The 247,955-nt window shown below is 52.0% G+C and overlaps 29 protein-coding genes across 29 annotated transcripts; 16 read left to right on the top strand and 13 right to left on the bottom strand.

The window, feature by feature from the left end:
* Positions 1 to 14,017: 14,017 nt before the first annotated feature.
* Positions 14,018 to 14,983, bottom strand: TGME49_306860 (hypothetical protein; the record flags this gene model as incomplete). Its single annotated transcript, XM_018782503.1, has 2 exons — positions 14,018 to 14,301; positions 14,875 to 14,983. The coding sequence occupies 2 exons, from the start codon at positions 14,981 to 14,983 to the stop codon at positions 14,018 to 14,020; spliced, it is 393 nt and encodes a 130-aa protein (XP_018635650.1).
* Positions 14,984 to 26,545: 11,562 nt separating this feature from the next.
* Positions 26,546 to 28,168, bottom strand: TGME49_306870 (hypothetical protein). Its single transcript, XM_018782504.1, has 2 exons — positions 27,876 to 28,168; positions 26,546 to 27,636 (listed from the first exon to the last, which is right to left on the bottom strand). Exons 1-2 carry the CDS (start codon positions 28,106 to 28,108, stop codon positions 27,366 to 27,368), a joined length of 504 nt encoding a protein of 167 aa, XP_018635651.1. The 5' UTR covers positions 28,109 to 28,168; the 3' UTR covers positions 26,546 to 27,365.
* A 30-nt stretch (positions 28,169 to 28,198) lies between these two features.
* Positions 28,199 to 30,193, bottom strand: TGME49_306880 (hypothetical protein; the record flags this gene model as incomplete). The annotated part of the gene is made up of 3 exons (XM_018782505.1): positions 29,146 to 30,193; positions 28,796 to 28,850; positions 28,199 to 28,412 (listed from the first exon to the last, which is right to left on the bottom strand). The coding sequence occupies exons 1-3, from the start codon at positions 29,366 to 29,368 to the stop codon at positions 28,199 to 28,201; spliced, it is 492 nt and encodes a 163-aa protein (XP_018635652.1). The 5' UTR covers positions 29,369 to 30,193.
* Positions 30,194 to 32,375: 2,182 nt separating this feature from the next.
* Positions 32,376 to 36,527, bottom strand: TGME49_306890 (hypothetical protein; the record flags this gene model as incomplete). Its single annotated transcript, XM_002371821.1, has 1 exon — positions 32,376 to 36,527. One exon carries the CDS (start codon positions 36,525 to 36,527, stop codon positions 32,376 to 32,378), a length of 4,152 nt encoding a protein of 1,383 aa, XP_002371862.1.
* A 3,799-nt stretch (positions 36,528 to 40,326) lies between these two features.
* Positions 40,327 to 42,114, top strand: TGME49_306895 (hypothetical protein). The gene has a single exon (XM_018782506.1). The coding sequence runs from the start codon at positions 40,855 to 40,857 to the stop codon at positions 41,362 to 41,364; it is 510 nt and encodes a 169-aa protein (XP_018635653.1). The 5' UTR covers positions 40,327 to 40,854; the 3' UTR covers positions 41,365 to 42,114.
* On the bottom strand, positions 41,886 to 44,504 carry TGME49_306900 (NOL1/NOP2/sun family protein). Its single transcript, XM_002371822.2, has 2 exons — positions 43,267 to 44,504; positions 41,886 to 42,974 (listed from the first exon to the last, which is right to left on the bottom strand). Exons 1-2 carry the CDS (start codon positions 44,367 to 44,369, stop codon positions 42,236 to 42,238), a joined length of 1,842 nt encoding a protein of 613 aa, XP_002371863.1. The 5' UTR covers positions 44,370 to 44,504; the 3' UTR covers positions 41,886 to 42,235.
* A 1,722-nt stretch (positions 44,505 to 46,226) lies between these two features.
* Positions 46,227 to 57,788, bottom strand: TGME49_306910 (hypothetical protein). Its single transcript, XM_018782507.1, has 16 exons — positions 57,022 to 57,788; positions 56,440 to 56,539; positions 55,765 to 55,955; positions 55,090 to 55,251; positions 54,679 to 54,743; positions 53,756 to 53,831; positions 53,163 to 53,225; positions 52,276 to 52,323; positions 51,771 to 51,860; positions 50,587 to 50,663; positions 50,234 to 50,288; positions 49,898 to 49,964; positions 49,349 to 49,444; positions 48,694 to 48,765; positions 47,998 to 48,060; positions 46,227 to 47,316 (listed from the first exon to the last, which is right to left on the bottom strand). Exons 1-16 carry the CDS (start codon positions 57,319 to 57,321, stop codon positions 47,279 to 47,281), a joined length of 1,563 nt encoding a protein of 520 aa, XP_018635654.1. The 5' UTR covers positions 57,322 to 57,788; the 3' UTR covers positions 46,227 to 47,278.
* Positions 57,789 to 59,591: 1,803 nt separating this feature from the next.
* TGME49_306920 (hypothetical protein) lies at positions 59,592 to 64,927 on the top strand. The gene is made up of 5 exons (XM_002371824.2): positions 59,592 to 61,365; positions 62,208 to 62,750; positions 63,169 to 63,292; positions 63,863 to 63,925; positions 64,374 to 64,927. Exons 1-5 carry the CDS (start codon positions 60,931 to 60,933, stop codon positions 64,634 to 64,636), a joined length of 1,428 nt encoding a protein of 475 aa, XP_002371865.1. The 5' UTR covers positions 59,592 to 60,930; the 3' UTR covers positions 64,637 to 64,927.
* A 1,663-nt stretch (positions 64,928 to 66,590) lies between these two features.
* TGME49_306930 (proteasome subunit beta type 7 precursor, putative) lies at positions 66,591 to 70,719 on the top strand. The gene is made up of 4 exons (XM_002371825.2): positions 66,591 to 67,469; positions 68,264 to 68,317; positions 68,866 to 69,013; positions 69,820 to 70,719. Exons 1-4 carry the CDS (start codon positions 66,849 to 66,851, stop codon positions 70,101 to 70,103), a joined length of 1,107 nt encoding a protein of 368 aa, XP_002371866.1. The 5' UTR covers positions 66,591 to 66,848; the 3' UTR covers positions 70,104 to 70,719.
* Positions 70,720 to 72,943: 2,224 nt separating this feature from the next.
* TGME49_306940 (hypothetical protein) lies at positions 72,944 to 73,746 on the top strand (the record flags this gene model as incomplete). Its single annotated transcript, XM_018782508.1, has 2 exons — positions 72,944 to 73,198; positions 73,726 to 73,746. 2 exons carry the CDS (start codon positions 72,944 to 72,946, stop codon positions 73,744 to 73,746), a joined length of 276 nt encoding a protein of 91 aa, XP_018635655.1.
* A 3-nt stretch (positions 73,747 to 73,749) lies between these two features.
* On the top strand, positions 73,750 to 82,794 carry TGME49_306950 (RAP domain-containing protein; the record flags this gene model as incomplete). The annotated part of the gene is made up of 10 exons (XM_018782509.1): positions 73,750 to 75,652; positions 76,022 to 77,110; positions 77,715 to 77,818; positions 78,688 to 78,758; positions 79,058 to 79,223; positions 79,990 to 80,128; positions 80,903 to 80,978; positions 81,579 to 81,622; positions 81,972 to 82,047; positions 82,305 to 82,794. The coding sequence occupies 10 exons, from the start codon at positions 73,750 to 73,752 to the stop codon at positions 82,792 to 82,794; spliced, it is 4,158 nt and encodes a 1,385-aa protein (XP_018635656.1).
* Positions 82,795 to 90,918: 8,124 nt separating this feature from the next.
* TGME49_306960 (phenylalanine--tRNA ligase, beta subunit protein) lies at positions 90,919 to 101,481 on the top strand. Its single transcript, XM_002371828.2, has 14 exons — positions 90,919 to 91,339; positions 91,964 to 92,081; positions 92,283 to 92,409; positions 93,432 to 93,547; positions 93,974 to 94,142; positions 94,616 to 94,762; positions 95,116 to 95,327; positions 95,864 to 96,030; positions 96,996 to 97,246; positions 97,804 to 97,947; positions 98,757 to 98,858; positions 99,407 to 99,608; positions 100,474 to 100,617; positions 101,133 to 101,481. Exons 1-14 carry the CDS (start codon positions 91,282 to 91,284, stop codon positions 101,201 to 101,203), a joined length of 2,028 nt encoding a protein of 675 aa, XP_002371869.1. The 5' UTR covers positions 90,919 to 91,281; the 3' UTR covers positions 101,204 to 101,481.
* Positions 101,482 to 104,056: 2,575 nt separating this feature from the next.
* On the top strand, positions 104,057 to 108,516 carry TGME49_306970 (thymidylate kinase). The gene is made up of 5 exons (XM_002371829.2): positions 104,057 to 104,600; positions 105,463 to 105,545; positions 106,083 to 106,283; positions 106,875 to 107,120; positions 107,720 to 108,516. The coding sequence occupies exons 1-5, from the start codon at positions 104,545 to 104,547 to the stop codon at positions 107,953 to 107,955; spliced, it is 822 nt and encodes a 273-aa protein (XP_002371870.1). The 5' UTR covers positions 104,057 to 104,544; the 3' UTR covers positions 107,956 to 108,516.
* TGME49_306980 (hypothetical protein) lies at positions 108,199 to 112,495 on the bottom strand. The gene is made up of 5 exons (XM_002371830.2): positions 112,274 to 112,495; positions 110,813 to 110,990; positions 109,962 to 110,228; positions 109,211 to 109,358; positions 108,199 to 109,021 (listed from the first exon to the last, which is right to left on the bottom strand). The coding sequence occupies exons 2-5, from the start codon at positions 110,985 to 110,987 to the stop codon at positions 108,931 to 108,933; spliced, it is 681 nt and encodes a 226-aa protein (XP_002371871.1). The 5' UTR covers positions 110,988 to 110,990; positions 112,274 to 112,495; the 3' UTR covers positions 108,199 to 108,930.
* Positions 112,496 to 112,673: 178 nt separating this feature from the next.
* TGME49_306990 (hypothetical protein) lies at positions 112,674 to 113,333 on the bottom strand (the record flags this gene model as incomplete). The annotated part of the gene is made up of 1 exon (XM_002371831.1): positions 112,674 to 113,333. The coding sequence occupies one exon, from the start codon at positions 113,331 to 113,333 to the stop codon at positions 112,674 to 112,676; it is 660 nt and encodes a 219-aa protein (XP_002371872.1).
* Positions 113,334 to 113,404: 71 nt separating this feature from the next.
* TGME49_307000 (hypothetical protein) lies at positions 113,405 to 116,808 on the top strand. Its single transcript, XM_018782510.1, has 3 exons — positions 113,405 to 114,532; positions 115,428 to 115,921; positions 116,246 to 116,808. The coding sequence occupies exons 1-3, from the start codon at positions 114,375 to 114,377 to the stop codon at positions 116,566 to 116,568; spliced, it is 975 nt and encodes a 324-aa protein (XP_018635657.1). The 5' UTR covers positions 113,405 to 114,374; the 3' UTR covers positions 116,569 to 116,808.
* A 1,171-nt stretch (positions 116,809 to 117,979) lies between these two features.
* On the bottom strand, positions 117,980 to 123,864 carry JMJC1 (histone lysine demethylase JMJC1/KDM5D/JARID1D; the record flags this gene model as incomplete). Its single annotated transcript, XM_002371833.1, has 3 exons — positions 117,980 to 121,209; positions 122,265 to 122,519; positions 123,289 to 123,864. 3 exons carry the CDS (start codon positions 123,862 to 123,864, stop codon positions 118,147 to 118,149), a joined length of 3,894 nt encoding a protein of 1,297 aa, XP_002371874.1. The 3' UTR covers positions 117,980 to 118,146.
* A 1,764-nt stretch (positions 123,865 to 125,628) lies between these two features.
* TGME49_307015 (hypothetical protein) lies at positions 125,629 to 126,265 on the bottom strand (the record flags this gene model as incomplete). Its single annotated transcript, XM_018782511.1, has 2 exons — positions 125,629 to 125,868; positions 126,173 to 126,265. 2 exons carry the CDS (start codon positions 126,263 to 126,265, stop codon positions 125,629 to 125,631), a joined length of 333 nt encoding a protein of 110 aa, XP_018635658.1.
* A 367-nt stretch (positions 126,266 to 126,632) lies between these two features.
* Positions 126,633 to 129,607, bottom strand: TGME49_307020 (hypothetical protein). Its single transcript, XM_002371834.2, has 3 exons — positions 128,614 to 129,607; positions 127,883 to 128,091; positions 126,633 to 127,392 (listed from the first exon to the last, which is right to left on the bottom strand). Exons 1-3 carry the CDS (start codon positions 129,026 to 129,028, stop codon positions 127,198 to 127,200), a joined length of 819 nt encoding a protein of 272 aa, XP_002371875.1. The 5' UTR covers positions 129,029 to 129,607; the 3' UTR covers positions 126,633 to 127,197.
* Positions 129,608 to 131,296: 1,689 nt separating this feature from the next.
* PNP (Purine nucleoside phosphorylase) lies at positions 131,297 to 134,487 on the bottom strand. The gene is made up of 4 exons (XM_002371835.2): positions 133,927 to 134,487; positions 132,930 to 133,266; positions 132,316 to 132,581; positions 131,297 to 132,044 (listed from the first exon to the last, which is right to left on the bottom strand). Exons 1-4 carry the CDS (start codon positions 134,215 to 134,217, stop codon positions 131,946 to 131,948), a joined length of 993 nt encoding a protein of 330 aa, XP_002371876.2. The 5' UTR covers positions 134,218 to 134,487; the 3' UTR covers positions 131,297 to 131,945.
* Positions 134,488 to 134,855: 368 nt separating this feature from the next.
* Positions 134,856 to 154,897, bottom strand: TGME49_307040 (shikimate dehydrogenase substrate binding domain-containing protein). Its single transcript, XM_018782512.1, has 19 exons — positions 154,028 to 154,897; positions 152,480 to 153,197; positions 151,856 to 151,999; positions 150,770 to 151,301; positions 150,008 to 150,417; positions 149,456 to 149,659; positions 148,903 to 149,015; positions 146,541 to 147,805; positions 144,944 to 146,090; positions 143,963 to 144,476; positions 142,860 to 143,680; positions 141,705 to 142,594; positions 141,035 to 141,112; positions 139,888 to 140,748; positions 138,722 to 139,187; positions 137,695 to 138,198; positions 137,187 to 137,285; positions 135,896 to 136,009; positions 134,856 to 135,336 (listed from the first exon to the last, which is right to left on the bottom strand). Exons 1-19 carry the CDS (start codon positions 154,427 to 154,429, stop codon positions 134,971 to 134,973), a joined length of 9,648 nt encoding a protein of 3,215 aa, XP_018635659.1. The 5' UTR covers positions 154,430 to 154,897; the 3' UTR covers positions 134,856 to 134,970.
* A 3,669-nt stretch (positions 154,898 to 158,566) lies between these two features.
* On the top strand, positions 158,567 to 161,129 carry TGME49_307045 (Toxoplasma gondii family B protein). Its single transcript, XM_018782513.1, has 3 exons — positions 158,567 to 159,628; positions 159,935 to 160,112; positions 160,594 to 161,129. Exons 1-3 carry the CDS (start codon positions 159,213 to 159,215, stop codon positions 160,774 to 160,776), a joined length of 777 nt encoding a protein of 258 aa, XP_018635660.1. The 5' UTR covers positions 158,567 to 159,212; the 3' UTR covers positions 160,777 to 161,129.
* A 17,390-nt stretch (positions 161,130 to 178,519) lies between these two features.
* TGME49_307050 (hypothetical protein) lies at positions 178,520 to 179,390 on the top strand (the record flags this gene model as incomplete). Its single annotated transcript, XM_018782514.1, has 2 exons — positions 178,520 to 178,622; positions 179,284 to 179,390. 2 exons carry the CDS (start codon positions 178,520 to 178,522, stop codon positions 179,388 to 179,390), a joined length of 210 nt encoding a protein of 69 aa, XP_018635661.1.
* Positions 179,391 to 183,179: 3,789 nt separating this feature from the next.
* On the top strand, positions 183,180 to 185,563 carry TGME49_307060 (hypothetical protein; the record flags this gene model as incomplete). The annotated part of the gene is made up of 5 exons (XM_018782515.1): positions 183,180 to 183,210; positions 184,064 to 184,159; positions 184,428 to 184,449; positions 184,594 to 184,602; positions 185,407 to 185,563. 5 exons carry the CDS (start codon positions 183,180 to 183,182, stop codon positions 185,561 to 185,563), a joined length of 315 nt encoding a protein of 104 aa, XP_018635662.1.
* A 1,385-nt stretch (positions 185,564 to 186,948) lies between these two features.
* On the top strand, positions 186,949 to 192,920 carry TGME49_307070 (hypothetical protein). The gene is made up of 2 exons (XM_018782516.1): positions 186,949 to 188,269; positions 188,560 to 192,920. Exons 1-2 carry the CDS (start codon positions 187,933 to 187,935, stop codon positions 188,631 to 188,633), a joined length of 411 nt encoding a protein of 136 aa, XP_018635663.1. The 5' UTR covers positions 186,949 to 187,932; the 3' UTR covers positions 188,634 to 192,920.
* Positions 192,921 to 205,248: 12,328 nt separating this feature from the next.
* Positions 205,249 to 205,830, top strand: TGME49_307080 (hypothetical protein; the record flags this gene model as incomplete). The annotated part of the gene is made up of 2 exons (XM_018782517.1): positions 205,249 to 205,311; positions 205,591 to 205,830. 2 exons carry the CDS (start codon positions 205,249 to 205,251, stop codon positions 205,828 to 205,830), a joined length of 303 nt encoding a protein of 100 aa, XP_018635664.1.
* Positions 205,831 to 206,643: 813 nt separating this feature from the next.
* Positions 206,644 to 213,947, top strand: TGME49_307090 (hypothetical protein). The gene is made up of 6 exons (XM_018782518.1): positions 206,644 to 206,713; positions 206,992 to 207,288; positions 207,855 to 208,151; positions 208,428 to 210,480; positions 211,651 to 212,338; positions 212,475 to 213,947. Exons 4-5 carry the CDS (start codon positions 210,185 to 210,187, stop codon positions 211,793 to 211,795), a joined length of 441 nt encoding a protein of 146 aa, XP_018635665.1. The 5' UTR covers positions 206,644 to 206,713; positions 206,992 to 207,288; positions 207,855 to 208,151; positions 208,428 to 210,184; the 3' UTR covers positions 211,796 to 212,338; positions 212,475 to 213,947.
* Positions 213,948 to 221,141: 7,194 nt separating this feature from the next.
* TGME49_307260 (Toxoplasma gondii family C protein) lies at positions 221,142 to 223,671 on the top strand. The gene is made up of 3 exons (XM_018782519.1): positions 221,142 to 221,290; positions 221,372 to 221,949; positions 223,141 to 223,671. The coding sequence occupies exons 2-3, from the start codon at positions 221,492 to 221,494 to the stop codon at positions 223,301 to 223,303; spliced, it is 621 nt and encodes a 206-aa protein (XP_018635666.1). The 5' UTR covers positions 221,142 to 221,290; positions 221,372 to 221,491; the 3' UTR covers positions 223,304 to 223,671.
* TGME49_307270 (hypothetical protein) lies at positions 223,516 to 231,888 on the top strand. The gene is made up of 3 exons (XM_018782520.1): positions 223,516 to 224,745; positions 224,954 to 230,994; positions 231,270 to 231,888. Exons 1-2 carry the CDS (start codon positions 224,638 to 224,640, stop codon positions 225,131 to 225,133), a joined length of 288 nt encoding a protein of 95 aa, XP_018635667.1. The 5' UTR covers positions 223,516 to 224,637; the 3' UTR covers positions 225,134 to 230,994; positions 231,270 to 231,888.
* The last annotated feature ends 16,067 nt before the right edge of the window (positions 231,889 to 247,955 follow it).

Genomic DNA, 247,955 nt, shown 5'->3' with positions numbered 1-247,955 from the left:
CGGCGTAGTTAAGAGGCCGACTAATGACAAGCATCATACCTTTAACAAGTTCACAACATTGCCTGCCACACACACGAGCCGCCATTTGGGCCGGGTTGACTGACCTCCGCATGACGCTCCAACGTCCTGTCACCGCCTCAACCTTCACCAGGACTGTGACTCGCAAGATGCCCTCGTCACGTCGACCAAACCAAAACCGACTGCAGATGCATCCTCATTTCGCGCATCCAGACGCTGCAAGCCTCCCATGTCCTCCCGCATCTCAATAACGATAGGCATACATATGTGTAAATGCATGCATCTATAAGAAAACGAGGCATCATTCACATATCTACTTATAAATGCCTTTGTGATAAGCCACCCGACATGTCCGACACTGATAGCTCCTACATCGCCCACCGGCGCCTCTTCTTCTCTACAGCGACCCGCCGCTACAGCGACAGCACCCGACCGTTATACCCCCGCCCTTCGCACCTCTGGTTTTCCGCAGCCCTCACTTCGTCGCAAACACACACACCACTCAATCGTCCTGTTCTGCGTTTCCCCCTCATGATGCAATCGCTTTTCTCCCTACAGGCTGTTCCGCAGGCTCCTGGCGAACAACACGCCGCATCGTGCTTGCGTCTCTACATCACGATCGTCCACCCTCGTCGCCTCTACGACGCGGCTCGATCACCGCGGCTAGACGACCACCGACTGCGGCAGGCCGGCGTCACACCAACATCGGCGCGAGAGCGACACGTCTCTCCGCCTAACAACGAGACTACCTCATGTCTCAGTACGTGCAGGTCCAGAGCAATCCAGCGACGGATATACAGATATGCACACATGCGAATATATATATACATATATACATACATATTCCTATATGTATATATATGCGGGCCACTGTACGGCAAGTGCGTCGTCCCACTGATACGTCGCCACGGGCTCGACCGCCGCCTCAGACACCGAATGGGATTCGCTTTCGTAACGCCAACCGTCGCTCGAAACAATCGCGGACGCCCTCCTGCCACCCTTGCGCCTCGACCCCGACCCGACCCATGAACGCACTCCATCCGTCCTTTCGCGCCTCCCTCCTCCAGCTCTCGATCCCTGACGCCTCCCCTCGACCCGACGACACTCACCATCCTCCTATCGTTTTCCCCGGCTCTCGCCCCGCAGGCGCCAATCCCCTGGCTCCGTACAGGCTGTTCCGCAGGCTCCTGGCGAACAACACGCCGCATCGTGCTTGCGTCTCTACATCACGATCGTCCACCCTCGTCGCCTCTACGACGCGGCTCGATCACCGCGGCTAGACGACCACCGACTGCGGCAGGCCGGCGTCACACCAACATCGGCGCGAGAGCGACACGTCTCTCCCCCTAACAACGAGACTACCTCATGTCTCAGTACGTGCAGGTCCAGAGCAATCCAGCGACGGAAGATATGACCATGAATATACATATATACATACATATTCCTATATGTATATATATGCGGGCCACTGTACGGCAAGTGCGTCGTCCCACTGATACGTCGCCACGGGCTCGACCGCCGCCTCAGACACCGAATGGGATTCGCTTTCGTAACGCCAACCGTCGCTCGAAACAATCGCGGACGCCCTCCTGCCACCCTTGCGCCTCGACCCCGACCCGACCCATGAACGCACTCCATCCGTCCTTTCGCGCCTCCCTCCTCCAGCTCTCGATCCCTGACGCCTCCCCTCGACCCGACGACACTCACCATCCTCCTATCGTTTTCCCCGGCTCTCGCCCCGCAGGCGCCAATCCCCTGGCTCCGTACAGGCTGTTCCGCAGGCTCCTGGCGAACAACACGCCGCATCGTGCTTGCGTCTCTACATCACGATCGTCCACCCTCGTCGCCTCTACGACGCGGCTCGATCACCGCGGCTAGACGACCACCGACTGCGGCAGGCCGGCGTCACACCATCATCGGCGCGAGAGCGACACGTCTCTCCCCCTAACAACGAGACTACCTCATGTCTCAGTACGTGCAGGTCCAGAGCAATCCAGCGACGGATATACAGATATGCACACATGCGAATATATATATACATATATACATACATATTCCTATATGTATATATATGCGGGCCACTGTACGGCAAGTGCGTCGTCCCACTGATACGTCGCCACGGGCTCGACCGCCGCCTCAGACACCGAATGGGATTCGCTTTCGTAACGCCAACCGTCGCTCGAAGCAATCGCGCACGCCCTCCTGCCACCCTTGCGCCTCGACCCCGACCCGACCCATGAACGCACTCCATCCGTCCTTTCGCGCCTCCCTCCTCCAGCTCTCGATCCCTGACGCCTCCCCTCGACCCGACGACACTAACCATCCTCCTATCGTTTTCCCCGGCTCTCGCCTCGCAGGCGCCAATCCCATGGCTCCGTACAGGCTGTTCCGCAGGCTCCTGGCGAACGACACGACGCATCGTGCTTGGGTGTCTACGTCACTAGCGGGCCGGCTGCTCTTTCCTAGGACGTATCAGGCGTGCGACGGCTAGGGAGGAGCGATTGCCCCTGGCCGGTGTCATATTATCACCGGCGCTGGACCGACAAATCTCTCCACGTGATCACTTCAGTATCTCACATCTCGGTACGCACGGTTACAGAGCGACACAGGCAAACTCAACAATGGTGCCACAGACAAGCACAAAACTGCGTATACACATAGACACATATATATATATATATATATATATGAACTGATGTACGGCAATATGCATCTCCCTGCTCATACGTTCAGATGAGCACGACCAACCCGGACGTCGAATGCGATTCGTTCCAATATCGCACGCTATCGCATGCAGGAATCACCGACGCTTTCCTACCACCCTTGCGCCTCGATCATGACCCTCTACATGGACGCACCCCACTGATTTGGTATGCCCCCCCTCCTCCCAGTGTCGGTATCCGCCGCCACCCCTTAAGCGGAGGGCGCGCATCGTCTTATCGTTCTGTTCCGCCCCGGGCTGCAGGCCCGAATTGCCTGGCACGATACCGGCTGCTGCTCATGCTCCCGGCGGCGCATCCAGTTTTTTCTTTTCCAGGCATAAAGTCAGAGTACAGTTAAGCTGATACAATTATTGTAGCAAGGGAATGAATTCAGCACATACGTAAGTATGTATATATATGTATGTATACGCTTGGATGTACGCGCATGGTAGCAGCGTCCATCCAAGAGTACGTGGGCCGTCGCCGCAGTGAATGCACATCGTCCCATCGGCTCCAGCGCGCCGTCCACCAACCGATAGTGCGTCGTGCGTGACCTTAGTGCCTCGTTTCTGGCTAGTCGAATATGCAGCACATGGTTTTCATATGGAACCATGCGGCGGCCATCTGTGTATCCCAAATCACTTCTATCATCTCCGAGTCGTTAACAGGAAAGCTCTCGGCTAGCCCCACATTTCACGGCACTTGCCCTCCTATCCGCTGGCCTTCCTTCTTCATGACGCATGCCCAGCTCCAGGGTCTCCTTACATCCTGTTGTTGAATATCCAAATACTCATGACACGCGGACATTTCACGCGCTCAAAGCACTGTCTCCACATGCGCGTGTCGCGCTTGGCGCGCGGTTGCTTGGCCTGTTCTTCACCCCTGCACGTACACTGTCTGAGCAACATTTACCATGCCAGGCATTCGTACGTCGCCCGATTTGTATTGATACACTCCCACCGCGCATGCTTCATGATTCTAGTGTTTGTGACTGCCACGTTGGAGATCTGTGACATATAGAATGCTTGAGTAGTACTTGATCGTCCCATCTCCATTACTGATGCTAGCCTTCTCTCGCCTCTCACTCAGCCATCTTCGTCGCATCCAGTCTTGCGGAAACAGCGTGCGGCTGAGCCCTGGCGAATACCCCCACAGTGCCCGCTGGTGGGTCACCGCGAGCTATTCTCAATGAAGAACATCAATGTGATTGACTTTCCTTGAGCGTCTGGCTTCCTTTCCAGTCACCGACACATCTGTCCTCCGTATCAACGAATAGCGTGTAGCATCTTTGTTCTCCTGACAGGCTCCTGTCACATCTTGTCATGAGCATGCACTGCTTATTGCCGTCACTGTCTCGTGACACACAGTTGTCTCGTTGGCACGCGTCCTGCATCAGAGGATGGATACGGTCTTTACTGCAACCGTTCAGACCCCTAATGCATGCCTTGACCGTGAGTGTTGATTCGCCCAGTGCAACATTCAATACTAGCCTCTCCCTTATCGCATCGCCGCGTACGAATCGACCACAAGTACAGAACCATCATAATATCGTTTCAAAACACCATATCTAAACTACCCATAATGTGCCACCTCCGATTCCGTGCGCCGTCGGTCCGCCAACATTTAAGTCTGAATCCTCAAAACGTGGCGGCATTTCTAAGCCAAATCACACATGGCGCGTGCCGACCCGTTTCCAAGCCACCGGTGCCCTCTCGCAACTGGTGCTTCGCTCGCTCCACAAATTCTTCATTCTCAGTGGCATCAATCACTTAATCGCCTCAACTTTAAACCTTTTGTGCTCCCCGTCCAACCACCGTCACAGGTTCCATATTTGGTGTTCCCGAACACTCAAAAACACAATACCCCCTTCCTTAGCACAGCTTTACAGCACTGATGATTACCCTCGTGTGTCTACAAACCTGTCTCACCACCAACCCACTGCCCGTCGCACTCCCGCATATTGCACAACACGCTTTTCTCCTCCTCACCAGCTCCTGTCACACACGCACAGTTTGCATGCACCACTACATACTACCGGTGTCACAGGCTAGACAACCCTGGCCTGTCGACTCACATCCTGCGCATGGTCCACAATCGCGCGCATGTCTGGTGGTGCCGTTCATGCCCTGGCCACTCTGGTTCCATACCTAGTCCCGTCGACCCACTCACCGCACGTATCGGTTCTAGACCATCTCCCAGCACTCGACCGGCTTCTTGCTCTCCAGTCCTGAAGCAGAAGTGTTCCGGTGATTCGATTGAAACACGTGTGAAGGGGCAGCTGACGCACCACCTCTGTTCCCTGTGCTCTCGTTCTAAGGTATTTCAACGTAGCACCCCATCCGCCGGCGACATCCCCATGTCGACACTTAACAGACCACACACACCGCCGCATCTGGTCCATCTCTGTCGGCTAACAACTGGTAGATCCAGCTGCAGGGTCACGCCTCTTCTTCATAAAACAGTTGCGCTCATATCGAGTATCTGCCTTTCCCTCCACATGTTAAACTTCACCGTGTCCATAACTTCAATGGCTGTGTTTCCGGAAAACCAGCAAACCTTGTACACCCACAACATTTACAACAGTGTCACCCACTCGCATGTGTCGGCCTGTCTCTCGATTGCCCGGGCTTCTCAGTATTCCGCCACTGGCTGTACCCGCATCCTTGCCCGCAGTGACTACCGCTCTTGAGACACCGTTTCTTCTGGATTCGCAACTTTCACATTGTCCATTGGACGCATTTTCCAGTGTTGTTGTTCAGCTTCACGGCAATCTCGACTGTTTGACCCGCCGTGGGCAGTTTCCGATGAAGACTGTCGATGCGTTCGCTTCACACAATGAAGGATCTATTCCGTCCATCCTCGTACTGGAATTGCCACCTCTCGACAGTTATGCAAACGTGTTAGTGAGCACTGCATGAAACGCTTGACAGCGGCTGTACACAGTCTTTTCGTGCTTAAAAAATTGACCGCCGGATGCCCTGCTGGCATGGCAATGATAAACGCAAAGGTGTCCTATGCGACCCGGGATCCGGGTCTCCCAAACCGTCGCGTAACATGAACTTCGTTCCATCCTCCTGATGATCGCTGTTACCCCTCCTCCGTGTCAGCTAGAGACTTACCTATCCACGATCCTACACCCCCCAAACCGTTTATACAGCCCATCCGATAGCATCCCTACACTCGAACTCTGAATACGCCGTCGAGAAAAAAAAACACGTTTAGTTTACGTCTTAACGACAGTGTCATCCACTCACATGCGTCGTTCGTGGCGCGCATCGCCTTGCCTGCTACTTTTTTCTGTACAGACGCGACATACGACATCGCTTACTACGACTGTCACTCTCCAACCCCCTCACCTCGTTAAGTCACCACCACTTTGTATACCCCATATCTTCACCCCCATCTACCACGCCACTATTCAGACGGATGAAATGCACATTCATCTGACATTTCGTGTCAGTCTATCTATAGAACGGTTGAGAATGACTTGGCCCGATGTGGCGAGAGCGAACCTGTCGCGCGCGGACCGGTCTCCTAGATGACATCATGTAAGATGTTGTGCATGTGTCCAACTGACATCTATGATATCCCTTACGCCTTTCATAGTCGGGCTAAATGAAACACTTCCCCGACAATTCTGGCACGCTCGACGTGTGCGCTCGCTGACTCATCACATCTGGAGTTTGCGCCGTCGTCCATAGCTACCTGACCTGGAAAGCTGAAACCGTGGCGGCACCGGGTTTTCAGACGCCACCCGGTGGTGAATCGCGTCTTCTCCAAATTCACGAGTGTCCTCTCATGCCGGTTAATTTCCTGTTCCCATCACATACTCTGCCTGTCCCTCCGGCTCTACATTACAAGACAAGCACTCGACTATGCGCTGCAGTGCCTTGTCCCCGCATGACGGAAAAGAATCCTCTGGTTCCGTACAGAATATTCCAGCATGCCCGACACACAGCAAACCACATGCGGCTCATGAGATCACAACAACATCATCCACTCGAATGTGTCGTGTCTTTCGGGCGGTCGCCTGACTTGCTTCTTGCCCCCTTACGAAGGCGACCACTTCATCCTTCATAGTATGTCACTCTCCAGCCTCATCAACACGTTGACACATGACCAATTTGTATGCCCCATATCTTCATTCCTTCTTCCCTGGTACCATTCAGACAGATGAGTTGCATATCCCCTGTCGTGGCGTGTCGATCGTTCTATCACCGCTGATGGTACTGGCCTCCGGCGTATCCGAAAGAGCGTGCTCCTACCGTCGAGATCTGCATCAACACAGTTTCAACGATTCGAACACAGGTGAAAGGCGCCCAATGCTCTGCATCTCTTCTCCGCTTCGATGTCCGTTGCTCTTCTTATCGGACGCCTGAAAACGTGACAAGACCGTGTCTTTTGAAGCGTGACGCGAGCGGCGTGCCGTCCTGTCACCCTGCGGGTGCCTCGCACGAGTCAGTCTTTCAGATGGAGTTGCCAGTTCATCCATGCTGCCTCTGTCGCTCACCCGAATGGCAACTTCCTTCCGCTCCTTCACCGTTCATCACCCCCGTCGCCACAAGCTCCATACATATGCATCATCAGACTGCACACGAAGAAAGACAATCCTGGTCCAGCTAACTCGTGCACAACATGGCCGTCTACCATGCTGTATGTGTCTGCTGTATTTTTGCCACCAATCGTCTGTTTTCCGCAACACCGCATGGTACATGCCGCTGGTGTTGTCCCTACAGTTACCTCCCGTCTCTGTATATTTGACTCTAACCGCCGCCTCTATTCCCCGTTGGCCGCGTGACGACTTACGCCGATACCCCATGACTGCACGACGTTCCCACCGCCTTCACTAAGACCCGTGACAGGAAGATTCCTTGACGTTACCAGTCGATACGCGCAGGACCCTTCTCAGTGCCAGACTCTCTCCTCTTGCTCAACCCTTTGAGTACCAACCAAATTTGCATGTCCCACCATTCCATCGATTCGTATACACCACAGGTGGATGGTGGTTGACCCATCACTCGCCGTTACGGGCTGTCTTGATTGCCAAGCGGGAAAAGTGGCACCGTCGATCATTCCGCAGCAATGTGCGGCAACACACACAGATTTCCAGAACACACCTGTCAAATCGCATTGGAAGGGCCCCGTGCCTCCCTTTCGTCTCACTTCCACAAGGAAAGCGCCCTCCTGTCCTGTCCCCTCCCGTCGCCGCCCCCTCTAACCTCCACCTGTTTCCTACGGCACCATCCTGAATATTCCAACGGATACCGAGTCACGTCGAGTTGAAATGTGGGACACACTCCGCTTCATTCCCCTGCTTGCCGATTCGCGGGCCGTCCCTTTCCCTCTACCTGACCCCCACACACGCTCGACCCTTTTAATCGTTCACGACGCACACTCCTCGCTCTCCTCATCCGTCAGTTACGGTGACGACTGCGAATGCCCCATTCTTCTTTGTTTGTCATGTCGTCGCAGCGGAAACGGCGGACCACAAAAGCCACGAGTCGCCTACAATTACACGCGCATGCGCAACTCTGACAACCAGCCTAGGCCGTTAAAACACACGGACACATGGTGGCACCTCTTTTCCCCAAGGCATCCACTCGCTACAAGCACCACCACCCCGCGCACACGTGTCACGCACAGCCAGAGGCCCCTGTGACTCCATTTCCTCCTTCCCTCCTCGGGACACCCGTCGCCGCCTACTCAGCTCTCGTCGCGCCGCCCCACAACAGACACCACCGTCTCTTCACCACGGCCACCTGCGCTTCTGGGCCAACGGCGACACCAGCTACTTCCCGCCGTCGCAGTGACGACCCACATTTGCACCAGTCATGTTTGGTACGTGGGTGCGTGAGCTGCTCCCTGCATGGTAGCATCTCGCTCACTGGGTGATCGTTTTTGTGTATTCCACCACGGCTTCAAAAGCGTCCTGCCCCGACTCGAAAGTGAAAATGAGGAGTGCCGCTCGGGGCATCAAATCTGCCTTTTGCCCCAACGTCCGCCGGCAGCGTAGTACAGCGCATGAACTCGTGGCGACGTCGTGATCGCACCCCAGTGCAAGTGTGTCGAGCGCGGACCCGTTTCCAAGTCGTGACTGCCGTCTCCCATTTGTGTGCTATCGCATGCTACCACTCTCTCTCCCTCTCTTTCATCACCTCTATGGCCATTCCTGACTAAGACTCGAATTTGTTCCACCTCTCTTGCAAATCGTTTATGGCAGCTCTAAGCATTCCGTACCTCGCCGCCCTGATCACCGGTGGCACAGACACCACCACCGTCCACTTTGCCAGACGGTAGAAATGACGAATGCGGCCCACGGCGTGAACAACAGTGCCGTCCACTGCCGCAGGTCCACCTTCCTGTCTAATTGTCAACGCCTCTCACCTGCACACCACCCAGCAGCGTGCGGCACCTTCGCTCTCCGCCCCAGCAACATACGCAGTTGTACACGAGCTCGTGTCGTCATTTACAGCCACTTCCACCTGCGAGACCTTCACATCATGTGGACCCACGAGATGCGCATGCTCCCCATATACTCTCATAGTCCACCCTCGCCGCCGTTCAGACCCATGCCACACAGTGGCGCAGCTGTGGCAGGTCACTCCTCCCAGCGCCACTACCGCTGCACGGCTCTCCTCCATTCCTTGACAATTTTCGTAGCATTCATTCCTGGATCACGGACGTTCTACCCATCTGACTGCAACGCGTGGGAAGGCTGGATCTTACACCGGCTCAGTCCGTTGCGCTCTCGTTGCCTTCTTCCCCAATTCATCATATCGATCCGCGACTGCATTGGTATGGCAAAACGTCACCGGTCGCACAGACATACGCACCAGACCGCGCGACCGGCTGCCAGCCACTGGATCATGCCCGTCAGTGTCACCTCGTTTCCACAAAACGGTTGCCGGCCTATCCGCGCTCCCCGCATTACCGCACTCTCCAACCTCCACCGACGCCCTACAGCGTTTCGCTGAATATTCCAACGCGCAGCGAATCACATATAGCTCACGCATTCACACGGGCCTCCGTTCCCGTGTGTCGGGAGTTTGCCTGCGGTTCCCATCCCTCATTCTAACTCCTGTACAGACTCATCCTGCCTATTTCTGTAGAGACACCCACACCTTGGCGAGTCACTGGTTGCCCAAGCCCCATGTGCAGACACGTTGTCCAAATCTACCAATCAGGCATGTGAAAACGGTGCCTGCCTCATCCGCCCTGTCCTCCTTCCCCCGGAGAATACCGATGCAAACCCTTCTCCCAACGAAGCATCTATTGCTTCCATCGTCGTACTAGATAAGTGTCTCGCCAGCCCAGACAGCGCCGCAGTGCACACACGCGAACAGCCTTTCAAGCGTCAGGGTTCATATGTGGCCTCTTGCCTTTTCTTGAGGTGCCCGACGAATGCGAGGCTATGTTCGCTTTGAAAAAAAGTGTGTTGCAGGCGGCGCCGCCTCCACTTCGTTCCTGCTGTCTTACAGTGAGTGCTTCACAACCTCGTCCAACCCTCGCGAACGTTCCTTCTTCGTGTCTCCCTCATCGAGTGACCAAGCTCTCACCGCTCCTCTTTCTCTCCACACCACCAACGCCACTGTCCTCCGTGGAGACTCGATCCGCCTCGCCATTCCCCACGACTGTCATTCACACGTCACGGTATTCATGAAGTCTCACGCCCATCGTGGATGCTTCATGACTCCGCAGCAATTCCACTGCCATACCCGAGATCATTTACAAATTTATTGCTTCACTGTGCTCGCCCTGTGCACACTGCCACTCTCCGTACGACCCTCCTCTCGTCTGTCCCTCCACGGGTAGCGTACCAGCTGTCCCTGCTGAATCACCGCACCAGCGACTCGAACCCACCACAAGTGACCAACTCTGCCCATTTAATCGTTCACTGCGACTGCCACTCCCGAAACACTCGCCTGTCTTCCAGTCATACTCCGCACATTGTCCACAATTGGAAGCAATGTCCACAAGCGCAACTCAGCTATGTGACTCGAAAGCGGCTTGACAGCGTTACACTCTCCACAAGCAGCACTCAGTACTGGCATCTTGGTCATCGTTTGCCCGGCCCCGTACCAACAACGGCAGCGTGAACAAGGATCCTTCGATTCAAATACTAAAGAATGCAGGTAACGGTAGCATGACACATCGACTCTGTCCATCGGCCTGTCAGCTTGTGCTGTTCTGACTAACATGCTAGAAACGTATCACCATCGTCATTTGGGCAGGAAGGGTGTCCCTAGAGACACCCACTCCCGGCACGCACGCGTATCCTCACAACGGGTGGCTCCTGCCATTTCAGTCCGTCTCTACTTCACAAACGAGTCGTCCCTATCCGCTCTCTCTTCGTCATCCACATGCAAAGCCCCAAGTCCCTACAGTATGTTCATGAATATTCCAACGAACGCGGAGCACGCCCGCCCTTCTCGACTGTCGTGCTTTGCGCGAGATGCTCGGATCGCATCCTCTCCCGTACACAGACGCTTCCAGCCTCGCCGACCACGCTGACTCTCACTACAGAGACACCCACCTTTTGGCGGCTCACCTTATGCACAGATCATGAAGCGACGCGTTGTCTACATCCACCGATCAGGCATGACATTCCCAAGTCCCTCATCCACCCTGTCCTGTCTCCCACGCTGAGCGTCGGTGCAACACCGTCTCTCACCGAAACTCATATTTTTCTCATCTACGAACTGAATACGCGTCTCCCGAGCCTTGGCAATCCACCGATGTGCGCACACGAACAAGCCTCACGGTGCATCTGTGGTCTCGCTGTTTCTTACATCACGTTGCCGAAGAATGCGGGGAGGCATACGTTTGGCAACGCTGAGAGTGTCGCGCGCAGTTCCGCCTCCATGTTGTCGCTCCCGTTCGATGATAGGTACTTCATTACCTCGTCCTCACCATCCACGCATTCACCCCGTCTTTATGTCTTCGTCTTTAACTAGCCGAATTCATTTCGCGCATGCTTCTCTACATAGCGACAACGACACTGTCCCCCGTCCAAACTCGATCCGCCTCGCCATTCCCCACGACTGTCATTCACACGTCACGGTATTCATGAAGTCTCACGCCCATCGTGGATGCTTCATGATTCCGCAGCAGTTCCACTGCCATACCCGAGATCATTTACAAATTTATTGCTTCACTGTGCTCGTCCTCTGCACACTGCCTCTCTCAGTACGACCCTCCCCTCGTCTGTCCCTCCGCAGGTACCGTACTTCCCATAGCTGTGGAAAAACCGTTTCATCAACTAGAAAACAGCGCAAGTGAAAGGTGGATGTCGCAATATTATGATCTTTCCGCCGCCATGGGCGTGTACTCTTGTGAAGCGACGGAGGTTTTGGCGGCATCATTCTATTCCTGCGTTTCCACCTCTCTAATTCGCTTTCTCGACTAACAATTGCTGCCTTCCGATTCCGCGCTTCTCCAAACAACCCCATGGTCAGATTCCGTACATCGTCGTCCTGATTATCCATGATACAACCAGCACCCCGTCTAGTTCACCCGTTCACAACATTGACCTCCATCGTCATGTGCTTCGTCCTTTTTGTGTAGTCACCACCCGTCCCCTGTTCTCACAACCATATTTTGAGGCGCATCCGTTACCCTGTAAGCCTCTTCCACATTAGTACATGAACGATCCTTGTCCTCTCCATGACTGCCATATGCAATACGTCTAGCTCTGGTTGCCCTGCACCTTACAGATGCTCCACAATTGCACATATGTTCGCTTGTCAGCATTCAAACCCATGCCACACACTGACGCTGCCCCCAATGATCGATAAAAAGACCCCCAGCGTCACTATATGTACCAGCCCGAAGTCTACTCCTCGACCGCCGTCGTACCATCCACTCCTGCGGACGCATTGTGTCATTGATTCGAACACAGTACGTGCGAAAGATGCATGTCGCCTCACTGCGGTACTTTGTGCTCTCCTTCTCTGCTATTCCAAATCGACGCCTCCAATCGCGGCGGCGTCCTTACGGCAACATGTCGAGCGTCACACACCCCGCCGCATCTCACACGCCTTACTGGCTGACTACTACTCCTTCACTTCCTTCTGTTTCGTCGGTGCTCCATCAACCGGACGCCCCCTACTCAGCTCTCGCCGCGCCGCACCACAACACAGACACCACAGTCTCTTCACCACGGCCACCTGCGCTTCTGGGCCAACGGCGACACCAGCTATTTCCCGCCGTCGCAGTGACGACCCACATTTGCACCAGTCATGTTTGGTACGTGGGTGCGTGAGCTGCTCCCTGCATTGTCACAAACAGCCATAGCCTCTCGCCTCATTGGTCACCCTCAATACTACACTCGAGACACACCCGTGTCCACTCACGTCCTGAGCATGTACAGCAGGCGGCGACACTCTCTACGGATACCGTCCAGCCACGTGGCGCAACTGGTGTTCTGACCACGCTGCTCCGCCCTTGCATTACAACAGTCATGGTAGCATCTCGCTCACTGGGTGATCGTTTTTGTGTATTCCACCACGGCTTCAAAAGCGTCCTGCCCCGACTCGAAAGTGAAAATGAGGAGTGCCGCTCGGGGCATCAAATCTGCCTTTTGCCCCAACGTCCGCCGGCAGCGTAGTACAGCGCATGAACTCGTGGCGACGTCGTGATCGCACCCCAGTGCAAGTGTGTCGAGCGCGGACCGGTCTCCAAGTCGTGACTGCCGTCTCCCATTTGTGTGCTATCGCATGCTACCACTCTCTCTCCCTCTCTCTCATCACCTCTATGGCCATTCCTGACTAAGACTCGAATGCGTTCCACCTCTCTTGCAAATCGTTTATGGCAGCTCTAAGCATTCCGTACCTCGCCGCCCTGATCACCGGTGGCACAGACACCACCACCGTCCACTTTGCCAGACGGTAGAAATGACGAATGCGGCCCACGGCGTGAACAACAGTGCCGTCCACTGCCGCAGGTCCACCTTCCTGTCTAATTGTCAACGCCTCTCACCTGCACACCACCCAGCAGCGTGCGGCACCTTCGCTCTCCGCCCCAGCAACATACGCAGTTGTACACGAGCTCGTGTCGTCATTTACAGCCACTGCCACCTGCGAGACCTTCACATCATGTGGACCCACGAGATGCGCATGCTCCCCATATACTCTCATAGTCCACCCTCGCCGCCGTTCAGACCCATGCCACACAGTGGCGCAGCTGTGGCAGGTCACTCCTCCCAGCGCCACTACCGCTGCACGGCTCTCCTCCATTCCTCGACCGTGTTCGTCGCATTCAGTCCTGCAGCGCTGGCGTTCCACCCATTCGAAAGCACCCTACCACGCATGAGAAAGCTGCACGGTACCGCGCACCGCCGCAGTCCGTTGCGCGCTCGTTGCTTTGTGTAACAATTTATCACGTCCAACCGCGGCCCCATTAGTACGGTAAAACGCCACCTTCCGGACACACATCCGCGCCCGACCGTGTTTCCAGCTAACCGATAGAGTCTCCTGTCTCTTGGTTCCTTCTTTCCTCCACGCATCAGTCGCTCTCACATCCGTTCTTCCCCCGTCTCTTGTCCCGTCCCCCCACATGCCACGCCCCAACGCATCCCTACAAACTGTTGTTGAATAGTCCAACGGAACGCAAACACGCAAGCTCCAGTCCTTGCTCCAACCATCCTCGGACTGGATTAGCAGCGTCGACCATATGACCCATCTGGTCCACCACAGTACCAGGGAGTGCACGGTGGCGCGATGCATTTCGCTCTGGCGTCTCCCTCTTCGCTACGTCATTCTGAACAGACGAAAACGACGCGCCAATGCTCCTTCCAAAACCATCGCCTGTTGCGACAGACACCGACTCTCGGTACACACATAGGTGTCGCTGCATCAAGGAAGGCTCCTTTCCGTTAGTTCCATCACTCCTCCACAAACTGGTCGCCATCTCTCGAGCTCTCGTCGCGCCGCCCCGCAACACATACTCCACCGTTTCTTGACCGCGATCACTTGTGTTTTCGGGCCGGACGCGACGCCGTCTACTTCACTCAGTCGCAATGCTGTCCCACATTCACACCTGTCATGTTGGTACGAGGGCGCGTGAGCTGCTCCCTGCATTGTCACAAACAGCCATAGCCTCTCGCCTCATTGGTCACCCTCAATACTACACTCGAGACACACCCGTGTCCACTCACGTCCTGAGTATGTACAGCAGGCGGCGACACTCTCTACGGATACCGTCCAGCCACGTGGCGCAACTGGTGTTCTGACCACGCTGCTCCGCCCTTGCATTACAACAGTCATGGTAGCATCTCGCTCACTGGGTGATCGTTTTTGTGTATTCCACCACGGCTTCAAAAGCGTCCTGCCCCGACTCGAAAGTGAAAATGAGGAGTGCCGCTCGGGGCATCAAATCTGCCTCTTGCCCCAACGTCCGCCGGCAGCGTAGTACAGCGCATGAACTCGTGGCGACGTCGTGATCGCACCCCAGTGCAAGTGTGTCGAGCGCGGACCGGTCTCCAAGTCGTGACTGCCGTCTCCCATTTGTGTGCTATCGCATGCTACCACTCTCTCTCCCTCTCTCTCATCACCTCTATGGCCATTCCTGACTAAGACTCGAATGCGTTCCACCTCTCTTGCAAATCGTTTATGGCAGCTCTAAGCATTCCGTACCTCGCCGCCCTGATCACATGTGGCACAGACACCACCACCGTCCACTTTGCCAGACGGTAGAAATGACGAATGCGGCCCACGGCGTGAACAACAGTGCCGTCCACTGCCGCAGGTCCACCTTCCTGTCTAATTGTCAACGCCTCTCACCTGCACACCACCCAGCAGCGTGCGGCACCTTCGCTCTCCGCCCCAGCAACATACGCAGTTGTACACGAGCTCGTGTCGTCATTTACAGCCACTGCCACCTGCGAGACCTTCACATCATGTGGACCCACGAGATGCGCATGCTCCCCATATACTCTCATAGTCCACCCTCGCCGCCGTTCAGACCCATGCCACACAGTGGCGCTGCTGTGGCTAGTGTCGCGCGCAGTGCCCCCTCCACGTCGTCGCTCCCGTTCGATGACAGGTACTGCATTACCTCGTCCTCATCACCCTCGCATTCGTCCTGTCTTTATGGCTTCGTCCTTAACGGGCCTGACTCATTCCGCGCCTGTTTCCCTACATAGCGACAAAGCCACTGTCCCCCGTGCAGACTTGATCTGCCTCGCCGTTCCCCACGACTGTCATTCACACGTCACGCTATTCATGCAGTCTCACGCCCATCGTGGATGCTTCACGATTCCGCAGCAGTTCCACCGCCACACCAGAGGCCAATTACAAAGTTATTTCCTAACTCTGCTCGTCCGCCGCACGCCGCCAATCTCAGTACGACCCTCCTCACGTCTGTCCCTCCACGGGTAGCGTACCAGAGTTTCCTGCTGAACCACCGCACCAGAGACTCGAACCCACCGGAAGTGACAACTTGATTTCGGATGCCTCTGTCCTTCACCGTCGTCCGCTGGTATTCTCCTGCAGAGGCGGAAGACCTGGCGTCTTCGCGATGGCAAGCGCAAACATGTCGAGCACGCACCTGCTACAAAATCGCGGCGCACGTCTAGCAACTGTATGCTTCGCACAATCTACCACTTCCTTGGCTCGTCCTGTAATTCGCTACTTCGATTAACAATCCACTGTTCTGCGCATTCGCTGTTATCGACACAGCATTTGCCTGAGGTTCCGTACGTGGTCTTCCTGATCGCCCATGACACACAGCGTCCCCGTCCAATTCAAGCGGTCACAGCATTGCCATCGAACCGACATGCGTCCAATGTTGTGTCTAACGAAACCCAGTCTGTGCGTAATGTGCAGGACATCCATTCTCCCCACTGGCGCCGTTCACATCTGCGTTGAATCTCCATCACAATTTACCTCCCCGTGGATTTGAGCGGCACCCTCGGCCTCTCGACGCACAGTCACCGCGAATGTTTCATCACCATTCTCGTTTCCACTGGTTCCATCAAGACCCGCGACAAAGTGTCCTTGTCGTTGCTGGTCGGACCAGCATCGCTACTATTGCTATGAGTCTACGGCGTATCACTCAACCATGCTGTAGTTCCCAGTCCCTCGCAATCACCGAATCAATCACTCGAACCCAGAACAGGTGAGTCTTGGCTGACACGCTCATTGTTCCCACTGGGCGGCCCTCGCTCTCTATGCTCAAGGAACTATCCAACTGTGGCGGAACCCCTTTCACAAAAGCAAACGTTTCGGGAGCGGTCCCACGTCCAAGCCGTGCCCGACGTCTCGCACCGCTCTTTTGTGATCACCACCCACAATTGCCAACCCACAGATTCCGTACAGCATCATCCTGTTCACCCGTGACACAGCGTCCAGCGTGGTGAGTCTCCCTTGATGTCTAATAACAGCCAGCCCGTTTTTCGTGCCCGCGCGCAGTGTGTAGTACCTTCGTTATCCTCACCAGCCTCTTCCAGAGCTGTGTGTTGAAAGTTCATTGTCATTTACCTCCATCGTCAATTGCGACACACCTTCGTCATACCCACTGAAATATCCCCTGCAGACGCCTCATCACCCCGCAAAGTTGTTGTCTCCAGATTCCAGGCCCATGGCAGTGTCCTAGTCCAGCCTGCCAGTGCCGCTATCGGCACGAGCCTCTCGGCTCTCGCTCCGCCGTCTACATACTGTCCAGTCCTGCGGAGCCATCGACCACAATATGTATGAATGCAGGCCAGCGCACCCCTCCCCGTCTGTTGAACGGTCATCGCCACCTTTGCCAACTAACCAGCTCAAAACGCGGCAGCACCGTTTCGGCAAAAGCCAAAAACAAACGTGGCACCGCTTCCAAGTCGTGTTTGCTCCATCACAAATGATGTCTCACCCGCTGCTTAACCCACTCGTTCTGCCCTCCTTCTGTTCTTTACGACTCACGGATCTCCCTTCTCTCCTCTCCCCCCAGTTCCTCCCACCTGTCCAAGTTTCGCGCGCCAGGCTATCGTCAGATTTCGTATCCATGGAAATGGCAAACCCTGTACAGATGGCCCGCTTGCAGCGTGGCCGTCCACCGTTGCATGTCTGCCTGCCTGTCTGGTTACAACCATCCCGGTAGCTGCAACAACCCTTAGAGTGTGGATCCTTCATGCTCCTCGCAAGATCCCTTCTCATCTGGGAAACTTCCTGAATGGTCTTTTATCATCATTGTCTGCACCATTCCCGATCTTTAAAACTCACGGCCTGCATGATTCCAATAATTTAACATATCGCTTAGGACATTATCGAACACGATGATCTTCCACTGACCACGCAAGGCAATCCTCCCAGCTCCACTAGCGGATCTAGCCTCGCAGCTTTCGCTCGAACGTTTTCGTACCAAGTGTTCCTGTAGACATACCGTACCAACCACTCGAACATAACGCACGCGAAAGCTGCATGACGCGCCACTTCTGTCATCTCTGCTGTCACCCGCTGTCATTCTAATGGGGCGGTTGGAAGATGGCAGCACCATTAGGCGACAGCGAGCCTGTCGCAAACGGCACTGCCACCAAATCGCCCACGCCGTCACATAACTATCGATTTACCCGCTCCGCATCAGTTGGTCAGTTCTTCGCAGAGTCTCCGTTGATGGATAATCTTATTCATCCCGTGTCTCTTTTCTACCCCGCATTCGCCATTGAACTCCTACAGGCACTTCCTGTATGTCGGGACGGACAGCAGCCCCGGTCCACGTCACGCGTTCACATCATGAGCTTGCATTCGAGTGTCCCACGCTTTGCGTGCGGTCACCTGCTCTACTCCTTGCTTCCGTACAATTTCTACCCGCCTTATCGTTCGCCATCACTGTCACCTTCGAAACCCCCTGCACTTGCAGACTTACCAGCTGCGCATCGTCCGTAATTGGGCACATTTTTCAATGCCCCCCATTCAGGCAAGCGAACAATCTCGAGTCCTCCACTCGACCTGTCCCGCCTCCCACGGATAGTATCGATGCCAAACCGTCCCCCAATCGAAGCCCCTACTACATCCACCAATGAAAAAAATAAACTAGGTCTTACCAGCCCTGGCAGGATGCCAGAGAGCGCATTCTAAACCCACTTGTCATGCTTGTTCATCGTCGCCCCTTGTTATTCCAGATCGCAGGAGGAATCCGTGATGTCGTCGTTTGGTAAAAGCAAACGTGGTACTTGTGGCCCCGTCTCCAATTCGCCCATGTCTCTCATAACTCGTGCACTCCGTCTGTTAGACCGGCAGCCCATGCCTTCTCCTTGTATCGGTTACTATGGAATCGAGTTCTTTCCACGCCCCCATTCACTCGACTCCATCCCCTCCACTAAGTCCCTACAGGCGGCTCCTGCATATTTCGAAGCACACGAAACCTCGTCGAAGTCATAAGTCCACACCAGTGTCCCCCACTCACTGGTGGTGTGTTCATCGTGAGATCGCCATGCCTAGACTTGGCTCCGGTGCACAATTGATATGCTTTACAATTCAATGCCCGTGAATCAGTAGACACGCCGTGGCATCGACACAAATAAGGCCATTTGCGGCTGCTTCTTATGTTGATGGCTGTCACAGCTACAACCACGCGAGATAAACAGTGCCATCCACCTGACCAGTCCGCTCTACCATATATATATATATATATGTTGATACGCAGCGCCGAGTGCCAACCTAGTCCCTCGTCTGCCAATTCTCCAAGTGATGCAACGTCTCGCCACGGCGCCGAAAGTATCAGCATGTCTTTTCAGAGCGCCGATTCCGTCATGCACGGAAGCGCCCTTCGCTATTCTAATCACCTGAATGGAAACCGGGCTGCCCCCCTCCCCTTATATGTAACCGTGTGGCTCCAGACACTACAGCCGAACAAACACATGGCATCTCACAACTGGAGGCCCGGCTCCCTATGTTCCGTCCATCCTTCAAAAAAACAGTCACTATCTTGTTCGCTCATCCTTCTCCCCCCCCCCCCCACAAGCACACACACACACACACACACACACACACCAAGCTTCCCCGTATCCCTACCAACTCTTCCTGAACATCCCGGTGACAGCCATTCACGCCCCGTGCATGTGTTCACAACACTGGTTTCCACTCTCATGTATCATGCCTGCCTTGTGGACACTCGCCTTCCCTGCTTCCGATTCTTCTACACACTCGTCGCCCCTCACCATCCATCATTCTTCCGAAATCCGCACCACGCTGAGTAAATCACCACTGACTGCCGATGCTCTCAAGGCTGGTGCACCAGTGCGGAGAAATTGGCGCAAGACAAACGGTGGTCTTCACCCGGCGATTCCACCATCGCATAACTATACATATGGGTATGTCTACAACGATATGTCTCCATGCCGAACCTTGACCTCCATTCTGTTTCATAGTATATCTACCGACAGACTGGAAAAGCACGTCACCAACTCGTCGGGCAGACTATGACCGGGTTTTCGCTATTGCGAAGCATTTTTGCCTTGCAGTCTTGTCCCTCGATATTCTAGCGGCGCCGTTTTAACACAGGTCTAACACATTCATGTCCCCTCAAACGGGAAGCAGGCTTGTTCCGCCTAAAACACGATCTCTTTCGCCTGCTTCTGCATTACACAGCCACCAGCACCGTTCCCTCTGCTCTACCTCCCTCCCCATATGCCTGAGACCATTCCCGTTGTACATCAGAGCCCTGAATATCCAAACGAACAGTAAACCAAGCCAACCCCATGAGTCCACAAGAGGAGTCTCCATCCAAATGTATCCAACATGCACACCGCCGCCTTCCCTGCTCCCGGTCCTAGTACAAACTCGACCTGACTCACCGTTCACCATGTCTGTAACATTCCTCACGCCGCCCCTCATGGTGACCCGTTCGGTCTTGGGGACATCGTCACATAGAGACGGGCGCGCGGCAAATAGTACTGCTAACCTGACGCTTCCATCCTCCGAAGGCTATATATCCATGGCTATGCATAAGCGTCGCCGTTCACGAGCTGCCCTAACGTTCATCCTAGCCCCTACTCTATCCATCTCAGAAACCAAATACACAAGATCACGTCAACTCGGACAAACTACGAGCGTGAGGCCGCCAATGCGACGCATCTATGCTTTATGGCATCGTTTACTGATGTTTCAGCTGACACGCTGAAATCGTGATGACAGCTTTCTTTCACAAATCATTCTCCAGGCTACCCACTCTTTCTCCTTCTCTCCTCATGCTCAACTTCGCTGGCTCCCTACGTCGGATCCCTGAATGTACCGACGAAAAGGAACGCCCGCTTACCTCAGCGTGCAGAACACTGGATTCACTCATGCGTCGCGTCTTGTATACTGGTCACCTAGCCTGTCCCAACCTCTGCACAGAGTCTACCCTACTCACCGTTTACCGTGATTCTCACTCGCCAGTCATCTCTCGTGGCTTCATACTCCCGCATCTTCTCCCCCGTCACCGTTGCAATCCGTGAAGAGAGTATCCCTCCGCTCTGCTGCTCGGTCCCCCCCTCGCAACTATCAATGCTGGCCTCCAGCCAATCGATCGGTTGCTTTCGTACTAGCAGCTCCTGCACAAGCATCGATCCATCGATTCGCACACAGCACTGGTGGCAAATGTATGTTGCACCCCTCTGGCCTCTGCGCCACGTCTGCTAGTATTCCACTACAGAGACTGTAGCCGTGGTGACATCGAGAAGGCAAGCGCAATAGTGGCGACCGCAAACCCGCTTCCAAGTCGTGCCGACTGTCTCGAAACTGTTACTTCGCCCCTTCCGCCCTAGATCCGTTATCGCCATCCTTAGCTGCTTCTATGAAGAAATGAATGCCCTCAGATCTCCCCACTTGCCGCAAAAGCCACCTCCGCCTGCTTCATCATTCATCCGTCTGAATACTTATACATACAGCAACCCGGCCCGTGGACCCGTTCACAACATTGCAGTCCTCGATCGCGTCCTCCATCATGTGCCTACCTTCCTATGTACTCATCAGCTTTTCTCTACGTTAGTAGCACCGCGTCATTTGAGGCTGAATGTTTCAACAAAAGCACAACTCGTTTACCTCAGCGTGCAGAACATTGTCCTTCTCTTCAATGCATCGTGGTTTGTATACTGGTCACCTAGCCTGTCCCAACCTCTGCACAGAGTCTACCCTACTCACCGTTTACCGTGATTCTCATTCGCCAGTCATCTCTCGTGGCTTCGTACTCCCGCATCGTCTCCCCCGTCACCATAGCAATCCGTGAAGAGAGTATCCCTCCGCTCTGCTGCTCGGTCCCCCCCTCGCAACTATCAATGCTGGCCGCCAGCCAATCGATCGGTTGCTTTCGTACTAGCAGATCCTGCATAAGCATCGATCCATCGATTCGCACACAGCACTGGTGGCAAATGTATGTTGCACCCCTCTGGCCTCTGCGCCACGTCTGCTAGTATTCCACTACAGAGACTGTAGCCGTGGTGACATCGAGAAGGCAAGCGCAATAGTGGCGACCGCAAACCCGCTTCCAAGTCGTGCCGACTGTCTCGAAACTGTTACTTCGCCCCTTCCGCCCTAGATCCGTTATCGCCATCCTTAGCTGCTTCTATGAAGAAATGAATGCCCTCAGATCTCCCCACTTGCCGCAAAAGCCACCTCCGCCTGCTTCATCATTCATCCGTCTGAATACTTATACATACAGCAACCCGGCCCGTGGACCCGTTCACAACATTGCAGTCCTCGATCGCGTCCTCCATCATGTGCCTACCTTCCTATGTACTCATCAGCTTTTCTCTACGTTAGTAGCACCGCGTCATTTGAGGCTGAATGTTTCAACAAAAGCACAACTCGTTTACCTCAGCGTGCAGAACATTGTCCTTCTCTTCAATGCATCGTGGTTTGTATACTGGTCACCTAGCCTGTCCCAACCTCTGCACAGAGTCTACCCTACTCACCGTTTACCGTGATTCTCACTCGCCAGTCATCTCTCGTGGCTTCATACTCCCGCATCGTCTCCCCCGTCACCGTTGCAATCCGTGAAGAGAGTATCCCTCCGCTCTGCTGCTCGGTCCCCCCCTCGCAACTATCAATGCTGGCCTCCAGCCAATCGATCGGGTGCTTTCGTACTAGCAGATCCTGCATAAGCATCGATCCATCGATTCGCACACAGCACTGGTGGCAAATGTATGTTGCACCCCTCTGGCCTCTGCGCCACGTCTGCTAGTATTCAACGACAGAGACTGTAGCCGTGGTGACATCGTGAAGCCAAGCGCAAATGTGTTGATCACGGCCCTGTTATCATGTCACGACTGCCGCGTCGCAACTATGCGCTTCGCTCGGTCTACCACTGTCTCGCTCTCATCACCCCTAACACCATTCCTGACTAAGACTCGAATGCGTTCCACCTCTCTTGCAAATCGCTTATGGCAGCTCTAAGCATTCCGTACCTCGCCGCCCTGATCACCGGTGGCACAGACACCACCACCGTCCACTTTGCCAAACGCCAGTAATGACGAATGCGGCCCACGGCGTGAACAACAGTGCCGTCCACTGCCGCAGGTCCACCTTCCTGTCTAATTGTCAACGCCTCTCACCTGCACACCACCCAGCAGCGTGCGGCACCTTCGCTCTCCGCCCCAGCAACATACGCAGTTGTACACGAGCTCGTGTCGTCATTTACAGCCACTGCCACCTGCGAGACCTTCACATCATGTGGATTCACGAGATGCGCATGCTCCCCATATACTCTCATAGTCCACCCTCGCCGCCGTTCAGACCCATGCCACACAGTGGCGCTGCTGTGGCTAGTGTCGCGCGCAGTGCCCCCTCCACGTCGTCGCTCCCGTTCGATGACAGGTACTGCATTACCTCGTCCTCATCATCCTCGCATTCGTCCCGTCTTTATGGCTTCGTCCTTAACGGGCCTGACTCATTCCGCGCCTGTTTCCCTACATAGCGACAAAGCCGCTGTCCCCCGTGCAGAGTTGATCTGCCTCGCCATTCCCCACGACTGTCATTCACACGTCACGCTATTCATGCAGTCTCACGCCCATCGTGGATGCTTCACGATTCCGCAGCAGTTCCACCGCCACACCAGAGGCCAATTACAAAGTTATTTCCTGACTCTGCTCGTCCGCCGCACGCCGCCAATCTCAGTACGACCCTCCTCGCGTCTGTCCCTCCACGGGTAGCGTACCAGAGTTTCCTGCTGAACCACCGCACCAGAGACTCGAACCCACCGGAAGTGACAACTTGATTTCGGATGCCTCTGTCCTTCACTGTCGTCCGCTGGTATTCTCCTGCAGAGGCGGAAGACCTGGCGTCTTCGCGATGGCAAGCGCAAACATGTCGAGTTCGGACCCGCTTCCACGTCGCTCCGGTCGTCTCCCAACTGGTGCTTTGCTCCCTTCAGCACGCACTCAATACAACCCGCATCATTCGCTTCCGAGTCACAATTGCTGCTGGACGACTCCCGTGTCGTCCGCACAACTATCTTCAGATGCTCCGTACATCGTTGCCCTGATTATCCAAAAGATAGACATTACTGACGTCCCGGTCACCCGTTCACCGCATTTCGGTCCACCGTCTTGTGTCTGCTTCCTTATTTAATCACCAACCCTTTTATTTTTCGCACAGCTGCGTAGAATGTGTCACATTCGCTCTCCCCCCCCGCCCCTTTCGCACCTTTTGTTGGAGAACGCATCGACATATATCGTCGCTTCCACTTGCAAGACACTGTCCTTCGGTTGACTACCGTTCACCATCTGCTTCGCAATTCGATGCCGTTTCCAATATCACCATCCATAGTAACGACAGACCATTTCCCTCTCCTCGCCAGTCCCTCCTCTCACGGCTATACGCATATATACATATATGTATATATATATATATATATATATATAAGCGCAAGCATAACCCACACCTCCCTCCAAGCATGTAGTTCGTCCATTGACGGAGTAGTCAGCGCCCCTCCACCTCGGAAAAGATAACAGAGAGATCGCTGCCACGTAGCGGTTGTCATGCGCAACTTCGCCCTGTACTGTTCTAGTTGACTGGCTAAGTTCGCTCTTGATAGAAGTCTTCGACCGACTGCAAGCAACTGGAGCGAGACACCGCCTCCGACCACTCACCTGTCGCCCCACAACTGGCGGTCTACGCATTGTTGCGCCTTATCTCCTTCCACCCACTGAAGGCACGTGCATTTTGGTTCCTTCTCCAGTTCTCGCAGCAAGTGTTGTCCTATTCACTCTCCCTGTCACTTCGAATGCCTAACTTCACTGGTTCTTTACTTGTTGTGCCTGTAGCTCCATACAAAAGATGCCCGTTTTGTTCACTTGACGACAACCACTGCATAGTCAGATGTGTGTTGCCGACACAAATCCCTATGCTCTACATAGAAACGCATTGAAAGCACATTGTGTGTCGTTCGGTTCTTCCGACCTCCCGCTGCCGCCTAGACACACACATCATCTTGTCACCATTCACCACCACTATCAATAGGCAGACACTATCTTAGGTTGAAACAAAAGGCGCAAATGCTCTGGCGAAGTGACGGCGCCGCTAAAGTCATTCAAACCGGCACCAGATAGATTCCGTGACTAGGCCAATCGAGGTTGTCCAGGCCATGATCAGTACCAGCTTCTCTCACAACGTTCATCGTTTCCGCCCATCTGCGGACATAGTGAACTAATGTGTCACAGGTTCAAACGCAGTGCGAATGGAGGGTGGTTCAAGACTGTCGTCTACCCTGTGCAACGTTGTCCATTATTTGCTTCTGGGAGACAATCGTGGTGCTGTACTGATCCACCCTCTCACACTGCAGCTGGCGTCTTTCACCTGCCACGACGCTCTCTGTCGTGTACTGGTGTCTTTCGCCGGCGGTCCCCTCGAAACTGTGACCCAAGTCAGATTTTTGGCAGCATCCGTCCCCTTCCAAGTGGCAAACTGCGTACATCACCATTCTGGAAGGCACAATCACAGACCCGTCCTGTCCCCATTCACAGCACCATCGACTGATCTCCAGTCTTCGGGCACACCGACGCCGCCTCTCTACCCGACAGCGTTTCATCCCATACCAGCGATGAACCCTTACCTCTTCGCACTCTTTCTATCGTCGCATGTGCAACGCAGCCGTTGTTGTGGCATGTCCAAAACAAAAGATAGACTTCGAACCCTTCCATTGTGGTAGACGCCATGTAAAAAAGCCAGCAACAGACCACACAGCCGTGACATCCAGCAAACAGGTGAGGCCCACCAATGGAAGATGCATGACGCGCATCAACTTCCGTCATTGAAGTGGACCCCGAAAATGTAGGCGCCTCACCACCTGCGCAACAGGCAGGCGTCGATAAAGTAGGATGCCTTCAGTTCGGCATGAGTGCGTCAGGTATTCCGCTTCGGCGTGGCCATCACGTGCCAGCAGAGGTGTGGAACGAGGACCTCTGATGCGCTCCTCTGTAGCCATGGACTGTAGGGAAAACTGACTAAATCTCTGCTTGCATCTTCGCAGAGTAGACGCGCTAAAAACGTCCCGCAGTCACGCCCCTATGGGGGGTTCAGCTCTTGCACGTGAGCCTTTCTTTTGATCAGCCTCTAGATCACGCATACAGACTGCAACTGGTGAGAGCAGACGAACCGCTCGCCCACATCATGCGATAAGTGGTTGGCGGAGCGACAGCCTCCTACGCCGTGTATGGCCCCGTCCTCTCTCCAGATGTGAGACGCTGTAAGAAGATACGCAGTCAGAAGCAAAGCATCCGCAAATGTCTGCCCTTCCAGTTCGCAGATGTCTGACGGCTGCCTTGGTTCTCTCCGTCGCATATTTTCCTCTCTCATGTCGACCACTCAATGATATGCAATCAACGAGTTCTCTATATTCCCCTTTGCTTTCCAGCTATCAAGGCTCCTTACAAGTGCTGTCTGTAGACACCGTCAGAATCGACGCCCCTCCACCGCATGCGTTCATGCCACCAGCAACAGCCTTTTCCCCCATTTGTGCCCCAAACGGGTTGTCATGCCGAACAAAGCATGCTGTGATATATGTAGTGAACATGCATTGCTCCACAGCCACGTCACCCTCCTTGCGCGCAGCACTGGTCACCGCGATGCTGTTTCGGAATGAACACGATTGTTTTTTGCCTCTCCGCCTGCCTGCAGTGGCAGAGACCATCAGGAGTCAAAACAGTAAAGCGAGCACGCGAATATCTCTTGGGCAGAAAACAGATTTCTGCCATGTAACCTATGTAGTACCCCCTGGTCGGTGCAGGCTGAAGTTTCGAACCATCTCTAGGACACCCGGCATGCAATTCCAGCTCGCCTGGGTACGCGGAGCCACGTCTCTTGTCTTCGTCTGCTTCTGTTTCCTTGACTTGCTCCCAGAGTGGATGGCCTCTTTGTTTTTCGGGCTGGCAGCGTGCATGTCAACTCTTCACCCACCTGCACCATCCGCAATCGTATTTATGTATCCACCAGGTATCCCAGACGCGTCGCTGCAAATCATTTCTGCTACGCGAAGGGTCAACGTCGCGCTTCGGGTGACCTCTGACGCGTGCTCCAATGTCTATCAGCTCTTTGCTGCAACGTCACCACATGTCATGAACCCACAGCAGACGTCTCCGACTCTGTCTCCCTCTTTCCAACATCTCGGCCACGCAGTGGCTCAGCTAGGTATCAGAACATAACCGATACGCATTTTAATCCTCGACACAAGCTCGTGCCACATATAAGGAAGCTATCTGCGTAGTACGAGGGTGCTAAACGGGTCAGAGCACAGCCGACGTACACACTCCTCGTCAGTTGGCTCTTCTTCCGCCAGTCTTCGTCGAGTGTTTCCCTCAGTTTTTGTGCCACTGCCGCCCTTTAGCCACAGTTTTCTGCACTTCCAGACCTTGATCGCGACTATAACTAGCCCAGCGAAACTGGCGACTAAAGCAGCCGCCTTCGTAGTTCTCGACTTGGCCAACCTGCTGAGCACCTTCCGTGGTCTCCTGGTGCTAAGGGCTCTGTAAAACGACATAAGACCACACAAGAAGCAGGAGAGCACAACCGGTGAAAGCCACGATTCAACTGCACGCCGAATCGCCAGCTCAAAACGCCGGTGCAGGCGGTGAAGTGCTAAACACACATCTTCAGACGTCGAGGCTTAAACAAAACGCTCTTCCGTAACAAAAGACCTGGACGCAGTGCAAGACAAGGTCTGCTTTCGAATGAGGTGGTTGCTGTAGACAGGTGCTTGCCGTACTGGCTCGGGTTTTTCGGGCCATCGAGGACTAGACGCTGATCCTCGGCGTTCTTCTCAAGGCTTTGTAAATCCAATGTCGCATTGGAATTCATCGCCGCGGCACCGACGGAATTAACCGTTGTTGTCACTGTGTTATTCACACTGCCAATTCCCTCCACGTAACACTGGAACGTGTCCGTCAGCGCGGAAATTAGGATAACCGCGGAAATGGTAAATGCAGTACAGATATTCATCTTGCGGCAAATCCACTTCTCAGATATCTAAAAGATGAAGCGGAGACACGGATGGGGAAGTGAAGCTTGGAAATGTCTGAAAATGCAAATTTAACTAATCCTGGTGCATCGACTGCCAGCCTCATGGTTTTGTGTCTCCTCGCTCGTCGATTCTGCTGCCGAAATCGACGCGGACATAGCGCGGTGATGCCCGCCCGAGGGACGGCCCCACGCCGGGCTCAACGCCGGTTCTCGCCCGAATTTGGTGGCATGTTGGGTGCAGCCAGACACTCCAAGACATTCATGGAGGAAGGAAATCTCGTGCCTGCAGAAGCAACGATACAGGGAAAAGAAAGCAGTAGTGATATGAAAAGAAAAAGGTAGTGGGGGGCCCGACGCATAAATACACAGAATTTGAATCAATGAGGGATAGAATCGGGTGAAACGATATCGAACAACAGAGAACGAGTTGGAGAAAACCAAGAAATGTCTACGGAATTGTTTCGAGGAGCATTTTTCCGTGCGTCATCGATAGTAAGCACTTCATCGAACTACGCACAGCTTATAAAAACCTACCATGGTAGTTTTCAAATGCACTGCGAAGCAAAGCTGCACTCTAAGGCACCACAGAAACAACCCTTTCCTCTGAAATTAGTTTACAGCAGATAGTATCCTGGCATGTCAGAGAGGCTTCCCGTTTTGCCTTACCTTTCTTCAGACTTCTGTGTGTCGGAGAGCTGGGCCTCTTTCCTCATACGCCCGGCTGGCAACAGTCAGCAAGATACAACAGGTTTTCACGATGACAAAACCGAAACTGTTTTATGCCAGTCTTTCTGGGTTCATCTATCCCAACCTCGAAACCGTTGTCTGCATCTGTCAATCATTCAGTCTGAACTACATTGACACGTCGATAGAGGTATGATCACGCGTGTGTGCAGATGGACCTACTGAACTATGTATAGTACGTATTTAGATTAGCGTGAGTCTGCAGGGTATACTCAATGTCCTAAGCGAGGTGCACGTTTCTTTTTGGTTTTTCTCCCTTTGCATCTTCGCACCAATAGAAACGCAGTCATCGTCCGTATGGAGCTTGAACTGCAGCAAGTTATCGTAGTACAAGTTCCGTGTAAATACGGGGCATCTGATAACACTCACTTTCCCCTCCAGGTCCATCATCATTATGTTCCTTAAGGTTTCCGGTGTCTTTCCAGTGTTTAATGTTTTACGGGACCTGAGAATTAGGTCACAGTTTACCCATATCGTCTCCGCATCCCAAATCATTGTTAGCTGGAAGTGTAAATGGTGCAACGATGAGTGTCGATGTTCGGAGTAAAACACGTGTTTGCGGCTAGATTGTTTTCCTCACCGCAGAAGCAGTAAAATGAGGCACAGAAAAAAACGGAATGAAGAAAAATACTGGCAAAGGAAGCCAGCAACGAGAGAACTTGTTGCAGTGGTAGGTAGGCTGGTCCCGTGCATCAAATATCGGAAACGCGCTTTGACTGGGTCTCGGCTATGTCAGGTGGTGACGAGTTTGAGGACGGTATACGACAGACCATGCGTCGTGGCTCACGCGCGAGTCCTCTGAAAGACAAAATAAGGTCGAATGCTTTTTTCGCTGGCAAGTCGAAGAAAAATCCAAAAGTGAGACGACTTAGTCACATCAGCATAGAGCAGAGTCCAGGATTCCGTGTCCGCTTTTGCCTGTTTCATTGGAGTCGCATTCCTTGCTCAGCGATTCTCCCCACGCGTTCATCGGATGCTAGGCAGTCGAGCGTGATTTTCCTAACACCTCACAAGTTTACGCATCTCACTTCTCATTCTTGACGTTGCCACACGGAATTCCGTGCACCCCAAAAATGTATCGTGTTTTCGTAGCTAAGCACACTACGAATGCGTGCGCTGAGAATAGGGAACAGAACGGCACTATTCTAAATAATCATGAATCAGAACGCGACTGTCTGTAGTGATTTGCTTTTTTACGCATCTTAAGCTCGCCCCCAATGGGTATCGGTGCCCTTCAGGGCAGTGCAACTCATGCGCCTTCATGAATAGCTTAAATTGCTCAATCTTGAATTCCTGTTGGATGCGATGTCTTCCAGCGTCGTTGCCAGAAACGAAAAAGGCCTAGAAATGCTTCTGTGAGTCTCGGTGGTACTCTCCAGTTTCCTCTGTTATCTCAACTTCAGTATTTCGAACATCTTTTCCGCACCACTTGCGCGTGTCTTATCTTTGAAAAGGCTCTGCCATAGGACGGCTGCCGACTCAACGATCAGTTACACAGTTACACAAACACGCGGTGTGCAGATGCAGTATTCGCTTGTCCGGCGGAAAGTCGCGGGCCGCAGGAATTACTCCTCTCCGCTCGCATGTGACTATGCACTCTATACATGAAGCCCTTCCGTATTCACCAAAACCGGAAGATCCAAAAGTTGTTTTCTTTCTCCGTTTGGCCCGCCGGATCGGGAGAAGTTTCAATCTCTGCCGAAACTCGAGTGGAGCCATCCTGTAGGCATGGCTGTCTCAGTTGACGCTGGATGTCGCGGGACTGAGTTCCCCACAGCGAAACGGACTTGCGGAGTCTACAGTGGAAAGAAGCAGTCCACAAAGGAAATGGACAACGTAGTGTTGCAAGGAAGAGTAGTCTTTCAACTTTTGACACGCAGCTGAACCCGAGCGCATGAGACGAAGTCGAGGGAGCAGCTGAATGACACTGAACGTAAAATACCAATTCTGTCAGCCACCTCTGCTGCATGTTTCACTCTTCACGAACAATTATGAAACATCCAACTGTACAAATTCCAACCATCCTTGGCCGCACTTTAGGTGCCCTCTGACGACGCAGTTGTAGTTTTTGAGTCACCCATACGTACGCATTCCTTCTCCTCTGCTGCAAGTCAATCGCTGATGTCCGGCCTTTCCTGCCGATCAGAGAATGATACGTCTATTGAAGCGGCCTGACAAGAAAGGGAGATGCAGTGCACGGGCACATCTACCCTCGCTACTCCGCGTCTACTGATACGGAAATTGAGGGATGGCGGTGTGCCCACATCGCAGGGACAGCTGCCGAGCACGAGGCAACAAGCAAATGACGCATGTAAGAAAAAACAGGCAGTGAACTGAGCGCCTGCACTTGACATGGTCCAAATGGGATATCACTTCATAATCAAAAATCAACCATTAACGGCGAAAGTTACGAGCATAACATTTCGAAAATCAGCTCTTTACGATGGGCCTGAGTGCCTTTGGGGCACTTAATTCTTCTGAGTGGCGCCGTGTTGGTGACATAATTACGCAGGGGACACGCGCCTGCGTTTGTTAAAAGGAACCTCTGTAGTCCGACTGAAGCTTTTCTGTATCATCCGCGAAGGAGGAGGCACTCGAGTGAACCGCGTTCCACCACCCGCACGAGCAAGCAGAAAAGCATGCTCTGTTCGAACATCTCTAGGGTCACAAGGCAACAGAATACCCATATTCGCACCCTTCAGTCGCATCTCTTTTTGTCGTGGTTCACCATGTGCCGCTGCTTCTTGCAAAGAGCGTCTCATGGTCGTGAGGTGCTAGCTCCACGCAAGGCGTGGACGCACATGACGGACATGACCCAATTAAAGAGACAGATATATCTTCGCATGCGATATTCATTTGATACACATTCCATTTCCTGTGTTTCTCCACAGAGTGAATGGCGAGCTCTCCGAAGCTTATGTACAATCAAGCGGCATTTGCGGGCAGTGACCGTGCAACAAAAACATAAAAGGTAAGAATCATCCTATGGTTGTCATTTGTGGCATGGTTCCTGTGGTAACCCAGTCAACGTGTGAACTACCCTATTTGACCTATTCAGCTCTCCCAGAATGCCACACTCGCCGCTCGTCTCCGTAAGCTGCTACCATTACTGCCAATGACTTCCTTCACGATGTTTCTGATGCGTTTTACCCGCACACTCCGCCTACAGCCTTTCGATTTCGCTACGTCCTTGGCTTTTATTGTATATCCACTTCTTCGAGTCTTTCACATCATCTGTCTTCCCTGACGAAACGTCTCCTTCTACTAGTTCCGGTCCCTCTTTCAACACCCCTGGCCCCCCTCCAGGTCACCTTTTCGTACCACTTTCTCCGCTTGAAGTGCCCAACTTTTGTCCACGGGACTGCTTCAACAGTGGGCTCTTTGGTTACGGGCAGGATTCAGCTGAAGCACCAGTTAAAAATCGTCGCCTCGTTGACTCGCGTAGCGGAACCCCAGGCGACTCTGGAAGTGGTGACACTGCACGGACCGTAAGGCTAGCCGCTTAAGGGCGTCGTGGCGCAGCTTGTTCGTGTGAACCATCCGTCCCAGTCCATGCAGTTGCTCGATGTTGTGCGGCCACAACTGCTTGCTGTCCAGGCATCACGACAGTCTCGGTGGCTTGAGGGAATGCGAGCGCTTCAGCTGTCAGGACCACTGCACGAGATCGGAGCACTTGTGGCGTCACCAACGATTCAGATTTCCCGACGCCTGTATCCTTCGTCGAAGACAGGATGATGCTTGGTTTCGCCTGGATGTTGACGTCGTCGTCTTGACTCCTCGATCTTGTCTTTCTTGTAGCAGCACTATTCGAAGCTGTTTCAGATGCCTGCGTATGAGACCCTGATGGCAGCTCGGGCCCGGATGTGCCGCTGTTCTCCTCTCTCAGGGCTGCAATGCCCTCTCTGACGGAAGAACTGCTTGAACCGCCGATTTGGGATCGGCTACTTTTCTGCTCGCCCTCGTCGTCCAGCTTCTTGCTCGGCTTTTGGCGGAGGTCCTCGTTGCCTTCTCGTGGGCCGGCTACCACGCCTTCGTCTGGGTGTCTGCCGCCCTCAGCGTCTCCAGATGCAGAAGTCTCATTGTTGGCGTCGCCATCTTTGGTCTTAGTTTTCAACTGGAACGTCAAGGTGACCTCGGCAACTGAAGAGACATCGGGCTGACCCTTGCTGTGCGACGTTGTCTGTTCTGTTTTTTTATCATTCCGTCTCTGTTTCACCTGGCGTTTTTGCTCCGACTCGAGATGCGTGACCTCACTTGACTTGTCCCCATCATTAGTTTTGTGAGCCGTACGTGCAGAAGAACTTACAGGCAAACTCTTGGTTACGTTTGCCATTGGTGTGGCAAGCGGTTCACCCGGAAGTTGACCTTTTTCTTTTCCTTCAGTGACTGACTGCAAGACGACAGTAGGTGACACGGGATTGTTTCGAGAGCTGCCACTCTGTCGAGCTTGCTCATGTGCAGAAGGTGATCTTGAACTCGGGCGGTTGGCACTGAGTAGCTCTTTGATGGCAGCGAGCAGCTTGTTCTCTCGAGCACTCTCTTCCGAAAAAGGCGCTTCTCGTTCAGCTTCTTCTGCCTTCGGGTGTCCTTCCTTACTGGGCAAGTGAGCTCCTCCAGGCGTTTCTTCCCGTTCAAAGGTAAGTTCTTGATGTCCTTTTCCAGCCAGGCGGGTGCTGCCGTTACCTTCCTGGCTTTCACTGTGCAGATCCCTCCTTACGCCGACTTCCTGTCCTTCCCTTGGCATGCTGCTCTTAGCGCCGGAACTATATTGCTTTGCCTGAGACTTGTCTGGCTCCGTATGGCTTTCCACAGACGCGCTAGATTCACCAAGGAGTCCCTGTCTCTTCAGTTCTCTTGCCGATGGATCCGTTTCAATTGAGCGAAGGAGACTGAAATCGAGGTCGTTTGAGCCGTCCTCATGCTGAACCAATTCCACGTATGGCGGGCAGTACAATTCAAGAAGTCTATCAATTCGCCTGTAAAACGTAATGTCCGAAGACAACTTATCGATGCTCGGGACCCCAGCCTGTTCGAGCACGCGCTTGTGCGTTTCGAAATATCCCACAATACGATGTAGTGCACTTGAAACTTCTTGGCTCAGGCATTCCTGCACTGTTTCTGTGTCTCTCTGATATATTCCAGATGAAAGCCGCTCTGCAAACATCGCGAGCAAGTATCGAAATTTGCGTACCAGAATCCCGGCTTTGAACACGGCCTCTCCACTCTTAGGAATACCCAAACGTCTCAACGCGAAGCCAATATTGTCAAGGGCCGAGACAATGCTCGATACGGGCCGGCCATCGTCTGAATCCGACACCGCAGCAAAAGTCTCAGTGAGTTCTGCGTCTTGATCAACAACTACAAGCAAATTCTGCTTCAGATCTTCGTCCGGAATCGCAGAAAGGAAGGTCGCAAAACACTGAATGCCTGGAGTGGCTGTACGTCTAAGTGCACCCATATTGAATCTGGGAACTCCGCGCTTTTGTTTGGACTCAGGTGTCTGAGCGTGGACTGCTCCAGACATTGGTCTCTTCAGGCGGTCATCTTCAGAGGGCGTCACTCCACTAGCTGCGTTGTAGCTCGAACTGCCTTCACCTTTGTCTCCACTGCGCTGGCTCGTGATCGTTCTAGGACCGGATGTATCCTTTGGTGGAATAGACTCCAAAGCGTGACGCCCCTCAGCTTCAAGTGCATTCGCCGAATGTTCACTCGCCCCCGGCTGAGTACGGTCTGTTCGCTGAAATCGAATGTCCCTTTGAGGCTCCTCCATTTGAAGTTCCGGCGGAAGGGGGTTGGCAGAGGATAAACCTCGCACCAGTTTTGCCGCTTTTTCAGCTTGTTCGCTCAGAGAGAGGGGTCGGGGAGGAATCTCAGACGACGAAGCTGAGTAGTTCCCGCCATAAGGTGGAGTGCCTGTGGCAGGGGTGAGCTCTCTGTTCTGAACCTCTGAAGGCGGACGAGACGTCTCTGAGCTCAGCCCATGATATGCGTCCATAGAACTGTATTTTACTGTCGAAGGAGTGCTCCCGTTGTGTGCTGGTGCCGCCTCTCCACGGAAAGGGGAAATCCCAGGCTGATCAGCGCGTTCTCTGAGCACGGATGCAATTCCTACAGACGGCGAAGCTTGCTTCATGAGAGGCGGAGGGCCCTTCAGAAAGTGATCAATACTCGCGGGCAGCTGGTGTTCGCCTCCACTTTCTCCTGTTGTGCGTGAAAAGGAGAACGCAGGCGTCGGCTGCAGGCCCACCAGTGGCAGTTGTAGGGGTCCACCGAAGTCGTGAAAGGGCGCGTTGCTGCCGCCTATGTTCAAAAGTCCATGCGCGTCGGTTTCTGTCACTGTATGGGGCTTTTGAACCCACTGTAAAAGTTTGAGAGGGTCGCTTTGCTGCGACTCCAAACTAGTATTGTCACCTGCGAGCAGAGACAAAAGAGCACTAGTGGAATCGCCTCGGTGCTGCGCCAGCATGCCATCAGTGGTGCCTTGCAAGCCTGGAAAGAAGCTTCCTCCCCACAAGTATACGTCGGACTCTCGTTGAGGAAGAGGCAGAGGGGGGGGGGATTCAAAACTTGCGGGGCCTGAGGCAAAATCACGACCGGGCGCAGCTGAGCCCAGAAGCATGGGAATCTCGGTCTCGGCTGTGACAGGTGCATTCGGCAACGCATCCACAGACGCCATTGCATCTATCAACGGCTGTCGGATAGATCCGGTTGATCTTTCTTTCTGTTCTACTTCCTGTGGAGCCTGTTCCGCAATGACGGCGCTGTCTCCCGTCTTGGTGTCGCCGTCGGTCAACCCCAGCGAAGCAGACGATCCCTGTTTTTTTACAGGGTTTTCCAGCGCGAAGTGGGGTGGTTCCGGCGCGATGCTCGGGAGAACAGAATCAACGAGCAGATCCCCTGGCTTCTTGTCTTCCCACTCAGCCTTCTGCGGGTCAGCTCCAACCGTCCCTTGTGTTTCCAGCAAGTCCTGGGGAATTTGGAAAGGTTGCTGCCACATCACTTCAGCAATGAAAGGACTTCTCCGCTTTGCGATTGATCGCGAACCTCGAGGTCCACCGGCGGTGCTGCCCCTCTTACTCTCAACAACTTTCTCCAGGAATGGAAGTTCAGCGTTAGGACTTCCTGTTGGGTCGGTGAACCTTGTCACTGTAGACGCGTCATCCTCAGCGCCTATAGGAGCATGCGAGGGCTTCCTTGACTTCCGAACACTGCCTTGGCGAAAAATTTTCGTCTGTGCAGCCTCCTCATTTCCTGTCGCGCTGGTCGCCACATCATTTCCAAATGGTCTCCGTGACTGGCCACTTTGTTGCGTCCCTCGGTCAGAACCTGGAACTTGTTCGTCAGTGGAGGGGGCAGGTAACAAATCGTCTAACCCAACTGCTGTGAAAGAAGAGGGATTAGAAAAAGCATCGGAAGGTAGGTGCTGCTGGTTCGACACTCCACGCGAACTCTGCTTTCTGATAACGTGTGGCGCGGGGGCTGGAATTTCGATCGGCCCCGCAGCCGCCGTTTGAGGGATGTTCTTGCACACAGCGGCGACGAGGAGGAGGAAAACAGCAGTTTTACGCAGTGGGGAAGGTAAACACGACGAGAGAAGGCGGTCTAGTGAAGACAGTGAGACTGTTTCTGTTTCCGGGCGTCTCCCCCCCGCCATGGCGCCGAAGCGTCCCGGACGCCGCCGGGGTGAAGGCCAAGTCCGTCGGCGGAATTCGTAGAAAAAAAATTCCGTCCCGCAGGTGGACAGAAATACGTACTAAAGTGCCTCTTCAAGGGGGAGGCGACCACGAGGGAGTTCTTGAGTGACAGATGACAAAAACAACCGGGAAGTTCGACCGCGTGACGCTAGGCGGGGGCCCTACCACGACTCTCGCGCGACATCGCGCTCACAAAGAGAGAAAACCAAGATGGCAATGTAACATAGGGCATGCGTAGCGGCGTGGAGGACTGTCGAGATGATTTCAGAAGGATGCGAGAAAATTACGCTGCCACCGTGCTGAAAGCGAAGAGCAAAACGCCCGCTCCACACACAGGCTGCCGCCGCCGGTAGGCGGAGCAACCTGATCTATCCTGGACGACGTAGATTCCAGAAGGGGCTAGGAACATCCTCGCTTCTGCTGAGTTTCCGTACTCGGCGTTCGTGCTCGGCGAAAAAAAGCGAAAAAGGGTGTATCCGAGCACCACAGCTCCCGCTGTTCCTCAGAATAAGCAGCAGAAAGTTGCTGTCCTGTCTTACTTCCAGGAACAGAATTCCCGAACAATCGTGCGCTCGCGAACTACGGGCCCCCGCCCGCTGATGTCAGCAGGTGCCTCGATGCTTCTACTTCCCACCTACCTTTCTCGACGCTGGCAGCATCCGCAAGCGTGGTACAGTCTCCCGTGCCCCAGAGTCGCGCCATGACTAGGGCCACTCGTAACAGCTTTCAGCAGGAAAAGGCGCATTCACAGTGGTTGAGGACGTGTGAGATCGGATGCATGCTTGTTTTAGGTCAAAGCAAGTCGGGTTCTCTATCCCTGGAGTAAAGCTTCCCGGTAGTCTCGAGGGCGGCCGATGCTCGACATGGGCAGAACACTGCTGCCCCACCCACCGAGACATGACAGAGATTCGGATAAGCCAGGACAAGGAACGGGTCAGTCGGCAGCCTGGAGAAGAGGAAACAGCAAATTTGCTTTTTCTGTCTGCTGTCGAGTCAAAATCGCGTGAGTGAGTAGTCATGTGGAGGGCCCGCTGCTGAAGATATTGGACCAACACGAAACAAAAATACGGCGCCTCGATGACCGACAAATGCCTGAAAAGAAGATCTCTTTGTGATGTCGCATCCTACAGCACGGTAATAGCAGTTAGGAGGATCACTAGTCACTTGGTGATACACGATGTGGCAAGGGCGTCTGAAGAAAGTGCGAACAAGCCGTCCGTGCATCAGAAGACTTCAGAGGCAAACGCGGGCATACATCGAACAGCAATCGGACGATGATTTAATGGATGGTAGAGACGCGAGACAAACAGGGCATGTTGGCCGGCAGTTGTACGATCTTCGCTGAAATTCTGAAGAACTTTCCATTGGACACACTCAATATGTGACTCGCAGCAAACGACTAGGCGGAGCAACCTCGTGGATTTTTCCTCCATGCCACTATCACGTCGAAATAGTTGTAGCCGGGAACGCTCTGCACATACTCTATTCATGATGTAAGAGGAAAGTTGACGAGACGGGAGATTTCACAAGCCTTCTTCAATAGCGGAGCGACAACGCGCACTACTTTAGTTTGTTCCTCGGTGTTTGTCCCTGACACCCCGGCTGGGGATAAAGACTTTCCGGTCCATCCCTCATAACATGAACAGGGTTGCTGCGAAAAAATGCGATAGTGCCGAGAAAACGGCATTCAGTGAGCTTCTGAACTATACGTAGCTGAATCCTGAACCGGAACACAGTTTGCATTCGTAGTGTGCGCAGTTATTTCTGGTCCCTTTCTCCCTTCCCCTGACACTGGAAAAACCGTTGGTAAAACTGCATGGTTCGGTTCGAAAACTCGCATCCCAGTCGCTACTGAGGGCATCCGAACGAATCACCGCGACCAGCTGAGAAGAGAGTTACTGATGCCTCGTAATGGATATGGTTTTCCCTCAAGAAAACGAGTTCGTTGAGGTGGCATGGCTGGAGCAGCCCTCGTCGGCTAATCTACCGTCGTTTTCTCCCTTAGCGTCCAAACTATCAGAGTGAATTCAGTTACTACTTCATCACTATGACTATGGTGTACTTCTTGTTGTGGGGGCAGATTAGACGAGCAGCTTGCGTGTGCATCGGGCCCTCCACGTATCCTGTGGCACTGCTGCAACACAGAACACAGATGGGCAGTGCCAGTGCATTGAACTGCGCCGTGTTACACCTACACCAGTTAAGGACGAACTGTCCCACACTTACAAAGTGTTTTTAAGGACCCCGTTGCGTTGCACAACAGGGCGATTCCCCATGTTGCAACCTATGTATTTTTTGAGCGTGACACCAGTAGTACACAGAGTCTGTTGCATTGCTGGTGGCGAAAGACGGATGGGCGCGGGAATACGAATCGCCAAACGAGAAATGGAATGACACGAAGCCGCCGCGGAATGTTAATAAACCAGAAGCGGTTCGTCCCGTAAGTGCAAAGGATTATTTCTCAAAGACTTTCCAGTACAATCTGAAACAGTGACACTTGCCCCCTCACAAAGGGGCCCAAATCTTCGAAGAACTACCCGGTGCCACGGCTTTGATTAAGCCGAGGGGGTCTGCTGTGAATCCGTGCATGTCGGGCCGTTGTGTGGTGGTGGCGATACCTCACCCTTACCCCCCTCCCCGTCCCCATCCATTTGTGGAGTGGGTCATACCACTTCAGTTTGCATGTGCTTGTGTGCTACTGTATGGTTGACCTTTCGAGATTCCAATGTCACCTTATCACAGCGTCGTGTAGTTGCTTCTGGGAAGGCATGATAAGCCATGGACCAAACCTGGGCTTTCAGACAGTAGTCAGCAAGCGAAAAGCAACAAAGCACATGAAACAACCACCAGCCACGTCTTCTGCCAGAAGCTGAGTGGGACCAGTATGCTTGTACGTTGCTATAGCGACTACTTTTGCCCGGGGGAAAGAAGCCAGTCGACCAAGTCACTGTTGCGCATAGACTTGCTGTCTGTGCACTGTGTCTCACTGTACTAGGTTTTGTGTTCTGGTGAGTTTTCCGGGATACGCTGTAACGCCAGAGACGGGTGCTTGATCGTTCAACATTCCAGACGTAACTGGTGGACCTCGTTGCTTTACCGCTCCCTTGTCTTCCCCATGCTCAGCCGCAGGAGGGTGGTAGTCAAGAGTTCAGTGCTGAAAATGGAATACCATCGAATAGGGATCCACTGATCCAGGATTATGGCATGTAGCAACATCGTCTCTGGTTGCTGAATGACTGGAAGTGTACCAGTGAAGTATCCCTTTTGTCTCTTCTGTTGGTTGCGAATGTAGTGGTGCCGCTACCGCTGCGAGCCACTCTCTTCCGCGCTGCCCCTACACTCTCGTACCTCCCATGTAACAAGACAGCACCAGGGAAATTAAACCAGCTTACGGATCGATCTCAGAGCTTTTGAACGGTTCCAGGTCGGGCGCGCTGGCGAGAAGAGGTGAACACGTTTGGCAGGCGGTAGCGTCCGCGTAGCGCGTGTTCAGCGCGGAGTGGGTGTTACAGGCGGGTGTTCTTGCTGGCACTATTGTCTTGCAGAAAACACGCAGGAATCCCCCTCTAAAATGCTTAGTACTAGAGGATCCATACATGGGTCGCCGTTTTGCCCCGTTTAAGTTTTTCAAGCTTTCTTTGAAGGTACTTAAGTGAGGCTGCCCCCTCGCGACCTCGTATGTCTTGCAGTGGATTTCGTGAGCCAGCTCATGCTTGTCTCAGTCAGTTGCGCGGCCGGCAAACTTGTCTGCATGGCCATCGTCTTTGTGCTAGCAGGCCTAAACGGGCCAGATCGAGGATGAGCAACCCTCCCAAAAAATCGATATCAAACAAAGGGACGGATATCATTAACGTGGTACACTCCGTTTTTATCGTTTACTAAGCTGTTTAGTGTTCGGCGTACGAATCCTGCAGTACCTACGTTGACAGTAGCGGGGTCCTGGTCGCTAGTCCTCAGCAGTTAACTTCGGCCAGCTGGCATCGCCTTGATGTTGCTTCTTATCATGTCCGGCTTCATTCGATGAGAGTGACCTTCATTCAACTGTAATCGCACATTTTTCCTCAGTAATTCGTTTTCTTTGGGTGAGGGGCATTTGATGTATTCAGTCATTTGCTTCTACTGCGCGCCTGTCCTGCCAGCTCCTGGGAATTCTTGTTCAGTTCCGAACTCGGAAACGAGTTAGCTGTGCACTGTCAGTACCTCGTGGGAGTTATCTTTATCCACAACATTGTCAGAGGAGCAAGTGTAAAAAATCCTGGAGACCCGCGCCCGAATTGAGTCTTAGCCATGGAGGACACTGCTCAATCAACACCCACCACAGCCGTTTCGGCCAAGAAGAATGCTTGGATGCAAGCGTCGCGTCTGGGTTTGCGTGGCTTTTCCATAATTTACGGCATCATGTGCGTTTATTTATTGACACAGACTTCAAAGGACCTAACAGTTGAGGGTGAGAAGCCACCAGCAATGAGGTGGTTGACGGCGATTTCGTGCGTCGGCCTGGTCGGAAGCACTCTTGGCTGCCTCGTGTCCTTTGAGTCTTGGAAGACCCGCTCCATGACCAGCGTGACCATCCTTGCTTTTACCATCAATTTTATCCTCTCTATCATATCCATCTTCGTTGTTTGCTTCACCCACTTCTCAATCTTCTGGATCATCTTCACGGCACTGCACATCTTCCTCTCACTGATGTCCTCCGGGGCTGCATATGGCAGTTTTGCGACCACTGCCAAACCGGCACCGGTCGACGAAACAACGCCTTTAACAATTGACCAGGTCACCGGTGGAGATGTCGCCTGATCGAGCCTCCACTAGCCAGACAAAACCGGTGCAATATACTGAGGGCTGAGCGCAGTCGGTTCCGTTCAGGAAAGTGCGTATCACGAATCGTGATGTGAGGCCACTTTGTGGAAACCATGGGAGAGACAGCCTGGTAATTCGCACTGGAGGTCAACGGGGAGCACAACCTTACAGTTTTCGCGCCCCGGGTCGATGAGAATTTTTTATGGTTGTTATGCAATGTCTGGACCAGAAACTAGGGGGATTTGCAGCGGAGCTGGCATGTACCAAGCCTGCCGAGAGGCCATGGTGTGTCATGCTCCAAGGAACGCTTCCTCCGCTGCTACAGAGCACTTGCTTTTACTTGTCGCTCTTTAACTGCCCATATTAGTTTGCGTTCCCCCAGGGGGAGCACTCACACAAAGCCCAATGAAACGGGGGTAACGTCCCCCGCGGATATACCGCAACAGTTCCAGCGGGCTTCACGGACAAGCCGCTCCCCGCCCTTCGTCGTCACGTGCCCACTCACGTATACATGTGTATACAGGCCTGTAATCTTAATTTGTAGAAGGCGCGGACGCCGCAGCTACTTTTTCATCCGCGTTTCCTCGCGCTGCATCGAAGCAGACTGCGCGCCTGTCCCCGAGATGAGCAGGCATCAATCTTGGAAAAGTTTACGGGTCCTTTATTTTAGGTCCTCTGACAGTTGATGTTCCAGCCCATGTGGCTGTGGGTGGTATCACCAGGGGGACTTCTTGCAAAAATAGCAGTTCCCTTTATTGCTTCTCGATCCTCACTTCGTTTCATGCGGGAAGTGAAAGTGACAGTCAACAAGCCCGTTACTCAAGACTGGGGTGAAGTGGAGCGTGCTCTATCCGATTTTTGTTAATGCTTACCCCGTCCCAGTCTTCAGGAACTTAGCAATGAAAAATCCAATTGTATTTCCTGACGGGCAGAACCGCTGTAGCTTCTCGGCCTCCCCGGGAGGAAATAGGCGAGCACCTCTGTCACCATTTTCGAACGTGTGAGTGCCGACAAAAGGCTCTGCGGGTTCCAGCATGAGAGGCAAATGCCGAAGAGCCCACGCCACGTTTTCCTCATTTTCTGCTCTGGAAACTGAACACGTAGAGTACACTAGAGTGCCACCCGTTTTTAACAGCTGACAACCTGACTTGAGAAACTCTCTCTGGTATTTGGCCGCTGCAAGGACCACGCGGTCAGTGAGGCCCTCAAAGTCTATGCGGGGCCTCAAGCCCAAGGCAGTACACGGAACATCAGCTAGAACCCGGTCAAAATAACCTATGAAATCTCGTCCGTGGCTGCCCATTCCTAGTTGAGTGCTTTGCCATGTCCCTTTGGCACTGTCGCCGCACACAATTTCGACGATAGATGCATGTGACGATGTGCTCAGGAAACTGCGAAGCTTTTCAGCCCGCGTTTTGGACCGTTCCACGGCAACAATCAGCCCATGCCCCTTCATCAGGGTTGCCAAATGTAGGGTCTTTCCTCCCGGAGCTGCGCACATATCCAATACTCTTTCCCCAGGTTGCGGACTCAGCACATGGCCGACCACGATGGAGGGAAGGTTCTGCGCGACGAGGCATGCAGGAAGCGTTGATAGGTCGATAGCGCTGTAGACACCACACCACAGGGAAACTGGTCAAGATGTACTCACGAACCCAGAACTATAATTTCGCCAGCTCATTGGCTTGCTGTATGCATTGGATGCTTCCGAAGTATATCGAAACGCTGCAACGCTTTGCCTACCCTAACTGAATACGTGCGTAGCAATGGATTCGTTCTAAAACTAGAAAAACGCATTCAAAGACAGCTCTTTGGAACCTCGCCTTCTAACCAGGGGAAGTGAGCAGGCGATGAGACTCGTCGAGTAGCTTTGTGTTTTTTACGCTGCTTGCCATATACCTTTCCATCTCAACGGCGATCCCGGGCTTTCCTGCGTAGACCTGGCCTAGGTTTTGACGTATGATGCCTCTTCCACAAAATATCCCTGTTTTCCTCACGCGTTCTGGGAGCGCTGCTCTCAGATAAGTCCCTCGGAGCACGGATGCTAGATGTTCCTGCTCCGTCTCATCATTTTGGGCTTCTGATCGACCACAGTCACAATCACCTCCTCTTAGCTCTCCATTTGACTCCGGATCAGATTTGTCAGCACTGGTAGAACGCTCTTCCCCACCTGCGCGAATATCCTCTGATGCGTGGTGAGCGTCCGCCTCCTGTGACTTTTGGCCGTGAAGAGGTAGCTCGCTAGGCTGAGCGGCGACGGCAGAAGAATGTATCGAGCTCATCTCCTGGTTACGTTGGACATTAGCACATTCCACTGCAAGCTTCGATTTGTGGAGGCGACCCGGCAACGTAAACACCTCGACCATTTCCCCCACTCTGAGGTGCGGCTCTGACGCCAGAACGCCGCCTGAGAAGACATGCGCACCTCGTAGAACGGCCTGTCCACATCGCCTGTCCACAAGAATCACCGGGAGTTGACCACCTCCATTTTCTTTCAATCCTTTCCTCTGGTCAGTTCGTAACACTACCTCGTCGTGATCTTTATTATCTCGTTGAAACTGCGACTCCTGGCCGGCAGCGACTGTTCTTGTACGCGTGCTGATGGACGTAGCAGCATGGCAATTTGTAGAGCATCCCCTGTCGCTGTTTACAAAACATTCTTTTGCGCGCGGATCCTCCCTCTGTTTGGTTCTGGAAGGTAGCCCCTCAGATGAACTGACCGTGTCGTGGTTAACTATCAGGACGTCATCGAGGAGCGAGTGGCGCTGCACGTCCCTCGGGTAGAAGAGTTTTGTGGCTGTAGCAATGACATCTTCCACTTTTTCGGCATCCACTGCATTCACTCGGAGCGTTGTGATTGGTGGAGGAACCAAAAGATGGTCGAGAATCCATTCTATGGAGCGACCAGGAGGTACAGGGCTTGCCCAAGACGTTTCAAGTAGAGAATACACTGTAGGATCGAGGACCTGTCGAATCAAGGCAGCTGACGAGCGGTTTCTCATTGTGGATTTTCATCTCGAGTTGATTGCGACATTGAACCCACCATTACTTGACAAAGCTAGCACTGACACTACCCTTGTATGCGTTATACAAGCATGGATGACCCCAAACCGGCTTCCTTGAGGACCTCCGGGTGGAAAAGGCTGATAGTATGCAGGACATGTAACCTTAGACGACACAGATGCGGGAATGATGTAGCATAAAATTCGAAAATTTGCAAGCCTCCTTTCCGTAGCCGATAGTGTGTGCTTGGATCGCATGCATGCAAGAGATTGTGCAGTTGTCGCGGCAAGCCTAAGTCATCGCCACCACGCGTGCATAATTGCTACGTCGAACGTTTTGCTGGCAACTTAAAAAATCTTTTTGAAAACATGGCGCGGTGCCACCTTGTAAGCAAATGCACTGTCACAGATCCAAAATATGTGGGTGGCACGTCCCGTAATCGCTTCTCGCGTGACTTTTGAAGCCATTTGCCACGAAGCGAAAAGTACTAAGCGAGGGAGGAATGACATAAATACTAACAAATCACCCACTGGTTTCAAAGGATATCACTATTAACACCGCACTTTGTGCTAGTAAACTAACAATTGATTAGGGCACTTTACTCGACAGCGCCATGAGGAAGATGCCCGTCCCTTTGGATCGTACTCGACGGCGTCAGCAGCCGCGGTGCCCAGCTTAGTTTGCTCTGAAGTTTCTCTGAATGTCTGTCATCGATGTAGAAACTGCTTTCCTTAGTTTCCCAATTGCGCGTCGCTCTTTCTGACGTCTGGCTGTTCATCAGGAAGACGCATGTCGACACGGATTCATCTGTCACAGAGAGCGACTTAATGTTCAGTATTTCTTGCTGTGTCAGGTAATCGCGTCTTCACAGCCGCAGTAAGGATCCTTAACGACATATTGTGTCGTATGAAACAACTCATGCAGCTCTTGGAAGCTCTCCACGTGGAACGACGTATGCAGTATGTGTACGTCGAGTGACCGTGCCAGTTGTCGTGCGTGAAGGTGAGAGAGGAGCACACAAATTTCCTCCAGGTGTCACGTACTTCTTTTCTTCAGGAACGGCAAAGTGCCTGGTGCTGCAGCTGTGAGAGGAAGGAACGACACGACCCCGTAAGCCTGTTGGGAACGTGTCTCAGCTGGTTCCGCGGTGGTTTTGTTTCTTGCGTGCAGTGGATTGTGGTTGTAGGGATGCACGTCAGATGAGCGTACATCCCAGCTTGCTTGAAGTTACATACTTGTCAGCTCACAAAAGTGTGCACCAGTGGCTGCTGTCCGTAATCAAGTCGTCGCCTTCTGCTGTGGCAATTAACCAGCACTGCAGCCACACTGTTCCTCAGGCACCGAAACAAATATCACAGTAAGAGGGAAGACAACATTGGCACTATGCTACAGATGTACGGAAATGGCAGGTGGGTTGTTCGAGATCAGAAAAGAATTAACCACCCGTTCCCAGGCACGGGCGTGTTCTTTGGTGCGGAAGAATATTCATATTCCATCCCTTGGGTCCCCTGACTCCTTTTTGGGTAACACGATTTCTTGTGCAGTCGGCACAAGTAGTCCTTCTGCAGCAACTAGACTGTAATACCTCACCTGTTCTCCACCTGTCAGCGCTGATTTACACGTTCTGGTAGAAAAAGCTGTGTGGTACTTCGACCGATCCAAGCAGAGTAATACAGCAATTTGCATTATCCGCTGAAGAGGCAACGCCACTTTCGGTAACGCCTGTGCGGCTACCACAACTTTCGTAATTCGAATGCCAACCAGCTAATTGAAAGCTTCTCGTCTCCACAGCGTGTGACTGCAAGGACAGTTTGGTCTTGGCAGGCGTAAATAAAACTGTTACGGGTGCGAGTGTCAGCGCCTTCAATTTCACGCATTTTCAGCGAGACCAGAGTTCACCTGTAGCAAGAGAGTACTGCGGAGAGGCTCTGTTACCGTACACCTCCGAAGAAAAAGCCATGTTACACCGGCTCTTAACCTTATCACAGTTCGACTGTGTGCTCTATCATTTGGCGAGTCTAACCCGATCGGAGGGAAGCGCTCCCAAAAACACATCCCAGTTTCTTCAAAACCAGCAATCCGCCTCGAGTGTAGGGGTGTCTAGACATCTACAAAATTGTGGCAGGTCTTTCAGCAGACTACTTTATAGGCCCATCATAAAAATGTGTCACAGGACACACTGTGAGACGCCATCTGCTGCCCATCTCCCTCCGGCACAAAATCTGTCCCTACGTAGCTTCTGCAGCGAAGAAGCAATACACGTTCGCGGTCATTCGCGTTCAGACATACAGAACGATCTCATATGGGAACGAAAACAAAACTCTCGGACAGGCGGACGCCGGGGCACTGAAATAAGTAGCCGTGTGATATTTCCCGCCCTTCGAGCCACTCAGCTCAGTCGATCAGTCGGTAGAAATTAGAAATCATACGCACATACCGATATCGTTGAAGCTGGACTCCTTCGTGAGAAATCAGCACGCGGAAGCTAGAGAGTTTCTCTTGGCCCACCGCCACATATGTCTCTTTTACCCTGGTCTCTTCTTGAAAATGTTCCCCCATGTCTCTTTTCATGCGCTCGATGCTCTACCTAAAACGCATTTCTCATCCTGAAATAGAGAGGCGCATTTTGACTTTCATAAGCTTCGCAGGGCGGTTGCCTTTGCTGGGGCTCATCCACACACAGTGCTCTCCAGCACCGGGTGATTTCTTCTCCGTTTTTGGTCTTCGGGATATATATATATATATATGCTAGAAGAACGGTAGGTCGTCCCTCCTGCCGAAGGGACGAGCAATCGGGGCAAGCGCCACAGAATACGCAGAAAGAGACGAGAGAACGAATTCCTCACACACAGGTAAGCATGTGCGAACAGACACACCGAAAAACAGACAGTTCTGACAGACGCTTGAGCTACACCCACGTGCTGTTGATGGTGGGAACTGCCGTACCTGAAGAAAAGCAGACAACACGCCGAGTCGCTGTCACCCACTGCCATGCAAACATGACATTTCGTGCTTTACTTCATCATCGCCTGTGCTACCTTCCATTACAATTCACTCCTCTTAGTCTCGCCCATGTGAACCACGAGTCGTCTCACACTGAGACGGAGACGAGGCAACATATGTGTACTTTTGCCGACCTTTTTTTCGGACATGTATCCCTCTGTCTCCCTCCAGGTGGATCGGGATTACACCGTCATCCCTCACTAGTCATCTTCAGAGAACTCCCCTTTTCTCTGCCTTCCCTCTTTGTTAGCACAGCCCTGGTAAGTGGCAGTGGTAAAAGAAAGCGACAGCACACGTGTCTTCTGTCTGCTGTTGGGGACCCTCTTCAGCGATGACCTACGGATTACGAGTTGGCTGCATGCACGGGTAGCGAGGAGATCCGAGGTGAATAGCCACAGAGTAGATCACAGCAAAGACGACCAGACACAGGAGAGATGACCAGAAACAGTTCAACAGCTTGACAGCGGCGGACAGATCGGGGTAACGAGGAACCATGGACTGCGGAGTGAGACGAAGGCGTGTGAAACAGGTCGCGACATCGGGAGAAGACGGGACGGAAAACAACAGAAACTGCGAGCACCTCAGAAAAGAACCCAGAAACAAATTGTATAAGTCAAGACTTGCCAGGCGGTATGTAGAAAGGCCCCGCGTCTGCGAACGTCTTGAGCTTTGTAAGGTAACTCTCTTCTGCAAAGGGAACAAACACATACACACACACACATACAGAAAACTACCCTTCGGATCCAAGCCGCACCACGCATGCGAAACGCGAAGACGGAGGCACTAGGTATCTGTGCCTCCGACTGAAAATCTTTACCTGCGTACATTTACATCTACCCAGTTGCACTTACGCAGACGTGAATACCCAGAAAGCACGTACAGACTCATCTTTCTGTATAAATATGGCACTTCTTGATGCACTTAGAGCTCCCGCAAATGCATGAGGCAACGATTAATCGCGGGAGGCTCTTGCGTTCAATCAAGACAAACGCACCCTCCACCGAAACTTGGTGTTGGTCCACACACGTGCAGGTGCATGGTTTAGGAATTACCTTCGGGCTCTTAATGCGTGCTTTGCACGGAGGATAGGGTAATGTGGTAACTTCTTTCGACTGTTCTATGTTTGCGGTTCGGCAGACGCAAGGCTGCGAATCTGCGAACGTGTAACTGATTCTTCACAGCTGTTTCTTCATGAAGTTGCTGGCGTGCGCCGGGTATGGTGTACGTGATCTTTACGCTAGTCCGATGTCTATGTGCAAGTCCACGACGGTGGCCCCTCGAGCCTTCCCTAGTGTCTCTTTTAGCGTCCCGTTTCCTCACCGATCACGGTGCCTAGCCAGTCCAGGTGATCAGCAGCCAACTTCTTGATGAAGGTGTTTTTCGCGTACTTCGCTGCACGGTGGCAATTCGGCATTTGAAAAAGAGACAAGACATGACAGAAGACGAAGCACACACCTTTCTCCACACAAAACAAGATACGGAGAACAGGAGAGCCGCAAGCAGAGCGCTTGTATGCAGGGTGAGAGAGAGAGGTAAAGGCAATGACGTCACACGCGCGTCCAGCGACCCGCCTCTTTTTTCCAGACGTAACTTCCTGCAATCGAGAGCTGCATTTCCTTAAGAACATGCGCGCATTACACGGAAGAACTGACTGTGAGCAAGGACCCTTCCTTCTTCCTGTTTCGATAGTGCGAGCGGCAAGCATAACTATCTCACGCTCAATCAGTATAGTGAATCATGTAGAGTATACCTAGTTTAGAACACATACAAATAGCATTTCGGTTTTCTTGGGAGATGCCGAAATCTGTTTTAGCCTTGCAAAGGTATGGGACTGAACCGTCGCGGTTCCGAACCGCGGCCTCGACCCTCAGAGAGACCATTCGCAAGGACTCCCAACTCCCCGCTTGCCTTCACATACGTGTGCGCGTCTGTTTTTAATGTTTCTTAGCTCTTATGGTTTCTGCCCCTTTCTTACCGTCACTCGAGTCATCGGAGAAGGGGTCGACGAGGGAACGCCGGATTTCCTCAGACCCCATGATGGTTTGGACAGCCAGCCTGCTCCTGCAGAGAGCTGCAGCGGCGCGCAGGGAGAAAACAAAACAGAAACAGAGCTGCCTGTTATGCCTGGAGAACGTCAGACGGCTTGCGGATCCCGGCTGACGCGTGCAGTAGGGGAAACATACACACCAGATTGCTGCTGTGGCTGACTTCAGCATCCTACGACATAAGTGCCACTCCACAACGGTGATGTTCTGGGCGTCATACATGGATTCCTGTGCCCACTCATATTAACAGCGATAGACAACGAGTGCTCAGACGCTAGTATGGTAAGTGTAATATCGTTCTGGACGTCGTAACCTCTGAGAGAGGAAAGCGCACGGAGGGTCGAGTAGGTGCCACCAGGTGTCGTCAATGTGAGGCAGGCCCAACAGGAAAACACACAGCCCACGGGTGAGCCCCATTTTTGTATCCGTCAAAACACTCAAATAACGCAGCATGGAACAGGCTCTCAGCACGAACCTACCTGTGAGAAGAGGATACGAATGAGCTCTGCTTTCGCCAAAGGGTCGAGACACATGGGTATGGCAGACCTAAGGACACACAGGTTTTTGGACAAGACGCAAATCTCGACCTCCCTTCTCACACTGGAGACTGACTGCCGCTGGCCGTTTGTGGCGTCGCAGTCTCTTTCGAGCGGAAGGGGGATGACACCACGGAAAAGCTGGCGGAGCAGAACGGGTAGCAGAAGAAGGCACAGAGAGGCCGACACGAGCAGGAAAAAGCACGGAGGGCAAGGGATACGCCCAGTGGCGAGGAGACACACGCACACACTGATTCGTCTTTGAGGAAAAACGCTTACAGACTCGGCGAGAGACTTCAACTTTGATTCCACATCCGGCGCTAGAGGATCCGGCCTACGGAGCAACCCGCAGGAAAACATACCCCGACGCATGAAATGAGAGACGACCCCAAAGAGCCTATTTAGGGTGAACGTTTGCAGTGTACACAAAGACGAAACCCGAGAGTCGGGTGCAACTCAGCGTCTCTCTTCCCTCCTGCGGAAGATGACACTTCCACCGTGTGTGTCCTTGCTTTTGGTCTCTTTTCGTTAGACCAAAAGAGAGACTCAAAGCCACAAATGCCAAGACGCCTCACCCTCCTCGGCTCTCGCCTTACCCCTCCCACCCCTGCCGTATTCGGTGTCCATCTTACAAAGAGTTCAACACGTTGCTCCAAGCATCCATGGCGAGGTTCGCAATCTCTGTCTCTCCCGTGAAGTAGCTGCTGATCTGCAGGAAAAAGAGACAGATCCGACGAAGTTGAGAGAACATCTCTTTCCACGAGACCCTCAACTCGAATCATACAACCAGCGTCTTGGACTGCTGACACTCTAGCACGTAGGATCCTGAACAGGACTCCAGTGAGGAGGTACAGACAACCAAGTTCTTTCTGATTACTCTGAAGACACACTTCCCCTCGAGCGGTCCAATGTTTGCCCAGACACAGAGAGAACTGAGCGACAGTCTCGGCAACACACGGGACGATCACGCACAAAAACGAAACCGACAGCCACAGTTGCCTCCGAGAAGTCCATTCTTCCTGATTTTGATGTGAACTTTATTTGTGCCTCAGCGGGCAAAAGCGGTCCGCCCCATCGAGGTGAGCTGTGCAGTACGGCATCGGATGCGGAGCATGGACACCAGGAAGACAAACACACACTGAGCGGCCGATCTCACAGTTGAAGGAGCACTTCGCGCGGGAAATCAATCCCGGTAGGACTGTAAAGAGAACGTGCTTCCAGGATTGTTTCGCCGTTTCCTCAACGCCTTTTCGTTGTCATTATGCGATTTTAGGTGCTCTATGAAATCGACTTGGAAGCAGAGGCGGGAAAGGCGAGCTGAGCTCTACAGCCAACAGCTGGCGCGGAGACAGCTAAATAAGAGCGTGGTGAACTGTAGGCGAGTTTCTATGCTCAAGGCAGAGCACTCGATTGAAGACCCCGTATGCTAAGACTTGATTTTCTATGTGATGCCAGTTTCCCGCGAACCTTTGACTTGCTGAACCCGTCTAAGATGGAAAAAGTAGTGTGTATGGTAAGATTGAGCGTGGACCATCGAACGAACAAGTGCGCTTCACTTCCAGTCTAGGTCTCTATCGTACACCTTTTACATACGACTGTACGGAACGTAACACACCTCGAGGCAAAGACTTGGGCTCCCAGTGGTGAAGAAATGCAAGCGTGCTCAGCAATGCGACCGAGAGAGAGACGCGAGAAAAGGCTTAACGACGGTTAAAATCCTGATGATCTCTGATATACACGGTGCTCACCGGGCTCTAGTTCTACTGCACCAGGGGTCATTTCACTATGTGGAAAAAGAAAAACGTCGAGAGCTTACACTTGCGCCGACCGTCGGCGCGGCCTTCTGGACCGCCTCATAGCCCAGGGGAGAGCTGGCGATGCTCCCCCAGGCGGCGATCGCGCAGCACTGAGAGAGCACAGAGAGCAGAAAGAACGGATGATGCCGAGAAGGATGGCAAAGCGGGGAAACAGGCTCAATGCATAGGGAACTTAGTGGATTCTCACACGTTGCGGTGACGAACGGTAAATGGTGTGGCACCAGGCAAGCCGCACAGGTACAGCGCCCCAGCTCGGACTCCCAGGCGAGGCGGAAGCACCGCAAAAGGAGCCAAGAGGAACGACGACATCGAGAAAACGCCGCGTGATAACTCGGCGCGGAACGGCTTCAAAGGCGATGACGGCCAGAAACTCGACGCGGAACGAGAGCACACAAAGAAGGCAAAAAAAACGCAGGTCTGGTTTCACTGAGAAAACTGAGCATCCGAGGAGGCAAAGTAACCAAAAACAGACGACGTTCTTGCCATACCCTGTGCTGTTCTTACCAGGTCGCTCTTCTCTTGAGGCGTTGCCGGAACGCTGTGCTGAAACTCCTACCAAAGGGGGGAAAGCAGACACCTCAAGGTACGCTTTTCAGAAGTCACAAGAACTCTTGTGGTTGCTCCGCCTCTCCTTGCGAGCCCCGAAGGCTTCTCCACATCGGCTACGTTCAAGGTGTAGTAACACATCAACTCCTTCCACGTTCCCAGCCGGGCAGTTACCGTCTAGCATTGCGAACTGAGGGTCAACTGAGAGGTACCGATGGACATTATGATCCTTGTATGGCATGTCTTTTACTTGACTCCTCAATTTGAGTTGAGGAGGCCTATCCCCAAAAAACACGCGAAGACTGCTGGGATCGTGGCTGCAGCCGACGAAGAGACACAAACGGTTGCTGAAGCTGAAATCGCAACTGAGCGCCAGGGAGTTCTGGACACGGCCAGCGTGAACGTTGTAGCTGTGTTGTATGCATTTACACAAGTGTAAATGGTAGATCGGGAGCAAAGTGTCTCCAGACGTTCTTGATCCAGGTCGCATTTTTTGCGAGCTCCTGTGCCGACCTGGATCTTTGTCAACAACAAAGGCGTCGTGAGCCGCCATGGAGCTGCTGAACCACAACGAGACTCTTCGCACTTCACTACTCAAAAACTCCTCTACCCTTATCAAGCTCAAGATTGTTTTCTTCCCTCCCTAAACCAAAAACCTAGCATACTTCGGACCCGCTTCCGCTTCACTCTGCAACAGAACCCCAGTCTGGGGTACAAGTGCGCTTTCGTTTTCTGTCGCAAGCAGGCCTTTCTCCGGCAGAAACCGCCCGACCAGGGACGCAAAAAGCAAAGCAAACAGAGCAAAGGCAGCAGAGAAACAGGCAAATTTCCAGAGAGGCTCTCACCACCAGCGTTTTAGCCAAGCTGCCGCCCTGGACTTGAAACATCTCGTTGCCGATCTCCGGTTGCTGACAAGAGTAAGAGAACACACAAACACGATTCTCCAGATTCTCCAGATGTAGGTCTCTTGTGCGACTGCAGCAACTGACACCGGAAGACAGTGGGGAAACCTAGCTTCCAGCAACCCCTGAGACCTGCTACAGCCTCTGGACTCATCCAGAGCCAACAGAAAAAGGTGTCAACCTTCTCCTTCACCAGGGACCATCGGAAGATATCACCCTGATTTGTAAAATTCAATAAAACTCTTTAGAATAATCCTTCTTGCACATCTCTTGTGTTCTCCCGCAAACAGGATGTCAAACTCACGGTACTTTCCAAAGCAAAGAGACACAAGTACACAAGCGTTGAAGAAAGGATTCTTGTCTTCGCTGGTTCCCTGTTGGATGGCTGCCATCTGTTTATCACATTTTGGATGAGTGCTTGGCGATTGCGTACCGAGTTTCTTGCATGCACATCAGCGGGGCAAGAACAGACACATGCAGAGACCCGGTTAGGGGAAAGTAGGCGAGGGACAGAGATTCTTGACAAAGAGCCTTACTTGCTTTATCAACTCGGCAATAGCGTGGACAAGAGAAACCCGAGAAGTTTCATCAACGGAGTCTTCAGCCAGCTCCCTGAACAGAGGAAACACAGGTTTCTCCAACATCTCTACTTCGTCAACGCGTACAAACGCTGAATGCGCCGTGGTTCAACTGCGCTCTGAGCATGGATACGCCTTGAAAAACGCAAAGATGGCAAGAGAGGCAAATATTAGATGCAGATGCCCTGGCACGCCATGCAGGTCTTCACGTTGGCATTTACTCTTGCATGTGCACGGGCCAATATGTGCATCAGCTCTATCCTAAACCCCACGTTTACGCACATATCTGCCTGCATACATATTTTGATTACTCGCCCTTGCTTCAGTTCCCTCTGAGAAAGGCTCGTCCAACAAAGAATAAAAGACGCTAGGAAATAGGAAAAGCATCTGAATACAATTGCTTAACTATCTATATTCATGTATCCAGAAAGTCCTATATATATATATATATATATATATAAAGCACATGCAGATACAGACACACTCAGTATGTACGCTTTTACATTGATGTATATATATATATATATATATATATATATATATACAAGTGAATATCACTGAGACGGACGGATGCATGCAGGCAACTGGAGAAGGAAACACAGCGACAATGAGATGCTGTTTTAGCGCTTCTTTGCACTAGGATAGCCTTAGGTTGATGCATATCCGCCCTTTTGTCAGACGAGCGCCTCATGTCCTTCCACGTATGCAACGAGTCGTTGTGTGGGCACCGAAATGGAGTGCACAGCCATGCAAGAGCATGCGTTCGGATTTCAGAGGGAGGATCGCCTCTCGTACAGGCAGAGGAGGGAGAAAACGAATTCCTCTGTGCCATACGACGACGAATAAGACAAGGGTGCACACGATATCAGACAACGACGTACCCTACGAGTTGGCGCGGGATGGACGAGAGAGCAAGGAACTTTGCTCCAGCGCGGTAGGACGCGAGCTTCACAAACCGGAAGGCATAAAACATCAACATCCCGGGAACAGATTTCGGTGTGTGAACACATTTTGTGGACTCCATGCACCCTTCATCGTCGCTACAGAAGCGCGAACGCATCTACACGAATCCTCGCTGTACAGCTCCTGATGCACAGTTTCATCTCTAGGTCAGAAAGTATATATATATATATATATATATATACGTATGCACGCACCTCATGAATATATGTATATATATATATATATATGTATCTGTACCTATGCCTGAATCCTGGAGGATACCCCTAGATTTCTCTACGATGCTCTGGGGCTTGGTGTTCGAGCGAGTTCGATGAACCGTTCTCGCTCACCTGTTCAATGAGAGCCACGAGAGATATTTTCAGTAGCAAGTCGTCGGTTGCGAAAGAGTTCACCAGCACCGTGAAGGCGCCTCTGTCAGCCAGCTCATTGAAAACGGTCTCGTTCTTTCTCCCGGCTTCAACAAACAGCGCCACCGTCCGGACCTTCACCATCTGAAAACGGGAGAAGTCACAAATGCCGTCCCTCGGCGCATGCAGGTGTCATCCGTAAGCCAAGGGATCAGGACTGACAGCGAGACGGACAGCGAAGGCCGTGTGAATTGAGGTACCGAATCAGAGACAGTGAAAGTCCGTTCCAATACGTCTACTGTTGAACTGGCATTTACCACTGGTTTTGCGCAAACTCGAGATCCTGGGCCAAAGATGCAACCCGAGGCTGGACTCACAGATTGGCCATCGAAGCCCGCTTAGTCAAAGCGCTCGTCACGCGGCTGGAACTCCTCAGACGCAAGAGACGGTTCCCACCCAAACATCCGCGCAACTGTATAACTTTGAGTCACTGCAGTGATCCATTATGTACGGCCTCCTCGGAACATCACGGAGACCTTCGTTTACCGAATCCAAGTTCTACTGTGTAGGGAGAGCCCAGGTGAGATGACAATTCTTGCATAGACAGAACGCGCGTCGCGCAACGGATCTTTCCATTCTTCCCTACACGTGATTTACCTCATCCGGCGAAGCGGCTGCAGCCATCAGCGATTGAAAGAATTCAGGAGAAGAGAACGCCTGGCAACCCTGACGACTCTCTAAGCTGGCCACGATGGCCTTCGCTGCATCGCTCGCCACTCCAACGTCAGGGTCTCCCAGGAGACCAGGAAGCAGCTCGTACAGCTTCGCTTCGATGGCCAGCTCGACGCCTGAGAAGAGCATTTGAGGGAAACAAACGAGGAGCTGGATGTCCGGTGTTTAACCCCTGCACTGTAGTCGCTAACCCCAGGTAGGCAACTGAACAGAAGCCTTGCGGAAAATGCCAATGTGGAGGATTCGATCTCTGTGAGGCCTTGATCAGAGAACAGCGCATCTGCTGCAACGCGAGAAAGGGTGGACATTTACGCATTCTGCTTTTTATGAGACAGAGAAACCGTGGCTCTTCTGGATCGTCGGGAGAATCGGGAAATCGTGGACAGGATTGACCAAAGTCCTGAAGGACGACTGGCTGAAAAGCAGAGAGAATTTCTTGGAGCACGCAGAGAATCCATGGGAGAGTAGGTTAGACGATAGTGGCTAATCTACCACGTTGGCTACGTTGTGCTCCCTGTGGAGGAGCACTGCCTATAATAATCCAGAAGATCAGACTTTACACACAAAGAGTGACCCATCCACTGACGGCACTGCACTCACCTGCAGACCCCTGGCCAATCAGTTTGCCAAGTTGCTGCACCAGCAAACGCCGTAGCAAAGTGCTTCCACTTTCTGCGGCGTCGATCAGGACGCGCCGGAGCTGGGGAAACAAAGATGCGTGCGCAAAAGGGCCATTTGACCATCTATTCGGTGACCAGAAGAAATCTGGAAACGGAACGGAAACGCAGAGCATTCACCTCGTTTGCGACGTGACGTGTGACCGCAACGTCCGCAACGAGCCTGTGGTGTGTAAATCTCCATTAAGGTGCACACCGCTGCATTCGATGACCTTGCGCGTCAACATTCGCATGACGTTCAAACCCAATAAAAGCAGACATGGGAGTACCTAGGATACGGAACACGACTTCCGTACGCAAAAAACGCACCAAACACAGTAGAGAAGAACGTATGACCGTGGGGCTTCCCCTCTGCCTGTTACGGTCCCGACGTGCGTGACTCAACATCTGAGTAAAGTGAATCACGTACATAGGAATCGTATGCGATTCCTTTTGAAGTGCCTGGCAGCTGAACAGAGGCCCCCCGTCCTTTTTCTTCTCTCCTGATAGCGACCATCTGTCTTACTTGGGGCTCCCTGACAACGTTCTCAAGAACTCCATCATACGCGAGACATTTTCGAAGGGCTCTGACAACGATCACCAGTTCTTCGCTCTCCTCATTCTCCCCCAATTCCGCCTTGACTCTCCCCGCAGTCTGTGCAGCCGTCTGAGCAGTTTGTAGAACAAGCTCTCCCGGGGAAATGTGTTGTCGAAATTCCTCTAGAGCTTGGCTGGTCTGAGGCGAATCGACAAACGCTGTCAGCGCTGCTAGAGAGGCCACACGCGGAGCTGCAGCTTGAGACGACTGGTCGAACGCAGAGAGCATCGTGGGTAAGGCCGGAACAAAGAATACGAAAAAGGAAGGAAGGGAGGAAAATGACGGAAACGGAGAGAAGAAACGGAGAGGCGCAACGGAGACGGTTGTGACGAGCTGCTCGTAGGCACGGTCGGAAGAAACTCGCGCGGATTTGCGCTCCCACTGAAGGAGACAGGGGAAAGTAGGGAAAATGGTCCGCAACAAATGTGTGCGCTAAGGCTGCTCGTCAAAGAAACAAGACTCTGTCAGAGGGTCGAGAAGAAAGCAATGACAGTAACGCTGTCACGGAGAAAGCTGCATGCAGGGAATCAAAGACATTGCCCCATTCAGAGCTGGTTTGCAATGTTGCAACGCCAAAATTTTGTGGGTCAGAAACAACAACACGACTGCAAAAACATAGTTTTCGCTTGCGTACAAGTTCCGACTTCCGAGAAACCACTCAGAGGAATCTTGGAAAAGTGTTAAGGACTTCGGAATTCATGTGTCACCGATCCGTGCACACTCAACGAAGTCCAAACAAGGGTCAGAGTCATTGTGTGTTACTATTTTTCGACGGAAACAACCGCAAAATTATGGCTCTCTCTGCCTTTTGACAAGCGAGAACGCATGGAGAAGAGAAATATCACAACGGTCCCGCTGTTTCAATGGCAAAGTGAACGTGAAAGTGTGTGCGCTCAATTACAAGTTTTTGATACGCCAGCGTTCAGCGCTGCAAACCCTGACTGCACTGCGTGCATGTGTAGCAACAGCCGCGTCAAAGGGAAGGGTCCACTGCGCTGTTGTGTCATTAAAGAGGACTGACCGTTTCGGTTTGCGCATTTCAAATGGGAAGTAGTCTGGAAGGAATCGTGCTGAATGTGTGCACTTCTTAAAAACGGACCGCCGTCCAAGGGATGAGCAGCACACTACCTGTATGCATTGTAAGCCGGTCAAACGCTCAAGTGACAATCAGTGCCTTTGACAGCCACCATGTATCGCGTTGTGATTGGTCTAGGTTTGCTCCAGTAGATCCGTTCGCATAGAGGACAAATCATGCTCGACAACCGTACCGTGGAAACTTCAACTAATGGGTGACCTGAAATACCGGGGCGCTGCTCGCTCGTTAGTCCGTTGTCGGTGACAGCCCCAGGTCACCACTGAGTCACCTCTCTGAGATAAATCAGGGGATTTCTTTAGATTGATTCAAGCTTAGCAAACTCAAGCAGGTGCAGAAGAAAGCATGGAGGCAACAGATCTGCATCCGTTTTAGTGGCGGGTTGTGCCGCCATGAGTTGAGACCTTGACCATTCAGTATTCAGGACAGATATCACGTACGTTGCTGAACGGCGGTTCCCAGGGGGCAAAATTACATCCCTGAAGTGTCAAGTGTGCGCCGCTAAGCTAGGAACGAAACCTGAGGAGGATCAGCCAAGCTTAGGTCCTGGAAGACTACCTGGGCTTTGTGCATTCTTTTGGTGTACTCCTATTCACGTCGCCACTCTCACTCGTGTAAGTCCCCTGAAAAGCCAATATCCTTTGGGTCGTCGACTACGTTGTTTGCGCGAGATTCGCCTGTTCTCTGCATCCAGACGCCTGCCTCTTGCGACTGACTGGATAGGCCGACACGCGCACAGAGCGACTCGCTGCATTCACTGAACACATGGCCTTTTCGATCCAGCGAAGGAGCTGAACAACCAAGCGTGTGGAACCAAATCTTATCCCAACTCTGGGCCTTTGGAAGCAGAACGACTGCAAAAGCCACTCTGGTTTCACACACACACACATACCTCAGGATTTTTGCCGTGACATGAATTTGTGAGAGAATGGCTTTGGTTGGGAAGCTGGCAATTTCAAAACTCGTCACACGCAGACGACAGAAAAAATCAACGAGATTTAACCAATGTCTAGGAGAATGCAACATGGTCCCTCATGGTCCTGGAAGGCCACCTCCAGACGTTCTGTCGGCTTCGAGGTAGTCCTAGCCGTTTCTCCGTCACCGACAGATGCGTTTTTATCAGTAGGGCCTGCCCAGCAACTGCGACCCACTTATACACTTTCCAGTATTGCGGACAATTCCCTGGAGAGTTTGAACCGCGTAGAGGGCCCCGTCGTTTTGGATTTTTCTGTAATGTGACCTCTAGTCGACCAACGTGAAAGTTCGCCTCCGTCGAATAGAGACCCGGAAGTTCCGTTGACCATGCATGTAAAAGCCCCTCGCGCGAATGAGAGTTTCCGTTGCTTGGCTCGATACAACATGCGCGAGGTCAAGACTCACCTTCGCGACACAGTTCCTGAAGAAGTGCATACTCTTCGACAATTTTCTTCGCCGGCATTTTTCTGATCTCGCTAACGCTTTTTTTATGTTCAGTCCTGTCCCGTTTGTGTCGTGTGTATCTCCCCTTTTTGGCTGCGGAACGCGCCATTTGCTAGATCTTTGCCGCGCTCAGCCTTCGATTGCCAGAAATCGAGCTACGGGGAAAAGCTCCAAACACAGCGATGCCGTGGCGGAAAATCGAAGGTGTCTTCTTTTCAGTTAAGTCACACAGTGGGCATTCCAGCGGATTTGTACATTTTTTGCAGCTGCTGCGTTTCGTCTCAAAGACTGACGTCTTCGCCGTGCTTCACTCGCGCACGGGATCATGCCGACAATTTCCCGAGTTTCCTGGTCAAACCCGCGACTAATCGTCCCTCTATCCTTACTTAGTTTCCCTTTCCGTCCCTCTCCTTCGCAAACATCGGCATATGACCGTTCTTTCGTGATTTCTTTAGACCGCTTCTTAACTCAGTATCCGTCTGTCCCGATATGACTGCTTCTCTAGTTCGTCCCTCCACCACCAGTGCGCAGGCGCCAGGCAGCAGCAGGTCCGCACTGTCAAGTTTCTCTCATCTCTAAATCTGACATAAACAGTCCTTTCCTAGGCTTTTTTCTGAGCATCGACGTTGCCACTGGGGGAATTGAACGAGCTGTGCTCTTGCATCCAGGCCCTCGTGGCCCTTTGCAACCGGAAGTCCTGCACCTCTGATAAGTAAAGCTTCACCAATCGTAAGGAGGTCGGCTACAGGACGGACAGAGGTCCTTTCGTTGTTTTTTCGGGGGCTTGCTTGCTAGAAATTCACACACTCTGCAGCTAGTCGCGTATGCCGATTATAAAACTGGTTTCCGAAACGTATCCCGTTGTTTACACGCCGTTATTATGTGGCTGCTGCCCACGCGCAAGGCCACCAAACGGCGGAGTGGCTGTTTCCGACTCGATCGTTCTCTGGTGAAGGCCAATCTTCGGGAATCATGTTACTCCGAGCCTCCCTGAATTTTTGCAGCCTCGCTCACCATACAGAATCCGTGCGTTAAAGATTGTCTTCGTGTACCCCATCCCTTTCGTCTTCCTCACCCGTCTTATTTCGTCGCGGCCAAGAGTATTCGCCGGCGGAGAAGGACTGATCTCTGCGGGGTAAGCTACCTTGGTGCGGCTGCTTCGAGCTCTGTCGCCCCGCCAACTCGAGTTCCTGCGTTGTCAGCGGGCGGATCCGACTGGCGGGGTTCCTCTCCCGGACGATAAGCTGACAACGCCTTGCTTTGCCGGGAGGTATTTTGTGTTCTTTAATCAAACATTCTTAATCGGATAGGTTTATGCAGGCAGAATGTTCGAGGCCACAGAGAAGGGCGCGTCCGGAGACTCGCCACAGGCCGGAGGGAGTGGAGAGGCCACAACGACCGCGTCCGTGGACAGCACCGTGGAACCTAGTGCAACAGACGAGAAAGACACCAGTAAAGATAATCAAACGCTATCTGCCGCCTCGGCACCCGACACCGATTCTCCAGATGCCAAAGACCGATCGACAGGAAGAAGCGATGGTCAGGCGACACCGGCCTCTTCCTCGCCCACCCCAAGTGACCAGAATCCCAAAAAGGTCCGCGCGGAATCTCCGTCAAAGGAAAGCCGGAATAACGTAGGGGCGCCCCAGCCGTCGGAGTCGTCATCTCCCGAGGCTGCTTCAGTTCCTGCCGCTCCCAGTTCGGATGGGCCGGAGCCGGAGAACTCGGCGGCTGCCACGGCAGGTGCAGGCGGTGGAGAAGTAAGTTTCTTTCCTTCAGCTTCGCGAGTCTCTGTGTGCAAAGCCGGTTCACCATGCACCACCCCACCCTCGAAATCCGTGCCACACGGCGCAGAAAACACCTGCGCGTTTGTGCGTGAATGCTGAAAGTGGTGATGCCGGGTTACCCTGTCTGCGTCAAACTGGCCCTGAGCTTGTCTTGAGAAAGGTTGCCTGATGTGAGACGGCGTACCGTCTTCGTGCAAAAGGAGCCACGGATAGCTTGTGGGAGGTTCTCGAAGAATTCGTGGCTTGCCAGTGTCCGCGCCGGTGACGCACCGGTCCACAAACTAGCCCAGCATGGGATCCGTATTTTGAGTGAAGTAGCTGTGAGATACACCGGCCATTGGGGGGGAGTCGTGCCACTCGTGTGTTGAGCACCAGAGTTCGAACTTCGTGAGCTGGTTTCTGGTGCGCTGGCCTTTCGAGCGCCTCCAGCGGAGGTCGATTTCTGCTTCAGCGTGCTCGTTCGATGGTGGCCATGAACGACTGATCGGAACAGGTCGGGTGGAGTGGTGCTTCGATGGAGCGGGTGTTTTTCAGCGCGGTTGGGAACGCAGGCATGCAGCCAGACAGAAATCCCGCACACTACCATTGATCTGCAAAAGACGACTGCAAGCGTTCTCTGTCTCTGGTTCATGTGCCACTTTATGCTTTCCGGGAAATGACCTTCTTCCTGGACGGTACTACCCTGGACCCCTGTGTGTGCGCGGGCATATCAGATGCATGCAGAATAAGTTCGGGAACACGTCGTATATCCGTGCATTCCTTTGACTGCCTAGTGTCCGGATCCTGTCCTGTGTGTGAACTGGATATGCTTTCAGTCAACATTATGGTCGTACTTCGGGTGGGGAGATCCGTGGGCATCCAAGACGCCTGCTGCCGAAGAGGCACCTCCTGGGCCAGACACAGGTGACGGTGGAGAATCTCCAAGGAAATCAAAAGACAGCTCCACAGTCGTGCGTTTCCAGGGGGTGACGAGCGAGGATGACAATGCAGCGTCTAAGCGTGCACGCCCAAGGAAGGAGAATTCGGTTGACAAGATGGGCTTCGTCGATCTCGTGGAGTCCCTGTTGCTTAACCACGACCCAACAGGGAGACCCGGTCGGTTCATAGACACCTTTTCAACCAGTGAATTCGCCAGTGAACGAGACAGTGACTTGGATTCAATGGTGTCGACAGAGTTGAAGGGGAGTGGACCCGATGACGGCCTAGTCTGGCAAATGGAGGACATCATGGCGTTCGAAGATCAGTTGCATGCAGCGTTGAGTACCCGGCTGGAGCAAGAGGCCCGCCACATGGAATCCTCGCTGAAAAAGGGCCTCGTCGAACTTCAGGCTCAGCTCGGCGATGACGATGAAATAAAAGTAAGAAATGTGCCCTGTGTGTTTTCTCCCCTCGAAACAGAGTCTACGTTACCTTCGGGGGTCAGGGAGGGGACCCTCCTCCCCTTGAAACCCTCCTTTCGTGTCTCATACGCTCCGCCGTTGTTCTTCCACGGGGGCACAAGGTGGTGAACTATGCGGCGTTATTTTGGATTCTCACCTCCAGAACTGTGGCGGTTGTCCAAGGTGGCACTAGCCGTCACTTTGGCGGTGGGCTAGCCGGACAAGAGCTGACTTTGTGGGTGCGTGTTTTCATGCTCGCTACCGGGGAGAGGATGAGAGTGGTCGGTTCTTGAGCGGTCGTCCAGATACAAACAGATTATACACTCGAGTAACAAACGCCAGATTCAGCGTTTGGGCTTCCAACTGATCGGCCTATGTATTTTTCTTTGCTTCGCAGATGATTCACTACGAGGCCCGAATGGCTGGACTTGATCTGATTGTGGGAATTGACACTCCTGATGACGCAACTGTTCGGCGAATTGACCTAAGCACTCTTATGAATCTTTCCGTTTCAAACTATGGTACGTCACGCGGAGTGGAAGTCTTGAAAGGAGGCTGTTGGAATTTTGTTTGAGGAGAGACTTCAAGAGTAACACATGGCGATCGCTGTTTGTCGTTCTATAATGGCCACTTGCAGCCGCAGTATCATCAAGCGGGTGGATCCCGTTGCAGTACTGCGGTTCCAGCCGTTAGTGGAGAGGGGGCTTTTGGTAGGCCGTTCAGAGTCTAACTCTATCTATTTACTGCCGTTGCACCGACTACCAAGTTTCTTCATGATGAAAGTCATACGAAACAACAGACACACGGGTGTTGCAGTTTGAAAGGTGCGACACACAGCGTCCTTCGTGTATCTCTGTGGTACCACTTGATCGTCCAGAACACGCATGATGGTACACTGTTTTTGCAAGCAGAGGGAAGTTTGGAATGGTGCGAGGGTCTGAAATCGCAACTGGCCATGCATGCGCTTCAAATACCTCGTTTGCAAGCCGCTCATACTCGACCCCTGCGTACGATTCAGAGCGGGCTGACCGGCCCAGACGGAATGTATGATGCTGAAGGATTTGTTTGAGCTGGTGCTATTTGCGGTTCAGATGAGTCTATGTCTAACTCTAAACAACAGACGAGCGTTGGGGTATTGCCTCTCCCTTCCGAAAGTAAGGCTCTTCTTTATACCGACCTCTTGTTTTATGGGGCCCATGTGCACATAGCTTAGAGATCTGTTTTTAGGCGCAGTATCGTCTTGCGATCTGTCACCACCAGTTGCAGCTTCCTATACTGTCTGCTCTCCTGCGAGTCTCTCATACGCCTGACGTTTGCAGATACACTGTGTGAGCTGAAAATACGGTCCGGTTTCCGCGGCGGAGTTGAGAGGAACCTCTATCTCTTCTCAGCTGGAGACCGGGGACTTCCCGTTAGAGGGACCTGTGCTTCTGTACATTGTTTTATGCCACTCTTTGTGTTGTGCATGTTATGCCTGCTCTGTGACAACAGTTGACGTCGCCTTTTCTCTGAGCTAGGACGCGTGTTGTAAACCGACAACACTGCGTAAACATTTCAGTGTACACTTGGTGCAGAACTCGTGACTTCTGATGTGCTCTGCAGCTTCGTTTCCCTTGACACCACGACGGCAAGGACCACCAGCACGCGGAAAGGGAGGGACTTGGGGTGCAGAAAGTGGACGGTCACCTTTGCAGCAGATGCAAGCAGAGTTACTCCGTCTAGGGACCACAAGCAGTGAAGAATCGACTTCTGAGGATGACTCCGCAGAGAAGAGAAAGACCGCAAAGAACTCTTCTCCCGGTGCGAATGACAACGAAGGAAGGAGCCCGGCTCCGTCCGCTTCGTCTTCAACAGCGTCTACGTGAGCAGACAATCGAGGATCGAAAAAGCGGTAGAGCAGGAGAGCCGGTTACGATCCCTCGGCGATGCCCCTTTGCAGGAATTTCCTCATTCTTCTCGCAGGCCCGGTGCTGTTTGTCTTTCGCGCTAGGCGGCGTAGCTCTCTACAGCCCTGCAGTCAATGTGCAGGCTCGTTGTTGTGTCCTGACGCATTTTCAGACCTTTGAAGTCGTTTTCGACTCCCGAACAGCGTTGCATCGTGGGCCATCTTTTATAGAGATTATGCTTTTCAACTCTTTGTCAATTTTTTTCGGGAGGTTTTTGTGCAAGCAAGGACCCTTACTTGTGGCCGATTGCTTGGGGGGTGTGGCTTCACTGCGGTCTAAGAAGGGCCGCCTTCTTTGCCTCCACTGTACTTAGACCGGGCACACGGCTTTCTTCCACAGCCTTGCCTTTCTTGCAGCAGATATTAGGGCAACGCTACACCCACACTTAGCCTGTTGATAAAGTGTAGGCGGCTGTCTGTAGCATTCATGCAGTCTTTGTTAGCGCGCTTTAGAGTTTCCGTCGCGAATATGTCAAATTCGCTGTTGACAGCAAAGATGAGGTCCCGAAAGTTGATGCACAAACTTCCACAACGCGAGGCCTGCATGTGATGGGAGTTCAGGTGCGCCAAGGAGTTTTTAGACAAAAAGTGTCCGTTTGAGGGTAGAAGCTCGGATACACAGACCTCAGCTCGAAAAGACACCACTCTCATACAGCCTCTCAACCGACGACACTTGCAGAAGGGAGTTCGTTGCCTGAACCAGCAAAGAACCTAAAATTATTAGGTGGCAACGGAGATTTTGTTTTCGAAATCTAGATTCACAAACCGTAGTGCGTACGATACGTGAATCACTGTTTTTGTTGAAACAGAGCGCGTCTTTTCGTCTCTGATGTGCAGTGGAAGTTGCTGTGAGGGTCGGGGCATGCTTCGTACGGCGAGCTGGTGGGTGCTGGCTTACCCTGAAGTTCATTAGCGGTCGAACAGAATCCATCTCAGTGGCGTCAGGACTTCTCATCTATGTTCTTGTATATTAGCCTTTCCCCCCGACCACAGTTTGCAAGCCTGGTAATGGTCCGGTTTCGTATCGGTAAAACGTGCTACACGTGAGGATCTCAGTTCTCAGGTCGTCGCCGCCTCACGAGTTGCTGATTTGTAGACCCCCGCGAAAATCACAGTACCTATTCAAATGCACACATCACCAAAAATAAAGAGTTGCGCCGCGGCTTCAGCGCGTTACGATGCATGTCGCTGAAGAGGGAACCGCCGAGGTCGCCAGATTTTTCGAGAAATAATAATAGCATCTAGGCTGAAGCGGCACTTCCACTTCATCGATGTGGCCTGCTACATGCTGACGTCCAACTCAGACTCTACGTTGTGATGCACATGATTCTTCTGCTAATCACTGATTCTTAGATGGGTGAGAACCTCTCGCTTATGATTCAGCCTCTTGAGGATATAGTGACCCATGACATCAGTGGATAGCGGCTGCTAGAGCTAGTAAGAGCTACGTTGCGCTCAGCAGAGAAGGACGGAAACGTGTTCTTTTGTAAAAAGACCAATGTGCTCACGTCAACGAGGAAAAAATCACGAACAATATTGAGGTAGATTCGACAGAAACGCCCTAAATAATCGCATACGGCGTTACGCGGGGATGGTCGGGGAAAACTTCCAGCAATTAACGGTTTACGTGGCAATGGTAGAAGGTATACACCATCGAGCAAGGGAGATGGTCTCGAGAGTTGAACACGTTTATATGGTAGAAATGGGCTAGTCGAGGAAGTCTGTGATATCTGAGTGGTACACACCAGGTCGAGATGCGCTCGAGACAGCGACGCTTGCGGCACCGCCATGCGTCTGCTGCGTTCTCTGTCTTGCAGGGGCGCGAATTTTGCTCGTTTTGCATGCACGCGCGGAGGCAACAAAGGAGAGGCACGAAAAAAGAGACTTCGCGACAGTAGACCTCGTCGGTTTTCCTCTTGAAACAAGGACTTGTGGACGTATAACACACACGGATTGTCTTTGAAAACTGTAGCCCGTGTTTCGTACGGCAAAAAAGCACTAGGCTCTCACCCGTGTGCCTTCCCGTTTCACAACGCCGTGGTCTCTTCTCCAACAGGGTGTTTCTCGCTGCGGTTGTCGGTCTTTCCTCCACGCTTGATTTCTTCGTGTGTTCTCCATCGGACTGTGTGTGCATGCCATTTCCTCCCTTTCTGGTTACCTCCACTTGTCCAATAGATCCCTTCAGATCCTCTGCCCCGGTTTGTCTTCCTGTTTTCCGTGTTTCTGCACCGTGTCTGTTGCTGGCATCTCGGACCTCAAAAACCCTTCACTCTCTGCCAGTCCCGACTGTCTGTGTCGGTCTTTCTGTCGCTGTGCGTTCTCGAAGCCGTTGCAGTGCGCCGGACTTGCCTTTTTACCGTTTTCTCCGCGCTTCCACCATGGACAGCATCTCACAGTTGGCCCTCCAGCGTGGAGGCTACGACTTTTCAAACCACCAGAGAAACGTCCGTTTGTTGATGGAGGCGGCTAAACGCTGCCCGGCGGTAGCAGGGTCGCCTACGCCGCCCGGCCTGCCTCCGGCGCGAAAAACAGGAACGACAATCTGTGGAGTTGTGTGCAAAGACGGAGTCGTTTTGGGCGCCGACACGCGCGCCACAGAGGGCACCATTGTCGCGGACAAAAACTGCAGCAAACTCCACCGAATCGCCGACAACATGTACGCCGCTGGAGCAGGCACATCCGCTGATCTTGACCATATGTGCGACTGGCTAGCTGTTCAGGTGGAACTACACCGCCTCAACACGAATGCGAAGGTGCGTTCGAGTCGCCTTAGTGTTCAGATACGTAGGATACACTCGGAGTAGCCAAGATGTACCACATATCGTATCAAAGAAAGGAGGTGTGTAACGACTCTGCGACCCTAGAAATTCATTTGTTTCCATGGTAGGACAGACCCAAGAAAGGTCAGGACTATCGAGTGTGGATCTACAAGATGTTGTCACGACTGTTGCACCCCAGAGACTCATTTGTCTTCACGGGAGGACATGTTCGAAAAAGACAGCGACCCGTCAGTCCTCGACGAAGCGCGCTGCTCGCTTCGGTGTCCTCGTTGTTCGGGGCGGCCGTAAGCAAACAGACGCACTTTTAGTACTGGGGATTCTGAGTAGAGCTCAAGTTACGAAACGCAGACAACGAAGTCCTTTATATGTTCCTATCCGTCGCATGCAGTGCTCTCCTTGTTAGGAACGGACGTCTGAGAAAAGAAGAGGCTCTGTGGACGCGTGGTGACGCCTGGAAGAAGAGAGCTGTTCCATCTTCACATTCGAACACTCAGTTCGGCTAAGACGGCATGCAGTTTGTTTCAGACTGAGAGGGTGTCCTTCAGACTCTTACTGTTCGATTCAGGACATAAGCGCTAGCGAATCGACTCACCTCAGTGCCCTTTTCCACCTGTGTAGCCCGCAAATGCTCGATCAGGGGAATAGAAAACAACTTTGCGTCCCTGACTAACGCGTTCCATGCTGGTCATGTTTAACTTTCTCACGCGGATTCAGGTTCCACACAAAATAGCTACTTTCTTCCGTCTGTCTTTTTCTTGTTTTTCTAGCCTCGCGTCTCAATGGCTGTCTCCGTTCTGAGTCAGGAGCTCTTCAAGTATCAGGTGAGGACCTTGACTGGTCTAGTCAGTGCCTTTTTAAACTCGAAAATCGCTTCGAAGAACGGCGCCCGGTGGCCCTTTGGTCTCTCCCCTAGAAAGAATACATACGTCTGTTATCGGAACTCGACGAAACGATTCTTAAGACACCTCTTCAGCTGACAACCGAACTGCAAAGGATAACCATACGGTTCCGCATGCGTGTATTCGTGTATGAAACTGCGAGTCTCCTTCTATGCATATCTCGGGCTCTACACTTTTATATGTGTGTGTTGAATAAGTCCGAATTCATCTGTCTTTTTCTCCAGTCACATCTACTACATGTATCTCTTTATTCGTAGGAATGTTAATATTTCTGAACGTATTGCTCTTTCGTCTGTTCGGCTCTCTGTCTCTGTATATATATGTTTAGTTGTGCTGTGTGTGTTGGACATCTCTACAGGTGCATACTTTGTCTGTATGCGTCCGGATGTGTGTGTGTGGACCCCAAGTGCATTTTTCGTTCCGTCTCAACTGAGAGCGGCTTGTCAGTGATTTTTCGTGTCTTCTGTCAGGGCTACAAAGGCTGCGCTGTGGTACTCGGCGGCGTGGATTTCAAGGGTCCTCAAATCTATAAAATCCATCCTCATGGCAGCACCGATTGTTCCAACTTTGCCGCTATGGGCAGCGGCAGCTTGAACGCCATGGCTGTCCTCGAGGCAGGTAAAGTCATTTACATGTTGCTCCACCGGGCCGGATATGCCAGTTCAGCAGTTCTCGATCATTTGCATAATAAGACATGCACGGAACAGGCTCTTTCCTCCGCAGTCGTGAGTAGAGAGACAGACAGTCCGGTTCGTTCATCGTAACTGTACATATCAGTAAACATAGACACAAAACCATATACAAATATATCTGTATGTATTGGAGGCGCGACGACTGACACGTGCGCCAGAAATGGGGGTTTTGACCACCGCGGTCAGAGGAGAAGGCGAGGGGAAACAGGGGAAGGCAGGCCCCAAGCCGTTTCCTGTCAACAGGGACAGAACGAGGGGAACTTCTCGTCGCGGGGAGACTTGCGAGGTGTGGGGGGTTTCCTTATGTTTTAAAGCGTCTCAAGATTCGTGAACTCTACGTCCAGAGACGCGTTTCTGTACTTTCCAAGTGTGTAAATGCTTCTGATATTGACAGAATCCTCGTACACAAACTTCCAGCTCGGTCTCTTTCCGGCAGCATTTTCCCCCTCTATCTCAGAAGGCGTTTCTGGGGCCAGCTTTTGAGAGGCGTCCCCTTTGTGTGCGTTTTAGCTGTCCGTTGACAGTTTTTCTCGGAATCGCAGGGAAGTGCTGGCTTGAAAATGTTAAAATGAGAGATAACGTTGTTTTGGCAGTTTTAGCAGTGTCACGAACGAATTTTCAGGCTAGAGCGTTGTCGGAGAGCGTCCGATTCCACCTGCAAAGCTCTGGACGGCCGCACAGAGACGTTTCTGTTTACTCGCGAGGTGTTGCGAAAATGTGTCTCTCCTTCAGGGTACAAGGACGGCATGACCTTGGAGGAGGGGAAGAACCTCGTCCGCGACGCCATCAAAGCGGGGGTCCTCAACGATCTGGGAAGTGGAGGAAACATCGACTTGTGCATCATCACGCGTGAGGGCGCTCAACATCTTCGCAAGTTCGAGACGCCTACGCAGCGACCCTTTCAGGCTACACACCCTGTCTTCCCGAAAGGCACAACACCTGTTCTCCTGGAAAAGATTGAGCAGCTGAAGAGTCGCCTCGAGTTCTCCCAGGAGGTCGAGATGGTCGAGGCGTGAGCGTTCCGAGACTGGAGGCGTAACAGAACAGACTCGCCTCCGGAACGCGACGGAGCGGCCAAAAGACCAGAGACGAGAACGCGGCATCTTTTCGGGGGGGGGGGGCGGCTTGAAGGCGACTGCTAGTTGAGTTGGGTGTTGGACACCTCTGTCGTGAGCAATGCAGGGACAAGGGAGACGTTGACAGAACGCTCGAGAGCAGAACGAGAGAAAAAACGGTAGAGGAGGGTATCGCGAAAGGCACTCTGCACGAGAAAATCTGGAACACGTCCACTGAAGAAGAGCATAGTATGCGCCGACGGTACGACGGTCCAGACGCTGAGTCTCGCGTGAAGTGAGAAAGAAAAAACAAGACTAGGCGTACAACATATGTCGGGGAAAGAGTGATGACAGCTGAAGCAACGCGCCGTAGAACATCAGAGACACGAGAGAGAGCGCGACCGGGCAGGCGTTGAAGAAGAGGGAAGCTGCTGGCACCTTTCCCTAAAAACTCGAAAGTGCACGTGCTGAAACGCAGTGTGCAGCGACTGTGATTGTCTCTGGACGTTTGAGTACAAGGACATGCCTGGAAATCCACAGGAAAGCGACAAAAAACCTCGAGAAACGTGTGGCTCCACCACGTGCGGTCAAGACAAAGGAGACCCTCACCAGGGCAATGCACAGTGGCAACACATTCTCGTCGACACTTCACCAGTGCTAAACTGGTGCACTTTGCTAATTCGCAGAGGTCCAGGCAGATGCGAATGCGCAAACACTGTTTGCAGGGGCAAGGACGGAAAAGAAATTAGTGGACGCCCTCGGGACTTGGGGTTGAATGCAGACACCGAAACCACTGAAGGAGTGTTTTAGTTCGATGTGGAATGCCACCAAAAAGGTTCATAAGCATTCTCTGTTACTTGCGCTTAAGAGCACATGCTTTCTTCTGCCGCCCTCGACTCGGAAGGTGAAGAAACGAAATGCCATCGCTGTACATTAGGGGAGTAAACGGCAGATAGAATCAAAAACGTCGCTCTGAAGAAAGTTGTGTTTCTGGCTCTTCGATTCTCGGAGGTAGACAGCTGGGGTCAAAAGTCGTGACTGCTGTTGTCGACGAAGGAGGAATCGCACAGAGGATCGACAGCACAGAGGTTACAACCTCCTCCCAACCTCAGATAGAACGGTGTTGTGAATCTATAGAGATATGAATAGAGAGAAATGAATATATATAAAGAGAGGTAGATATGATCATCCAGATAGATTTGGGTATATAGATGTATGCATGTTCCGTGACGACCTGAATGGGCTGTAGGCCACACAGTCTTTGAATATCTCACAGAACACAGCTGTCCGTGGTATAGGTCGAGTCTGCTTTTCCGTATCGCAGAGCAGCATATTGTCTGTCACTAGAGAGCTGCGGATGCGCCAGAGTTTCAGCAAAGCATGGAGTCTGACAATATGAGTATTCGACACATTTGGTCTGTTCCGCGTTTACATGCAAGTGACGGTCGGTGAGGCCTTGGTTTCGCCCTTCAGTGCGCGCACACAACCGATAAACCGTTTTGGTCTGGTTTGTCCGCCACACGCAAATGAGCAGAGCTGGACTGCGTTTGCGGTCGCCATCGATTGAGGATTTCCTTCGGAACGCGAAGGCCAGCACAGAGCTTTCGCACCTCTCTCTTGCCTTCGAGGACTATGGACTAAATTCCATGCCGCGGGCCTCTTCTGAGCTTTTTTTCCGTCCTTCTGAAAAGTTTCTTGCTTCTTCACCAGTTATGAAAAGTGCTTTTCCCAGGTTTCTCACTTCAGCTGTTTGTCTTCTGGAGATCCCCTCGCCAGCCACATCAGGCTTGTCTTGTTCGTACCTTCTGGGACCTCGTGCGTCCCCCCGTACGCGTGTCTCTGGCGCTGGGATCCCTGAGAGTCCGTCTCCGATGAACGAGCACACCCTGTCCTGTTATCTTCGCAGTCCTTTCTCTGTTTCAGTTCGTCAGCTGAGCTGTCCAGTCAGATGTCCACTTTGTCATTTTTTCCCTTAGCGAAATTGTCGCGAGAGGAGCCACTTGCCAAGCTCGAGACGATGAAGGACGAGCGCATGCGCGAGCTGCAGCCCCTTGTCTTATTTTCGCTTCGACGCATTTCCTCCGTTTTTCGCCCCTGTTTTCCTATTTTTTCGGGTCTGGTCTTCACAGGCTTGGTCTTGAAGGCGGACTCAACAAAAAATGCTTTAAATCTTCTTTTTACGCAAACGCAGGACACAGAAGAAGAAACATGCAAGCTGGCCTGACAGCGTCGATGTGCATCTTTCTCGTCTGACTCATGTTGCTCGACGACCAACAATCGACGCATTTCCTTGGCACTCTTTTCAGCGGTAAAACGCGAGATTATACGTGAATATTTCAAAGCGACCAGAGCCGCCCTGTTGTGAGGTTTGAATCGGCTTATTTGTCTTCGATCCGCGGCCACTCTGAACCCCACCGACTCGAGACAACTTCAAGATTCACAGGCTGAAACGGGCTCGACTTCTTCGAACGCTTTTTCCCGAAGGAGACGCCTACGACACAACCACCGGCGGGTGGAGGAGCCTTGCTGTCTGGCGACACGCAGCAATTCAACAGAAGTTGGTTCCAGCAAGCAAAAACCTTCGTCGACGTCGTCGTGTTTGCTTGGAGAAAAGTTTCTTTCGATTTCTCGGTGCTTCTTCTTCGTTTTCTGGTCCTCTCGTTTCCCTCGCAGACTCGCTGTGTTTCCTTTTGAGGCTGCTGATGCATTTTCGCCTCTTGCTACGCAAGACTTTGGCCGGCTTGCTCCACCGAAATCCTTGAACGGAGGTTCACGTGTTCGATCAGCTTTTCCCCCATGGCATGCAAAAATTGACTCTCAGACGTGACCAGTGGAGAGTTGAGAGTTTATCGCGCTGGTGGGCTCCTCTGTCCTCACTCTGGCGATCTTCAAGCGAAGGAACTCAGGGAAGTCCGGGTGTACAGCAATCATGGCAAGACTTTGATTGTCTGTTTCTGACGACGGTAGGCAAACATTCTTGTCGCAGGACAACGAGAATGCCTCTGCTTCTTCGATTTGAGCTGTATCAAGGGCACCTGAAATCGCCGAAGATAACGGTAGGCGCCGATGTGCAGCAGGCACAAAATAATTTGAGACTTTAAGACGCGTGCGTAGGACTGCCTGTACCGCTCTCTCCGCTACATGGGATCTCTAAGACTCGTGTTACCCCCTCCGCGTCCAAGTGTCCTACCTTGCCCGTCGCGCTTCAATTGCATGCACAATTACGCGAAACTCGGAAAAAAACACAGTTTCCCTGCCCACTGAGCTGCACCTTTTTTATCTCGATCGTGCATTTGTTTTCTCTTGCAGCGGGGACTGACGAGGCGCGCTCTCCTTTAGAGAAGCTCCAAGAGACACCGCTTTCACTCGCAGCGAGGTGGATGCATCGCTTTCCTGAGTGATTGTACCGTCATGTCTTCTCGACGAGCGCATACACAAAATCACGGATTGCTCGCGAAGTAAGCGCGCCTCTCGCGTTCCCTCGAGTGAGGCCTCCACTCCTTCTGAACGCTGTTCTTCGCTTGACAAAGCATGCCGACAGAGTTTCTCCCTCTCCTGCCTTTGCTTTGCCTCTGCCTCACAGGACTCGGTTCTGATGCATTGAAGGATGCGCATTCCTGTTTGCTTGTTCCCGCCGTTCTGCGAGAGGCGAGCCCTGCAGAAGCACGGAGACTGTTGGCGCCTGAAAATCACAGAATGGAGGTCGCCTCCTCACTCGCCTCTTCTCCACGCCCCGCGCCTTGATACCTGGGTTGCATCGAGGCATCGGCCTTCGTGTCTCTCTTCGTCTCGAGGTTCATCCTTTTGGACTCCAAGGCGACAGTCCGACGCGCGCGGCGATCTGCTGTCTTTGCCTGTCTTCGATTCTTGGCTCCCGACGCGTCCGTTGCGTTCTCCTGACTTTTGCTCCTCTTCTGGCATGAGTGAAGGTTTCCGTTTTCCCGAGCGAGAGCGACGAAGGCCTGTCGTAGATTCTTGTCCGTATGCTTTTTCTCCTCTCTCCTCGTCCGCTTCGTCTGCTTCTTCTCGCTCTCTTGCTTCACAGGTTTTTCCTCCCTCTTCCGTGTCTTTCTTCGCCTTCTCTGTCTCTGGCTGTGCTTTCGCGTCCTGCCGGCCCTCCTGTTCCGGTCTCTCTCCGCTCTCAGGGGGCACTTCGGCACCGAGCCCAAGTCAGCTAAAAACTCGCGCAAAGTCTCTGCTTCAGCGACTGCAGAGCCTGGCGTCGAATGAGGCAGGCGAGGAAACGGCACCCATCAGAATCCCCGAGAAAGGCAGTCAAAGGCTAACTCGTCTACACGCCAAGCTGGGGACCGAGAGAGAACAAGGGAACCGAGACGAGGCTGCTACGCAAGGTGCATCGTCTGTGATCAGTGGGCCTGCTCAGTCGCCGAATCGCGAGCAGAGAAACGGACGAGAGCGAGATGACTCCGAGGCAGGAAAGTCACAGGCGTTAGAGGATGGCGACCTCCTGTTTCTGCTACACAATCTGTCGCTTTTCTCACCCTCGGACCTCCTTCTTCTCCTCGCTGCTCTGGTGCGATGGACCGAGCGTAGTGCGGCCTGTGCCTCGACGGTGTCTCCTTCCAAGGGTCCGCTGTCTCCGCTCGCGGCGCCGCTGCCCCCCACAGTTGGACCGCTGATGCGGGAGGTCGTCTCTCAGCTGGGCACTCAGCTCGCGCTTCTTCCAAACTTTCCGACGACTGCACTTCTTTGTGGAGACCTCGTCCGCTCGAGTCCTGTGCGAGATACGCCGCGATTCTGGGAAGCTTTCTTCCGTTTCTTTCTCTCTTCTGCGCAGCTGAAGTCCACCGGGAGCGTAGGCATTCACGGGAGCAGCCTTGCCCTCTCGTCGGCGTCGCAACTCATGCAGCTTTTGTCTTTTCTTGCCTCTCTCAAGAACCAAGCGGATCAGGCTCACTGCCGACCAAGCGAGGGAAGAACAGGCGACAGGGAACGCGACAGCGAAGCGTGCATGCAACGGGGCTCGGCCTCGGGGGCAGGTGAGGCAGCCGAGGGAACAGAGGCGCGACATACGAGGGCAGAAGTGAACGGAGGAGACAAGAGAGCAGACTCCAGCGGCTTCTGTTCACCAGACCTTTCACCAGAAGAGAAGAATGCAACGCGAGGTGACAAGAGAGGGTGCAGCGGAGAAGGAGAAGTGACCAAGGGGAATGAAAGTGATGGCGTGCTCAGAGATGGACGGCTCGGCGACTCGTCTCCTTCGGATGCTCTGGCCTTGCCATCTGCGCCAGCCTCTCTCTCATTCCTCTTACTCGGCTCTGGAAGGAGCCACCGCTCCACTCAAGAAGCCGCGCTTCTTGACAGGCTTGTGGCGGCTCTGTGCAGTCGCTTGGCCGTGCAAACAGTGCTCGAGACACTCAGCCCCAGAGGCCTCATTCGCCTGCTTCTTCTTCTCGCCGACCTAAAAGCCAAGCATGTGCCCCTCTTGACGGAAGTCGCTGCACTTCTCAAGCCTCTTTGCCCCGACGCCGTCGACTCCACGACTTCAGGTCACGCACTCCACCTTTCCCGCTTTGACGCTTACCTTTTTATCTGTACATGCATGCATTCGTACTGACACAAAGATATATATAGATATATATACATATCTATACATATATATGTACATCTTGCATGCGTAAGACTGGAGATAGCTGTGCGCGGCAGATCCCTTCCACTTGTGCACACGCACAAATGTAACTGTGCGAATGAATTGCGTGTGGATGCATGCGTCAGGACGCGTTCTGCTCGCATGTCGTCATTTTACTTGCATTTCTGTATCCATTCGTCTTCTTTGACATTGCATCGACCACCGGGATGGGCGAATGTCCGAGGTGAATCGCCGCTCCGCCCTCGAGTTTGTTCTCTCGTGTTTTCAGCGAAGACGCCTGTCAGGAAAGGCACCGTTGCGTCTCGATCGCCTCTTCGTGTTTCGGCGGGTGCGATACCAGCTTCTCGTGGCGTCAGTCTCTCGCTAGAGGACGACGAGCAATTTGTCACTCGCGTCCAAGCGTGTGGTTTGAACAGGCTTTTTCGTCCGGCGGATTTGGCTGTTCTTATTGTTTCTTTCGCCGCCCTCGAAGCCCACGAATTCCAGCCTCTTCTCCGAGGCGCAGCAGATGTGCTGTCTGTTCACACGCGCGACCTCTCTCTGCCTCTGATGGTCTCGACCCTCGACAGCTGCTCCCGCATCAAATTTTATCCTCAGCGCCTCGCCGAGGCGCTGCTGCGGAGTCTGCCGCCGGAGCTGATGAAGTCGCACGCAGACGACAATTCAGGCTCTAGTGTTGGCGAGAGCGCCAGAGTCCACCACAATGGAGAGAGCGCCAGAGACGGCCACAGAAGTTCGAGTACTGAAACGAGGCAGGATGGACGGAACGAACTGTTGGAAATGCCAGACACATCCATCTTTTCTCCGCTCTCTGTTTCCTCTCTTGCCTGGCGGGCCGGCTCGCCTGGGGCGCCTTTGTCACTGGCCGAGAGGCACCAGGCTGCCGCAGCTGTCCCCGTCCTTTTGAAGGCTTTAGCTCGTCTGAACGTCCGGCACAAAGCCACTGTGAAGGCCGCTCTCTCGAGTCTCAAGCAGCCCGACAGTCACCAGACTCGAGCGTCCTTGCCGCCGTCTTTGGCTGCTTCAACGCATGGATCGGTCCTTCTTGAGAACGGCGGCTCTGCTTCTCCCGCGTCGCCCACTTCCGTAGGCTCGCCAGGGGGCACTTCGTCCGATCAAACGCAGCGCGGCGGCGCCTGCCCTCACGACAAGGCTTCTGAGGGAGCTGGAGGACTGGAAACCAACGAAAACGCGGGAGACACTCGGAAGAAAAACTGCTCCTTTGTCCCGAGTTTCTCAGTGTTGCCATCTGCAAGAAACACCGCCGCGCTTGTTTACGCTCTCTACCGTCTTGACGTCTGGGACCCTCAAGCGGTCCGCAGCTCTTTAGCTAGCCTGGAGAGCCTGGGAGGCGCAGGTGAGGCACGAGTGTCGGGACTGTCGGATCTCGTAGATCTTTTGGACTCAAAACGAAACGTGTAAACCCAAAATGCCCGTCTCCAACGGTGGGGATGTCATGACAGACAGCCTGTTTATACATGTCTGGACTAATCACGGAGGCAGAATACGACTGAACTCACCTGGAGGAAAAAGGAAGCGCTAAAGCAGAAAGAGTCCCTATGCAAGTCGTTAGTGATACCTTGGCAACCAGACTGTATAATAGACGTCGTCTCAGTTGACAGCAGGGAGAGGGAAAACGCACTCCTGCAGCTGCTCGTGTAGAGCATGTGTTCTACCAGTAAGCCAGCTCATGAATACATTTCTCGGAGGACAGGAAGGAGGAGAGGTGATATGTCATCAGCGGAAGATTGAAAACAATTGTTTAGGAGGTTTGCGGGAGACGACACACAACGTGCAGAGTGGAGCGGTGCGGGTGTATCGGAGTTTGAGCGCACAGTGTCGCATGCGCTGTGTAGGTACAAAGAACAGGTAGAGCTACACGTGAGACGATGTGCGTGTGCCTGTGTAAAGATACGCACTTCAGATACGTTTCTTTGATGTTGAACTCCTCGATTCTGTAGAACTCGTGGCACGGCTGGGTCTCAAAGGTTGCGCCAACGTCCTGCTCGCTGCCTCCTACTTCTCGTGCGCGGGCCCGAAGCTCTACGACGAAATTCTCCCACACGTGAGTCCCTTTTGTCGCGTTTCTTCCACTTCGTTTCCTCTTTTATCGTGCTCGTTTCCCCCTGTACCTTCGCATCCGGTCGCTGTCTGTCTGAGAGGAGTGGAGGAGCAAACCGTACAAGGATCTGTGATGCCCATCTGTGCATCTCAAGGCCTTCGTAAGTGTCGAATCACTACTGCCTTGCCATTTAACGAGACTGAACTAGGAAAGATAGGTCAACCAACATTTTGAGCTCTCTCTCTCTCTCCCCGTGAGTTTGCCGATGCGACAAATGGGCGCCCAAGTGGTGTGTCAAGCGTAACGCTGCGTCGGTGTGTCGCACTGTCGCCTAGGTCTCGCGTACGCCTCGTTGGCCTCTGCCTCGCATTTTCTCGCACCCTTTCGTCTCTCCTTCCTCTCTCTCTGTGCTTTTGTCTTTCGCTGTCTCGTTCGTTCCTCTTCCGTACGCATATACTGTGTCGCTTCCGCGCAGCTTGAAGGAAAACTGCTTCGAAACTAACCTTCTGGCTGTAGATGGAACAAGTGTCGGTAGAAAAACGGTCTACAGAGAAGCAAGGCAAAAAGTCTTCAAATTTCGTAAAAATCGAAATGAGACCGGCGGTCTATTTCCCGATCTATTTCTCTCGTGTATTGTTCTGAGATGTGCTTTCACAACCTTTCCTAACTGCGTTCTGCTTCTTCCGTTGTTGGCCGCTCTTTTTTAGCGGCCTTTCTCTCCCTCCCGTTTTCTCTGGATGCATCCATCTCTGTCTCTCGGCCTCATGCCGCCAGGCATCTGCAAGCTTCCCTTCGCTGTCACAGTTGAGAGCTGCTCACCTTTGCCTCTGAGATCTGTATCTAAGTCTTGTTTCCTGTTGGTCTGTCGTCAGATGCTGCCTATGGAGACGAAGCTAACAAAGGAAGGCGTCTCGCAGCTGAAGATTGTTGAGCTTGCCTGCAGGTGAGGCGCGCAGAACTCGGAAGATTCACCAAGGATAGTATTCTCTCGAGGCGGTTATTCTTCTCCCGTTCGCGTGCAAACACGCGGTCGGAGAGCAGCTGGCGTTACGCCAGCGTGAATTCCGAGGAGGCAGCCGTGGAGGACGTCGATTTCTCCAGTGGTTTTAGTTCTCAGCGATTTGCATATATGCTACCCTCTCGTTTTCGCCTCCCTTTGGGGGTGCCAGGTGCTCGAGTTCGACCTTCGTTCTGCTTCTCACCCGTGCGTTTCAGATTCTGACGGTTCCCTTTGCTCTCTAGGGTCGGCCACCTTCCCTTCTCCTTCAAGACGCTCTCTGCCGCATCTCGAGATCTTCTTCTTCGCATTCGCTCGTGCGATTTGGAACCTGAAGAAGTGTGTGTGTCTGGTCTCCAGAGGGAGGTCTCCTCGACTGCTCGAACTGTCGGCTATCACTGCTTCACTGAGGTGCGTCCTCTTTGTTTCCGCGGAGTCGAGCTTCGTTTCTCTTCCTCTCGGCATTGTTTCTTCTGTTTCGACAGTGTCGCTCCTTCTTCTCTGCGCTCTTCCGTTCTTCGTATTCGTCCAGGATCCTTCCTGCCATTTCAGTCTCTGTTTCTCTTTTCGTCTCCTTACACAGCCGACGTCTGCGGTGACCTCGGCATGCGCTTGCCAATTCTTGGCAGTCAAGTGCCGTTGAGGGGGCGCTGCTTCCCGCTGTTCTTCGTTTTTTTGGCACTCCTGTAGGATGTCTGTCGCGTTCGCTTCGGGGGTTCGTTCAAGTTCCAGCCATGTTCCTCGGTCTTTCCAGTTTGAGGAGCCTTGTGGTTTTTTCTCTTGAAGGCTCTCGATGTGCTTGCTCCAGGCTCGCCGGAAAAAGAATGACTCTTTAGAGCCGAAAATCGTCAGTTTCCTGAAGGAGCGGTCCTCTTGGCCACATGTGGCGATGCGCCTTTTATGTGTAAAGATGAAAACACCTCCTAAGAATACCTTTCCTTGTCTCCTCCGTTGCTCCATCGACGCCCAAGCAGAGACACTGCGTGCGCGGTGTCTCCCGCATTTTCACCTTCCTTGCGGAGGGCTTGCGAGGCCGCTGCGTGTTTTTCCTTTGTTTTTCTCAATTGGTTCGCGTGTTCGCGGGATCATTCTCGAACTCTGCTGTTCACGCAAAACGCTCTCTTCTCTCGTTTCCCTTCCATATTCATCGTCCCCTGTATGCGCGTCAACACCGCAGGTCCAAGTCGGCCCGTACACGCTGGATTTCGTGAAGCCGGTCACGCAGGAAGACTTGGTTCAGATGGCAATGGAGGAAGAGGCGCGGAAATCCATTCCAGGCTTTCGGCGACCTCTTCGTCACATAGACGACCCCTTCGGTTGGTGTCTCGCCACTTAGGAAAGAGAGTGGAGCTGCAGAAAACAGAAGTGCAGAGTTGCGAATCCACACTGTCGCTAGGTGCATCCACCTACATCGACACATCGTTCTCTTTGCAAAGAAGGCAAACTGAAAAGCATAGCCACGTTTGCTTTCCTGGGTCGGGGGCGGTCGGGGGCTCGCGCGTTGAGACAGAAAGCGAAGATGACACCACTCGAAAACCTTTTGTCTCTTCAACCTGAAAGTTATGAATGCGTCGCCTTGCATGCGGCTCTCGCTGCTCTGTCGAGACTCTTTCTTGAGAGGCACTGTCGACACATCGATTCTGAGGGAAATTTTCGCTTCGATTTGGAAGCACTGGTGTAGAAGAAAAGTGTCGATTCTGTTGTGGAGTTTTCTGGATATTCAAAAGTCATATGGATAAAGTAGTCTGCCCCCGTGGCAACTGTGAACTAGGTAGAAGAGGTTTGAGTTGTCTGGGCTTTCCTCAGCTTCGTCCCCAGAAACGGTGGTTGACAAAAAACTAGGAATCACACTTTTTCAAGTACAAGAGGGATTCCAGCGTCAGCGGGTGTCAGGTTGGTGTTGCATGCCGTAGCACGTGAGGAACAGATGAACCTCTATTTAAACTCAGCAGTTAGCGGGCTGCATATTTCTTGTTTGCGCTGAAGGAACATTTTCGTGCGTGGACGGGGACGCATTAATGTTAGGAAAAACAAAGACGACAGAGAGGTAGCGAAAGAGTGGTTGATGTGTGTCCTCTGTTTCTACGTAGAGCACGAGTTGGACATCAAGGGAGTTGTTCTCGAAGTCGACGGCCCTCAGCATTTTTACCGTGACTCATTCCATTGGTAGGCCACCGAAAACGAACAAGAGGAGCAAATAAAAAGCGAAAGAGGACTAGCTCTTCGCTGTGCAGCATCCTCGGAGAACTAGTGTCATTCAGTCTTTGTTCCTGATGATATACTATGGCCGTTCGAGTACGTTTCATAGTGGACGTTATTCACAGAAAACAGCAAACTATGAACTGGTAGACGGCACTTATCATTTTTAAACAGCTGATGCGGTAGTGATCAACCAAGGCAGCGTAGGGAGACAGAACAGTAGCGAAACCGTAAAAGATGTAGCTGGAATTCTGATTTCTTGCTACAGAGTGCCTGACGAGCAGCAGGATGGTGCCTGTGCAGCTTCGGTGCTGGAAAGGAAACCATGCGGATATGCCTCGATCATAACACGACAGAAGGAAAACTGGTGATGAAATTACAACCGTTTGAGAGAATGAAAATAGAGGCATGTTTGTCCCGTCAGGGAACTGACGGGGAGAGAGAGAGCCTCGAGACACTAGAGGCCCGCACATACGCTTTGTCGGGCGTTGTAGACCGTCATAGAGAACGTGCTGACAAGAAGCAAACTGCAATTTTCACTGAGCCTGCGGATTTTGTGACGACCAGGACTTCGGCGAGCAAGCTGAAACATCGTTTATTGGCGGGACTTGGTAAGAAAAGTGAAGGGGATCGGGTCGGCGAGGAGCAACGCAGTCGAGTTTCGTAATTTGAGCTGAGAACAGGGAACCATTCACAAGCCACATTCGGTACTGGCTTTTTCCAAGGCGCGACGGCGACTGAGTGCCTGGTGGGAGTGCAAAGCGAAACTCGATGTTTCAGTGACGTGTCTGGAACGCTGTGGCCCTATTTGTTCATTTCCTATGGCATTGGGGCTTCAAGGGAACGTAACGCTCGGATTGTTAGGACTAGAGCGTTCGTCCTTCACTCATCTAGTAGGCAACTTGCCAAAGAAGAATGTGAAACTGTGGATGTTTGTGCACGTTTCCTGTTTCTTTTCAGGATTCCGGATTGCGCACGTGCCTTACTTCGACTGGCTGGAGCTTCACACGGAAGATGTTCGTCGGGTGTATCTCAGGTTAGGCATTGTGTGCACTAGATATTCTCAGAGGGGACTTGTGTGTCAGAGGCAACTCACTCTACCAACACGTCGCCCGTGCAAAGCATGCCGCTTGTGCGTAACTCCAACCTCCATATTGCGACTTCTGCGGCGGGAAAGTACACGTTTGCGTACGCCCTCACACCGGATCGTCTGCATTGGATTGGGCAGAGAGGTTCTTCGTTGCACCGCCCTCACCATATATGACGAGAAGTTGTCTGCCATTCCGATCTCAGGTGTGCTCTGGAACGGGCTCTTTCCCCGTCTCGGGGAGACGACCTAGAACGCTGGGCACCGCACGCCGCATCATGCGGACTTAAAAAAACGCCCCTGAGCAAAAGCTCTGTTTCAGAAGAAACCTCTGTCTCCAGTGACTTGGCTTTCGATGGAGATCCTGCCTCTACGCGTTTCGACGCGGCGAAGGGGAATGTGGGAGAGAGCAATGCAAGGGTGTTAACGGCGGAACAGGGAGACCCAGACACCATCGAGAAAGGGAAACAAATCAGGGATCCTTTTTCGTTTGCACCGGCACCGTTTCTGAACGCACACGAGCGAGCGCTACTGCATGAAAGGAAACACGGAGATGCAATGAAAAGCAAAAAGATCGCGTTAGCCATTTATAAGAGGGAAAGGGACCGAAAGAAGCGAGAAAGGAAAGAGGAGCAACGAAGAAAAATCGTGGCACTCCAGAATAACCCTCGTAATTATAAAGTCGGGTCTAGCTAGTACCTTGACACTTCCTCATCTTGCGCAAATGACACTTCCAGATACAAGCCATATTCGCTGTCAAGTTCGCTCTTCTCAAGATCAATATGCAAACTGGATTTGTTAATTCTTGAACGAACGCAGTTCTGTGGGTTATCGGAAATGCCCAATAACACACACATTCGAACTCCTTGCTGAAGAGTTCACTGTGTGCAAGGGTATTTGAACCAGAGTCTGGTGAAGGCTTTGTGTTCCGGGATTGTAAACTTGGCCGATTAATCTTTCCTAACATGCGTTTCTGCGCTCGTCTCGGGCGGACTAAGGATGATGCCCCTAGTTCATGACCGTCACACAACTGGGGCTAAATTTAGGGAGCGAGAAACACCTGGATCCGGCGTGTGCCGCCTCTTTGCTCACGTTGTGGGCAGTGAGACTCCCGCGTTGTAAGAGTGCCGTTTCCTCTCAACGACAGATGGCTGTTTGTTTCACTAGAGTTGTGCTAGCGTAGACTGAGACCAAAGAGTTGCTTTATAGCCAAGGCACTGAAACTGGAGAGTGCACTACAAACTCACGGAACGAATAAATCACCCAGCTTTCGTCTATCGTGAACTATGTAGCGCCTCATCAGTCGCGCGGACGTAGGAGCAACGTGGCACCAGCGAGCACGCTGACGATTCTATAGTAGGCTGCAGTATGTTTCACCTGCGCCCCCAACCAGGTTTCCGACGCGTCCTCCAGTGCTCCGAACCACGACAAAAGCCTTAATTTTTGCCGAACAGAAGAGTCTGCCCATCCTCATGGGCAGTAACCAGTACTCTTGAGTCACAAAAACAACAAGACATGAAGACAAGCAAACCCCTCTACGTTTCAGACTCGAACGACAATTGCACCTGCGGCGGCAGCGCCCAAGACACACAACCTTCGAGGGCATTCCTCTCCTTTCTGTTGCATCGTTGGCTTGGCACCGGGCACGACAGAAGATCAGGGCATGCACAAGACATCAACTGCGCTGCGGTATCGTTCCCGCAGAGAGAAGACGAAGGTTCTGATGAAAGGCTCGCCTGGCCAGAGGAATTTTGGGAGCCCCAGGAAGTACTACCAAGGACCGGACCTCCGTTAGTTCGTGGAAGTGTGCAACAGCAACAAGATGAGTTGTGACGAGGGGCGCCTCTGCATGGTCGATCTAGCCGATTAGCTGCAAGCGATGATACAGCTGCATGGCAGCCAGATGGCTCGCAAAAGCCAGGTCTGCACGGTCCTGGACGAACGCCACAGCATCTGTGCTCATGTGTGTGGTGGCAGCAACAACAAGAACCTACACACGAAATAGAACTGTTACTCACAGACGGCTGATCTGTGCCCCCGGGGTCGCGCTCTATGCTCGAAGAATCAACGGAAGGCAGCGATGAGCCGAGCGTGCTGCAACTTGAAACGATAGCGCTACTTTGAAGTGGTGCACCGATTCTGGAAGGGAAAGGCAGAGGATTGCTGGGTCGTGGACAACAGTGGGGAGAGCCCGTGGTTCGATGCCCCAAAGTCGAAGGGTGGGTCCTCCACGAAGGAGACAATGAATCTTGTCTGGAGTTGCTCCACATCGAGTTTTGCGAACAGTGCATGGTGCATTGCTGTGGCGCCCTTAGGCCTGTCCCCGAATCGCCTTCTTGTCGTTTGCCTCCAAGTCTCTCAGCTTCAGGAGACGAAATCTGAAGGCGTTGTCCTTGTGAAGAGTTGGCGCGAAAGATTGGCGACGGCGTGCGTGCTGCGGGGCTCAGTGGCCGAGAAGTTTGCAACAAGCGAGATGTGTTACCAGCGGCAGATGGCTGTTGAGGAGGAACTTGGACCGAAAGAGGTCGGCATGCGTCGCCTGAAGAGGCAAGGCGCGGCTCGTGTGTCCCTCTTTCGTAAAGAAGGGTGGGGCATGGACAAGCAGAATCGTCGCTGCTAGAGATGGAGGTCAACGAAGAACAGACTGGTCCCAGTTCCTTGACTGGCAGAGCGCAGCACGGCCTTTCGTCGTCCAGTGACAATTCCCCGTTGTTACCGCTCAGATCTGCGAGGGGCGAACGTGTTCGACTGCAGCAGCTTCCCGTTGGACGTAAACGACAACACGGCTCTGAGTCGGAGACGCAGGCTGACTGAGCAGATGGTGGCCCGCAACTCTTTTGGAAGTCAGCCTCGCTCAGTTCTTCCTCTTCGCAACACTCATTAACCGGAACCGCGGACGTGTTGGCTGGTGTGACTGTAGCACAAGCGTGAATGACATTCCGAGGTGTCCGAATTGACATCTGAACTTCACTGCTCCCAGACGACGTTCTTTTGGACGGACTCGCCAATCCCCGTCCTGATAGGCAGAACTCGCCGTCCGCCGACTCTGGATCGGGTTCACCGTCATCTGTTCCGCAGCCAGTCGAACCTCGGAAGCGGGGTTGGGACAAGTCGGCTGTGCTCTCCAGCGGATTCACACACGAACGGATGTTTCGATCGCAGCTGAGGCTGCGCCTGCTGGGCTTGGAGTTGCACGAAGAGCGAAACGAATTGCAGATGTGCTGCTCCTCTAACGGCTGTATCATCTTCTCACTATCTTTTTGACAGAGGTCAGCCACAGCGCGCTTGAGACACGACTTTCGCCGGTGCTTGTCTCCACCATCAGAGCGTGCAGATGGACAAGCAGAATCAGTCGAATGAGAGACTCTCTTCGAAGTTGACTCCACACACGCAGACTGCCAAGGTCGTCCGTGTCGACATACTCGAAAATCCGAGACGTCTTCTTCAACTCCAAGTCCTGAGCGAAGACTTGCATCTCGACCCCGTCGTTGCTGACTGATGGGACACTGAGTGTGAGATCTCCGGGCAATGTCCATCAATAAACGTTCTGTCTGCTCGTCAAGGTTTGCCTGCATGCGCTGCGTCTTTTCTTTTTCTTTCAGCAAGGCCTGCGCAAGAGCGTCTACCGCCGTCGGTTCCCGTTCAGAGCCCCGCTGCCTGTGGATCAGACTACTCATACAGCCTGGCGAACGGGGCCCGCGCTGTGCTAGTGCCCAGAGCGTTTGTGGCCGACAGAGCTTTAGTTCCAGATCCAGCAAAGTCTCCTCCAAGGCGTTATTTTCGCTAACCAAATGCTTGTTTCGATGTGAGGTCTGCATATAGAACCTGCGCAGCCTTGAAGACACTTGACGCTCGCGATTGAGCTGCTTCTCTGCCTTCTTCAGCTGAGTTTCCCGATCCGCAATGACCGTATTCTGGTGCGTCAACCTGGTAGAAAGAGTTGCCATTCGTTTTTTCAGAGTCTTGATTTCCTCTTCGAGTTGCCGGGTCGCCAACTGAAGCAGAGTTGCCTGCTGACGAGCCCTGTTTCCAATTAGAGTGGCTCTTCTCAATGTTGCGGAATCATGACAGGTGACCTTTTGTGCACAACATGGAGAAGCTTTACGATGGTTCGCAGCTGCGGCTTGACATAGGACTTTCCTGTTAAGTGCATCTTCTCTCGCGGCAAGCTGCTCCCGGCAATCATCAAGAAGCCTTTTCGTATGTTCTGCCTCTGCCTGTACCACTTGGAGTGCTTGAACAAGGCTGAACGAAAATGTACACATTAACTCAGTTCACCTGGATTCTGGAAAGGTACAATCGAATTGCAGAGACTGTAAATCATGGCCATGAGTACACCGCTCTCCATTTAAATTGCTCTTCTGCTCTTTTGAGGCTACACGTGTCTCTATGCAAGATGCAACAGTATGCTGGCCCGATAGTACGCCACCAATCCTGCCCTGCTGATGAAACTGTCTTAAGGCGACGAAATCGAGATGTTGTTCATATGACACTCCTGGCGATTATCTGCAGGTAAGCTAATGCACGCGTCTGCAGAGGTATTCCACACTCAGCTGGTAACTAGGAGGCATTTCCTGTTACCTTCGCCGTCAAGCTGTGGCTGATGTGTGGCATACAAGGGGAAGAATGATTATTGAAGAACACCACGTATTATCAGGTTGACGACTCACTGCGTTTTTTCTTCCTGGAGAATCCTATTTTTCTGGGACGCTTTATGGAGGCCAACTTCAAGCCTAGAGACCCGCGAATGGTCATGAGGAGTGAAGCACTGCGGTGGTAGCCTGCTGCTGATTGGCTGCTGACAGAGGTAAGAAGGCGAGCTTCCGGTGGTGCTGCTCTCTGAGTGTGTTGCAATCTGCCGGCCTCTTTCGGTTGCTTCAACAGTGCAAGAAGGACACGTTTTTGGTCTAATTCGAATCATTTGCAGGCTCCGCAGTGAAGAGCCCCTTGCTTCCGAAGACTGTGGAGCTGAGGCAAAGTCTCCAGGAGGTTGTGCAAGACCGTTAGTCTCACTAGGTCTCTGATCTGAAGCCCCGCCCTTGCGTTGTTGCATATGCAATTTTTCGTCACTTGTCAAAGATGCACACGCTGAATTCTGAGATACGTCTAACACCACTCGTGCTTTGACACTCGGAGTGGCACAGGTGACTGTTTGACTTGGGTTGGAACCACAGCTGGGGCACCGTGCCTTTCTTTCTTGCACTGGTGTTTCCCCCGAAGGTGTCTGAGCATAACCCGCATCATTGCTACAGCCTCCGTCAGGGCCATTTACTTTGGCTAGGAGGAGAGAAATTCGGTCTAACACCTCCACGAGCAAATCGTTCCGGTCCTTCTTTTGTAGTGCCCCGCACGGCAGAGGATTCCTGTGCATGCATGAGGGGGGTGAGTGCGAGTGATGGCAGTGACTGACGGTACTTAAAGATCTCTCCGCATAAGGCGGCTTCACAGATCGAGAACGAACAGCGGGAATTGTTGCACTCGCCTCCATTCGCCCAAGCATACGGTTTCCCTTACCATTACAGACGCGACCGGACACAGGTAAGGAACCGGGCATTTGTCTGGAGTACGGCACGGCGTAGTTGGTCTGCATCTTAGGCTACGAGATAATGGTTTTCACGAATGGCAGACTTGGAGGCAGACGCATGCTTTCCCTCTTTATGAAGAGCTCAACCGCGCTGCTGATCCAGGACTCTAGGCTGACGGAGCTCTACCGGGGAATCTTTGTTACGGCGGTACCTCTCTTTTGAAGGATCTAGACGCTCCGTGCCTGAATTCTTGGCCTTCAAATTAAGGCTTCTTCCATATTACATATGAGTGTTCGGATTTCGCTTGTCCCTGGCGAACGGTTGCTGCTTGAAAACCAGCTTGAGGTGCAGGATGACGCCACGGAACAGTTGAAAGTGCCACAGAGTTTTCTACATTCGATGTTAACGGAAATTATCGATAGAACTGCCAACGTTCAGGCTCACGGAGCGGCCAAACAGTCCATGAGGGGTGCATGCAGCAGGTTACGCCCTCCTGTATTTTATTTCAGCCAAATCGACGCACGCCGCCAAGGTCGCACTGTGCCGTGAGAAACAGCTTGCCTGTAGAACCTGCTACATTCTGAATAGCTTTCTGGAAGAACCCGATACATATGTTGGGAGAGCCCAATTCTCCAGAATTGCAATACAGTTTTGCCTCTGGGCATGAACAGGTTCATTAAAGACCTGGAATCAGCTGTTGACTACGGGCAAATCAACGAGTCAGTTCCTCGCTGCCGAACCCAACGAAACTGCACGCCCTCTTAGGGGCTGCAGCGAATCGCTTGCGGCGGCTCACTGCCCAGTTAGCCTCCAATGTAGCCACACGCTAGGAATAAAGATGTCAAGTTAGCAAGAGATGCTTTCCGATGGCGAACGCTTCTTGCCGACTGTTTGCCGTGAGTGGGGATAACGACCTCACAACGAGTTTTCTCTGTGTCGTGCAAGACGGTGTGCTTTGGACACCCTCGCCTCAGCCCCATAACCTCAGACAAACAATCCCTTGGGGCCCCCCATGTCGCATGCACATTTGTGAGTACTCGCAAAGGAAATATGAAGTTTCTGGCAGAATCCAGTCTTTCAGTCACCATTTATTGACTCCGTTTCGAAACAGGTGAAACACTTGCAAATCTGCCATTCGATTTGAACGCCAAACGTCCAGACGCACTGCCCCACAGGGCATAACGAACTCGAAACCAAATAATTCACTCCAGGTGCGCCATCGATAGGAAAGAAGTCGCTGTGACTTACAATCAGTTGGATCCCTCGTATTATGCAAGGATTCGTGCTGTGTGACTCACCCTCTGTATACGATTTATCGCCGCGGGTAATCACAGCAACAAACGTTTTGCAGACCTGCCAAAGAAAGGATACGGGCATACCGTTGCTATCACCCTGAGGGATCACATCATCAACGCTTTGTTCACCCGGTTGACGAGTGATTAGGCAGGAAGAGAGATAATGCCTTGGGGGAAAGATTCAACTCGATTGTTGGTCCGAGACTGCCAGCTGTCAATTTTCACTAGCTAGAGAGGAAGAAGCAGGCGCTGGAACTTGCTGGAAGGCACGAGACCATCCAAACTCAACTCGGTTGCACTATTAATCGCAATTAGCAGTAGTTTGGTAAGAGGCCGACTGCTCTGCCTATATCGGAACCCGAAGGCATCTTCACAACACCCATCTCAAGCGAGTGACAGACTACGAGCAGCAAGAATAGCAGATACTGCTGCATCTGTCATCCTGGAACGCTATTGTGTACACAGACAAAACCTTTCGTGATTGCTCAGCTAGTCTTCAAGTACCTGCCGGTTTGTCCGGCTATCTGTCTGCTAAGGCAGAGCAACTGCGCGGAACCATGGCGCTATTAAAGCGTCCAGATCTGCCTGGCTGCCTTCGAGAATGCATTTGTGTGCTTGGTGTCGAGGTCTGGTGACCATCCACGTCAGTATTTTAATGGATTATCACCGGAGGTTTCCTCTTGTCGAGGAACGGTGCCACCCCAGCATACAGTATTACGGTGTCGACAACCAAGAACCCGTGGTTTAAGACTCTCATCCCACCTCCATCTTCCCTTCCTTTACAGCGTGAGAGCTACTGAAGACAAGCAAAGACTGGTGATGCACTGGCTAAACCGTGGAAAAGTAGAGGAATCAACGGTGGCAGATGCCGCTTCTGGAACGTCCAGGTTCACAGGCAGTCACAGTGGAAATGTCACTTTATCAGGATTAGTCTTCACAGCTTGCGCCTACTCAGTCTGGGCGGTCAGCAGGCTGTGGTGAGACGAAAAGCAAGAAACACTCAACCCATTTCGCTGGCGGAAACACCACCGCTCCCGGCTGCATCTGCGTTTCCTCTTCTTCACGCTGCTTGCCCACACGTTAACCATACTACACCATTTCGCATAATAGAATGCGGACCCGTGTGTCGGCTGTGCGTCTCACTTCTACTCTTCCCCTTAAGTCTGTTACTGCGACCGGCGCCTGTGATCGATTGCCGACCTTCTGCGTACCAGCAAATATATTGAACCAGGCTATGACTACCACGGAGAAAAACGTATTCTCAGTAGATGTGATTGTATCCGTGTTTATCGTGTTCGTAGTGCAGCCGTGGTACCCGACAGCCAAGAGTTTGGGTTGACAGGCAGTACTCCACGGTCGGACTGGAGCCACTAACAAACCGCCGGTTTCGGACAGATTTGATTTTGACACCTCACAGGACGCTAGAAAACAGAACTCAGGGACCAAATGAAATGGTATTACGAACCAGTTAACCGATAGTGAGTTATCTGGTGTGGTTGTCCCATCAAACCAAAAGCCGCTGGTAAGAAAATTAATCCAAGCATCGACTGGGTCTACCTAGTGGAATCCACCCGTCTGCTATTTGGACAACCTAATCGCCCCACAGTCCCTCTTCTTTTCCGAGGCTTCCGACGATATGTCTCCTTGATAAAACAATTTCCACGGCGTTTCTTCTGTGTGACCTTGAGTAGTTTTCTCGCTCGTCTGACAAGCCGGACGGTGATGATCTAGTTAAAAGAGCTTCAGCTTTCTCAGTTCACAGGTTCGATGCCCTCGTCAGTACCGTTGCACGCATCTCATTCAGGTTTTTGGAGCGCGGTCACACAGTGGAGTATGTGCTTGACAAAGTTTGGAGATCATGCGGGGAGTGGAAACTGATTTTATTTCTTTGCTGTTGTTGAACCTCCCGACGGCGTTTCGTCTCCTCACGCAGACGCATGCGGTACTGTCTCTGCATGCCCTGCTTTTCCTTAGACGAATTATTTTCTCTCCTCCTCATTCCTCCACGTAAAGGCGGCCGATTCGTTTGCGAGGTAGACGCCTCCTTCGCGTGTCTAGGCGCGTTCCACTTCTTCTGTCTTCTCTGCCTTGCAACAAGTGTGCACATTCCACGTTTTTTTTCTGTTTTCTCCTCGCTGCGACCGTGGTCGTGGCTCCTCGTTGACCCGACGTTTCGCTTTTTTACTGGCCGTGGGAGCTTTTCCGCCTCTGCGACGTCTTTTTTTTTCTCGAATCTTTCTAGTCAAGTACTCACAGGTTTGTTCCTTCCCGACGGTCGTTAGGGGAAACTGGCCTCCGACACCGACAGGCGATTCGTAGCCTCTCACGTTCTTTGTGTCTCGCGTCGTCTCGCCGTCCGCAAGATGCCGACAGTCAGCGTCCCCCGTGACGAGCTCTTCAGAAGGCTCGGCCGCACATACTGTAAGAACGAAATCTTGTGATATTGCCTGTTTATCGATATCGATTCTTATCGACGGGAGAAAAACGCGATACTTGAATTCGGGTAGTCTAGTGCGGCGGACTACTCTCAGGCTGTAGAGACACCCGAGTTACCCACCACCGCGGCATACCGAATTTTGGCGCCGACGCGGTGTGCCCCACGACCCAAGTTTTTTGTAAAGACGATGATGTGTGCCGATGAAACTATTCCCCGTTATCGCTGCTCTGTGCGACTTTCTGGGAGACGGAACGATTTCTGCCGTGACTTTTCGTCGGGATTCCTCAAATCCTCGTCTGTGACGCCTTTTGTGCGCCGAATAATATACAGACTTCAAGTAGTTGCGCCACTTTCCCATCGAAACCAACGTTTAGCATGAGCAGCTTCCTTTTCCGGAAGTCAATGGACACTCAAGGAGGGGGCTGGAACGTGAGGAATACTCGAGGGGGACAGCTTTTTCTTGTCTCACGATGGTCACTTAAATGTCGACGGTCCACTGACAACGGAAGGATTTCTGCTTAGTTGTTCGGATTTCGCTCGCGTTTCCACCCTTTAAAATCCTTGCGTTTCTCATCGCCTTCTGCGTGTGCGATTCGGTTTCCACTCAGCTGTCCACGAGTTTGAAGAGCTCTGCTTCGAGTTCGGCATTGAACTGGACGAGGTCGTGGAACCGGGGAAAGACGGTTCCACCGAGACGATTTACAAAATCGAGGTTCCCGCAAACAGGTAGGCAAACATGCAGAACTCTACAACAAATGAAAATACTTTTGCGTGTTCCCATCTGCGCTTCTGTACCCGCATACATCTGTACGCCGAAACGTACGCAACGATCACTGGAGTGCTTCTATGTGCGATGGAATCTTCTTTTTCCTGTTCGTCTCCGCAATTCTGGATCTGGTCGCGCGTTCGTTTTTCTTGTCTTTGCAGATATGATCTTCTCTGCACCGAAGGCATTTCGCGTGCCTTGTACGCCTTCAACAATCCGGACGCGCCTCTGCCTGCGTATCGCCTGGAGCCAGCTACGCCCCAGTTCACCATGACCGTCAAACCTGCGGTACGACCGGGTTGACCATGACATGTCCTCAACTCTCGGCAAGCAACATCTTAAATGGGAGATCAGCTACTATCTTACCCCCGACTACCGGATTGATTCTGCGCTCGACGCAAACCATGCCGCTGTTTGTCTAGACACTGTTTCTCCAATCAAAATATCACCATAACACCGTAGTAGTAGCACTTCATGTGGTAGTATAGCTACTATCTCATACTGCATTACCGAATTTAATTTATGCTTAACCAACACTTTCAGTGACTACAGCTTTCAAGCAAACATAGTCGCGGAGTCATAGTCTGCATATAAAGGCAACCAACTCATAGTTTCAAGCAAATATTTAGTAGTCATTTTGTTTTTCCTTTGATTTTTCCAAAGGATACAATTACCAACACAGTTTTTTTGGCTCGTATTGAGAAAATTCGAAGTACTTTGAGGGGCAACGTATTGCGCAAATGAGCTGGAGAAAAACGGTTTCTATTCCAGAGCCACGAATGCTTTCGCTTCAAAAGTGCCGGTAAACACGTCTCGCTGGTCTACATGAGAATGCATGAGCAAAGCGTAGAACGCAATGTTAAGCTGATGGCTCTACAGGGTGAGAGCGAGCAGCATATTGAAGACACCCGCATGCAAGTCGAAAATTGCTGTTTGCCGAGCACGTGTCGTCGTTAACAATACGCGCTCCAGTGGAAGTCTCCCATGACAACCAGGTGCTTGATGTCGCGAGCGAAACCAGAGTATAGATCAGCAGAGACGTATGGGAATGTGTGGAAATGGATAAATAATGGATAGGTGCACACTTGGCGGTTCTGCGCGCATAAGCATATATATATATATATATATATATATATATATATAGGGTCCAGTCGCTCTTCTACTTTTTCCATTGGGCATTTTTGGAATGGCGCATGGACATGTGTGGAGGTCCGCCTTTTACGCCATGGAGTTTTCTCGGGCCTCAAACATTTTCGTAAATCGCACGAAGGTTTGGCCACGGGGGGTGTTTTCTGTGTGTTTTCCGTCAGGTCAACCAAGTCAGACCGTTTGTCGTGTGCGCCATTCTGAGGAACGTGACGTTGACCAAGGCAGGTCTCGCGTCGTTCATTGAATTTCAAGACAAACTGCACCATACGCTTTGCAGGTAAGTGTTTTCTTCAGTGCCGTTCGGCCTCTCGGTGACCCACTCGACAAAAATCTACTGGAGACAAAGGTTCTTCACGGCAGGTCGAAGTGGAACATTTGGGGACCACCGTGTCTTCTTCATGCTCTCTAAGATGCTTCCAACACGCGCGGTGGCATCGGAAGACACAAACGTTGGTGCGTACGTACTTTTCGCCTGTTTTCTCCGACGTCCACCACGAACATGTACAGACATTTGTCTGGTCCTTCACAGGCACACATCTAATTAAGCAGGCTGCGCGGGTGCCTCCTGCCTGTTAGAGGAGTGCATGCGTTCATGCGTGCATTCAGAGGGAGACGAATGTGTAAATGCCTGCATGCGTGTACGTGCCCAGAGATGGATTTGGATAAAGACAGGAGGTGCTGGTCTGAAAACGTGTTTTGTCAGGCGGAGGTCGTTGGTGGCTATTGGAACCCACGATTTGTCGAAGATCCAGCCGCCGTTTGTCTACGATGCACGGCCTCCGAAGAATTTCGAATTCGTGCCTCTCGGATGCGATAGCCAGATGAACGGCGAGCAAGTCATGGCACACTTTTCAAGTCACTTGCAACTAAAAGTAGGAATTTCAAGATGAACAACTGCTTTCTTTCGTAGTGCTGTCGCTCAAGGTCTCCAACGAGAAGCAAGACCGAAAGAAGGCTTCAAAGGTGTCTCGCTCCTCGCCTCTCCGTTTCAAATTGCCTCTGCCTACGGAGACACCCGTGTGACTTGTGGCCTGTGATCCTGCTTGACCTGTAAAAACGTGTTTCTTCTAAATAAGTTTTTAAGAGCACCGACAAACGCTAGACAGAGATAGTTTCACTGCTTTCGAATGGCATGTTTTCATGAATATACACATGTGACATGTTGTCATCAAGTTGCCGGATTGTCGACACGCACCTCTCTACATATATATATATATATATATATATATATATATACATATATACATATATATATATATATATGTAATTATGGCAGCGGTACTTGGATACGAAGCCTTCAGCATTCATTTGCGTTATGTTTGTTTTTTCGGTGTTTCCTGTTCAGGCCTACCTGCCGCTTATTCAGAACTCTCCTGTTTATCCTCTAATTCTCGACGCAAAGGACCGGATTCTCTCTCTGCCTCCCATCATCAACTCCGAGTTCTCCAAAGTCACTGAAGACACTCGAGACATCTTCATTGAGTGTACCGCTGTAAGTTCGCGGGCGTCTCCGTTGGTCTAGTGGCGCACTCGGACCTGCGTAGACCTACACCGATTTCTGTTCCCGCATGCGCGTGTCTGTATTTCCGCATTTGTTGAGGCGCCCCCTAAAGCAAGGTTCTCCTTCATATACACATATGCATGCATAGGGAATGGATGTCCGAGATCTCCAAATGCATGAAACATACGCAGATATATACATCTGTTAGATTTAAACATACATCTGCTTGTATATATATATATATATATATGTTTTATGTAGATGTGCTTTCTGGTGTATATAGGCCGCTGGGAAACGCTGCGGCCTCAGTCGTTCTCGAGTTTACTTGTTCTGAGGTGTTGCAGGTGGACATTACAAAGGCGCAGATTGTTTTGAACACGCTGGTTGCGATGTTTTCTGAATACTGCAAAGAGCCTTATACAGTTGAGCCGATTCGCGTGGTTTACGAAGACCCATCGAGTGCACCTATAGATCGAAGTGTGAAGTGTCAGGGCGAAGCGTCCCTGCAGAACGGCAGCGCGTCGATGAATGGATGGGTTTTCCCCAGAGTCAACAGGTAAACCGAGGGTGTTTCAAACTGAGCAAGCCGTTTTGAGTCTTGTGTCTAAATAGCGGTCGACATTTCCATTCCTCACTCAAAGTTCGGGGGTCTGGGACTTGACCGTTGACGTTTTCCATCCTTACTTGTTTGCCGTGTAGAGGCAGCTGAGGGAGGTGGGTGTCCTATCCCTTCCTATCGTCGTATTGATTCGTTGCTTCTGCTAAACACATTAGACCAATGAAAGTGATGGCGACAGCGGACAGCGAAATAAAGAACCCAGAAAATCGAGAGAATCTGTGTGCACTGTACCTTAGAAACAGGTGTGGTAGGAACGAGGCAAGACGTACGTTTTGATTCTCCTCTCCCCGAGGTCGAGCCGTCTTTGCAGCTGCCTTCTTCGCTGTGTATGGGGATGACGAGGCGCCCATTTTCGCTTCTCCATTTCTTCGAATTCCTCTCTTGTTCTCTCTGTGCTTCGCCTCTTTCACGTTCTTCGTACCCTCTGGCTGTGCGCTTGCTCGGACCTCCCTCTGACTCTCTCTCTCTGTCAGCCGAAGCATGCCGTTCTCCCTCGACTACGTTCGCCAACTCACCGGCATTCCTGACTTGACCGCTGACGCATGCGCCAACCTTCTGAAGAGAATGATGATTCACACTTCCATCGAGAAGGCGACGCAGGCCGGCATTCTGGAGGCCTCGATCCCCATCACGCGAAGCGGTAAAGCGAGAGAGGCAACGGGGAAAGGCGTTGGGCAGGAAGCGAGAGCAGCGACAGTTCTACACTTGGAAGTTGTTGGGTCGCGAAGACCGAGTTTCGTCCCTGTCTCAGTCGTTGCTCGCAGCTGAAGCTTCTGTGTTGTGTAACGTCTAGGTTGAGCATTTTCAGTGTCCTCCCGTCAGTAATAAAAACAGGACCGGGTGCAGCATTTCCGTAGCCTTTGCGTGCGGCAAACACCCGAGTGACAGAGAGGAGCGAAGACGGCCCCAATTCTCCGTGTAAACTCAGTCGACAAGTGCCAGAAACGGGGCAGTTCTACCTGGGGCAGTGTCGTAGGATAAAAACGCTAGGTGGGCAACCAGTTACAACTACGCCAACTGATGGGCTCAAACAGCGTGTGTAGAGAGAGAAGCGAAAAAAGCGCAGACTCCTCACGGTCGTTTGAGACCGTTTTTTCAGCTACATAGTACGGGAAAGGAGGAGGGAACGTGCAGAGAGACTGGCAACCGTTAAAAACAGAGTGAACGTAGAATCACCAGGGGCGGGAGGCGGTGACTGAGACAAACAGTTGGGTCAGAGATACAACGCCCCGGGGGATTTTCTGCACCGAGTTGGGGCCTTGAATACCCGAGTGCCAATTCGTCAGCCATTCGTGACTCGCAGTGCACTCAGTTGATCGGCTGTTGTTGGATATCTGTGTATATCTGTAGTCTGCTACTCTCGCGTATTACACGCATGGCTAATCACAGGCAACGCATCTTACATGGCAGCTTAGCTACTGTTTGGCGCGATCTTGTATGGTGCTACGCTGCACACATTCCTGCGGTTTTCAATCTCTGTGCTACAAGAACACAGGGGAGGAAAAGCGCGACACTTATGCCGAGAGAGACGCAGCAACAGCGGATCAAAGAGTCGTGGGAGCGCAATCTGTTTTCGCTCCCGTTTGCTGTTTACCATCTTTTCAGACATTCTGCACGAGCGCGACATTGTTGAAGATGTGGCAATTGCATACAGCTTCAACCGACTGCCTGTCACTCGGTCGTACATGCTGACGGGAGACGCGCTGAATTGTTTGTCGGAGAAAATTCGAAATTTCTGCACCGTGTGCGGCTACACGGAGGCCCTCAACTTCTCGCTTTCGTCTGCCGCAGAGAATTCCTCCAGTCTCGGCAGAACGCCTGGAGACGGGAAGAGTTCTCTCTTCAATCCCCTCGAGGTAGGCACTCTCAGAAACAGACAAGTGGGGGGAGAGCAAGGACCTGACACAAACAGACGAATCGCGCGACCAGGTGGAGATGGATGAAAGTCTGTGAAGCGTGAAGCGGTAGGCCTGTCGGACCCTGGCTGTGAAGTCGCAGCCGGAACCGTAAACAGAATATATTGAGTATACTGAAGACTGAAGGCGCCTCCAATCGCGAGACGCAGACAACAACCGAGGTCTCTACGGCCACTGCGAAGGCGAGACAAAACGACTCAGAAGGGCCAAAAGAATATCCCTTTACACCGCGTCCAATTCTAGAAACTGGCAGGACGCCATTCGATAGAGTCTGTCGTCCATCTCCACATATATATATATATATATATATATATATATGTACCGCATTCGCCTTCGAGCTCACACACGCTTGCAGCGAGTGGAATTTCCATTTGAGGTACGAGTTCTGAGCGCACGGCGGTTGTGTCCACTCACTGTCGAGTGTATCGTTTGTTTGAACAAGGAAGAAAGCACTTGAACCTGCGTCGTTTTTCGTTCGTTTTTGGTGTTGCCTGCAGTACCAAGTCAATGCACAGCCCGTGCGCCTGGCGAACTCGAAAACACGTGAATTTGACCAAGTGCGGACGACTCTCATTTCCGGACTCCTCAAGACCATCGTTGCGAACAAAGGGCGACGCGAACTTCCTATCAAACTGTTCGAGGTGAGTTCAGTGGAAAACCGAGCTTCTTGACTTCGGCAGTGTGCGACAGAGCCACAGGGAAATTTGCGCAGTTCAACCGTGTATTGCTCAACGCAGTTAATGACGAGTGGGTTGGGTCTTCCGGCCCGGCTGTGGCACTGGCCTGGATACTTAGAGAACTGTACTTCATTCACAAGAATCTTGATGTAAGCCACGTAGAAGACTCAAGCAATCGAGAAGATACAACATACCGAACATCCGTAAATCGAGGAGAGTCAGTGAATTGAGAGAGGCGTCGGGTCATGGGGGGGGGGCTTGCGGGTGAATACAGTGAAAACAACAGCCAGAACGGGAGCTCCTACGCTCAGAGGACGGCTGCTAGGCAGCCCAGAAAAAACGGCTCAAACTTTCGACACGACATAGATCGACAGGAGGGAAAGTTGTGCGACCTTCGTGCGCGATCGTAGCGGTTTGTGGACCAGCTGCCCGATATACGCTGTGTCGTGCATACCTATGAATACATAAATATGTATACCAGAAATTTCGAGAGAGTGGAAGAGAGAAAACCGTGGATATGACATTCGTCGAGGTGTCTTTTGCTATCGCTCTCACGTTGCAGATAGTGTGATCCGTGCCATCGTACTGGAGTAATCATCTCTGAGACAGAACTACTTTTTAGCTTTTCTGGGAGTACAGACTCCGCGCTGGACTTCTGGTTCAGATCTTGAAGGTTCCGTTTGAACGAATGCAAGTTCTCTTGTGCTTTTCAGGACCTTTGTGTGAAGTGCATTGACTTTTCTTCTCTGTCTCCGGTCTCCGCCTTTTGACAGATTGGGGACGTCTGCCTGCTCGATTCCACCACGGAGGTCGGAGCGCGCAACTTGCGGTACTGCTGCCTCGCGTTTGCTGATGAACACTCGTCTGGACTGGAAGTAAGTTGCAGTTTTCACGATCATAAGAACTTGCTTGTGCGCCCAAACGTCGACTCGACACTACAGGAAATGTAACATTTATATACTAACATATGCTTATACCTGCATATACGCATATATATATATATATATATATATTGGTACATGTGTATGGGCATACGTGTACATCCTTTGCTTTGTAGAGACTTTCCTGCTTCTTGGTCGTTAGCTCTATGTTTCGATGTTTGCGTGGATCGTTGTGCGTCGTTCTGTGCAGTCGATTCGTTCCCTGTTCGTGCCAGCGTGAGCAGGTGAATGCCGGTGTGATGAAACATTTTGACTTCTCAACGACGAAAGAATGCGGTTCGTTAAATGGAGCTCTTTTGTGGAGAGGTGCGTGTCTCCGCACGCGGTTTCGTCTTGAACATCATCCTGCCGGCGACGCATGATACAACGGGATTCAAATGGTTCTGCAAGCGGGCCTTCCGTGGAAAGTATGGACTGCGAGAGGTGAACTCCTGGTTCTTCTGTGTCTTCGCCCCTTTCTGTCGGTGCCGCTTAATTCTCAGGAAGTCCACGGCGTGCTGGACGCCCTTTTGCAAAGTCTGCAGTTTGTTGGAGAGTACGCCATTGCGGAAATGGAGGCTGCCGTCGCTGCCGCTGCAGCGGCCGAGAAGGCTGGCTGCGAGCATGCAAGCGCGCATGCAACGGAGCAGCTCCAGCGCACGCTGTCGAGGATTCGTGGCACGTTCAAGCTTGTGCCTTCTCACGGTGGGTGCAGGAAACGTCACAGAAGATCTAAATTGGTAACCCCCCGTCTTCAGGGTCTGTGCACTGGAGCAGATTTCTCAACACTCGATTCCGGTCGAGTCTCTTTTCGAAGACCTTTTGAGTTTTCGACTCCCCGACACGAGCGAGGCTCCTCGAAGGCGGGGTCGCTCTGTGTGACGCAGGGAACTTTTTCGAGCCGACCGAAAGGCAGTGTGAGAGAGAGATTCACGGTCGGAAGGAACAATGAGGCTATCGGGTCCTGGCTGAATCGAGAACGGAGAACGAACAGTTCACAGGGATCCGAGACAAAGGACTCACCGTGGGGGGTGTGGGGGGTTGCACGCACGACGCTGGAGGTCACAGGAAACACACCGTATGCTTCTTTGTACATCTCTCTAAAACACTATCAAGATATCTAACGTTGGTGCCGGCACGGCAGTGGGATGTGAAACACAGTTCTGAAGAGTGCATCCTACCAGCTGGGCTGCTGGTTTAGAAATCTTGAAGGGGTTGGAGTTTCTCGGATCCAAGGTCTCTTGTGTCATCATGGCTTCGCGAACTCGCATTTTGCCCACACCTCGATTCCGGGAGCTTTTGGCTTTTTATCGGTCTGCTCTGAATCTAAATTCATCTGATATTTTGATTTCTGGAGGGTTTCTTATGTCGTGTGTGGCTCGCAGCGTGGCTGTCACCTCGGTGGTTCTTGGTTGGTCATTCGCTGCGATCCTTCGGTGTGTTTTCTCTCTACCTTCGTTGTCTGAATACTTCGCGGTAGAACCGTAACAAAGTGAATTTGCCAAGTAACCCAGGCCTGCCTGATTCACTTCTTTCGGGGCGTTCTCTGTGCTGTCGCTTTTTCCTTCAGAAGAAACCTTCCTTCCCGGTCGGCAGGTGCAAGTGGTGGCGAGTCTCAAGTCGAGTGGCGACATGGAAAATGTACCCGTGCTTCTGGGGGTCATGGGGACGTTGCACCCTCACACCTTGAAGGCTTTCGGCCTCACGATTCCCGGTAAGGAGCGAGAGGAGGGGGAGTAGCGGCGAGGGGAAATGGTTTTTGATGTAGGACCGTTTTCTGAGATTTGACCGTTGCATGCCTGACTGGTCGTCCGTGAAAAATCGGTTTTGGGGGCGCAGAACGAGGCGGTTGAAGAATCTTTTGCACGCACAAGTAAACCACTCCTTATGCCCGTGGGCTGCTAAAGCACATGAATGCGGCGCCCGTTCCTCATGTGACGGGATCTAGAAGACTGCCGCCAATAGAGCACGTATTTTCGGTCGCGTCTGCATGCGTCACTTCTTTCGTTGACGCCTCACTCTCTCCGTCGCCTTTGAAGTTTACATTCTATCCCCAAACGATATAGCGGGTGTACGGTACGCCGGGAAGACCGGTCAGAGAGTCCTGGGAACTCTAATAACTTTTTTCGGACTGGAGTAAAGCACCTCCGTGTCGACTCATTCTTCCGTAGTTAGTGAACAAGATTCAACTGGGAAAGCTGGATGTCGTTTCTGTTCTGTCGCCTTCAGTCTCCATTTTCGAGCTGAACGTCGAAGCCTTTGTCCAGTGGCTCCCGGCAATCGACCTGGTCGTCGGCTAAAGCAGCCGTTTTTGCATGCACCCCAAAAGTCGAGGTCTCAGTGGCAGCAGAGCAGTTCTTCCGAACGTTTTCTTCGTCTCTTGTCTGCTGGATTGGCTGGCTCTTCTTCTTGTTCCTGCTCTAGCCCTCGCTACTCGCCGATGGGCTAGTCACCATTGGCTAGACGCTGGTAGTCGCGTGTCTGCTACCCTGTCTATTTGATTCTCAAATAGTTTACGGGTAACGCTTTGTCGAACATGTAAAAGACGTTGTTAGTGTTGGCTGAGAAAAACGACCTGCGCTTTCCGAAAAAAACAAGAAAACAACACAGCGAAAAACGATGTACGATTCTTCACATGTCTGGTCGATAACACCCGCCTCTCTGTCGATCTGCAGCGAACGAGAGTTGCACAGAGCTGTAGATTTCTTGACGGCGTTGAGCACGGGACGCGAAAAAAAGAGGGGGGCAAAAGTGCATCAATAGTTCTGTCTTGGTTCTTGGCACTTTTGTGTTTCTTTCCGTGGTCCTTGCGGGATGACCAATTTATTCATCACAAATGCTTGGCTGCTCCACGTCACAACACCGAAGTGCACATCCACATGTTATCCACACCACACCTCCAAACTCTGTACTTCTGTCGGTGACCTCGCCTCGGCGAACGTAATGCCCCTTCTGTGGCGTAGCTTACCCTCAAAATGCATTGCAGAATGGGATTTCTAGGTTGCCACAGATTCCGGGATTCATGTTTGCTTGGAAACCGTAGTCTTTCACAGTGTAGGTTTAGCGGTGTAGAGCACACAGTCCGAAAATGAAAAGCAAATTTACCGAGGAAGATGTGTGTTGCTTGTCTATTTGTCGGGGTGCCTTCGAACAAGTTTCCAACCACTCTGCAGCGTTTCCAGATACCGGACTGGCAAATCATTGAAATTACGAAGTGGACCTCTCAGCCACTTTTCTTAAGTAAATTATAATTTAAATTTTAATGAATTGAATCGGATTTGAACGGTGCGAGCATGTTGGTTTTCTCCTTCGCTGTTAATACGAGCACTGGACTGGGGCCCAAAGCAATGTGCGAGAATACGAATCTTGAAGATTTTTCCTACTCCCGCCCACTAGGAGAGGCAATGCAAATACTGACATCGCGGCGTTGAAAGAAATTCCATCCGAAACGTCGACGGATCTGGAAAGCCTTGGACACGACAACATCCACTCCCGACACTTTCGGACGAATCGTGGACGTTTCTTCTTCGGTGGAAATGCGTCCTTCGCTTTGTCAGGTGATCCTGTGTTGCTCCTGTTTCTTGACGTCCACGTTCTGCTACGCATCTGTCGTGTTGTTGGGGACTTTCTACATGCGTTTTATCCCGGAAACAACCACCGAAAAACGCTGCCTCTGGACGGAGTCCCGGCGCGTTCTTTGTCTTTGTTCAGGGGTACCCTACTACCTCACCACGTGGAACAGATTTGGCCCTCTGAAACAACAGAGGCCAGCCAGTCGGAAAGAAGAACGTCCTTAGAAGGCCGAACTGAGAAACGCACAAGTCGAGCGGGAGAACAGACGGACGAGCATGGAACAAACAGCGAGGTGCTTGAATTCCTCGAAGAAGAATGCTCAAGTTTCTCCGGGAACATGACCGGAGGACCGACTCTGGTGCATGAGCAGAATGCACTAGTTTCACAGGATCCTGACAAGAATTTCACAAGGCAAGCTGTGGCAGGCAGTCAACCCCAGATGGGCGTTGTTTCCATCGTTGAAGCAGCGGAGACTGTGAAGGCGCGGCACAGCGGCCGCAGAGACTGGAAAAAGAGTGGACGCGGCAAATCCACAGACCGAGTCAGAAAATCATCAAACAGGCTGTTTAAACGTAATGCAGCTTAAGCTTCTAGGTTGTTATGTTAATCAAATAAGTTTCATCGTTATTGATATTCCATTGACATGTTAATGACATAAATACTAACAAACCACCGGTTTTGGATGGAATTACTTTTAACACATCACATTATAGGTAGATATTGTCTCTGTACAAATCATCCGCGACCAGAACTGGATAACTCAAATCGAATAAACACACATTATAGTACCTAGGATACTGAATGTGACTCCAGTTATGAGATACAGACACCCAAGTTGTTCTTTCGCGTTCTGAACTTCGTACCCAGACAAACGTCGCGCTGGCCGTTGTGCAACGCCAACGTGTCCGCCCATTACCGCTTTTAACAAACTGAAGAGACGCATAAGGTTCCTGACCCCCCGCCTCTCCGTGAATCGCGATCTGCTTTTGAGGATTTCGAATCCCACCTTCCGCCTTCTTCGCATTACCGGATCTTTCTTGTCTCGTCAGTTGTCTTTTTTTGGAGAGCGAGAGCGACTCTCCCTTTGCGCGGGAACTCGCTCTTCTTCAATGCAGAGCACCCCCTCTTTTGCCACGGTTGGTCTCGTCCATAACAGGTCTCTTCTAGCCCTCCAGAATATACATCTGCCTTTGTTGTTTTTCGATTTCTAGGCGCTCTCCTCGTCGGAACAACGTTTCCAGCATCTCCACTTTGCTCGTGCGCGGCCGCGTGTTGGGGGAAAGTCGAGTCTCTCTGCTCCCGTCTCTGTCTCGCGAATCGAGCGCCTCGGAACCCTCCTCCGAGTCTCCCTTGTCTCCCCTCTGTTGTGTCTTCTCCCTTTGTCGATGGTTTGGACTTTTTACAAATCTACATACATATATACATATATATATGTGTGTGTGCGTCGTAACTTTCTCGATAGAGATACGAACAAAGACTTCGTCGAGACAGCCTCGCTGGTGCATGCGCCACCGTCTCAAATCTTTTCCCTTCCGTGGAAAAGAAGACGCGGAGCAGCGGGAACGCTGTCTTCCTGTGTTACGGTTTTCTTTGTCGGCTTGCTTCCTTCGTTGTGTCATCTTTTTTTTTCCTTCGATTTAGGGCGCCTCCCGCCTCCTGTTTACCTCCTCTCTGTTCGGTCGGAGCCTCTGTAGCCGTCCATCTTCGTCCTTCAGCCTTTCTCTCAACCCCCTTGACAGCACACCGCCCCCCTCCTCCACGACACACCCGCCTTCCTCGACCTTTCTGCGTCGGGTCGTCCTCTTGTCTTTCTTCCTTCCCTGTTTTCCCTCTCATTGTCTCTTGTTCTTCCTCGTGCTCCTCCTGTCCATATCCTTGCTCCCTCCTGTTCTCACTTCCGCTCTTCCCCGTCTCGTCTTCTCCGTGTCTCCTTCGCTCCCAGAGGTCGGAAGGCACCGCCGAAGAGCCCAGCTGACGCACTCGCGGCCTGGCCAAGAGACGTTCGAAAGACGAAAAAGGACTGAAGCCTCCACTTGGCGAAGTTCCGAGTTTCCCCTGCGCTGTCAGCATGGCGGCCTTCACACCCAAACGCGGCTGCCTGGTGGTTTTCGAAGGAATCGACAGGTGAGAGTCGCGAGGCCTTCTTCAGATGTTGTACATTGTTGGTCTTCTGCGATATGAGTCATTTTTCCAACATCGGTCGCGTCCGAAAGTACGGAACGTCCTTCACTCCAGCTGAGCTGCAGCACAGCCGGTCCATTTCTCCATTTCTGTACTCGCGCTGGACACCACCTCAGCGGACTCCTGCCTGAGACACCGGTAAAGCTGTTACAGATCAGTACTCTGATACGACGTCAAGTCGGTTCGTCCTCGTCTCGGATGCGTTCCAGCACAAAAAAAATGCCGACCTTCCACGCCCTGCCGGTGCGCGTACGCATGTGGAAGCTGCAGTCACTCCAGTGCTGCTTCAGCAGCGACGACAACGGGGAAAATCCGAACAAAGAAAGGTCAAAGTTCCACACGCCTCCCCTCTTGGAGGCTGCTAGAGTGGATGGTTCTCTGTTGACGGCGAAACGGTAGAAATATGCGAATTTCAGAGTTCCTGCGAAATCTATGGAGAAGAAAAAACGAAAAAACGCCCACTCACTGGTCTTTCCACGCCTCCTTCGAGGTTGGGAAAAAAGCGCAGGACCGACTTCCTGAAGTGTAAACATTTCTCGAGCCTGCACCAAGAACAAGCCGCCTTCTGGGGAAAACATGCGCCATGCAAAAAAGGCTTGCTCTTCTCCTCTCTCTTCTCTTCTCATGTTGCTTTCGTCTCTCTTCTCTCTTCGGTTCTCACCCCACTTTCGTCTCTCTGCTCTCCGTTTAGTCCAGAACCTTTCTCGCTTCTCGCGTCTCTCAGATGGGATGTGGACGCAACTGTGCCCTCTCTGTGATGGCGCTCTTGTCTCTGTTCCTCTCTGTTTCTCTGCATGCAACGCAGGTCGGGGAAATCCACGCAGGCGCGCCTCGCCTACGAGCGCCTCACCAAGGAGGGGCATGCAGCTGAACTCATCCGGTTCCCAGGTGAATGAACGGTGCACGCCACTCTCTGCGCCTTTCGAATCTTCGTTTGTTTCCAGGCGCATCTCTCCGGGCATCCAACGCTGGTGAAGGCGCATGCGTCGAAAAAGCTCTCTCCACGTAGTTATCTATTTGCGTATATATCGTATGCATGCATGCTTATTTATAAATTTACAACCAAGCACAGACCACTGATGGCACATCGGCAGAAGCATAAATATATACATATATATACATATACATATATATACATATACATATATACATATATATATATATATATATATATATACATATACATATATATATACATATATATACATGTATATATATATATATGGGTATTTATTTCGTTACATTGATGAAAATATTGCGACATAGCCGCAGACACATATGCAAGAGTACGAATATAGGTATAGGCGACAAGCGTAGACTTTTTCTCTGATTCGTGTCGCGCTTTCGTCTCCGCCTGGCAGTCTAAAGCAGCGGCGCATGGGTTTGCGTGGAGGGCCCTCTGTTTTCCTTGTTGCGTCTGGTTAGATCGCACGACGCCAATAGGGCAGGTTCTAGACAGATTCCTCGCGAACGCGTCCTGGAGCAGCGACGGTCAACATCCGCAGGTTCCGCCACCTCAGCTGACGCATCTCCTCTTCGCGGCGAATCGGTGGGAAGCTCAGGCTCGCATTCTCCGGGCTCTAGGAGAAGGCAGAACTGTCTTGGTCGACCGTTACTCCTTCTCAGGTGATGAACGAAGTAAAGGAAGCGAAAGAGAAAAATAGAGGAAGCGAAAAAAGGAGGCAGAAGAGGGACAATACAAAATCCAGAGTCGAAGCGGAAAACACAAGAAATCACACAAAAGCGAAGAAACAGAGGGAACAGGCAGAGAAAGAAAAGAGGAAAGAAAGGGTCAAAGGCTGTGGTAAACTTAGGTTTCCGTTTCCGGGTCATGAGGTGTTTGTCTCTCCTCTGTCTCCAGCTACACTTAAAAAAGAACAAATTCAAAAGCAGACTCTCGACATGTCTCGTCTGTCATCTCTGTGTCTCTTTCGCTGCTTCCTCCTGCCGTCTGTGTTTCCTTTTCGTGATCCGTCCTCTTGGCTCTCTCTGTTAAGGGCACCGCTCCCCCAATGGCTTCTCCCCGCCTGCGCGTTTCTCCCTTGCTTCCTCCCCTTCCTCTCTTCTCCTTTCCCACGCACTCTCCTTCTCTGATCTTTTTCTCGTGATCTTTCTTTTTCTCTTCGTTTCGGATCTTTTTCCATGAGTTCATCTCTCCAGCTTGTCATCCCCAGGCATTCCCTCCCTCGGCGCGGCTGGTCTTCCTCTTGCTCGCAGGGATCGCCTACACAGTGGGAGCTGCGCCCTCGGTCGCAGAGACAGAAGCAACGAGGCTGAGAAGAGAAGCTGAGGCGTCTGGAGATGTCGAGAAGACCGCGGAGGCTGTGGCTGCGTCGACGGCGGCGACTGGAGCTCCAGTAGACGCAACGTTTTGCAGAGAATCTGAACGCGGCCTGCTAGCCCCGGACGCTGTCTTCTTCCTCGACGTCGCTCCCCAGGAGACACAGAAACGCGGCGGCTACGGTGAGCTAAGATCGACCCTGAAGACGCTTTTTTCTCGCCCCAGAGGCCCTGTGATCTACAGAGTGTTGCGGGGCGTCAGACAGAACTCCCGACAGGTGGAAGAGTGGTTGAGAGCCGTCTCGCGCTGCAGCGAAGGACGTCAAGGTGGAGAACTCGGTGTTCTGATTCTCCGTGATGATAGCAACATGCACCCAAGAGACGGGAGAGACTCGTTCACACGACAAGACCAGGACACTCAGGGAATAGAGGACGGCAGAGAGAAGAGAGAAGGAAGTGAGAGCCGGCAGAAAAGTCCCTGGAGCGACAAAAGGAGAGGGGAGGCCGACTTCCGCACGTGAAAGAAGAGAAGAAAAGACGCGTGAGAAACGTTCAAAAACGAAGAAAATACACAGCTAAAATCTCCCGAAAAGCGAGGCAAGTCAACACTGGAAAAAAGCTCTCATTGCTCTCCACGCCTGAACTCTTCCCCTCTCTACGTGTGCTGGTGTCTGTCTCCTCTTGTCTTTCTTTTCCTACGTTTTTACTTCTACCGCTTTTCTGTGTCTGCCTCCGCTCTTCTTTCCCTCAAGTTCTTGTTTGTCTCTGTTCTTCGCTGGCAGGTGACGAAGTCTACGAGAAGCTTGCGACTCAGGAGCGCGTCTACCAGGTGTACAGACAGTTCGATAATTTGCCGTACTGGCGCCGCATTGCCGCCTCGTCCCTGAGTATCGAGGAACTCCACGAAAAGCTCTTTGAGCAACTGAAATCTGTGATCGAAGCGACACAGCCTGATCAACTTCTTCCTCTGGGAAGCACAGGAGACGGACGGCGAAGACTGTGGAGCACGTCACTTTGAACAATTTTTTAGGTCACTTGCTTTCGTTGCTTGTTTGTGTCAAAGATGTCTCTTTCCGAGATTCGGGCGACGACCCGCGAGGCCAGCGGCTCGGAACGGAACATCACAGTGCAAAAACTCTTCTGCACGCCGGTAGTCCGGTCTCACAGGGAGGGTGTTTCAAGTGCAGGTACACCGACCAGAAATCCCGTGGTTTTCTAGAATTTCTCTCGTCAGTGTGTTGATGGTTGCCAGCGATGAAATGCCGAGTGGACGAATTCATGGTAGGGTCGCGACGACGCGCCTTCGTCTTTACGAGCGTCTCGCTATGTTCCCAAAACAACGACTCCAAACAGTCGTGTCGCCGCACACGTCGCCCCGGCTCTTGCTGGACGCGAAGGACGAAGACGACTCCTATTTAGGAGGCCAGTTGTTTGACACAGGCCATTCAACGCTCTGCATTTGCATGTCAGTCACGGTGGTCCCTCGGTGTGCCTTGGGCTCCTCTCTGCGCGATCCACACGGGAACGCGGGCAGCCCTCCCCCCGGAGGAGTAGAGAGCATAGGCCGTCCTTGAGTGAAGTAGGAAAACCCTAGACTTGACAAGAACTTCCTTCTTGAAAAGTGAACACGAGCTGGACGCAGCGTCTCTGCGCCGGAGGCGTTCTCTCGCACAGGGCACAGAGCGCGATTCCTTTTGAGAACTCGACTGATGCGACGAACATTGACTCAAAATCGAAGAAACTCAAGAAAAAACGAGCTCACGGGAAGCGTCTTCTGTTGCTTGTCTGAAAATCTAGACGCGTGACGAATTCACCTGCAAATTCTGTCAATTCCCTTTTTCATGAACACAGTCGTCTCTCGACTGTGTCCTGCCTGCGGCCCTCTCGCCTTTTCCTCCTTCGCTTCCGAGCTCTCTCGAAGCAGCTCCTGTTCTCCGCTTCCTCTCTGACTCGGACGTCCTGCTGAGCAAGGAGCGTCTCTATGCGGAGGGCCTCATTCGTCGCCGTCTGTCTCGTCTTCCTCGGAGTCCGCAGATTCTTTCGGCCGGCGCAGCCGCCAGTCGATGTGGTTGAGACACACGCACCTGCAGCAGAGGAAACACGGCGAAAGAAAGGAGGAGAAACGAATAGAGAAGGAAAGAACGGAGCAGAGGTGAAGCGAGAGAGAAGAAAGTCGAGACTCGGGCGAAACGTGGAAAGACAGAGACGAGGGAGAGGAGAGAGCGCCATCGAAGAGTGGATGTTCAGCGTCTGGAAGTGCAGAATGGACTTACACTGGATTATGGCACTTCATGGGGAAAGGTTCGTCCATCGAGACATCGAGAAGACGGTGGAAATCATCCGGGCCGCGATAGCCAGGGATCTCCGCAAACAAGTACACCATGAGGCGATTGACGTACGTGACCCATGGGTCAAATGTCTCTGCAAATCCCGAACGCACAAGAATAGCTGAAACGAGAGTTCGTTCGATCCCAATGCATCTACGCACCTACATGCATCTATATGTCACCACATGCTCGCCGATCTACTCCCTATCTATCTGTCTACCTATGTTTCTATCTACCTATCTGTCTGTATCTGTCTATCTGTGTCTATCTATGTGTGTCGATCTCTCTACTTGTCTGTCTACCTCTCTCTCAATATTTGGAGTCCAGTTCACATGGAGAGTCCAGCGGCAGAGAGGTGTAGGGTCGGTGCCCAGCGACAACTGAGGCTTCGGCCTTCCGGAAAGAGAAGAGGGAGCACGGAGACGGAACATGCGCGCAGTGACTGGGAGAGACGGGAAAAGACCTAAGGGAAAGAGCGCGAGAACGCGAGGAGAACTCGAGGGAAAGGCGACGAGGGGAGAGAACACGCTCAGGAGACAGAACGACGCAGAGCGCAAAAAGGAGCAGGAACCACAGAGAAACAGAGAGAGGCAAACAGAGAGAAGACGAACTCGAACAACCGAGAGAAGAAGAGAGCGTAGAGCACCCCTCAACAGAGAGATGCGTCGCATTTTCTCGGGAGGTTTTCGTCCCCTACCAGGGAGCTTCAGTTCGAGAGCCGCGTATTTGTTGTGTTTGTTGACGAGTCCCAACCAGAGGACGCAGTCACCGTAGGTCCGTTCTTGAAACTTTCTTCTCCTCGACTTGGGGTTCCGCGACTCGCGCTCTCCCGAAGTCTTCTCTTGAGCGCCTGCAAGAGGATCTCCGTCTCGAGGAATGTCATGCGCGAGAGTTGCTAAAACGCTGTCCTGGAAATCCGCGTCTCGCCAGAAGTGCAGCAGCCGCTCTCGCGCACCAGGCACATCTGGAAAATCAAAGATCGCAAAGAAAGAGAGGAGCAGGTGCAGAGGCGGGAGTCAAAACGTTCCTCAAACGACGACGAGCCGCGCAACTGCTGGCGTTCGACGCCGAGTGCAGGAGCAGCAACGGGATGAAACCTCACGGTGTTGCCTGCTGCGCCACCTGCTTCAGTCGGGGAGTCCAAGCGCGAGAAAAAACAGAGAACGGATCAAGGTGGAAAAGTTCAGAACTCTCGCAACATGCAGCAGAGAGGAACTCAACCCCAGACACGCCGAAAAGCACCGTTCGGATACAAAAAATGCAGATGACGCGAAAACCCACAGTTCAAATGGAGATGAAAGACGTTCGTGTTCTCTCTGTTAAAAAGCCACTCTAACAAAGATGAAAGGCGTTCGTTTCTCTCTTGTGAAGCAACACTTTCAGCGCCACAGAGAGAGAAGCAAAGATGAAGGAGGAAGACGCAGACGGCGTTCGACGGGTCGGAAGAAAACAGAAACAAGGGGAAGCAGAGAGGAGGCCACAGCTCTGGGAGGTTTTTCTGTGCGAGTTCGCCTACTGTCTCGGCTTATATTCGGAGAAACGACTGACCTTCAATTCTCTGTTTGAAGCGATAGACAAGTCGTCTGACGTCGTCCTGTGTTCTGCGATTTGTCAATTCCGGAAGCTGGACAGCGGCGCGGAGGTCGAAGGAGTCTTGACCCCTGCGAGCAGAGGGCCTAGAGGTGCCGGTCTCGCTCTCAGCGACGTCTCCACAGAAAAACATTTTCTGAAAAACGCAGAAAAAAGGAGACGATGCGGCTGTGGATAGAAGCAACGCGCTCCGAGGCTCTGCGTTTCTTTGGACCTTCTTTGAGAGCATCGATATCGGGGGGTGCCCCAGTCGTTTCCCCAGGAAACCACGAGACGCCGCGTTCCTTGCAGAGTCACGAGGAGCGGCAAGGAGCTTTCTTTCACAAAGAGGAAAGCGTTCGGGCATGAGCGCGCCTCCAACGCCTCGTCAGAATTTTGCTTCATCCCGGTGGAAATCTGTTCGACACGGTTTCCCTTCTCCACCGAGAGATGCAGCGAGACTTCGATCTACATTTCTGTTGATGTGTCTCTATTAACAGACTTTTCCTGTCCACAGTTTTGCATTCACGTACGAATTTTTACTTGTGAATTGATGTCTCTTTCCCTGCTTATATGTATGGGGGCACAAGGGTGAGGCGTGTGGCTGCCCACGCAGAGTTCAACAGAGGACATGAAAAAATCAGGGAGAAAAGGAGGACAACAAAGCAGAGGTTGCCTGTGCGGCTTCGCTTCGCTGGACCTTCAGCACCACAGCTTCGGAATTGCACAAAACCAAGTCCCAGGAGGAGCTCAGAAAGGAAGAAATCGAGTCTTCTCCACAGGGACATGCATCCCCCACAGGCGAACCTCTATCCCGGTCCTATAAACAGGTGCCTGATGAAGGAGGCCGATCCGCATGAATTCCGGAGAAAAGAAAGTCACCGGGCAAACGACGCGGAAAGAAGCTCCTCAAGGCCAGCGGAGTTTCGAGGCACCTCCAGAACGAGGTTCGAGAAAACAATTTCTTGAACCACGGCGCCTGCTTCGTCGCTCCTCAATGGACGCGTTTCACGTCACGGAAAAGGAGCTTCAGTTTCCGCTAAAAAGGCGAAATTCAAGTAAAAACCGGAAACCTGCTAGAAAAAGAAGCTGTCGAAAAAGGAACTCCGCCCAGAACCGACTTCTTTGCACGGAAGCGTGATGACATGTGGAGAGGCTGTGGTTCGCTCGAACGCAGAAGGTCAACGCCTGCCGTTTGCTCCCCATTACTCCCCAGAACATGGGCGTCGATACGCGAAACTTCAGTTACAAGGCCGAGCTCTTACAGGTGTCGGAAGTCGTGTGGAAGCAGTCGGAGACGAAAAAAGAACGAAGGGGAGAGGCAGTACAAAATTACGAGCGCAGGCGAGAGGAGAGAGAAAGGAAGGGGAACTCAGAGGAACAGCAGAGAGATGCGGGAAAAGGAAAAACAGTAAAGCGACTCCCGAGTCTCAAACCTACCTCCTGGCGTGATGAAGGAGGAGTTCCGAAAGCGGCCCAGAAGAAGAGAGGAAGTTGTCTCGGCCAGCAGACAAGACGCGCCAAAACGCGGGGGCATTCTCACCAGCTTACGAAGAAAGCCATTCCTTCACTTTCTTTGAACGCGCGCGCAAGTCCAGGAGCCTCTCGTCTCGCGCATCGCAGAGGTTCCGGAAAAGAAGAGAAACAGAGACACTGCGAAAGCGAGAACGCTCCGAGAGCTCCAGCTTGTTGTTCTCCCCTCTCTGCTCACAATTAGGAGACCGGAACTCGGACTGCGGGTGAAAGAGACGGGCAACGATGTATTGGAAACATTGCGAGAAAGGCGGGGAGAGAAGAAGCGAAACGAATTCCTCCCTCAGAGACGACCGCCTCACGCTCCTCAACGCACGCTGGCAAAACACGGCAGTGAGAAGCGCAAGAGAAGAACTTGGAGCAGAGAATGACAAAAAACGTCCAGGCCTCCGCCGAGAGAAGAGCGCCCAGAGTGCACGAAGAGTTCGCGAGAAGCCACAGAAGGGATGCCGAGAAGAGAAGGAGGAAGAAAATCTTCGGTTTTCTCTAACCTCTCACGGACAGCGAGAGAGCCGCAAAACAGCTCGTCGACGGAGAACAGACCCTCAGGATCTTGCAGACACGGGGGTGACGGAAGGCGGAAGAGGCAGAACGAGGAGAGAAACGAAACTGCCGGAAAGCGGAGGAAGAGAAGGGACAAAGAGAGAGGGCAAGCAGAACAGAAAAGGAGAAGAAGTGAAAAGCAGAGACAGAGAAAAGCGGAAAGGAGGCTGCAGCGCGAGAAGACGAGACACAAGACAGCTTTTTGAGGATTCTGGTGTCTCAGGAACGAACAGAAAATGTTTTTCCGGAGACGAAGCTCTGATGTTTTTTGCGTGAGCAAAGTTTCGTTTAGAGCAAAGAGAACTCCATGTTTTCTTCGATAGAACGTCAACAACCCACCTCCGGGCAGCAGCTTGTCGCGGCGGCTCTTGCCTCGCGTGCATGTCCAAACACAGCAGCTGCGCTTCTCTGCTAGAGAACGCATCGCTTTCTCTCTGAGCCTCTTCTTCTCCACAGCGCTTAAAAAGCCATTTGGTTTCTTCGCCGGAAAAATCAGGAAGAAAGAACGACTCTTTCTGGAGAGACCTCGACTTTGAGTGACTCTGCTGCACGTTCTCCTCGCCGACAGCTTTGTCGATTCTCCTGTTTCGTCCTTCTTTTCGATCCCTTTCACAGTATCTTCTTTTTCCTCTCGCCTCTGGGCGGCCGCCTCGGTCTTCGCTTTTTATCTCGCGACCTCTGTTCTCTCGTCCTCCATCGTCTCCCGTCCTCTCTACTGCGGGAGATCAAAGACATGAGTCGACGCAGAAAGAGCAACCACGGAGAAGGGAGACTTCGTCAACTCTCCCGGTCGCTGTCTGACTTTTTCCAAGCAAACGGAATGTGTTTCTCTTCCTCTGTCTTTTACTCGGCCTTGTGCGTTGTGGGTCACAGAGGACCAAACCGCAGTATGGCAGGCGATAAAGATCTGGTTGTTCTCCAAAGATACGTATAGATAGATCTATATGCATGTTTACACAATATTTATGTCTATATATCTATATATATGTGTGTGTCTGTAGACAAACATGTGCAACCGAGACGTAGGATTGTTTTTCAGTATGTCAGGAGGTCCTGCGGCTCAGCTTGGTTTCTTCTGAACCTGTAGGGGGGATCTCTCTCCTCGCCTCCTGTCCTTGAGTGCTCCATCTCTCCTGTTCTCTCTTGTCGCCTTTGTCAGTTCTCGCTTCTTTCTTGAATCCACTTCTCCTCTGTCGCTCTCTGGTGCATTTTCTGCTCCAAAGAAAGGTACCTGGCGTTCCCCTGCACAGCACTCTCCCTCTGACATCGCGCGATCTCCGCCTTGCTCCTCTCGCTCTGTTTTTCTTCTCCTACGTTGCGTCACGAGCGCCTCTGCCTTGAGAGGCCCGAGTGAGAGCACAGAGAGATCTCGGCCAGCAGGACCGATCTCTTTCCTTCCTGTTTCGTCCGGGGCGCTCCAGTTTTTTCGACGGCGCAGAGATCCTGGAGATCCTCTTTTCTGAAAATGCCGCAGTTCGTTCCTGTTTACGACCCTGAGAGGCCCAGGGCAGAGCAGGACGAGGCCGATCTTCAGAAGCATCGCAGATGGGAGAATCCTCACGCGATTCTTCGAACTCGGCGAGGCGACGACGACAGAAACGCCCGTCCGGCGAAACTCAAACCGTACGCCGCCTGCATCTGTTTCGCTCTTTTCTGTCTTCCAGACTGGCTTTCTAAAGCCATGTTGCTCTCTACAAATGTGTGCGATTCACTATGTAAATACATGTGCATGTATATATATATATATATAAATATATATGCTTATGGATATACGAACTGTGGCGATACAGCTCAGGTATGTGTTCAAATTCAAGTTTCCCGTTTAAAAGCGTGCATTTCAGTAGATGTATATGTGGCTGCATGCATGAGACCAGGTATATATGCCTGTTTTCTCTATGCAACGTGCATTTCAATACACAGTTATATACATGTCTACGTATTTGTACATAGCTACAGACGTACATATGTGTGTGCCCAGCTCGTGGTATCTATTATTTTGCTCACTGCGTCATCCAAGCGGGAGCTAAATGACTGTAGTTAAACAATCTCAAGTCTGCAGCTTTCAAGCAATCATGAACGTCGTCATCCTTCTTGGCATAATGGTAAATCCTCGTACATATTAAAATATATATAGAGAGAGAGAGATAAGACAGATAGACAGATCTTGATAGAAACTGGTAGAAATTGATAGATATGGATTGATAGAAAGATATGTGTAGGCATGTGGATGCACGAGTGTAGAGATGAATGAGCTTTCGTTTGTTTCATGTGGGCGCGTATGTAGAGGTTTCTTTGCGTCTGTCACTCGACAGGAAAGCATTTCTCAGACTTTCCGTGAAAAGAGTGAACTCTGAGCTGTACACGTCTCTGTGCGTGACGGGGGTTCCCTGCCTGCTTGCCTCTCTTCTTGCGTCTTCGCTGGCGCCTGTCCGTCTCTCGTGTTGTTTGCTTCGGTTTCGGGCAGCGGCTGTCGTTTGCGCATTTCGTCTGCTGCGTTCTTAACGCGTTTCCTTTGTAGAGTGAAGAGCACGATGGTCCGGAACTCGAAAGGCCTCTGGGTGCCTGCCGCTCAGGCAGCCGCCGAGGCGCAGCGCGAAGAGGCGCGACAGCGTGCGGCGCTGCAAAAATGGGGGGGCGCTTTCCAGTCCGAGAACTCTGAGAAGGCCGAGAAACTCGAGAACTCTGAGAAGGCCGAGAAACTCGAGAACTCTGAGAAGGCCGAGAAACTCGAGAACTCTGAGAAGGCCGAGAAACTCGAGAACTCTGAGGAAGCTGCAAGGTGTGGAAGGCGTGAGGAAGACGAAAGAATGGAGAGGCGACGCTCGAGATCAAGAAGCGGGAGTCTGTGTCGCCGCCGGGAGGAGAACAGGCGCCGAGAAGAAAGAGGAACGGGTGGAAGCGGAAACGCTTCTGAGGAAGAATATGCGCGACGGCGCTACAGGCACCGACCCTCGAGAGACAGTAGAGAGTCTCCAGAGAGAAGACACCATCGCGATCGAAGACGCCACGATAGTAAGCGTCCAGAGAGAAGAAAACGCAGTTCTCCAGTGTACACGCATCTTTATATTCCGGACTCTTCAACTAGGACGGACATAAGTATGCATGTGTATTTGTGGGGACAGAAGGTGCGTAGTCAAGGAAGTGCCTACATGTACCCTCTTAGAGGTAGGCAGCTATTGATCGATATAGGTATGTAGAGAGAGAACTAGAGAGATTGAGATAGAAACAGATACAAATAGAGAGATAGATAGCTTTGTGTACATTTATGTCGATAGGTGGATAGAAAAGAAAGCGTTTGACACTTCGATCAACTCTGCCAAGAATGTTTTTTGTCAGGCCGGCATCGTTCGTCCAGTGTCTCCCGGAGCCCGTCTGGAGAGAGGCGACGCCGAGACGTGCGACGAGAGCGAGAAGGAAGAGATCGAGAAATAGAACGGGACTTTCGAGATGCGATGGCGACGGTCAGTGCGCCCTCAGGAGAAATCGACATGTTTGATTACATGAGCAAGAAGCAGCGAGCAATGTTGAAGATGCAGGGAGCGAAAAATGGGATCGGCCAAAGGGGACCAGGCATCGCCCGTGGGGTGTCCGGCGTCCACAGCCACCACGGCAGAGCAGACCGTTTGGGGGGGTTCCATGGATCTCGGACTTGGAGGTGAAAGAAAAAAGACGAATGCGGAGAAAAAGCAAAGAATTCTCAAAACCTCTGCAAAACACCTGCAGAAACGCGGTGTGACGGACTGGCACGAGCTGCGGCGCAGTACCGTCGAGTTCACATGTGTGACTGGCCTGCGGGTCTGCTTTTAAAAAAGGTTTCTAGGGCAATCGTCAGTCAGACTTTGTCGAATATCTGCTCTCGAAATCGTGTGTCGTGCTCCTCAGTCGTCCCCTCCCGCTTGTCACGTGAATGGAAACACATGCATATCCATCTACACATATACAGATATACATATATATATATATATATACATATAGATGTGGATATATGAGGGGAGATGCAAAGAGAATCAGACGGCAGAGACTCTTTCTTGTTGCGAAAAAGTGACCTACAACGTGCAGCGAGATAAACGTTTTTTGGCAGCGTGTGGACGCGAGTTCCGCCCACTATTCAACCTTTCTCCCTACCAATAAAGTTTGATAGTTTCATCAAAGGGAAAGACGTTTTTGGCCCTCGGGTGGCCTTCAGCAGTCAATGCTCCAGCCGCTCGACACGCGGTGTACGTACAGCGCAGCATTCGGGTCTGCACTGGGTTTTTTGTCGCGCCCGCCGGATCTTCAGATCCGTCCTCATCCTTGTGCGAACGCGCGCCTCAATCGCAACAGTTAGGACAGCCGAGCTGCATGCGTGTCAGTCACCTCTTGAGTAGAAAACCAAGAACGGGAACAAGAAGCAAGAAAAAAATGTCGACAGCTTCGACTGCCGCCCTCTCCGAGAGAACCCTGGCAAATGCACGCTCGAATAAACGTACTCAAAGAAGAAATACCTGCAAGGACGAGGCGATGCACCAAACACGCATGCCAGTCAATCTCCCTACAGTGAAACACTATATATATATATATATATATATGTGTAATACATACATGTATATAAATATAAAGGATCGATACATCAGCGTGGATGTAGGACGCTGCACTTTGTTTTATGCATGTTGGAAAAACTGTATCGTATATATGTCTGGATACAGACATATATACGATACAGTAGTTCCAGCACCGAATCCACAGATGTGCATATGTTCATGCAGGACAGTGTCTTTGGTTGATGCGTGTCTGTGTTCTCTGACACCGGGGACAGGTAGTTGTTTGCGTTCGCCTCTTCTCTTTCCTCTCAGCGAAGTCCCCGTCAACTGTGTGCTCTGTGCGTCGGTGTCTCTTCGCGAAACTCCTTTTCTTCGAGGCGACCTCTTGGATCGCACGCGCTTGTTGGGGGCTGACACGGCGAGTCGACGGATCCGTCTGATGCCGTCTGCCCTGATCTCATCGTCGCTCGCTGTGGCGCTGCCCCGACAAAGACTCGCACAGAACGGCGCGGAGACGCCAGACCGCCGAATCCGTTTCTCCAGGCTTTTGTTCTTTCGCCCGTCCTCGCTGTGCATACAGCCGAGCGCAACTGAACGTCGCTGTCGCCTCTCCTGAGAGCCCAGACGTAGAATAGCTCCAGGTGGAGCCTTTTGAGAGCGAGACGCGGGGGATTCAAACGCCGACTTTTTTTGGCAGGAAGACAGGCACTGACTTGTTCACGGATCTTCTAGACAGAAGTCGTCGCCGGACACACCTGCAGAGTCCGCCACCTCGCTCTGCATGTCTTCATGCACACCAACGGCAGGAGGTCGCGCGTAGTCTGGGTCGCATGCACTCGTCCGGCGCCGCATCTCCGCCTTCTTGAACATGGGCAGAATCTTCTCGTCGTTGTCGTCCTCCTCGTCCTTCAACGCAGTCAGAAAGTACCTCCACGTGAGCTGCGTCGCGAAACGCATCCATGGATCCTCTTCCCGCATTTCCTCTGCCTCTGCGTCCTCTGCCTTCCTCGCTGCTTGCTTTGATAGTCCACGCGCCTCCTTGCGACACAAACCTCTCTCATCGTCCGAGGCTGGTTGTCGCTTCGCTCTCGTCGTCCTCTCCTTTGTTTCCTTTGTCTCGGTCTTCACCTCTCCCCCGACCGCTGCCATCTGTGGGGTTGCCACTTGATATGCTGGACCCTCCGCAGGTGAAGTTGACCGTAGTTTTCTGCGTCTTGTGCGACGCTCGCGCGTCTCGCTCTCCAGCTGAAACAAATGGGCAACATCGTCGACTGCCGCCACCAGCGTCCACGTCGGAGTGTCTGTCGAGACGTCTGTAGAGCCACCCGACACAATGAGGTTACCGGGTGTCGCCTCTCTGTTGCTCTCGATTTCTTCGCTGTTCTTCGTTTTCTCTGCGTCTTCGGTCTCCTCGTTGCCATCTGCGTCGGCGCCCCTGTCCGCAGCTGCTTCTTCTTTCTCTCCGTTCTCTCCTGTCTCTGCTTTCTCTGAGTCCTGCGAGCCAGACGTCAAGCGAGCTGTCTTGCGACTCTGCCGTCGCCCCTGATGACAGTCCTTCTCCCGTCCGCTCTGAGACGCCGATTCCGCAGCTTGCTTCGCGCCGGCGTTCCTCGCCTTCTTCCTCGCTCTCGCGTCGACTGACTCGCTCTTCTGCGAAGCGAAAAAGAGGAAATTCGAACCCGCACTTCGCGGCCGCGCCACCTCCTCGAATTGCACCAGTTCCTCCATCGTCGGCAGGTGTACGTACAGCGGGTCTTGTAGCAGCTGTTCCACCAGTTTCTTCGTATCCCCATCATGGAGTTTTGCGCTCGGTTTTCTTCCCTCTTGGATGCTCCCCCTTCGACCTTGTCGTCGCCTCGCGCTGCCCGTCAAACCCAACAAGGCGGCTCTTCTCTTCCGCGATTTCTTCCCTGTGCTTTGTGCGCCGCTTGCTCCACCCGTTTCGACACCTTCTTTTGATCCCTCCGTCTTCACCTGCTGCCCAAGAGTCTCTTGCGTCCTGCCTCGCGTAGGCGTCGCCATACTTTCTGTTTCTACGGGCGTCGCCGCAGACGTCGACCAGTTCTCACTCGCTTCTGCGCGCGCCGAGTCCTCCTTCGTCTCGCCCTCCCCTCTCGAACTTTCCTCGTCGCACTTGCGGAGAAACGTGGACAGAAGAAAGTCAACGAGGCCGCGGAGCGCCGGCAAGGCGAAGCGCATCAGCACCACTCTTTGCGGGAGTGGAGTTTCGTCTGCATCGAGGCAGTCCAGACATGCGTGTTCCAGGCTCTGCGGACTGACGATGCACGAGACTGCGCAGCATGCCCGGCAGGAGTCGCAGTCTTTGACGGGGAGGGCGGCGATGGTCGACGCAGCCTTCAGAAACGACGCTCCTTCCTCTGTCAACTCCCAGGAGACTCGCGCGCGTCCTCCAGACGCCTGCTCAGAATTCTCCCCTCCTTCTCGTCTCTCCACTGGGTCCTGAGCCCCGGTGGCCGCTTCCCTCTCGCGCTCAGTCTCCGGTGTGCATCCACCCGAGTCGTCGGATGTCTCGCCGCCTCGTGGGTTCCCCAAGCCGCGCGCGCGTTTCCTCTCGCGAGTGGTTGAGCACGACGCGTCCGATTTCACGCACCCGTCTGTCTGTGTCTCGCTTTCCCCGAACACGAACTCCTGGCCCGCGCCGCCCCCCCGGTAAAACTGCGGGGGCGGCCTCAGGAGAGGATTTCCGCAAACAGCCATCGACCGGAGGTCGCCCTCGCACTTGAGGAGCTCTGCCGCGAGGCCGTCGAGCGCCGGCTCGGCCCCCGCCTCCTCGAGTCGACGGAGCGGGTCAACCTGAGCATCGAGCGCGCAGCAGTCGACCACCATCGCCAGCGCAACCAGCCCTGCCTCGCGGGCGGCCTTTCTGGCAGCGAATTCCTCGTGCACCAGTTCCATGAGCGCACGCAAAAGATGCAGAAGTTGCGCGGCCGAAAGACGCGTCCGTGTGGCCTCGGCAGTCGCGCGCAGCAGCAGCTGGTGAAAGGGAATGCAAGTCGACCGAACGAACCGGTACGCGTGGACGGACTTCCTGCCCCAGGACAGCCAGCTCGCAGGGGCGAAGTTGCAGGCCTCGTTGCAGTTGAAGCCGGCGTTGAATCCCGCGTGGAAGGTTCGCGGCCAGAGGAGAAGAAACTCGTTAGTTCGCTGCTCGGTCCGGTAGATCGGAATCCGGTTCTCGACGAACAACGCCGGCGGCAACTGCACCGTCAGCGAGTGCAGCACGTACTCGGGGTCCTTCTCGCTCAAATAGGACTGCAGCAGTCGCTCGACGGACGGCGCACGACTCGGCGGCACCAAGTACCAGACCTTCGGCGCGCCCCAGTGGTGGTAGTTGCATGCAGCGAAGAAGTTGTCTTCAGTGTGCCAACAGAAGGTCGAAAACACCATCCCGATGTACAGCCACGGCGACGTAACGCCGGCGACGTCTCGGTGGTACGCCGCGAGCAGCGACCCGTCCTCCCGCGCGAGGCGCGTCAAGTTCCAAGGATGCGTCGCGTATGTCCTCGGGACTTCCACCTCTGAGTCTCGCGACGGTGCGGACGAAGCATCCGTGGGGAAGCCGCTCCCAACCTCGTTCGTCTTCAGATCGGCGGCGTAGTGAACTGTGACCTCAGGACTCGAACTCTCCACCGACTGCCAGTAGACGCGCTCGAGGGCGGCCACCTGCACGTCCTCGCGCCCAAACAGCTGCGTCTTCATGTCTCTGTCCAGCTTCTGCAACTCCGACGCCCGCATTGGTTGCGGCGGGTGCCGGAAGTTCTGGAGAAAAGGAAAAGGAAACGGACGGCCTCCCATGAAAGCGAATCAAATGCTTAAATACAGTGAAGAATCTGTAGTCACGTAGAAGACAGGCAGAATACAAATATTTTTCTTCCCGAGAGACGACTCGAGTCTTTGTGAGGGGTCGACAAGAGACATTGGCATCCGACGCGCAACAAAGGAGAAAAAAGTGAAAACCACAAAAACGCCCTGCAGTGAAAGTGACAAAGTGACCAGCGTTATGAACTATACGTACGCGGTCACCCCACAGGCAGGAGAACAAAGAACACACCGAAAACATCCACTACGGCGAAATGCATAAGCCCGCCTCTACTACTCATGAAGTGGTGCAGCTACCGCCCTCGCGCCGTCAGGCGGGTCCTCTCGAGTGAAGCCGATCATCAAAAAAAGAACGCATGAACCTTCCCCTTCGCTTGTGGCTCCCACTTGACAGCATCTAGCTACAGAAAAGCAAACGAAAGGAAAAACTGGGAGTTGCACGCAGGATAGAATAGATAAGGTTCAGTTCTCTCCTCCCGCTGCCACTCCTCTCCAAAGCATTTCTTCCCTTTCCCTGACGTTCACGGTGTTGCGACATTCCTCGCACGAAAACCAACCTGGAGAACCCTGCGTTTCAACACTCTTATAGCGGCGGCCAAATAATTAAAATTCGGTTAATGTCGTGTACCGACAAATCTAAAAGCACAACGTGTCAAGCCGAGTTCGAACGAGCTGAATCATATCGTTCATGGCGTCGTCGCTCGTCTACGAACCTCGCGCCGCAGCCGGCAAAGCGAAACGCGAGTGTCCATGCACACAAGGAATCTTAAAGAAACCAAATAAGTAAGTAATCCCCGTCCAGGGCAGTAAGACGTAACCGGCGGCTGTATCGTGACGGTAGAGGCATGAGACCTGTGGCAGATAAGTGTACCGTGGATAAATGTCTGGAGGAGCGTGTACCCGTAATCGCACATGTTGATCTGCGTAGGCTCGGTTTTTCAGGTGACTCGCGTTAAAGCATATCGTTGTTTGCTTCGTTGCAGTCCCGCTCCTACCTGGCCCTGCATCAAAGTGTGGACATCTTGAACGCGAACGTGGAACTCGAGCTCATCCGTCAAGAGGCCGTTGAGACTGAAGGGCGGCTGCCAGTTGTCCGGCGGGATGATTTTCACCGCGCCAAACTCGCGGCCGTAGTGCTCCAGTTTCTCAAACAAAGCGATCGGATTGACCAGAAAGTCCTCCATGGACTCCAACTTAATCTCAGGAACCGGCGGCAGCGACGCACTGTCCAGCTGCACGCGACGCCGCTCCTACAAAGAAAACATACACGTGAACAGAGAAGCGCAGTCCCTTGAATACGTATAGATATACAGACAGAGACACAGCTAGGTTAATAGATGTTGAAACATACATATATACATGCATACCCACATAGACAGATAGGCAGACACACAGACACATGCAGATAGGACACTGAGAGACAAGCTAAGCAGAAGGGGGAGAAAAAGCCAGAGCGAATGCATGCTTCACATCCTGAACGACCAATACAGCAAAAAGGGATCGAACACGAACGGAGGAGTGACGGATGACGACGCCGTGAGGGGGGCTCTAGGAAAAAGAAAATCTGAAGGGTCGCTCCTGTCGGCACCACCGCGGTGAGCTCGAGGCAGCACACCGTCTCGCTCATGACAAGGCTTTCTTGCGGGTTTCAACAAGGATGTTCGCATTTAGTGTGTCACACCGAAGACAGCTGCTTTTCATGACATGCAACGTGTACACATCTTTTTTCGCTAGACAACGCCTAGTCGGGTGCCTAGATTCGACTTTCAAACCAGAAAGTGGAAAGTGTGTTTTCTCGGCTACTTTCTTCTTTGCATTGGCGCAGTGTCAATTTCTAGTGCGAAGCTTCTCACCCCGATCGTTTACTTTTTTCCCGCCTACGGACAACGCCGCAGGTGCCCAACACGATGTAAAACCCTTGTTTTCTTCAATACTATTTCTGTTATCTCTGTCCTTTCAGGTGATCCGCCGTGTACGGTAAAGTTACTTGAATCCTTTCCTAGTGCCACACAGACCTACCAATCGAGATTTCTCTAGTGCCTTCCTCAAGGACGCGTCGCTGCTCGCGTCCTCGACCTCGAACTTTCGCGGGGCTCTGCGGTTTCGCTGAGGCCGGGAGGAAGAACCAGAACCGACGACCGGAGACGGCGGCGAACTCGCGGAAACAAGTGTTGGCGAGGTAAGGCCTTCAGCGCTTCTAAAGGCGTCCACTGCATGTACCGCAGTCTTCTCCACTCGGGGAGAGCTGGTGGTTTCTGCCGATGCCAGGGAACCAGTTGCCCCCGTGAGAGTCAGCCCCGTCCTACACTTCGTGGAAACAGATTCTCGGGATGAGGATGCACAAGGGTCACTCAAGTTGAGTTCCTCAGAAAAACACGTGGGACAGGCAGCCGCGGGAGCCGCGGCGTCTGGCGAAGGGGCAGGCGCCTGAGATCCGGTTGATGAGAAACCAGAGGACGAATCACACACCGAAACCAGAGAAGAAACAGACCCACGGGTGCGTGGTGAGTTCGAACGAGAAGAAGCTGAAGAAGAGATGCCCGGTACAGAGCAGTCCATACGAGACAGAGAATCCGCTGTCGACGGCGTCTCCATCTTGGGCAGGGGAAAAATGTTGATTTCAGCGAAAGGCAGGTGCAGGTGTCGGAACGATTCTTGCTACTCAGAGAATCGGGAAAGAACGGAATATGTTCGGGCTACTTGAAGCGCGGGTGTGCGCGGCGTCTCAACAAGAGTTTCTCACGACGGCTTCTTTAGCGATGGTCGTCGGTATGTAAGACAATCTTTGTTCATGCATACCCAACCGCGTAATGGCAGTGGATCGGATCCTGGATAAAACTGCGCAAAGAACCTCTCTTCCGATGCGGCGTTATTTAAACCCGAGTTTCGAACGTCTAGGGAAAGGGGGCGGTCCTTGGAGGTCATGACGATGTTGCGGTCTCTAGAGACCAGTTCACCGGCCCCGAAACGGATGTGTAAATATTTGGAGTCGAACGTTCCAGGTGGCGAGGCGCACATGCTGCACGAAAGGAATGGTCACGCCAGGTTTCGCGGTAGGCAGACTCGGTCATTGATTTGAGCAAAAGCAGATTTGTGTCTGTGGCCTTCTGGCAACGCACCAATCTCTCGGACTCTTGTTTGCTGGTTGAGAAGGTCTCTCTCCCCCTCGCGTCCGGGTGCTTTCGAGACGCAATACGGGCTTGGGACGGGCCGGAGCGTCAGAAGCCGAAAAAAGTGGGATTCAGCGTGCCAGAAAAGAGGAAAATTAGAACGCTTATGAGAAAGGAAGAGACGGCTGCGCTGCTTCGGCAGCCCTAAAGAATTGGGACGTCGAGTGAGGCGAAGAAACGAGAGCCTTCTCCAGTTCGAAGTGGAGTTCTGTTTCCGGGACCGCGTTGAGCGTGGTACATGATGGCGCAAACGAGGCAGAAACCCCGTTCTGTTCTCCACGCGGAGTCAGGTGGTGTGCCGGTGAACTTCGCTGCCGAGAGTAACATTCATGACAGGCACAAACGTGAGGAAAGGGCTCCACAGCAAACTAGTACTTTTGACCCGAATCGCCACCACCAAGGCGCCGACGATTTTTGACGAGCTTCCTGCGGAGAAACTGCCCAGTGTATGTACTGTGCCAGTCCACAGTTTGGTCGTGCAGAGCTAACTGGAACGCATTTTAGACAAGCGGCAGCAGCCTACTCGATTGCCTCAAAGGCGCTCGCTTTCACAAAGCGGCCAAAATCCGCTCTTCTGAAAAGGTGGGATTTGGCCTGCCGCGATGCCGGTGAGTCGGGAAACGCGGAAACGCCGACAAGAAAAAGATGCATTTTTAGAGCCACGCGACATTCTTCGAAAGTGCCTCTCCCCAGCAGGAGAAACTCGGAGAGGCTTCGGTGCCGCGTGGGTGGTCGCCCAGCTCCCTTTTTCACAGAAATCACCAAAGGACGGACACGTGGTCTGCTTGTGCGAGAGACGACGGTCTCCCTTTGCTACCGTCGCTGCACCCGAGATGGGCAAGCCCTCATCCCGGTAAAAGCCAAATGCGCGTGGCAGCTTCAAGTCAGCGGAGCCGTGGCTCTCGGGCTTGCGCAGAATGTTGCCAGCGAGAATTAGATCGTTTAAAAGTCCCACGAAGAAACCGCACAAAACACATCGGTTCTACACAATTTTTAAATTACCGGAGACGGACCCGCCGCTAGCTGTTTCACCTGACAGTACGGGTACTGGGTCGAACGCCTACGGGAAGTGTGCCACACCCAAGAATGTGACTACTATCCAGTTCCTAGCCACCAACTTTGTTTAGAATGGTTAATCCAGAATGACCACGGGTTGGCAAGGTTCGAGGATGACGCAGGATTCGACGGGCTACACTGGGCAGTCGCACACCAACAGCGCGTGGTGAATGCGGCGATACAGTCGGACGGTGATGGTCATGTCTCTGCTTGTCGTTGGTGGAGTTCTCCTTGGAGTTGCGAGTGTCGCCTGTCCGGGCCAAAGGCACAGAGAAGGTGGAATTCGCATTGAATATGTTTTTTTCCTTCTTCTGTCGTCGAAGCGCTGCACCCTTTCACCAGGTTTGTGTGCCTTCCGGGAGAGAGAAACCACCTGTGGGCAACAGCGCAGAGGGCGTGTCGCTCTGCGGCCTTCTTGCTACCGTGTTTGAAGGTAGATTGTGGAACCGCATCGCTACTGTTATATATATATATATAAGTATGACCGGAACCTTTGTAGCATGCCATTTGTAGCGCCAGTCTGTCCACGCAGTTCGAGTGAACAACCAGTCCGCATCTGTGCTAAGGCGCCGTTAACGTGCAATGTTCAAAGCGAATGTGGTCATTGAGGCAGCATCAAAATGGAAGCGAGAAACACCGTTTTGTAAAACATGCATACTTCGTCAATTCGTTCTTACTTCCCGCAAACAACGTTGCCGAATCGACAGCAGATGCGCGCCCTCGTTGGCAGTTGAAGTTGCTGATAGCTCCACTGACGAAGACTGAACCATACAAGTGTTGCAGTTATCGTCCGTTCCTGAAGATGTCCTGGTTTGTAGTGTATGCAGACCCACAGCTGACGGTATTTCCGACAGGAAGTTAATTTCTACCATTTGGGGGGAGGGAACGTGCGCGGAGGCGTACCGGTAGGTCCTAAAAGTGTCGGATTTCAGCATCCTACAGCACTACGGTTGCTCCACATGGGTTGCTTTCTAGGCGTAGTATACACATAACTGTTGTCACAGATACCCCGATGGAAACGGGTTAGCATTGCTCGTAGTGTCTGCAGCACTATTAATCTACATCATACGAGAGCCTTTGAGTTGTGTCGAACAGAGAATGGAGCCGCTGTTTCGTGTCTCATTTCCGGCGCCCCACACCGCCATGATCTGTGCAACAGAGAAGCGATAGTGTGCATTGTATCTTTTATGTTTGGCTGTTCGCACTCGACGCTTTCACCAGCCCAAAATATATTTGCGGGTTCCACCAGTAATTCTCCTGTACAGAAAAGTAATGGGCTTAGGGCGAACAAGTGAAATACAAAACCAGCAGTCCAGCTCTGCACACGCAAAATAAAGGGACTGCCCGTATTTCCAAACCAACACTCCCAAACAGTTTACTGCCAAATCTCGTGGGTTGACCTGCCCGACTGTATCTGTTTGTGACCGCTTTTCGTTCCACACCTTTGCCGCACGCGTCACCGATGTTCGGAGCGGTGCACACAATAAACGGTGCTCCCACTCAACGCTGCTCCCACTCAACGTTGCTCCTTGGAACAACAGTTGGGGGGGAAGGAGGACTGAATGTTCGATGTTGGCTTGTAAAAACTCTCTACTACTACAAAAAGTGACTGATGCAACCCACTGGAGCTCCCTCGCTCCCTCTGCAGAAGGGTAGCGTGAGGCCTGTTAAAAACAATCTATTACGGTTTTGGTTTGTGAATTCACAAACCCACTCTTGGGTCCTGTTGGTGTTTCATCATCTCCGACTTTGTCTGCATGTACAAGATCTTCATTTTTGACTGTAGGTTGTTGATTCGGCTTTGATTTATTTCAGCCTGTGTGTGTAAATGGCGATACAGACTTGTAGCATGGTGGCGAAGTTCCGTTTGATCGCCGAATTGTGGTCGGCGTCGTCCCTACACAAGAGTCACAAAAACCCAAAGGAACAGCATCCGAAAAGCTACGCGAATCTTTTGCTGAAAGCCTGGGTAGATCACCACAGGCGTGTGGTGCCATCGGTACGACCACACCGACCCCAGATGTCATCTGCACGCATCCAACCTACAAGGCACCGCGGAGTCTTCCCCTTCCGCGTCTTGTGGTTACAGAGCAAGTCCACACGACAAATACCTGGAGGAACACATCCTTTGAGGAGAAATGCTTTTTCCGAAAAATGCATTTATTTCACTGGTGGCAGCTTCGGTAAGCTGACGGTGTTCATGGTAACGTAGGCTGTTTTCACACAATTCATGAGAATGAAATGTGTCCTTCGGAGTAACAATCACTGGAAGCTCGCCAAGTATGTTTAATCTTTGCAAACTTCAGCAGCTGTCTGTGGGGCATGACCACCACCGAGTTCATTCGCTCCAAGCAAGGACAGCCTCCAAATGAGAGTGTCTTACCTACCAGAGGAGTCGTCGTATATTCCCACTCCCGCAGGTTGGGATTGGAAATCTGCGGGTACAGATCGTCAGAAATCGTGTTGAGCTTCAGCGAAGCCGTCTCACATTTCAGACGAAGATCTCGCAACATGTCGTATACCTCGCCGCTGGTCCTGGAACTCCGCTGTCCAACAGCGGGTTCATCGCACCGCCGCCTTGCACTTGCGACGTCTCCTGCATAAGCAGCGCAACGCGCACTCGTAAATCTGGGGCTGAACTGGAAATCCTTTTTTTGGAAGATCGAATATTTCCTTCCTTTGTTCCGATATCCTCCACTCCACTGACATACACTACGAAATGTGTAAACGGATAAAGTCCGTATTAGTTATCACTGACATGAAGGTACGGACACCACTGGCTTGAATGGAGTTAGCTATTCACAGGAGACAGTGTACCCAATGTTTCTTCCACAAGAAAGGTCCACAGAACCCAGCCGCGAGCCTCAGAAAACAACTGGGCTGAAGGCAAGGCTTTCCTGGAGGCGTTGGGGTATCTAGCATGAGCTGGAGTGCCAGTTTATACCTCGAAGGCTTTCTTTATCAGATGCAAGTTGGAAACTGCTCTTCATGACTTTCACGTTAGCGCAAAAGTAAGGACACTGGCACCCAAGTTCAACTCTGAAAGAGCGAAAAAAAAATACAGCGGTCGCGACAGGACGTAGAGGCACTGGTTTTTGCGCTCACGCATCAAACGTACTCCCGCCACTGAGATGGTCCCGCATGGAGTCCTCGGACGTTTCAGCCATGGCCTCGAACCTCTTCTCTCTTTGTCGACGACGCAACCATCGGGATGGTGATTCCGGATTCTGGCTCTGAAATGACAGCGCGTCAAGGCGTTCCTCAATGGACGGAGAGCTTCCAGAGTATAGTCGACTGTAGTAAGAAACGAGAGAAGACTTGATGTCATCCAGATTTGTTTTTAGGTCGCCTACGACGCTCGGACCCTTGATACGCACACGTTCCGGAGCTGTCTCTCCCGCAGGTACCGGGACTCGCGGCCCATCGGTCCGCTCCTTTTGACCCCCGAGAATAGGCGTCTCTCCCGGTGAGGTACTCAACTGACCTGGCGGGGGAGCAGTCGGCAGCGATTTTTGACGAGACACACCGTCCATTTTTAAGTTACAGAAAGGTTTGGGGCGCTGAACGTCAGTGCCCACGGAAATAAACGCTGTAGTCCAGTGACTACGACTAGAACAGAACACTGTGGAATAACCTTAATGTCGTGGGATATTGAAATCTAAGTCTTTTAGCCGCCGTAAGAAGTCCAGTGGGGTTGGATGTGGCAAACATAAATAAGAAATTAGTATGTGCCTATGCACTCGAGCAGCTCCTCGAAATGGCTGGCTCCCGAAAAACGCGTACGAAAAAGGGAAAGGGTAACCAGGTGGTGTATGACTGGAAATGTTCTGAAGTCAACTTCGACTGATGCGGCAGAGCAGAAAGAAAGAGCCGAATAAAAGTTATATTGCGTTAGTGGAGCTTTCCTGTTCGTTTTTGCCTAGATGAGACATGGATGAGAACATTAGCAAGTCGAGCGAACTCGCATTGCCGGCCACAGCTCAAGTACGCCGAGAGCGGCACGCGCCAATGATACGAAAGCGAGGAATCAACTGGAATACTGCACAAAAAACACAGGACCTGTAAAATCGATAGCATTAATGTCAAAGGCAGAGAAAACGGTAAAAGACAATACCATACATGCAATCGGCAGCTTTTTACGGCATTTACTGGTCAGTTGTACAGACAAGCTAGCGGTTGCCACGGGAGTCACTCGGATTCTGCGCCGTTGCGCGGTTGGTTGCGTGTTTTGAAAGCTTATCACATGCAGTGACCACAAATAAAGCAGCAATAAATCACGCCTTTACTACATCAGAATACGTGTTGAGACTTCCCTTGAAGTCCTAAGCATTTCATATGCCTTCCCGCAATACCAAATCTGAACAATATATTGGTGGTGGATGTTTTACAGAGGTGCTAGAGGAGCAGCGTCCTGCCCCATGCAAATTATGCAGTTGCTGTGTGGAACGCGGTTAACAGAGTTTCCTACTTTTCTGCTGTGTCTCCCTTCAACAGAGAGAGAGTTATGTAACTATACTTCTGACGCAGAAGATTACAATCAACTGCTGTAAATGGTGGATTCGGAGCCTGAGCATGTCAGACTTTCCAGTCGAGCTGAGGCACAGTGCCACACAAACTGGTAGCTCACTCGGTGCTGTAGCACGAGTGGAGGTTTCACTGCCTGTCGGTCTAGTAGTAGATACACGAACACGCTTCTCAGCTATGGCAGTTATGACTGCGCTTCCTACAGGTAATAACATCTTAAATTTGTTAGGCACCTGAAGGGCTGGTCACCCCGCTACAAGAACCCCATCCAGCACTGTATCTCAAGTCGAGCAAACGTGGCGCTATAGCGGTGTATGGGTCGCGCGAAACATCTCTTTATTCTCATTGGTAGCACCCCAACAATATCAGGAACTCTATTTTGCTGCGTGCAATAACCACCTCCAGCCGGTGACGTGAGCGACACCACCCGGTCTTTAGCGGTATGCAGGCAATGACACTGGGTTTCGGTACGTCGTTTCCGGGGACGTGGAGCAGTGTGAAAGGGGTCATTTCTTTTCAGCCGCTGCTTGTGCGACTGAACTGCCCCTTTCCAGGGAGTATTTGTATGGCCAGTCCACCGCTAGGTGAGTGTAGGCCTCAGAGGCGGCAAGATATAGCAGCAGTTGAGGCCACCGTCTACGCTTAGGTGAGACGATGGAGCTTGTTTGAGAAGCAACTGACAGTGGCAGCCTGAAGTGCTGAAGCTTAGAAGAGTGTGAAGATTACAAGAATTGGGGGATCGTGCACCTAAGGAACGGAAAAACCGATGCTGATCGACCAGCCGGGAGTCTACTGGGCCGAAGATCCCCTGGGCCTCTGTAGTTCAGTGATGCGTAAGTGTGGCAGCACCACGACTTTAACTGGCGTATGATTAGTGCGTTCCATACAGATAGAAGATGACCCTGAGGCACTATTTCCCTCATTTCCGATTTTCGCTGTGATGTCGCCGATTCACGAGAACGACCTTCGAACAGAACTATGCATCTGTGTACTGTTGGAAAGCTTGCTTATCTCGGAAACTCAAAATTTCGCAGGAGGCGAACTCTACCTTCCGGCCTTGCGATTCCCTCCACCTTGACTAAGCTAAAGAGTTGCCAGGCAGACAGTGTTTCATCTCAATGTCGGGAGAAGGCATAGAAATGCCACTAGTTTTAAGCATATACAAGCTTCTCGTGGAGATCTGAGGTCGCTGTGCCTGCGATGCCTTTCCCGTTTGCAGTAGCTGGGTAAAGTCTGGCACGAACAACAGAACACTACATGCCATACCACGCGGCGTCTTGAGATGCTTTCGAGAAGCCCGTAGGGTTTCTTCAACTGCAAATCCAACTTTTTGGAATCCCAACGGCCCACCGAAGTCGTGGCAGCGAAAGAAAACTCATATGCTACTGAAACGCATTGGCAACTTACGGGGGAAACATCCCGTGTGTCTTTCACTGTTCGGAGACCAGAGCCTAACATACACGCTCGACGGACGAACAAAAAACACCTGCAGTCACGACCACGTCCCATCTTCAGGGAAGTGGACAGAATAGGGACTGACACAGCCGACACTTCGGCGGTGCTGACGATCCCCTCTGAGAGTTATTTGCTACATTACTGTGAAATTTGTTGTACATTTAAATACACGAAACTGGAACCACGCTGTAACGAGGTGGTACAATACGATGCAGCCCTGGAACAGGAAGACAGTAGGGTGCCTGCTTAGACAGCCTGCCGACCCATATCCTGGTCACCCGCGATTCTATACACTAGTTTTACCAGTCCTCTACGCCAGCATACTTTCAAATCTGTGTATTTTAGTGACATCTGCCACGTTAGGGTTGTCAGCCACGGTAGGCCCCCTCAACGGACAACGGGTGTATATACAAGAGTGACAAATCTACAATACACAAGCAAGCACCGCTGTATCTACAAAGTTGGGTACATTTAGTACTGGCGACGCAGATTCGCACATGCCTTGAGAGTAATCTTGATCATGTTCTCCTTCCCAGTGGTTGCCTTCACTCCAGTTGCGTCATAGTCACCCTGCAGACAAATACGATTCGCACAACCACACTGTTCTTTTTGAGGATTCGTCTCTACAACGAACGGAACTCCCTGAACCGGCCTGACAGAGTAAGTGGACCAACTGAAGGCGAAACTGACGGTGCTACACCTGCACCTCTGGTCCCGCAGGTGCAAGTAAATTAGTTTACACGCAGCTGAAACCATGAACGCCCCTCTACGAAAAAACAATAACCGCGAAGGTTCGATACAGACCACCCCAGTGATTGAAAATGGAGGGTTGGCAACTTACTTCATCCCACTGAAGCGGAGACCCGTCCACAGCAAGGATGCCACACGTCGCGATGCCACGAGCCTGGCACAGACCGAGGACACCGGACATCTCCATGTCGATAACGTCGCAGCACTTGGAATACATTTCCAGCTTCGATGGCAGAATACCGTTTTGGTAGAAGTAATCTTGTGTGACGCCGATGCCAGAGGCGGCCTCAATTCCGAGTTCCTTGGCGGCATCCATCAGTGCTTGGTACACGTGGGGAGTCGCAACACAGGGGAAACCTGTGAAGAAACGGGCAGAGAGGGCGACACAGATGAGCGCATCCGCGGGAAAAGCCACGAGCCATACTAAAAGGAGACTGGTTGCGTCGATCATTGTACCTCACATAACAATGTACTGCCATCCACAACCGATTTTCCGGAAAATAGATTACACATTTACGAGAGCACGGTTCGCAAATCCGGGGAACGGCAACGCCAGTAGCACACATCCACGACTGTACAGATGAGTCCTAGTGTCCTGCCACTTCTCACTTTACGTCTGCAAACTTGGAGGTATTGGCTTTGGTTAAGGCACTATGGACACTTTCCAGGATAAACAACATGCGGGTCTCGACAAAGGACCCTTACCCTCAGGAAGGATGTTTGAAATGAGACCAGTTTCATTGACCGCTGCGTAGGTAACACACACGTCTCCTTGCTTCAGTGTCTTCGGCTTCAAGCTTCCGCACGTGCCCGCGCGAATGATCACCTTAGCGCCAAGATACGCCAGTTCTTCGATGGCGATCGAAGTACCCGGGCAGCCAATACCGTGAGAGATCACAGTGATGGGCTGGCTGTCGTACACGACTCTGAAAGACCGGTATTCACGGTTGTATGCCAACTCCTGCTTTTTCTCGCACATGTTTGCGACTTCCTCCGTCCGCGCAGGGTCACCAACAATAATGACGACCGGCTCCACATCCTCCTGAAAAAACAACGTGAAAGACGAGCACGATCAAGATGACTACTAAGACCCACGGATAATCAGCGTACAACACGTCGTACCCTCTGGAGCGGCTGCGTGCAGAAACTGCGATTGTAAGAAAACCTCACGAAATCGACTGCAAAGCAGGCGTGTGACAACTGCACATTGGGTTTCGGCGGTCGACTGCACTGGAGGTTAAAGTGAGCTTCCACACTTATCCGACTACGATGCCTGGTCACTTGTCACAAGGCACCCGGCTCGGTACGACAGTCAGTTGGGCGATGAGGCTGGAAGACCCACTTTGACTTGGCTGCGGTCAGGTCTAAGAGCAGGACGGCTCCGAAACAGCCTTTTCCCGGAAGGCTTCGCGCCACCCCACTGCGTTTTCATAAAAGCGCCTCATTGAAAATAAATACGTACTGTGAAGCTTCCGCGAATACAACAGCGGCACCCTCTGCTGAATCGTGGAAGGCGCCATCTTTGGACGGTGTGCGGGCCACGCCACTTCTGACTGAAGATCCGCAGTCGAAGGTTCGAAGAAAAACAGCAACTTGACGGGACAACGTGATTTCGTTCTGTCTCAGATCACGATATTATGACGAACGGCCAGATTTCCAGCATGAAAATCCGTCGGATTCACGGTCTAGACACCCACCTTACCTTGCGGAGTCTGATGTGAGGCTGAACTTCCATGCCCTGCATCGTGCTTAGTGAAAGAGATGGGGCCCACAGGGTGACGGAATGCAAAAGGGGATCAAAAGGAAACTCCACCAGCCACGAACAGTTGAACAGTTGTGAGACTCCTCGACTGCCAGACAACGATTCAACTTTACTGTTTTTGTTTCGTCCACTTCCCAGCGCGGTGGGGAAAGTCTGCTGCACCGGACGCAGCTTTTGCCGACGCAGGTGCAGAAGACGGACGGAACAACGTGGGGAACACAGAACCGTCATCGATAGATACCCGTCGATGACGATTGGGGTATTTTCTGTCTCGAGATCTGGCGTCCGCTTCCGTGAGGAGATTTTTGTTGTCAGCAGCTGATTCTCCCACGTTTTCCCTTCGCAAGTGAACGTCGCGTGGGACGGCCAAGGTCATTCACTGAAAAATATGCGTCAAAAACGATTAAGTGCCCGTGGTGGCGCCTTTACAGCCGTGCCAGTATATCGTGAATCAGTCCACCCAAGAAGGAAGAGACGTATGGTCAGAGTGTTCAGATAAATGTTGAACGCAAAAAGCCAAATTGACGCACGCGCCGTGTCAAATTGTTAACTGTGTGAGCTACTCCCTCGTGGTGACTTTGGGCGTGACTTGGTCTGCCGCTGAGACAGCCACGGTTACCATGTAAACGCGACCGATCGTTGAGGCGTGAGTATTATCGTGGACAAGTGAACACGAGTTCCAACATGCTATCTGAGTGTTTTCTCTTTCCACTGAGGAACACTGTCCGTGTTGCCGTAACCCCGAAAACGAAGAATAACCGGAAAAGAATGGTGGCGGCTGCACGTCTACGTGGAAGATATGTTCCTAGATGTGCTTTGGGAGGGGGTCTGGCGCTCCTTTCGCGACCAGTTTTCCTGACACCCATATCGTTAAGCTTTTTGATATGAGCCTGTAAACGAAGGTAAGACGCGTCTTTGGGCCGTATGACATTGCTCGAATTCCAAAAACGCACAAAACCGTTAGATAGCGCGGTTACCCTAGTGTCAAACAAAGAAATTCTCCCCTCGGAGGGTGACAAGCCGGTCGACATCAATCACATTCCTGTAGAATGTCTCGACACGTTTGAGGACCTCCCGAAGTTCGGCAGGCCTCAGATCGATAGGACGATATGAGCGTCCTTCAGGTGTGTCTAACCACCTCGCGATTAAGAATTTCTGGTACTCACACGTCTTCCCCATCGTGCAGTGTATGATTGTTTCTGCTTGATTAGGGTAATTGCTTGGCACCTCCCGCTCGTTGGCGTTCACATCAACAGGTCCTTGCGATGTCACCCAATAGCGAGACTGAATCAACGCCTGCCACACGAAAAGCTCGATTCCGTGGACCACTGCACACCCCGCGCCACACGCCTGAGCGAAGGAAACATCCACACCAACTTATCTTGCACTCACTGCATGGATTTGGACAAACCTCATCCTCATTCGATCCGTTGTTTTCGCCGGATTCCGAGACGAGTTCAGCAAAGCTACCGACGACAAAACAACGTTTTATCTACACTAACCAACCCAACTGGAGACCACCACACGTAGCTATCTTCTCTGGGATGAGTCTTTGACATTGTTGTAGATTCCATCCTGCCAAGTATGCTATTAACGGGTGTTCGTGGAATTTAAAGTCTTCACTGACCAATCTAACTGCCGTCCACTCTTCACTGCTGAGCAGCGTGCCTGATCCATCATACAAACGGAGAGCTCCACAGACGCTTATCGCCAGTAATTCCCACTTTGTTGTGGGGGAGTGCTGGGCCGAAATCAGCGTCAAATTCGACATTTCAGTTTACGCAGCCCTAGAAGCTAACGCAGATTGTATGCCACAGTTTAGAAAAAGCGATGATGCCTCCTGCTGCGGTCCTGACCACAGTCACCGGTCGACTCCTCGCCTCCTAGGAAGTCATCTCGATTCACGTACCCTTTTAATGAGTGGCGTAAGCACAGGATTATACGCCATTTCAACGACGAGAGGTCGCTCCTTGAACACTTCTTCTGGAAGCTCGCAAAGGGCTGTCCCCGGCACGGTCCCGACCTGGAGGAAAATGTCACAAAAATAACAACACAACGATACTCACTCTTGACGCCGTATTGCCCTGACTTATTTTTGACCGGACTCGCCCGTCGGCCTCTCCCTCGACTGCCCGCTTTTTCAAAGAAAATGAACGGCGTACCTTGATTTGTTACTCAGATACAACAATCTCTGAACACGATCGCAGCAGAAAGTAGTGAAAGTTTTACGGTCGCAGCTCGGGTTTGACAAACTTCTGCATGCTGTCAAGTCACTAGCGGCATTTGCAAGGAAACTCTGTGCAATGCAGTTCCTCTGGAGAACCTCCTGTGCTGGTGATGCATTCAACACGGCGAGGCAACTGGCTTGATAATCGCAGCTTTCCTGTGCAAGAAATCATCGGCCCGCATTCACCCCGCACCGTCTCTCAGCTTGGTTAACCAGTGGCCACCCGCGAAACGGCTGTCCTTTATCGCGTACTATTATGTTCCCTCTTTCTTACAATCACGTCTATTTCGTGCCAACTGTGACAACAGTTCTTTGGCGGGCAGCCGTTTGCATATGGCTCGAAAACGGATACTCCGAATTCCTTTGCGAGCTTCTCTGCTCGTGACCGCGTCCTGTTGTAGATGAACACCTGTCCTGCGTCTGGCATTTTCCTGCCCTCACTCTCCCACGCCGAGGCACCGTCGCCCTGTGGAAGTTCGAGGGCACCACTATCAATTTTTCCATCGGAGAAAGTGTGTTTCACGGCGGACTCGTGCAGAAGTTGTCGAACTCTCATGCATGCATACACTGCTGCACGGGCCGCTCCGCCTGCTCCGATTACGAGGAAGCTGGACGAATAGGACAGCTGCAACGCGATGCAGAAAAACCGATGAAGACGCCAGAAATTTAAGGCAGGCGGCTGGAGATAAACGACAACGCGTGTGACACGTGAACCCAGACGACAGCTTACGCTGCGGTTTTTGCAGTTCGCTACAAGATACAAGCAGGCGACATTGCAGAGTGGCACTCAGCCTATCGTAGTGATTTGGCTACACCAATCAAACAACACCTGGAGCTAGACTCCCTGTTACACATCATGAAATGGGAATCCTAGGATTATATAAATTGCCCTTTCGTCAGCAGTATACATTACGAGTTAGAATTCTGGTTTAGGTCTTGTTGTCTTCCTTGAGATGCTGCCGAGCTTCCTCACCTTGTCGCATCGACAGAGAATCGCCTTCACAATAGCCGCATAGTCCGTGTTTGCACCGCAGAGAGTGCCATTCACTTTGTCACGGTAGATGGTGTTAACCTGAAAAACGTGACAAAAGGCGCTCTCCAACGCCGAATGTGATCCACGTGACAAATCGGCAGAGAATGACTATCACCCCTCTCAGGCACGTAAAAGCCGCACCAGCGTACGGCACACCGCAGCCGTGGTGTCACTGCCCCACGTGAGCCTTGTATGTTCTGCGTGTGCCATTTCTTTGTTTCTTTATATCTATCGAAATCTAGTTCGCCTTCACAGATCTACGGCTCCTGTGGGCGACTGTGTAGCTTTCAACATCGGGTCCCTAAAAAAAAGACAAGCTGAGACGTCACGGGCTTTGCTACGCCGCGTGCACACTCCCGAAGCAATTTGCTGCTCAGTCGCCGCCATCTCTATCGTTCAGCCTCTTCGAGCCGCTGCCGCACTCGTTTCGCGAGGGCCGAACACTCACCGCCTTAATTCGTTTCGCTACTGGATCGATACGACTCAAAAGAGGCAAGAGGGTTTCCTTGAGGGGGAGCGTGACAGCCGCCCCACCAAACGCATGCAGAGGTGCGGCTCTCAAGAACTGCCACGTCATCTGCTCAACAAGCATCGTGGCATATTTTTCCGTTTCGCGGCCCGGAAGTTGTCGGTAAGTAATTAATTTGGCACTTGGGTGCCGCGTCGCATGGGCAGCAGTTTCTGTGGCGTGCAAACCACACAGAGACTGACATGTATCCACTTCGCGTGCTGGGCACTTGATTTGCTGCATTTGCCTCTGCACAGCTGCAGGCGGGAAGAGGCTGAAGGCGCAGCTTCTCGAGACCGCCCTTTTGCATTCAAAAATGGCGTTATGGATGGTCGGTGACGGGGAAAGCATCGTGGGGTAGCCGAAGAGGAAGAAGTTGACGCATGGCAGAGAAAGACGGCGCCGATGTTCCCATAATTGTACTGCACTCAACTGTCCGTAGGCCTGCAAAAATAAGACCGAAGGCAGAAAAGAAGCGCTAGTAGACACACGGACATTCACCACGTTGGAGCCAGTCTCTGTCTCTTTGTTCCGATGGTCTTAGGTTGGCTCCAGCAACCGATCTAAAATCGGGGTGTTTGTTTGTCGTTCATATTTACCTAGTGGTGCTGGTCACAAAACAATCCTTGTATCAATTGAGCTCATTGCGTACTTAGGATCAGAACAAAGCAGCCCAAGTTTCAGGGCTCTTCCACCCATGCGTGGCTGGAGATCTACAAATCACAGATTCCGTCTCGGAGCGTAGTCAGGTAGCCGTAGGCTCGAGGAGTGCTGAAACCAGCGTGTGCGCCATTCTCACTCAGTCACCTGCTTGCTGGACGGCTGACTGCAGCCGAGACCGCACGTGAACACTGCTGAGTTCTGGCATCATCGAAGCCAGTCGATCCTTGCCGTGTGTTTCTACTTCCTTTAAGCGATACTACTGGCACTTGTGTATCGGGCACGCCATCAGGGGAACAGTGCTCACATTCGTACTGTCTTGTCCTGCCAAGCAAGTCGGTGTGAAGCAGCGGTTTTCAATACGAGAACGCCTCCCCGCCGGGCCACTCTGGAGAAGAATCAGAGGCCGATTTATCTGGCGCTCGACGCATTCCAGCACTTCGTCATTGGGATGCAACGGCGCCCGCGATTGCGCGTCGACTGCCGATCGGGCGTCTGTGTTGTCAGATTGAACACGGCTTCCGTTCTCCATACGTAAGGATCTGAGCAAATGCGTGACAGCTTCCTCGCCGTCTCCAAGCTCCGTGGCGTCCTGCTTCAAACATGATACCTGCAAGTTCGTCAGCTTGATCTCCTTTGTGGAGAGGAGGCTTGTGTCGAGGGCACAAGCGTTGCCTTGCAGATGTGTTTGTGCTTGCAGCCGTGATCGAGAGGGCAGCAGAACGACTTTTGATACAGCGGCATAACAACGCGAGACAGAAGAAAGACAGTTCCTGAGAAAACACGGACACAGAGACTGAGGATACAAGGTAACGAGGCGAGCGGTGACAAGGCATGTGACTTTGCCTGCGACTTTGATCGCATTTAACGATCTGGCAGTGGTCACATGGAAACGTCAAAGAGGCACGCCACGAAACAGCGCACACACATCCGGGCCAGCAGAAAGTCATGGTCTGAAAGGAGCATGCAGTTAGCTGTCCCGGCTTCAGCGCGTTCTCTGAAAGTTTCAGAGTTTGCTCAAGTAGGTGCAGTGCCCGAGAGGTGGAACGAGAAACCCGCGCCATCTGCCACACCAACTAATGCATGTCCCAGACTTCATGAATAACGGGATCGTGCCTCTCCCTACAGGGAAGCTGTTGGACTGTCTGATTTATCAGTTTCACCACAAACCACAAGCGTGTATCGACTCAAGCTATCAACTGGATTCCTCTAGATTATCAATCCCCTGCCCGAGGCAGGAACGCGTAACCGGTGGCTGTATCATGACGGTCCAGATCCCTGTCGGATAACAATCGTCGTGTGTGAAAGCTGGTCCGACTCTTCACATGTATTTTATCTACCACTTTCCTCAATAGAATTATCTCTGAATATGATGGTCGAGGCAGCCCGACAGTTAGCCCTGAGCGCCTTCACATCCCTTAAATCATAAACAGGATCGAGTCTCCCTTGAAAGATTCGACTTTTCGCGATTACTTGTAGAACATTGTGATTGGATCGGAGCTTAACCACTCCACATGAAGTGAAGCGATGTATCGACCTCCCGGCGGCGTGGCCATGAGAAGATCCTCAATGAACTGTCGCCGTGCCCTCCGCAGTAGTGAACTCTCTGCTTCTTTCGAAAGCCCAAAGTTGCCTGCAAATCCATTTTCTGGAATAGTTGGCGGCGTGGCAGATGCGAATGCGACGCTACCATGCCTCGAGCGTTCCACGTTCTGTTCTGGAGAAAACACGTGTGAGTCTTCACCTGAGTACGGGGTCGCGATACCGCTGGCAGCTCGCGCCCACAACTCTTTCCGTTCTTCGGTTATGACGCGCTCTTCGCCTGTTTGCAGCCGCTCCACCATCCGGGTCTCAACATCAATCCAGTCGAAACCCAGTCGGCTGGCTCGAGCAAGCGTACTCACATACGCAGCAGCCTCGGCAACAGGGTCCAACTCTGCCTCGTCCACAGACAAAGCCATTGACGGGGAGGACTTCGACGGGAGAAAAAACGACGTCTGAACCTGCCCCACGAGCTCTGTTTTCAAGCACGTTGCTGAACGTGCGGTGGTTCGACCGCTGTCGCTGCACGCCTGGTTCGAAGCTTCCTTTCGTCCTCCAACCCTGGGTCCGCTGCAGTTCGTGGATGAGGGACCTTGAGACACATGCGCCGACCCCTCGGTACCGACGTCTTTGGGAAAGGCGCCGACCACCTGGGCCTCTGTCGTTTTGCTTTCGTCGGATGTTTCAGAGAGAAGACCGACGGTTTCTCTGTACAAGGGGCTACCGGGACCGAATCTGCCTCCGTCCTGTTGAGTCCGCAGCGTGAAGATAACGGGTTTGCCAGTGAGGAGCCTGAGAACGAATGCGCACAGATGTCTCGACGCTTCCTGACCTCGTTTGAACCAAGGACGCTCACCACAACTGCGGACTCTCAAGGCAAAGGTCGCAGACGTGTGAAGCCGGTGCGCAGAAAGCCACTAAGAAAATGCGTGGAACACGCCTGAGAGGCTATCCGCCACACCCCACTTTGTAAATATCAACACACGTCTGAGTTGTCACTAGAGTCGTCTGAGACGCGTCTTTCTCACGTGTCTCTACACGTTACGACGAACGTCGCATCCGTTCCAAGTCTTCTCACCTGAGGTAGAACACCTGCCTTTCGACGGCTTCGAGTGTTGGCAAACAGTCTGCCCTCAACTCCACGACGTCCACATATCTGTAGTAACATCCCGCGACAAAGATGATGTTGCAAGACATGAGCGGAAGTGCCTGCCGGGTTCCGTCTCACAGTGACAATGGTCTCTCACCTCTCTCGATGACGAGGACAAGGATAACGGCACGGCTTTCGCACGTATGAAGACACACTAGAGATGCGTTAGACAACTCAACGGAGACTTCAGCACGAGGATCCTTGGATGTCTCCGTCACACGTAGAACAGCGTAGACGCCTTTAAAGAGATCTACCGCCTTTCACAGGCGGCCGCTATAAGCTCTGGCACACTGACTGTGACTCGTCTTCCACGAACCTCGTCTGCCATCCAGCATCTCCTTTGTAACGTGTCCGATTGCCGGAGAGACATTTTGTTCACGGACAAAGATCCAGATTATCACTAGCGCATTTGAGCGGTCCAGTTTCCAACACTCGGGCACAAAAGATCCAGGTGTTGTCAGGAAACTCCTTCGGCGCCACCATCGCCCTGTCTCGCGAAAGAGGTACCATAACGTGTGTTCCCCAGTACACTTCGAGAGAGTTGCCACTCGAGGAGTCTGTCGGCATTCAAGCGGTGAGTGAGTTCCTGTTATCTCACCTGCTCTCTTCGAGCCACCTGGCCAACACGGTGTTCACGCTGCCACGGCGTCGTGTCACATTCTCCCCAGCTGTCCATGAGGCTCCGTCCGCCCGAGGAGAAGCGCCGGACTCTGACTGAGAGCTGCACCGATTTTGACAGCTTGCCTCATCGATCGTCAGACTAAGAGAAGTCGCCTCAGAACCTGGTGCGACCAAACACGGAGAAGACCCGCGGTGACCCGCATCTGGAGGACAAGCTTTGGGTTCAGGAGGACCCTGCCTCCCGCTCTGAGGTCGGCTGTGGCCTCTGTGTTCACCTGCTGACCAGGTCAGCACCTCTTCGCAGACAGCGAAACAACTCGCCGGCGTGACTGGCAACGGCGGGCCTAACAGAGCGAAGAGGAAGAGTTGCCAGACTTTGTAGACCGCTCTCAGGTACAGCGAGAGCTTCGGAGCCTCCTTCGAATGCAAGAGTGCAAGCCGGATGGCCATGTCCGTTGGGATGGGGGGCAAGGGCAATGCAGCAGAGGTGGAGGACGAAGGTGATGCCACAGGCGAAACAGAGTCAGATGCTGCGCCCGCGGAGGATCCCGGGGGCTGCGCAAATGTCTTTGAGTCCCCAAGCGCGGGCCAGAAGGAGAGTTCAAAGGGGTCAAGCCCTTCTAGAAGCTCCTGGACAGGCGGAGTCCAGAATTCAAACTTTGCAACTTTCTTGTATCGCACGGCGCGTTCCCAGTATAGCATCCGAACTTTCTCTCGGTACGGTGCAGCTGGCACGTACCTCGATCCTTTCTCACTGGGTCTCTCTGCCTGTCCGGCACCAGTGCTGTCTGAAGGGTCACCCTCGTGGTCAGCAACATGGCACCTTCTGGCTTTCTTCGCCGTCTGGAAGTACGAAGGTGTCTGACCCTGTAACACACACGCAATATGGCAGGCGTGAGAGGTCAGTTCCGGCATCCCTGCCGCACTGTGTACGCACTTCCAGCGACGAAACAAAGTAACCCTTGGAATGGTAACGGTAGAACAACGCGGGGAATAGTGTAAATGCACCATATATATATATATATATGTAAAGACAGGCATATATATATATATATATATAGGTATATTTGGAGAGAGGAACACTGTGTATCTGCGAGTTTCAAGAACCCTGTTTGGATGCATGAGAACCTACCTCCTTTCGTAAGGCGCGTTCCACCGTTTCCTGCTCCGTCGTTTTGATCCACACAACAAGTGGCTCGGATTCGAGAGCCCTCACTGCTTCGTCACTTTCAATCACACCGCCTCCGCACGAGACTACACAGCCGCCACTACGGCACCTGAAGAGTCCCAGTGCCTCGCACCTCATTAGAAATTCTTGTAGTGTTGCGTCGGAATGAGGATTTCCGTCTGCGTTATTTTCTTTCCGGCCTTCGAAAACCTCTTTGGCCACAGAATTGAAAGCAGCACCCAATTCCTCGGTCGTGTTTTGCTCGCCGCCTACGCATAACTCTTCGTCAGACTGGGCGCCTGCGCCAACTTCGGCGGAACAGGGTGGGCGGGAGGAACCGTTCCGCAGTTGTGTCCTTCGCACGGCCGACAACAGGAATGCGAGAGCCTGGCTTTCGACTTGTCTAAAGGCGGGCATCCCTTCCTCTTCGATGAAGACATGCAGTCTATCAAGATCCAGGAGGGACGCATCTGTTGTTCCCGAGAGGTCGATGCCTGTTCTGCCCTGTCGTTCAGCTCTACCATCCACGGGGGCGCGCGTCGCGTCTTCGCGGTCTCTCAGCCACGCCTCAAGCACCACATCGAGGTCGAAGAAAGCCCACCCTCGTTCGAGGGCCGCGAGCTTGCCTAAGACGCTCTTTCCAACTCCTCGCATGCCGACGACCAGAAGCACCTGAAGCAATAGCTTAAGTGGCTGCTCCGGCGTACGTTGGTCAGCGGGCGCGGCCGGAGGTTTGTGAATGAGCGAATGGCATTTACTAGAATGTGGAAGGGGTGTCACAGCGCCTGTGACATCACATGGAAACGTCTCAAAGAACATCTCGTTGGCACATTGCCTCAGAATGGGCGTCCAACAAGCATGCACTATCCGCTTGGTGGATCCCGTGTCGAAATAAACCCTCTGGCTGGAACACTCTTGAGCGAACGTCGTTTGTCCTCCCCCAAACCCATCTGCTGCCTTCGACCTCAGAGAACCGGAATAAGGGAGTAGTGTCCCGCCATCTTCATCGAGACAAACGCAGAGTACGTGTAAGCCATGTACCTACGTTCCCCGTCGTGACCACTTACTTGGGTGTGCTCCAATGACTGGGACAAGGGAAGGCGCAGGACAGCCAGGGGGGCAGATGACGAAATATCTCTGGAGCTGTTCGCGAGTCACAGATTCGTTGCGCGGAGCGTGTTTGGTTTCACACAGGCGGGTGCTGCTTATCCGTCGAAGGTCGCATCCGCATCGCCTGGCAATCAACTCAGTTTCATGTTGTCGAGGATCTGACGCAGTCACATGCGTCACCATTTCTTGATCAGGCGAAGATACCGCCTGTCGATTGCGGATGCTAGACTGTAGAATCACCATGTTGTCACTGGAGCTGCCTTCCGGCATCCTGTTGGAGATCGCCTGCATCGACCGGTTTGCCCCTTCACTTCGTGATGTCGAACGGTCTCGGGAATGCGATTCTCGGGCGGCCTGTACAGGTTGTCCGCTCTCTTCAAAACCCCTCAAAGGGGGAGCGTATAACTGCATGCCAATGCGTTCCTTGCATTCGTACCAGAAATCTGCAAAGGTTTTGTCGACGCACTGCCACTGCACAGAAACGTACGGGCATTCTCACTCGCGTACGGGGGGTTGGCCGCCATTCGCTTCACTGGCGCAGACTTCCGCCGTCCACATATCTCGAGAGGGTATAAGAAGAAACGAACCGTCACATATTTATGTTGGACCCGAGTGTTCTCGCAAAAATTCACCCAAGATGGATGCGTTGACGGGGCCAAAAACGAATTAGCGATCCATGCTGAGTACATTTGTATCTACGCAGCTTATAAACACACACCTCAATTCTTTTGTCTGTATTCAAACTTGGGTGGCAGTCTGGCTGACGACGCTACCTCGGAAGTCTCTGGACAGTCATTCGCAGTCGTTCGGACGAATTGGCATGGTCTGGTTACACGATGCATGATTTTCTGAGATAACGTTTCCTACGAAAGCGCGTGAACCAACAGTGAGCATCGGGTTGACCCCCACGAGCATGTGCGAGTACCAAATGGACTTACGTCTCTTATTCCAACATCCGTGCGGACCAGTCCGAGGATGGCGAAACTCATTGCCACTCTATGGTCGGACTCGCTTTCTACAGCGACCAGCTCCAGTTGTTGGCTCGTCTCCACGTCCATCGTGTCCTCGGCGCTCGGACAATCTCGTCTACTTCCCCTGCCACCAACTTCACTGATGTCTTGGCACTCATCTTCATTCTTCTCGCGCGCTGTTAACGCTGGTGTGACTGTGGATCTTCCGGGAGGCAACGGAGACACTTGGTAAATGAGCAGTCCATCAGAGAGCTCGTCGACATGAAAGCCGGTCGTCTTCAAGCCCCGCGCGGCGGCCGCGATCCGATCACTCTCTTTCAGTCTTGCCGTCCGACCAGCAATAAGGCGGAAGAGTGGGCGTTTCGCCACGGACGCTTGCAGCTGGTGCTGCGTGTCTGTCGCTGCGCCCTTTGAATCGACTCGCATGTCTGAGTGGTCGTTGCTCGGCGATGTTCCTCGGCTCGCGCTCGCCGCTAGGACAGCGCATGTCATGAAGCAGTCCTGCATCCGGCTTAGATCAAGAGTCAGGACCTGATCGTACACCGGGGAACCTGTGGAACACGATGGTGTGACGGGGATTTCCACCAGTTTGCGCGACGCCTCACGGGAGGGACAGTCCTCACCCACGGCTTGGGGGCCTTCAACTCTGAGCTGTTGTTGTGTCGGGGTTTCCCCACATTCGGCAGGCTGCGCGCCCTTTACTGGAGTTTGAGTTTTCGGGTCTTGCGGTGTGTCAGGACAATCATCTACAGTACCGAGAGACAGCGGAACGCAAGAATGTAGATCTGCCTTCAGCTCCGTGGAACCCCAGGCCCGCTGTAGTCCACCAGAAGTGCTCTCAACAGTGAGCCATGCTCCGGAACAACACTGGCACTCCGTGGCTTTTGAGATATTCTCTGTCGCCTTGCCTGTCGCATCTGCGTCAGCCTCGCCAGAGGGGTTGCCGCTTCCTGGGCAATGCGGGGGACAGCGACACGGGATCGACCCAGCGCTCGATTTGTTGAGTCTCACATGGGGAAAGAGCTGGTGCGGACAGCCATATCGTTGCGAGACTGAGCAGCCAAAATGTGGAAGCATCTCAGCAAACGCGATGTCTCCCTGAAGTGATGTTGACCTGAAGGTAGGACAAACGTGGAGCTAACAAAGTTCGTTCACTATCTGGGTACCTAGGCAGAGACTGGGAATACGCACATGGACTCAAGTACCCACATGCACGCATCTATGAGGGGAGCGCTCAGCCTCCGCATGCGATGAACTCAGCCGGGACACAAAGTGATTTTCTCTCAAGGAAGTGGCCTCACCGCGGGTGCGCGAGACGACCATGCAGGATTAACGACACGACCAGAGACACTTTAGTCTGACACCCGTGCTGCGCCCCAGACGCGTACCCGGAAAGAATTTTTAACTAACACATCTACAGGCACTGTCAGCGACGTCCCTACAACGGTTGAGGTGAACCGTGTAGAGACACACTGAGTGAGCCGTACCCTTCAGATGGAACGCCCTCGATCCAATTTTTCAGACGATTCAGTCCGCAAGATCATGGGAGGAAAACTACACTTACCTATCTACATTCATATGAACGCGTCCTCCGGCTACAGCTGCCATCGCCATAAAATACGAAGCAGCCGTAGCGTCAGCTTCCACCATCCATTCTGGGTGATCAAAAGAGTCTTTGAATGCCCTCTCGCTGTCTTGTCCACTTTGGTCATCCCCCCGGTGCTGACATGTCCCCTCAGGACATCCGCGCTCTGGCGAAGGCTGCTTGGCAGCTGCCTCAAAAGAAGGCGCCTGCTCGTCGACGTTGTCTGCACTTCTCTGTGGAGCGCTCTCCCTTTCCTGTAGGCCTGCAAGGTTTCTTCTCCTCGCCAACCGCTCCGCGCTATCCTGGTACTTTTCGAATCCCCCACCGACGCGGGACCAAATCGAGCAGACCCGGTAAACGTTCGAAGATATCTCTGAAACATCAAACCCCCACTGACTCATCAACCGTTGAGTCATCCAGACAAAAGGGAAAGGTCTAGCTGCAGCTGACGGAGGATCCGCAGACAGACGCCTTACGGCAGAGTCGCCCTCTCCCGCAGATCTGACTTCTGCAGACTCTGTCCTGCATTCCTCACGCATGTGTTTTCGGTGAGAGAGTGCAGTCCTCGCGACTTCTGGAGAGCTCGGCAACAACAAACCCTTCGCTTCTTTCGGAGTCCGCAGACTACGCACTCGAACCCCTGCGACACGGCTGCGCGGTTCCTGAGACGGTGTGTCTTGTAGTTCATCCCTCACATTGAGGCAAACTTGAACAGTGGAGGGGGCAAGCGGGGCAAGCATCAACAAAGCAGAACCGAACTGGGAGCTTTCTGAAGCAGACACATGCCATTCCGTCATGTCTGTAAACACGTGAGACATCAACTGTGGCACTGTCTGGACATTCGAATACTGCGCCTCTCGACCATCTACCACCGTCGACTCCTCGGCCGTCACCTTCTCGTCAATGGTCAGTTGGATGGGTAGGCAGCCGTGACTCTTCAGATATGACACCCTGCATCCTCTGATGAGCCGGCAGACTGCTTCAGCCAAAGAACCCATTGGACGCCTTCTGAGTTGCTCCCCTCCGTCAACGACTACGCTCTGAACATGAGGGAGACGCCCGACCGTCACTTTCTCTCTCTGTGAATTCACATCCTCGGTGTGATGCGACGAAGACGGACCGCCTTCGTGATCGCAGTGAGAACGGCGGAGGCAATGATGGAAGCCGAGAAGGAAAGCAACGAACGGCAGCAGGAAGCGAGACGCCGTGCCGCTGTCGCCAACCCAAAGACGAAGGCACCCTTTCTGGCATACGCAAGGAACATACGAAAAAAAATCGAAATGACGCATTCACGTAACGAACCGCCGGAGGATATTGGAAATTGAACGATATCCATTGTTCACGACGCTGACAAGGGTACGTACAGCATGTTCCACGACCACCATTCCACACCATGGATATGTGCAACGGATTCATGTACTGACTCTCTGGCATGGGCTAGCTTCGCAAAAAAGTGCACCCGATGCACTCAGCGGTAGCAACGCGACAGGGGTCCTGTCCAGACGGAAAATCCTTTACCGCAGGTGAAAGGCTTCAGATGACTGGGACTCTTGTGCAAGCAAATGAAAAATGCCCATCCACATCCCTATCAATGGCTACTGCATCTCACGCAAACGTGATTCCACAGCTTGAACAAAAGCATGGCAGAGCCTGAGAGAGGGTGCTGGTGATTTCGGAGGGTGTTTGCTCCACTCAAGCTAGTAGCCTCTATTTTCACTTTCGCATCGTGGAGTCTGGGGAAACTCAATATTTAGGTACTTCCAATTACTAGGATGAGGGCACACGTCTCGCCAGTTTGATACCCGGAAATCAGCCAGACGAGTGACAACTCGCTGTCAACCCACCCACGGACGCACCAAGACGCGTAACAATACACATATTCATTCCCACATGAATGGCTTTCACATAGAGACGCTTTTCACAAATAATAATTGTGAAAACAAAGTGATTTCTCCACTAACTGGAGCGCTGGAGCGCCCCCAGGGTATATAGGATACTAAAAAGGGGGTTAGCAACTAGCGATGAAGCGCTAAAAAAAGCTCCATGTGGATGGCATTTAAGATGTACGGCAAGCTCACCATGGAGACGCGTCAGCGACTGAACATTCCATGATTTCTCGGGTACTGAACCCGCGAGGACAGGTGTGTGGTACAAAAAAACTCACTGCAGTTCGCGTATACTCCTAGTGTCCTCGGAACCCTTTATGAAGGCTACAATGGCATGAACGGTCTAGGTGTAAAACGGAGTCGAGCAACATCCGAGTAAAAGTGGCATCCACTGAGACCATTCAGTGGTGCAACTCAGTTGGTGCTCGCAGCTGTCTTCGTGAACGGCTGCTCACCGATACATCGGCGAAAGCGAGAGGGTCAAAATACCCCGAATGCGACGACTGGGAGGCTTCGCATGCGGATAGCGGAATCTGGACTTTCACGTCAAACGATGGAGACGACGGAGCTGGAAGCCACATGGAGCACGGGGGCAGACATCGAAGTTCGAATTCTCGGCAGGATTCATGACCGAGAGGAAGCGTGAAAGAGTTCCCAGAGCTGCTATCAATTGCAACCTTTTGCAGTGGAAGGACTCATCGAAAGCGACACCATTCAGGAGGTTATGAAGAAGTCGCTGCTCTCAAGCTTACAGAGACATACGCAACGTTTTAGTGTCAGTGCTGACGCTGGTTTAGACTATTCCCGACAAGACGAAATTTCGTGGCATGGCGCACAAGTGACTCGATCCGAAGCGTGTGTGTAGGACTGCAGAGAACCCCGCGCGCTGCGCCATCCCCGTGGTTCTACAGGGCCTTGCGTATGCACAGCAGTACTAGTGCTGCAAAACAGCAGTCTCGCCAGAAGCTGCGACTCGGAGAGAAACGGCGTCTCACAAAATTCGCGTACACGCTACGAAGTCGAATTGTCCATACAGCCCGAGCTGTTGAAGGGCATGAACCATGACGACAACGTCTACAGCGGCGGGCAGATTGCAGAGGGCGAACTGCTTCCTTGACGGACGGCGGTCTTGCATGCACTGGCGAAAGGAACGAATGAAACAGTGGCGAAGGGCAGCCAGCAGAAGGACACGATTCGCCACAGATTTGGATCCTGCGGAACCGAAAAAAAGAAGTCGTTGTTATGAAGGGAGCCGTGTGAACATACGCATGCCACGCGACACAGAGAGGGACCTCAACTGCTGCAGCACCTGTGGGGGTATTGGTACAGCAGCTCGCTGTCAGCTAGTACCTGGTCAAGAAAGAAGTTCGCTTGGAGTAGCATACCGGCGTGGCAATGACGTTGGCATTCAACGCATTTCTTAATCACAAGAAAGTCGCAGCTGAACATACTCCTTACGGAGGGGATGTGAATTACCCAGCAAAACATTTACCGTAGTCATGAATGCCACCATGGACTCTCAACGCCTTTCCTTTTTGCCATCTTCTCAGCGGTCATTACCTGGGAGCGAGACAACAGCGTCAAAACGGAGACGAGTGGTAGTGTCGCCTGTCTGCGAGCGAAGACTGGAGCAAGGTACACACGTTCTCGGAGGCGCCACAGCCAACACAGGCGACAGCACCAGGCGCACGAGCTCCCGAGGCACTGCTGTGACATGACGGGGATGAGTCGAGCCAACGTCTTGAACGTAAGTAATAAAAATGTTTCCATCGCGGTTCTTTTTATCGTGTGTCAAAATCAGTCTGAAAGCCTCGTCTGCACCGTCACGAGACAGAGGGGCAGAACATGGAAGAGAGAACTTGCGCAGAAGCCGTTGAACTCGAATGCTGACGAGTGGAGAAACAAGACCCAGCAGACGCAGAAGCAGAAGCTCAAGAACCATGCCCACTGCAACACACTCTCCGTGGAGCCTGAAAGACACAGTCAGAAGCCCGAGAAATGGTGAAACGTGAGTACGACCGTACGCTTATGCGAAGCTTGATACACTAGAAGCGTTCCCACATGTCTCGTCTAGGGACTCCAGAAAAACGCTGTTATTTGCAGAAACACGGATGAATCCGGGAAAAGTGAGACAGCGAGCACTTAGGCTATGCGTGTGGTGAGTATATAGGCGCTCTTGAAGAAAAGGACAGGCACACCCAATCGCCTCACGCCGACAAAATGTAGCTGTGCCTGCAAGGCCCAAAGGGATGACTGGGCAGACTGTCAGTGCAGAATCGCGGCACTGTCCAAGAGGAAAGGGATAAAGTCTTTTCTCCTCACCAGTCAGAGCTCCTGAACAGCATCTCGATCCCATGGCCGATGGTGTGCCCGAAGTTCAGAATCTGCCGTTTCCCGCTCTCACGGAAGTCTTCCGCGACAACCGCCGCTTTCAGTTGTATGGCAGCTAGGACAACGGTCTCCAAGGCGTTGTTCATGCCGCCTGCATGCACGCTAGAATCTGCGAAGTGTCGTCTAGGGGCAGTGTTGGACCGGTCCATCTGCACTACCCCTTCAGCGATAGGTGCAGCTGCATCTTCGGGATCCACAGAGCAGACACCGGATGATTCAAATACAGGTTCCTCATTAGGAGTTTGCGGGAGACGATCCTGCTGTGCACAATTGAGTGTGCCATGGCCTTCCAGCGGCTCTGCGTCAGAAGGTCCTCGAGGCGGTGATGCAGGCGGTAGTGTCCGAAGATGGTTGTTTGATACGCCAGTTGCGCAACTCTCCAAAGAATCCGAGACAGGAGCGACAAGTGCCGCCGGGTCGACACGACTGAGGAAATCGAATAACTTACTGCTGCTTGTTGTTGCTGTGGTAAGCACATACACCAGTGGAGAAGCCAGCGCGTATCCGTTGCTACAATCAAATCCCCGGAACACGCGATTGAGTCCCCCCACGATGGAACTGCGTCGCGATACCAGTGTCGTGGTGTGATCAAGTGCGTCGTAGTTGTGCCGGCTTCGCTGCCCGAAACATAACACCCTGTGTGGCTTCTCATGAGTGTATCCACTATGTAAGACACTGAGCAAGGGCCCCCACCGAATACAGTGACTGGTGGCCTCCACACTCGGTTGTCCAGCTCAACGGCCACATGCGTTACAGTGGTTCCACAGCATCTGCGGTCGCCACGTCACCCTATGACGCCCGCTAGCATGGACAGCACAGACGTGTTGCATGCCACTGTGGATCGTGGCGTTTCTTAGCATGTGAGTCTGTTGGGATTTTGTATTCACGAAGACAAGTCGACTTCTGAAGGACTTAAGTACTGGAGAGGTCTCCAGTTCCGACGTCACTACAATCAGTTAGCATTGTTCGCTGTGACGGCTCTTTGTTAGCCGAGACCGCACACACACACACACTTACCGATTTTGATGACCTCGGCCATGCCATTCGCAAAATGTCGTGGTGGCAAGGACCGAATAAAAGGCAAATGAACCAAGACAGCGTGCGGGTGAGTGAACGTTCCCAGGCAGTTCTTCGCTGCCCCGACGTCAATGCCATTCTTCCCTGCAGCCAGCAAGCACGACAGCGATGCGCATACTGCGCATTCGACAAGTCGCTCGATTGGTGAGTCCGGCGCCCCACCATCTATTGACGACCCGCAGAAAGTTTTACGTAGGTCTTCGATCGATCAGAGGCACAATGAAAGTGCAACATCGAAGTTCTTCCGCATGTGTCCGTAAGTTGCGCGCGGGAATCAGACAGCCCCCTACCAGTGATGTGGATAATCATCGGGTGGTGGAAAACTTCCGGGAATATTCGCTTTCCTATGATCCTGACTAAGCTCTTTCGGTGCGACACGCTGAGTGGAGGAGTACAGTCACTGCATTTGCTCGGCGTACACAGCATGCACCCAGAGAAAAAAAAGGCAGCCAGGAAGCTGTCGGGAGAAAGTGAACGTGTTTACGGCGCATCACTACGAGACTCGCAAAAAACTCCAGCGACAACATCTAAAACGGCTCAAACTGTGTAGGGAAGGAAACATACCTCCGACGGATGCATCAATGGCTGCTAGCAGAGTGGTGGGAACCAGCACACATTTAACACCCCTAAGCACCGTAGAAGCTGCAAATGCCACCAGATCGCACACCGTCCCTCCGCCCACTGCGAAGACAAGGCTTTGTCGATCGAGAGGGATACGCGCCGCTGTCGCTCCTGCATCCCGAGGTTCCACCAGCGGCCGAACATGAGGGCCACCGAAGGCGTGGGAGCATGCAGACGCTCGATGGTTTCCCTCGCCACTCGGCAAACGGCTAGACGGGATCGTGATATACTGGGCACATCGACTATGGTTCGGGTTGCCGAAAAGAAGAGCGTCTTGAACCTCGGTCAGCGCGTGGCGGCATTTCAGGCCCTCGCCTAGTTCACCCTTGAGGAACCACAGACGCGCCGGCCGCTGTCGCAAACTCGACAGCCCCGTTTGACTGGAGCGCAGTTGCTCGTGAGTCGAGGCGGCCTGTGTTGCGGGGCGTGGCGACCCAGTAGTCAGTCCTAACGTCCCCTGAGACTGTGTTTTGGGAGGCAGTTGCTGAGAACTTGCGAGAGATACGGCAGCAGACTCAACTCCAGCACAACGAACCGGGAGGCATTCGGCACATCCAAGCCTGTTTGCAAACGACTCGATAAGATGAAGATGATGGCGGGGAAGACTGCCGTCGACAAAAAAGTGTAGCGAGGTCACAGAAGAGGTTGTTCCGGAGGCGCCCTGCCAAACGCAAAGAGCAGTAGAGCACAAAAAGAGTTTCCTTCGAGATGTGCAACCGGAATTACCTCCTGATGATTTCAGTGCCTGTATTGTTTGTCAATATTGCACGCCCTTAAAAAAAGAGGGTGGCGGCGTGGACGTCTCACGTTCCGAGGAGTGTCGTTTTCTCTGCGTACGAGCTCATGGGCTTCCTGTCCAACCCTCCAGATATGCAGTGACCGCAGACTGAAACCTTGCGGTCACTAAATGCAAGTGTGGTGAAGCAGGAAGACTGAACTAAATGATGAGTGCCTCAGATTGGATCAGGACGGGGCTTCACCCGCACAATGCCTTGGCACGCTGAGCAGCCGGTTACCTGTCCGGCCACTCGAATCCGCGAGATTGCCAACTGGTACACACTCCTGCCATGGTACTAACTGGTCTGTTCGGCGTCGCAGCTGAATTGACTTGCCCAGTTGTAATATTGAAAGGTACGTATGAGAGGGTCTGTCTGCACCCTTCACGTGATAGTGTAAAGAAGCGGCAGTAGCCACAGTACAAAAAAATGGGTCGGAAGTAGTGGCAGTGGCTAGGTGAACTATTCTCAGCGTTTCTTGCGTAAAGGATGCTATACGTCTCGTGAAGCTCGCCTACAAAAATGCCACCTGGGAAAAACTGGTCCCGCAAAAGGGCTACAGTTCCCGATATGAAGTTCAGCCGCCCGGCGTCATCACTGTGCTAGAATTCTTCTATGAAATTGTCAACGGGCGTTAACAGCGGCCTCACATAAGGCACTCCGTTTGTTTCACTGGATGCTGTGTCGAATGACACAGATGAGAGAGCGGGCTTACCATCAACAGGCATTGCAGCAGTTGTGGGTCAACTGAATCTCGCGACTCGAGGACCCTGTCGCCGACAAAAACGGGGTACGCGTTGCCTCCACTTGTGTAACTATTTACGCCGGTAATCGGTGAATCAACCTCGGGGTACGCGGCCTCACCAGAACTACAGTCTCCGGCGTTTGTGTCTGCCTCCCGGCGCAATCCGATGAAGCCATACCTTTCAGTGTCCCTTATCCCATTACTGAGCAAACAGGAACGCTGGTGTTGTTCGGTATTTGACGAACAACATTCGTAAAACAATGAAGCATCCTCCTGCGCCGGTGGCGCGAGCTTCGCATGTGGCAGTTGACCAACATGTTTTTCCTTCTGCACGAGGATGACACGAAAACCCGGTCCAGAAGCTGGTGTCATTCTCGAAATAGCTCTCCAGGTGGCAAGAGGCTCTCGGAGAAGTTGATTCGGCGTACACTGCCCGTGGGACTACCAGCGCAACAGAAGCAAAGGTGGGAAGTATTTGACGTTGCTCATAGCAGACATAGGGCAAGGAGGCACCCAGTACAAGAGGAAAAGGCAAACGAGTAATTTCCCGGGGGCAGTGTTTCACAGGAAGTCATCGGTGAAATAAAGGAAAGTCGCTGAATCAGGTGTCCTCCCTGTCTAGAGTACCGATTCAGTGAGATATGAGGAGATACCATTAATCCTGGGACAGCGACCTCCTCTCGCGTTGACATTTGAGAAATCGAAGTTGACAGTCGCAGGAAATCATGACTGGACCGCCGTCGTAACTAGTGTCGCATCAGGACCGTGTGACGACGCTAAACACAATAGTTTCACCCAACTGATACACAGAGCAATATTTTATTGGCCAAGAACTTGTATAATTTTTAGCTTGAAGCTGGGCTGCATTTTCACAACGGGCACGACGAAGAGTGGCGGTCATGCATGCATGCATTTTTCACAAGTGTTTCTCACCGGTGACCTAGCGACGGACGGGGTGGGGCCGTGAGCCGTGAATCTAGCACACTGTAGGTCCTCTGCTGTTATACTACTTTGTGGAACAAGTCTGTTTGAAAACGATTAATCGTTTTCTGGAAGGGGGACTGGAGGAGAGAACACAAAAACTACACAAGGACCGGGGATAATGCACTACATCCACAACATGCCGGCATGAATGGCTTTGAACCTCGCGTGTTGTCTTGCAATCGGTAGTTGCGGATGACGTGTGATGCACTGTCCCACGAAGACGATATGCTGACCTCTCATCAGAACTAGTAGTATATCGCTGAGCATTTCCAGGTTGTAAACAGATTCGTTGAAAAGCAAAATGGTGGTGCCCTCACCGGCTCTGAATATCGATGGAAGCTACACGAGGAAGGGTCGCCCTCGAAAAGGAGGAACATCAGTTCGAGGACGGTACAGACACCATTTAGTAGGTGAAATAATCACGAGAACGAAATTGAGCACGGGGAAAAAGTTCATGAACGCACGTTGTCCTTAATGCCGGCATGTTATTGAAGAGTTCGATCGGTAGACACCCTTGCCGTTCTCGATTGCCATCTCTCCACGAAACGGTCGATCAGTTGCCGGCTGCAGTACTTAACCTAGTGCTCATACACGTTCTTCACGATCGACGTTGTCATCAGGGTGTCAGTTTTATGTCAAATCGCTAATGCAGTCGTCTGCAAAATGGACCCGTTACTGTGTAGTAACAAGTGAAAGTGTATGGCTCTTGTGGAGCACACAAACAACCTCTATCCGCAGCGGCGGATTTGGGGATTCTCCCAGTTTGCTGCAAGTGGGATATGCTCGGTCGTCCTGGTAAATGAATGCGCCACGACGGTTGACGTCTTGAATGTGTATTTGGAGTTTCTAAAGATTTTTCTTACAAGGAGCTGAAGCCATTCTTCTTCCGTGTGCAATTCGATCTGCATCACCATGCATCGCATTTGACTGCATTGCCGTTGTTCGATTTCCCCAGATGCGTTTTCTGTTCACGACAACTGTATCAATTCCAGTGTACAGTGACGGTACAAATCAAGAACTACGCCGATTAACAAACGATTTATGCGTCGTGCGTAGTCATGATTGCAAACGTCGTTGCTGCGCATCCTGCTTTACCTGAATGAGGTAGGTTTCCTCCCCCGAACAGGGGATTTGACCTAAAACATACGTTCTCAAGTCATGGGCACGAGATGATATTGCTATATTGATGCGGTCATGAATGAAGAAAATGATCCCAGGATAAAACAAATTTCAAGCAGTTAACGAGAGGACTGGCAAAGCATCCATCCACACATATTTTCTTCCGTCAGTGGTAGATGAATGCAGGCAAATTTACAATCGAACCTACTAATGATGGCTTTGCATCTGTCTCACCGGACTGTCCTCTTCAGCTACAAAAAAACCGTTATTCTCTAGAGTATTAATGCCCTCTTGCGTATGTCCGCCTGGGCAGCATTGGCTCTTTTGTTACTGGGGATACTCTACACCCATTATTGCGTGTAGCCTGGTCAGCTGTGTGGTACCGTTTCCGTGACTGAGGAAAACTCGACGATCATCGACACATGGTGCAACAGACAACGGCAGAGTGGTCTTCGGGTAGCAGGGAGTGTATACTAGCCGAAGGACTTCCGTGAGGGCGATGACGTGAGAGCGAGCGACCTTGCTGCTCGTACTCGGCTTCGTATTTCTCTTTTGTTGAGCTATGAGCTTGGTCTGCTCCCTGACGTCATATTCATGGTACGCCGGACAATCAGTTATTGTTGGCTGGTAGCCAAAGAAAGTTCACAAAGCAGCCTTCGGTCTTGGTGACAACTGTCCTTATACCGGAAGAGCTGTAAGAGTAAGCACATAGAGGAGTTTTCTAGGTAACGCCTACGTAATTTCACTGTGCAAGTTTTTCGGAAACGTGTGTCTTCTGTCAGCACAATCCTTGTTCAGGTAAGTTTACCGCGGTTCTTAGTCTCTTTGTGTCAGATACCTTTTCAGATGTATCATGTAGCGGATAGAATAAACTACCTCCGCAATTGCAAAACATGGGGGAATCTGTCTGGAGATGTATATGACGCGTTACCCAGTTGAGAGGAAATCCACTCGGATGTTTATCACACCAGCATGTGGCAAGTGCACACAGGTCTAGGTCTGCACTCCTTTCAGTCTCTCGGAACTCAGGAGATGTAGAATAATTGTACGAGATAGCGCAGCACGAGATTATAGGCGATTTCACGGGATATGCGACGTGTATCGACTTCCAAAGACGTAGAAGTGATGATTCATTCTAGGTCAAAAGCTTCTATCCGATCAACCCAGGTAAGGACTACACCTTCCAAGCAAACATAGACTGCGGTCCACGTGTAATAAAAAGCAGGCACAATAGCCAGTTTTGCTCTGTTCTTCATCGGCGATATGCCGCCTTGAGAACGTTGCATACCAGGAACACACTCGCATCCGAGATAGGCGCAATGTCACGGTGCCATCTCATACTGCCGAAGGCAGCCTTGATGTCAGTTTACACTGCTGCGACGAGGTACAAGGGACTCGAAAAGCAGGGGAACAGACTGTTCACCGCTCAGTTAGAGAACTGCAACTTTCCGGGACGCACTTACATAGCAGGCAACTGCGAGACGTACAAACGAGCGATCAGAAAATGTGCCTGCACCAACAGCACGAGCATGAATGTGTCCTGGAGATGAGATGATCGGCTGATTCTGCGACTGAGTTGTGTACCTCTTATTGCCTTCCATCTGGGGTACAGCTGCAGCGGACTCAGCGGCCGCGTTTTTGGGTCACTTTCAGAGTTTGATGTTCCTCGTCGCAGACGAGGCCTCCCACAATGTCGCCTCCTCGCAATGCGCTTCTCACCGGGTATATGTGCAACGGCTAAAGGAATGTGATTGATGCATTGTGTGACGAGGTTCCTGGAGCGTTCCGGACACCTCAACGGCGTGTTGAAACCATCGAAGACAATGCAGAAGGTGCAGTACAATCCGCAATCGTCACTGAGAAGGAACACGTACTGCAGCAGCGCTGAATGCGGTTCGTGCAGTGTTGCGGATGTCGCTCAAAGGTGTATTTTTGTTTGTAGCGTTGCCAAGCCTGACCGGGCCTATAAGGTACAGTTTGTATCGCATATGAAAAGATCCGGTTCGATAGGACAACCTGCTCTGCTCACAGAAGCACAACATTGTCTTCCGAACTATGTCACCGCCTCCTGGCAGGATCTGTGACCGCACAGCGATGGCTGACACTTACGGGGACAGCATGGCACCGGTCTGCAATCGATGAGCTGTGTCTTACTACGGCAGCTGTGAAACATTTGAAGCCGTGACGCGAGAGATAAACAAAATAGTGTGGCTTCGAAGTGGGGCCATATAGCGCTACTGGAGCGCCCGTTCTTCGGCGAATGCGAGAAGGAACGCGAGCATCTGACGTCCTCGTCTCTTTTGATTGAGGACTGCAGTGCCACGACGATGCAGCCCCCATAGGGGTTGCACGCAGTTGCGTAGCTGTGGGCGGTGGACGCCGGGGCGTTACACGAAACTGTCGGAACGGATTCATGCAATTCCAGGACCAGATGCTTGCTGCGGATTTTAGGGACAAGAGCATTTTCCATGCAAATGGCTTCGAGGCACTAGCTGGAGCACCGCCAATATTATGCAACTAGTTGCAGCGTGCGCTGGTGCGGTGTGCGGTTCCTGTCTCGATAGAAACCGTCTTCGTTTCGGTGGTTAGATATCAACGTCTGTTTAGGCTTATCGAATTATTGAATGACACTTTGAAGTCTCTGGGTAATAAACGCGTTTGTAGAAGCTGAACAGAACAATTCGTGCTGCATTGCCACTACAAACTGGATACTGACTGTGGAGGTCCTCGTCCTCCTTCCTACAGACGGACCTGCACTCGCGTCTTCGAGCGTCGTCGGTCCTTAACCATGAATACTTGCGCGGTTGCAATTTGCTACTGCTCTCTTTGTGCCGACTTAGTGAGAAGCACATGCTTTGACATCCGATACCTCCGTCTTGGTTGAGCTTGTAGCGTGAAGGATTAGCGTGGACTCAGGTGGAGGGACTCTTGAGGGGGTTCCTATGCTACTGCTAGACACGACGACAGGCGTATCACGTGAGCGTCATGACGGGGTGAGGGGTTCCCACCCACTACCCCCCGACGCAGGCGAGGGAGCTGCTGCCGTAAGTCGATGTCGTGGCTCCTTGTAGGCTTCTTCCCTAAGTGTCTGACCGCTTCACTTCCAACATCACAGCCTTTTTGTTCTGTCAAAAATAGACGGGAAAACGCAAGTCTTTTTCATGAATACGGTCCGCATCTTCAACAATATATACGTCGTGACGTGTCCTACCGCCTGTTGGTCACCATGATGAAGAGGAATCGCTCGTCGGCGGCCACCGTGGCTTTTTTCATCTTTTTCTCGTGTGCCCTGCACAACTGCTGTGTCGGGAGTCAGGCAGTTGCGACAGATGCTGTCGAATCCACACAAGAGACGGATGGGGAGGCCAATGCAAACTCTGCAACGGTGGTGACCACAGGCGAACTCCACCCGACGGAGGCAGATCAGAATGACTCAGGAGCTGCTGTTCTTCCAAAGACGTCGAAGGAGTAAGACAGACAAGCTGACTTTTAACGTAGCAACTGCGAGCGAAACATGTACTTTTGGTGAAGTAGAGACGACGAGATGCTGGATTTTGGTCACGGTTGGCTGCGCTCACGCGAAACACCGCCTGTGAGTATCCGAGTCTGGTGACAACAACACAGAGCCCAGATGCCATCCCGCCTCCAAGGAAGTTTCTCGCAGCCAGCGTGGATGAAGAGGGGTACTTCACCAGTTCCGGTACTGCTTCAGTCGTCACCCAATCCGGTATTACGGACCAGTGTGTGTGTGTGCGTGTCTGTGTTGCACTGCAGAACTATGCTCGCCGACAGCACAACGGGGTTAAACTTTTCGGTGCTAGCCATTTTGGCTCTACGACTGGCTATGACGCACCTACACCAGGGCGAGGAAGGGACGCTAAACACCAGTGACGTAACTGGAGGAATCCAGAGACGAAGACTTTCAACAAGAGTACCTGGCAACCAGAGATTCGTAAGCTTGACTCCTTCATCAGCAATATGCCTATTGCATGCCCGTCCTCTTCACGATAACGGTTTCCATCCTCAAGTCTGATGTACTCGTCTTTTACTGTGCCTTACTGAGGCGCAGCTGGCAGAAAGACCCCAGAGATTCACTACCATCCATCAGAAGCAGCACGAACAACATATGTGTTATTGAATAACTCTATGCAGCGTTCTATGCTTTCTTATGTAGAGGAGTTGACAAGCAAGCAAAAGAACCGACGACTTACCGAGGGCGTGGTTGGTGGCATAAGTCGGTGACATCACGGGGAAGGATATAAGCTAGTGATGGTGTCCACCGATATGGTAGCATGCCTCCATATTGTCGCAGTGAACCATTTGCAAAACGGGCTGGATGGGGGGGAAGGCGGGTAGGGGGGAGTTGGATTCTAACCAGCATCAGTTGCCGGGCATTGCCATCGGATGCATTGCGGAACTGCGTGCATTGTCAGGCCAGCGACGTACGAATTGGGGGCGAGGGAGTTGTTACAGGCGGCCAGACTCGCAAGAGACCACCCTGTCAGGCTGATTCCAGCGTCTTGTGGGTCATACCACAGACTTTCGGGGCTGACCAAAGCTGTTTTTGGCTTGAAGATCCGTGGAGTGGTTATTCTGTAGATGTTGAAATGGATTAGCCCTGTTCACTAGACGGTTTGTTTTATCTTACATCGATACCAGGTCTTCCGCAACGCGGTCAAAATAGACGTAGAGAGTATGCAGGTGAGACACGAGGTGGCGCTGCAACGCCAGGTACGCGTGTGCGGTTGCACGCCATTTCAGACGGTCCTGGATGTGTTCGCAGCGTAGCCCCCGTCGCTTCAACGTTTTTCCCGTGTTCAGCCTCAGACAGTAGGATGTCAGCAGGCCGGTGTTGACGACGGCCGGTGAGCAGCCTGATTGCGAGTCTTGGCGATCTCTATGAGGACGGCACGAGCGAGTCGGGAGGGGTGGAAGTGTGTTTGAAGGGGATGGAGAGACACATTTTTCGGAGCCGGGTGTCATGGTGGGGGCACTGTAAACGCGTTTGTTTTTAGGGAATGTCGAGTCTCGCAGACGAGCAGCTTGCTTGGTGAGAAAGAACGGCATCTGGATATCGGTGAATACTTACATGAGCGTATTTGGTGTGTCGCTACAGGTTATGGAAGTATGATCTTCACACAAATTTACTATGAAGGCACTAAGGCAAGAGGGATCAGCGTGCGTGCACATTGCAACGGATGGGTCTTCGGGCGAAAAATCAGATTTTATACGAGCAGCTTGTACGGGGAATGATACGAGGTGTGTTGGCTGTTGAGGCGTGATGCGGACACAAACGGTTGTGGTACGCTCATACCCGAACGGATACAGGTGTTCTCTGATTAGTCACGCGGTCCTGTAGATACATGAGATTCTTTGGCCTTATAAATGTGATCTGCTTGCAAGCGTTGTGATGCTTCTCGAATGTAGTTTGTGGCAGAAACTGGACTGTAGTACGGGAGTGACGGCGAATGTAACATCTCGCGTGAATTACAGGCGATGTGTGACTTCTTCCTTGATAATGCGGTTTCTGTGTCGGTAATATGGTTAAAACTGTTACCTTTTGACCGGCTCACTCATTGGGGCGAGAAGTATGGCGGGAGATGTTGCGGCACCTGCTGCACATTGCCGTCAGGCCGGAGGACTGACCTTTGCAACCAGGTTGTAGGTCACCTGTGGAGGGTCAGAAGAGGGGCAGACCCTTCACGTCCGACTGACGTGTAAAAGGACTCGTGGCCGCGACTATCGCGTTGGGAGGGGAGGGAGGGCAAAGAGCTTTCGGGAAGAAAGACTGCACGCTGTGGGTACCTTGGGCAAGCCAACGTTATCTTTGATGTCTATGACTCGAATTAGTGTATTACGGCAGTGGCGATGGGTGCCCTTGAGATGAGATGATTTCCGCGGTTTTTCTGTAGGGTAACAGCTGTCATTGCAATTTAGAGGTTTCGTTGTTGCCGCAGAGGTAATCTGCACTTTTGAGGGCAACGACGAGAATATGTCGTAGCGCCATGCGCGCGAGTGTATGCCCGAGTGCTCGACGTTTGCCGAGAGCATGCGACGGATGTTGCATTCTGGCGCATGGAGATGAACACCGGGCTAGCGTGATCTTATTTTATGTGGCTGTCTTGGACTGTAGCATCCGCTTCGTCTTGTGTCAGTTTGGTGGATCGACATGGCACTCTGATCGTGTTGGTTTTGATGTGTTGTCTGTCATCAGGTTAATCTGGTACGTCGCAGAGATTCGACGTACACTGAGGACATGAAAACAAGATAGTTGATGGATAACCAGGGAGTAAATCTATCTGCTGATTTGAGTCCCGAAAAAATGATGTTCTGATTTAACTAAGGATCCAACTAGCTTTTATTATCGAGGCATTGCCGTGTGTTGAGATGGAGTCGGCGACTCAGTACGCTGGACAGGCAGGACGTCGTTTACTAGGGTTATGGCGGCGTGTGGGTGGCGCAATAAGTATTGATGCCGGTTGATTTCCAGTGTTTTGTTCGTATCAGTGCGACGGATCTGTGTGTGATAGTCGCTGCACGAGAGTGGGTATATTTTGTCGACTGTCACGCATGCTGCCCTTGTACACTGTGTTGCGATGTGGTTTTTAAGCTCGAGGAAGTATGTGATGGAGGCTACAAAATTCCTGGAGAGGGAGGGTTGGACTGCGAGTGCATTGCAGGGAGCTCGTTACGGACCAGTTCAGCTGGCGGGGTGAGCCGCGTGGTGGCGCTTATATTGAGACTCGAAGGTTTCGGTGAGGTTGGGGTTGAGTGTGGAAAACAGTGGGTATGCTTCAAATGGGGTTGTGATGAAGCAGGTATCAGGATGACACCTGTGTAGAGGACAAGTCGCGTGTTGTTGATTTCCATGACTTTATGTTGGTCGTTTCTGAGTGAGTGCATCGTCCGCTTTCAACTTGGGCAGTCATTGTGGGGTCCTTTACGAGAGTGGTGGACTGTGTTACAGACGGAGCAGACTGGTGAGATGGCACAGCATAACAGTAATTTCCTGAATCGCGCGTGAGGAGAACTTGACGTTCGTCGTCGATCTTGTGCTGTTGATGGCGGGGTGAGGTATGAAGGCGGAGTTGTGCCGTGATGGATGGGGATGATGGCAGGTGGCAGCACTGGAGCCGCGAGAAGATGAGTGTTGTGGATGGTGAGTGAGTGTCACTGCTTTTGTGCACGACACGCATCTGTGACTGGTCGTGTCTAGTGGCTGACTACTGAGCAACCGACTTATCGGGATGTGTCTACGTGTTTTGGATATTAAGGGCCACGCGACTGATGCAAGTGTTGAGGAGGTCCAAGTATGTGTGGGCAAAAAGAGCCGGGTCGATCCGGGGTTACCGGGCTTCCCAGCGTGATTGTAATATGTTGGGTTAGGGCATCGCGCTCAGCACTGTTCGTGTCAAGGGGACCAGCGGCTCTCTGGTAGGCCTTGGGACAGTCGCTACGCACCAGCCTTGATTTCGCATTCTGTATTTCCCTACAGGCTGTAGGTGCCCACTCCATGGCCCGTCCAAAGGCTGGCTTTGCTCTTTTCTTGGTGGATAAAACACATAAGAATACTTTATTAAACGGCGTCAGCGTTGGATAGCAGCACAGCTGGTCCGCCGCAGAATAGACGTGTGTCCGTTAGGTGACCGTAAGTTACCGGACATGTGACTCACTGTTACAGTGTGTTGCGGCGGACGTGAAGAGTACCGTTTAGACGGGGCGAGTGGCATGGCTACGCTATTGGATTGCAGGGATGCGTGCGTTTGAGGTGTATCGTCACTCCGGTTTAGGGTACTCTTTCCAGTTTTGAGGACAACGATGAGGATATGACGTTGCGCCCTGTGTGAGAATGTATGCCCGGCGGCTGAGCATTCGCTGGGAGCATGTGGAGGATGCTGAGTGGTGGAGCTTGGAGAGGCATACAGGGTCGGCGTGATCGTATTTCATGTGGTCGTCTGGACTGCAGCATCCGCTCCGTCTCGCGTCAGTTTGGCGGGTCGACGTGGCTCTATGATTGCGTTGGTTTGAATGTGCTGCCTGTCATCAGATTGGTCTAGTACGTCGTGGAGACTTGGGGTGCTCTGAGGATATAGGTTGGTCTTTATCATAGATGCAAGACCTGTTGTGAAGTAGAAGCCGGCGACTTGAGACTCGTGAATGGCGCCATGTTGTTGACCAGCTTTGTGGCGTGGTATCGCTGGCGTCAACACCGATGGTGCCGAGTGTCTTTGATTGTTGCTTCTGTATCATTTTGGCGGACCTCCTTGCGGTGACCGCTGCACACGGTGAGGCTTTCCCGTATAGGCTGTCACAGGCTTTCCTGGCGGTTTGTGCTGCGTTGTCTGCCTTCAGCTGAACAAAGTATGCACGGGCTGCGAGGCATTCGTTGGCGTGGACGAGCAAATTCGCATGACATGCAGCTCGTCATGTGCCACTTCATCAAGCGGTGTGTGCTGCCTGGCGGATTTTGTGCTGAGTGCCACAGGGTTTGGTAGGACTGTGGCTGAGTTTGAAATACAGTGGGAGTAACTGGATGGGGTTGCGTTGAAGCAGAGAGTGCAGGTTGTCGGTACGACGCTTTTGCAGGCGTGGCGCCGTGTTCTTTGATTGTTCCGACTGCAGGCTTGTGTTTGAGTGGTTGCTCCGTCGCGCCTGATCGTGCCCGCATGGCCGTCGCCTGTTGGCATGGTCATGCTAGGGGGGTAACGTATCGGGTTTTTGAGGAAATCGTGGTTGTGTAGGGGTCATTTTAAGGGTACTTTTTATCCAGCTTGTTGTTTGTAATGTCTATAGTGGTGAGAAACGAATCGGAGAACATTCCGGGTGTTTTTCCTGGCGGCGGTTATTACTGGCACGTACATGCGTGCTGTGATCCAGAAGAGGAATGCGTGTGTTGCAAGCCTGCATGTCCGTGTACTGGCCCCGGACGGTGGCATGACACTTGAAGGTGTAGCATGGGTTGCGTCGATTGCACTGGAGAGGGGATGGGCTACTCTCCATTTGAAGTCAGATCTTGTTTTTGGTCTTGTGGACGGTGTCAAAGTTCTCGATTGTGGGCGCGTGACGGATTGTGGCCTTGCCACACGGGCTGTGGGTCACTTGATGACAAGTGCGTGTTGGTGTTGACGTTGCACATGAGGACAGTGGCAAAGAATCGTTTGGAGAGTACGTAGCGGTGACGGGGGACGGTAGCGGTGAGAGACAAGAGATTCAGATTGTTGCATGGAAATGCGCTTGGCCGCAGAACATCCGTGCAAGATCGTATGGCGGGCGTACTTAGGAGCGGGAAAGTGACACTGAGGTACAAAGGGTTGAATCAGGTCTGGGGCTCACGTGCGACATCGCACATGTACTAGACGGACGTTGGCAGGGATTTGATGGTTCTATAAGAAGAGAGGTAGAGATGTTTCTGCAAGAAGTATCATGGCCACTCATGAGGTGGCACTGTGACATCTACAAGCCAATCACTGTTGCGTAACGTTAAAAGTGGCCCTGGATGTGCTTACAACGTGACGCCTGCCGCACCTTCGTCTTGTCGGAGTTCAGCTTGAAGGGGTAAGTAGTGCGGAATTAGATGCTGAAGACGGGGAGCTGCGAGCCCCTGGGTGGGATTGGCGAACTGTGTGGGAGTGGGACCAGAGAGTTGGGAGGGTTGCAAGTATGCTTGGCACAAAACTGGGAAGATGCGGGTGTGGGACACCGAGAGCGCGTTGGTACTTAGGGGCGGCCAGGGCAGGCCAGTTGGGGGACGGGATAGCCACAGAGGAGCTACATCAACAACATGCTCATGTTAGGGAGTGTAGACGGGACACTGCGTTTTGCATCAGCCGCTGAAGGTAGGGACTCGTCGCAAATTCTGGTGCCGATATTTCACCTGAGGGTTTGAGCATCAACACATGCACTCGGGCCACGGACTGGGGTTCTGGATTGATCGAGGACGTCGAACAGCCTCACATGTGATGCCGCGTAGCGCGCATCCGCGACGAGATCAGACATGCGGTGTGCCTTTACACGCCCGTGACCGTGGGATAGGGCGACTGAATGCAGGACACCCTTAACGACCAAGCGATGCAGAGCGGTCTTCAACATTATATGTGAGTTAGCACGTATATTGATATCTGGCCAGACTTAGGTGGTCCCTGGTGGTGACTCGTTTTTTTTGTGGCCGTCCTGGTCACAAGATCAGGCATACAAATGGACCGCGTCGCCACGTTGACCTGGATCTGCGGTCAGTTATATTTGCTTGGTGGAAGCCGGTCGTTTCTTGGTGGATAACCATTTTTCGCTACAGTTGTTCGAGTGTAAAGCGAAGAGAGCAGTCATATGTGTGCCAGCAGCGTAACTCACATATTCGTTAAGACAGGAGTCTGTTCTGCGCTGGGGTCGAAGTATCGCTGCGGCTCGGACTGGATCCAGCGAGGCATGATGCATGACGAATCAAATGAGTCTTGTGTTGTCTTGTTACAGTGGTGCTGCACGTGATTTGCGGCGCGAGTGCTGATCGTGGCTTCGGACACATTCTGTTTTCCTGGATGGGTCGATTTGTTATGAGGGAGGGGATCGCAAGTGTTCCCATGGTCAATGCTTTTGCCAATTCTGTTCTTGTTTACAGCATGTAGGCGAACTCCCTCAACAGTCACGGAATTCTTGATGGACTGGTGTTTCTCGGGGAGACAATGCATCAGATGTGTCTCCCTGTCAGGACAGCAAAGGTGACATGACTTAGGAGTCGATGGGGGGTGTGGAGCGCGTGGTTTATAGTTCATGTCTCTTGTTAGGAAGGTCTAAACTTCGTGGGGTTGTCTTTGCATGGCATCTGCCTGTTCGGGGGTCTTAAGATGCAAGGCACGGACGAGGAGTTTGGCAGCGGCAGGCGAGATCAGAAACTAGGGTGCGATACTGCATATTTCTTGGATGCCTGTTGCGAAGAACTGGGAGGTCCCACAAGGGGAGCGGCGGGTGCGTTAATTTGTTCGATGCCCGCTCATCAGGCGGCATGCACACCGGTGCCCAGTCTTAACACGACGTGTTGGCATACGTCCCGGCACGTAAATGGTGTGGTGGTAAACAGGTTGAATTTCCGCACTTTGCGTCTGGCTGCCCGCGGTGTCAGACGAACCGATCTGACCTCAGGGGGCCCCTTGGTGTCGCTTGTCATTTTCGGGTTCAGCATCTCGGGGTAGGTATTCTGGACCTTGTGAAAGTGGACAGCTAGTGCCATGCCATGCGCTGAATGGGAGCGCGTTGCTTCGGAAATTGTGGAACGTATGTGACTGGGAGTAGCGGGGCAGGCGGTGTTTATGTGGGACTTGATCGAGACTGAGGATCGACCTTCGGCTGGGGCTATCGGATCCAGCGCGCGAGCTCTGAGACGTGTTAGGGCGCGCAGGCGTGTATATGACGGAAGGCGGGAGAACAGACGAGCGGCTTCAGCAGCGCGTTCATCCCTCGCCTTTTTTGGGTGGACACCACTGGTTTCGTTAGCCGCAGCACGTACGCACCCTTTACGCACGTTGTGGGGGTGATGTTTAAAAATTTTAGTGACTGCAAGCTCGTGCCACGGGCGATTTTTTTGTTGTTTGACTGTTGCCAGTTGCAGCCGCTACAGACCATCTGGAGGACCACACGCCGGAGGCCAAAACAATAGCGTGAATTGTCTTGCACAGGGTGACTGCGTGGGTGCAATGCGGGGCGACAGAGAAAGCGGATCAGAACTTTGCGTATGGATTTTGCAGTGGTTTGCTAGTCCGATACTGCTTGCTGAATCATTCAGGGGGGTGTGCAGGGGACGGGGTGCCTGTTACCTTGACTAGAGGGGCAGAGAGGTGGACGTGACTAATGCCTGGAGGACGCCGGTAGCATCAATGGTAGGTCTTACTCAGCGCTTTAGAATACGGATAGGGAGGCTGTGCCTCGCTTGGTCAAAAGGCATCACTCCTACGGCGGCAAGGTTCGACTATTTTTCCACCGTCGAATGGAACTAATCGTGTTCATATCATGGTCTGTGCAGCGCCGCTGTGTTTTTTCATTCAGGCTTTGAACGTAGGCAGTTTGTGGCTTGATATGAAGACAAAAAATTCGCTGGATTGCTTAAGCGTTGGGGCGCTGTATGCTGGTGTGACCGACGAGTCGGGTGTCTTCTTCGGCCGCTGTCGACAATGGTGGCTACGCTTTGGAGTCGCATCTTGGCGTTCGCGAACCGGATAACGTATTGCTTTTGGACCGTTGCAAGAGAAGGCAACCAGGGGACAGTCGGGACGGAGGTGGAGGCGGTCGGCTACGTTTCAGCCCTACACCCTTTGCGCGCTCTACCGCGATCTCTGGCAGCTACTGACTGTACGCACTCTGCACATGACCTTTAGTACCGACGATTAGAATGAGGTGTCGGGAATCCGAGATGTTTTGCCATTGGCCAGTTTTTCGCTGGACTCAGGCCGTCAACGGAAAGCTGTATGTGTCGTGAATCATCCTTACGGGTCGCGGACACTAACGAGGTCTTCCATACCAAGTAGGAGGCTTGTTACGCGGCAGAAACTTGAACCACCCGCTCGTCACGTAACAGTGGAGACAGGCTGAGCTCATATCAGTGTCTGGATTCGCGCCTCCTGTTCATTTCGTTCCCGAGAGTCGTTCCATGAAGTCTTTCATGAGTTCGCGGAGGTCCCGCAGTAAACGCGGGGCCACGCTCGGGTGGAGGTCCCACGTGGAGCTTCAAGGCAGTCGTGTTATACATGAATGGGAGCAGGCGTTTTTCAAACCGTGGACTCCGGGCTCGTAAGGATGAGGAGCATCTGGTGATGAGTCGAGACGTGTACACAAATGGAGAAGTGCACATATGTTCGTGCAAGTCATTTTTGACAGGTGACATCAGGAGTTCATTTGCAAGTTGAACACCAGTAATCAGAATCTACTCAGCTCCCCCGTTTTCTCTCCTGTGTACTGATTTTGGACCGGAGCCCCTTAGGCAACCTTGCTGCGTTAGTACCCGCACGTTTCTTCAACACAGCTGGCATTGTGTGCCGTCTAGTCGCAGGTGGGTTTTAAGCATTCTTCCAGACGTCTCGCAGTTACGGGCATCCCTCCTGGTGCACGAAATGTACCGCGAATGTGTGTGATTTCCGTGTGTGATTTCCACTAGTTGGTAGGCTTTTGACCATACTCGTACGATTCAATTGAGCACTCATACTGAAGCAGGAGTGACAAGTGGCATGCAGGGACGACGGGAGGTGGTCTCTGTGTGTTGTGGTATGGAACGCTCTTTCGTGTGAGTTTTTGTGGTGGCGACTTGCGGGGGCATATTCGAGGTCTGTCTACACATGGAGTTAGGGACGAGAGCGGGTGGTTGGGTCGCATGACATTGGCATGCCTACTCGAGTGACTTTGCGACGCACGTGCTGATAGGCTGGGGGGTGGAGCAGCGCTGTGCAATTCGTTGCCGCGTGGTCAATGTCTTACCCGTCTGCATCGACACCAATTTTTATGTACTGAGTTGCAATATGTCAGGGGCAGCACGAGCCTAGTGACAACAGAGGCGGCATGCCGTCGCCAGCGAGATGCGCCGTAGGTTTCACATGTTCAGGCGCATCTGGGTGATTTTTTCTGCAGGCTTCGCGTGTAGGCAGTCCGAAAGTTCATTGTGATGACGGATTGTGGGACCACTGCTTGGACCGTCGGTGAATTCTCTGCGTGCACGACCACAGAATCGAGAGGCATGCGATTTAGTTGAGGCCCGAGGGAAGTGGACTTCCGAGCCTTGTCCGAGTGTCGTGGGTGAATGGCAGGGGAGTACGGGGCCTTGCCAGCGTATTGATGCTGACGTTTACAGAAACAGTCAGATGAGCGAAAGTCGTGGGGACAGACGAACTGCTACGGCAACACTTTCATCCCAACTCGTCTCACGACTCTCGGGCTTCTGCAGTTGCTGCATGTAAGCATTCGTGAGGGTGATACGCATTCATGTGCCAAGGTGCCCAGAGATAGAGAGCGATTCCGGACGACTGTGTCATGCGCCGGTTTGCGTGGTTAACCGAGGCTGTCGTCTGCAGCCACATGTGATGCAACTTGCTGCCGCGTTTCATTTTTTGCCATGGGGCGACAGTGCAACGGAACGCCTGCTAGCGACGCTCGGCTTCTTACCGTTGCAAAGGGTTCTGTATGCGTTCAAGCGTGCGCGCTCCCGTTCCGTTGTCTTCTCTATCTTCAGGATGCAGTTGTAGGTTGTCGCATATGAGGTCTTAAAAACGGAACACGAGTTTCTTGCCTGGATAGGTTGACGAACTCTTGGTGTGTGGGAGCGTCGAGTTGTGAAGTATGGGAATTAGTTTAGAAATGTGACGCGTCAGCTTTGTAGACGGCTATGGGGTCGGGTCGGTCAAAGGAGATCGACTTCGTGTAACACCGGGAAAGGACAATTTGACAGAACGGGATTGCAGACGTGAGGCGACAGCAACGCGTTTGCTTCATCTTTCCTCAGGGGTGTACCGCAAGGTTCGTCAGCCTACGAAAGTACGCACGTTGGTCGCGTTTGACTGACGATGACTACGATGAGTGATTGGGAATCCACAAGATTGGCATCCGTGCAGGTTTTCGTGTTTGATCGGAGCTACCATCTGCAGCCTCACATGATGCCTCGTACTGCCGTGTATCGACTGACCGAGGCGGGAACACCAACACGAATTGCAGGAGCACGCGTCTTCATGCACACAGCCACGTGGGGGGCCTCGTCATCGCAAGACGAATCCTATAGAATAAACCTTTAACTGCACCATAAATTGATCATGACTATTTTCCCTTGCCCGACCTTCGGTTTTACTTTGTTGTACGTCCCTCATTTGATGTGTACTCCGCCGCGATGGCGGATCGAACATGAGCTCGGGGGCGACTTTCGCCTTGTTATGGGTGCATTTGCATCTGCGTGAAGGAAGACGCCTTTCGTCTGTCGAGTGCTGCCGCGACCCTGCGGACGAGAATTGTGTTAAGACGGCTTCAATTGTGTGACTGTAGAGCGAGTTTTGGCCACTTTGTTTGCCGTGGTTTGGCGCGCATGTTCTTCGGTTCCCGTGTGTGTGTCTCGCCATGCGCCGTGTGTGGTTCATGTGATGACAAATGGGGCTCTCTCGTCATTTTTTGGTTAGCCTGAGGAGGTAGGTAGCAAGGCCTTGGGCGTTATGGACACGTTAAGACAACGCTGAGGAGCAGTGTTGGCTAGCAGCATTCACGTGGGATCAACGATTTGGGAATTTGCGTGAATGCGGTCAGGACTATGCGGAGAGAAGGGTTTGCAGCCGATTGTGCTGTCGCCGGGCGGAAGTGGGGGAGGGGGGGGCTTGGTTGTTGGTAACAGCACATTGATTTAAAGAACTGTTGGAAGAGTCTGTTTTGCCAGGCTGCGTGTCTGCTGACGTGTGGCTTCAACAGTGCTTCTTATCAAGTTTTTGTCTAGCATACCTCGACTCGACAGCCCCAGAGAGTGAGCCCCCGTCAGGCTCGTCGAAGCGACGATGCTTAGATTGAAAGAAGACAAGGCCGAAAGGCTGTGGTGCCGCATTCCGGCATTCGGGTTTTATCGTTCTGGTGGTGAGCACTCAAACAATATTTCACGCAGTGCCGCGTATTTTCTCTCTTCCATGGTCCGAACACTAGTGTGAAGTGCTAGAACACTCAACCGTTATGTTTGCGATGCTTGGCCACCTGGTGATGTCTACGTCGGTGACAGCCTTTGGCAGAGCGGCGGGACTCGTCTCGAGGGCAACTGCAAGGTGGCAAACGAGATGACACGCCGACAGCAGCAACACACGCCTCACGAACCACCGTTTGACATGTTGTTTATGTCTCCATGATTTGTTGGTTGCCGCGCCGATGTCGTTCTCTCTCGCTCAGCCTCCGGTGGTAGGTAGCAAGGCGTTGAACCTTGAAGGCAGGACGGGCGTCCGTTGCTTGGCAGCTTTGAAACGACAACAGTCGAGTTGCTTAAATGGTGCGTTCATCCGAAGTGATCCGCGGTTCTGTCAGCCCATGAACGTACGCGTTTGCCGCCCCAGTGTTGGCGCCAATGCTTGGAGTGAAGGTTTAGGCGCACACAAGCGTGTAGTGCCCTGAGACAGGTTGCAGGTTGTGTTGCCATGTCATGCAACCATACGTGATCCCGCGTAATACCGTGTATCTCCCTGCTCCGGCCAGAAGCCAAGAAGGGAGCGGCAGTACACGCCGCTTGTCTTCGTAGACAGCGTCTGAGAGTGCCTCTCCTTATCCTTGTAGAGATACGGAGACAGTGATACCTAAACGTTTTGGGGTTTCCGCTTGGTGTCGTGGGTGTTCTGCCCCCGCTGTGGATGGGTCAATGTCTAGTGGTGCACCGGCGATGACTGTCGCCTGACTCGCAGCGCGCATCTCGTGTCCATCCTGAGAGGGAATGCTTTTGGAGCTCTACTGCGATGGCGACGGCAGTGTTGCCATGCGTCTTGTGCGGCCCGCTATTTGCTGACATGTTCTTTTGATCGTGCCTCATGCGTCGCAGCAGCTGATCGCATCGTAGTATTTGCACTATCTGGAGTTGTGGCATTACCAGCTGACTGAGGGCGGCTGGTCAAGTGTTATTGAGCGCAAACTATCATGTGACGGACGTTATATCCATGGTGGCATCTTATCTCCGAAACCGCAGAAGAGATGCATGACACCGGGTGATTTGCAAGAGCAGGTCGTTTTCTCTTTGGGGGAAGGGGTTCAAACTCGTGGTGTTGCCTATCTGTGCGTGGGATCGCCGCGAGCGTTCTGAGGGGCGAGCTAATGACACGTGGTTAAGGATGATTGGATCAGGTCTCCCAGGACACAACTGTTCTGCGTTTCCTGTCTGCGTGTTTTGTGATTGACGGGTTGGGCTCATGCGTGGACCGGCGTTGCTGTGATTTTTCGTAGCGTATCCTCCTGAGGCGTTGTCTGCTTCGATGACAAGTCTCCCGCGGTCTGATGAAGTACGTGTGAGGACGAAGCGCTTCAGTCGCGAAGGGATTGTGCGACGGGAGCAACGGGCATTGTTACCAATTTTAAGATGCAGTTGATGCTTCCCTGGTGTGACGACTGCCTTGTTTGTGCTGTTACGTGCTGTTCAGCCTGACGAAGTAGGCCACAATGCATCGGATGCGGAACACAGAATGAACGCGAGTGCATTAAGTGGCAGCGTTGGCATCACTGCGGACGAGTTGCTTCAATAGCGCTTTCATCCAAGGTCTCTTGAGGACGCTACGAGTTTCCTCAGCTGGGGAGAGTAGGCACGGCTCACACAAGCCGCACAGGCGATGTTTATAGTGGAGATATGCGAGTCTGCAGGACTGCCCTCACACAAGTTGTCTTCGATTTTTGATCGAGTTTTTGTACTGCACCCACACTGATGCTGCGTCTTGCATCGTACCACCCGTCGCAGAGTACAAGATCAGTGTGAAGTCAGCACGGGCAACACTTGTGTCTGAAGGCATCGGTTGCCAGTACCTTTCGTTATCCTAGAGGAACAATCGCGCTAGCGTGATTCTAACTGGTACATATGGAGTCGCGGTTGAAAATCACCTCCCGAGGTTTCCTGCTTCCGTCGGGTGCCTCATTTGTCCGTTGTGTTGATGACCGAGATTGTGTTTTGGCACTGTTGCCACGCGCTGATCTTCGTGTTTTCAGCACCGGCAAAGACTTTTTCTGCCAGATGGATCGATGTCATAGGTAAGGAGCGTGCCGTGAAAGATTGGGACATGTGGATGAATGAGGCGGCGTCAGGAGTCCGGTTATATGTCGGTTCCGATGCGGCGTGTTCTTCAGACTAAAGAAGTATGCTGTTTGCATGGGGTTTGCGACGAATGTGCTCGGATAGGTAACATCCATCCAGGTGTGTGCTCCGACGCAAGAGGTTTTTTGATGCATAATCGATTCAAAGCAAAAGGCTTGTACTGGGAATGACAGTGGAAAGAGATGTGTTAAGTGTTGATACGTGAGGAGGGGAGAGCTGGTTTCGGGTCGCTGGTAGGCGGTTGGAAACCGTAGTTATATGACTTGTCGGGGGCTTCTCTAGCTGCATGGCTTTTTTCTGGCCCTATGAAGTCTGACTTGGGTACAGGAGGCGTGACGTGTGGTATGAGTGAGGGCAACTGGCCTGTAGTGAGGTAGAAGCGAACGTAAGATCGAATGACATAGAGGCGGTGTGTGACTTTCAGAGATTTCTGTGTTGGTGATATGGACAGACATGCCATCTGTATCACCATCTCGCTCAATTCAACCAGAATTGTGGCGGGAGAGGTTGCGGTGTCTGCTGCACATTGCCATGGCAGAGGATTGAATCTTACAATTAGGCGGTAGGCCATCTGTGGGGGGTCGGTAGAGAGGCTGATACGTGACGTCCGGGTGCTGTAGCGGTGACCGATCGCGTGGCCACGGTTAACGAGTGGGGCAGAGACCGATTCGGAGGAGAGGCCTCAGGTTCTGTATGTGGTGGGCAAGCAAGCATGAATTAATATAGCTGTGATTCAGGTTAGTGTTTGTTAAGGAAGTAATGATTTTGGTACCGTTAAGGTGAGACGATTGCCGTGCCTGTGTTGCTGGGTAGCAGACTTACCTGCACTTTAGATATACTGTAATTGCAACTGGGGTACTAACTCCAGTTCGGGGGGCGATGATGATACGACGGGACGACGATTGTGAGGCTGTATGCTCGAGGCCCTCCATTTGCTGCTATCTTGTGACACAAGCTGGAGCGTCGACTGTAATATTGAACTGGTGTGATTTCCTGCGACGGCCTTGGGGTCGTCTTGGGCTACAGCGTCGGCTCCGCCTTGGGTCTGTTTGGTAGCTCTACATGACTATCAGGAGCAGCTGGTTTTCACCTATGCTCTGTCTCCAGCTTAAAGCAGTACGCTGGTGAAGGCTCCGAGCAAACGGGTCATAGGACAATCTTTACTCAGTGCCATTGTCGTGTGTCGAGATGGAGTCGGCGACTCAGTACGCTGGACAGGCAGGATGTCGTTTACTAGGGTTATGGCGGCGTGTGGGTGGCGCAATAAGTATTGATGCCGGTTGATTTCCAGTGTTTTGTTCGTATCAGTGCGACGGATCTGTGTGTGATAGTCGCTGCACGAGAGTGGGTATATTTTGTCGACTGTCACGCATGCTGCCCTTGTACACTGTGTTGCGATGTGGTTTTTAAGCTCGAGGAAGTATGTGATGGAGGCTACAAAATTCCTGGAGAGGGAGGGTTGGACTGCGAGTGCATTGCAGGGAGCTCGTTACGGACCAGTTCAGCTGGCGGGGTGAGCCGCGTGGTGGCGCTTATATTGAGACTCGAAGGTTTCGGTGAGGTTGGGGTTGAGTGTGGAAAACAGTGGGTATGCTTCAAATGGGGTTGTGATGAAGCAGGTATCAGGATGACACCTGTGTAGAGGACAAGTCGCGTGTTGTTGATTTCCATGACTTTATGTTGGTCGTTTCTGAGTGAGTGCATCGTCCGCTTTCAACTTGGGCAGTCATTGTGGGGTCCTTTACGAGAGTGGTGGACTGTGTTACAGACGGAGCAGACTGGTGAGATGGCACAGCATAACAGTAATTTCCTGAATCGCGCGTGAGGAGAACTTGACGTTCGTCGTCGATCTTGTGCTGTTGATGGCGGGGTGAGGTATGAAGGCGGAGTTGTGCCGTGATGGATGGGGATGATGGCAGGTGGCAGCACTGGAGCCGCGAGAAGATGAGTGTTGTGGATGGTGAGTGAGTGTCACTGCTTTTGTGCACGACACGCATCTGTGACTGGTCGTGTCTAGTGGCTGACTACTGAGCAACCGACTTATCGGGATGTGTCTACGTGTTTTGGATATTAAGGGCCACGCGACTGATGCAAGTGTTGAGGAGGTCCAAGTATGTGTGGGCAAAAAGAGCCGGGTCGATCCGGGGTTACCGGGCTTCCCAGCGTGATTGTAATATGTTGGGTTAGGGCATCGCGCTCAGCACTGTTCGTGTCAAGGGGACCAGCGGCTCTCTGGTAGGCCTTGGGACAGTCGCTACGCACCAGCCTTGATTTCGCATTCTGTATTTCCCTACAGGCTGTAGGTGCCCACTCCATGGCCCGTCCAAAGGCTGGCTTTGCTCTTTTCTTGGTGGATAAAACACATAAGAATACTTTATTAAACGGCGTCAGCGTTGGATAGCAGCACAGCTGGTCCGCCGCAGAATAGACGTGTGTCCGTTAGGTGACCGTAAGTTACCGGACATGTGACTCACTGTTACAGTGTGTTGCGGCGGACGTGAAGAGTACCGTTTAGACGGGGCGAGTGGCATGGCTACGCTATTGGATTGCAGGGATGCGTGCGTTTGAGGTGTATCGTCACTCCGGTTTAGGGTACTCTTTCCAGTTTTGAGGACAACGATGAGGATATGACGTTGCGCCCTGTGTGAGAATGTATGCCCGGCGGCTGAGCATTCGCTGGGAGCATGTGGAGGATGCTGAGTGGTGGAGCTTGGAGAGGCATACAGGGTCGGCGTGATCGTATTTCATGTGGTCGTCTGGACTGCAGCATCCGCTCCGTCTCGCGTCAGTTTGGCGGGTCGACGTGGCTCTATGATTGCGTTGGTTTGAATGTGCTGCCTGTCATCAGATTGGTCTAGTACGTCGTGGAGACTTGGGGTGCTCTGAGGATATAGGTTGGTCTTTATCATAGATGCAAGACCTGTTGTGAAGTAGAAGCCGGCGACTTGAGACTCGTGAATGGCGCCATGTTGTTGACCAGCTTTGTGGCGTGGTATCGCTGGCGTCGACACCGATGGTGCCGAGTGTCTTTGATTGTTGCTTCTGTATCATTTTGGCGGACCTCCTTGCGGTGACCGCTGCACACGGTGAGGCTTTCCCGTATAGGCTGTCACAGGCTTTTCTGGTGGGTTGTGCTGTGTTGTGGTCATGCAGCTCAAGGACGTATGCGCGGGCACTGAGACCCGTCGTTGAGGTGGCTAGAATACATGCCACCCGTCTTGTAGCATTCGGCTCGTGTTGTGGGTTGTCACTGCCTCATGGTTTTTCTGAATAGCTGCAACAAATCGACCAATGTCACGTTTGACCGCGAAATATTATGGGCGTGCTGCGGATGCAGTTGTGTTCTAGACAGGATCGGCTTGACACTATGCTCCATATTCTATTGACTGCCGAGACTGTATGCGTGTGTGAGTTCCGCTGCTATGTGTTCTCAACTTGGGCATCCGCTCTAGACTGCTCACTTGTGACGCGTAACTGCAAACTGGGCGATAACGGAGTGCGTTGTAGAACTGCATCTCGGTCTTGTCCTGCATCATGTGTCTGGTAGTACCTGCAAGGTTGTCGCCGCTGCTATGGTGATGGCTTCTAGGTAGGGTGTTTGGTTTCCGAATGTGATTCAATTATGTAGGCGAGATCCGTGTAAAATTGTTTCCCTCACAGTACCATGCATGCACCGGTGGCCAACGTATTGTTGATGAACTTTCCTGGTGTCTGCTCTTCAGTATAGGCTGCCTCGTGTGTGCGGTGATCCAGATGTGGGAAGCGTGTCGCAGACCTGCAGGTCTGTGTATTGGCTCGGGGCGGTTGCATGGCTGGTGAATTTTGGGTATGCGTCTCGTTGATGGAGTGGGAATGCGGGTCCCACACATGCACTTTGGGCCGTTCTCATGATGGAATGTACTGGGTACAATCACATGTATCTCGACTGTGAGTTTCTCATGCTTCGATGGTGTGCTGCACAGCCGGTACGGCCATAATGTCAGGTCTGTGGGGGTCTCTGTTCTCAGGGCGGTGACACTGCAGCGAATGAGCGAATTTCGACACAGGAGACGGAGTGGAGCGGTCGTAACAGGCTCTCGCGCGATAGGAGAAGCATGCAAAGCGATTCAGGATTCCGATCGTGTGAACTAATGGTTTTGGGTTGGGGTAAAGTGATGTGGATGCTCATTGCGGCCGACGAACGTGAACATAGCAGTTTTCGGTTATTTTGCAGATGCATGTGCATCGAAGGTATTTTATTTTAGGAACAGTGTGACGGTGAACAAGCAGGGAGCGACAACGTATAATGGGTTACAGTATGCGGTTGAGGCTCCCGTGAGACGGACGACTCGCTGGAGGAGACATGGGAGGAGCCTCGCTCGACTTGGTGTGTGTTGAGGTGTGTTCGCGGCGCTACGTGGCATGTGCATCCGTTCCTGTGTGGCGTGGTCCCGTTCGATTGGTTGTGTTTGCACCGCAGAAGGTACGAAAGGCGATGATTCGAACCACTGCAGGAGACCCTAAGTGCCGACTAGGAGGGAAGAACCTGTGTTTGACAGTGCGCTGTTGCTACTCACATTGGCGCCAGTGTGGTCATGTAGTTTGGAAACATGCTCCCAATCACAGTCACGACGCCGCGCTCTCCAAATTGTATTAGCAGGACTGAGCACAGTCGTGTGGAGCACGCGGGACGCATGGGAGGGATATCAACAGGTAGGATGTCCCCATTGCATCAGAGGCACCCCGCTTCCCTGATTGCTGTGGCTGGATGCTTGCGTCAGTTTCATTGATCCCTCTGTGCTCTCACCTTGGGCATCCGCTCTAGACTGCTCATTTGTGACGTGTAACCGCAAACTGAGCGATGGCGAAGTGCGTTGTAGAACTGCATCTCGGTCTTGTCCTGCATCATGTGTCTGGTAGTACCTGCGAGGTTGTCGCCGCTGCTATGGTGGTGACTGCAGGGCATGGCGGTGACTTGTGAGGATGGTGGTGGCTTCTGGGTATGGTGCGTGATATTCAGTGCGTTTTAGTTATATACACGAGAGTCGAAAAATGGTTTCCATTAAGTGTTTTGTGCTCAATGGTGACCACCACATTGTTGAAGCACTCTGCTGGTGTTTTCTGTGGCGGTGTTGACCACAGCGCGTTCATGCTTGTGGTGATCCAGAAGTGGGAGGCGTGTCGCAGACCTTCAGGTCTGTGTATTGGCTCGGGGCGGTTGCATGGCTCGTGAATTTTGGGTATGCGTCTCATTGATGGTGTGGGATTGCGGGTCCCACACATGCACTTCGGGCTGCTCTCGTGATGGGATGTATTGAGTACTGTCATGTATCTCGACTGTTGGTTTCTGATTGTTTGATGTGTTTTTGTGTAGCTTGTAGGTTGATGGTCAGCGGGTGGCGGGTGGCTGCAGCCTCACGATTGCGATGTGGTGGCGAAGGAGCGGATTTCCACGCAGAAGACGGAGTGGAGCGGTCGTAACAGGCTCTCGCGCGATAGGAGAAGCATGCAAAGCGATTCAGGATTCCGATCGTGTGAACTAATGGTTTTGGGTTGGGGTAAAGTGATGTGGATGCTCATTGCGGCCGACGAACGTGAACATAGCAGTTTTCGGTTATTTTGCAGATGCATGTGCATCGAAGGTATTTTATTTTAGGAACAGTGTGACGGTGAACAAGCAGGGAGCGACAACGTATAATGGGTTACAGTATGCGGTTGAGGCTCCCGTGAGACGGACGACTCGCTGGAGGAGACATGGGAGGAGCCTCGCTCGACTTGGTGTGTGTTGAGGTGTGTTCGCGGCGCTACGTGGCATGTGCATCCGTTCCTGTGTGGCGTGGTCCCGTGCGATTGGTTGTGCTTGGACCGCAGGATGTAGGAGGCGCAAATAATACCGAATCACTACAAGGGGCATTCTCATATGAGAATGGTCCGACAGCGGCTCAGGCGGGTCAGGTCCGGTTGCGCCGCAGGTGAAGTCTTAGTGATTGTCAGACCGCCCAACAGTTGCAAGTGCTAATCTAAATGGTACAGACTGCGGGAGAATGCCGTATGTAGGGAAATGAGACGCCACACTTCAAATCGGTGTCAAGTTGGTCACAGCGTGGTGGGGAAAGATGCTCCCACACTCAGTCACGACGCTGTGCTCCTCTCACGACGCAAAGGGTTTTGTCCCTCCAAAGTATATGAACAGGACTGAGCGCATTTGTGTGGAGCACGCGGGACGCATGGGAGGGATATCAACAGGTAGGATGTCCCCATTGCATCAGAGGCACCCCGCTTCCCTGATTGCTGTGGCTGGATGCTTGCGTCAGTTTCATTGATCCCTCTGTGCTCTCACCTTGGGCATCCGCTCTAGACTGCTCATTTGTGACGTGTAACCGCAAACTGAGCGATGGCGAAGTGCGTTGTAGAACTGCATCTCGGTCTTGTCCTGCATCATATGTCTGGTAGTACCTGCGAGGTTGTCGCCGCTGCTATGGTGGTGACTGCAGGGCATGGCGGTGACTTGTGAGGATGGTGGTGGCTTCTGGGTATGGTGCGTGATATTCAGTGCGTTTTAGTTATATACACGAGAGTCGAAAAATGGTTTCCATTAAGTGTTTTGTGCTCAATGGTGACCACCACATTGTTGAAGCACTCTGCTGGTGTTTTCTGTGGCGGTGTTGGCCACAGCGCGTTCATGCTTGTGGTGATCCAGAAGTGGGAGGCGTGTCGCAGACCTGCAGGTCTGTGTATTGGCTCGGGGGGTTGCATGGCTCGTGAATTTTGGGTATGCGTCTCATTGATGGAGTGGGTATCGGGTTGCGTCGGCTGCCATTTGAATTTGATTTTTTATGAGACATATCGTGTGGGGTCGCACATCCCCCGAACTTGCTTGCGTGTTCTGGTAGCTTCGGGCGTTGCTATGCTCAGGAGGTAGGCGCAGGACGACGAGTGCGTGGGGGACGCTGTCAGCAGATCGAGGATCCTGCAACGAATGAGCGAGTCGTCGCGCATGTCGTTGGGAATAGAGCGACCGTGAGAGGGTCTCGCACAATGGGTGAAGCACGCAAGCCGATTGAGAGACGGATCAGATCGAGCGAAATATTCGATTGAGGCTGGAGTGTGACCTTACGCAAGTGCACAGCGGCCGAAAAACCTACATGCAGGAGTTTTCTGTTTTATTGCAGATGCAGGAACTCTGGAGGTGTTTTATTATGTGAGCCGTCTGATGATTAATTGGAAGGCAACGATAACGTATGAAGCGTTACAGTATGTGGTTGGGGGGAAAACTGTAAGACCGGCGCATCATCAGAGGAGACGGAAAAGGAACCTCTTCGATGTAATGTGTGTTGAGGCGTTTTCGCGGCCATGCACGGCATGTGCATTACGGTCCCTCGAGACTGGTTGCACGTGTACTGCAGGATGTACGAGGGGCGATGATTCGACTCACTCCAAGGAACACTAAAGTGTTAGAATGGGCCGATAGCGGCTGTGTCCTTGGAGGAATCCTGACGACTGTTGGTCACGCCATCAGATCGAAAATATGACAAATAGATGGTGCGGTTTAGCGGGAATCTCGCTGTGTAGGAGAATGCGGTGCCACAGTTCAGAGCGGTGAATATTGCAATACGCTGGCCTGAAGGCATTTGCTACCAGGCATGCTCATCTCCCTCGCTTTGAGGCGCGTCGTGCGCTGTCACGCGTCACCAGCTCTTGCAAGTATGCACGCGTTGAGAGGCGTATGCTCGAGAGGACAAGACTCCATAACAAACACATCGTGACCGACCACTCCAATGCGTGGTGTGCGCAGAATGGTGGATTCTCTCAGGAGACAAACGGGTTGTGGCCGCTATTACGTTTTATTACACGATCCAAGATATGTGCTCCGTATGGAGCAGGTTTGTGGTACTTCATGAAGATGTCTTCCGTGCCTCCGAGGCGCCCAGCTTCCCTGATTGCTGTGGCTGGATGCTTGCGTCAGTTTCATTGATCCCTCTGTGCTCTCACCTTGGGCATCCGCTCTAGACTGCTCATTTGTGACGTGTAACCGCAAACTGAGCGATGGCGAAGTGCGTTGTAGAACTGCATCTCGGTCTTGTCCTGCATCATGTGTCTGGTAGTACCTGCGAGGTTGTCGCCGCTGCTATGGTGGTGACTGCATGGCATGGCGGTGACTTGTGAGGATGGTGGTGGCTTCTGGGTATGGTGCGTGATATTCAGTGCGTTTTAGTTATATACACGAGAGTCGAAAAATGGTTTCCATTAAGTGTTTTGTGCTCAATGGTGACCACCACATTGTTGAAGCACTCTGCTGGTGTTTTCTGTGGCGGTGTTGACCACAGCGCGTTCATGCTTGTGGTGATCCAGAAGTGGGAGGCGTGTCGCAGACCTTCAGGTCTGTGTATTGGCTCGGGGGGTTGCATGGCTCGTGAATTTTGGGTATGCGTCTCATTGATGGTGTGGGATTGCGGGTCCCACACATGCACTTCGGGCTGCTCTCGTGATCGGATGTATTGAGTACTGTCATGTATCTCGACTGTTGGTTTCTGATTGTTTGATGTGTTGTTACGCAGCTTGTAGGCGGATGATCAGAGTCTGGGAAGTGTCGCCCGCCTGAGATTATAGGAGGGTCATGCCAACTGAGAGGCCTCATATGTGATTGTGATGTCATTGGTTACGGTGTTCTGCCGTGGACGCTCACTGTGACCGACGAACGTGAACGTAGCAGTTTTCGGTTATTTTGCAGATGCATGTGCATCGAAGGTATTTTATTTTAGGAACAGTGTGACGGTGAACAAGCAGGGAGCGACAACGTATAATGGGTTACAGTATGCGGTTGAGGCTCCCGTGAGACGGACGACTCGCTGGAGGAGACATGGGAGGAGCCTCGCTCGACTTGGTGTGTGTTGAGGTGTGTTCGCGGCGCTACGTGGCATGTGCATCCGTTCCTGTGTGGCGTGGTCCCGTGCGATTGGTTGTGCTTGGACCGCAGGCCGTACGGATGCCAGACGATGCCAAAATGTACAGGTAGAGGGTCGACCTTCTGTGAATGTTTCGGCAACGGTTGTGGCAATGCAAGTCCGGTTGCATCGCGGATGGGCTTCTAGGGATTGTCTGGCAGACCAGCGGATTCAAAGCGTTCCATATTGGATGGTGCAGACTCAGGGGGAAATACGGAAAAATCTGTGGAGGGCGGCGTGAAGCCAGGGCTCAGGTCGGCGAATTTTTGCAATGAGCTGATGTGGTTTCACTTCCTGGCGCATGTCGCTTAGGGCGAGGCACAACATGGGATGGTGTGTTCTATCAGCTCGAGGAGGTAAGTGCAGTCACTGAAGCATGTCATACAGTGCACGAGAAGCTATAACCAGGCAGCGTGGCCGACAAATGCAATACGTGGTCCGCCCAGCCTGGTTGCTTTTCTCAGGAGCCCAAACGGGGGTAGCCGCTACTACGCTTTATTACACGACCCAAGATATGTGCTCCGTATGGAGCAGGTTTGTGGTACTTCACGAAGATGTCTTCCGTGCCTCCGAGGCGCCCAGCTTCCCTGATTGCTGTGGCTGGATGCTTGCGTCAGTTTCATTGATCCCTCTGTGCTCTCACCTTGGGCATCCGCTCTAGACTGCTCATTTGTGACGCGTAACCGCAAACTGAGCGATAGCGAAGTGCGTTGTAGAACTGCATCTCGGTCTTGTTCTGCATCATGTGTCTGGTAGTACCTGCGAGGTTGTCGCCGCTGCTATGGTGGTGACTGCAGGGCATGGCGGTGACTTGTGAGGATGGTGGTGGCTTCTGGGTATGGTGCGTGATATTCAGTGCGTTTTAGTTATATACACGAGAGTCGAAAAATGGTTTCCATTAAGTGTTTTGTGCTCAATGGTGACCACCACATTGTTGAAGCACTCTGCTGGTGTTTTCTGTGGCGGTGTTGGCCACAGCGCGTTCATGCTTGTGGTGATCCAGAAGTGGGAGGCGTGTCGCAGACCTTCAGGTCTGTGTATTGGCTCGGGGCGCTTGCATGGTGCGTAAGTCATGAGTGGTGTTTGCGCCCATGGTGTGGTATTGGGGGATTGTGAGCATGATATTTGAATGAATTTCGTGATAAGAAATGTGTTTGCCACGCATCAGCCCACTCTGCATGTCTTGTGAATTGGGGCCTGGCTCCGTAGCTCGTAGGCCTAGGAGGGTGTTTGCGGGTGTTGAGATGATGCTATGGAGGATAATTACAGTGACAAAGGAGCTTTCGGAGAGTAGTGACACCGACGGTGGGTGGACGCGGACGACGACAGAAGATTTTGCCTCCTGAATCAAAGAGAGCATGGCCCGCATTGCGTCTGTACCTGATGCCGTGGCGGCCATATTGCGGATCCGGGGAGTGACATTGAGAGCACAAGGCAGTTGGTGATCGGGATTAGATTGTGAGGTAGCTTGTGTTCTCGTGCTTTGGAATGAGCAAGAAGTTCCGGTGATGCGAGAGCCAGATGTGTCAGAATGGCTGAGGCTTCTGCTTGATGGCGTGTGCGGGGGTGCCAGGTCTTCCGCAACGCAATCGAATGTATGTATTGCTAAGGAATATCCTGTTTGTTAGGAGGCCACAGTGCGGCACCTACAGAGCGTTGCTGGTTGCCTACCCTCTCAGGTGGCCCTGGCTGTCTTCACAACGTGGCACATGCCGCTCCATTCTCTTTTGTAAATTCAGGTTAAGAAGGTAGGGTGTGTGGGATTTCGTTTTGAAGACGGAGAACTGACGCTTGTTTCGGGCGGGAGTAAGATTGTCGGTTTGTGGGATTGGGGCTGGCGATCCGGGAGGTTTGTGAGTGCGTTTGGTGATCATGAGACGCTTGATTCGGAGCCGACGGTCGCGGTCGGGGCACTGACAGTTCGACAGTGCTTTGGGGCTACCAGAGCGGGCAGATGAGCAACAGAACTTATGTGAAAAAAGGCACCGCAGGTTGATGCCCGTGGATATTTCTGTCTCCGTGCGCCTATGCAATCTTTAGTGGCCTGCCCGCTGCGTGGGGCCTGCGGTGGGTGTTTTTAGACAGGAGCGGTCTAGTCACATGTAGGTTCTGACGGTTGCTCTTTGAGAGCAGACCAGGTTCTGAATGAGAGTGTTATACGGAGAGTGATAGCGGTAGGACGTGCTTTTGAAAATGGACACGTGGTTCGAGCACAGTTTATTTCCGGTTGGATGCTGTGTTTTTCGGAGTAGTTGCACTCTCTCCTACATGCACGATTTGCTGCGGCTCTAAAGGGTTGATGTGTGTACATCAGCTATGGAGTTGTCGATCGGGGCTGGAGGCGGCAGCTGGCTTGCTGTAGTGGCATCAAAGCGAGCGTTACATATCGAATGCGTGCCTTGTTGCGTGATGGTACGTTCTCTGTATCTCGATGTGGATAGGCCTACCAACCGTTTCACTGTCTCGCTGAGTGAAACCAGCATCCTCCCGGGAGATGCTGCAATTATTGCTGCACATTGCTGTCACACCGGGTGGCTCACTGTTGCAACCAGGTTGTACGCCAGCGGTGGAGGGTCGAAAGAGACACTGACGCGAGAAGGCCGTAGTCAAGGCCTGTCTGTAGTCACGGTCAGCGGGTGGAATAGATGCCGTTTGGGAAGCGAGGCCGCTTGTTGTAGCTATGTTGGGGAGGGAATTGTTCAATATTAAGATATTTGGGATGCGGGTCACTTGCTTTTACGCGAGCAGTAACGAGTTTCATTGAGATGAGACAAGCATCATGGCTTTGTTGTTGGGTAGCATGTATCCTTCAATTTAAAGTACCATTTTTGCACCCGGGATACTACTCTCAGTCTCGAAAGCAACGCCCAGGATAGGCCATGATGTCAGGTGTGAGAGTGTATGACCATAGGCGCAGCATTTGCCGCCTGCATGTGGCAGGTGCTTTGTAACGTGGAGTGGACTACTGCAGTGGCGTGGCCAGATTTCGTGCGGTGGTATTGGGCCACACTGTCAGAACCGTCTTGAGTCGGTTTAGTAGTTCCACTTTGCTACATAGAGCTGCTGGTTCCCATCTGTTTCCTATCTTCAGCTGAAACTGGTACGATGCAGGTGGATTTGAAATCTCGTGATAGCACACTCTTCTGTAGTGACACTGTCGAGCGCAGACACTCGTGTATGAAGGGGTGTCTTCGATTAGTGTTGTGGCGGCGTGTAGCATGCATACGCACTCATGATGCCGGTTGGTTTAGAGCGTTGCCTGTGTCTTGTCGAAGTGTAACTGTCGGTTTTGCGGTGATCACTGGACGACTCTCCTGTCTGGTTCATTGCGCATGCTTTGCTGACGGGTTGTCGTGCCGGGTGTTGCTTCAGACTAACGGAGTATGCTCTAAGCGGAAGAGGTGGCCAGCACATTGTTAAAAACCCCTCCTGGTTTTTTGTGTGGCGGGTGGTAACTACAGGGCTCTCATGTGTGTGGCGCTCCAAACGTGGGAATCGTGTCGCAAGCCTGCGAGTACTAGTTATTCTCTTGGGACGGTTGCATGGAGCGTAAGCCATGAGTGGTGTTTGCGCCGACGGTGTGGGAGTAAGGATGATGTTCATGTATTTCGAATAGGCTTTGTGGTAAGAAATTCGCACTGTTACATGAGGACTGATTCTGGGTGCCTGATGGCTTCGGTCGTTGCACTTTTCAGGCTGTAAGGCCGTGTTTAGAGAGTGTGTGCCCGTGTTGAAATGATGTTCCGGAGGATAATCATAGTGACAAAGGAGCTTTCGGAGGGTAGTGACACCGACGGTGGGTGGGCGCGGACGACGACAGAAGATTTTGCCTGCTGAGATCAAAGATCGCTTGGCCCGCATATCGTCTGTGCGGACATAATGCGGGTCCGGGGAGTGACACTGAAGGCGCAAGCATTATTGGTGATATGGATGTTCCGGTGCACGAGAACCAGATGTGTCGGAATGGGTGACGCGTCCTCTTGAGGGCGTGTACAGGGGTACCAGGTTTTCCACAGTGCGGTCGAACATACGTGTTGCTAACGAGTCGCTTCATGAGTGAGGAGGCCATATCAGAACGCCTACATGGCATGTCTCATTGCTTACCGTGTCCGAGGGCCCTCGATGTCTTCACAACGTGGCTCCTGTCGATTGTTTGTCGTCTTGGTTTTCAGGTTCAAGGAGTAGGTCGTGAGGAATTAGATGAAGACGGAGAGCCGCCGCTTGGTTGGGGGCGTGGTGGAAGGCGAGGCGATTGGCAAACTGTGTCAGACAGGGGTGGCCGCCTCGGGACGTTTGTGAGGGTGTCTGTTGAAGATGAAGATGCATAGGCTTGCAGATTAGGAAATGCGACGCTGAAAGCGTGCTCGTGTTGAGGGGCTTCAGAAGAGGGGGGTTGGCGGGCAGGGTTACGAAAGGCAAGCTACATCACCAATACGTTCATCGCAGTGCTTTGGACGGGTTACTGTGTTTTCCGCCAGCCGTTGAAGGTACGTTATTGTCGCAAATGTCCGTGACAATATTTGAAAAGATAGTTTGAGCATCGGCAAGTGCACGTGCGCAGCTGACTCGATTTTATGATTGATTCAGGCCGTCGACCTCCCGCACATGTGCTGTTGTGTGTCACTCACCGGCGGCGGTATCGGGAAAATGACGTGTTTTGACAAGCATGTGGTGTTCGGATAGGAGGACTAGATACCCCGCATCCCTATAGGAGGGTACCTGGTCTCCGTTGGGGTCGGCGTGTCACTGTGGTTCGAGCTGACGCCAGTGAGGCATGATACGTGACTATTCCCGGGAATCTGCTGTTGCCTCTATAGTTGTGCGGTGTGCCGGTGCTGCGCGAGTTGCGTGACGGTTGCTCGGCGTGGCTTCGGACACTTTTTGTTTCCTTAGGTATGTTTGTTATGATGGAAGAGGTCGCAGCTGTCTCCATAATCAACACTTTTGCCCATACCCGTTCTGCTTCACAGGATGTAGGCAAACGCTGCAGGAATTGTGCAAATTTCGACGAAAGGGAGTCTTCCGGGGAGAGGATGAGTCAGAAGCGTCTCTCATCACGATAGCAACAGTGACGCATAATGTCGGAGGCGGGAAGGAATAGTTCGCGTCTCGGTAGATCAGCACAGATGCTCATGGGGTTGCCTTTTCGGATATGTGCATGCGAGGGACGGTTGGAAGGGTGTGGGACAAGGACCAGGAGATACGCAGGGTCACGCGAGGTCGAGGAGGTTGAATTCGAAGTGACATTTATCGGATGGGTTCTGCGAGGGACTAGATGTTGCCATGATGGCAGTGGCAGATGTGTTCCTTTAGTCGATGGCGCGCACTATAAGGGTGTTGGACATCCAATTATGAACGTTGGCGTAGCGATTAATGACACTCCTTCGTCTCTGGCGACTACGTCAGGTCAAGGAAGTATGTCGTTGGGAGATTCGGTGTGGTGGTGGAGTGCCATTGAATTTTTGAGGGTACCGACGAATGGTATGCGAGCAGAATTGGCGCGCGTGAGTGTCTATAACAGCGGTTTATGGCGATGGCGAGTTTCAGTGTTCGGTTGCGGCTAGCGGCAAGTGGGCACGGACACGTGTTCGATTTGGAAGGCATTCCAGAAGCAGTGGACGGGCGGAGGGCTAGACTACGGGCGACCTGCTCTAGCAACACTTACATTCTCGATGGTCTGAGGAAGGCACTGTGTGTTTCGCCAGCTTATGCTCGTAGGCATTCATTGTGCACGGTTCTGTTGCAGTGGGTACATTTAATATGTGCGAATCCGCAGTGAAGTCATATCAAGAAATGCGTCGCTCACATGATTGGAGGTCGACAGCAGCCGCTACACGTGAGGCCGCGTAACGGTCATTACGAAGCAAGCTAGCGCGAGCTGCCTTAGAACGTGTGATCGTGTAGCGCAACGAGAGCAGCCATCGTTCTCTAAGAATTGAAGAGACAGGGCGGTAGTCGCGACGAGGGCAAGTCTCGTCTTTGATTTTCTCATATTCTCTCAGCTGCCTGCTTGCCCGTGACTCGTTCTGTCATGCTATGTGCGCCCACAGAGGCAGGAATGCATGTGGATTTTGGGTCCCGTAGCTTATTGATTGTCCTTGTCCTGCAATACGTGCGAAAGGACGGTTTTATACTGAGGAACTCGGGCGCTCTGTCTACTGGGATTGTATCGAGAAAGCACACCGTGCATAAGTGAAAATGTGGCAATTTCGCTTTTTCCTGTGTGCAAAGAACCAGCAGACGTGCCCGCACTTGTGTTACTAACCATGCTTTCCTTTGTCCATGCAACGTTACTGATAACAGTCGCAAGATTCACACTGCGTTATTCGTATTGATTCTGTGCAGGAACTCCCTCTGTCCCGCTCCCGCTGCCCATAAATGTGTCTTGATCTACCAACAACCTGAAACTTGATTTCCAGCAAACGCTGACGTGAGTCGCAATCCCATGTCTGCTTCCTCTTGTACGATATTTAGGGCGTTGTGTTCATTTCTGACAGACTGTAGGCATTAGGTCAGGCATTTCCAATTCAGTCCAGAGTGGTCATTTAAACGAGAGTGTCAAACGCAGCGGTGAGTCACTCGCAAGAGAGCAAGACTGTCGGAGGACAGAGGGTGATCACAGGGGGAGTTCGTTATTCTTTTTTGGCAAGCGCGTTAGTTCGAGGAGTATTTGTGTTGGAACCCTGTGCGTCGTGAGGCGACGCAGCAACACAGTTCAGGAAATGTTAAGCATGGTATTGATGTCCCACATCGTGCTACGTTCACTCTGAGGCTGACGACAAGTCCCATCAGTAGAAATGAAGCGGTGTTGCAAGGGGCGACGGTTGCGCAATGCACGGCAATATTCATCGGCGGTAGGGATTAGGCAGCAAGTTGAAATGTCTTTGAATTGAAAAGTCATTTCACACGTCAGATGAGGCGTAATTATCAGGGAAGCCTGGCGGGTTGAACCCAGTCTCTCATAAGGGTGGATATGCTCACGATGTGGCTCCTTCTGCGTCTTTGGCTTAATCGGGTCTAGATGATGTTGGTAGGTAATGAGGGAAGTGGATCGAAGAAGTGCCAGTGCATTTCTTTTCGAATGAGAGTGCTTTGCATATGGGCAGTGGCGAAGTTTATCGGAGCGGAGCACGTGTCGGTAGCTCTATTCGATTAGTGATGACTGTGAAACCCCTTGTTCCGAGCCGTTGGAGGGGCGACAGACATTACCGCTAGTGCAGTGCTGCAGCACAAACTTCATTTAATGTCTGGTGATGAGAACACCGACTGTTTTGTTAGATGCTGCAAGTACGCCATCGCTCCGCTTGAATCAGTAGCAGTGTTTAAAATGAGGAGGTGCCAGTTCTTCAGGGCGTCATACCACGAACCGGGTTCGATCCTTAATCTCGGACGTCAGTGGCAACTACAGGTGATGTCATGCGTCTGAGTCGGGACCACTAGTGTGAAGTTTCGTAAAATGCCAGTTGGTATATTGCCGAAACTTCCTTTTCATGGAAATGGGAAGATTCGAAAGTTCTTCCAGCTCAGTTGCAATGTTTGCTTTGAGTCGCCTTTTTCTCGACCTCCGGATCTCCTTTTTGTCTCTGATATGTTTGTTCTGTTCCCGGCGGCACGAAAGTAGCGCATGAGTCACAGTGCATGGTGAGGCTCCACCATCGTCGTGCTGATCCTGTCTACGGCAAGACGTTGTTTTAACTTATATATTCGCGCGCCCTATGGAAATGGAATGTGTCGACATTGCTGTATAGTGTGAGTGGATTCAGAAGAGCGATTGTTGTCGTTCTATCATTCCTAGCAGTGTTTGTCTCCATTCCTGTTTTCCGATAAACCCTCTCGGGCATTTCTATGCTAATAAGCATATCAGTGCTTGGTCGCCTGCTTCGCAACGCATTGGTCATATTTACCTTGGTGAGGAATTGCTCACACATAGCCGCTGTTGTTGTTGACACAGTTTTGCCTATATGAGCTGTGAGGTTTGCAACACGTCTCGGCTCCGCTTCAGGATGTCTCGTGTCTCTTCGCCGCTGTTCCAGCCCTATGTCTGACACAAAAAACGCGGCGATGCGGGCTGTTCCCAACAGACTAGCAGCACCTCGTCGCAATACAACTCGATTGTACACGAAACATTAGACGGTGTTTTGGAGGGAGATGATGCATCAAAAGCATGTCCTCGTCGCCATGGAAAGGCTGACAGCTGCCAAACGAGGGTGACGGTACTAGTTGTTCGTGGCTCTGGACAAAAAAGTCTGAAACTCGTAGGGTCGCCTGGACAAGATACCTGTGTGGGCTGGGCGATTAAATGGGGGGGGGGGGTACCAAGGGATCGGGGCTGGTAAGGGTTCAGAAGTGTCGCATTGGTGTATGTGGCATGGCGTATGGGGGGAGATGGGTTCAACAGGGATCTGAATGTTACCATGAGGGAAGCGATTTGTGTATTCTCTGGGCGTTGCGTGTCCACTATGCAGTATGCGCATCAGTGACAGGCCTTCCACGGCGCGATGGAATACGTTCCGGGAAGCAAGCAGTAATTGGGAAACGAGGCGATCCTCTGATGCCATCAGAGCGATAGAAGTTGCTCTTCGTTTCAGATTTTCTTGGGTTTTTTCTCAGCATCACGCCCGCCAAACCGTTGCCTTTATTGGATACTTACCTAGTCGGTAAGCAGGGAGAAATAGGTTGTTTGAGAAGAAACTGATGCGTTGTGGGGAAGCGTCGCCTAACGATTTGACTGAGTCGAGCAGGGCCGGAGGCATGTGAGTGATTGGAGGACCAGAAAGCAGTGCGTCGGAACCACCCGCGAATGTCGGTGCGCTGCCTGCATTGTGGCTTCGTAAGCGTCCCGTGCGTTGTTATTGTTGAGAGTCGTGACTTCGGGTCAGGTTCTGTAGAAACGCCTCTATTCTACCGTTGCAATACAGGACCAACTGGTATTTTCATCAGCCGGTGCAGGTAAGCCCTCTAACGCGAGGTTTGGTGGCACTATTGCGAATGAAGTATCGGGAGTCTGCAGGGGTTTGCCACAGGCAAGGATTCATGTTCGATGTAGACCTGCAGCACCGACCTGTGGTGCCGGGAACCGAGGGAGCATGTGACGCTCCTTTTCGTGAACACTCAACGTAGCAGAGCGCCCTGGCTGACAAGAAGTGACGGGGGGAATCTCAAATTTGCAGCTGGCTGCGCTTGCCCAACTCGCTTCTTCCCTGATCTTTGCTTTCCATCTAATCTCTCATTGATTTGCTACGTTCTCACCAAAGAGGCTCGGTGGCAGTTGAACCGGAAGGCCATGTGATGGATTGATGCGCGTCGTGGTGTCTGCTGTCTGTGGAAGGACGTTCGTTCCTTTGTGATTTTCTAGCAGGGCGGCTGATGCCGTGAAGAAAGCAGCCATATGCAGGCAGGCAGGCAGGCAGCGTTTTGAGGGGCTTTTTGGGAAAAAGACCTGGTTTGCATGGGATTCGGAGCCTTGTTGAGTTCTGCTCTCATACCAGCGGTCCACGATGTCTGACTGATCTGCGGAAAATTGTGACTCGTAACAGTTGTACAGCGTGCTGTTGTTGCGCATGAGATGCGGTTTTAGCAGAAGGGACTTTCGGGTTCCTGTCCTTGTGGTTACCTGGTGTTGATTCACATGACGATGCATCCATTTGACTTTTTGTTGAAGACTTCTCGGATCAGTGGTTATCGGGACCTCGGTGAATCGGGAATATCGTCAGTCACAGCGAGGCTGACAGCTGCCAAACGAGGGTGACGGTACTAGTTGTTCGTGGCTCTTGACGAAAAAGTCTGAAACTCGTAGGGTCGCCTGGACAAGATACCTGTGTGGGCTGGGCGATTAAATGGGGGGGGTGGCAAGGGATCGGGGCTGGGAAGGGTTCAGAAGTGTCGCATTGGTGTATGTGGCATGGCGTATGGGGGGAGATGGGTTCAACAGGGATCTGAATGTTACCATGAGGGAAGCGATTTGTGTATTCTCTGGGCGTTGCGTGTCCACTATGCAGTATGCGCATCAGTGACAGGCCTTCCACGGCGCGATGGAATACGTTCCGGGAAGCAAGCAGTAAGTGGGAAACGAGGCGAGCCTCAGAGGCCGTCACGAGAGGAGCTCCGCGTTTTTTCTTCGACGGATTTGAAACGCCTGATGTAGTATTTGTGGCCGCGTCTTCGTTCTTTTCCGTGCTCAGGCACAGGACGTACGTCACTAGGAATTTAGGGTTCGTGATGGGTTGTAAATTTATTGCTTGACGAATTGGCGGACTGCGCGCGAGAGGGCCCAGCAATTCGTCATGTGCAATTTAGTCGGGGTGCTGGCGCCACGTTGATTTGAAGGGCTGCCAAAGCAGGCTACGTAGCAGAAGGGGCAAGCACTGACGAGCGGCGGCGGCCATACCTTCTTACCAAATCTCTTGAGGGGGCACCACGGTTTCGGCAGTCGCGACAAGTACGGAACCTTCACGTGAACTTTCCGGTCGGTGTAGGGAATGAGGTTTGAGGCGTCCGCAATGTCGCGTCGTACTCTGTTTGTGTGATCTTTCTATTGAGGCCGCTGACAGGTGCTATACGTGGCGGGAGTAAATGGGCCAGAACACTGGGGTGAAGTGTTGTATGTGGTGTCGCTGCAGGGGCGAGCAAAGGGACCGAACAGAGAGAGGGAGTCATAAGTTCTTTGTGTTGTTGTCAGTCCAATGATACTTGCAGAGCTTTTATATGGCCTTGTCGAGGATGGTGTGCCTCTTAGCATGGCGGCAACGGCAAAGTGGATGTGAGTGATGTGCGGCTAGTCGACGTCGTCAACATCGATGTTTTGGCGTTCGCTGCGCTGTGGAACCGCGGGCGAAGCCCAGTTGCTAAAGATGCGACACTCCGATGCCAACATTGCATGACTAGATGTCAGCCAGGTGGGACTGAAGGTGCTCATATGGTCGTTCCGTTGTGTGTTTCTCGTTCAGGGTTTGAGGGTACGTAGCGAGCTCGAGATGAAGCCGAGAAGCCACTGGAGTGTGTGAACGTTGGAGCGCTGTATGCTGGTGTGACCGACGAGTCGGGTGTCTTCTTCGGCCGCTGTCGACAATGGTGGCTACGCTTTGGAGTCGCATCTTGGCGTTCGCGAACCGGATAACGTATTGCTTTTGGACCGTTGCAAGAGAAGGCAACCAGGGGACAGTCGGGACGGAGGTGGAGGCGGTCGGCTACGTTTCAGCCCCACACCCTTTGCGCGCTCTACCGCGATCTCTGGCAGCTACTGACTGTACGCACTCTGCACATGACCTTTAGTACCGACGATTAGAATGAGGTGTCGGGAATCCGAGATGTTTTGCCATTGGCCAGTTTTTCGCTGGACTCAGGCCGTCAACGGAAAGCTGTATGTGTCGTGAATCATCCTTACGGGTCGCGGACACTAACGAGGTCTTCCATACCAAGTAGGAGGCTTGTTACGCGGCAGAAACTTGAACCACCCGATCCTCGCGTAACAGTGGAGACAGGCTGAGCTCATATCAGTGTCTGGATTCGCGCCTCCTGTTCATTTCGTTCCCGAGAGTCGTTCCATGAAGTCTTTCATGAGTTCGCGGAGGTCCCGCAGTAAACGCGGGGCCACGCTCGGGTGGAGGTCCCACGTGGAGCTTCAAGACCGTCATGTTATACATGAATGGGAGCAGGCGTTTTTCAAACCGTGGACTCCGGGTTCGTAAGGATGAGGAGCATCTGGTGATGAGTCGAGACGTGTACACAAATGGAGAAGTGCACATATGTTCGTGCAAGTCATTTTTGACAGGCGACATCAGGAGTTCATTTGCAAGTTGAACACCAGTAATCAGAATCTACTCAGCTCCCCCGTTTTCTCTCCTGTGTACTGATTTTGGACCGGAGCCCCTTAGGCAACCTTGCTGCGTTAGTACCCGCACGTTTCTTCAACACAGCTGGCATTATGTGCCGTCTAGTCGCAGGTGGGTTTTAAGCATTCTTCCAGACGTCTCGCAGTTACGGGCATCCCTCCTGGTGCACGAAATGTACCGCGAATGTGTGTGATTTCCGTGTGTGATTTCCACTAGTTGGTAGGCTTTTGACCATACTCGTACGATTCAATTGAGCACTCATACTGAAGCAGGAGTGACAAGTGGCATGCAGGGACGACGGGAGGTGGTCTCTGTGTGTTGTGGTATGGAACGCTCTTTCGTGCGAGTTTTTGTGGTGGCGACCTGCGGGGGAATTCGAGGTCTGTCTACACATGGAGTTAGGGACGAGAGCGGGTGGTTGGGTCGCATGACATTGGCATGCCTACTCGAGTGACTTTGCGACGCACGTGCTGATAGGCTGGGGGGTGGAGCAGCGCTGTGCAATTCGTTGCCGCGTGGTCAATGTCTTACCCGTCTGCATCGACACCAATTTTTATGTACTGAGTTGCAATATGTCAGGGGCAGCGCGAGCCTAGTGACAACAGAGGCGGCACACCGGAGTCAGATGTTCGTGTTTAGGGATCCTGTGTTCCAAGTGGAGCTGGCTGTTTCTTTGTCGCACCGCATAACAGCGTCCTCTGTGATTCGTGTTTAGGCAGCAGATGTAAGCAGTTCGGGATTTCGTTCCGATGACGGAATATGGGCCTTCGGCGTGGAGTGTCGATGAGCTGGGGGTGTGTACAACCAGAGAATGGAGAGGCGTTGGTTGGAGGCCGTGTCGAGGTGTCGGTGTGAAATCGGGCGGGTCGGTGCGTTGCCAGCGTATATATTTGGCGTTTGCACGCTCACGCCGATGAGCTATAGACTTGTCAATGAACGAGCTGCAGCAGCTCCTTCATCCCAAGTCACAACCCGGTCTGGTATCTCTCGACAGAGGCTGCGCGTGAGAACTCGACATGAGAGTTTCAGTGGCGTTGCTCAGAATGCGAAGGCACAAATCCGCCATCCGAGGATCACGTTATCGCCAGAGCCTTGTTCATAGACGGCGTCTAGTAGTATCTACCTTGTGTCAATCTCGCAAAACATACGCCGTACAGAGATTCTCACTTGTGTAGCCGATGGATGCGTGCCGTTGGCGTGGCTATCGGCGAGCTGCTTTGATAACGTCTTCGTCGTATGTCCTACGAGGTGACACCTCGGGCTTTCTCAGACATCAGCACTATGCACCCTTCATGCAATGTTAAAAGCACAGTATTCAGAAACAGTCGGCGCCAATCTTCCGCCGCCCGATACATATCAGAGGCAGCACGACCCCTTGTAGACAGCAACCACCAGCATCTACTCCCTACTGAAAACGCGCAATAGTGTAGAAAAAGCCCTCCTCAGTTGTAGTGTCTGAAGGGGCGCTCTGGTACTGCTGTGGTCACGGGGGAAGGGTGGGGTTCCGTCTGCATTGTGTTCATCGCTAGTCGTCTGATTTGGCATCGCGTCTCTCGTCAGCCGTCGAGAGTAGGCGACGTTGATGCAGGTTACTGCTGTGAGGTTGGGCAGGAGGGAGTGCGAACCGGCCTTCCAATGCTGTGGTGTCAGGTGAAGCAGCACGGTTCGTAGTAGATGGAGTCCAGCAATATGTATCTCTCCTTTTGCTACCAGGGCAGTTACGACCGAGTGGCCTTTGCTGTGTATCTGGGGGGGCCGACTGTAGCACTATAGACCTTGGGTCGGGTAAAAAAGAATTTCAAGATCTGAACCTGTAGTCGAATATAGATCACATGGCTTCTGGTACTTTGATGGTTGCCTACAGTTGGGTACCATCAGCAACGCGTTTACCGCATGTTGTGTGGGTCGGCGTCGTGGGTTTCGGCAGCCAACGGAAGTACGGAGTTTCTTTCCGACTGCATTGCGATTCTTTGGGATGGGGGGCGAGGTTTGTTTCCCAGGATCATTGCGTCACTAGATGCTCGGGCGTTGTTTTTTTTAGCTGTCAGAGACTAGCAGTACCTACGTCGCGTCGGCTTTGAAGGACAGTCTAGATGCAGTGGACAGCACCAGTATATCCGATGGCGCTGTCGGGTGTTTTTGTGGCTGAGGACGCCTAGTATGACCAACGCGTTCAGCGGTTGTTGCCTGGGTCGGCGGCGTGGGTTTCGCGAGCCGATGCGGGTTCGGAGTATCTCGCTGCCTGCGTTGCGATGCTCTTGGATGGGGGTCCAGAGTTGCTTAGCGAGGTCACCGCGTCTCTAGATTCTCCGGCGTTGTTTTTTTTTAGCAGTCAGAGTCTAGCAGTGCCTACGTCGCGTTGGCTGTGAAGGACAGTCTAGATGCAGTGGAGAGTGCCAGTATTATATGCCAAGGCGATGTTGGATGTTTTTGTGGCTGTGAACACCTAGGATGAGCATCGCGTTTACCGCATGTTGTCTCGGTCGGCGTCGTGGGTTTCGGCAGCCGATGCGGGTACGGGATTTTTTTCTGGCTGCAATTCGATGCTTTTGGATGGGGGACGACAGTTGCTTCGCGAGGTCACCGTGTCACTAGATTTTCCGGCTTTGTTTATTTTAGCAGTCTGACACTAGCACTACGTACGTCGCGTTGGCTCTGAAGGACAGTCTAGATGCAGTGGGGTTCGCCAATATGTACGAAGGCGATGTCGGACTTTTTTGTGGCTGTGGACGCCTCGTATGAGCAACGTGTTCACCGCATGTTGTCTCGGTCGGCGTCGTGGGTTTCGCCAGCCAACCGGAGTACGGAATTCTTTTCTGGCTGCATTTTTGATTCTTTTGGATGGGGGGCGCGATTTGTTTCAGAGGATTATTGCGTCACCAGATGCTCGGGCGTGGTTCTTCTTAGTTGTCAGAGACTAGCAGTACCTACGTCCCATTGGCTTTGATCCACAGCCTATATACAGTAGAGAGCGCCACTATATGCGAAGGCGCGGTCGGACGTTTCTGTGGCTGTGGATGCCTAGTATGAGCAACGCGTTCACCGCATGTTGTCTCGGTCGGCGTCGTTGGGTTTTGCCAGCCAATGCGGGTACGGAGTTTCTTTCCGACCGCACTGCGATTCTTTGGGATGGGTGGCGGGGTTTTTTTCCCAGGATCATTGCGTCACTAGATGCTCGGGCGTGGTTTTTTTTAGCTGTCAGAGACTAGCACTACCTACGTCGCGTCGGCTTTGAAGGACAGTCTAGATGCAGTGGACAGCACCAGTATATCCGATGGCGCGGTCGGACGTTTCTGTGGCTGTGGACGCCTAGTATGCACAACGCGTTTACCACATGTTGTGTGGGTCGGCGTCGTTTGGTTTCGCCAGCCAACGGGAGTACGGAATTTCGCGCTGGTTCTAGAGGTGATATTTTGAGTACATGTTGAGGCTCCGCAAGCATATCGTGAGATGGGACATCCCATGAGGGTTGGTCATCATCATCTGCCATTTTTGCTCGATATCTGTTGCGAATGGTCTGAACGTTGTGGTATTCACTGACGTGTCTGAAGGGGCGCTCTGGTACTGCTGTGGTCACGGGGGAAGGGCGGGGTTCCGTCTGCATTGTGTTCATCGCTAGTCGTCTGATTTGGCATCGCGTCTCTCGTCAGCCGTCGAGAGTAGGCGACGTTGATGCAGGTTACTGCTGTGAGGTTGGGCAGGAGGGAGTGCGAACCGGCCTTCCAATGCTGTGGTGTCAGGTGAAGCAGCACGGTTCGTAGTAGACGGAGTCCAGCAATATGTATCTCTCCTTTTGCTACCAGGGCAGTTACGACCGAGTGGCCTTTGCTGTGTATCTGGGGGGGCCGACTGTAGCACCATAGACCTTGGGTCGGGTAAAAAAGAATTTCAAGATCTGAACCTGTAGTCGAATATAGATCACATGGCTTCTGGTACTTTGATGGTTGCCTACAGTTGGGTACCATCAGCAACGCGTTTACCGCATGTTGTGTGGGTCGGCGTCGTGGGTTTCGGCAGCCAACGGAAGTAAGGAGTTTCTTTCCGACTGCATTGCGATTCTTTGGGATGGGGGACGACAGTTGCTTCGCGAGGTCACCGTGTCACTAGATTTTCCGGCTTTGTTTATTTTAGCAGTCTGACACTAGCACTACGTACGTCGCGTTCGCTCTGAAGGACAGTCTAGATGCAGTGGGGTTCGCCAATATGTACGAAGGCGATGTCGGACTTTTTTGTGGCTGTGGACGCCTCGTATGAGCAACGTGTTCACCGCATGTTGTCTCGGTCGGCGTCGTGGGTTTCGCCAGCCAACCGGAGTACGGAATTCTTTTCTGGCTGCATTTTTGATTCTTTTGGATGGGGGGCGCGATTTGTTTCAGAGGATTATTGCGTCACCAGATGCTCGGGCGTGGTTCTTCTTAGTTGTCAGAGACTAGCAGTACCTACGTCCCATTGGCTTTGATCCACAGCCTATATACAGTAGAGAGCGCCACTATATGCGAAGGCGCGGTCGGACGTTTCTGTGGCTGTGGATGCCTAGTATGAGCAACGCGTTCACCGCATGTTGTCTCGGTCGGCGTCGTTGGGTTTTGCCAGCCAATGCGGGTACGGAGTTTCTTTCCGACCGCACTGCGATTCTTTGGGATGGGTGGCGGGGTTTTTTTCCCAGGATCATTGCGTCACTAGATGCTCGGGCGTTGTTTTTTTTAGCTGTCAGAGACTAGCAGTACCTACGTCGCGTCGGCTTTGAAGGACAGTCTAGATGCACTGGAGAGCACCAGTATATCCGATGACGCTCTCGAATGTTTTTGGTGCTGTTGACGCCTAGAATGAGCAACGCGTTCACCGCGTGTGGTCTCAGTTGGCGTCGTGGGTTTTGGCAGCGAACGGGAGTATGGAGTTTCTTCCCGACTGCATTGCGATGCTTTTCGATGGGGGGCGAGAGTCGCTTCGCGAGGTGATCGCGTCTCTGGATGCTCTGGCGTTGGTTTTTTTAGCAGTCAGAGACTAGCAGTACCTACGTCGCGTTGACTTCGAACGACAGTTTAGATGCAGTGAAGAATGCCAGTATATCCAATGGCGCGGCTGGATGTTTTTGTGGCTGTGGACGCCTTGTACGAGCAACGCCTTTACCGCATGTTTTCTGGGTCTGCGTCGTGGGTTTCTCCAGCCAATGGGAGTACGGAGTTTCTTAGCGTCTGCATTGCGAGTCCTTGAGATGAGGGACGAGGTTTGTTTCCCAGGATCATTGCGTCACTAGATGCTCGGGTGTTATCTTCTTTTTGGCGGTCACAGACTAGCAGTACCTACGTCGCGTCGGCTTCGAACGATAGTCTAGATGCAGTGGAGCGTGCCATTATATGGGAAGGTGCGGTCAGATGTTTTTGTGGCTGTGGACGCCTGGTTTGAGCAACGCGTTCAGCGCTTGTTGCCTGGGTCGGCGTCGTTTGGTTTCGGCAGCCAACCGGAGTACGGAATTTCTTTCTGGCTGCAATTCGATGCTTTTGGATGGGGGACGACAGTTCCTTCGCGAGGTCAGCGCGTCTCTAGATTCTCCGGCGTTGTTGTTTTAGCAGTCAGAGACTAGCAGTACCTACGTCGCGTTCGCTTTGAAGGACAGTCTAGATGCAGTGGAGCGTGCCATTATATGGGAAGGTGCGGTCAGATGTTTTTGTGGCTGTGGACGCCTGGTTTGAGCAACGCGTTCAGCGCTTGTTGCCTGGGTCGGCGTCGTTTGGTTTCGGCAGCCAACCGGAGTACGGAATTTCTTTCTGGCTGCAATTCGATGCTTTTGGATGGGGGACGACAGTTGCTTCGCGAGGTCAGCGCGTCTCTAGATTCTCCGGCGTTGTTGTTTTAGCAGTCAGAGACTAGCAGTACCTACGTCGCGTTCGCTTTGAAGGACAGTCTAGATGCAGTGGAGCGTGCCATTATATGGGAAGGTGCGGTCAGATGTTTTTGTGGCTGTGGACGCCTGGTTTGAGCAACGCCTTTACCGCATGTTTTCTGGGTCTGTGTCGTGGGTTTCTCCAGCCAATGGGAGTACGGAGTTTCTTAGCGTCTGCATTGCGAGTCCTTGAGATGAGGGACGAGGTTTGTTTCCCAGGATCATTGCGTCACCAGATGCTCGGGTGTTATCTTCTTTTTGGTGGTCACAGACTAGCAGTACCTACGTCGCGTTGGCTTCGAAGGACAGTCCAGACACAGTGAAGAGGACCAGTATATCCGATGGGTCGGATGGATGTTTTTGTGGCTGTTGACGCCTACTATGAGCAACGCGTTCAGCGCCTGTTGCCTGGGTCGGCGTCGTGGGTTTCGGCAGCCAACCGGAGTACGGAATTTCTTTCTGGCTGCAATTCGATGCTTTTGGATGGGGGACGACAGTTCCTTCGCGAGGTCAGCGCGTCTCTTGATTCTCCGGCGTTGTTGTTTTAGCAGTCAGAGACTAGCAGTACCTACGTCGCGTTGGCTTTCAGCGACAGTGCAGACACAGTGGAGAGGGCCACTATATCCAATGGCGCGGCTCGATGTTTTGTGGCTGTTGACGCCTAGTATGAGCAACGCCTTTACCGCATGTTTTCTGGGTCTGCGTCGTTTGGTTTCTCCAGCCAATGCGGGTACGGAGTTTCTTTCCGACCGCACTGCGATTCTGTGGGATGGGGGACGGGGTTTGTTTCCCAGGATCATTGCGTCACTAGATGCTCGGGCGTTATCTTCTTTTTGGCGGTCACAGACGAGCAGTACCTACGTCGTGTCGGCTTTGAAGGACAGTCTAGATGCACTGGAGAGCACCAGTATATCCGATGACGCTCTCGAATGTTTTTGGTGCTGTTGACGCCTAGAATGAGCAACGCGTTCACCGCGTGTGGTCTCAGTTGGCGTCGTGGGTTTTGGCAGCGAACGGGAGTATGGAGTTTCTTCCCGACTGCATTGCGATGCTTTTCGATGGGGGGCGAGAGTCGCTTCGCGAGGTGATCGCGTCTCTAGATTCTCCGGCGTTGGTTTTTTTAGCAGTCAGAGACTAGCAGTACCTACGTCGCGTTGGCTTCGAAGGACAGCCTAGATGCAGTGGAGAGCACCAGTATATCCGATGGCGCGGTCGGATGTTTTTGTGGCTGTGGACGCCTAGTATGAGCAACGCGTTCAGCGCATGTTTTCTGGGTCTGCGTCGTGGGTTTCTCCAGCCAATGGGAGTACGGAGTTTCTTAGCTTCTGCATTGCGAGTCCTTGAGATGAGGGACGAGGTTTGTTTCCCAGGATCATTGCGTCACTAGATGCTCGGGTGTTATCTTCTTTTTGGCGGTCACAGACTAGCAGTACCTACGTCGCGTCGGCTTCGAACGATAGTCTAGATGCAGTGGAGCGTGCCATTATATGGGAAGGTGCGGTCAGATGTTTTTGTGGCTGTGGACGCCTGGTTTGAGCAACGCGTTCAGCGCTTGTTGCCTGGGTCGGCGTCGTTTGGTTTCGGCAGCCAACCGGAGTACGGAATTTCTTTCTGGCTGCAATTCGATGCTTTTGGATGGGGGACGACAGTTCCTTCGCGAGGTCAGCGCGTCTCTAGATTCTCCGGCGTTGTTGTTTTAGCAGTCAGAGACTAGCAGTACCTACGTCGCGTTCGCTTCGAAGGACAGCCTAGATGCAGTGGAGAGCACCAGTATATCCGATGGCGCGGTCGGATGTTTTTGTGGCTGTGGACGCCTAGTATGAGCAACGCGTTCAGCGCTTGTTTTCTGGGTCTGCGTCGTGGGTTTCGCCAGCCAATGGGAGTACGGAGCTTCTTAGCGTCTGCATTGCGAGTCCTTGAGATGAGGGACGAGGTTTGTTTCCCAGGATCATTGCGTCACCAGATGCTCGGGCGTTATCTTCTTTTTGGCGGTCACAGACTAGCAGTACCTACGTCGCGTTGGCTTCGAACGATAGTCTTGATGCAGTGGAGAGCACCAGTATATCCAATGGCGCGGCTGGATGTTTTGTGGCTGTGGACGCCTAGTATGACCAACGCGTTTACCGCGTGTTGCCTGGGTCGGCTTCGTTGGTTTCTCCAGCCAATGCGGGTACGGAGTTTCTTTCCGACCGCACTGCGATTCTGTGGGATGGGGGACGGGGTTTGTTTCCCAGGATCATTGCGTCACTAGATGCTCGGGCGTTATCTTCTTTTTGGCGGTCACAGACGAGCAGTACCTACGTCGCGTCGGCTTTGAAGGACAGTCTAGATGCACTGGAGAGCACCAGTATATCCGATGACGCTCTCGGATGTTTTTGGTGCTGTTGACGCCTAGAATGAGCAACGCGTTCACCGCGTGTGGTCTCGGTTGGCGTCGTGGGTTTCGGCAGCGAACGGGAGTATGGAGTTTCTTCCCGACTGCATTGCGATGCTTTTCGATGGGGGGCGAGAGTCGCTTCGCGAGGTGATCGCGTCTCTAGATTCTCCGGCGTTGGTTTTTTTAGCAGTCAGAGACTAGCAGTACCTACGTCGCGTTGGCTTCGAAGGACAGCCTAGATGCAGTGGAGAGCACCAGTATATCCGATGGCGCGGTCGGATGTTTTTGTGGCTGTGGACGCCTTGTACGAGCAACGCCTTTACCGCATGTTTTCTGGGTCTGCGTCGTGGGTTTCTCCAGCCAATGGGAGTACGGAGTTCCTTAGCGTCTGCATTGCGAGTCCTTGAGATGAGGGACGAGGTTTGTTTCCCAGGATCATTGCGTCACTAGATGCTCGGGTGTTATCTTCTTTTTGGCGGTCACAGACTAGCAGTACCTACGTCGCGTCGGCTTCGAACGATAGTCTAGATGCAGTGGAGCGTGCCATTATATGGGAAGGTGCGGTCAGATGTTTTTGTGGCTGTGGACGCCTGGTTTGAGCAACGCGTTCAGCGCTTGTTGCCTGGGTCGGCGTCGTTTGGTTTCGGCAGCCAACCGGAGTACGGAATTTCTTTCTGGCTGCAATTCGATGCTTTTGGATGGGGGGCGCGATTTGTTTCCGAGAATCACTGCGTCACTAGATGCTCAGTTGTTGTTTTAGCAGTCAGAGACTAGCAGTACCTACGTCGCGTTGGCTTCGAAGGACAGTCTAGATGCAGTGGAGAGCACCAGTATATCCGATCGCGCGGTCGGATGTTTTTGTGGCTGTGGACGCCTAGTATAAGCAACGCGTTCAGCGCTTGTTTTCTGGGTCTGCGTCGTGGGTTTCTCCAGCCAATGGGAGTACGGAGTTTCTTAGCGTCTGCATTGCGAGTCCTTGAGATGAGGGACGAGGTTTGTTTCCCAGGATCATTGCGTCACCAGATGCTCGGGCGTTATCTTCTTTTTGGCGGTCACAGACTAGCAGTACCTACGTCGCGTTGGCTTCGAACGATAGTCTTGATGCAGTGGAGAGCACCAGTATATCCAATGGCGCAGCTGGATGTTTTGTGGCTGTGGACGCCTAGTATGACCAACGCGTTCACCGCATGTTGTCTCTGTCGGCGTCGTGGGTTTCGCCAGCCAATACGGGTACGGAGTTTCTTTCCGACTGCACTGTGTTTCTTTGGCATGAGGAGCGCGATTTGTTCCCCAGGGTGACTGCGTGACTATTTTTTTGGCAGTCAGAGACTAGCAGTACCTACGTCGCGTTGGCTTCGAAGGACAGTCTAGATGCAGTGGAGAGCACCAGTATATCCGATCGCGCGGTCGGATGTTTTTGTGGCTGTGGACGCCTAGTATAAGCAACGCGTTCAGCGCTTGTTTTCTGGGTCTGCGTCGTGGGTTTCTCCAGCCAATGGGAGTACGGAGTTTCTTAGCGTCTGCATTGCGAGTCCTTGAGATGAGGGACGAGGTTTGTTTCCCAGGATCATTGCGTCACCAGATGCTCGGGTGTTATCTTCTTTTTGGCGGTCACAGACTAGCAGTACCTACGTCGCGTTGGCTTCGAACGATAGTCTTGATGCAGTGGAGAGCACCAGTATATCCAATGGCGCAGCTGGATGTTTTGTGGCTGTGGACGCCTGGTATGAGCAACGCGTTCACCGCATGTTATCTCTGTCGGCGTCGTGGGCTTCGCCAGCCGATGCGGGTACGGAATATCTCGCTGCCTGCATTGCCATTTATTGGGATGAGGAGCGCGATTTGTTCCCGAGTGTCATTCCGTCACTAGATGCTCGGGCGTTATTTCCTTTTTGGCAGTCAGAGTCTAGCAGTACCTGCGTCGCGTTGGCTTTGAAGGACAGTGTAGGTGCAGTGGAGTTCGCCAATATATGCGAAGATGCGGTCGGATGCTTTTCTGGCTGTGGACGCCTAGTATGAACAACGCGTTTTCCTCATGTTTTCTCGGTCGGCATCGCGGGTTTTGGCAGGCAATGCCGGTACGGAATATCTTGCGGCCTGCGTTGCGATTCTTTGGGATGAGGGACGCGATTTGTTTAGCAGGATCGTCACGTCACTCGATATTCCAGCCTTCATTATTTTACCAGTCAGAGACTAGCACTATCTACGTCGCGTTGGCTGTGAAGGACAGTCGAGATGCAGTGGAGTGCGCCAATATGAGCGGAGGCCCTGTCGGATACTTTTGTGGCTGTGAACGCCTAGTATGAACGACGCGTTTACCGCATGTTGTGTCGGTGCCCGCGGTGGGTTTCGGCAGCAGACGGGAGTACGGAATCTTTTTCTGGCTGCATTGTCGATTCATTTAGATGGGGGCCGCGATTTGTTTCCGAGGGTCACTGCGTCACTAGATGCTCAGTCGTTGTTTTTTTTAGCAGTCAGAGACTAGCAGTACCTACATCGCGTTGGCGTTGAAGGACAGTGTAGGTGCAGTGGAGTTTGCCAATATATGCGAAGATGCGGTCGGATGCTTTTCTGGCTGTGGACGCCTAGTATGAACAACGCGTTTTCCTCATGTTTTCTCGGTCGGCGTCGTGGGTTTCGGCAGGCAATGCCGGTACGGAATATCTTGCGGCCTGCGTTGCGATTCTTCGGGATGAGGAGGGCGATTTGTTTACCAGGATCGTCACGTCACTCGATATTCCAGCCTTCATTATTTTACCAGTCAGAGACTAGCAGTACCCACGTCGCGTTGGCTTTCAGCGACAGTCCAGACACATTGGAGAGGACCAGTATATCCAATGGCGCGGTTGGATGTTTTGTGGCTGTGAACGCCTTGTATGAGTAACGCGTTCACCGCATGTTGTCATGGTCCTCGTCGTGGGTTTCTCCAGCCAACGGAGGTACGTACTTTTTCTCCGACTGCATTGCGATTCATTGGGATGAGAAGCGCGATTTGTTTCCGAGGGTCATTCCGTCACTAGATGCTCGGGCGCGTCTAGCAGTACCTACGTCGCGTTGGCTTTCAGCGACAGTCCAGACACAGTGGAGAGGACCAGTATATCCAATGGCGCGGTTGGATGTTTTGTGTCTGTCGACGCCTGGTACGAGCAACGCGTTCACCGCATGTTGTCTTGGTCGGCGTCGTGGGTTTCGGCAGCCAACGGAGGTACGTACTTTTTCTCCGACTGCATTGCGATTCTTTGGGATGTGGAGCGCGATTTGTGTCCGAGGGTCATTCCGTCACTAGATGCTCGGGCGTTATTTTTTTTGGCAGTCAGAGTCTAGCAGTACCTACGCTGCGTTGGCTTAAAGGGACAGTGTATATGCAGTGGAGTTCGCCAATATATGCGAAGGCGCGGTCGGACGCTTTTGTGGCTATGAACGCCTTTTATGAGCAACGCGTTTACTGGGTCCCCGCCGTGGGTTTCGGCAGCCAACGGAGGTACGTACTTTTTCTCCGACTGCATTGCGATTCTTTGGGATGTGGAGCGCGATTTGTGTCCGAGGGTCATTCCGTCACTAGATGCTCGGGCGTTATTTTTTTTGGCAGTCAGAGTCTAGCAGTTCCTACGTCGCGTTGGCTTTCAGCGACAGTCCAGACACAGTGGAGAGGACCAGTATATCCGATGGCACGGTCGGATGTTTTGTGGCTGTGGACGCCTAGTATGAGCAATGCGTTCAGCGCGTGTTGTCTTGGTCGGCGTCGTGGGTTTCTCCAGCCAACGGAGGTACGTACTCTTTTTTCCGACTGCATTGCCATTCTTTGGGATGAGGAGCGCGATTTGTTTCCGAGGATCACTGCGTCACTAGATGCTCAGGCACCGTTTTTTTTAGCAGTCAGAGACTAGCAGTACCTACGTCGCGTTGGCTTTCAGCGACAGTCCAGACACAGTGGAGAGGACCAGGATATCCAATGGCGCGGCTGGATGTTTTGTGGCTGCAGACGCCTGGTATGAGCAACGCGTTCCCCGCATGTTGTCTCTGTCGGCGTCCTGGGTTTTGGCAGGAAATGCCGGTACGGAATATCTTGCTGTCTGCATTGCGATTCTTTGGGATGAGGAGCGCGATTTGTTTCCGAGTGTCATTCCGTCACTAGATGCTCGGGCGTTATTTCCTTTTTGGCAGTCAGAGTCTAGCAGTACCTACGTCGCGTTGGCTTTCAGCGACAGTCCAGACACATTGGAGAGGACCAGTATATCCAATGGCGCGGTCGGATGTTTTGTGTCTGTCGACGCCTTGTACGAGCAACGCGTTCACCGCATGTTGTCTTGGTCGGCGTCGTGGGTTTCTCCAGCCAACGGAGGTACGTACTCTTTTTTCCGACTGCATTGCCATTCTTTGGGATGAGGAGCGCGATTTGTTTCCGAGGATCACTGCGTCACTAGATGCTCAGGCACTGTTTTTTTTAGCAGTCAGAGACTAGCAGTTCCTACGTCGCGTTGGCTTTCAGCGACAGTCCAGACACAGTGGAGAGGACCAGTATATCCGATGGCACGGTCGGATGTTTTGTGTCTGTCGACGCCTTGTACGAGCAACGCGTTCACCGCATGTTGTCTCTGTCGGCGTCCTGGGTTTTGGCAGGAAATGCCGGTACGGAATATCTTGCTGTCTGCATTGCGATTCTTTGGGATGAGGAGCGCGATTTGTTTCCGAGTGTCATTCCGTCACTAGACGCTCGGGCGTTATTTCCTTTTTGGCAGTCAGAGTCTAGCAGTACCTACGTCGCGTTGGCTTTCAGCGACAGTCCAGACACAGTGGAGAGGACCAGGATATCCAATGGCGCGGCTGGATGTTTTGTGGCTGCAGACGCCTGGTATGAGCAACGCGTTCCCCGCATGTTGTCTCTGTCGGCGTCCTGGGTTTTGGCAGGAAATGCCGGTACGGAATATCTTGCTGTCTGCATTGCGATTCTTTGGGATGAGGAGCGCGATTTGTTTCCGATGATCACTGCGTCACTAGATGCTCAGGCACTGTTTTTTTTTAGCAGTCAGAGACTAGCAGTACCTACGTCGCGTTGGCTTAGAAGGACAGTGTAGATGCAGTGGAGTTCGCCAATATATGCGAAGGCGCGGTCGAATATTTTTGTGGCTGTGGACGCCTAGTATGAACAACGCGTTTTCCTCATGTTTTCTCGGTCGTTGTCGTGGGTTTCGCCAGCCAACGGGAGTACGGAATTTTTTTCTGGCTGCATTGCGATGCTTTTGGATGGAGGCGACAGTTGCTTCGCGAGGTCACCACGTGTCTAGATTCTCCGGCGTTGTTTTTTTAGCAGTCAGAGACTAGCAGCACCTACGTCGCGTTGGCTGTGAAGGACAGTCTATATACACTGGAGTGCGCCAATATATGGGAAGGCGTGGTCGGACGTTTCTGTGGCTGTGGACGCCTAGTATGAACAACACGTTTACCGCATGTTGTGTGGGTCGGCGTCGTGGGTTTCGCCAGCCGAAGGGAGTACGGGATTTCGCGCTGGTTCTAGAGGTGATATTTTGAGTACATGGTGGGGCTCCGCAAGCATACCGTGAGATGGGACATCCCATGAGGGTTGGTCGTCAGCATCTGCCATTTTTGCTCGATATCTGTTGAGAGTGGTCTGAACGTTGTGGTATTCACTGACGTGTCTGAAGGGGCGCTCTGGTACTGCTGTGGTCACGGGGGAAGGGCGGGGTTCCGTCTGCATTGTGTTCATCGCTAGTCGTCTGATTTGGCATCGCGTCTCTCGTCAGCCGTCGAGAGTAGGCGACGTTGATGCAGGTTACTGCTGTGAAGTTTATGGTGAGGGAGTGCGGATTTACTTGGCAAAGGCTTCCGTATGAGGTGATGCATGCTTGTTAGTAGGCAGCGGCCATCAGTGATGGTCTTTCGTCATTTTCGCAGAAATGTCTAGATACTGCGATTTGCACTTGTGTTTCTAAAGAGACGCGCTGATGTCGGTGTATTCACGGGGGGGCTGTTTCATATAATCGCTAATGGCAAGTCGTCTATGTTGGTAGCACGGGTTTCGTCACTCGTCGGCAGTAGGAGACACTCCGGCAATGTTCCACGGGCGATCTCCAAAATGAAGCACCACCAGTCTTACGCCCATTGTTGTCGTGCCACGGGAAGAAGCACGCCTGTTTGTAGGCAGCGAGTAGCAGTATTTGTCTTATGTTGTACTCGAATAAATTCAAGATATAAGTTCCGAAGTTGATATGGCCTTGAAGGAGTAGCATCGTCACCGTCTTTGTTCCGTAGCCTGTATATGGTGGTGGCGATTTTTGGCAGCGTATTGAGGTACGTTCTGGTGGTGTTGGCGTCACTGATGCTGCTCAACAAGAGGGGTTCCGAATCTGCAAGTATGCTGTGTCCAATATCAAAGATTACGTTTAGTGTGTGATTGGAGGTGTCGACAGCCCCCACATGTGTTTCATAATGCCCGACTGAGTCGGGGTCTCTCATTTGCAATGTCGTATACACGTGTTCGCAGACAGCAACGAGAAGATCGTCGTCTTCGCAGAACTGCGACCATTGAGTGGCCCTTACGACTGTATCGGAGTAGCTCATGAGGACGATCTCCTGCTCAACCTCCTTGTTGTCCTTGTGGGTTTTTCCCATTCGTTGCGTATTCGGTCGTCCCGGCTCGTCACGCACGGGGCAGGTTGGCACGTGCAGGTTGACAGGTGGCATTGTGTACATGTGAGGAGGGAGACCTTTTCCGCCATCGCCGGTCTGGCAGTAGACACTGCGGCTCTACGGATGAGAAGCATGTTTCGTGCTTATCCTAGGCAGGAACCTCGTTACGCATTATATTGTGTTGGTGGCTCCCCTGTTGCCATTCGTCTAGTGGTTATCAGCTTGGGCCTCTATGTTCCTTTTTAGCAGACCTTGTACATCCTCGAACTTACCCGTATCCTAGCCGTGGCGGGTTGGCTGATGACGTGTATCGCTTCCAGCATGTCGGAAATGGCTAGTCATGTTGCTGCACTTCTATTGTACATCATCCTTTAGGAATTGTCAGAAGCGCACAGGCATTGTGTCTCCTCTGCAGCATGGCCTCTATATTTTGCTAGTGGGCGGAAGGCACAGTATGCTGCACATTCTCCAAAGGAGGGGTTGTTCGTACAAGTGCTTCTCTGGGTGTCTTGCCGGTGGGCGGACACTTAGGTACGGTCCTGTGACGCGGAGATACGCGGGAGTGAGTATATGATTGCGGTGTTGTGGGAATGTCATATGCACTCGATGTCTTTTTTGAGGCAGATACCACGCCACCATTAACAGCGCCACGTGTGTGGCATTTGATGGTGCGTGGCCACGACCTCGGGCGTCTCCGTCAACGCCAGGTGGTACGTGTAGCGCTGACATACGTCACAGGTGGTACGGAGCGATGGTGGAACGAGGCAGTACTTCGTCGCCAGTATGCGGGAGCGGCGTTTGTTGTCATAGTGTTTCAGATGCAGCGGGATTGTTCGACTGGGGGCGCCACTCGTTGCTCTTTTTATTTCGTGTTTAGCCTCCGACTGTAAGTGGAGACGAATTGGGTGTTAGTGTCGGCGTACCATTTCGTTGCCTGGGAACTGTGGCGGACGACGTGTATGAAACCAGAAAATGGGAATTTATGTGAATGCGTGGACGGCTGTAAGAGGTCGTTTTATGCTCGAGGTGGATAGGTCTCGGCACTGACATTACTCAGCGTTTTAAAGGTGTTCTTAGCAGGTGTGACAGGGATAAGGTGGCTGAGTAGCGCCTTCATCCCATTTTTGAGTCGGCCACGGTGGCCGTCATCAGCTGATGGACGTATGCAGTATTCGTGGATCTTTCAGAGGTGCTTTCTACAAAGGGAAATTAGAATTCGGAAACGTCGGGGTGCGACACCAGCTGAGCTCCGCGTTTGACAGACACAGTGGACCAGTGCTATAAGTGATGTCGCCGGCCACGCGTCCGAATGGATTTCACTGCCGGAATCCCTCGTACCATGTGGAACGCTTGTTCGGAGAACGCGACGAGAAGGACGTCCTCCCCTTAGATCCAACGAGCCAAATTGAGCTCGCAGCAGTGTTTGAATGCAACCTCGACCGATATTCATTTTTTGTGATCTCTTTGTGTTGTGGATGATGCGTCGTTGGTTCGTTGTATCCCTACTCGTGGAGGCAAGGCCGTGTGGACCGAGATGTCACGTGCAGTTTGATCTTTCTCGAGTAGTTCGGCTGTGTGATGAAGAGGCCTTTCTATCGTTGGACGTATGGCTCTTTAAGTGACGATCATGTCGAACAAGGTCGAAGAGCGTTGATGCATAGTTCTGGGGATGTTTTTCACTGCTAGTAGTTACGCGTCGGAGATGGGTGCTAGAGGTGGCTAGTACGTTGACAGTTTTTTGATGGTATGTTTCGGCATTGCGTTCATCCATGAAGTTTTGTTCTGTGGAGTTCTTGGGTGTTTCGTGAGCGGATGGTGGTACGTGGCCGTCATCCGAGTATGCCGGAGTTTTAATCGAGGCTGTCGGCAGCCGTTACACATAGTGCCTTGTATCACCCATCTCAGTTGAACACACGAACGTGGGCAGTCGTAATACGCTTGTTCGTAAACGACAACGAAAAGGGCATCGTCTTCGTAGAACTGTGAAAATGACATAGTTCTTACAAATGTATCCGAATTCGCTCATGGCCAGTGTCTCTTGCCCAACACTCGTCAGGACTAGCTGGTGCGTCGTTCACCTCTTCTGTATCGGCCGTGGCGGCGCGTCACTTGTGGGGCAGTGTGGTACGTGCAGCATGATACTCGTTTTTGGGTATGTGCATGAACGGAAACATTCTTGTTATTTTCGCGTTAGCAGTTAACACAGTGATTATGGACGAAGCTCGTCTCGAGGGAAAAGGAAAACTGTACAGGGACAGGAATCGTAGTCGCTTCCCTTGAATTCTGCTGCAATTCATATGAGTATTCCTGCTTGTGTGCACCATCTATGATGTGGAGTCACTTGTTGGAGGCTGTCGAACGGATGCGTCCATCCTGACGAGACAGGCAGTGGCATGGCGCTAAGGAAGGCTAGATGGGCTCTTCGGTACAACAACGGAATTTGCTGTACCGTCTCGCCTCGATGGGTTTTGCGAAGGACCTTGTGCGATGCGAGGAGCCACGACCACGTGTGGTTGAATGGTGTGTGCCTGTCAGTCGGTATCTGCATCGATGTCATATGTTTTGCAGCACAGTGAAACACGTTTCTAGACACAAGGGTCGAGGGACGGAGGAGGCGGCACGCCCACGCAAACAGCTCTCGACTAGTGTTCTATCGTTTCAGACGCAGTCGGTGTGTCGACAATGTGACCGCTTTTGTTTTCGTGTCGTTATTTCCTTTTCAGGCTGAGCAGTTAGGTATACAGGTACTGGGAGCTGAAGAGAGAACGCGAGTCCAGCGAGTGACAGTGTCGTGACTCAGTTTTGTTGGGCTTGCGGACGAGTTGCGTGAGAAGCGCCTTCATCCCAAGTCGTGTGAGGGGATGCAACGGGTTTCATCAGCCAACAGAAGTAGGCACTCTTCACTGCAGTTGTGCGGCTTCGTCTTTGATCGGGGCCGTCAAGTTGGTTCAGATCTACTGAGCGCAAAGTTCACGCATTAGCGATGGCCGCACGAGCATCTGTCCGTCGATTGAGCTAGCGGTAGATTTCCTCGGAGATCCGGCAACGCAGGTCATGGCGTCTGATGGGAAGGGTCGGTAACTTGTGGCGTGAACTGATGGAATGTGTGGAACCGACGTGCCCTCCATGCTGAGGAGAGAGGCAGTGGCATGGCGCTAAGGAAGGCTAGATGGGCTCTTCGGGGCAACAACGGAATTTGTTGTACCGTCTGGCCTCGATGAGATTTGTGAAGGAGGAGTTGGTGCGATGCGAGGAGCCACGCCCACGTGTGGTTAGATGGTAAACACTCGCTGGCTCCCTGTGGTGAGTCGTTTATTTGTTGGAAGTGACACCTCGACCCTATGAACGAGGCGTGTATATCGAGTTTATTCTTTTCAGCAGCCATGTTAGGTGTCATATTGTGTTGGTAGCTCCACTGTTGCCGCACGTGTCGTGGTTGTCAGCTTCAGCCTCAGTGATCTTCATTCGCAGACCTTGTTCATCATCGAAGCTACTCGGAGACTCGCCCTGGAGCGAGTTGGTTGGTGATATGCGGGATTATCAGCTAACTAGAGACGTCTGGTTAAGTTGCTGCAGGGGCCATCACGGGGAAGAAAGCTCATCCATGGCAGTGTCTTCCTGCAAGACTGCACGAGTGTGATAAATGACACCGGCGGACAGCTGGAGCAGTCCGTTCTTCTTAGTGAGGAAGCGTGGTTGCTCATGGCATTGCCGGTTCGTGTATCTGACTGGTTGGTGGGCGACGCAGTGACGCCTAGACCGACTGTTAAGTGTAGTGTAGCACTACGACTCTTTTATGCACTGGATGTGTTTTGCGGACGGGATGTTACCATGAGCGGAGCGGCAGAGTTGTGGCATTGCGTGATGCGTGGGTACTATCCCGTGCGTCTGTACCGAGGTCAGGCCTTGTGCAGAGCGGTGAAGTACGCCTCCGCAACCGACAGAGTGTTGTGGAACAAGGCAGGGGTCCGTCGCCCGCACGGCGGGACGGTGTTCCCACTGTGTCAAGCGCAGCTGGTTCTGTCCGCCGTGTTGCCCATATGGTTCGTTTGTCGTCTTCGTGTCCGTGTTCAGAAGGAGGCTGTAGGTAGTCACGACCTGGGGGAAGACGAAATCTGGAAACGTTGCTGAAATGTATGCGTGAGGGACCAGTGTGTTGGGATTTTGGGTTCAGGTGTTCAACTCCATGCGGTGCAGTGTTCGGAGACGGCGGGGGAGGTCGATATGGTGGCCGAGTAGTGGATTCGGATGGGTTCCATGGTAGGGATAAGGGCAGCAACCAAGAAGATAGACACACTGCTGCGTCAGCAACGCGTTCATCTTTGGTTGCCTGCGTGTCTGCTGGTTTCGTCAGATGCTATGAGTACGTCGAAGTCCTGTTATTGTGTCAGTGTTTCGACGAATTAATAACGGCCCTTGGTGATAAGGGGATATACTCGAATTACCCCAGGCATCGCAAGTGATCGAGAGAGTCGACCGGTGCTACAAGAGGTGTCGCGTGTCATCGTCCGAATGGATTTCACTGCCGGAATCCCTCGTACCATGTGGAACGCTTGTTCGGAGAACGCGACGAGAAGGACGTCCTCCCCTTAGATCCAACGAGCCAAATTGAGCTCGCAGCAGTGTTTGAATGCAACCTCGACCGATATTCATTTTTTGTGATCTCTTTGTGTTGTGGATGATGCGTCGTTGGTTCGTTGTATCCCTACTCGTGGAGGCAAGGCCGTGTGGACCGAGATGTCACGTGCAGTTTGATCTTTCTCGAGTAGTCTGGTTGTGTGGCGAAGATGTCTTTTTTGTGTCTTCGGGTGCCCAACCTTGGATCCTGAACATAATTCAGGCGTATCAATGCCGATGTCGGGAAAGCGTCAAGGTGACACAGGAGCCGTTTAATCTGCGGGTAGAACAGCGGGAGATAGTGTTGAGGTGAAGCTCTCTGTAGTTTTAGGGAGATATTTATCACCACATCGTTTCACACGGATGAAGCAGTCTTGTCGACCCTAATTTGTCCGAGACAGAGAACATCCTGCTCTAGCAGGGCGATTTTGGCTGGTGCTATGTTTCACGGAATTCATTTTCTAGGACAGTTTTTCTCGTAGCAGTAGTACTGCAGAAAACGGCAAAGGGGAGAGCAGATATTTGCCTTGCTGAGGAGTTGAGTGAGCGTAAGGTGACAAAGACGTGTAGGGGGGAAACACTCCTGGGTAGTAGCCATGTAACGCCGACCGGATGGTTCCATCAACATGCGTGAGGCACCTGCCTTTTTCCCCGGCAGTGACTGTCTTGTAATATCAAGGGGCGAATAGACCCTACGAAAACCTGCGAGAAAGAAGAACACCTTTATGAGTATTCTTCACCGAGTGGCACAACCCTATACTCTTACCCGTCTTGCTTGTTAACCGTTTCAAACTGATAGATTCTACAAGCAAACTTGCAAAAGGAATTGTTTTTCTCGGTTGCTGCCAAACGCCGTTCATCCTTAAAGGAGCTAAGGTTTACACAGGGTTTTATTTATAGTATCGTGGCTTAATTGTCGTTTATTTAGGGGTGTGGATTTGGATGTTACGCGTTTTAGAATGATCGATGCCACGTAGTTGCTGTGGCAAAATAAAAATCCACATAGTGGGGGTCTCGGAACTTCTTGTGTCAAGTTTCTGTGATCCTTTGGATTTGTGGAACGGTCACCATTGTAGTCGAAGTAATCGAGCAAGGAGGCATCATTCGACAATGGTTTCAGTATTCCGTTTGTCTGGCACGCTCAAAGTGGGTAACACGGATGTGTGGCTATGCTTGTAGTAAACTTCCACATTCTCCACCTCTCAGCGTGAAGGCACTCGAAAGTTAGGAAACTACTGTTAGCATGAGTATCTGTTCTCAAGTGTCATAACGGCTGGAAGATCGTGCTATCCTGCATGAGCAGCACACTCGCTCTGAGAGCTCTAATACGCATTCTGTGAACGTTTTGTAATAACGGGTCCCACTCCACTACCTGTGTATGCACCCTAGAATTGAATGGTCAGCAGTGTTTGCCCTCACGCATGACAGTGGCTGGAGTTTTGTCGCATATCTCAGGTTTTTCTATCACTCCGACGAGACGGACGGAGTATTTCGCTGAAAACCACCACCTGTCTTCCATTGAACAGCGGCTCCCGATCGAACCCACCCTCTGTCCTTATTAGAAGATGGGACATGGTTGGCGCAAACTGTCCTCTTTCTCTCCGACAACACTTGTCCCTTATGTAACGTTCGGCATAGTGATTTAGTTCTTGTGTGACAAGAGAGTTTATGAGACATTGACGCATACACGCTACTAGCGTCCTTGACGGCTGATTTGGGAATGGCTCCACTTTGAGAGCCGGGTGCGCTGGCTATTCGTGGTGTTTGAATCACGTGATGACAGCTCACGCGACTGCAGGTCGACCTGCTTCCCGTAACTGACAATGGATTGTCCTGCCGGCATCTTGTTTTCGCTCGCCCTTCTGGCCGACCAGAAGTATATTCTCAGACTAGATGCACCTGGACGATACGGGGTCCACCGAATAACAGGCAGTTAGAGCGATTCGTGAATTGCCTGGCTTGTTCGCCCTCGTAGTTGCACGTTCCGCTTCAGCTTTTCCAATTTTCACAAAGAAAAGAAATATACGTTCATAATACTTGTGCTTTGAAAAATTGTATCATATTTCTGTACTCTGAAACATGGCTTGGGGTGCAGATTACAAGTTCTTTACGTGTAAGTCTCTTAAGTCTCTCCTCGCGCGGAGACGAAAGAAAAGATCATGTTCGACTAATGAGGTCGCCATAAAAGAAATGGCTCCAGTGAAGCCGTATTGGGGGAACAATTCACGCTGTTATCAGAGAACAGGTAGACATCTCACAGGGCTTTCGACTTTTGAAGTGGCACATGGACTCAGAGAATTCTACAAGCGAAACTATAGGTAGAGCTCTTCATGTATATAACCAGCATGCCCTGCTCAGGCGATTCGAGCCGATTATCCCATATTTTTTCGGTAGCCCCTCCCGTATCTTCGCTTGCTCAAACATGGAAAACAACCTGTGCTGTTGCCGAGGTCACCCCGCTTCTCACAATCAGCAGCAACAGATAGCGTTCGGAGGCAGGGGACGTACATTTACCTCGGAATCATTTTGTGTACGCCATGGAGTAGGACCGAGGGGTGTTGTTCTCAGTAGGACAGGGGGGACAGTTTGATTTGGGAGGGCATTCTCTGGCTGGTGAAGGTCGGGAACTTCCATTCGAACATAAAACACGAAAGTTTGAGCTACTGTGAAACACTTCGGGAAAGGGCACCCTGGTAATACCATGGACGCTGTAGTTCGGGAGAAAGGAGAGACACGAAGAACAGCTCTTTTGGACCCGAATTTCATCCGTCAGCAGATGTTCAGATGGTTTGGGCTTTCCGAGGGAGGATACTTTTCCCGTCTATCTTCTATTGCGATAGTTGTCTATGATGCCGTCCTGCGACACGAATCTTCAGTAAGACATGGGAACTCTGTGCGTTTGGATGGTTCTAGATCCTCAGTCTAAATGGCAGCACAGGCTTTGCGATTGTTTCTCACGCGCGCCACTACTGATACCTCCCGCATAGAGCTATTTCAGCACTCTCATTCCGCTAATGTGAGTTTTTTTGTTGAGATATTGTTGCTCAGCCTGGTGACCACCTGACGGCTAGGGGTCATTACAACCTACCACGTAAGGTAGCCTCCTACAGAAGGAATTGTAGATGAATTCCATGTCGGTTACAATGACATGAGAGCGGGCGATGCCCCCGCTCTCACGTCGTCCAGTTTTTTCTTCTCTGATGATATGTGCGAAACTTGATGTGAGCTGGTTTTCTCAGGTTCGTGAAGACCGCGGATTCCAGCCAAATACGAAACACAGTAGTATGAGACACTGTGGACCCACACCAAGAGACAGCATCCGGGTGCATGTCGTCGAAGTCGTGCTCTTAGAGAAAATAAAGAAAAACAGAATAACTTGTTTGGATTCGGGCATCGTCAGTCAGAATTAGTCCTGAGAGTTGAGCTGTTTTTGATAGGATGTAATGTTTTTCTCACCTCTGGTTAAGGCATCGTTTTTCGAGATGTGTGCCTCAGCCTCCAACCACCCAGATACGCTCACTATTCGTGTCCGCATTGTTTCACATTGTCCGTCTAGCTGCTAGTAGATGTTCTGGTTTTTTCTTTTGTTTCACGACACTGTGTTGCTTCTCACGAAGCGAATGGCAGCTCGAGATGTCCACTACTATGAATGGGGTCTGGTCTATGAATGCAACATTATGGATTAATTTATCGTTAACAGGCAAATACGAGATATCGTGTAGCAGGCTTTGTGTTTTGCACTTGCGTTTCATCAAACGAGAAGCTTTGCAAATGTCAGCATGTCCGCCTACTGTTCGGTAAAGTGCTTCCTGGTTTAATGTCTTCCGAAGGTATTTGCTTCCTTTCATTCCTATTCTCAGCCTGGTGTCCCCGCAAGAATGTTAACTGCAGTGTTTGTCTGCTTATGATGTTGTCTCAGTATCAACGTGATGCAAGTACGCTGCTTTACCGCTCAAAATGTGAAACGTGGATGCGCTCGTGTGGTACAAAAAACTGCACCGTGTGCTGGTATGTTGAATTTTGATTGGAAGCTTATCCACTCGACGGGTTTCTAATACATTGAAGTCTACGTCAGCACTGCTCTGTCTGTTTGCGAGCGAAAATATGAAAAAACACTCTGCGAAACAACGCGGTAGCAAATTGCAAAGCTGTTTACCTGGAGTATGCCAGTTTGGACGTCCAAGCAACGCAGAAACCGTGATGGATTGCATCTCTAACCCAAAGAAGATAATAGACATGGTTATGAAGTTACTAATCGGAAAAGAAGCCTGTCTTTAGGTGTTGTCTGATTGATATCGAGAAATGTGTTCTGCCCAGCGGTTTGCCATCTGATGGGCATCAAAAGTGAGATGAAGGCGCACGTCTCAGTGACAGTCGCAGAGACAACTGCTATTTCATCAGGCTGATGACGATATGATGCCTACAACTGGCCCAACTGTGATCAGCTGCAGGGGCGAGTAAAAAAGTGAAACTCATTTAAGGCCCAGATTAGAACTATACCTTGATAAGGGCGGGCGTTGTAGGCAAACCACAGGGAGACGCACTGGACGGTCGGGAAGAGGTGGGTGCTTCAATTGTCTCCCAATGCGAATGCTCGCCTTGGGATTAGAGGTGATCGGACGAGCCTCCGTCCCTTTTGTGTGTATCTTACTACTGTTATTCAGCAGTACAGCCACAGCGGACTTTGGTGGGTCCTCATGTCTTTGCCACACTTTGACGAACTGACGTTCCACAGCACCGAAGATGTCCACCGCACGGTTGACCTCCTCACCACTGACTTGTCTCATGTCGAGTCGCCTCACTGTCGACTTAGTGAGGCGTACGAATGCTGCATAGTGAAGTAACTAGCATATGTTGGACGCATCTAAGGAGTGTCTTGTGACAGCTTACAACCAATGCAGAAGCTGGAGCACGGTAAGAGATAGAAATTGAAAGAGAACCTCGTACTCAAGATTCGACGACCCTTATTATTATTGTGCTGCCGGCGTTCCACGTAGTTGTGCCCCTTATTTGTAGCATTGCCACAACCGATCGGATGTATTCGATACTCAGCCTGCCATTGCAATGCCATGAAAAAACTGTTCCTTTTGAGACTACCTTCCGCGCTCTCCGAGGGAAGCACGTGGGGCATCGCGAATGCCCCACGGTCTTACTGAATTGGCATCGGCTCACCTGCTGTAAATCCGAGTAGTGTTTGAAAACCGATGTGATACGACGTTTGCCTTCACTAAGAATTGCCCATCTCTCTCTTCTATCTCACTCCCGGGCGCTGTGACGCTTCGGGTTCATTTTGTCTGGCACTTCCCCTGTCTTGCTGCGGTAAGCAGAGACGCTGGATCCCACCTGGAGTCAATAGAAAATGCCATCTGTGGTAGACCTGATGAACTTATCCAATATAGGCTCAGGAGTACCTATGGAAACCGTCGACAGATTTACCTTGTGGGGCGAAGCGCAATCTTGGGCACCGTGTTGTACGGCGGACGAACGCCTGTGCGTTGCTATTGGTTCAGCCGTACAAAACGAAAATACAAGTACTGTCGCCATGCATGTCTCTTGCGCAGTACGAAAAAAGTTGCGCTAAGAGCAGACAAACCGTATTCGACGAGGATTACAGCGTGAAATATAATTGCATTATCGATGTATGCGGTACTTTCCAAATTCTATTTCATGTGCCGACTGAACATACTTTAGAGATAGGTATCGCTATGCGAAATTCTTAAAACGGAACCCTTCTATGTCTCGCTACGTCTGACCGCAATGAACGATGGGATACGAGACCTCAAGCTTGCAAGCGTTCATACAACGTTGGACCTATGAAGGCTGGCGTCACGGCCAACTGTGCGGATGACATCATTTCCATGAACATGCTTCGACTTCAGAGAGCTTCTTTCTTTCTATCTTGGTCAGACGTTCTGGACAGGACTGCTCAGCAGTCAGTCACTCGCACAGTAAGCCGGAAGGGAGTTCCTTTTCTAGTAACGGTATCGTCTTCGCGCGATGGAGGCAACGAATCCCCGAACGTTGTTACCATCAGGAGTGGAAGCCGCCTTGCCTTCCGCGGACGAACACTAAATTATCGTCATCCGCACATGCTCCATTAGATTGGCATTTCATGGCATCCAATGTAAGTTTGTGTGCAAGCCTTCGAACGTGGTGCATCTCAAGTCAAATATAATAGATTATGTGCCGCCATCCACGGACCCCCAGCACTCCGTCACGGTAGTTGTAGCACCTGTCGAATCGACAAAGAAGAATTGATCCTCAATATCACTAATAGGTACAAAGGCGCTTAAGGTCGAACAATGGAGCTATCTCAAATATCATATTTGATGGGTGCAGTATTACTGTACTGGTTTAGCGCAGTGAAGTCCTGCTTCCGCGTTTCGCGTAGCTTTCTGCATTAAGCGGTAACCACTTAAATGGATGATCACGTGATATATACACATTGCAAGAGCAAATGTAAGGTTACGGCCTGATGTAAAACACCATCTGAGTATATTTGACATCATTAGCAAGACACATGCCTACACTACTTCGTGAAACGGAGTGACTACACTGGAATGCGGTATAGACAAACGATCTGTCTTTTTTTTTGATGTTGAATCGGACACTTTGCCTTTGCACCAGACTCCAGACCGTTTCAGGTCGCTGGCCTCTTTGTCCTTCAGTTGTTTTAATGCTGGTGGAGATCAAATTTGCCTTTTCTTGTCGTTGGCCGGCGCACAGCATGTGCCTTCTACGCGAACGTGTGAGCACGCGGACACGGGGCCCATGGGGTTTCGGTCACCCATCGGGGTCAGCAGCCATTCGACGCTGTGTGCGGCCGCATCAATCGTTGCTGCTTCGGGGACAGCGCAAACTTCGCACGCATTCCGTCGACCGAACGGAGATGCATGCTCACTGGAGGGTGCTGTTCAGCTGAAATTAAACATATTCGCTCACCTCAAAAACAACTGCGGACTTCTATAAGCCTAGATGAGTAGGTCAGGCGAAGTCACTCAGTTTGACTCAAGCCCTCGTAGGCGCCGTTGCTGGCGGAGAAGTGTTTCATGAATTGAAAATCGCTGAACGTTTTCCTGGTGAGCGAGCGTCTTTCCCTTGTATCTCTACGGATAGTTGTGCAATCTCCCCACTTCGAAACCGTTTTCGCAACAAAGCAGGAGCTTGTCATTGTTCTCCCGGTGTCGTGCCGTTCAGGTTCACCGCAAACGACGACGCCTACACCCGATAGGGTCGTCGCGTCTCCGGAGGTGACCAGCGGTGAAAAGACAATAGAGAACATGATTGAAGAAAAACGTTCAGGATTCTCCACTGGGTGGCATCTCCACTCTCAACTGAAGTCGAGACGCGGACTGCTGTTCCATCATGACTCGCCTATACTGCTTTTCTCGGTGGTGCTCTGTCTGAGTGTTCTTGCAGCACTAGTTTCTTTCGACTGTTCTACATGTCGGGTTTGCACAGCCCTGGCTGACTCCGTCAGCGGTCGTGAGACGGATACCGATTTGAATGATACGTACAGTCGGGCTGAAACAGGAGAGGGCAACCCAGCTGAAGAGAGCAGCGGCGCTACAGAAGTATACGGCGGTGCCGGGGAAGAAAACTGCACTACTGTCGGCAAACGGACTGAGTCGCATACCGTCGGACCATTGCAAGAACGGAGCAGATATCCGAGCGTCGCCGCGCGTGTTTCAAGGATCCTACACTCCGGACGGGCTCGTCCAGTAGTGGCTTCTGGAATGTGAGTCGAAACACAGTTTTGAAACGCATCGGTGCCAACAATACCCGTGCTTGGCGGTCGCGTGAACGTGGCTTCAATAAGACAAACGTCTCGAGTGATAACACACGCGAGCATTACCTAGCATTCATTGATGGACAATTAGTCTGACTTGTGGAAGCGCCCTCTGGCTTCGTTCACCCTTCGTTACGTGTTAAACGAAATATCCACGACGTCTTTCTGATAAACGGCAGAAATTGTCTTGGCTGAAGGGGGTTCCGTTAAAGCGAGAGTGGAGTCTGCTTGCGGCACAACGACAAATTTCTTCAACATGTAGACTACGTAGAAGGCCGACAGCCACTGTTCTCGTACATATTCGTCCACGCTGTATTGAAACCAACGCGATCGACCAAAATCCTCTTTCATGAGAAAGAGAAAAAGACCTCGTAACTTTACTCTTACCTGGGAAAGGAAAAGGCCTATTTCTACGTCGAGCATTATCTCGCCCCATTTCGGTTCTCTTCCCGTGGCCCTGGCTCTAGGATGAAATACTGCATTTACGCATCGTTGTTTCTTTCATGTGGATGATAAGTCAGTGACACAAAAACCCTGCTCAAACTGCTGATACGGACCAGAGCAAAACACTTTGTGAAAATTCATTGCTGATGAATCCGTGGGCGCATGTTTCACGTGGGCCATTCCCAGTTTCCGCAGCTTCACGGTGTGACATCGAGACTCTTTCTGTGGAAGATTGCAGACACCGTGGGTAGAATGCACAGGCAGGTCAGAGATATTCGGCACGCGCCTCAGTCCTCAGCATATTAAAAATTCTGGCGAAGCCGGGGAAAATGTTGCTGCCAATGTCATGTGAAACACATACAAACTACCACCTTGTCCAAAACAAGTTCTCTGCCTGCCCATGTGTCTTCCTTTATCCAATGAATCCTCCGGAAGGCCCGAGTGCCCTACCGATAAGGCACGAACTGCTGAACCGTCGAGACCGTCACCCGTTGTCGAAGTTCTTTGGTGCCATGTATATCCCTGAATCGGTGAACCGCTGCTTGCGTTGCAATTCGTTTTGCCATTTCGTAGCCTGGGGCAGTTTTTGCGACTACTAACGGAACACGTCACAAGGGGGACAGCTCTGCCTGCCACGTTATGTAGATGACCTCATCGTTTCTTTGGCTTTCTTCTCGTGTGGGTGTGATGTTGCAGCCTTGCAAGCCTTGTGCTTTCTGTCCTGCTCGGTGCAATCTTTCTGAACTCGGACAGAAAGTCGGGTAAAGCAACTACGCCAGCTCCAAGTAAGACATCAGATGTGCATCTCGTGAACACTCGGAAATCCCCGCAGCATTCACCCGAAGACATGTCACGATGACAGCCTTGCTGCAATAACTTCAGCGTTCAGAATCTAGAATGCTCTGGATTCGCTTTTGCTACCAAACCTTTTCTGTTCGTTTGGCTTTCCTTTGCTTGTTCACTCAGTCGGGGTGTAAGTTGCCAACGGTGCCACCACGCTAGTCTGCAACTCTACCTGTACACATACACATGGACGCAGTGCGAGTAGTACGGTTGCCATTACCCTAATCACCGTGCTATTCGGGACTTCATTTCTGTAGTTTGATGTTATAGTGACGTCTGTTGGTAGTAGTGCGCATGCGGGTCATCATGTGTGATGATGGACGGCTGAGAACACAGGGAATGGATATTCGGCAGACGATACGCACCGTTAACGCTCATGCGGGCTGGCAGCTCATGTGTGTATTTCCGATCTTAATGGATCTGCTTTCACCAGACCACAAGTAAGCCAGAGATGTTTGAAAGAGTGAGAGTCTGTTGTGCAGAGCCAGAGGGAGGCATGATTGGGTCAATTTTCTGGAAGATCCATTGTTATTTTGCCCCTGGCGGTGTAACGAGAGAAAGATTTCGCCTGTTAGTGGTACGTGAGAAGCGCGATTGCCTGATTCAGAGGACAATGTGATGGTGCCTTCGATATAGGAGCAGTCGGATATGAAGGAGTTCCCTGCTGCACACAACGCTTTGTTCCAGCTAGACTACAACAGCTCCCGGAAGCCCACTGTTTTGCCACCTCGAAGCTGACTCTTGTACTGAGTTCTTGACGTCAGGATGAGGGTGCCGAGTAGGGGCAGCAGTGACATGGACGGAACGGATGAGAGTGAACATTTTGTCCGCGTGGGCGCCTCACTCACGCCACGCAACCTTAAAGGGAGGATGCCATCTTAAAATTCCTAGACACGATCAGAGACCGAAAAAACATCCGTCAACTTTTTGCGCTGGCGGTCAATGGATCTGTGTCTGCATTTCGATTTTCGTCTGCTGATCTAAAATGTTGGCGTTTGTAAAAGACCCATCCGAACGAGACAATGCTCCAACAATGTATTTAAATCGGTCGACTCTGAATTAGCAGTGAAGTGAAATTGATGCGTGCATCTAAGACAATTCGCAAGTCTGCGGGCTGCATACCTCGGTGACATCTACCTGTTCCGGCAGGAGCTTCTCTTGAAAGCAGGTTCCAGCCTTCGGGAAATATCGCAATATTGGGCTCGAGTAGGATCGTTAGTGCACTCGGGTGACAAACGTGGCTTCCGCGGCGGGCTTGAGTGTTTCCGTGTGGTGCTGGCGAGTTCAATCGCAGCGGCCACTGCGTGAGAAATGGATGCGAATCACGCATGTAGGTATCCGTTCAGCTGAATGTTGGTTCTTCTACCACACATGGAACAAGCGCCAAAAACGGGCCTCAGCATTCACTTCGATCCTGCGCACCGTGTCCTGCTTGTATTACTGCAGCAAGTCGCGAATGTACGTGACACCATGCTACGTTAAGGTTTAGAAACACCCGAATGTTCGCTGCCAGGGATGAAGAGAGATATGTTGCTGCGGACGACTTGTTGGGATTCGTATCTGTAGCTCGCATTCTGTTGCTTACTCGGCAACTCCCCCCAAGTCGTTGCATCGCCCTCGTGCGTGAACGATCACTGCACTGTTCCTGTGTTGTGAGCGTCCTCAGGCTCTCGGATTAAAGGAAGCATTCCTGCTCGTGAGTACTCTTTCTGCTGTGGCCAGGCGTCTAGTCTCTCAGCAGATTCGAACGATATGGAAAGCCTTTCTTACTGATTCAGCCGCTGTGCATATCTTGGGAAGACATTTCGCTCTGTGCCGATTTCCGTCAGCTGTTTCCGTCTCATAGAGTTATGGTGCGGCCTCCAGAAGAGAACAGCTGCCATGCAGAACTGGGGCTGCAGCGGACAGGAGGGGAGCAACTGAATCCGAACTGTACCGCGCCGAGGGTGTTTCGAAGCTCTGCTGCTTGTCTCGAGAACGATGTGACTGATACACTCTCCTGGTTTCTTCAAGCACCACCAGCTTGCTGTGCGCGTGTATAGTGCTGTTCTAACTGGTTCCTTTCTCACGCGTCGGTGAGACGCATGGGGTTAGCGCACGGGGACTGGGTTCCCGAGGATGTAACAGTTTTCTGCACATGCTTTATCACATGAACAGGTCTCCCGTTCATTTTGCTGCCGAGATATCCGGTTGCACAGCGAGTTAAGAATGAATCTGACGTCACTGATGAGGTATAAATCAAATACAGTATCACACTGTGGCTTCGTCGCGGACGAAGGTGCAGGATCACTTAGCTGAGCTGGGCTATCTGTCGATTGATGAGTATTCATTATCATCGTCCGTGATGTTGCATCAATGCCAATAGCCTGCTGTAGACGGGTAAAAGCAACCCCTCCGCTCCTTTTCGACATGCTCGGTTCCATACACAACGCTTCAGTGCTTGTTAAGAGGCAAATGAGCGTACGAGGTGTGTCGTCAGTTTCATGAAGTGCCACTCCATCGGTAGGACTGTTGGGCTGAATGTTCAAGCTGTAACCATCCTCAGAACTAAGAGACTTTCCTATCTGTGTGCAGACTCTCATGAAAAATGATCCTATGATAGTGAGGGCCGATTCATATTTCCTGTGGCACTTGATGACATAGGGTTTTCAGACAGCCGTGTGGCAGAAGTCTTCAGGCCTACATGATGTCGTTCAACAGTGTGAGGCTCACAAGAAAAGAACATCAACTCGATGACACAGGGGTTTGGGGTTCGCATCTGCCACAACAAGAATGCGACGTCCCAGAGAAACACTGCATGATGGTTCATCAGGGCAACCAGCCAGGCGATAGAAGAAATGAGATGACTTTGTGGAGAGGCCACGTTTTCTCATAAGCGTGCCGACCACTGATTCCATCACTGACCGAGACAAGACAAGACACTGCCACATTTTAGCTGAGAAGCTGAGATTAACTGATGCAGCATTCTTGCTGTGTGAAAACTAGATGGCTCACACGGAGACGTGAGCCTTCACAAGGCTTCACTCCACGTAGATCCAGTAGTTTGGTTGCGAGTGACCGCACACAGTCATCTTTAGAAATCGCCTACTTCTGCGGGAGTTTAGCTCCTGGCCTCTTCATCTACGTTTTTTCTGGCTCGTGTGCGTGACAGCGTGCACAGACTCAAAACGCAACGGTTATTCAACAGCCGTATCGTGCTGTTCCTCGATGTTAAGCCACACAAGCTTTCGTGTTGCTCTGCTTACCTGGTACAAACGTTCTCGAGGAAGTGTCTGCCTCATGCGGTGACGCATTTGGGGGTGATCCCAAGGGTGGATGTTGGGTTCTTGGGACCGACATTCGGGTATACGATAAGAAGGGGAAGGCGCAGGCTTTCCGTCCTATGGAGTGATGAGTCGCCGAAATGCCACTGTAGTGCGATGTACCAAAACAACCGTTCGCTGTGCTGTTCTGTGATGCTCAGGTGACTGCTGGACTAGCAGCGGTTGCCGTTGCTATTGGGCTCGTGAGTTCACATAAAACGTCGGGGAATCGGATTAAGCGCTTCGTTCATCGACACAGAAACGGCTGAAGTCAGCTCAGAGTTGCAAAAAGTATTAGTTTATTTCTGCAGACATTTTCAATTCGGCGCACTTACCTGGATTTCTCACGGGAACGAGTGTTTTTGCACGCCATTTACATTTCGTATGCTCAGCGTGAACCAGGAGAAAATACCGGTCCGCTGAGATATTACAGGTGTCTGGTCGTTTTGAGTATGCGTTTACCGGACACTCCATTTTTAACAGCACTCGCCCCTGTTTTCTACACAGTATGAACTCTTCCTTTCCGCTGTAGGCAATTACATGGGTTACCAAATAATGTAATATTCGGGGATACTATCGTACGTCGTAATGCAGTACCTGTTGAGAGTATGCAGCAAGTGCGGAAAGGTCAACCCCTGATGACTTTCATGGCTTAGAAGTAGATGAACTAGGCGAGGCCGTTTAACTTGAGGGATGCGGAGGAGGTATGCAATGCACTGGTACAGTGTCAGTGGCCGATCAGGCTCTAAGTTTGAACACCTACTGAGAACGTGGCGTAATTCGCATTGAGTGTCCGGCGATCACGCCCTGCCATCTACGCCTTCGAGAATCGTGTATCAGATATTTGACTTGCAGTGAGATCCCTTTTGTATGATGTACCCTGGGAGGAGCCTAAAGGCTCTGTTGGTGGTCCATCGTAGTTGTTTCTTCCTTCCACGGCACAGCAAGATTCGGGTGACCACAAGCGAAAGCGTCAGCGTCTTGAGCAAGGATGTCGCGTTACGTATTAAATCTTTCCCAAAGGACTAATGTTGTATTGAGAGTATTGTAAGGATTACTTGCGCACTTCTCAGAAGTACACCGAACAAAACGTGAGAATGAAGATGGTGGCATCGGTTGCAAATACCAGTGCCTATCCTGTCACCGTTTGCGCCTTCTGAAGTTCCCCCGGAAATTCTTGGCTTCTGAGGAGACAAAACAGTGCTTTGATAGAAACGCCACGATACGGTCGGGCTCTTTTTGCTCGTCGGTGAGGTGCGGTCGACTTCTGAGGAGTGCCGATCACTGAGTACGAAGGTGTTGGCGGCGCACGCAGCTGGAAGAAGCGCATCAGGAGCCGTGCAAAAAGTTGTTCATGTCTGATGGAAGTAATGTATTGTGGAGAGGGCTGCGTGCTGGTAGATGGTGCTGTTGAGATGGTAGAGTGAGTCTAAAACGATGCATGAGAGGGAAGGGCCAAGCCATTGTTCTTTTTTGCGCAGTCTAGGAGAGTGAGTATTTTTGCCAGGTTTCGTGTGCATTATGGAACATATGCCTGATGATGAGGTTGTTGAGGGAGGCCCCTAGAAGGATCGTCCAACATTACTAGAAACACACTGAGAGGGGTCGCCGGTGCCAGAAGCAGCGAGAGGAGGTAGTGTTCCGGACTTCAGTGTCGTCTAGCTTTGTCGGTCGCATCTATGGTATGCCATCTTGCGTTGGGACGTTACGTCAGACTCCTATCCCCGTAGTAAGCGATGTATTGACAGAGTGACAATGCCCCGCGTCAACGCAGTGAAGGACTGAGCCTAGCTTTTCGATAATGTGGTGGTCCAATTAACGTTCCGCTTTACGTCGAGAAGTGATGATCGTGAGCGTGCGCAGATGGATCAATGGTTACAATTTCTGTGTCCAAGCACTTGGGAAGCGTCATAAGAAAGAATTCCCTTTTCCATAATCTATGCCGCACAGTGGCATGACAGTACAAGACTGCAAGTAAATCAGGTGCGTCTTCGCATTTCATAGGTGCCTCAGGTAGGTGCATTTGGCCGATGATATATCGTGGCAATCTGCCAAGTTTCGGGGCGGACGGAGAGGAGATCAGGGCTAGTGGTGAGGGTGTGAAGATTAGTTGCGCGGGTGAAAGGAAGTGGGGAGAAATAGAGCTCAAATAAAAAGTACCTCCGGTCATCCCCTTTTCCAAGCGCAATTTCATCGCGATGTTAAAACGTCATTCGAACTTTTTGCAGTCACGGAATAGGGAGGGTGCACTTCACGCAGTGTCTCACTTCAACTGTTTGTTGGCGATCAGCTCTGGAACTTCAGGGATAACGGACGATCACGAAAACTTGAATTAGCTGTGCACGTGTTGCCAAGGCGAGAGATGACGTGACCCGGGGGCTGAAGTTACAACGTCGCCAGGGAAAGCGCTCAGATGTGCACGTCTGCATAGATGGAAGCCTATTCACAATTCGACAGGCTTTTGTACTGTTTCCGAAAAACAGTATTCCTATGTTATGGTGCCGATAGGCTGCTGGAAGAGCTGTAAGCAGCATGGCTAATGACGTAGTCAGCAGTCTCTGACGCCTCTTTACAGTTCGAGAGTTAGGCTTGCGTTCTACGTAAGAATCTTTGCTCGAATTCTTGTTTCATTGGCATTCATTGGGGTGGCTTCGGGCTGTCCTCTTTTGCAGCCTGCAAGCGTTTAACTTCTAGCTGTCTCGTAGGCGTGATCACTCGTTTCAGTGTTGTACTTTGTCGTTGCCTAAGTAGGGTGCTATCGTGTCGCGTATCGGGACAAAGGTGAGGCAAAAATCATAGGTCGTGCCGGTGGCCAAAGAGTGGCTAACTCAAGTTTGTAATTGTATACTCTGAGATAAAAAGGCTCTCACATAGGTGGGGGAAGAACCACGGTAAGCATGGAAATCCGCGTACGGAGCGAGCAGCTGGATTCACACTGGGTTGACTTATCATAACGAGATAACTCGACAGGAAGACGCGCAGAAGCGTGATGCGCATGTGGGGGCGATTAGAAAAGCGGGAACGACGGCTGTGGAGGCAGAGTGTGGACGTTTCACCTTGTAGCTTAGTCATGACATCTCCAGGTCCCGCGATCGGCCTCACGAGTGGCCAGTCAATCTGCAGGGATCAGCTGACTGTAGCTGTGTGGTAGCGTCCTCACGGTGACGATGGTTGCTCTACTGCCTTCCACCAAAATATGCATTCACTAATATGAGCAAGGACTACAGGTCATCTCGCGTTGTATCAACGAGGGTGACAACTGGGCCAGGGGTTGGGTCGTCAGTCCACCATGTACACGCTATACCTTCTGATAGCTCTAACAATGGTCCTGCTTTGTGTAGCTTCGCAAAAGTTCACGTTCGTTCTCATATAAAGGCCCACTGAGTGTGTATGTGCATCGGCAAAGGAAAACGAACCTGGACATAGCGAAACAAACAGTTCTTGAGGTTTTCCAGGTCTTGCAAGCGGCATTGGTTGTTTTTGGGAACTTGCTTGTGATTGACGACACTGGAAAAGAATAATGCAGAAGTATGTACGCCAGTCTCGCCGACGTATGCACTACTCCCAGTATCTCGATTTAGCGCGGAATACCCCAGAGAAACCAGCAAATGGGGCACGCCCCAGTGATAGAACTCGCATAGGATGTGAGGCGACATAATGCCATCAGTGTGTCGCTAGTAGCTCACGCACAGCAGCACCCAACTGACGTTGGTTTCTGGATCAATCCTTGTAGAAACCGTCCTCGTATAGCCTCAACTGTGCAAGGGGAACCGTGAAGAAGTCCAGCGAGAGGGGGGTGGCGAACGCAAGTGTATATGCTTGCGCCCGTACGTCAGCACAGGCTGTCATGGTGCGACATCTGGTTTGTGGACTGCCGTCGGTTCCATGTCAGAACACTGTGGGAATACGGTTGTGGACAGCCACAGGAGGTGAGGCTTACACTTGATTGTCATTTGGTATTACGCTGTATGGAAGACTCTATGCAGGTGTGCGAGAGCCTAATGGGTCCTGCGTCCGAGTGTCGGTGAGAGTGGAGTAGGAGAGGTAGGTGAATGTGGCCGATCGAGTACTTCAGTGTACGGAGGCAAGATGTGACATCTGATTTGTGGACTTCCATGAGCTCTATGTCGCAACACAATTTGAATGTGGCTGTGGACAGCTACATGACGGGAGGACTGCTTTTGTTTTGCATTTGGTTTTGTCTGTTTTGTGTGAACGAATGGATGCGGGTGAGCGACACGGGAAGAGTGAGTCAGAGTATCAGTGAGCGTGGAGTTGGAAGGTAGGTGAATATGGCTGGTCGAATAGTTCCCCGGGCGACGACGTGATGTCACATCTGACTTGAGAACTGCCGAGAGGTCAATATCAGAACATCGTCGGTTTGGGTTGTGGTCAGATGCAGGAAGTGAGGACCGTTTTTGATTCTCATTGGATTTCATCTCTTGCGTGGAGAAGCAGCTGCGGTTGAGAGAGCCGAATAAGGGCTGTGTGAGAATGTTGGGGAGAGTGAAGTAGGAGAGGAAGATTAACACGGCTGGATGTGCACTTCCGTGCGCGAAGGCATGATGTCACACCTGATTTAAAAACTGCCAAGAAGTTAATATCAGAGCATCATAGGAGAGTGGTTGTGAGCTTCCACATGAGGCGCGGATCGTTGTGTTTCCCTGCTATGGTCTTCAGGTCGTTTTCCTGTTTTAAGTCGTCTCTGAAGTGGACTGCTATTTTGGGGTGTGATACAGTGGCAGTGGATGGTAGTGTTATGCTGCGTCAGCGCAGGTAATGCTTTTCGGTGATGGCAACGCCTTAGCTCCGCAGCAAGCGGGGAACACTGAAGTTTTCAAAGAATGCCGTCCTGTAGGGTAGCCGTTTGTAGTAGACTCGCGTAGTGGAATACAGGATGCACGACTCTAAGAATCTATCCATCCTTCCAGTTCTGCGTATTCTGAGATATGCGTCCATCGCCGGCTGAAGTAAGCGGAGCTTGCATGTGATGCCCTTGGGTGCGAAAGCACCTCGCACAAAATTTGCGTCCATGACCAATACTTCACCTGACTAAATGCACAGATACGCAATACAGTTCCAACCAGTTCTGACCAACAGATTCTCTGGAACGTCACTGTCGTCTTATACAGTGGGCCTTTGCTCCAGGGTGGCGTGACGGTACGTTTTGATCAAAGCAATACAAAAGTAACGTCAGGCATAATGTCATTGCTGACCACTTTGGGAAATCGACGAATCGATGCTTTGTTTTTTCTGCCATGGTCGAGCTTTGCTATCCCGGGCTCCCGTCATCGTCGCACGCAGATGTAACATTCACTCGTACTCAATACAGCGCTCCTGCGGCCTTGGTGGCTGCCGCCTAAGGCTCGAATTCGCGATTTGTACCAAATAGCCACTCTTAAATAGTCACGGCCAATTCGAAACATGCATGTATCAATTATTCTGCCTGTGGTCTACTGACAACTGAGTTGCAAGTCGGTAACCACTTCAGGTGGTGTTGGTATGTGACAGACCGGACTTCTTACGTAAGGTGAAGGTGGCTTTTTTCTATCATTTCTGGTCGAGAAGATGGGAGTTCATGGAGGTGGAAGGCTTAAACGTAGCCTTCATGGCATTCATATTTTTCCACTCCTCAAAGAGATAGGCACAAAAAATTTATATTAGACACATCGATGAGTTAGAAATCTTATGTAAATATACTACGTAACTGGCCCAGGTCCGACAGCAGCACGCGCTGCACTGAAGAGCTTACAGAGATCGCCTGACACTTGCGAATTCTCATATCACTACTGTTGCAGCTTTAAAAGAACTTGTTTGGTTCTCTTCTTTCCTGCCAGCTCGGATTCGAGGATTGGTTCTTTGGTGGTCGCGCAGAAGATTACCTAACTTGACTGCTTTTATCTCATAACTGAAGTCATATCCAGACTGGCACAGTTCGGGATCGCGGATTATTTGTACCGAAATATTTGCTTAGTACAGTGTGAGGGAAGGGAGCGGCTGCGATATTGTTTTGCCCTGTGGCTACCTCGTCTTTTTCATGTCGATGGTACCGGTTTGAATGCGTGGGAAAATGCTCCACTCAGTTTGGTGGCGTGCCATGACGCAGAATTCAGTTGATTTAGGAATACTTTTTCGGCTTGGTCGGTTTTCAGGTCTCGTCCACAGAATCCATGAAGCTCGTGAGAGATCCGCAGATTCCAGTCTCCCGTGCTGACGTGGGTATGCAACCTCAATGAACAGGAAGTACGTTTTTGCCGCTGGAATAAATTGGAAGAAAAGAGCTTGCCTACAGGATCGAGAACTACTTCTCCACGACACCTTCTATAGGGTGGGTCAACAGCACGTAGGCCTTTATCATGTGTCTTTACGGGCGCATATTTCACCGCATGCCTGGTCTCATACCACTTGATATCAATGTCTATTCACATCCAGCGGGCGCACAGAGAAAGGGAATAAGGTGAAACGATGATGTCGCCGTTTGTAGCACTACTTATTCAGCTAATGGTCAGCCCAGGTGCCAACAACTGACGCTTGCAAATTGGGACAAGCTCAGCGGTCTACCTTTGAGAAACTGAGTATCTGAGGAGTAGAAATCGGCACTCGTGCTTCGCCTGGCACGGAACTATAGTTCCAGAAGGCCCGTGCTCAATGGCAAACCTGAAAAGTGGATCTATTTCAGGGAATAGCAAAGAATTATATGCCTAAACGGTACTTCGAGAACCACATGAAACTCAACTCTCAACAGGTACGCGACGGGACTACAGGACGAAGAGGTTCTGCTTGTGAGGGGATGCTTTTTCAACTGGAATAGCATGGCTGTCCTAAACACGCGCAAAAATGTAGCCATCACGAGATGTATCACCGGCTACTGTACCGGAGCCTAAGGCATGTGTATTTGGTCCCACCTGTCTCGCCGCTGAGTAGCGAGGAATATCTCAATCCGCTGAAGAGTGTAACAGCCGCCCAGAAAAATTCGAAGATGTGAGGAACCGATATGATGTGTCGGGGTGCACCAACAGCCCTAGTCAGTTTAGGTGGGGGGACTCAGGATACAGAACGCACACAAGCTACGTCGTGCTCAGCAACCAAGACAGGGTCCTCTCAGCAGGTACTCAGAAGTGTCACATATAAAGTGGATTTCGGCAAGTGAGGTACAACACAAATCAATGTTGAACCGTTCTTCTGGGTCGCTATCACAGCACATGGCTGCCTCGTTGTTCAGGCGATGAATCGCTATTGCACACATGCATACACGAATACGAGTGCCCGAGAGAGAGGACAAAACTCAGGAACCGATTAGATGTACGGAGAGCTACCTATCCGCCAGGTATGGGGAATACAAAGTTCACCTCAGGCAGGATTGTTGCTGTGGAGACAGGGACGCCGTCAGTGTACGAAGAACCCCGCCTGGCTCCTTGAAGTCCTCCCACCCAAGACAACGGTTCTGATTTTTTTTTGCTCCAAGACGACTTTGGGGAAGAGAGTGCTGGAGGTATTCACTGGAAAACTGTTGTGATTCTGCCTGTCGTACCGTCTTCCTGATTCGGAGCTTCAAATCAATCGCAGCTTTCCCGGTCACGTGTCAAACGCATCAGGGTCAATTTGCTCGGTCTTGCTGTGGCTACTTGGACACTGTGAGAGTGCCGTACCGGTGATTAACAAGGGACCCGCTGACGAATGTTGTGCTGTGATTCAGATGGATGAACACTCGTAGACGGCTGAGTGGATCCACGATACCTCCACAAGAAAGCAGAGCGGAAGAAACACGACTCTTGTATCAAAGAACTACTCAGTGATTTTGTGTCGTTCCTATCAGAATGATGCAAACACGACAGAACGATCAGTTGTACACTTGGAGCGCTCAAGAGATTCATGGGCAGCATACTCTGTACATTTTTAAATTTTCCACGCTGTCGACGCCAAAACGCAGCTTCTGGTGGTACGTGATGCGGACGGTTAATCGCTCTGAGAGAGAACGCGGGCGCTTTGACAGTTGTGTCACTTCGGAACCTGGTTGGGGACACGTAGCGGGCTGAATGTCTGGCATACATCGCTCTTCATTTGCGAGTGCCTTTGCTTATCCCACTGTATTCCCGAAGCTAATATCTACATCGGAACCAGCTGGGCACAGTATCGAGTTTGGTTGCAAAATGGTAGTGAAAATGCAGCTGTGAGTCACAAGGTCAGTGTGCTCTTCTTTGGATTGTTACGCGTTGGGTAAAACAGCCGCACATGCCAGCACTCTTCGTCGCAGTACTATTTATTACTTTTGCAGTATAGAAGACCAAGTCGCCTCCCGCAAGTTTTGTTCCGGAAATGTGTAGAACGTGCATTTTCCAATTGGCATGGGAAGATTGTAAGACGATTTGGTGTCATTCCGTTAACACACCCAACCATAGTCTTTGAGAAGACACACGCGGTGACGTGCTGGCGAAACGTTGCTGCTAAATCAATGCCTTTTCTATGCAGAGACGCTTTCTTGAAATTTGTTCTCAAGTGCAATATCATAGTGTCGGCAATCTTTTACACAGCTTGTGTTCGTGTTCGATGAGACGATACAAGCCCCAAGCGCGTACTTACTGATGATGAAGACTTCTCACGCAATTGTTGATTCACCAATGAGATTCGCCTTTCGGTAACTGAAGGGCAGCTACTAAAGCACCACTTCCCGTTGCGGGGGAACGGTAGAGTCGGGATATCGTTACGAGCTTTTCTGACTCGTGTGGAGGCACCTGCCGTCCTGGAAGCGGTGGCGTTTCAATTAGGTAAGCCGGCAAGCCGGTGCGCAAACGATAGCAGACGATGCGACGCTCATTTTCGTGACTGGGTACTCGAATGGAGAATGCTGTTTTTGTGGTGAACGAAGTGGTTATAGTCGTCTTCACATCGACGCGGAACTGGACTGGAGTAACCTTCCTTGTTGAGGGACGTCATAGCGCGACCTCCTCTGAGCTATCTCCAATACTTGTAAACTCAAAGGTGTATTTTCTTAGGTGAAGAGACGTTAGTTGGTTATTCTGGACGTTTCGCTACATTCGTTGTCTCCCTCTGCACAATGGCTGCAGCAGCTTTGTTGCACTTACGAGTCAAAGAATGTGAGTTCTTTGTTGTTTTTCTGGAGATGCGACAGCGTGGATGTCATATACGAAGTGTGATAAGTTTAACCATGTGGTTGTGTCTACGGAAACCATAGATACTTGGAAGGATGCGCATTTGCTAGAGGTAGGAACTACTCCGAGTTTTGCCGTGAGGCAACACTGCACAGCTCTAGATGAACTACAGCTAATCGACAATGATTCAAACGGGATACAATCAGGAAGGTGGCTGCCGAGTCGCTTAGGCTATGTTGGCTGGCTACGCAGAAAAACTCTTGGAATTGTTCACGGCGTAAACGCTTTCTACTGAAAGGACACAGAAGGTTTCCATTGTATCTCGCTCTGACCGGTGTCTCAAGGCGAAGAAGGTGAGCAAAAAGTTGACCTTGGTGCCGCTTACCAATCTGCAGATGTCCCGCACTTGGGAGCAGTAGGCTAAAGTAATAGTGTCCGTTCGCTTGTTCGAGTTCACTACTCTACACCTGACGGAAGTCGGCATTGACAGCCACGCCGCACAACCTGCTCTAAAATACAGGTCGTAAGCACGCATGAAAAGAGCCCCTGGACCTGAGGCCGCAGCGGGCTGCTGCATAGCTGCGATCAGTGAACGGACGGGACACACAACCTCATCCTTGCGGCGACTGATATATGGACAAACTGTCACTTGTTTCGGGAACTGGTTGTGCGTACACTTCTTCCCTTTTACTCTCGATGAAACCGGAACAGTAGCAAGTCGTCTACATTCGACTTGGGCAATGTGTACGCTGAAGGAACGTAGCCTAGCATAATGCTGCGTCAACATGAGGTAACGGGCAATTGAGCAGTCCACATAAGGATGCAACGATATATCATTATCCGTGTCTCAACATACTTCGGGCACTGCAGGCGACAAGGAGGCTTTGCGCAGCAGTGAGCCGGTCCGATATGTCAGCGGGAAAAAGGGATATAAGTTCCCATTTTTCGTACGCACTACGTGTTTCTCTATTCTTGCGATTGTGACGCCGATCTTTCAACTGTGAAAAGAAGATGGAATCTGCGGGATGTAATCACAAAATGTGTGCTTCGCTGATGAACATGCAAAGTACTACATGTTCAACTCACATCTAGGGGCGCAGATTGCTTCCTTGTTATGTTACGGAACCTGCTGGCAATTTGGCCGTAGAATTTGTTTCATGACTTCTCGCTTAATATTGACCATGACTGTTTCCTTTCATGTGTTCTTGAAGACTGTACGCGGTGACATGGGTGCAGTGACTGCACACTGATAGATTATTGTGACAGATAAGACTGCATTTCTCCTCTGCATCGAGCCACCAGTTGTTCATGAACTTCCCGGGAATTTCGGTATTAGCCACAAAGATGACAGAACTCGGCTAGTGCGGCAGGGTTGGTCAACGGCAGCTCGCCTTGCGAAAAAGACTCCGCCTGCATTGTAGAACGACTGGGGATACCGTCTGTCAACACCTGAGCTAACGTTTCGGCTCCTAAATACAGAGGTGCATTCCTTGCTTTTGGTAAGGTAGAAATCGGATCCACCACTAGCCGGAAGAGCAGGAACATCATAAAGTTGATCCTGAAAAGGCAGATGCGGACCCTGTGCAGGTGAAATGGCATCGTCATGATGAGACACAAATGCAGTAAACAAATGTGGGTACCGGTACTCAGGGGGGCCACACCAAGCGCCATCAGAAAAAAGAATCTTGCCATCCACTTTGGTCGCCGAATGCCTGCGGATGTTTATTTCATTCGCAAGATGACCAAGCAAATTGCATCACGGTGAACGTATTACTTCCAGAACGCCTCGGCGGGGTTTGACCGTGTATCATTTCGCTCAAGAAGAATGTATCTGGCTTAAATACGTCATCTGGTCCTGATCGTAATTGCTTAACGTAGCACACCATCTTCTCCTAAATCGTGGTTATGCTTGAATCACTGTGTGCCGCCACTTCCGCGTCCAGCCTTCATGCGCTGCAATTAAGAGCAACCATCCTAGCCTGTTCTGCACTCACAAACGGACGCGTCTTGCCCGTCAAGCAAGCCAGCGTTTCGCGCTGTAAAAAACAAATCAAAACCTCACCAACTTCAAGTTGGGAGCACCGCTGAACCAAAATGAAATCCTTTCTTCGGTGTATATCAGCATGCATCATGGTGTATGAACTGATCGAAAAAGTGGAAATGCAGGGCCGGGCGTGGAAGACAGTCAACTAGGCAAACGCCTCTATGGAATCACAGACCCTGGACGATATGATAAGAATGTAGTTGTAGACCGCGCAGCATGATGTGGTGAGGTTCTCAACGGCACATCACTGGATGTTGTTTTCGTGAGTTCTTTTTGTGAAGCAATTCATCTGTGTGAGCTCAACACAAGAAGGGTCTACAGGGTTTGATAAGGTAGTAACGCGTTGACATAACCTAAACGCATGTGTCACTCCGGCATTCATTAGAGAGCCGGACTACTGTTGATCATTTGTCTTGGAGTTTCACCGTGCCTGCAGCGAACTGCTGGGAATCACATCTTGGAGTTGCACAATTTCTCTTCACCGGTGCAGGCCGTGAGCGAATCAATGCTGACATGGGTCGATACCATCTTCTGCTTACCTACGCCGTGTAACAACAGGTCGGAGAACGCAACAGATGATGCAATGGAAAAAACTGCTTTCTGTTGGCTCTTCGTCATCTACAATCAGGCAGTAAGCGCTGAGCCAATGCGCACAACCAACAACACCCTGACCGCACAAACTACGTCGCCACCTACGCGACGCGATGCTCATGTTGGTCAATGAAGTTATAGTGACGTTTTTTCGGGGTGTACACCGGCAGATTGTAAGTTTCTATCATCTGCTGGATTGTGTTACGCCTAGCCAGCAGAGTCCTTCTATTTCAAGAAATGTGGCACAAATACATTGTCATATCGCGTTTTGTAGTGTCAAGGCTGCCCTACCAATTCTGTGTCTGCTCTCATGCGAGTCCCTGGTTGTCTACCTTGTAATGTGGTGCCTACGCTGTAAGAAATTACTTGTCCTGACGCACTGTTGAGGCAGATGGTAGGCCTCGGTTATGAAGCTGCGAGCTAGCCAATGTGGACTTGCCGCCGTGTTGATAAAATAGTATGAGGACGACTTTTTTTCGTTCACGCTATTCATGAGTGACCTCTCTCGAGAACGCAATTTGCTCACCCAAAGGTTGTACGCGCAAGCCTGAGAATCTACACCGAAATAAGAAAAATTAAAAATCTATATTACATAATTTCAGATATCAAGAGAACCAGAATAGACGCTGATATAATACACTATCTCCAGAGCGCCTTCCGCTGTCGCATTTGGCTTCTGTGATAATGAATGAATCAGAGCGGTCTCTTGAATTTTGAAGCATACAACGTTTTTTCTTCTCTCTCTGCTGTCAAGGCCATAAGCGTGGCTTGTCGATTGCCGGCACGCGTCTGAGATCCCTTGTGACTCAGGCTGGCCTGCCTGTTAACCTTCGCATGTCGTGTACAACAATACGATTTTGTGACGGTGCATGTTGCGAGCTTACGTTTGTTCCAGATAGTAAGGCGGCACTGAAGCAAGTTATTGTTTTAGCAAGGCTTTGCTCAACTCGCTCAGTGATGTGGCTGCACGCAAAAACGAAGTGTCTGCTTTTTCGCCACGCTTTTGCTCTTGAGACGTCTGTGCACTTTGCTAAATTAAAGCTCATACACTCCTTTTGCACGTATCTTAGTGGTACTGAATCACCTCTCACTCCGCTCTTGTGTTTATCTCGTATTTTTTGGAAGCGACAAAGAACCGACCTTCCCACTACCAGTGGCACTGGCCCGTTTGGTGTACGACACGTGGTGGTACAATTGTACGAGTTGCTACGCTCTCCCTCAGTTGTTCATCACGATTTCTCAACAGAACACCTGCTGCTTCTACTGTCCGCCTACTCAGTCAGTGAGTAACCAGCAGCTGCCTCCTGAACTAGATAAGAACAGGTAGTGGCATTTCTGCAACATTTTTTCAATGCATAATCATGATTGAGAATGTGGACCTCATGCCGCAAGTAGCAGAAATGCCGAGTAAGCGGTGGTAGGAATATTGCAGGTAGTTTTGTCGGCATAAATAAAAGATGAATAACAACATCAATATAAGCCTGGACGTTTTAGGTCGCAGGACGCTTTAATTCAGCAGTCGCGTGATGTGCTGGAAGGACAGACTAAGCCTACCGACGCATCGCTAACAAAGCCTTTTTTCTAGGCTTCCTCTTACCTTTATTGCACACAGGCGGTGCTGCGATATCCAGAGTCTTCCACACGTCGTTTCGGGACATGAACGAGTGTGACGCTTTCCCTCTTCTGCTTCCTATCAGTAGTGTAGAATCAGCAGTCCTGTTTCGTTTGGTTCTAGCGGCACACTAACTTTTTTTCTTTGTGAAGCCCTTCGATGCAGCACTAATTCGTGTCTGATCTACAGAAATGCACTGGTCTGCCACACGCAGCTTTACGCGTAGGCCGGTGCCGTCATTATTATTTCCCAGCCGGTATGTTTCGTTGGCCAACATGCGCTGCAAATACAGCTCGTTTCTGTATCACAACTCCTGGTTATACGGTACTCCATAGTGTTGCCCGTGTGTTTGTCGTCGCAGCTGGTAAGTAAAAGAGGTGTGCCTTACGTAAGTCCCATTCGCATGCTTATGGCTACGTACACGAATGGGAGTGAAGCGTGCACCGAGTCTGCAATTGCGAGGTAGGAGACAGAGAGCAGAAAAAAGCGACAGTGTGGTAGGATACTATCTGGCTTTGTGTTTTTTAGCTGGATAGTGCCGGCGGAGATAGCTGAATGTCCTCGAAAAACCGTTGGATTCGCGGTACTTGCGTTAAGGGATTGTTTCCGAATTTCCAGATACGAAGACGTGATGCGGTGATTTGGCTATCATTCTTTGAGACATGGTTTTTCTTGCTCCTCTATCACGGTATCCCCGAAGGTGGTTCCTTCTCTGCTTCAGGCGCTGGTGAGATTTGTTTTTGATGAATCGATCTCGTGGACGCCCAAGCTTGGAATCCGACACTGTCTACTCTCGTGTGTGTGCGCCCTCAATATAATATGCGGTTGTGTGATGCGATTAGCAATATATTATTTAGGGACCAGTGCATTTTCCTAAAGGACGTTGTGGCAATTCGATGAAGGAGCAAAAGTCATATTCGGAATGAAACTGTTAATTGCTACTGCATACTTTGCTCACTGAACATTCCTCGCCCAATTATCCCCTCCTTAATGTCGCATCTGGGTTCGTAACAAGAGTGGGTTTGAAATTGTCTTTAACACTGGCACCGCAGAAATGTTGGAGACACCATTCATGACTGTATACGACCCACGTTGCCTGCAGCGGCGAACCAACGCCCACGAACACATCCTGGAAGGGGGTGGTCTATATGCAAATAACAACGACGGGAATTTCCTTTTCTCGGATGTCAACCGACTCAGGTTATTATGGTACGATCTCTCACACCAAGCATTGACCCAGAAAATACCGCGTATTTTTTTCATAAAAACATGGCAGTGTGTTCATCGACGGGCGGCATTTCTGCGACTTGAAAAGGTTTCTTTATTTTCATCGCACAGTTAATGCTGGTCCGGCAAACACCCAACATCAGTTACGATGTTTATAGTGGTTTCTTACTAAAGGGCAAATTTGCATGTTTAGACAAAAGAAGCACTAAAGAAAAGAAATCAAGTTGACTCGGGACAGAAGTCTTGCTCTGTACAGAGTACCATTATGACATGGTCCGTGAACCGTCCCCCCAGTGAGCACGGTTCTTTCTTGCGCAGTCAGTCTTGCTGCTGTTGGGTGACTCCAGCGCCTTTCAGCAACCACTGTTCCTCAAATCTACTGAAAGTCGATTTCGAGAACAATCCTGCGTGTAGTAAATGAGTGGAACTGCAACCATGTGCGTCGAATATTGTCGCACCGCAGTCGCTCGCTTATAATGTTGAGGGTGACTCTGTCATGGCGTCGCCACAACTTCGACATGATCTGTTGTTGAGGATACACCGCGCTTTGGAATCATTTGGCGCAAAGGGTCTGTCGGGCTTATCGGGGAGCAGTGATGTATACCCCGCTCCCTGTTAACGACGTCTTTTTTGCCGCTGCCCGTCGCAACTTTTGTGATGTTGATTTAGCCGGGAAATTACCGCCTATCACATATAATCGAGTATCATCTTAGATGCACAGGTGGACATAATTAACACTTGCAAGGCTCGTATTTACTCGAGTCGTCAATTTAAGTTCATACTGTGCACAATCGGGTTCGTTCTATATCAGATATAAGGATTGAGTTCACGGACGCAATTCCTACGTGAACGGGATGGCTTTGTTGACATGTAGGATGGCTGACATTGGCCAAACAGAAAGTTATTGGACGAACAGGTCGAGTACAGATGCACAGTGGAAGGCCTAGGAAAAAAGTGCGAGAGGTACTGCTCTTGAATTGTCGTTGCAATGTCGACGAAATGTGGCATGGAGGAACTGAACCTGTGCACTACGCAACACAAAAAAACAGTGACAACTGCCATACGTCACGTCAGTAAGCTTATGCTGGTCTCTGGACTCGCCGATCTCCGCCGCCACGTATAAATCTTTTGGAGTATTGGATTTCTCTAGATGCATACTTACAACATCATATGTACTTTATCTACCTGCTCAAGAGAATCCATCCCTCATGTATAACTCACAAATTCAAAGATTCGATGCAAGCGGAAGCTGCCAACGTGAAACCGCCCTCGTGGACCAGGCTGAGCTGTGCACCTTGACAGAGGCCCGACTCCATGGATATGAGCCACCAGAAAGTCCACAAACTGGATGTCCAACTGGCTGGACATTACTCCGTAAGAGGCATCATCCGTGTATCTCTCTCGCAGGGAGTTCGATCGCAGAATATGGACCGGAGTACTGACTGCCTGCTATTCATACATCGTTGACTAGGAGCCCAGACCTGAAGCACTGAAGGGGCTAACAGTCGCCGCTGAATACTGCCTAAGCCAAGCCTTCCATTCAGACAGAAAATGGATCAAGTGCTTGTCGCATCCGCCCTATAGTGTGGGTGCCCGTTGGACTCCACTCTAAATATACCGCCAGTCAGTGTTTTCATGTCATCGGTACCATCAAAAAGGAGGTGGCTTCGTTCCTGCATGTATCTCAATATGTCCCTCGGACCTCACATTCCTATGTCACGTGCTTCTTGCGTATGCCACAGAGGGTAAGCGCATGCAACCACGAAATGCCGCTGGGCTGTAGTGGTGTAAGCTGGAACAGAGGCAGCATCTCATATGGTTTCTCTTAAGGGACAACAGTGTCAATTTCACGTTTCCTTCGAACTACGCCGATGTATGTGAGAATAGACGGAACTGCATAGCCTGCACAGAGGGTTCACATGATTTGCAGAAAAACACGTTCATTCGACAATTCCACCTTCCTCTCCTCTCATTGAACTAGTGCCGCAAGTGGCCCCATGTGTGGTTAATGGCCACGAGAGGTATTCGTAGGCTTCGTCACACTGCCTTATCGCATGATATGGGAACGGACGGAACCTGCTGACTGATGTCCGAACAATACACGCGGAAACGCTACTACAGATTGTGGAGTCACCACATCTATGTGAACTGCCAGGGAGTGGCTAGACATTGAAATGGGGAAACCAGTTTATATGTCTCAGCATTTGCCTTCTGAGTCACCCACCTCGTGGTAGCTTGCGCATGCTGGTGGTGTGCTGTCGCTGAAAAAGATTGTCGGAACATCCGTCGGTAACGAATAGCTAAAGAGTAACTGATGGCTCTGCCTCTCGAAACGCCACTTTGTTCTGCTAATCATGCATCAGAATGACTCCGCCCCTATCGGTCACTGCTATTGGCGGCACTTGCACCATTGACGGGATCGCACGAGAACAGCACACCCACGTTGGATACTCATGTTCACTCGTTCCCTCGCTTCATCATCCACACTCCGTGACGCAAAATGTTGAAATTTTCTCTCGGCATAGGAGCTCGATGCTCAGCCGATAACGCAGAACCGGTGCTTCTTTCGACCGTCCGCGGACCAGATCTCACATCGCTTCCTTAATCTCTGGATAAACACAGCGGAGATGGAGACAAGGTCAGACGCTAAAACCTAAACCGTGACGCTCACCGACATCTCCAGCGGCGACTGTCGTCGTCGGGAGGAGGGTTCGCAGAGGGGTTTCTTTTCCTAGCTGGAGCTAACATGTCTCATCAAGGAACAGCGAGTTGTTGGAGCGGGTCGCCTGTGTATGATTCTGTGGGTTCTTGGAAAAAAACCCATGTGGAGACTACTCTGCTTTTGTTGTGAGAGGGAGATGAGCTGCTCCTCACGTTCGCGTCTGCAGGAGAAGAACGCAACCTGCTGCGTCGCCACCATCACGGGGTTTAGTCATGTACGGGCACCCCGCGCGTGAGTTGATGCGCCCCAGTTGGCGGTCGGAGATAACGTCACCAAAGGGGACGACCGTGCTGCAAAGTCACTCAGCCACCGCTCCATATTACACTGGGGGAAGCCGCAGCGCGTGGATAGGTGCGGTCCAGCGTGAACTCACACCGTGCAGATACTACAGGAGGTGAACGCTATGTGTTGAGCCGTCTCGGACTCGCGTCAGAGGTACTACGGATCCGCTCCGGCACGTACGATAATCTGCCCCCGATCCGGAGATCCGACAGCATTTGCTTACGAGGATGCGATGTACTGCGTCCGACGGCGCCACATGTTTTGGTATGGTATAAATGTCTGATTACATAGAGGAGCGAATGAGACGTGCTTGCCTTTGTTTCAGTGAAAAGTGACATACCAGTATGGATGGGATTGCCTGGACACCGAATGTAGGAGAGGGCGAACAGGCGTCTGTCGCGGCTCGATGCCAACTTCAGATCACGTTGAAACTACCGGAGATTGAGGCTCGGTAATGAGACGTTCCCGGCATGTGTCACAGGCACCGATTATCCCCAACAGACAAATACACGAAGGCTTAGTCTAGCAACAAATTTGATTTCACTCTGTCCCGAATGTTCCACGTGTTGCGTGTGAAAGCGCTACACGTTTCGATATGGTGCGACAGTCAGGGTGTCCATGCACGAACAAGTGAGACGCGCTCGACTCCGTGTCATCTTGTATTTCCGCGATATGACCGGGCACCTCCGGGCGTCTGAAGTACGCGAGGACGATCAAACGTGTTCTATCGTCTGACAAAATCCTGACACCATGTTGAAACCACTAGTGATAAAACCACCACGGTGAAGTGCCCCCGCTCGGCATCAGCGGCATTGTCTAGCGCGTACAGGCTCGTTTAATCCGCGTCAAAAAAAACAGTCCTACATCATTTTGGCAGGACTTGTGGACATACTGTGCGTGCAGCCACAACATGTCTCCCCGGGGAAACACACTATGCGTGACGACATAGAGACGGGTGACACATCCTGGAGTCAACACCGTTGACTAGTGTTGCTGCGGAACGGTTGGGCGCGTGGGCGTGCGCTGGCACTGGAGGTACGCGACAGCGAACAGGCGTGTTCTGTCGTCCGACGCAGCTGTCACTACATGTCGAGATTAGGGTTCGGGTACACGGTGCAACGAGGTGTGTTGGGTTGACGGCGGACGCAGTGGTGGCGGGAGCGAGGACGGATACCGTGTGTCAGAGAGGCCAGAAGTCCAGTTCGAGTCTGGCACGATGTGTGGACGTGTTGCGTGTGGCGGCGCAACAGGGGTCGGGACGGTATGACAGTCTGGCCTACCTGGAGGAACGGGTGAAGCGTGGTTTTTCGCATGTCGACAGTCAGTGGATTCGCGGGTCGGCTGCTGCTGACAACAGAAGGAGAAGGTGCGAGGGGATGAGGAGGCGTGATCTGCGCTTGTGTGTTCGGCAGAACGTAGCAGCGTGTATAGGCAGCGGGGATGGCGGAGGTGACGTGATCATGCGTTGGGGCCTTCCGTCAAATGCACCGCGTGCCCAGGATAGGCAAGACGACTCGTCCACGGTAGAGCTGGAGATCCGATTTCACTCTGTCACAGTTGCTGTCGATATGGTACGGGGCGGTCGCAGCCCCAGACGCGTCGGCGAGTATGACAGCCTGTGTGCTGACACAGGGATGGGTGAGATGTGCTGGAGTATGTGTCGCTGACTAGTGCTGTTGCGGTATGTTTTTCTGGGAGTGTGCAGGCACTGGAGGTACGCGACGGCGAACAGGCGTGTTCTGTCGTCCGACGCAGCTGTCACTACATGTCGACATTAGGGTTCGGGTACACGGTGCAACGAGGTGTGTTGGGTTGACGGCGGACACAGTGGTGGCGGGAGCGAGGACGGATACCGTGTGTCAGAGAGGCCAGAAGTCCAGTTCGAGTCTGGCACGATGTGTGGACGTGTTGCGTGTGGCGGGGCCACAGGGGTCGGGACGGTATGACAGTCTGGGATGCCAGGAGGAACGGGTGAAGCGTGGTTTTTCGCATGTCGACAGTCAGTGGATTTGAGGCTCGGCTGTTGCTGACAACAGAAGGAGAAGGTGCGAGGGGATGAGGAGGCGTGATCTGCGCTTGTGCATTTGGCAGAACGTAGCAGCGTGTATAGGCAGCGGAAAGGGCGGAGGCGACGCGACCATGCGTTGGAGCGTGGCGTCAAATGCATCGCGTGCCCAGGATAGGCAAGACGACTCGTCCACGGTAGAGCTGGAGATCCGATTTCACTCTGTCACAGTTGCTGTCGATATGGTACGGGGCGGTCGCGGCCCGAGACGCGTCGGCGAGTATGACAGCCTGTGTGCTGACACAGGGATGGGTGAGATGTGCTGGAGTATGTGTCGCTGACTAGTGCTGTTGCGGTATGTTTTTCTGGGAGTGTGCAGGCACTGGATGTACGCGACAGCGAACAGGCGTGTTCTGTCGTCCGACGCAGCTGTCACTACATGTCGAGATTAGGGTTCGGGTACACGGTGCAACGAGGTGTGTTGGGTTGACGGCGGACGCAGTGGTGGCGGGAGCGAGGACGGATACCGTGTGTCAGAGAGGCCAGAAGTCCAGTTCGAGTCTGGCACGATGTGTGGACGTGTTGCGTGTGGCGGCGCAACAGGGGTCGGGACGGTATGACAGTCTGGCCTACCTGGAGGAACGGGTGAAGCGTGGTTTTTCGCATGTTTAGGGTTTAGGGTTTAGGGTTTAGGGTTTAGGGTTTAGGGTTTTTTTTTAGGGTTTTAGGGTTTAGGGTTTAGGGTTTAGGGTTTTTAGGGTTTAGGGTTTTTAGGGTTTAGGGTTTTTAGGGTTTAGGGTTTTTAGGGTTTAGGGTTTTTAGGGTTTAGGGTTTTTAGGGTTTAGGGTTTTTAGGGTTTAGGGTTTTTAGGGTTTAGGGTTTTTAGGGTTTAGGGTTTTTAGGGTTTAGGGTTTTTAGGGTTTAGGGTTTTTAGGGTTTAGGGTTTTTAGGGTTTAGGGTTTTAGGGTTTAGGGTTTAGGGTTTAGGGTTTAGGGTTTAGGGTTTAGGGTTTAGGGTTTAGGGTTTAGGGTTTAGGGTTTAGGGTTTAGGGTTTAGGGTTTAGGGTTTAGGGTTTAGGGTTTAGGGTTTAGGGTTTAGGGTTTAGGGTTTAGGGTTTAGGGTTTAGGGTTTAGGGTTTAGGGTTTAGGGTTTAGGGTTTAGGGTTTAGGGTTTAGGGTTTAGGGTTTAGGGTTTAGGGTTTAGGGTTTAGGGTTTAGGGTTTAGGGTTTAGGGTTTAGGGTTTAGGGTTTAGGGTTTAGGGTTTAGGGTTTAGGGTTTAGGGTTTAGGGTTTAGGGTTTAGGGTTTAGGGTTTAGGGTTTAGGGTTTAGGGTTTAGGGTTTAGGGTTTAGGGTTTAGGGTTTAGGGTTTAGGGTTTAGGGTTTAGGGTTTAGGGTTTAGGGTTTAGGGTTTAGGGTTTAGGGTTTAGGGTTTAGGGTTTAGGGTTTAGGGTTTAGGGTTTAGGGTTTAGGGTTTAGGGTTTAGGGTTTAGGGTTTAGGGTTTAGGGTTTAGGGTTTAGGGTTTAGGGTTTAGGGTTTAGGGTTTAGGGTTTAGGGTTTAGGGTTTAGGGTTTAGGGTTTAGGGTTTAGGGTTTAGGGTTTAGGGTTTAGGGTTTAGGGTTTAGGGTTTAGGGTTTAGGGTTTTAGGGTTTAGGGTTTAGGGTTTAGGGTTTAGGGTTTAGGGTTTAGGGTTTAGGGTTTTAGGGTTTTAGGGTTTTAGGGTTTAGGGTTTTAGGGTTTAGGGTTTAGGGTTTAGGGTTTTTAGGTTTAGGGTT

This window comes from Toxoplasma gondii, chromosome XI, assembly GCF_000006565.2.
Source record: "Toxoplasma gondii ME49 chromosome XI, whole genome shotgun sequence".
NCBI lineage: Eukaryota > Apicomplexa > Conoidasida > Eucoccidiorida > Sarcocystidae > Toxoplasma > Toxoplasma gondii.
The sequence above is the reverse complement of the archived record's forward strand: the minus strand, read 5'-3'. Positions and strand labels throughout refer to the sequence as shown.

Excerpts from the sequence above, each read along its gene's own strand:
- TGME49_306920 (XM_002371824.2), top strand. The coding sequence starts at position 60,931 with ATGTTCGAGGCCACAGAGAAGGGCGCGTCCGGAGACTCGCCACAGGCC. Across the intron at positions 61,366-62,207 it reads CAGGTGCAGGCGGTGGAGAA|TCAACATTATGGTCGTACTT; the intron begins GTAAGTTTCTTT and ends ATATGCTTTCAG. Across the intron at positions 63,926-64,373 it reads ATTGCCTCTCCCTTCCGAAA|CTTCGTTTCCCTTGACACCA; the intron begins GTAAGGCTCTTC and ends TGTGCTCTGCAG.
- TGME49_306960 (XM_002371828.2), top strand. The coding sequence starts at position 91,282 with ATGCCGACAGTCAGCGTCCCCCGTGACGAGCTCTTCAGAAGGCTCGGC. Across the intron at positions 94,143-94,615 it reads CAAGTCACTTGCAACTAAAA|GCCTACCTGCCGCTTATTCA; the intron begins GTAGGAATTTCA and ends TTTCCTGTTCAG. Across the intron at positions 95,328-95,863 it reads GTTTTCCCCAGAGTCAACAG|CCGAAGCATGCCGTTCTCCC; the intron begins GTAAACCGAGGG and ends TCTCTCTGTCAG.
- TGME49_306970 (XM_002371829.2), top strand. The coding sequence starts at position 104,545 with ATGGCGGCCTTCACACCCAAACGCGGCTGCCTGGTGGTTTTCGAAGGA. Across the intron at positions 106,284-106,874 it reads CGACCGTTACTCCTTCTCAG|GGATCGCCTACACAGTGGGA; the intron begins GTGATGAACGAA and ends TCTTGCTCGCAG. Across the intron at positions 107,121-107,719 it reads ACAGAAACGCGGCGGCTACG|GTGACGAAGTCTACGAGAAG; the intron begins GTGAGCTAAGAT and ends CTTCGCTGGCAG.
- PNP (XM_002371835.2), bottom strand. The coding sequence starts at position 134,217 with ATGACGGTTCTGTGTTCCCCACGTTGTTCCGTCCGTCTTCTGCACCTG. Across the intron at positions 133,267-133,926 it reads CTCACATCAGACTCCGCAAG|GAGGATGTGGAGCCGGTCGT; the intron begins GTAAGGTGGGTG and ends TTGTTTTTTCAG. Across the intron at positions 132,582-132,929 it reads TTCAAACATCCTTCCTGAGG|GTTTCCCCTGTGTTGCGACT; the intron begins GTAAGGGTCCTT and ends GTTTCTTCACAG.
- TGME49_306910 (XM_018782507.1), bottom strand. The coding sequence starts at position 57,321 with ATGCTCTCTGCGTTCGACCAGTCGTCTCAAGCTGCAGCTCCGCGTGTG. Across the intron at positions 50,289-50,586 it reads AGCAACGTGTTGAACTCTTT|GCCGGATCCTCTAGCGCCGG; the intron begins GTAAGATGGACA and ends GTTGCTCCGTAG. Across the intron at positions 49,445-49,897 it reads TTCGTATCCTCTTCTCACAG|CTCTCTGCAGGAGCAGGCTG; the intron begins GTAGGTTCGTGC and ends GCGCCGCTGCAG.
- TGME49_306900 (XM_002371822.2), bottom strand. The coding sequence starts at position 44,369 with ATGAGAAACCGCTCGTCAGCTGCCTTGATTCGACAGGTCCTCGATCCT. Across the intron at positions 42,975-43,266 it reads ATCGCCGTTGAGATGGAAAG|CGCTATCGACCTATCAACGC; the intron begins GTATATGGCAAG and ends TGGTGTCTACAG.
- TGME49_307040 (XM_018782512.1), bottom strand. The coding sequence starts at position 154,429 with ATGACACCAGCTTCTGGACCGGGTTTTCGTGTCATCCTCGTGCAGAAG. Across the intron at positions 152,000-152,479 it reads CATTGATGCATCCGTCGGAG|GGAAGAATGGCATTGACGTC; the intron begins GTATGTTTCCTT and ends TGCTGGCTGCAG. Across the intron at positions 142,595-142,859 it reads AACGCGCCTTACGAAAGGAG|GGTCAGACACCTTCGTACTT; the intron begins GTAGGTTCTCAT and ends TGTGTGTTACAG.
- TGME49_307020 (XM_002371834.2), bottom strand. The coding sequence starts at position 129,028 with ATGGACGGTGTGTCTCGTCAAAAATCGCTGCCGACTGCTCCCCCGCCA. Across the intron at positions 128,092-128,613 it reads GGACCATCTCAGTGGCGGGA|GAGACGTCGCAAGTGCAAGG; the intron begins GTACGTTTGATG and ends CTGCTTATGCAG. Across the intron at positions 127,393-127,882 it reads AATATACGACGACTCCTCTG|GGACGACGCCGACCACAATT; the intron begins GTAGGTAAGACA and ends ACTCTTGTGTAG.
- TGME49_307090 (XM_018782518.1), top strand. The coding sequence starts at position 210,185 with ATGTCATATGCACTCGATGTCTTTTTTGAGGCAGATACCACGCCACCA. Across the intron at positions 210,481-211,650 it reads TTCGTGTTTAGCCTCCGACT|GACTAGCTGGTGCGTCGTTC; the intron begins GTAAGTGGAGAC and ends AACACTCGTCAG.
- TGME49_307000 (XM_018782510.1), top strand. The coding sequence starts at position 114,375 with ATGCCGCAGTTCGTTCCTGTTTACGACCCTGAGAGGCCCAGGGCAGAG. Across the intron at positions 114,533-115,427 it reads CGTCCGGCGAAACTCAAACC|AGTGAAGAGCACGATGGTCC; the intron begins GTACGCCGCCTG and ends TTTCCTTTGTAG. Across the intron at positions 115,922-116,245 it reads CGATCGAAGACGCCACGATA|GCCGGCATCGTTCGTCCAGT; the intron begins GTAAGCGTCCAG and ends GTTTTTTGTCAG.
- TGME49_307270 (XM_018782520.1), top strand. The coding sequence starts at position 224,638 with ATGTTGGTTCTTCTACCACACATGGAACAAGCGCCAAAAACGGGCCTC. Across the intron at positions 224,746-224,953 it reads TACTGCAGCAAGTCGCGAAT|GCTCTCGGATTAAAGGAAGC; the intron begins GTACGTGACACC and ends GAGCGTCCTCAG.
- TGME49_307260 (XM_018782519.1), top strand. The coding sequence starts at position 221,492 with ATGATTGAAGAAAAACGTTCAGGATTCTCCACTGGGTGGCATCTCCAC. Across the intron at positions 221,950-223,140 it reads CCAGTAGTGGCTTCTGGAAT|CCTTGCAAGCCTTGTGCTTT; the intron begins GTGAGTCGAAAC and ends GTGATGTTGCAG.
- TGME49_306930 (XM_002371825.2), top strand. The coding sequence starts at position 66,849 with ATGCCATTTCCTCCCTTTCTGGTTACCTCCACTTGTCCAATAGATCCC. Across the intron at positions 67,470-68,263 it reads GCCTCAACACGAATGCGAAG|CCTCGCGTCTCAATGGCTGT; the intron begins GTGCGTTCGAGT and ends TTGTTTTTCTAG. Across the intron at positions 68,318-68,865 it reads AGGAGCTCTTCAAGTATCAG|GGCTACAAAGGCTGCGCTGT; the intron begins GTGAGGACCTTG and ends GTCTTCTGTCAG.
- TGME49_306870 (XM_018782504.1), bottom strand. The coding sequence starts at position 28,108 with ATGAATATCTGTACTGCATTTACCATTTCCGCGGTTATCCTAATTTCC. Across the intron at positions 27,637-27,875 it reads GGCCCGAAAAACCCGAGCCA|AGCCCTTAGCACCAGGAGAC; the intron begins GTACGGCAAGCA and ends GTCGTTTTACAG.
- TGME49_306895 (XM_018782506.1), top strand. The coding sequence starts at position 40,855 with ATGGAGGACACTGCTCAATCAACACCCACCACAGCCGTTTCGGCCAAG.
- TGME49_307045 (XM_018782513.1), top strand. The coding sequence starts at position 159,213 with ATGTCGTGGCTCCTTGTAGGCTTCTTCCCTAAGTGTCTGACCGCTTCA. Across the intron at positions 159,629-159,934 it reads CTTCCAAAGACGTCGAAGGA|AACTATGCTCGCCGACAGCA; the intron begins GTAAGACAGACA and ends GTTGCACTGCAG. Across the intron at positions 160,113-160,593 it reads TACCTGGCAACCAGAGATTC|GCCAGCGACGTACGAATTGG; the intron begins GTAAGCTTGACT and ends GTGCATTGTCAG.
- TGME49_306980 (XM_002371830.2), bottom strand. The coding sequence starts at position 110,987 with ATGTTTTTCTGTGGAGACGTCGCTGAGAGCGAGACCGGCACCTCTAGG. Across the intron at positions 109,359-109,961 it reads TCTCGAACTGAAGCTCCCTG|AGACATTTGACCCATGGGTC; the intron begins GTAGGGGACGAA and ends CGGGATTTGCAG. Across the intron at positions 109,022-109,210 it reads ATGAAGTGCCATAATCCAGT|GTGCGTGTGTCTCAACCACA; the intron begins GTAAGTCCATTC and ends CCTCTGCTGCAG.
- TGME49_307070 (XM_018782516.1), top strand. The coding sequence starts at position 187,933 with ATGTCGGAGGCGGGAAGGAATAGTTCGCGTCTCGGTAGATCAGCACAG. Across the intron at positions 188,270-188,559 it reads GACTACGTCAGGTCAAGGAA|CTTATGCTCGTAGGCATTCA; the intron begins GTATGTCGTTGG and ends GTGTTTCGCCAG.